At 43.7% G+C, this 288,358-nt stretch overlaps 2 protein-coding genes and 2 pseudogenes across 5 annotated transcripts in view; 3 read left to right on the top strand and 1 right to left on the bottom strand.

Annotated features, from left to right (window-relative positions):
- Positions 1-92,511, bottom strand: part of LOC147904151 (uncharacterized) — a 118,181-nt gene extending 25,670 nt beyond the window's left edge. Inside the window, exons 1-9 of one of the 3 annotated variants that reach the window (XM_087372766.1) lie at positions 92,311-92,511; positions 91,991-92,101; positions 72,154-72,220; positions 36,997-37,042; positions 36,688-36,761; positions 34,525-34,600; positions 34,413-34,440; positions 14,179-14,304; positions 13,954-14,092 (exon numbers count right to left, since the gene is read on the bottom strand). In XM_087372766.1, coding sequence (XP_087228892.1) covers positions 13,954-14,092; positions 14,179-14,304; positions 34,413-34,440; positions 34,525-34,600; positions 36,688-36,761; positions 36,997-37,042; positions 72,154-72,220; positions 91,991-92,101; positions 92,311-92,424 — 781 coding nt within the window. In that variant the 5' untranslated portion in view covers positions 92,425-92,511. The remainder of the gene's footprint in view (positions 1-13,953; positions 14,093-14,178; positions 14,305-34,412; positions 34,441-34,524; positions 34,601-36,687; positions 36,762-36,996; positions 37,043-72,153; positions 72,221-91,990; positions 92,102-92,310) is intronic. The other 2 variants (XM_087372765.1, XM_087372763.1) reach the window with 2 other exon arrangements.
- Positions 92,512-144,403: 51,892 nt separating this feature from the next.
- On the top strand, positions 144,404-269,665 carry LOC147904148 (protein PAM71-homolog, chloroplastic-like). Of its 2 annotated transcripts, none has more exons than XM_087372712.1 (10): positions 144,404-144,821; positions 145,464-145,623; positions 183,138-183,321; positions 183,472-183,519; positions 222,410-222,506; positions 240,067-240,233; positions 241,949-242,011; positions 268,231-268,281; positions 268,628-268,732; positions 269,112-269,665. In XM_087372712.1, the coding sequence occupies exons 1-10, from the start codon at positions 144,695-144,697 to the stop codon at positions 269,175-269,177; spliced, it is 1,068 nt and encodes a 355-aa protein (XP_087228838.1). In that variant the 5' UTR covers positions 144,404-144,694; the 3' UTR covers positions 269,178-269,665. The 2 variants fall into 2 exon arrangements, with proteins under 2 accessions (XP_087228838.1, XP_087228837.1); XM_087372711.1 differs by having other exon boundaries at positions 144,412-144,821; positions 145,461-145,623; positions 269,112-269,655.
- On the top strand, positions 228,006-230,475 carry LOC147904150 (uncharacterized; annotated as a pseudogene).
- Positions 251,927-262,810, top strand: LOC147904149 (uncharacterized; annotated as a pseudogene).
- Positions 269,666-288,358: the final 18,693 nt, after the last annotated feature.

Genomic DNA, 288,358 nt, shown 5'->3' with positions numbered 1-288,358 from the left:
CATAGTCAAGTTTCTAGTCTTTGCCACTAAACACCTTGCACACTAAACACCTTCCTTCATAAGCAGAAGCCTTAGTTGGAAAGTTCTTACAAAAAAAAAAATCAATGGCAATTCCCGCTTTGGAATACTTCATGTTCGCTTCAAATATTGCAGCAATACAGGGCTGAAGTGCAAGCTTGGAGCAAAGGCTAGAATAGTATGGGCTGTAGCAGCAGGCCAGCAACTTGCAGTCGGGGCAGGAAATGGCCAAGAAAAGGCATCAGACCAACTGGAATAGCGTAGACAGCAACTCATGTTGCAATGCCTGCAGAACCACAACAGCAACGGCCATTCCCGAAGTGGGTAAAGCAGTTTTGGACGACAGAGAACCTCCAACCATTGAGGAGGAACCATCCGAACACCGCCAGTCCAAGAGATTAGAGGAGCAAAGAAGGGCACATGAACACTTGGTCAACTACGCTTTGATGGCAGAGGTGATCCGTGCTGAAGAACCCAAGTGTCTTGAAGAGGCACAGGGTGATGATAGGTGGATGGAGGCTATGCAGTCGGAGTATGGCTCCATAATGAAGAATAACACTACGGACCTTGTGGATCGACCACCAAAATGCAAGGTAATCGGCACCAAGTGGGTGACAAGACCAAGTATAAGTCCAACGGCACGTTGGATAAGTACAAGGCTCGGCTCATGGCAAAAGGATTCGCACAGGTACATGGTTTTCATTATCAAGATACTTTTGCTCCCACAGCTCGACTAACCACAATTCGCAGTGTTTTGGCTTTAGCAGCACAGCAAAGTTGGCCCGTGTTTCAGATGGATGTAAAATCCGCCTTTCTGAATGGAGATCTCAAGGAGGAGGTATACGTGGAACAACCACCAAGATTTGTGATCCTTGGTTCAGAAGGTAAAGTCTGTAAACTGAAGAAGACACTTTACGGGCTGAAACAGGCCCCATGAGCCTGGTACCAGCGAATTGATGCCTACTTTCTGCAAAACGGGTTCAGGAGGAGCCCATCTGATGCAAATTTGTATATCTACAGAGAAGGAGGCAGGTGTATGATCGTGGTCTTTTATGTGGACGACCTTGTCATAACAGGGAACCATGAAGAAAAGATCTCGCAGACAAAGCAGTTGCCAGGAAGAGAGTTTGAAATGACCGATGCATTTCTGTTTGGGGATTGAAGTTTGGCAAGAGCCAAAACAGATCTTCATCTCACAGCTGAAGTATGCTGGAGAGATACCGAAGGCATTTGGCATGGCTGAGTGCAAGACAATTGGCACCCCTATAGAGGTTGACGTGAAGCTCTCAAACGAGGATTCATCACCACTGGTGGACGAAGCGAAGTACAGAAGACTTGTGGGCAGTTTGATTTACTTGTGCAACATACGGCCGGACATCAGCTTTGCGATTGGTGTACTAAGTAGGTTTTCCAATAAGCCTCAGGAGAACCATTGGAGGGTAGGGATGCGGGTGCTGAAATACATCAAAGGCACACTTGATTATGGCATCACCTATACCAAGGGCAACATCGTGACCGGATTCTGTGGCTCGGATTGGATAGGAGATGTGGACAGTAGGAGATCAGTGACAGGTTACTGTTTCTCACTTGGATCTGGAGCTGTGTCATGGGTCAGCAAGAAGCAACCTACAGTTGCTCTTTCTTCTACTGAGGCTGAGTACAAATCAGCATGTTTTGCTTCTTGTGAGGCAGTGTGGTTGAGGAGGATTTTAGGAGACATGGGTGCAGTGCAGAACAAGCCTACGCAGTTATCATGTGACAATCAGAGTTGCATGGCAATTGCCAAGAACCCTGTGTACCACGCTCGCACAAAACACATTGAGATTCAATATCACTTTGTACGCGAGCTCATCATGGATGGCGAGGTCGACTTGGTGTACTGTCCGACTACAAAGAATGTTGCGGACATCTTCACGAAGGCTCTTGGAAGAGACTTGCTGGAGAGGCATCTTCGTCAACTTGGCATTGGGCCGAAAACCACGTTGATAAGGGGGTGGGTCCATATCCATGTCCTAACATAGGTGGTTGGTACGGTGCATAGTAAGGTTAAGGACATAAATATGGAGCACCAACTGGATTGGGTACAGGAGCTTGGAGCAAAGGGGGAGTCGGAAGTAATGGAGGCGGAATGATAGGATGAGAAGGTGGCTCAGATGCTTTTCCAAGAGGAGCAGCAGGAGGTACGGGTGCCGCGCTAGAAGTTATTGGTGCGGCTCTGTTGACTGCAGTAACTAGAGGTTCCCCTGAAGAATACTCTGGAAGAAGCTTCCTCGCTCCTTTGAGGTACCTACACTCAGAGGAATCATGTCCATGGATCTCACAGAATGTACAAAATGAGGTAGAAGTAGGTACCTTACGCTTGGAGGGACACTCCCAATGACCATGGTTAGAACCCTTGCATTCTGTGCACCAAAGACCACTTCTAATCTGTGCCTCAAAGGATGATTGGCCATCCACCTTTATTCTATCCTTCAGACTTTCTTTGATTTCTTCTAACTCCTTGAGTTGCTGCCATGTGGATGATCCCTTCTCTCTTGGCAGCCTGGGTGGTCGTAGTTGATGATGAGGCAAAACTCAACTGTGACATGTCCAGGGAGTTTGTCAACCAGCCAATGGTAGGAGGTAATGCTTTCAAAAAGCACCCCTTCATGACAGCATCATTAGGTGGCACATGCATCTTCGCCGCCAAGTCCCTCATCCTTGTGTACATCTCAGAGATGCTTTCCCCAGGCTTCATGGTGTCAGTGGACAACTCATGGAGAATCATATGCTCAAACTTTTCCAATTTGAAAGTCCGTAAAAAATCCTCCCTTAGAGCTGTCCAAGTTTGAAAATGGTCAGCGGGAAATTGGTTGTACCATACATCAGCTACATCGCCCAATGACGAGGGAAAGACGTGTAGAAAGGCATGCTCATTCTCCACACCTTTGGCTTTGCATGCCATGAGAAATTTCCTCACAAGAGCTTCCGCATCCTCATATAGGCAACCTTTGAACTTCTGAGTCTTCACATGGCCTTTGTTGAGTAACTCAAGTAATCTGGCTTTTTCTCCAAGACTGAGAACCACCGTACCCACCCCAGAAGCTAAAGCGGGTGGAAGAGCTGAAGGGCCTCCAGACGGAGCAGTACTCAATGTGGGTACCATGGAGACATATGGTGGAGCGGCTGATGATACAACACTCCGTGCAGGAGACCACATTGGTGAACTTACTACTGATGTAGCCATAGTGGAGATATATTGTATTGGATATGCTGCAAGTACTACCATTGCGAAAGTAGATGGTGAAGACATAGAGAACGTGGGGGTCAATCAGGATGAAGAGGCAGTTAGGAAGGACAAGGAAGGGTCGAAGCCATGTATGATGGATAAGTAGCAGTAGGAAAGGGTAGAGATAATGGAAATGGCAATGTAGAGGGTAGGGACATAACCGGAGTAAAAGGTGAATCCACAGGTGTCACGGATGTAGAAACCAGACTCGAAGGACCGGGGTTATGCAGAGTAAACGAAATAGTAGCTTGACCACTGGATGTCAAGTTTGGTGCTGAAGTAGGCACTACTCCCGTTGAAGTGGTTGAAATGGCTGCTGATAAAAACATCGTTGCAACAAGAGAAGAGGGGCTGTGTTGACCTTGAAGCGCTTCTGAGGAGCCCTCGTCCTTCGTACTTTCCTCTTTCACCCATTCCCCACTTTGTACTTCTTCTTCTCCGGAGTCCGGATCTGACCACCACCGATCTTGTTGGTCCAAATCGATGAGAGTTTTGATGAAGTTACTTGCTCTGGCTACCGCTCCAGTAGGTTCACTTTGTGCTCGCCCCTGAGAACTTTGCAAACTTCTGTCTCACGTAATGCTTTTTGTATTGAGTTTGGTCGGCCGAAAGTCTTCTCTCCACTCTCCTTAAGTAGCTCCTAGTTGTCTCACTAGCTCCTTCAAGGGTATCAAAACTACTCAGCATAAGAACTCTCTCCTCTAGGACCCTAGAACTCCATTTCCCTCTTGCTACTCAACACTAACAGTGTCCCACCGTGATCGCCATAAACTGTCTGGGGGGGGGGGGTTCTTGTCCCTTCAGGAGGTGTTACTGGAGGCCAAAGACCTCTTGTGTGAGAAGCATGAGTGTTGTAATCTCTAATGCAATGGATCACACGGATTGCACTATGCAGTGGTGTGCGGGCGTCGTAGGCTATAATGCAATGTATCGCGCCGTATGAGTGCACTATGCCCGTGGTTGTTAGCCCCTGTTACAGAGAATCCCTAGGCAGTGAGCTGCGATCTCTGGCAACAGGCGGGTTTTCTTTCAGCCCGTTTTGTTTTTGGCCATGATTGGCACCTTTCCGATTTTGCTAATTTGTATGGTTGGATTTTAAGCATTAATAGAAGTTCCTTTTCTTTGTAAAAAATAAAATAAAAATAAGTGCACTATGCCAGGTGACGGTCACATGAGAAATCAACAACATGAGCACAAGAAGAGACAGTCATCATGCACTAGTGAACAATCCCCATATACGAAGGAAACAGAAAGAATGAGAGAAAGACCAGGTTGGCTGAAGTACACTTCACTGGAACAACATCCACAAGTCACAAGTCACATGAACCAAGATACACAGGTCTATTCCATAGTGGACAGAGAGGTACAAGAGGCGAGCTCATAGCTCAAGCTCCTATCTTCTCCACACACTCTCCCCTCGGCGAGCTCATAGCTCCAGCCTCGATCTCTCCTCACTCTCCTCTCTCTCGCTCTCTCCAATACAGAACGCCGAACGTTGAGTGCTGAATCCTCCATGCTCAATACTCCCCCTCCTTCATCCTCATCCCTGTGCCTTGGAGGGTCCCTCCCTCGCTAAGAATCTCCCCCCTTTCTCTGAATTGGTGATCCTCCTATCTCCTTAGCTGTTGAAGATAGCCGTTGCACCGTTGGCTCTCTTGATGGCTTTGGCGACTTCCTGACTCGCCAGCCTCTTCTAGTCCGGGTGGTGTAAATAATCCATGTGCATGTGAGCTGGATCACCGCACCACTGAACCACTGTAAACGCCTTCGCCATGAGCAACTGTTAATGCCCCTGACTGCTCCATGTGCAGAGCTCACCCTCCACTGTGGTTGAAACCTGATCAACATGTGGTCAACGCCTATATTGCAACACTCCCTTCCCAAGAGGACCTTCATTGTAGTTTGCTATTTCCTTCCCGAGACCTCGCACTTTGCTTGAGACTTGCATGAGGAGGCTAAGACTTCAATATAGGCAGTCCTTTAACTGGACATCATGGATTTCTTGAGCTGCAGAAAATTTCTCTTTGTGGGGACTCCAATGTGAGGACATGTACATGCGAGGTATCACTTTTGGATTTTTGTGATGATTCTATCTTATTACCAAATGTTGATCTAGATGAGGCTACAATGTCCGGAGTCTCTGCAAACTTACAAGCCCCAGTCACATCCTATGGGCATGTACTATTAGACATGGACACAATACATGATCTTAAATTGTTTGGATTGTTGGCCCTCCTTAGGTGGTTTCACTTGTTTTCCACATGCTAGGGGGCTCCAACATACTTAAGTATCTCATGGTATCCCCTTCCTCCGCTTCGCATATCATGGATTTTTTTGTCTCACCACCACCTCCAGAGCGGATCACACCTATTAGTTTTTGGTACATCCATACCAGGGCTTACAATGCACACCACAACACCACTCCCACACATTATGAGATGATGCATCCTACCCAAATCCAACAATGTGTCCATAAGATGTGACCAAGGCCCGCCTATCAGCTAAGACTTGCATCATACCTGCATTGTCCAAGTCAATTTTTGGCAACAAGCTTGGGCACCTGACACACGCTTGTCCTTGTGTTGAACTCCCCAACAAGAAGGACTTCTCCACGGCTTGAGAAATCCGCAATGTTTGGATAGAGTGCTGCATAAGGTGACGTCTCAGTCTTATTGATGTATAGTCCGAAGACGGTTGGTGAAAGTGAACAGCCTTGCTCCACTCCAGTAGGACCAAATCTATGGCGTAATGCCACTAGTAGGGCCTGTGTATCATGAAATCTTATGATGAGGGGGTACCCTTGGTTGGGCTCTCTCCCTACTCGCCATGCCCTCTTGATCGCATGCTCTGCAACCCCCAAGGTGGTAGCCACAAAAGTGGTCTCATCATCCATCAGTGTAGTGTAGCTACAGTGCGAGGGATGCCAGGATAATGAGAGACTTATTAGACCTTTGTTGTGCTACTCATTGAACCTCTACTGCTGCTCCGTGAGAGTGGCCGAGACGGTTTCCTTCGCAGGTTCCCGTTTGGGCCACATCCACCCATGTGGATGTCTCCTTGATTACAGATTACATGTTGGCAATCTGTGCCTCCACTATTGGTGTACTCCCCGGGGTTGTATGTAAGGCAGTGAACTTTTTTAGAGCTGTGAAATGTCCTGTCTAAGCCCCTGAATTAGCCAAGTCTGCTCCTATAACTGCTGAGCCGGCGTGATGTCTAGGCCTACCTGGAATCCCAAGTAACGTGTCGTCTATCCTCTAGGGATCCAGCGAAACCCCAAGAAAATACCCCACTGTGAGCTGTCGTACGCCTTCTCAAAGTCAAGAAGGAGTATGGCAAGGTGCTGGCCACTGTGCTGGGTCCACTCCGTCGCCTCTGAGAAAGTGAAAATGTTGTCCAAAATGCTGCGATCTTGGACAAAACCAGTCTGAGTGTCATGGATCAAGTCATGTAGCAGGGGGCAGATGCGGCTACTGATCATCTTGGCGAGGATTTTGTAGGCAGTCGGGAGGAGGGTGATAGGGCGCCACTGTCTGATCTCCTAACGGTCCTCCCCTTTGGGGATGAGGCAAATCAAGCCTGTCGCAAGGCTCCCTGGCATCTGTCCGCTGGAGAAGATATGCTCGAAGGCTGCGAGCAAGGGCTGGTGGATCTGCTCCCAGAAGGTGGTGAAGAAAGCTCTAGAGAGCCCATCCTCACCTGGGCATTTCTGCCCATCACTAGTGCTCACCGCATCCTGCATCTCTGCCACGGTGAAAGGGGGGAGAAGGGAATCACTCATGCTAGGCTGCACGAGCAACGGTGTATACCTCCACACCTCCTCCCTGCATCGGCAGCCACGAGGGTCTGGGGGCTCCTGCTGGAACAGGGATCTGTAGAAATCTGTCGCCAAGTCCCGGACCTCGTCTGGATCTATCCTGACACTACCACCATGCGCTCTAAGAGATCGGAGTTGTTCCCCTGCTGACCTCTGGCCATGAGTCCTGAAGAACTCTCTGCATATCCTGTCGCCTTTCCTAGCCCAGAAGGACTTGGAAGCATGAAACGAGAACTCTGAGCGTCGCTGGGTGATCTCCTCTAGCATGGCTCGGGCTCCAACCTCCTGCCGTCTGAGCTCCTCAGAGCCTGGAGAGGACTGCTGCATCCGCTGTAGCGAGGCGAGATCTCGTCTGAGACCCCTCTCCTTCGCCCACCACTGCTGTTTGACCTGAATTGGCTCCTGCTGACAGATGAGACTAGACTCGGCAAGCGCCTGAGCTACCTGTGCTGCCATATCCCCCATGGGGTCCCAATCTTGCTCCCACAGGTCCACTATCCTGCTGCGAACCGCTGCTCCTGTAACCCCAAGAGAAGTCCAGACTCCCTGTCCATCTGCGAAAGGAAGGCTCCCTCCAGCTGTCCCGACCTCCCACTGCCAACAGGGAGTCCCAATCTGCCTGCTCCGCCTGAGCTATACCGAGGAACTCTGGGCCCCGTCCCTGCTAATCCTCTAAGGTCTCAAGGTTATTGAAGTCCCCTCCTACAATCCAAGAATCCATCTCTGGCAATAACTCTGTCAAAGAGCTCCAAAAAGCGGCTCTCCGTCTGAGGTCGGTCGGGACATAGATATTGAAGATGCCGATACGGGATCCCTCAATATTCAAGCCCACCCAAAGCGCTCGTCCGGGGATCAGGGTGCCAAAACCACACACATGCTGAACTAGAGAAGCGTCGATGGAGGTACAGACACCCCCGCTCCTCCCCTACTCGCCAATCGAAGGTTCCTAGTAGGTGTGGGAGCGTCCTGTGAGGACCTTCCCACAATTACTGGTCTGAGAAGCCAAAAGCTTGTGTTCCTGCAATAGGAGCACATCTACCCTTCCCACCAAGGCTGGCTGGAGCTCCTATCTGAGCACCATCTTCCTGGGGCCGCGGGTTCCTGATGAGTGGAACCTGTTGATGTTCCAAGAGATAATGCGTATACTCATGAAGAGGGGAGATGGGCCACAAACAGATGTCTGCTTGCCGTCGATGTCGAGGTGGTCGGAGGATGTCCAGTGTGCAGACGAAGGCGCTTCTGTGAGGGTTTCAAAGGAGAGGCCGGATCATCGGACCCATCCTCTAAAACCTTCAACAGAGGGGAGAGGCCCTTCGTCCCATGGTGGTAAGCTCTCTCTAACCAGCTCGACGCCTCTGCCAGGGAAATACTGTAGAAGCCCGCTACCTCTGAGGTCCTCCACGGGTGGAGCCCTTCTGCGTAGACCCACTCCAGAGGCGGTCGAATAATGACCAAAAGGCGGAATCGTTTGGCGCTGTGGCACCATCTCAAACGAACGTCACCCTCCTTCCACTGCTGCTGAAGAAGCTCCGTTGCTCTGCTACCGATCCAGTCCTGCACCTGCTCCTGGGACTGATCTCGAATCGTCTCCCAAACATTTTCATTCGTCCATTGCTCATTCCCGTCACTAGTGATAGTGAAGGAATAGCTAGGACCATCGTGGGGGGCAAGGACGGACACCTTACCCTCCGCCCCCTTAGGGGGGAAGAAGATGTTGATGTCTAGGCATGCAGGGAAGGAGCCAATACCCGCTGCATCCAAATAATCCCAAGGTCCTGCTCGGTAAAACTCCAAAGGTAGAGCTCTAGGAGCAGCCCTTGGATGTGGGGACGAGGATGAGGAGTCTGAACCAGAGAGAGGGGTGCTGGCTGTCGAACAAGCTGGAGTGGTGCTGGCCTTCTGCGGGGAAGGGCCTCTCCCCTCCGCCGGGCCAGGAGGGATAGGCGCGGGGGAGGTCTGTGCTAGCTTCGGGGCTGCACGTGGCGCAGGCGGAGAGGGGGGTTCCCTCTGGATCATGCTCGAGGAAGAGAGGGGAGCAGAAACCACCGGTGCTGGGGGGGATCCTGGAGGGGGTGTGGGTAGGGGGACCGAGGAGGAGGGGGGAGGGGAGGGAGGGAGGGCAGGGTGAAGGATGAGGGGGAGGCTGGCTGATCTTCTCCTTCCCTTTCTCCTTCCCCTTACCGGGCTGCTGCTGATTGGTGACCACAGGGGGGGGCTCCTGCTGAAGATGGGAAGGCTTTTTTGGTCCTGCTTTGTTTCCTTTCCGTTTTCTTTTGACCTCAGTCCATTGACCTCAGTCCAGCCTTCCCCTTCGGGAGGGGATGTCGATGCCTAGCAGGGGGGATCCTGAGTTGCATGGATGGGGGCCTTCTGAGGTTCTGTCCTCATGAAGCGAGGGCAGGAGCGCGCCTGGTGCCCGAAGCCGTGGCATCTCAGACACTGATCTGGGCGACCAGTGACCATAATGCGCTGCATCACCACACCTATGTCCGTCTCGATCTCGAACTCCGAGGGGATACTCTGCGGATCTAGGACTGCCACTTTGACACGTGGGACACCTTGGGCTGCCGCCGCATCAACAAAGGTGTCCTGCATGGGCCAGCCAAAGTGCGCCCCCAGGTCCTTGATGATCGGGCGAAGCTCGATTGCGAGGCCTAGGAAAATGAGGGTAACTGGATGGCGAGGAATGTGGAAGCAAGCATCGAAGTCCGCTACACTGAAACCCCTATACCATGGGACCATAAGGATGATCTTCCCACCCACAGAAGTAGGGGATCGCCTGACCATATCGCTCGCAGCCTGTGCTGAGGAGAGCTTGAGCCAGAAGATACCACATCCCATGAGTGCAACCTCCTCAATGTGGTGGTCCTCAAGGTAGAGGGTGGACTGCAGCTAGTCCCTGATGTATGCTCGTGAAGGGGAGTAACCAATGACTCTCCCATAAACGGATGTCTGGGAGAAGTCCGTGGCGGCCTGCTTCACCAAGGAGACCTGATGCTCTGTCAGTGTTACGCGGTAGGCTAATGGAGGGGGGGGGGGTCCGTCTGGGCCACCGGTTCCGGGCTCTTGGCCGCCATACCGCACCGACAAACTGCGAACGCTCCAAAGGCGGGGGAATGAGAAGGAAACGGCAGAGACGAAGGAGGGGGGGAGTGGTACGGAGGCGGGGGAGGAAAGAGGGAGGGATGGAGAGGTACGGGGAAGCGGGGGGGGGAGAGGTGGTGAAGAGGGAGCGGGTGGCGGAGGGGAAGGAAGGAGGAGAGAGGGGGGGGGGCCAACGCAGCGCAGGGCGGGGAAGAGGAGGAGGGAAAGGGAGGGGGTGTGGCAGCGCCGCACGAGAGGGGGCGGGGAGGAGAGGCGAGGAAGGAGGGGGAGGGGGGGGCAGCGTTGCGCCGCAGCGGGGGGGGAGGAGGGGGCGGGGGGGTGGTAGCGCAACACGAGGGGGGGGAGGCGGGGAGAGAACGGGGAGCGGAGAGGGGAGGAGCGGAGCGGGGGGGCGGGGGGACGGCAAGCGGAGAGAGAGGAGAGGGGGACGGAGGGGCACGGCGGGAGGCGACGGTGAAGGAGGAGGGGGAGGGGAGGGGCCGCGCAGCGCAAGGGGGGGGTAGACGGGAGCGAGGGAGGGGGGACGTTCGCAGGAGCGGGACTTGGAACATTTCCTATGTACCTGTTTGGTTTACAACTACAACTCCTAGTAGAACACACTAAAACACACTCAACTTGACTTCATGTTCTAACACAGCATAGCCTGGTATGCACACATATGGAAATGGTTTCGCAGCCAAGGTATTCAGACAGATTGCCTCCCTCCTTTTCAGTATAGCTTGGACGCCCCAACCCTCCAGTTCCTCAGTTCCTCCAAAATGAGATCAACCGTATTATATGGTTGGACTTGCTTCAGCTCTACACATCACGGACTTTGGGGGGGGGGGACTAGAAGTTCCCCACCGAAATCCATTTCTGCCGCGACCACTTTTTGAGAGTATTAGAGGATGGACTGATCACTAGGCCCTAGTATTTGGAGGAAAGACGGGTCACACATGCATTGAGGATTGCTATATGACATATGAGACTCTCATCTCAACAGCTGAGGATTGAGGCAGAGAGGGCAACACGCACACCTCGAGCGCAGCGGCGGATTTGCACACTATGCACATTAGTTGTTCATTTCCCCTACCCATTATGAAATTCGAGGACATACCACTGCTTCTTTCAGGACGGGAAAGATTTTGGACCACTCTCCCTGCTGATCCATTTCCATGATCAAGTCTGCGTTAGCCTCTTTTTGATGGAGACAGCAGGAGGTGGCAGCACCACAAGAGACTGATCGAGCACAGAGACACGTCACTGACTTCTATGCCTTCGAGTCAGATTGGGACAGAATAAGACATAGCTCACATGAGGGAAGTATGGATCAGCAAGAAAGATGGCACAGAGCGATGGAGCCTGCGACATAGAGGATGACTAGAGCATTCACGAAAGAGGTCCAGCCCGTCGTTGTTCCTTAGGAGACTGCCCGTGGTCTGAGGTGTCACCCTCGATATGACACATTAGATGTCCACGGAGACCACGTCCCCCGCCACAACGAGAGATGGCTCGATAGCTACAGATACGCGGCATCTTCACATCTCATCAGAGAGCTACCATGGCCCCTGGATATGTGTTTGGAGGATTAGCACTACTTGCTTGAGTCTGTTTAGATTTTGATATTATTTTTAGGTTATAAGCTTAACTTAGCACCTAGTGAGCCCTTTGCTTCAGCCCACAAACGCTTGTACGAGCTATTTTGCTGATTGTACTTTTGTCTCATAGACCTGCAAGGCTCTTGAAGATGTTGATATGACTTTCTTTCTTTCTTTCTTTCTTTATGTGTGCGTGTGTGTGTGTGGACTGCCACAGCACCACGATCATAGTCGATAGTTGATCACATCTCTTGCTCTCTCGGGATTCTAGTGTTTTGAATTTTGATGTTTGAGTCATAGTTCTTGAGTATCATAGTATAGCTCTCAGCAAGGCCCCTAGCAAGTCTTTTCCTCAGCCCATAGTGGCTTGTATGAGTATCTTTTCTGATTGTACCTTGTCTCATAGGCCTGTGAGGCCTCCTGAAGACGTTAACATTCTTTCTTTTTTTCTCTCTCTCTCCTCCTTCCAGACTTGGCTGAGTCCCCCGTCTAAATTAATACAAAACAGTTCTACAAGGACCATCACTTCAGGATTATAGAGAATAACTTCATTGAAAGATCTGGATATGTTCAGACTCAATTGTCACATGCATGAAGAATTGCCTTAGTCCAGCTCAAAGTCCCGTCGAAACCCTACAATATGATGTGATCGATGAATACAGGGTAAATTCTTGGATCCATCATCAATATCAACACAAAGTAGGTCTTAGGCTTCGGGTGCTGTAAACTCAATTCCCTTCCCCTTCTAGGACGGAATAGCTTCTTTGCAGCAAGGTCACATTGTGGGAGTATCATTCCTCAGCACAAATTATTGCAATAGAAAGAGTGTATATACATGGCTAGGATTGACTCAAACACACTCACATTAGCAGACCTTCAAATCTCAGGCTTCACAACTCTTTGAAAGTGAATTTTAATGCATAATCTTCACTTTCTCAAAGGGATATCGCTGCTACCTAATTGCACTTCCCCTTAACTATTTTAAAATTTCCACAATAAAAATTACACTCCTTTTCGAGGGACATGGCTCAGACTAAGCCTTATTTGTACGACGTCATCTTGTGCAGTCATGTTTCCTCCAAGATGTTCATTTCACTCCTTTCAGAGCGGCCCATGCCTCTGTACACACATCTTGGGAGATTCTAGCTTAGTATTTCAGCTTGGCATGTTTGGAGGGCCAGATGTACAGAGGCGATGGAGAGTTCCCAGACTCACCCTTCCTAGGCTACGGCCAGTATACGGACTGATACTATACACACTTTTATTGCCATATGGACGAGCACGCAGGGATCTTCGAGAGCAGCTACCGCTAGGATGGATATTTTTTTCAGAGTTTGGAGAGGAACTCCTTTCTTCTTTGAGTCTCCTTCAAGGTTGAGGTGGCACTTTCAGCCTCCACCCTGGATTTTTGTTAGCTCTTTCTGAGCTAATTTATTCTTTCATGCATGTCATGATCTACTTCCTCACTTGAGCTTGCTCTCACGGTTTTCGTTCATACTTACTGAAGTAATATTTTTGAAAAAAAAAATTTTACACTCCTCTTCTAGCTTTCAATGGGTTGATATTTTCATCTTCTTGCGTGATGTATTTTACTGTGGTCTCACACTTCCTGAATTTTAGACCTTCATTCATTGCTGAGAAGTAACATATTAGAGAAAGGATTACAATACCCTTTTGATAATTTATCTATAAGGTCACAGCCAGAGCACTGTGTGTCCAAACCGCAAAAAATATAAATATTTTCAGGATTACAGGTTTAAGATTCTGTGTACACAACCCAAATAACAACTCAAAACGAAGAACATTGAAAATCAAAAACAAAATGAATAGAATTTCAAAGAATCTAAAAGTAGGGAGAGAACGATGTTACAAAAAATCAAAATGTATGGCACGTCAGAACACAAAACAGAACACTCATCTCATCACCACTAAAGAAAAGACACCATCTTTACTATTTTTGGTTTTTTTGGGAAAAAAACCACATTCTTCCCAGAGAGTCAGATATCCCTTTGGTAAATCCAATATTTGCCTTACTTCAGAAATTACGGGCATTTGTCAAGATATTGATACACGATATGATGTCAGACGAAGTAGCATTTACTGAGTGAATGTGGATCTCACCGACGAAAGAAGTAAGAGGATACCAAAACAGTGTTATGTAAAATTACCTCTCATATTGCCAGTGTTAATGGCATCGGGCAGACCACCAGGATGTTCATTGCCTCTAGCTACAGTGCAAAAGCCAGTATCACCAGCAAAATAGATCTTCTTTGTTTGGCCTTCAAGAACCCATGAGCACCACAAAGTCTGAAACAAAAGAAAGATTGTGATTTCACATGATGTATCTAGTCATTATTGCATGCTTTGATTGCAAGACTCTAATTGGTCCAAACCTTGTTAGAATCTGTAACTCCACGGCCAGAAAAATGTTGGCAAGGGGTGCAGATTGCTCTGAGTGATCGAAAATCTTCATTATCTCTGATGGATACCTGATGCTCTTGCCACCAGTCTAGCTCCACCTGCATTATTTAAATTGGAACCATCAGAATATGTATGTATTATATGTATAAGACCTAAATGGATTTATTTCCTGTGGGTTCTAATGAGGATCAATAATTTTGCAATAAGCATCAATCCAATGAGACCGCTTCAATAAATGTTTCCAAGCATGAAAGTTTGGGGAAAATAAAAAGCAGTGTTCATTTCATCACATTCTTTATTTACATATGGGACGAAAAGAGTTTCAACTTAGTCTAACCACACAAAGATGTCCAAACAGCCTCTATCCTGAAATTCTTACATTTTGATAATTAGTCACCCCTTGTGTGGGACTGGAAAATGCAAGGACCAATGGAGCAGTGAACTTCTTTGATTGGCGAGTTCTTTCACAACTTTTACTGTATGTTTTATCATGATTAAATCGGCTACCCTTGAATGGTCCAAGATCTTGGATTGCTAGCAGTCCCTCGGGGAAGGAGACAGACGTGGTAGACCTCAACTCCCAAAGATACTACTCGAGAACGAGAGGAAAAAAGGTTTATTAGCGTCTTCAAAATACCCAAAAAACCTATCAGACCAAAATCTGAATACACCCTGTGTAGGGGAACTGAAGGTGTCTGGTACACCCCCATAAAGTGCAAATAACATAAGTGAAGCAACACAAGTAGCTGAGGTAAAATGACATACGTGGAACAATGGAAGTATCTGAGGTAAAATGATGAAATTCTGGAAATACTGAAGATACTAGGAATACACCATTGATTAGTGTCTAGGATCTGGTGAGCTCATCTTTGCAAGATATCTGAAATCTGCAACTATTGCCCCTTGATCTGCCCTATGTCTTGCGTGTGCGAGAGGTGTGCTGGAGTCACTGCCAAGAAATGGGCTGACAATGAGGAGAAAAAACACTATGTACTGGCTCCATCATGACAGACTGAGGATGTGAATAAGCCTGGCCAGGGTCTCAACTAGGGTCCCGCTGCCTGTGGAGCATGTATTAGATCCATATCCGTTGGAACTGGTTGACAAACCTCACCTGGGACGCATACCAAATCTGCATGTTGGCAGGCAATATTTCAGGGCTATCACAGCCGTGATTCTTGCTTGCTCTCAGAAGCTCACATGACACCTTTTGGTCCAGGGATATCGCTGATGATTACTGTGATTTTTTGCTATGATCTTGGTTGCTGCAAATCCGAATCTCGTGCTCTACCATACAAGGTATGCATATGACTTGATGGCTCATTGCGGTGGTGTGTATGGAACTTGAGAAGCTATGTAGGAATCTTCAACTATCATCATGTAAACGTTCAAATCCTCCTACGAGCCCAATAGGGATGCGGAGGATCTCTATGGTCTTCTCTTACAATGCATGCAGTCTTTTCATATTTCATGATTTAGTTTTCGGATTACGAGCTGTCTTTGAGTTTTAGTCTTTTACATGTAGGTCTAGGCATAAGAAGAAATTTCACAGTTGGTATCAGAGCAGGAGAAGTCATGGAGACGAAAGCTGAATCGGCTGCGAAGATTGTGGTCTACACTGGTGCAAATTCACTGCATCGAAACTGACCCTTAGGCCTTACTTCATGGAAAAACTTTGTGGGCAGTGGGTGCAGGTACAGAGAAGAAGCCCACTGGCAAGATGGCTCAAGAGTCCCCAGACAAGGTCACTGCATGGGAAAGCAAGAACGAATGAGCGCTTTGGTATTCTCAGAAAAGATCTAGGATCCAAGTTCAGCTATCACCTAGTTACTCAAAACACGAGTTTTTTAACAAATGAAGGAGGGCGTCACCTTAGGCAAACATCTGAATCGAATGAGATCCATTATCCATCAGCTTACACATCTAGGGATTCGAGTTGAGGACGATGCTAGAATATGAAGCCAAGTTGAGTCAGCTTGGTGTGTTCTAGTGTGTTCCAGTGTGAGTTATAGTCTAGTGTGTCCTATGGATGTCACGTGTCACATTGGGAGTTATCCCATATGCATAGGTGTTCATATGTGTGTGTGTGCTCTTATAAAAGAGCTGTACTTGTCTATTGTCAAATCAATCAAGTATCAAGCTACAAGCTCTTTGGTCTGAATGTGAGTACTTTCATTTGTTCATTGCTTAGTCATTTCATTTCCATTTCATTGTCTTTCTTTGAGTATCATTATCTCTCTCCCTAGCCTATTCTCTCTCTCTCTCTCCTTCTCCACCATGTGCCTTCATGTGGTATCAGAGCCTCGTTTCCACTTTTCCCTTCTTCTCACTCTACCTAGAGGATGAGAGAAGCCCACAAATGGAAGCTCCCCTCTCCTCCAAGGTAGAGCTCTCTTCCAATCCTTAGCCTCACCTCGGGAGCTCATTTGGAGCTGATCTACCTCGCCATCAACTACCCCTTCTTCAGCCCGAAATGCCTTGCCATCAACCGTTCCTTAGCCTCGCCATGGTTCCTCCCCATCAACAACCCTTCAGCTCCAAATGCATCGCCAAAAGCAGCACCATTAGCCCGTATAACAGGTCGTACTGCTTCGTGACTGCTGCCTACTCCTGCTGCGCCGTACCAAACCGCCGTACATGCCTGCCGTACAGTCCGTACGGGCTGTACGGACTGTTCTGTACAGTACGAAAAGTTCTACTCTTCTGTACAGCTTGCTCCGCTGCACGTACAGCCAGCTCAACTAGCCATACACTCCTGCCCAACTGTCCATACCAGACAGCCTCGAAATGCGTGCTCAAACCTGCCTGCTCATGACTCTTCCATAACTTGCATTCTCTGCTACCTTTGCCCTCTCTACCACATCATTTGTAGCTGCCTACACGCCATTGCTCCTGCTCATTGCCTTTCCAATTGTGTGAGCTATTGCAAGCTGGTTATCCTTTTCAGCTTGCTTAATTAGCTACTTCAAGGTTGATACCATGGAGCCTCGTCCTCCTGAAGAAGTCACATTATCTAGGGAGAAAGCACTTGCCCGTATCGGTGTGAGGTTGGACAACAGATTGCTCCATCACTTTTATCTCACTACTTCCGCCACGAAGATCAAAGCCAAGTTCGAGAAGCTTCACGCTACATCTACTGGACCTGACCGATGAGCTTTATCTATTGTTTTACATGATCTATCTGAAGTGATTGATAATGGTTAGGAATATTTGGGTACTCTTCTTGGGGATGTTTCCCAAAAATGAATGCAATAAATAATGTGTGTTGAGTCAATAAAGGTCCTCTACCTTGGATTGTCCTCTTAAAATGATGTATTCTTTTATGGTGTGTGACTCCATGTTTCTAGTTAGTCCCTGGAGTCGAGAGGGGGATGTACTGTGGGAGCCATGTATTGGCATTGATAGGGTCTACTTATCAAGCTTGGCATATGAGTTCCAGGATGTTGGTGTATTGGTCTTCTACACCTCTGAGTTGTTCATGCATCCATGCTGAGACATGAGAGTCTGAGTCATGTTTGGGACGTAAATCTATGTGAGTGCTCAGTCCGACCTCTGAACCATGCTCAAACTTCAGCCTCTGAGTTGGCATGGGAGCCATGTCTAGTTCAGACATTGCACAGTTTAGTAGTCCTGTCACTATCATGTTCTGTCCTTGGTTCCAATCCAGTAGTCTCTCACCTTGCCTTCATGAAGGGGTGTTAGAATATGAAGCCAAGTTGAGTCATTTTGGTGTGTTCTAGTGTGTTGTGGTGTGAGTTCTAGTCTAAAGTGTCCTATGGATGCCACGTTGATAGAACAAAACCTGTATCAAGTTTTTGAGCACTGTATATAGCTGTGGGTAGGCACATAGTTGTACACATCTAGGGTAGGTGTGGGCTTTTGGCATTTGTGGATTTTTCTTTCACACACATGATGGACTAATGTATAGTTTTTTGAGACAATAAACTATGTTTTGCAAGGACTTCATGGGAAATTATGAAATGCAATGTGGTTGTACCAGACTTCCAGAGCAAGGGTGTCCAGTGTGTGGTCAAGTGAAATGTTTTTGGGGTCATGTAAAGTTAAGTCATGAAGAATTTTTTTATATTTTCCTGAGTCAACACAGTCTTGCATGTTACGGGAATTTGATATGTTTTGGTGCCCATGTCAAGGGGCTTTTCATGTGGGTTTATGGGGGTGCATGCAAGTCTTAATGTGCATGCTAATGTGTGTGGGAATTGTGTGACCAAAGGTCCAAAATGTGCATTTAATGTGCCTTGGGAGATATTTGCATTTTTTAAATGGAAGTGGTAAATTCTACGTGATGACGTGGCTGGAAAATCTTGAAGGGAATGTATGCATGCAAGGTGGCTACGTGATCAAGGATTGGGGATGCTCTGGCTGACGAGTGGGCTGATACGTGGGATGGTGGCTACTGGAGAGTGCTGGAAAACGTTGATGAGCGAGAGAGATTGCATGGGGGGAGAGCGGAGAAAGAAAGAGAGAGAAAAGGATCTGCTGGTCAATGAACAGATGGTTCATGGGCTTCAAAGTGTTGTACAAAAGCAGTGCGTCAAGGTGTAGAGGGTTGTGACGATCTGAGGGGGCGATTGGGCTGTGTACGGGCTGTCAACGGGGTGTGATGATCTGAAAAAAAAAAAAAGCACAGGGCTGATGGACGATTAGATGAGCGGAGAGCTAACGGGCTGATGGACATGAAGTACGAGTCGCTTATTTTTTTGGGCTGTGGGTTTGTTACCTTTAATCACACACAAGTGTGCAGGTTGCGTGGGGGAGCTTAGATGGAACAGAAGACAGATTGGGAGTTGTCGCTGCTGGAAGCACTCATGATGTGGCTGCTTACAATTCTGAGTATGACGTACAGCTTGTGTGCAGATGCAATAGTGACTGAACGGAAATCATGATAGGGACTTTTTTTTTCCCCCCCAAAAAGAGACTTCTATTAAGTATTAAAGAAAACCGTTAGAGCAAGCTCCATATGGGATACACCATGCGATGCATGAAAAGCTCAAGAGCCAAAAAGAAAGAATTGGGGCTGAGTGCCATCTCAATCCAGTAGAAACCTCTGAGAAAAAGGGGGAACCCTTCCAAACTCGAAGAAAAACAGTCCTTCTAGAAGAGGCTGCCCGTGAAGGGCCCTGCATGCTAGCCCAAATGGCTATCAAAGTGTGAACCGTATCAGTCCAAATACCTGTGAAGGGTGTATCTGGATGGCATCCAAGGCCTCTATACATCTGGCTCTCCAAATGTGCCAAGAGGAAATGCTAGCCAAGATCTCCCAAGAGGTGTCCACTGAAGCATGAGAAGCCCTGAAGGGAGTAAGTGGTACATCCTGAAGAGAGTAGGGCTCTATCACCTGCCGACGGACCGAGAGTGCCCAACAAGAAGGCTCACCCTCATAGAACACCTGGGGCCCAGTAAGAGATAACCATGTGACCGAGCCCCAAGTCATGAAGAAAGGGGAAGTATGAAAAATGATGAGTATCCTCGCAATCCCTTTCCAAATAGTCCTCGCCTAACTGTAGTCCCAAAGGCAATGTCGCACTGACTCCTCTGCAGAATGACAGCAAAGGCAAGTGGGATCAGCCCCAAAACGTGATCTCCACAGGTTCACTGCAATCCCTCCATGAATAGAAAGCCAAAAGAAAAGAGTGATCTTTCTATTTCTAAGGGATTCCCAGAGCCTCCTCCAAAAATTCCTACGCAAATCTGCAGTGATGAAGAAGCTGTCCCAATGGGGGGCTCTGGAGGGAACCAATGATAGGGACTTTGATCGATGAGGTCTCATGAATCTATAGGTGGAGGGGATAACTCGATGGATTAGCGTTCTTGGGGATTTTTTGTGCATGAGGATTCCGTACGAGAAGCATAAGTACGAGCTGTTTTACTTATACAAGCTGCTGGAAGGAGGTGTTGTAGATACATCATGTGTGGTTGATCTGTCGTACAAAGAACGACTATGTGTCTGAACAACTTTTGGTTGACACAGAGCTACAACAAGTCAAAGCCTTCTTTCCCCTCTTTCAAAGAGTCTGTGTGTTCATGTGTGTGTGTTCTAGTCAGATTGCGTGGGAGATTGACTTGTTATTTGTGTGCTCTGGATATCTGCTCTGGAACCTAGTTCATAAGCTCATCCTCTACAAGCCCACATTGCAGCTGATCCCTATGAAGTCTCAGCTATCTGACGTGGTGAAGTACATAATTCCTGGTTGTCTTTCCTTTTTCTCCTTATCATCTTTTTAGCGATCCTCCTCGGGACAGGAGGAGTTTTGAATTGAGATTGGGTACTCAAGACAAAACGGCCCAGAAGATTGGCTGGGGAATGTTGCTTGAATTTCTATGGTTAGGGATTGAAACTATGAAGACAAAGCCTCGCATGAGAGTAATTCATTGTGAGTTATGTGGGGAGCGTGGAAACAGGAGAGATAGATGCCTTGATGTTGAACTTCGCGTGATACGTCTCCGTGCTAAGGTTCAAAAGGCTTTGAAAGTAATTGCTCTTAGGAAGAAGAATGCCAGTCAGATGCCGGGTAAGTTTTCTTCAGCAGAGTGATTATTTTTGTTTTCTTCCCAGAAGAGGCTGGGTGGTATTTCTGGTTGGGAGTGTGTTTGAGATAAGTTAGTCAAGAGGAGAGATGGCTCATGAATTTCCTCGATTTCACGGGTTGCCCAATGAAGACCTAGAGAGGTTTTTAGACTGCTTGGAGTTCACATCTCTTATTAAAGACAAGAATGCTCCTGAAGTCCTTCTTCAGATTCTATCCTTTTGTCTGTTGGGAGAAGCAAGAACTTGGCTGCAGACTTTCTCTACAAGGATGCGTGATGATCAGGGTGCTCACAGAAACCCGACTTATCCAGAGGTGAGGACAGCTTTCCTGGAAAGGTTTATGTGTGTTAGAGATCCTGATGGCATTGGAGAGAGCTATGTTTATTGCAGCAACAGCCGACTCAGTTAGTGGATGAGTATGTCGGTAAGTTCATTGTGTTGTGGAATAAATGGCAATTGGCCTTATTACCTGAAGTTCCTCCCAGAGTCATAAAAAAGGATAGGTTTGTTGCTGGTCTGAAGCCAGAGATTGGGATAAAGATTGAATGTAAAGAGCTGGTCACTTATGAGGATGCTCTCATGGTAGCAAAAGAGAAGGAGAGGAAGCAGATAAGATTGTCACAAATGATGCAAGAGATGCCAATGGTTCAGCATGTGCCTCAAATTATCTCTCATGTGAAGCCAGAAATACAGAAGCCTGAAGTTTGGAAGGAGGAGAATATAAAAGAAGAAATTCATGAAATGTCAGAGCTTATGAAGAGTTTGAGTTTGAATTTGATGAACCGTAGGGGAAGAGGTAGATCATCGGGTGGTTATGGCAGAGGCAGCATGCCTTCTTCAAATAATTCAGGCCCGTGGCAGGAAGGACGAGGTCAAGGGTCATTTGCACCTTGTGTCCAGTGCTTTAATTGTGGAGAGTGGGGACATTACAGCACACACTGTGATAAGCCTCCTCGTACTGGAGGTGATGTTTATCCATTGCCAACAGGGTTAAATAATAGGGTGAATGACTATAGTGTAGAATTCAGATCTGATTTTATCACCTTTCCTAGATAAATTTTGTAAAGTGTTTATTGATGACATCTGTGTTTACAGTGGAAGAAGGGAGCACTGTGGCAAGCTGCCACAGCTGGATCCGGCATTTTATGAGATTGATAATAATGGTGGTCAATTAAATCCTAAGAAGACTCAGTTAGCTCAGAACAGCATTAAAATATTGGGCCATATTGTATCTGAGAATGGGATTGAGCCAAATCCAGGTAAAGTAAAAGCTGTAGTTATGATGTCCTCTCCTGAGAATACCAAGCAGTTGCATACCTTTCTCCAGAAGGTGAAGCATCTGTCAAGATTTATTCATATGTTATCTCAGATTTTGTATCCTCTTCAACAGGTGGTAAAATCTGAGCCTCTGAAATGGACAACAGAGAGTGAAGAGGTGTTTGAGGCAGTTAAGGAATCCTTGACTCATATTTCAAGTGTAAAGCCACCAGATTATTCTAGGACTTTTTATGTGAATCCATCTGTAGGACCAGATGCTATTGGTGCTATTCTTTTGCAGCAGGGAGAGGGTTCCAGATATATGAGTCCAGTCTACTATGCCAGTAGGGTGAAGAAAGAAAGAAAGAAAGAAAGTTTATTAAAGTCTTCGGGAGACCGTGAAGGTCTTTGAGACTAAAGATAACTGATACAATGAGCATAACGGTGGCGGTCTCAAAACGGGCCAGCCAACCGTTTCTACAAAAAAGAGGTTATGAAGGACTGTGTGTCTAGTCCTGATACAAAAAATATGTGTCTACCTCCAGACGATACAAAAAAGAAGGGGGGGGCACCAAAAATGGGGCAGAGGGGGGAGATACAGTATACATGTGCAGGTGGTGATCGTCAGAGACCAATCATAGAGGGGCCGTCAAATGGGAGGTCGGAAAAAACCCTGCGATAGATGATTGGCCTCTGACGTCACGCGGCCTAGTCGAGCTCGGTCGTCGGGGGCGGCGGGTGGCCCTGTGGATGAGGGCAACGGTAACCCCGATGGGGCGGGCAGAGAGCAGAGACGAGATGTCATGGACCTGGATGTGTGAGTCTATCCGCTGGCGCAGCTGTCGTGGCTCTGGCTCTCGCTCACGTCCGCGTCGTCGGCTAGACTGAGAAGAGGTATCCTGTGACTGGAAGAAGTCAGTGATAGGCCGCTGGGTGTCCTCACGCTGTGTGTGCTGCTCGTGTCGCCGTGCTCGGAGAGAGGTATCTCGGTGGCGAGTCATCTCATGTAAGAAAGCGACTAGGCATCGCTGATCCGAGAACTGCAGCATGTGTGGGAGGGAGCCGAATCCGTCGCGGAAGAGGAAGTGGTACCGGCCTGGAATGGTATAATAGATAGGACATCTGAAAGCAAAGTGCTCCTCCAACTCGATCTCCTGCAAGTCGCAGAGTGGGCAAAGGCGGTCCTCTCGTGGGATACCCTCTGCGCGTCCGCTCTCGATCCGTAATCGGTGTGACGAGACCCTAAACTGACCGAGGGAGATCCGGAGCGCATGTGGTAGATGAAGCTGTGTGTAACCCGGAGGTGTGATGAAGCCCTCCTGTGAGATCTGAAGGCAGTGTCGGCGGTAGAAGTCAAGCTTCACAGGAAGCTCGGAGTGAAGAAACCATGTCCGCCACGTGTGGAGCTGGAGCAGATCCGCTCGAATGAGCCGGTTGACCTCCTGGTTAGTGGGGGAGAGGGGAGATGGTGGAGCGTCGAGGCTGTACTGAAAAGGAGGCAACCGGTCTAAGTCGAGGCCCAGTCAGGTGAACCAACTGGAAAGATGACTATACCAGCATCGCTGGTCCCCATCAACGGATAAGGCCATAGAGGAGGATAGGGCTAGCCAAGATAGGCGGAGGCGACCGTCGGCGGAGGAGCTGAAATCCCTGACTCTGTGGAGATAGGTGATAGCCTGAAAAGCCGCATCAAGCCGTAAGGGTGAGGCGCCGAACTCTGCTAGAATGATCTGGTGTGGTACCGATGGTTTGTTGCGGATCATCCGAGCAAACATCAGTATCTGTAGGCGCTCGACTCGAGCCCACTCTGTGTCTGAAAGATCGACTCCCCACCAAGGGCTACCGTACATGCCTGCTGGGCGGACCAAAGAATCAAAAAGGAGAGACTTGGTCCGCGGGTCCTGGAAAAGGGAGTGGTAGCATTGTCGCTCCAGTCGGGCAAGAGCGGCGTATCCCTGGCTGATCCTAGCCTGCATGACCGGGCGCATCATGAAGATCGGGCCTGAGAAGACAACGCCCAAGTATGTGTAAGAGTCAACTATCTCAACAGGGTCGCCGGCAAAGAGGAACTGCTCTCGGTGCATAGCGGGTCTGGAAGTGTTGAAGATCATCACCTTGGTTTTCCCAAGGTTGACCTTCAAGTCATGTGTATCACAGAAGACCTGAAGTCCATCCAGGTGTCGCTGAAGACCAGTAGCAGAAGAGGATAGTAGTACTACATCGTCTGCGTATAGGAGAATCTGGATGACAGCCTCCGCAAGAGAGCAGCCTGCACCTCCGAGTGTCCTGATGGTGGTCTCGAGCTCGTCGATGTAGAGGCCAAATAGAGTCGATGACAAGGGACATCCTTGTTTGACTCCGATAGTGCTCGTGATCTCTAGGGTCCAGCTGGTGCCAATCCTGACCTGCCCCGTCACCCGCTCATAGAGAGCTACTACTGCCCAGATAATCACCGAGTCATAGCCTAACTCCTGCAGACGTCTGATGAGTCGGGCGCGGGGAACGGTGTCGAATGCCTTGTGGAAATCCACAAAGCAACAATATACTCTCTGTCTCCTGTGTCTGGCCTCCTCAATGATCCCTCTAAGTGTAAAAATGTGATTGTAAGTCGAGTGATCCGCCCTGAAGCCGGCCTGTCCGGATGCCCTGAGCCCCTGTACCTCTGCGCGAGCACTGATCTCGCCATCTAACACTGATGCATAGATCTTGGACGTAACATGTCCAACCATGATGGTCTTGTAATTCCCTGGATCCATGGGATCTCCTGCTTTGTGGATGGGTGTGATAGTGTTCAGTGTCCAGGCTCTGGGGAACCCCCGTGGCAGACAGCTTCATTGAACAGCGTTGCCAGGATGGGGGCTAGAGTTTTGATGCCATAGGCAACAAACTCTGTGCATTGGCCCTCATGATCCTTAGCTCGACTGTTATGAAGCTTATGCGCTGCGTGGGTGACTCCCTGGGTTGTGAAGAGGATACAAGAAGTGGGGCGGGGGGTGGCTGAGAGGTCGGGGGGAGGCTGATCACGGATATCATAGAGTGTGCGTGCGTAGGTGTGCTAGAGGGAAGTGTCCGTGAGGGGGGGGGGGGTCGGCGTTCTAGGAATTTCCTCTAGAAATCCTTGGAGTTGCTACTAAACAGAATGTTCAGTAGCGTATCCTCATTCTGGCGCAGGAAGGCTAGCTTCTTGCGACGGACTAGTCGACGATAATCCCTGGTGAAACGTGGGTTAGCCCTAGCGTTTCGCTAGGTCGTGAGTCGGAGTGTGCGGCGTAATGCTTTGCACTCGTCATCATACCAGTTGTTGCAAGGGGTGGAGCCAGCGGGTGGAGGGCGAGTGGACCGAGTAGTGGAAGGAAAGATGTGGCGGGCTGCATTGTGAAGGGAGTGGGTGATAAGGGTGGCTCGGTGATCTAGAGAGGGTATGGTGTCTATGTGTCTGAGGAGGGAGGCTAGGTGGGCTGAGTAATCAGGTGGAGGTTATGATCGAAGTGTATATCATGATAGGTAGTGTAGTGCGAGGTGTGGCTGGGAGGGGCTCCGGGCGCAAGGATATGAAAGAACAGGTAAGTGTGATCGGCTCCTGGGGAAGGTGCAGTGCGAAAGTCAGTGATCTGTGGGGCTAAAGCAGGAGATCCCAGAATGTAGTCGATGACACTCGCTCCTCCGCCATGTGGGAAACATGTGAAACCAGAGGAGGCAGGCCACCGGTCTAGTCCATTGTAGATGATCAGATCATGCATACGTCCAAGGTCCAAAAGAGCCTGCCCATACCTATAAACGGGAGCGCGACTGTCAGCCGAAGAGCGGGGGAAGCCCGAGTCCTCTATGTCCATCTCAGGTAATAGGACCGGATCTGAGTGGAAGTCCAGGAGTGATGTCTAATGTGCACCTGTCCTTGCGTTGAAATCCCCAACTAGGAGGACCTCTCCGCGTCTGGAGAACTCCACAATGTCTGAGTAGAGATCTAGATAGGGGAATACCCCCATATCCTCACGAAGCATCCGTGCGAAATGTGACGTCTCGGGAGGAAAGTAGCAGACTGCAATAAAAAGGTCGCGTGTGGAGGGGCGTCGGAATCGGAGCCATAGGTAACCGGCATGGACATCCCGTCTAACCACGGATCTTGTGGGCCATTGTAGGACTTGTTTGGGTTTGTGGGCCATTGTAGGACTTGTTCAAGTGCTTGATTTCCTACAAAGGCAAATCTTGTTCAGCATTGCTGTAGGGGTGCGCAGGCCTGCGCAAGGCCAGTGGCAAGCCAAGGCTTGCAGCAGACAAGGGCCCTCAGACCACGAGGCAGCAGGCCAAGCGCGAGTGAAGGGGGTGGCGCAGAGGCTACGGGAGGGGGGGGCACAGTGGACAGAGGGGGAGCGGGGAGAGGCTGCGAGAGGGGAAGGGAGAGCGGGGGGGGGGGGGGGCCCAGAGGCTACGGGAGGGGGTGGGGCAGAGGCTACGGGAGGGGGGGGGTAGCGCAGAGGCTGCGGGAGGTGGTGGGGCAGAGGCTACGGGAGGGGGAGGTGGCGCAGAGGCTACGGGAGGGGGGGGAGTAGAGTGGAGCTACGGGAGGGGGGGGGGGCAGAGTAGAGCATTCAGCGGCTGAATTGGTCCTAGCTAGCCTCTTGTATGCCTGTAGGAGATTTCGGTCTTATCTATTGTCCAGGCCTTCTGTGGTTCTTACCTCATGTTCACTACTGCCTCATATGTTGAATAGTACAAACATCTCCAGGAGCATGATTGAATGGATAGTAGAGTTACTGGAGTACTCTTTTATCTTCTTGGTTGAGAACTCTACCAGAGCTTCCTTGGCTGATCTCCTCTCCTATAAGGAAGGACCTATTTTAGTTGAAGATGTGGAGAAGAACACTGACATGAATGAAGAAAAAGTACTACAGGATGCATTTGTTTTACACTTTGATGGATCTTACAAAAAAAGTTTAGATAAAAGTACACGAGGAATTGTCATTTATGATCCTGGACGAAAGGAGATTCGGAAAATGGGAATTCAGCTCGAAGCCAGCAGTAATAATGAAGCTGAATATGCAGCCCTCTTCGAAATTTTGAAAGTATGCATTAGTCTGGGTATAAAGAGACTCATGATTAAGGGAAATGCTTTGTTGGTTGTGAATCAAATTTTAGGTGTCTGGAAGGTTAAGCATGTTCATTTGAAGAGGTGGATAAGCGCAGTGAAGAAACTGTTAAAACAATTGGATGCATGGACACTCCAGCATATTGAAAGAGGTAAGAATGTAAATGCACATGATGCTGCGCAGGAAATTACAGCAGCTTATGTTGATGCAATAGGAGTGCAGGAGCCCTTATACAAAGGAAGGGAGACATTGGCTTGTGAGGAAAGCTTCCTCTTAACTGGTAAAGTGCCTGAAGAAGTTTCGAAACAAAGAAGATACAGATTTATTAAAAGCTGAACTTCTTATTGTCCGATAGATGATGTTCTTTACATGAAAGGGGCTGATCTGGTGCTTAGAAGAATTCCCTGGCATGAGGAAGTTTTTCATACTCTACGAGCTAATCATGAGGGAGTATGTGGAGGACATTTTGCTTTCAAAATCATGCTGAGGAAAATACTTACACAATGGTATGTGTGGCCATCCCTCCAGAGAGACATAAGACAGAAGGGTATGTGTGGCCATCCCTCCAGACATAAGACATTGGTGCAGGTCATGCCTACAATGTCAGTAGATGAGTAAGAGAATCCTACATCCAGAACTCAAAAATATCATGCTTGCTTATAATATTTTTGAGAAATGGGGAATAGATGCCATCGGTCCTCTACCCATGACAGCCAGAGGAAATTGTTATGTGCTAACAGCTATGGATTATTTGACGAGATGGGCTGAAGCACGAGCAGTACGGGCTGTCAATGCGAAATCTGTATGTAAATTTGTGTATGAGGATATTTGCTGTAGATTTGGTGTGCCACTGGAGTTGCTTTCTGATAGAGGTCCAGGTTTCAAGAGTGAACTGATGGATTTATTATGTGGAAAGCTGAAGATTAAACACAGATATGCAAGTCCCTATTATCCCCAATGCAATGGGATGAATGAAAAATTTAATGGTGTGTGTACTAATATCATGGGAAAGATCATGAGAACACATGAGAAGGAGTGGGACCTTGCTTTGCACTGGGCTTTATGGGCTTACAGAGTTGCAGTGAAAGAAGGCACCCAGTTTTCACCATTTCATCTTGTTTACGGGAAAGAAGCTCTATTACCCTTGGAAGTAGAAATTCCTGCATTACAGATGTTAATGAAGATAAACGAGGATTCATATTCTACTTTCCAGAACCAGTTATTGGATTTGCAGGAAGCACAACTAGACAAACAAAAGGCGGTGGAACATTATGCTTTAATTCAAGAGGAGAATCAGAAGAGAGCAAACAAGAAATTCAGGGATAAGAAAATCGAGGAGGGTAATCTAGTTTTGAGATACAACAGTAGTCAGGATTCTACCTTCAAGAAGAAATTTGTAACCAAATGGGATGGACCTTTTCGTGTGACGAAGAAATTCAAAAATGGATCATATCAACTTGAGGATTTGGATGGTCAGTTGCATAAGAATAGAGTCAATGGCTTCAGACTAAAGAAATACTTTCATAGGATCATGAGTATGGGCAGCTTTGGACCTACTGTGATGAGAGTCGAGGGGTGAGGTCTGAAGGTAGCACCGAGGGTAACCAATCTCTGGCTTGTGATCCGGAAGGGTGAGACCTGTAGATGCGTGTGATCAACGTGGTAGAGCTTTCAAGCTCTACATCTTTCTTGAGCTACTACAACTCGTCTTCTGAAAATGTCACTGCTTTTGCGGCTGGTGGAAGTGGAGTAGGATTGGCTAAATCGAACTCCATCGCCAAAAAAGGTGAAAAGGCAGACTCGAACAAAAAATAATGTTTCGTCCGACCCCAAAGTGCTGCGGGAAGAAGAGGCCAGGAGGAAGAGAAAGGAGGAGAGAGGAGGGGCTGAGAGAGGGAGGTGAAATGGGGGATAGAGAGAGAGAAGGGGGCTAAGAGAGAGGCGGAAGGAGGGGGCTGAGGGGCAAAGAAAGAGGCAAGGAGGGGCCGGGAAGGGAGGCCGGGTAGGGAGGGGCGAAGGGAGGAGGGGCATAGGAGGGGTGCAAGGAGCGGGAGAGGGGGGGCGTAGGCAAGAAAGAAAGAAAGAAAGAAAGAAAGTTTATTAAAGTCTTCGGAAGACCAATGGGTCTATGAGACTATGAAAACCCTGATACAATGAGCTGTGGTAGTGGAGCTACTAAACGAGCATCCATACCAATGCAGAATGCACAAAATGCAAAATGACAGTACTAAATCCTTAGTACAACATAGTCATATCTCGACTATATATATATCAATCTCAGCATCATCGTCGACATCATCGTCGATATCATCATAACCATCATCATCATCATCATCATCAACAGCAGTAGGACATCAAGATGGATGAGGCTGTGGACGTGGAGACATGAGGTCAGCAATAGAGCGTTGTCTCACCCCCAAGGGTGCAGTCCTGGTACGTCTCCTGGTCGTAGCTCTGCGTCTGACCAGAGTCACTGTGACCCCCATCAATCGGGCTGCGCCGACCCTAAACAAGGAGGGGATGTCCCCAAGTATGATATGTGAGTCAACCCTCTATCTGAGCTGTCGGTCACGGTCATGTCAAGGCCTCGCCTCGTGGGGGTCTATGTGATCTAGCTGAAAGAACTATGTGATAGAGCTCTGAGAAGTATCAGATGAGGAGGAAGTCTGCTCTTGTCTTCGTGCTCAGAGCAAAGGGAGGGGAGAGGGGCATAGGGAGGGGGTGGGGGAGAAAGAAAGATATATTAACGTCCAGGGGAGGCCTCACGGGCCTATGGGACAAAGTACATAGAGAGTGTGGGGAGGGGGCGGGCTGAGAGGGCGGAAGAGGGGGGGCGGGCTAAGAGGGACGGGCAACAGAAGAGGGTGGGTGAGGAGGAGGGGGGCAGTGAGTGGGAGAGGAGAGGGGCAACAAGGGTCGGGGAGGAGCAGCCAAAGCCCTCTTCTCTCTTGAGCTCCTCTACTTCTACTCCTTAGCCTTGCTCGTGAGCTGTTTCTTGCTGCAGCGACAGCAAAAAGTGGTTTTCTAGCGCACCATTGTCGCCATCAGTCTCCTCGTCACTATTGAAGCCGCCCATGCCAAAATCGTCAAAAAAAAAAAGAAGGGTCGCAACTTTTACGATGTCTCTACAAGCCAAACGGCATCGAATTTCAAGTCAAGCTAGCAGAGTAAATTTCAGATCGCATTGAGAGCTACATTTTTCCTTTTTACAGCTTGTCAATCCGACATCTCTACGGAAAGATATGGGTATTTGCCGAAACTGTCCTAATTTCGCATTTTCAAATTTCTTTCCAATTTCTCAGAATTTTCTTGGGGATTTTGGGATTTTTGGCCTTGGCTGCACTTGGGGTTTCAACCAGTTTTTTGCCAAACCCTAATTTTTGACAAAAACCCAAATTTCTAAAATTTAGGGCTTTTCTGACTTTTGCAGTCCTTTCACATAATTGAAGCATCTGACACGTAAATTTTTTGGGAATTTTTCAAAATTCATGTAATTTCATTACTATTTTGTACATTCATTTGTGCATTTTGCCACCTTTGGGCATAATTACTCAAATTTGAGGCTCTATCCCGATCTTGGTGACTCACATCACGACATTTTGAGTCATCATGTGATTGCTCCTTAAGCTGCTCCGATGGCCTCTGACATCGACATATCATTCGGGGCATTCTCGCCATGATCTTCATTGACATACTTCATCGACTAGGGATGTGCATATTAGTGCAGCCAGCCACCTGGAGATGTTTTACGGGTTCTTTGCCATTGCTATGCATAAAATGAATGACATATTTCCTAATTTTTATATGTTTGAGTCAAGGGTACTCTGCCCTAGGTAGTCCCCGAAAATAAATGCAATTATGGTTTTCTTGAGTCAATAAAGGTTCTCTCCCTTGGATAGTCCTCCTAACATGATGTATTCATTTATTTATTTTCTTCTACGTGGCTCCATGTCCCTCATTAGTCCCTGGATCCAAGGGGGGATGTATTGAGGGAAACAACTCTGTATTGGTCTTAGATGGGTCTATCTATCAGGCCTGGCATTTGAGTTCCAGGATGTTGGTGCTCTGAGTTGGCCATGCATCCATGCTAAGACATGAGCCTCTGAGTCATGTTTGGGACGTAAAGCCATGAGAGTGCTCAATCCGACCTCTCAATCATGCTGAAACTTTAACCTCTGAGATTGCATGGGAGCCATGTCTAGTTTTGACATTGCACTGTCCGATGACCATCACAGATCTTGTTCTGGGTTCCATCCAGGAAATGGAGTCAAGTTGAGTCAGTTTTGGTGTGTTCTAGTGAATCCTAGTGTGATTTTTATAGTACTAGGTGTCTAGGAGTGCCACGTGTCATATATATTTATTTATTTATTTATTTATTTTTATTTTTTTCCCCAAAAAAAATACTTCATTAAGTATAATTGAAAACCGCAAGAGCAAGCTCAAATGCGGGAGTACATCATGTCATACATGAGAGAAAAAACCAGCTCAAAATGAGCTTTAAAAAATCCAAGGTGGAGGCTGAAAGTGCCACCTCAACCCTGAAGGAGACTGAGAGAAGAAAGGACATCCTCTCCAAACTCTGAAAAAAATACCTCTCCTGGCATTAGTTGCTCTGGAGGATCCCTGCATGCTCTCCCAAATGGCCACCTAGGTGTGTATAGTATCTGTCCATATACTACCTAGCCATAGACTAGGAGGGGTGACCCTGAGAACCATCCATCGCCTCCGTACATCTAGCCCTCATAATATGCCAAGCTGCAATGCTAGCTAGAATCTCCCATGATGGGTCCACCGAGGCATGAGCAGCTCTGAAAGGATTGAAGGGAACATCCTAGAGAGAACAAGACTCCATAGGGTGTCATCGTATAATGAGCAGCCAAAGTCTCTCCTCTCTCTTGAGCTCCTCTACTTCTACGGGGAAAGCACTCCCACACCTGCAGAAGGGGAAGCTCTATCCATGGTGCTCAGAACAAGGTGCTCCCCAAGGTAGAGGGTACAAACTCCTTCTCGAACTCAAACTCTACCACATCTGCCAGTACTACAAAAGAATTCCTGAAGGATGCTCCTGGCGCAGGTGTGCGGAGGATCCCTATGGATGAAGGAGTAGAAGCGATAATCCCCTTGCCTCTGTCAAGAGATGAAGAAGTAAGAACGACAGAGAAAGGGGGCTGTTGGTGGATCTCGGCCAAAAGAGTAGCATTAGACTGGAGTAAGGCACGAGCTTCAGCAACGGTTTGTTCCATAGGAGAAAGCTCCTTTACATGAACATCTAAAGGGATATGAGCAACCTCATCAGCACAAGGAACTAAAACAAGAATATCTCCTGCTTGTAAGGGAGGGTCAATGGCGCCATCAGTAGCCTCCTGATGTGGAACTGGCTCAACAACTCTGACTGGCACCCAACGGGAGACGACTGGAACAGGACGTGCTGAAGGTCCCATTTGCACCGTAAACAAAGGTCCTAGACAAGAGACTGTAACCGATGCGGCCCTGGGCGAGAGGTGGAAGGTCCAGCAGCGCGAGAAGTGGTAGGATGTGCAGCAGAACGTTAAGTAGGTCCAGCCGAGGCAAAGGCAACTGTTTCAGCCGCCATACAAGAGCAACAGCAGAGGGCTTCGAAGGCCCTCAACATCCGGATGCGAGGGATCACGCGAGACAGCACCAACACCACTACGACGCCCATGGAGGAGGCGATCACCTTTGTGACCACCACCATGGGGGTCCCCGACCATGGCATATAGAGGAAGCATGGCGTGTTGGGAGAGTACCCAACCGAGAGCAGCCCCTAGTCATTCGCTTTAGAGATTCACATGCTCGACTAGCGACACTCCAACGCCGAGCCGCTCTATGAGAGCATGCCACCCTGTCCATGGACGAGGATTTGACACCTTTACAGATTGAGGAGTGACGAGTTCTTCTGTAGCAATGGGATGTTGCCCGCAACGAGGGAAAATGGGCCATGGTCCGAGATGGTAGGTTGTTGACCACCACCCGTCGGGCTCCCACCCATACCCCCTAGGGGGACGGGGCCTATGAGACTCAGGTTTCCAAGACCCTAGATTGCACCGTTTGGAACTATAATGGTACCTTATGGTCAGACCCACGGAACTTCTCGAAGTCTTATACAAGACGAGACATAGTCTTTTACACGGAGACACACCAGAGCCCAGAGCGTCCACTACCGGTAGTCACTGGCTACACATGGGAGTCAGCCTTCAGGCATGAGAGGAGGGATACAGCAGGACTCCGAGCATCAGGCGGGGTCAAAGTATTGTACACGTCTTCCCTTGTTGGAGCCATCCCCGGAAGGACGCACACTCCCGATTCATGTGGATCCAGATCCGACGCACAGACACCTGTGACCTTTTCATAGCAATATGCTCCTTTCCGCCAGACACATCCCACTTCGTTAGAGTGGCACGAAAGGAGGTTGAGACATCGCCATATGCACCCTTACATCAGGATATCCCAGAAATTTCAGCCCGTGGGAAAGTTCTCCTTGTTGGGGACTTCAACGCCAAGACGAGCACGTGCCAGGCACCACTCCTAGACTTCCGAGATGACTCTATCTTGCTACCAGACATGGACCTAGACGGAGCAAGTATGACCAGGACCTCATCCGACTGACACGGGCCTGTTACACCATATGGACACACGCTCCTTGATCTGGGCAAATAGCATGATCTCATCATCTACAACGAGCTTGACCTATGGCCCTCCTCAGGTGGCTTTACTTGCTTCTCACACGGGGGGAGGCACTAGTGTAAGAACTATGCAGCTCCCCCATCCACAAGGCAGGGGATCCCATGGACCCGAGTAACTACAGGACTATCATGATTGGACATGTGATGTGGCACTCTTGTCGTCCACACCCGAGGGGGCTCCAGTGACACCTGGATGCACTGCAAGCTTTATGCGCACAATTTTGGTGTTGGATGGCAGTCATCAGCAAGAGAGGTCAACAAAATCAATTTTTGAAACAATACAAAGATGAGTTCTAGAAGGTTTTCCAGATATCAAACCGAGCATGGACCTTTTGTAACATACTACTTTTTCTAAAATAGAGCTCTCCTTTTTCGAACAAAATATAATGCGCACAATTGTAAGTGTTATTTACTTTAATAGAAGAAAATAGTGTGCATATTTTAATTTTGCAATTACATCAAGATTTCCAAACCTTTAGGATGAGCAGCACATGAATAAACCGCACTCAATTTCTGATTGTTCTATAAACATATGGTTTGCTTTCTTAGATTGTAACTTTCCTTATTCCAAGAGAGACTGATTTAAGTTTTGGGTTTAACAGAGAGCTTACCACATTATCGATTCCACGGCTTGTAAACCTGATGAAGAAGAAAAAAAACAGAAGGTAGTTAGGTTTGTCTAATTGATAAGAATAATATCGAGGAATGAGATTTGTGACATACCAGCTTTTTACACCAAGAGGTACAAGATACAAAGGCTTGTTTCCAATACGTTTTATCGTCTTTTCATCTAAGTGATCTACAAAAAGTTAGATATCTTAGCTTAGCCACAGCGTATAAATTTTGCTTGAAATAGACTTCTTTTAAGTATGGAAGTAACAACCGAGAGAAGAAACTCAAGGCATAGATACATCATGCAGAGCATGAACAAACCGGTGGTAAAATACCTCTCAAAGAATCCGAACAAAAGAAAATCTTGATAAGAACCAGGACTATTGCTGGAAATGCCATGTCCTGCATAGCTATGATGGTCTCAGGAAATCAAGAATAACCTCTCCACTCTTTGAGAAAAACTGTCCTCCTAGCTGAAGCAGAACTAGAAGAACTCTGTATCCTAGACCAAATAGCCATGAGAGTGTACAATATCTGTCCATAAGCTGGACAATGTAGGATCTGGGTGAACTTAGGTACCATTAATAGCCTCTGAGCATCTAGATTATGTGAAGTAGTGATGCTTGCTCTACAATCTCTCAACAAGTGTCCACTGATGCATGTGCAAGTCTATACCGAGTTAAGGGGATGACAAAAGTATACATCCCAGTGCCAAACAGTAACAGCCTAGGAATCGTCCTTACTCTCATAAAAGATCTGAGGGCCATTATGTGAGAGCCAGGCTACTGAACCATAAGAAATATAATAAAGCAGCACGGGGCATAACCCTGACGACTAGTTTGGTAATCTGAAACCTCTCTCCTCTAGCACCATTGATAAGAACCTTAGAGAGAGGATATACCTCTAATCTATGAATCCAAGAAACTAAAATGTAGCAGCGTATCCTCCAAGAAACCCAATCTACTATGCCATAATCTTCCTTGAAATCCAAAAGTAAAATAGCAAGGCCTTGGCCCCTCTGTTACTACTCTGAGGCCTCCCAAGATACTATCAAAGATGCTTCACCCATGCACAAAGCCAATCTATGTGTGATGTATCAAGTTAGAAGTAGAGGCTGTAAATAAAGGCTGAATGCCTTTGCTACAATATTATTGCCCGAAAGTGTGACTAGCCTCCACTCATTTATCGACTTCCTGCACCCACCCTTAAAGATAAGATGGATGAGACCCTCATTACCATCTCATGCAATTTTTCAAAAGCGTAGCATCTATAAATTTGATAAATTCAAGCATAGATTTAGAGAAAAATTTTCTATTGATTCTTCCCCCATTCTGAACCCAGATAGACTCACGTGCATGATATGAAAGATTAGCTCTACTTTCCAAAAGAATCTTCTAGTGAGCTTGCTGCAGCAAAGCGCACATGGACCCAAGCACCTAAAGGCCTTTTCCATTCTCCCATTGCAAGGCTGCCAACTGCTAATGAATGGCAATCTCTAGCCTAAGGATATCCTTTCTCCTGGTCCTAGCAATGAAGTGATAAAAACTGCTAATATCATAGAGCTGCTGCCAAAGTAGGAGGAGAGCACAAACCATCCTATTAAAATAGGAGTGTGGAAAAGCAAAACCATCATAACCCCGCAATCTCTGGCAAAGCAGGAGAGGAGCACAAACCATCCTATGAAAATAGGAGTGTGGAAAAGCATGAAAACCATCATAAACCTGCAATCTCTACCTCTAAACTAAAAAAGGAAAGCATCCCAAGAGGCTCTCTCAAGAGAGTGAATGAAATTCTCTTCCCTTACTTTATTTGTAGGCAGCTCCACCTTGAACTGAGGTGCCGCCAACACTAAAAAACTGCACTGCATTATTGGTGATCTTCCATATGAATCACAAAATGTGTCTAATTCTCTTATCATTTACTCCGAGATCACCTTACTCCAGCAACATCATGCCTTTGTGTCTTGATTTAATACATCACCTCCTTGTTGCAGCATGGCCTCTTAATTATGCTTAGATACTATTCAAGCACTGCCATGCAAAACCGGTTCTAGGTGCAAAAAATGAAACTTGATCTAGGTGTTGCTGAAAGATGTTTGAAATGCAACATATACAAATCAGTTACCAAAGAAAGATCAGTGACTAAGAGCATGAGTAGGGATGACTGAAAATGAACATAGAAAGAGATGAATCATGAAGCAACGAGAAGTGATCACAAAGAAGACAGTGCAATTATGTAATTGACAAGTACAAAGGGAATGGGAAGGTCATATACCATAGTGATTATGTGATATAATAACAACATCAATCTGAGGAAGTTCTTCCAAAGGGAAAGGTACAGGAACAAATCTGTTTTTCATCACACAATCGACAACTCATAACCAATAGAATTCCAGAAAAATGACAGCATCAGGGATCATTCAAATCCCTCTTTAATGCTTGGGAAATTAAAAACATCCACCTAGCAGCCAGAAAGATAAAGCATCACAATGTTTATACTCCTGGAATGACACTCAGCAATGAGATTGAGGCTGCGATATTTATCCTTCTTCATAGGCTAGCGTGTACTACAGTCAAAGCCTACCTCTTTGGACCGAGAAATGATATCGGTGAGCAACGCTCTGACCACACTGCATCAACAATATAAAATGATTAACCCTCAAGCAATTAATTTCACAAAAAATGCATAAACACAAAAAATTTACCCTACCATTCAAATCACTTCGTTTATCTTATCATTTGACCATTCGCAAAGGTTTAATGACAACACGTATATAAGAGAAATAAATCTAACCATGTAAAGATAATAGTCATTCAGATCAGTAAGTACAATTTCAATGCAATGCACAAAGGATTAAAAGATAGCCACAGTTAAACATTGTTCCTTTGAAAATAAGCCTGAATATAATGACTGCTTTGGAAAACAGAAACAATTAAAGCAATATCCTGCATTGCACACTGGACACTTTCACATGAGGTGGAGGCTGCAGACTAGAATTTCGCTTAAGAAAACGACTGCTATTTGAAATCCACTGCATTCCTCAATTTAGCATTGCAAAACAGATTCACGTGAAGCATTATGGAGCTCCATGGAATATCAGACCCTTTCATACGAGCAGCCTAGGCATTTTATTGAGAGGATGACTGGTATTTGAAGTCTAATGCTTTCCTTGTTTTTGGTATCCCACAACACCACCGCTTCCACCAGAAAATCATGCATGGACAAGATATCAATATCACATTTCAAAGGTTCTGCTGTGAACTACAAACACAATAGTGTCATGTCACAGATTAATTGATGATCATGCACTCCATTTATAGCTAGTGAGAAACATGCAATGGGGATTCTCGAAGCCAAGGATAGAGCATCCGAATTTCCAGGATTTATTTAATTTACTTTCTCTGAAATTGTGCTATGAGTGGCATTATAAGCTCTCAAACATGTCAATTCAAATTGTTTTCTGAGTCACAAAAGTCATTTCAGGTAAGAAATTCACGTTGTGAAAATAGGCAAACTCTCATTCCATTGAAGCATTGTAGCATCTATAGTGTCTGGCTGTCTCACAACACCCACAGGTTTGTCCATCGAGCAGATTAGTGGAATAGAGTAGCAGACTTCTGGCATTGCGAGAGACAAAGATTCTTAATGGACAATAGCTAGTCCTACACAGAACTCAGATCACAAGGCCAAATTGGCTTTGTAAAAAGTATGGGACGTGAATCATTTTTTGATAAAGGGATCCCAAAGTGGCTTTGTAAATATAATCCCTTACGTTTGGAAAAGAGGATAATTTTGGCTCCTTTTACTTTAATGAAATATTATAAATACTAAGATGAGGAAGTGTGAACCACTCATCTAGGGGGGGAGATTGTACTCAGTTGGTTGTCAGTGTCTCATTGTGCCTTCTGATTCCTCTTGATGCTGAATATTCAAAATGCAGAAGTACCACTGCAGTGCTTCTTCAATATCTCTTCATACTCAGAATTCTCTTCTGAATACCAAGCTGCTGAAATCTCTTTATAGTAACCTGCTCAATAAGCTGAAACATATTCTCAACAAACCGGTCAGTATTAAAACGATTCTCTCACCCAAATGTGTTATTGAACTAGATAGACTTTGGCTATAGATGATTTTGCGATGGAGCACTACTTAGTCTATAGAAACTATAGACCTTCAATCTCTTTTTTCAACTCTTCTATTTCAGCCCTATTCATCCTATCAGACGCTCTACACGGATTTTTCTCCGTCTATACTCCACAATGAATATGTCTACTCTCTATTCCGTTCACACATCCATACACCAGTGTTGGCTGAATGGATAGCATTTACTCTTGGTTCTATGTTCACCATAGAGTCTTGGGATGAGGAGGTAGAAGCCTCACCCTCCTGCTTGGATGCTTTGCCTTTCCCTTTTACAGAATTGGTTTTGGCAATTTTGGCTAATAGAGTAGGACATTTATGCCATGGATGCCCTGGCTTATGTTTCTTACATCCGAAACATTTACCCTCCTTAATTAGCTTTTTCTTCTCATCATCAATCATGGAAGGAAATGGTATCCATCCATGACGTGATTGGTTGTTAACATTTTGTACAATGGCTTTCTCATCTCCTTTGTTGAAGTGTTTACGAGGATTCAATTTTCTCTCAGCAATCTCAGCCAGTTTAGTTAGGTCTTTCAAGGTGGTTGGGTTGAACATTTCAACCTCATACCTCACTTTCGGGGTTAGGGCTGCTAAATACTTCTTCCTTTTATCATCCTCACTCTTCTCATGTAGCTCTAAAGAGAGTTTCCAGAACCTAGCTGTAAATTCAATATTACTCTCGTTTTCAAATTGCCTCAACCTTTCCCAACTGAAGGTCAATTCTTCTTCATGCCTCGGAGGCATGAAAGTGGCCTTAAGCTGCTCTACAAATTTGAACCATTGAAGAATAGGCTCTTTTCCCGTTTGTGATAAGGACCACCACATTAAAGCATCCTTTTGTAGATGCAGGGTGGCAAGAGCAAGCTTCTCATGGTCGGTCTTATCTTGATGAGCAAAGATAGCTCAAAATGGCGAATCCAATTGAGGATTTTATCCGCCTCTCTTGCTCCATCATACTTTGGGAACTCTATTCTCTCTCAGGTTGGAATTTAGCTCTCTTTGAGGGGGTACTTAAATCGTCATCCCCAAAATTCAGGACTCTCTTAGTCCCTAATTTTGTCATAATGGACTGTTCAATCATATGGCTAAGCTAAGAAACCAGCTTATCAATGGCAAACTCCTCTCTCCCTCTTGCACTTTGATTATAATCCATGTGTATGGGATTTTGAGTTCAAGGCGTAAACTCAACGCCTTGCTCTTGGATGAACTCGTTTCTCCCTTCATTTCTGAAGGAAAACTCCCTATCAAGAGATTCTTGAAGAAGAGATGAAGGTAATTTTCTATATGTGGGTTATCATACTCAATATGTGTGTAACTCTTATCTACATTGCCCTCTGGTGTTCTCTCCCTATGTCCCTCTGGACGTGGAGGAAAAAGGATAAGTTCATTATTAAATATCCCTCCTCCTTCCATTCTTTCCTTTTAGTAATACAAGGAAAATGGCTTGCTGTAATTTCAGAAAATGGGTTTATTTTACAGCAAAAGTCAAGTGTTGTAGAGTTGGTGGTACTTATCCGACTCCCGCTTTGCTTGTGTCGAAAAACTACTTCATTTGACCTCTTCTTCCTTCTCTTTTAGCCTTTCTTCCTTGTTTTTATGCTGTAAACTGGTATACTCCGTTTGGGCTACTTGTTTTTAGCAGAATGGTGCTCTAGATACCGTTATAGGGGGTACTTGATGGGTGGATCACCCCCTTAAAATCTTGTTCCAATCCGACTTTCCGTTGGTGAGAACGGGGGAAGGGGGGGGGTCTCTTTTCCTCACGGTTTAAGGGTTTTAAGGGTCTATTTGCAAGGGGGGAGGGAGTCACCCCGTTCCCCATCCAAAGACCACAAAAATCAGAGAAAGTCCCTACCTTAAGGCTTCCAAATTTGAGAAATCGTGGCTTCTAGGACTGCAACGATTTTTCGCGCCGGTCCTTGCTAGAGGCCTGTTTCGTGCACGGATTTGCAAGCTCCCGTACTTCCACGTCCACGCACGCCTCTTGCTTCCCGCGCCCTTTCTTCCGCCCGCAGCTCTCCGCGCATGGCCTTCCTGCCGCTCTCTTGGCCTACGCCTTGCATGCAGTCTTCGCCCACGCACCGACTCCTTATATGACTCTTTTCCACGTAGCCTTTTCGTACGCTCGTGCTTGCTGTCCGTACCTCCGTCCCACACACTCTTCTATCCCGGTCGTGGATTGTCACAGCTCTGATACCAAATGTGAAGAAACAGCCTTCTCAAGAATGCAAATGTGTGCAATGCATGCACAATTTGAATGCCAATTGGCCCTCCAATGGGGAAGAGCGCTCTCGTGAGAGTACTTGGTTCTATTTCGACCTACATGCAAGGTGGGAGAGAGATGGCGGATGAATGCAATGTGAATGAAGAATGCTACGTGAGATTCACAATGAAAGGGTGATACCCTTTCATTAACATCCCTTGAGATCACTCAAGTTTCATCTTCCCATCTACACCTACCCTTAGTCTATGACCCATGCATCTACCAGTCAATGCACCTTAATGCACCCTTCGCTTCCTATTGCCCCTAGGACCTAGACACGTGTGTGCACATTTTTATTAATAGAATTAGTATCACATGTCCAAATTCGATGCCGTATGAAGCAGTGGCTCCAACTCGACTATTCCTATCTACTCAGAAGATCCACCGCCATAACAAATAGGTCGATGTCCATCATAAATACAAATACATGTTACACCATTGGCGTATAATATAATAATGTTTTCAATGTCTACTAATCACGGATTAGTGATTTCTCTTGTCATGACATTTCTACTAATGGTCACCCTAAAAAAGACCTCATTTGGAGCCCATTTTTGAAGAAACGACCTACTTGAGTGTTGTTACTGCTGCTGCTATTCACGCCTCAAGAATACCACCATTTGCCCTGACTACAACATGAGCTGCTACCTACGCTATTCCAGCTGGTCCGATGCCTTTTCTTGGCACTGTTCTGCCCCGACTGCAAGCTAGGCTGCTGCTACAGCCCAGATTATTCTAGTCTTTGCTTCGAGCTCGCACTTCAGCCCGTATTGCTGCAACATTTGAAGCAGACATGGAGTATTCCAAAGCAGGAATTGTCATTAAAACGTTTTTTGGTAAGAACTTTCCAGCTTGGCGAACAAAGCTGAGGCTTCTGCTCATGAAGGAAGGTGTGTGGAAGGTGGTTAGTGACAAAGACAAGAAACATGAATCTGATGAAAAGAAAATTGTAGCATGGGAAACTCTCAATGACAAAGTTCTTTCTATAATTGGTTTGGGTTTGTCTGATGGCATTATTCATCACTTGGATTTTGATGACACTGCACATAAATTGTGGGACAAGCTAGAGTGCTTATTTGGCAACAAAATTATCAACTCCAAAGTGTTTCTTAGATAGGAATTCTTTAAACTCCATATGAAGCATGAAGATTCTCTTAATGCTAATTTGAATCATATGGAATCCCTTATCACCCAACTTGCTGCTTTAAAGGTCCCTGTTGGGGAATATGATCAGGTGGCTGTCCTCCTTTCCAGCATTGAGGATATTCCTCAGTTTTGTGATATCATACCAACGCTTCGAGTAGCATGGGATATGTCCTTTGATGAGATGGTTGCAATACTTCTCGATCATGAACAAAGGCAAAAAGATGTCCATAAGTAGCAGGCATTATATTCCAAGGGTAAAAAGCCATTCAACCTTTCAAATGTACGTACTGTAAGAAGCTTGGCCATACAGAGGACCGTTGTTTTCAGAAGCTTGCCAAACAATAATCCAAAGAGAATGCTAACTTGGCTGCAGCTGTGAAGAAGAAGATGCTCTCCCCTCCGCTCCTGCTTCCCCCTCCCATCCCTCCCCTCTGCCACCTGCTCTCCCCTCTGCCACCTGCTCTCCCCTCTGCCACTTGCTCTCCCCTCCCGCCCCTGCCCCTCCGCCCCTGCTCTCCTCTCCCGCCCCTATCCTCCCCTCCCGTCCTGCTCTCCCCTCTCGCCCCTGCCCCTCCACCCCTGCTCGCACCTCCTCTCCGCCCTGCTCTCCTCTGCCACCTGCTCTCCCCTCCCGTCCCTGCCCCTCCGCCCCTACTCTCCCCTCCGCCACCTGCTCTCCCCTCTCGCCCTTGCTTCCACCTCCTCTCCGCCCTACTCTCCTCCACCACCTGCTCTCCCCTCCCGCCCCTACCCCTCCGCCCTGCTCTTCCCTCCGCCACCTGCTCTCCCAAACCGTCCCTTTCCTCACTCACTACGGATCTCCATCGAACAGTTTCGGGTATCATCACACCGCCTCCGCATAGAGAGCGGCAGAGCAGAGGGGATTCCTAGGGAGCATCGCTTATGCATATTGTGCGATTGTCAGGAGGTCGAGTCGGAGGAGCATTTTATTTTCAGGTGCCCAGTGTACTACGAGATCCGCGGTCGCTACCACTGCCTCTTCAGAGATAGCTCTGGGCTCCTTTCCAGATTCCTTGCGTACCCAGATCAGAGATTCCTCGCGGTCTTCATTCACGAAAGGGTCTGACACAGAGAGCACTTACTCAGGCGACCGGGCTTGGCCACATCATCAGACACCTCTCAGAGCAGGATCACAGAGTTCTTCCAATTGAGTGACATTGATTGTCCAGTCTCTAGCCGCAGGCATGACAAAGACCCGACCTGATGATCGCAACACGACACACGAGACATCGAGGGGACACACAGATCACTTTGGGGGACCTCCCGTCATTGTTTACACCCAAGATACACCCCACGGGAGTCACAATGGCTCTGGTCTTGCGTCGAGCCTTGTCCAGGAGACCGAGACGCACAACACCCCTTGACGGGCGCCAGCGTTCCATCACCGACTATGCACTGGCCAAGGCGACATGACATATGGAGGATTCCGCTCCGCTTCAGTTCTTTTCTTTTCATTGTTACATCCAGATGTATTTGATTATGTCTGATCAGACTTAGGATTCAGCATGGGTGATGATGCTCGTTTTAGTAGCTCCACCCTTATAGTGATTTGTATCAGGTTTTATTTCAGTTTGATAGACCCATCGGTCTTCCGAAGACTCTAATAAAATTTCTTTCTTTCTTTCTTTCTCCCCTCTACCCTTGCTCTCCCCTGCGCCCCCTGCTCTCCCCTCCGCCCCTGCTCTCCCCTCCGCCCCTGCTCTCCGCCCCTGCTCTCCCCTCCGCCCCTACTCGCACCTCCCCTCCGCTCTCCGCCCCTGCTCACCTCCCTTCCACCCCTGCTCATCCGCTCCTCCCCCCCCCTCTGCTCCGCCCTTTGCTCCGCCCCTGCTCATTGCAGCTCCTCCCTCTGCTCTGCCCCGGCTCCGCACTTTGCCCTTTTGCTCCTCCGCCTCTATTGCTGCTCCGACCCTGCTCATCTGCCTTTGCTGCCCGCCGCCTACCTCTCCACCCTGCACCCGCTCCCCTCCTCCCTGCCCTCTTCGGCACTCTCGCTGCCCCTCCCAAGCTGGTCCTGTTTTTTGCCCTCTCCGCCTACAACTCTGCCCTCCTGCAACCCCTCCTTTGCCTGCTACTCCTACATACCACTCCCCCGCCCAGATGACACTATCCGAGAGCAAGCGTGTTGGGAGAGACCGTAACTGAGAGCAGCCCCTAGTCATTCGTTTCAGAGATTCACATGCTCGACTAGCGACACTCTGACGTCGAGCCGCTCTACCATCTTGTCCATGGAAGAGGATTTGACACCACTACAAATTGAGAAGCGACGAGTTCTTATCCAGCAGCGGGATGTTGCCCGCAAGGAGGGAAAATGGGCCGTGGTCCGAGATGGTAGGTTGTTGACCGGCACCCGTCAATCTCCCACTCGTACCCCCTAGGGGGACGGGGCCTATGAGACTCAGGTTTTCGAGACCCTAGCTTGCACCATTTGGAACTGTAATGGTACTTTATGATCGGACCTGGGAAACTTCTCGGAATCTAACACAGAACAAGACATAGTCTTTTACACAAAGACACACCAGAGCCCAAAGCATCCACTACCGATAGACAGTGGCTACACATGGGAGTCAGCCTTCAGGGATGAAACGAGGGATACAGAAGGAGTTCGAGGATCAAGCAGGGTCGCAATATTGTACAGGTCTTCCCTCGCTGGAGCCATCTCCATGAGAGGAAGGACACACACTCCCAATTCATGTGGATCCGGATCCGACGCACATCTACTCGTGACCTTTTCATAGCAATATGCTACTTCCCGCCAGACACATCCCACTTCGCCAGAGTAGCACGAGAGGACGGTGAGACATCACCATATGCACCCCTACATCAGGATAACCCAGACCTTTCAGCCCGCGGGGGAGTTCTCCTTGTTGGAGACTTCAACGCCAAGAGGAGCACACGCCAGGCACCACTCCTAGACTTCCGAGATGACTCTATCATGCTACCAGGCATAGACCTAGACGGAGCAGCTATGACCAGGATCTCATCGGACCGACACGGGCCTGTTACACCATATGGACACGCATTTCTTGATCTGGGCAGGATGCATGATCTCATCATCTACAGCAGGCTTGACCTATGGCCCTCCTCAGGTGGTTTTACTTGCTTCCCACACGCGGGGGTACACTAGTGTAGTAAATTACATCATGGGATCCCCTACCTTCACCTCATGTATCACTGACTTCACCGTAGCACCACTCCCTCCAAGAGCTGATCATACATACCTATTCTTCACTATCGCCACACCACGCTTAGCCACACCACACACACCACATAGGAAGCACGACACCTACCACGACATACAGTTTGATCATAGCCTCTCCCCTGCCTACTGAGGATGCCTAAACAGACTCCTAACCTACATCGATCACATACCACACATAGAGGACCGTGCTGCCCTGATTAGTCGCACGCTTCACGAGGCTGCCCTCCAAATCTTTCCCCACACCACATGGTTCACTAGACCACCACCTCTTAGTTCTGTACCCTGCAACAACTGGTAACATTGCAGGCAAGGCTTATCACCGACAGCTCGAACTTGAAACCAAATGTCACCTCACGAACACACCAGACATGGTACGCAAGTACCGATGTCTCGTATGTTGGAAGAAGCAGGCATTTCTTCGTCGAAATGAGAAGGAGCTGCTGCACATCTTGTACAACAACAACTCTAAGGATTTTTTGCGGAGATTCCTTGACCGTAGGTCTCCATCACCCCTCACCGACACAATAGTGTGGCACACGTATGGACGCCATCTTTATGATGTCCCACATCAGCCTACTCATACACACACCCCGCCCCACCACTTGCACATTGTTCACCAGAGGGGAAGTCAAGTACGTGACATTGAAACTACACAATGGTTGAGCTAAGGATCACAAGGGGATATGCACTGAGTTTATCGCATATGGGATCGACACGTTAGCCCCGATCCTAGCAAAACTATTCAATGACGCTATTTGCCTTGGCTTCCCCCGCACGTGGACACTTAACACCATCATCCCCATCCACAAGGCAGGGGATCCCATGGACCCGAGTAACTACATGACTATCGTGATTGGACATGTGATGTCTAAGATCTACTATGCAGCAGTATTGGATACGTCGGTCAGCCAGTTCGCAGAGATGAGAGGGCTCAGAGCAGAGGGTCGGGCCGGTTTCAGGCGAGCCCATGGGACTATGGATCACATACTCACACTCAGGAGTGTCATTGAGGAGGCCAGATCACGGAAGGAGAGGGTATATTGCTGCTTTGTGGATTTCCGCAAAGCCTTTGACACAAGATCTCGAGCTTGTCTCATCACACGCCTACAGACACTCAAATTTGATCAGGAGATCATCTGGGCAGTCATGGCACTTTATGAGAGAGTCTCAGGCCGAGTTCGGACAGGCGCAGGTTGGACAGATGAGATCTTGAGTACCATAGGGGTCAAACAAGGTTACCCCTTATCACCAACCTTGTTTGGCCTCTACATCGATGAGCTTGAGACTTTCATGGGGGCTTCCAGAGGGACCGGTTGCTCACTTGCCAGGATCATCATTCTTTATGCCGATGACGTGGCACTCTTGTCGTCCACACCCGAGGGGCTCCAGCGACACCTGGATGCACTACAGGCTTTTTGTTTATCCCATGATTTAGAGGTCAACCTTGGCAAGACCAAGGTCATGATCTTTAACACCTCTCGAGCAAACATGCAACGGAAGCAGTTTACTTTTACTTTCAGTGGGTCACCAATTGAGATCGTATCCTCATACACTTACTTGGGGGTCATCTTCTCCGGCCCGATCTTCATGATGAGACTAGCGATGCAGGCCAGACTGAGTAGGGGATACGCCTCACTGGCTCGACTAGAGAGACAGTGCTTTCACTACCACTTTCAGGACCCTCGGACCAAGGCTCTTCTCTTCGACTCCTTGGTCCGACCAGCCAGTATGTATGGCAGTCCTTGTTGGGGGCCTGACATGTCAGAGATAGAGTGGACATGGGTGGAGCGCCTGCAGATCCTCATGCTCTCACGGATGATCTGATGGAAACCATCTGTACCACATCACATCATTCAGGCCGAGTTTGGTGCTTCTCCACTCCAGCTAGATGCAGCCTTTCAGACCATCACGTATCTACACCGGGTTAGATCATATGGGGATTGCACATCAGGGAGACAGAGGTTGCCATGGTTGGCTCTCGATTCCTCCATGAGGTTGGCAACAGAGGGAGACGAGCGATGCTGGTATACACAGACTCATAGATGGTTTGTGAGACTAGGGTTTCACATCGACAGGATACCTCCTTTTCAGTACAGTTTAGATGCCCCTCCGGTACTCCCCCCAACCACTCCAATTGGGCCACACACAAACCAGGTCATTCGAGAGGATCTCCTGCAGCTACACACCTTCAAGACCTGGTTGGAGCCAAGGGAACTCCCAGTGAAGCTGAGATTCTACAGAGATTACTGTCTTCGTATTTCAGAGAAGGGATTCATCACACCACCGGGGTACACTGAGCTTCATATGCCTCACTCACTACGGATCTCCATCGGACAGTTTTGGGTATCATCACACTGCCTCCGCATAGAGAACAGCAGAGCAGAGGGGATCCCCAGGGAGCATCACATATGCATATTGTGCGACTGTCAGGAGGTTGAGTCGGAGGAGCATTTTATTTTCAGGTGCCCAATGTACTACGAGATCAGAGGTCGCTACCACTCTCTCTTCAGAGACGGCTCTGGGCTCCTTTCCAGATTCCTCGCCTACCCAGATCAGAGATGTCTCGCGGCATTCATTCACGAGGGGGTCCGACACAGAGAGTACTTACTCAGGCGACGGGGCTTGGCCACACCATCAGACACCTCTCAGAGTAGGATCACAGAGATCTTCCCATCGAGTGACATTGATCGTCCAGTGTCTAGCCGCAGACGTGACAGAGACCCCAGCCCGACGATCGCAACACAACACACGAGACATCGAGGGGACACACAGATCACTCTGGGGGACCTCCCGTCATTGTTTAGACCCGAGATATGCCCCACGGGAGTCACAGTAGCTCTGGTCTGCAGTGGTCTTACGTCGAGTCTCTTCCAGGAGATCGAGAAACACGGGACCCCTTGACGGACGCTAGCATCCCTCACCGGCTATGCACCAGCTAGGGCGACATGACATACGGAGGATTCCGCTCAGCTCCAATCTTTTTTCTTTTCATTGTCATAACCAGATGTATTTGATTATGTATGATCAGACTTAGGATTCAGCACGGGTGATGATGCTCGTTTTAGTAGCTCCACCCTTACTATGATTTGTATCAGGTTTTCTTTCAGTCTCATAGACCCATCGGTCTTCCGAAGACTCTAATAAAATTTATTTCTTTTCTTTCTTTCTCACTGCTCATCTCCAAAATCTATCCTTCCCTCAGGAGGTAGATGAGGATGATGAATATGTCTTCTAAAATATGTCCATGAGCTTGATGTATATGGGTGCTCTACCTTGGGTAGTTCCCTAAAAATTGAATGTAATAATCTCTTTGAGTCAATAAAGGTTCTCAGCCTTGGATAGTCCTTCTAAAGTTATGTTTTGCTATCTATGGTGTGCGGCTCCATGTCACGTTGTTTTGGAGGCAAGAGGGGGATGTATTACGGGAGCCATGTATTGGCTTTGATAGGGTCTCTTTATTAGGCCTAGCCAAGTTTCAAGATATTGGTGTATTCCTAGACCTATGAGCTGGTCATGTAGCCATGCTAAGACATGAGCCTCTGAGTCATGTTGACTCTTAGGCCATGAGAGTACTCGGATCAACCTCTAAGCATGCTTAAACTTTAGTCTCTAAGTTACTTGGGGTGCACAGATTAGTAATCCGTCATTGTCATGTTCTGTTCTTGGTTCCATTCCACTAGTCCCTCATCTTTCCTTCATGGGGGGGTGTTAGAAAATGAAGTCGAGTGTGTTTTAGTGTGTTCTACTAGGAGTTCTAGTAGAGTTTTATGTATGAGTGCCACGTGTCATATTGGGAGACACCCCATATACACTTTGGTATTCTAGTGTGTGTCTATCTATATATGATTGTACTTGTGTGTCACATCAACACACATCAAGGAGTCTACATCAAGCTTTATCAATGTGAGTCTTTCCATTTTGGTCTATTGCTCATTTCCATTTCCTTTCACTTTCATTATGTTTCCATTTGAGTATTATCTTCTCTCTCCCTAGCCTACCCTCTCTCTCTCCCTCTCCCTCTCCCTCTCCACCATGTTCCTTCAAAAAGCACAACACCAACAAATGAAGTACTACAATAAAATGCATATTGAGTTCTCTATTGGTGATTTGATCATGATGTACACTTCAAATAGGAAGAAGGCATTGGCGAATAAGATTCCACCTAAATTGTTACACCTTTTTTAGTCACTTCAAAATTGGCCACACGACCTATGCTTTATAGAGGTGTGCTCCTACAACACGGAAAATATAAATGGCCACTCACATTTCTTGGAGTAAGCCTTTCATTTTTGAATTATTTTGCTTTCATTGAATGGTAGTCATGATGTGTTCGAGTGACATGGAGGTTGTTATATGTGAACTTTCCTTCCTCGTGTCCTTATTAGTAGTTTATTTAATTGACTATCAAAGTCCATATGCAAAAATCTTGGTGGTTGCCCTCTTCTTGCAATCCTACACCATACATTTTATGTAGTTCCATTTCATTTTTCTTTTCATAATTCCCCTCTAAAATTAAGTGTTGTGATATTGCTCTTCATTTTTCCAATAGATAGCTACTACTAGAAAGTTCCTCCTTCTTAAAGCCACTTGGAAAAATTGTATTTATTGCTTTTCAATTCATGATTTCCATCTTCTTTGACATATGTTTTAAGGCAAGTACAATAGACGGTTCATTATCGATGGAATTTGTCCCAAGAAATACATAGAAATCGTTTGATATTGCACACATTTAAACTTACCGTAATTTGAAGTTTTACATTTTTCTCCTTCAATTTTTTCCCCTCTTCCATATATAAAATAAGAGAACATTTGGCAGTTATAGTTGGCAGTTATAGGGTATATACTAATGGAATGTTGAATTGTTACAATGGTAGTGGTATGGATACCACCAGTACATGCGATAATACCAGTGAGAGTATGCTTTTACTAGCAGTAATATTTCTTGGTTTCTTGCCAATTTTTGGCTTACAAAAGGCTTGCGAGACCCACGAGTACGGTTGAGTCATGAGAGGATGAGGGTGAGCAAAAGAGTGTTCATCGTAGTTGTGGAAGTGACCGACTGCTCTAATATCTAGCTTCTTCTTCTTTTTGCAAAAAAAGTACTTCTATTAAGTATGAAAGAAACCGCACGAGCAAGCTCAGTACGGGAGTACATCATATCAAGCATGAGAAAAACCAAAACTCAAAAAGAGCTAGCAAATAACTAGGGTTGAGGCTGAAAATGGCACGTCAACCCTGAGGCAGAGTCAAAGAAGAAAGGCGATCCCCTCCATACTCTGAAAAAAATATCCCTCCTAGCAGAGTCTGCTCTCCTCGATGACCCCAGAATGCTCGCTCCAATGGCCATCAAGGTATGTATAGTATCAATCCATATACTCGCCAAAGTCTGAGAAGGTACCTGGAATCCATCTAATGCCTCTGTACATCCGGCTCTCCAAATGTGCCATGCTGCAATACTAAAGGAACATGGTAGAGAGGAAGAGGGAGAGAGAGAGGGTAGGCTAGGAAAAGAGAAGATAATACTCAAATGGAAACATAATGAAAGTGAAAGGAAATGGAAATAAGCAATAGACCAAAATGGAAAGACTCACAATGATAAGCTTGATGTAGACTCCTTGATGTGTGTTTATGTGACACACAAGTACAATCATATATAGGATAGACACACACTAGAATACCGAAGTGTATATGGGATACCACCCAATATGACACGTGGCAATTACACATAAGACTCTACTAGAACTCCTAGTAGAACACACTAAAACACACTCGACTTCATGAAAGGTGAGAGACTACAGGAATGGAACCAGAAAGAACAAGTGATATGAGGTGGAAACCCCAGGAGAAATGCATATTGAAAAATCTAGAAAGTGGAGGACTTCGAAAGCATGATGGGGACTAATACAGGAGGAAGGAACCTCCTCCAAATCTAGCTCCAAACTCCACTGGCCATACACTCGACGTGACTTCATCCCTCATGCATGGATTCGATACTGACAATCATGACAACGACTTTTGGAGTCCTAACATTCATATAGATCAAGGCGCTTTTGTCCACTTCCCACCGCTGAGTAATACGAACGTATCGCCCTCTTAAGAACATGAACCATGAGGAGCTAGAACTTCGCTATCCCAGTCTCCAGGTTCTGGCATTTGACCTCCCAAGCCGACAGCAGCAAGGCCCTCTTACGCGGGCGTCGTCCAAGAATTTTGAGGAGGCCTCTTCACCCCCCCGTTCACGCATCGTTCTCCTAGCTCTTCCAACAACGGTGATCAAGATGCCACAAACGAGAGACAAAACTCCCGTAATCAACGAACCTCCAACGGAGAGAACTAGGGAGCAACAGGACAACTAGGAGGCAACACAGCCAAGGGTCGAAGGTCAAGTGCTACTGATTGAAGGAGGGGAGGATTTCGAGCCGGGAGGAAGAAAACCTACAGCCGTCCTCCAAGAGTGCCGATTCACACGCCACAGACAGAAGCAGAGCAAGCAACTACTCAGGAAGAAGAACATCCTCCCCCACTGATAACACCAGTGACTGCTCAAACGGAGAGACCAAGACAGCAGCAGGCGCAAATGGAGGGACCAATCCAGCAAGCCACAGAGAACAAGCTAAAGGAAATGCGCCAGAAGACTCACGACTACATCAGCAAGAGAATTACCAGCATGAAGATGAGGAGAAGCCATTTGTTAAAGGTAAAGCGGCTGCATTTCTTGATGAAGATAGATTAGAGCAATCCATTGATTGGCTGGAATCTCATGTTCTAATAGGATATCTCCCAGGACCTAGACCTCCAATTGCCTTTCTTGAGGGTTGGCTGAGGAATAAATGGATTAGAAAAGGCTTAGTGGTCACAAGTGTGAGATTCTTGAAAAGAGGTTTCTTCTTTTTTTTATTTAAGACTGAGGATATGGCTTGGAAGGCCCTTCACCATGCCCTCTGGACTTTCAGACATCAACCTCTTTTACTTAGAGTTTTGGTCTCAGGATTTCAATCCGGGCAAAAGCCTAGATCTACTTTTGTACCTGTGTGGGTTGAACTCCCTAACCTCCCCTTCTTATTGGTAAACCAAGCTTCTAACCTCTGCAGAAGCTTAGGTCAAGTCATTGATGTAGAGAAGGAACAATTTATTAATCCTAGAGGACACTCTCAAGTTTGTGTCAGGCTAGATGTTGCTGAGGAACTCCCAAACACTCTGGTAATTGTTTAATTAGAAATGGGAGTGTCTTCATGGAACAGCCTCTGGTTTATAAGAACCTTCCCAATTCCTGTTTTTTGTGTGGGTTGTCATCTCACATAGTTAAAAGTTGTCCTTTGAAGAGGAACAGACCTAAGCAACCTCAGGAACCAGCTCAACAACAGGCCAGCCAACCCCCCAAGCCCAAGTGGACTGTCAAAGGCAGACAGAAAAATCAGTCTCTTGAGAAGAGTGCAAATGCAGAGACATAAGGGGTTAGTTAAGGAGACAGAAGAACATAAGATTCCTAAGGTTCAATAAGAGAAGGATAGAGTCACTTTTCCATCGGCCACAAACAATGCATTTGAGTCTTTCATAGACCAGGAAACTGAGCAATGGATACAGGATGCCAAAATGGAAGAGGCTGAAATTAAGCCTGGCTGGTCCAAGGAGTTTGAAGAGGATGTCAACCAACTAGATGCTAGCATGAGTGAATCTGAGGTTGGGGAATCAGAGGAAGAACTTCTCTTGCCCAAAAACAAGAAAAGACTTCTGAAGCCCCTGTCAAACCTCAAGCCATTGCTTAGAACAAGAGAAGGATCTCTCAAGTCAAAGGCCAGAGTGCCCCACCCAAAAGCCCTGCCCCCAAGGAAAAAAAGGAAAAAAGTAAGAATGGTAAATAGACCATACTCATTTCTCACGCTCAATGTGTGTGGGTTAACTCACCCATGGAGAAGTCAGGAGCTAGCCAATTGGCTGACAGAAAACTCTTTTTCTCCAACTTTTCTTGTATTACAAGAAGTTAAAGTCATCAATGGCACCTTAGAAAACAGACTCAAAATGTAGATAACAAGAGGGTATAGTTCTTTACAAATCATGATGAAGGCACAACAGGCACTGCAATTGGAATACTTTCTCACTACAAAGACTTTCATTAACTGCCAGCAGGATCTAAACCACAAATGGCTGCCTCTAGAATGCAGGATGAAAAGATTCTCTTTTATTGTAGTGTCAGTATATGCCCCAATAGGATCAATGGACAGAAGAGCCACATGGGACTCAATGATGAACTTAGACAGTGACTATGTTATTCTGGGGGATTTTAATATGGTGGAAAGCTCAAAAGAACAATGGCTATAAAAGGGCTCTGTAATTAGAGGCCTGAACTTCAACTTTGGGAAGAGCTCAAGGAAAACTTACAAGTGATAGACATTGGGACACCTAGCATTTACAATTGGTGCAATAGACAGATAGGCATTCTAAGGAGAGAAGCCAGACTGGACAGAGTTTATATTACCCAATCTCTGGTTGAACAGGCTTTAGAAGTCAAACAAAGAACCTTCTCTTCTCTCACTCTGTCAGACCACAAGCCAGTTTTAGCTTGAATTGATTTTGGAAATGAAAAAAAAGGAAACTCCTGGTCCAAGGCTGATCCTTCTCTGTTAAAGATTCAGACTGTACAAAAACTAATTATTAAGAAATGGAATTTGGCTTTCTCTGCAACAGAATCATATTCTCAGGGTTGGCAAGATGTTGTAGAAAGTGTACAAACAATCCTTAAAGAGGCAAGAAAATGCAAGGCTGCTATCAGGGCAAGGAGAATGAATAATCTGAAGATGGAGGTTGAAATACTTGAACAAAGAACAAGGATGAATGACACTAATGCTCAGCAACAACTTCTAGATAAAAGGAAGGAAATTAGAGCAGATTAAGATCCATAATGCCAAGATATATTTCAGGGAATGGTGGGCAGGAAAGGTAGATAGACCAACTAAGGAAAATTTCATGAGGATCAGGAAAAAGAGACACCAAGAGGAAATTCCTCTTCTACAGAAGGAAGATGGAAAGATGGCCAGAACAGAAGAAGAAAATGTGGATATCATTGTCAGTCATTTCAAGAACTTGTTAAGTACAATGGACATAGCAGATGATACAGTCTCGGAGGCTAGAGACAGATGTCAAACAATCAAACAATGCAAAGTTTCCAACTTCGATAGAGTGCAACTAAAAAATGACCTATCTCTACAGGAACTTAAAGAGGCAGCCTTCTCTATGGCTGATGGCAAAACACTAGGAGAGGATGGGCTTCCTGTGGAGTTCTACAAGTATTTTTGGGACACAGTGGGACCTTCTCTATTGGAAGTGTGGAGCGAGAGTGCTGAACAAGGCTCTCTACCTAACCACTTAAATGGAGGTGTGATAAAGCTCATCCCAAAAGAGGGAGACAGATCAGTTCTAAAAAACTAGAGACCCCTCACCATGTTAAATTGTTCCTATAAGATATATGCCAAAGCTATTGCATTGAGATTGAGGTGTAAAATGAATGATTGGATTCTGCAGGAATAGAAAGGCTTTATAAAAAACAGGCATCTTTTGGAGGCAATTATCAATCTATGGGAAGATCGCACACATGCTGAAGAGAGTAATCAAGAGGCAAGAAGGCTTTCGTGGCAAGGGACACGCCCAACAAGGGTAAGTTCAAAGACTCCAAGAACAACAACAAGACCGAGGATGCACAGAAAAAGAGGTAGATGAAGTGCTTCTATTGTGAGAAGCTTGGTCATTCTGCTAAAGAGTGCCGCAAGAAGAAGGCGGACCTCAAACGCAAGGAGTCCAAGTCCAAGGAGGAGCCAAAGACTGAATCGACAAACGTCATGACCGGCGCTCTCTTCATCATCACTGAGTATTGCTCCACTTATGCAGTCAGTGAAGGAAAGAAAGGTTGGTACGTGGACAGTGGAGCTTCAAAGCACATGTTCAACAAGGAGTGGTTCAAATCCATGGAAGGTACGCATCCCGATTCCAAGGTCACTGTAGGAGATAACCGGACATGCCCTGTGAAGGGTCACGACTGCACGAAACGAGGAGCTGACTTCCGGTATACTGTATGTACCGAACTTGTGCAAGAACCTTTTGTCACGGGGATGTGAAATTCTAAGTACTTTAATGTAATACAAGACCATGACAACTTTGGTTTTAAAAGTCCAGGCGTGGGCTTAATAATGTGTAATTAAACGCGGCATGGTGCCTAGCACATAAGCATAATTAATCCCTAGCCCCAAAGGCATTCTAAGGAATTAAAAGAGTGGTTGTTGGGAAATGATGACGTGGCATTTTTAATGGGCCCCCTAGAGGGCCATGTACCTTCAGTGGCCCCCCTAGAGTTCCAAGTGGCTCTAGTGCCTTCTACATGCTCCTTTGCCTTTTATGGACCTTCCTGGGCCTTCTAAACTTCACATGTGTGGTTTTCTCTCTCATCTTCTCCCGTTGTTGAGATTTTGAACTGGTTTTTCAGCCTCCTTCAGCTGAATTCCGTTTTTCTTCATAACTCCTCACCCGTTTGGCCCGATGGCTTCCCCTCTGCCTCCCCTTCATAGTGATATGCTTTTCCCTCCGTGCGTTCGGTAGAACGCGCAGAGCTAAGCACTTCTTTTGCTGGTCGAATTTGTAAAAGTGGCTTTTTCTGGACCTTTTTGCTTCTACCGCCTCCTGGGCCTCTCCTCTTGCAAAGCTACAGCTTTCTGTTGAATTTCAAGTGGTCCCACGTGCTGGTTGACTAGCTATGGGTTAAGTGTACTTATGTGATGGTGTTCTATGCTTGAAAGCCTTGCAAAGGCTTAGTGAATTGGGGCTGCGTGCTCAGTTGCAGGGAAGGTCTCCCAGATGCAACTTATAATCATTTCACTGTGAAATATAAAGAAATACCGAAAGGGGCGCCACAGTGTTTGGGGCTGGCTTGGGAGACCCTTATTCTCCCCACAGGAGAAGGAGGTCTCAATATTATTGACAGGAACTTGCAGTGTATGGCCTTGCTCTACAAGTTCATGATACGTGGATTACTGCTTGGACAGGAGCCCTGGAAAGATTTCTTCTCACGCAGCATTCAATCTTGTACCCATCTCATGGGGGAGATTGGATGGACCGCATCAGATGGATCTTTACTTCAGCCCATCTCAAATCTCCACCTTGCCCTCCCATGGCTGCTATTATGAGAGATTGGAGCAGCTTCAGAAACACTCTTTGTAGAGTTCCACCCACGTCTCGTGAAGAAATTCACACGCAGCTAGTCATGTGGAATGTTTCGATATTGGATGACCATGGCAGGCCACTTGGAGTGTCACACTATATGCAGTGGTCTACATGGGAGAGGGGACCTGCTTCTACGGTAGACACCTGGTAGGCCTTTAGGAGACTTCCAAAGGATCAGAGACTCTTAGCACTTGGCCACCTCAGAGGGAGTGCAGTAGTCAGGATACAGTAGATAGAGGCAGCCATTCCGGCAGAGTGGATAAACACAAATGACTTGCCGATCATACAGTCCACTTGGTGGGGAGCGTTCTTAGGGACGTCCATTCCTTTACAGGCCCTGCGGGATGCATATGAGGATATCCTAGTCTTTGATGTTTAGTTGGGAGGCAGATCTTCTGATAATATTCTTTTGGAGGTTGCCTTTCAGCCTGTCAAGATTGCAGAGTGGGGCACAGACTCACAGTGGTATCTTGACCCCGATCCTCTTCTCCTTGCGCTGGGATCTTGGAGACTCTGGTTATACGCTGGTTCCCATATTAGGTTCCTGCAGTGAGACCCAAGGGAGTGGAAATGGATTAATGAGGGGCACCGAGAGAAGAGCATCCCCTTCTTTCGTTATACAATCAGAAATGCTCAGAGATTTCAGCTCAGCAGTAGAGGTTGGAGGCCCTCCAGAGCCCCTCATTAGGATAGTTTTCAGATTTCTGCAGTTGTGTGGAAAAACTTTTGGCGTAGACTCTAGAAATCCCTCATGAATATGAAGATCACTCTTTTCTTTTGGCTTTCTATTCATGGAGAGATTGCAATGAACCTGTGGAGATCCAGGTTCGGGGCTCACCCTACTTGTCCTCGTTGCCACATAGTAGTTGAGTCAGTACAGCATTGCCTTTGAGAGTGCAGACAGGCGAGGACGATCTGGAAAGGTGTTGCTAGGATTTTCAGCATCTTTCATACAGCACCTTTCTATATGACCTGGGATTCAATAGCATGGTTATCTCTTACTGGCCCCCAATTGTTCTTCGAGGGACATGATCCAGATCCAACTTTCATTGTACGGTGACACTCAGTGGAGCCTTGTTCCCTCCAAGATGTTCCCTTCACTCCTTTCAAAGCTACTCATGGCTCGGTAGCTTGAAATATTTGGAGAGCCAAGTGTACAGAGGCGATAGAGGGTACCCAAGTTCACCCCTCTCGGACTATGGCAAGTATTTGGACCGACACAGTACACACTCTAACGGCCATCTGGGCGATCATGCAGGGATCCCCTAGAGCAGCCACTGCTAGGAGAGTTACTTTTTTCAGAGTTTGGAGAGGATCTCATTTCTTCGCTGAGTCTCCCTCAGGGTTGAGGTGGCATTTTCAGCCTCCACCTTGGATTTTTATTAGCTCCTTTTGACCTTTTCTTTTTTCTTTTTTCTTCCTCATGCATAGCTGTTAGAAATGACCCAACAGAGGGTACGCACAGTGGAAGACTGATAGTAATGCCCAAGAGCTCAAACAGTGTGATGTGGGGTGTGTAATCACAAACTTCTTGACTTATGTGCATAGATGTGCAAGCCAATAAATAGACAATGCTCAGAGACAAATATAGAAGCAACACTTTATATTTCTGTCCGTCCAGAAACTAGGACAGGATACAATACCAAAAGGTTCTTCAACTACAAGCCTGGCACTTCTAGACCTCTGAGCCCGCGTGCTCCACCTCAAGCATATGTAGACTCTCTGTATAGATCCCTTCCACCTTGCTGTCCGGAAGCCAGCCTAGGTGGGCAGCCACTCTAGCTCAGTCTGCAGCTTCTCCTAGGTCACCTTGTCCTCCTGAATGTAGGCCTAAGGCTCCCCCTTTGCTGCTCCTGTCTGCTGTCCTGAGGGCTGCTCCAAGTGACTCAAAATAGCCGACCCAAACTGGCCGACTTCAGGGTCTGTTTGGGCCGACCCTGGTCTGCGGGAATACATGCTGTAGGCCTCTTTTCCAAGGCCTTTGGCCCCCACTCCAAGGGCTTTAGCCCTCCTTCCAAGGCAGGGTCCCAGCCCCTTCTGTCTGCCTATGTAAGGCTTGGTTGGCTGGCTCCAACCAGCTCGACCAGGATGGCCGACCCTCCGTACTGCTCCGTACAGTTGCACCACCTGCCCCGGGTCTGCACACCCTTGCTGATGTCAGCACCACCTGCTAGGCTGCTGTGCTGCCCATGTGGCAGCCCCTCATGGCTGTCCTTTCCCTGTGAGGTGCTTCCCATGTGGCAGCCCCCTCCCTTTTCTTTTCTGCCTAGGTTCACCCCCCCATGCTCTCCTCATATGGGGCTTACAGATGGGGGGGTGACCATTCCAACATAGCATGATGTATTCCCACATTTGATCTTGCTCAGGGAAGGGGGGGGGGGGGGGCATGCGTGCACGGGGGGATGGGGGGGGGGCGCATGGGTGCTGTCGCCCTTTCATCTACAGAGACAGAGTACAGGGCTGCTTGTACAGCAGCATGCGAAGCATTGTGGCTGGGGTAGATCTTGGAGGACATGAATGTGGCCCAAGAAGATGCGACGATGGTTATGTGTGACAGCCAGAGTTGCATAGCAATCGCCAACAACCCCGTGTTTCACGCACGGACGAAGCACATCGAGGTTCACTACCACTTTGTTCATGAACTCATCGACGAAGAAGTCATAAAGTTGATGTACTGCCCGACCAATGATAACATCTCAGATGTCTTCACGAAGGCGCTTCCCACGGAGCAAATGGAACACCTCATTCGACACATGGGGATCGGCCCATAGTTGTGTCATTGAGAGGGGGTGTTAGAAAGTCACTGCCCCGCCTGTGAGCCCCCAATTGTGGGGACAAGGGGGCAGAAGACTATAGGGGGGTAGGGGAAGAAAAGGGCAGAGAACCTACCTATCCTGGAAAATCGTGTCACCGTAACCCAAGAGGTGGGGTGTCGAAAGGGCTTTCAAATAAGGTTTGTTTGAAGTCAATCGGGTCACCGTAACCCGAGAAGGTCTCGGAGGATTGAATCTCTACATGCGCAAAATTTGGCAAGTGCATGTCCAGGTCTTTACATAGGCTCACACATACTCACGAATCTCAAGCATCTTCCTGTGACTACTCAGACCTTGTAATGCTTAGCCCTTACATAGGCCTTTGCTCTTTTTCAAACAGATCTTGGATGATGAGTTTGCACTCAAGAACCCATACCATACTTGCAATGGATGGATTTCTAGATTATGTGAGATGCATGAAGGCTGTCGATCCAAAAGACTAGGAACGGTGGTGTGTAGGGTGGCGATAAGCAATATGTGCTAAGAGACTGTCTGATAAGTGGTCATATGCAGAAGACACGTGGTTAGCATGAAAGCGAACGGTTGATGGCGAGGCATTTCAGGTTGAAGAAGGGGCAGTTGATGGCGAGGTAGATCAGCTCCAAATCAGCTCCCGAGGTGAGGCTAAGGATTGAAAGGGAGCTCTACCTTTGAGGAAAGGGGAGCTTCCATTTGCACGCTTCTGTCATCCTCTAGGTAGAGTGAGAAGATGGGGAAAGTGGGAACGAGGCTCTGATACCACATGAAGGCACATGGTGGAGAACGGAGAGAGAAAGGGTAGGCTAGGGAGAGAGATAGTGATACTCAAAGAGATATAATAATGAACTGGAAATGAAATGACTAAGCAATGAGCAAAATGAGAGTACTCACATGTAGACCAAACAGCTTGTACCTTGATACTTGATTGATTTGACACTAGACAAGTACAACTCTTATATAGAGCGCACACACACATATGAACACCAATGTATATGGGATAGCTCCCAATGTGACACATGGCATCCATAGGACACTCTAGACTAGAACTCACACTAGAACACACCAAACTGACTCAACTTGGCTTCATATTCTAACACTTAGCAATACCCTCAAAACTATTTATTTCATAGCTTGTAAACATCCACAGAACTTTCAAGTTCTATTCTCCCATCAATCTCCCACCAACCTTTTTAACTCTACTTAGCCTCGCCATGGTTCCTTGCCATCAACTACCCCTTCAGCTCCAAATGCCTCACCAAAAGCAGCGCCATTAGCCCATACAACAGGCCCTACTGCCTTGGGACTGCTACCTGCTCCTCCTGCGCCGTACCAGACCGCCGTACAGGCTTTATAGCCTGCCGTACAGTCCGTACAGACTGTACGGACTGTCCCGTACAATAGGGCAGTTCCACTGTCCCGTACAGCTTGCTGTGCTGCCCGTACAGCCAGCTCAATTACCCGTACACACCTGTCCAACTGTTCATACGAGACAGCCTCGAAATGCGCGCCCAAACCTGCCTGCTCATGACTCCACCATAACTTGCATTCTCTGCTGCCTTTGCCCTCTCTGCCACATCATTTGAAGCTGCGTACGCGCCATTGCTCCTGCTCATTGCCTTTCCGATTGCGTGAGCTATTGCAAGTTGTTAATCCTTTTCATCTCGCTTTATTAGCTACTTCAAGGTTGATACCATGGAGCCTCGTCCTCCTAGAGAAGTCACATTATCCAGGGAGAAAGCACTTGCCCGTATCGGTGTGAGGTTGGACAACAGATTGCTCCATCACTTTGAACTCACTGCTTCCGCCACGGAGATCAAAGCCAAGTTCGAAAAGCTCCACGCTACATCTACTGGACCTGACCGATGAGCTTTATCTATTGTTTTACATGATCTATCTAAAGTAATAGATAATGGTTAGGAATATTTGGGTACTGTGATGCCAAAAATTAATAATTTTTATTTGGCATTGGTATTGTTTTCTTCTATGTTTGATAAGATATTGTATGGGATTGAGAGGATGAGTGAAATGGATCATTGTAAATACTATAGGTATGAATTATAAATACCTTGGTATGGGGTGAGAGTTATTAGTGTATAGGATATTATGGGGTTTTTAGAAAATAGGAAGAGTGAGTCATATAAAGAGGTAGGATCATGGCCATGTGTTCCAATAATATAAGAGAGGCCACATGCCAAGCGTGTGGAAGGCATGTGGAGGAGTGTGGAGTCAACAGAAATCCTTCTAGAATTCCCATGAGGAATTAGAAGGATGTCGACATATGGAAAAGAGAGGGTCCCTATGGGCTCCATGTGGGGAGACTCTTGACTTTCTCAATATTTTAAGAGTCTTGAGCATCTTTTGATGGGACACATGGCAAGAGTAGCCAAAAAGGACATGGATGGTGACATACGGGCTTATGTGATTGATGGGGAAAAGAATCTACAGGCAGCAATTGTAAATAGGTAAAGGAGGGTGACAAAATCTCTATAAAAGGAGCCCTCCTCTCCCTTGTTCATCATCTCTTCCACCATTAGGCCTCATGTTGTTGTAGCTCTAGTCTCCTCAAGCCTCTTTCATGAGCCTTCTCTCCCTCTTGTAGATATTCTCTTATGTAGACTCTTGAGTCCATCTCTCTCTAGTTCATTCTCTCGCTATGAGTAGTCTTGGAGCTTTCGCTCCCTCTTGTACGTATGAAACCTCTTTTTCTCCCTTGTGTTTGTAGTATTTTGAGTTGCATTAGAGTGGAGTCTCACTCTATTGGTAATGAAGGTCACTTCAGGTTCTCTCTCTTAAGTGTCTCCCCCTGCGCTACCCCCTGCTCTCTCTCTCCTGCTACCCCCTACTCTCCCTGCTCTCTCCCTGCGCTACCCCCTGCTCTCTCTCCCCCGCTACTCCCTGCTCTCTCTGCTACCCCCTCACTACCCCCTCCGCTACCCCTCGCTACCCCCTGCTCTCTCTCCTGCTACCCCTTGCTCTCTCTGCTACTCCCTCGCTACCCCCTCCGCTACCTCTCTGTACCCCCTCGCTACCACCTCGCTACCCCTCTCTCTCCCCCGCTACTCCCTCGCTACCCCTCTGCTACCCCCGCTACCCCCCACGCTACCCCGTCTGCTACCCCGTCTGCTACCCCGGCTACCCCCTCGCTCAGTCAAACCCCCTCTCGATTTTTTTAAATTTTTTTTTTAGAGGTCGGAGCTACAAGCAGGGGTTCTCCAACAACTCCGACCTACTGCAATCCCTTCTTTGTCCACTGTTGCCTCCCCCAAAATGAAGGGAACAGGGGGATGAGGACAGGAGACTAGGCGGGAGACCCTTCGGTCCAAATTTGCATACGCGTGGAGATGGGGAATGGGAACGGTGACAAGGTGAAAACACAAAAGCAACTCAATCTGGAGGACTTCAACAAATGCAGCAACCAGAGCAGTTTAACAGTGGACAGCACCGCGGCCCAGAAGAAAGGGGCCCACCCAAAGCCCATGCTACTCACCACATCCTCCACCTCTATGGTTACCACCACTATTTCACCACCATCATCCGCCTCATCATCTACGCCACATCTCTCCTCCCCCTTTCCTGCATCATCATCACAGGTCTCCTCTCCAATAGCCTCACCACTAGCCCCACCAGCCACGGCAAGACAATACTTTCCCCTCGTATCACCTCTACCTCTCAGTCAGCCACCCTTCATCACCTCGTCCGGCCTCGCTACTCCTACATACCACTCCCCCGCCCAGATCATGCTGTCCCCACGCTCAGTACAACCTCAGCAGCCCACCTTCATTCCAACCCCTCTCGAGATCCAGTTTCCACCTGGACCAGGACGTTCACATCCCACTTCGCCAGAAGAAGAAGAAGAAGAATATATTATCGCCCTCTGAAGACCAAAAATCGGCCTATGGGACCTGAAACAATACAAAACCTTACATACATACAGACATCGCCATATCCACCCTTACATCAGGATATCCCAAACATTTCAACTCGCGAGGAAGTTCTCCTTGTTGAGGACTTCAACGCCAGGATGAGCACGCGCCACGCACCACTCCTGGACTTCCGAGACGACTCTATCATGCTACCAGACATGGACCTAGACCGAGCAGGTATGACCAAGACCTCATCGGACCGACACGGGCCTGTTACACCATATGGACACGCACTCCTTGATCTGGGCAGGATGCATGATCTCATCATCTACAACGGGCTTGACCTATGGCCCTCCTCAGGTGGCTTTACTTGCTTCCCACACGGGGGGGGGGGGCACTAGTGTAGTAGATTACATCATGGGATCCCCTACCTTCACTTCATGTATCACCAACTTCACCATAGCACCACTCCCTCCACGAGCTGATCACACATACCTATTCTTCACTATCGCCACCCCACGCTTAGCCACACCACACACACCACATAGGAAGCACGACACCTACCACGACATACACTTTGATCACAGCCTCTCACCGGCCTACTCTAGACGCCTAAACAGACTCCTAACCTACATCGATCACATGCCACTCATAGAGGACCGTGTTGCCCTGATTAGTCACACGCTCCACGAGGCTGCCCTCCAAATCTTTCCCCACACACACAGTCCACTAGACCACCACCTCTTGGTTTTGTACCCCGCAACAATTGGTACGATGCGGAGTGCAAGGCTTATCGTCGACAGCTCCAACCTGAAACCAAATGTCACCTCCCGAACACACCAGACACGGTACGTAAGTACCGACATCTCGTACGTCGGAAGAAGCAGGCATTTCTTCGTCAACATGAGAAGGAGCTGCTGCACATCTTGTACAGCAACAACTCTAAGGATTTTTTGCGGAGATTCCTTGAGTGTAGGTCTCCATCACCCCTCACCGACACGAGAGTCTAGCACACGTATGCACACCATCTTTATGATGTCCCACACCAGCCCACTCCTGATCTCATACACACACCTTGCCCCACCACTTGCACGTTGTTCACCAGAGGGGGAGTCAAGGACGCGACAGTGAAACTGCACAATGGCCGAGCTAAAGATCACGAGGGGCTATGCACTGATTTATTGCATATGGGATCGACACATTAGCCCCGATCCTAGCAAAGCTATTCAATGACGCTGTTTGCCTTGGCTTCCCCCGCACCTAGACACTCAACACCATCACCCCCATCCACAAGGTAGGGGATCCCATGGACCCGAGTAACTACAGGACTATCATGATTGGACATGTGATGTCCAAGATCTATGCAGTTCTAGTGGATGCGTTGGTCAGCCTGTTCGCAGAGATGAGAGGGCTCAGAGCAGAGCGTCAGGCCGGTTTCAGACGAGACCATGGGACTATGGATCACATACTCACACTCAGGAGTGACATTAAGGAGGCCAGATCACGAAAGGAGAGGGTATATTGCTGCTTTGTGGATTTCCGCAAAGCCTTTGACACACTACCTCGAGCTCGTCTCATCACACGCCTACAGACACTCGGATTTGATCAAGAGATCATCTGGGCAGTCATGGCATTGTATGAGAGTCTCACGCTGAGTTCGGACGAACAAATGAGATCTTGAGTACCATAGGAGTCAAACAGGGTTGTCCCTTATCGCCGATCCTATTTGGCCTCTACATCGATGAGCTTGAGACTTTCATGGGGGCGTTCGCAGGGACCGGTTGCTCACTTGCCGAGATCATCATCAGGATTCTTCTTTATGCAGATGGCGTGGCACTCTTGTCGTCCACACCCGAGGGGCTCCAGCGACACCTGGATGCACTGCAGGCTTTTTGTTTATCCCATGATTTAGAGGTCAACCTTGGCAAGACCAAGGTCATGATCTTTAACACCTCTCGAGCAAACATGCAACGGAAGAAGCTTACTTTTACTTTTGGTAGGTCACCAATTCATATTGTATCCTCATACACTTACTAGGCGGTCATCTTCTCCGGCCCGATCTTCACGATGAGACCAGCAATGCAGGCCAGACTGAGCAGGGGATACGCCTCACTGGCTCGGCTAGAGAGACAATGCTTCCACTCCCACTTCCAGGACCCTCGGCTAAGGCTCTTCTCTTCGACTCCTTGGTCCGACCAGCCGGTATGTATGGCAGCCCTTGTTGGGGGCCTGACATATCAAAGATAGAGTGGACACGGGTGGAGCGCCTACAGATCCTCATGCTCTCACGGATGATCCGAGGGAAACCATCTGTACCACATCACATCATTCAGGCCAAGTTTGGTGCTTCTCCACTCCAGCTAGATGCAGCCTTTCAGACCATTATATATCTACACTGGGTTAGATCATATGGGGACTGCACATCAAGGAGACAGAGGTTGCCATGGTTGGCTCTCGATTCCTCCATGAGGTTGGCAATAGAGGGAGACGAGCGATGTTGGTATGCACGGACTCACAGATGGTTTGTGAGAGATCGATAGGATACCTCCTTTTCAGTACAATTTAAATGCCCCTACGGTACTCCCACCCACCATCCCAATCGGGCCACACACCAACCAGGTCATTCGTGAGGATCTCCTGCAGCTACACATCTTTAGGACCTAGTTGGAGCCAAGGGAGCTTCCAGTGAAGCTGAGTTTCTATAGAGATTACTGTCTTCGTATTTCGGAGGAGGGATTCATCACACTACCGGGGTACACTGAGCTTCATATGCCTCACTCACGACGGATCTCCATCGGACAGTTTCGGGTATCATCACACCGCCTCCGCATAGAGAGCGGCAGAGCAGAGGGGATTCCTAGGGAGCATCGCTTATGCATATTGTGCGACTGTCACGAGGTCGAGTCGGAGGAGCATTTTATTTTCAAGTGCCCAGTGTACTACGAGATCCGAGGTCGCTACCACTGCCTCTTCAGAGACAGCTCCGGGCTCCTTTCCAGATTCCTCGCCTACCCAGATCAGAGATGCCTCTGTTGAAAATGGGGAGAGGGTGAAAGACACATGATTGGAGACAAGAGTTGAGGCACGAACTGATGTTAATAGATTAATATGTTCACAACAAGTACATAGCCTCTTTTATAGGCTGGGCAAGCCTTATCTTCCCACACAGACACCTCATAGATGAGGTCACACACAAGAGAATCTAGATCCTATAATCTAGGGGAGGAATCACACCTACCACATGAGGTGGCACAAGTGGCCTCAAGACTCTTCACACTCACACAACTGTAGGACACTCCTAGGACTCTAGGACCACACACACTAGGACTCCGATTCCAACAAACCCCCCTTCGGAGCTAGGGTAAGAAACTATGACATCTTCCAGACTGTGCATCCCAGGCAATCTCAGAGGCTAACAGCTGAGCATAATTCAGAGGTTGAACCAAGCACTCTCATGGCTCAGGTGTCAACATGATCAGAGACTCAAATCTGAGCATGGATGCATGACCAACTCATAGGTCTAGGGAGTACACCAACATCCTGGAACTCGGCCAGGCCTGATAAAGGAAAGACATAACAACCCCCTTGTCTCCTAACTGGGTACATGGAAATAAGTGGAGCCTTTTATAGGACAAGGCACACAAAATGACAAATTATTACATCATTTGAGGGGGACTACCCAAGGCAGAGTATCTAACACACATGACTCTAGAAAGCCCACTCTTCATCTATCACCTCATGGAGGGATAGTAGGCCATAAATAGAAGCAGTGCAGGCTTGTTCCTCAGGTCCAGAAGGTGTAGCTTCATCGTCTTCGTCCTCGCTCTGCTCCGCAACCAGATTGGCATGTTCTTTGGCTTGTACCTTTGCCATCTTCTTGAAGCAATGATCCTCTTGATGGCCAAGCTTCTGACAGTAATGACATTTAAGAGGTTTTCCTTTCTTCTTGGGCTTCTTTTTGAGAAAGAATGCTTTGCCAGATTCAAAGGAAGATTCTGCTTTCTCTGTAAGCCTACGGTCCTCATCAATGAGATGAGCTACCATATTCTTAAAGCTCATATTGCGGCTGACTCTTAGGACAACAAGGATCTCATCGTACTTGGAAATATCTTCAATACTTGAGAGAAGTACAGCAACTTGATCATCATCTTCAACAATGGCTCGGATGGCAGATAATTGTTGGAGAATTGACCCAAGATTGCTCAAGTGTTCATTGAGGGTTTCAGTTTCCTTCATCTTGAGCTTGAAGAGTTTTTGTTTGAGAAATACTTTGGAATTATTGATCTTATTTCCAAACAAATTCTCTAATTTTTCCCAAACGTGATTTGCAGTCTTATCAAAATCCACATGGTGGATAAAGTTGTGAGCTAAAGCTAGGCCAATGATAGCCATTGCTTTATCATTTTGGTTCTCCCACCAACTGATTCTAGCATCATCACTTTGGGGTTTTGGCTCCTTGCCATTGGTGATATTCCATATCCCTTCTCGCATAAGAAGAAGCCGGAGTTTCGTCTGCCAAGTTGGGAAATTGCTCCCTGAGAATTTCTCGATGAACGAGGAGTTTTCTGCAAAATTAGGGTTTGCAGAAAATTGGGGTTTCTAATATTTTTTCTCAAAATATGAAAACCATAGTGCAGAAGAGGCCAAATATGCCAAAATCCCCAAAAAATACTGAAAATCTAGGCTAAAAGTGCAAAAGTCGACTTTTAGGACAAAATTGACAATTTTTGCCCATTTTTGCAGAGTTTAGCACCAAATGATCCTAAAGTTGCTATGGAGAGGGTCGTCTAGCATAAATGAGGGTAGGCGACCTTGAAAATTTGCTGATGGAGCAGTTCAAAGTTGAAAACGGGCTAGAATTCCCCAAAAAATGCCACGAACTGCTGGAAGCAGCCACGAGCTGTTGCAAACTACTCGAAAATAGTCACGAACTTCTACAAACTGCTGGAAAAATGGGCTGCACAGCTGCAACGTCATAGGTAGTTAAAGTTATGTGCCTAGAAAGTGCTTTGCAACCCACCCGTCAGTTGTTGTTGACGACTGCTCATGAGGTGGTTCGTGCAGCGCTGATGTCCATGCCACGGAAGCAATAGTCATGCGCATCAGTGACACTTAGGAAGGAGATTGACGCAGATCAAAGCATGCGTCACAAGTCACAGGCAGTAGCAAGACATGTGCACATGTGCATTGCCGTCAGTTGCTTCTTGGAGAGCACCGTCAGAGGTAATAGTCCTGCACCGTAGCCTTTGGGTAGATAGATGCGCTGTAGAACTTGATGACGGGCAGTTGATCTTCAGAGGGATGGCTATGAGCAGATTGCGAGGGAGGCGTGAGCAGACTGCGAGAACATGGGTGATGATGCTCGTTTCAGTAGCTCCACCCTTACTGTGATTTGTACAGGTTTTCTTTTAGTCTCATACACCCATCAGTCTTCCGAAGACACTAATAAAATTTCTTTCTTTCTTTCTTCCCTTTTTCGGATATCTAAATCCTAGCGAGTGTCATTTGGCTCAAACAAAAGTAGTCTTGTTGGGACATATTGTGTCTGAAGAAGGCCTGCAAATGAATCCTGACAAGGTTCAAGCAATCATGGCATTGCCAAGTCCTGAGAGTATCACTGGTGTTCGACAATTCTAGGAAAGAGCAAGTATTATCAACGCTGTTGTGATGATTTCACAGAGATAGTGCATCCCATGAACTTGTTGACAAGAAAATGAGTTTCTTTTCAATGGGGTGTGTAGCAACAAGAGTCTTTTCAGCAACTTAAGGATGCCATGAGTCAGGGCCGCGAATATTGAAGCCCCTTGATTGGTCTCAAGACTTTTATGTAAATCCAAGTGTATCTTTGCATTCAGTTGGTGCTGTATTGCTACAAAAAGGAGAGGCATGTAGAATACAACCCATCTATTATGCCAGCCGACGCCTTACAGAGGTGGAAACAAGGTATGAAGAAATGGAGCAGCAAGCCCTCTCTTTGGTGTTTTCAGTCAGAAAGTTTCGCTCCTATTTATTACCTCGGTCATTTTTCTTCCTTACCTCTCAGTCTGTATTAGCATATCTAGTTCGCAAGCCTAATCCTGAGGGGAGATTCACAAAATGGTTATCGGAGCTTCAAGAGTTCTCTCTCTCTTTTATCACTGGAAAAACCACTAGGTCCACTATGGCAGATTTACTCACAGAACGGCAAGATCTAAGAGAAGAAAAGAAATATAAGGAGGACATTAATGATAAAAGGGAGACACGTTGGCACAAGTAAGTGGACCCCAACCTCGGAACTTGAACTGCCTGAGGATTCGACATCTTTTTTCAATATTATGTCCAATAGCTTTTGTCTTGTATTTTGATGGGGCTTTTAGTCCTTCACGCCAACAAGCAGCCGAGGGGATGGTCTTGATGAATTCTGAAGGTTAAGAAGTATGGGCAAGAGGACAAGAGCTTCCAGGTATCACAACTAATAATGTAGCTGAGTATAATGCTTTGATTCTTGGTTTGGAGGGTTGTCTTCAAAGTCAAGTTAAAGAATTGGAAGTAAGAGGAGATTCTCAGCTTATTATAAAGCAAATGCAAGAGCATTACAAGACAAGAAGTCATCATTTAAAGGAGCTTAATCAAAAGACTATGACACTATGTAGTCAATCTGATTTTTACAAGTTTGTTCATATAAACAAAAAAAGAAAATCAAAGGGCAAATGAGTTAGCTACTCAAGCCATTGTAGTACAACGAGGGGTGGTTTCTTTGGTAGACACTGGATGGCCAAAACTACAAGATGTTCAACAATATGTGGAAGACGGTATGTTTCCTTGAGGGTTAACTCCACAACAGAAGCAGAGATTGGTTACTTTTGGCCACGCCTTCATAAGGATGTATATGAATGTCACCAATGGAACCTATCAGCTTGAGGATGTTGATGGCATGGTGATACCCGGACGCACTAAGGAGTATCGCCTTAAATTCTTCTATGCTCGATCACCTTGAGGCCCAGCAAACCCTCTCTGTCACTAGAAAGGATCTACTGGGGGGAGAAAGATATGATGCCGAAAATTGATATTTTTTATTTGGCATTGGTATTGTTTTCTTCTATGTTTGATAAGAGTTTGAGTACCAAGTGATAGCCTAGCGGCTCTCACTTATTTCTATTTTCTAAGATATTGTATGGGATTGAGAGGATGAGTGGAATGAATCATTGTAAATACTATAGGTATGAATTATAAATACCTTGGTATGGGGTGAGAGTTATTTGTGTATGGGATATTATGGGGTTTTTAGAAAATAGAAAGAGTGAGTCATATAAAGAGGTGGGCTCATGGCCATGTGTTCCAATAATATAAGAGAGGCCACATGCCAAGCGTGTGAAAAGCATGTGGAGGAGTGTGGAGTCAACAGGAATCCTTCTAGAATTCCCATGTGGAAGAAGGAGGATGTCGACATATGGAAAAGAGAGGGTCCCTATAGGCTCCATGTGGGGAGACTCTTGACTTTCTCAATATTTTAAGAGTCTTGAGCATCTTTTGATGGGACACATGGCAAGAGTAGCCAAAAAGGACATGGATGGTGACATACGGGCTTATGTGATTGATGGGAAAAAGAATCTACAAGCAGCAATTGTAAATGGGGAGGGTGACAAAATCTCTATAAAAGGAGCCCTCCTCTCCCTTGTTCATCATCTGTTCCACCATTAGGCCTCATGTTGTTGTAGCTCTAGTCTCCTCAAGCCTCTTTCATGAGCCTTCTCTCCCTCTTGTAGATATTCTCTTATGTAGACTCTTGAGTCCATCTCTCTCTAGTTCATTCTCTCTCTATGAGTAGTCTTGGAGCTTCCCCTCCCTCTTGTACGTATGAAACCTCTTTTTCTCCCTTGTGTTTGTAGTATTTTGAGTTGCATTAGAGTGGAGTCTCACTCTATTGGTAATGAAGGTCACTTCAGGTTCTCTCTCTTGAGTGTCTCTGTCCTTTTTCCATTGTTTTCTCTTCCAAAGTGCTCAAAAGTGTTGTCTATTTGGCTGCTCATTGCGCATACATGGTTTATCTATTTACGAAGCCACAAAGAGGGCTCTTCCTTCCCTCTTAGGCGACCCTTATGGGACTTGGATCGTTGATGAAGTCTAAGCATGGAGTTAGTATTCTCCCAAGTCGACACCATTAGAAGGAGTAGGTATTTTCATGACAGTTTGAACCCCTATCAGTATTTTGCTCATAACTTTTCGCTCGATGGTCCGAAACTTATATCAGTGCGAAGCTCTCTTCAAGGAGCATCATCCTATGTCTTCAGATATTGTATTAGATGTCAAACCAAAAATCTATGACTCTCTGTGTATGACTGTTTCTTTTTCAGACAGTTTTTAGCCCGGTCCAGTAAACTGCCCATATCTTTCCCACCACTTCTCTGTTTATTACGAAACTTATATCTGAGCGAAGCCCATTTCAAGGCGCATCTCAATATGTGTTTGAATATTTGAGTGTCTCTGCTGAAAGTTATGGGTCTCTCTGTCTTATGACAGTTTAGAGAGTGTTTTGAGCTAAGTGTAAAATGTGTGTTTTGAGCTAAGTGTAAAGATGTCTATGAAGGAGCTGCAATGCAGGATGCTGCTGTACAAGCAAACATTGAAACCAAGGATGATCACGAGGATGGAGTTGCCCCTCTGACCAGCTTTTGCATCACGGGAGGCCTTTGTGGAAACATATATCTGGTTTTTGGTACGTCATGTTTTCAGTCAAACAACTCTGATAAGGGCATATGGTATACTATTTTTTTATATCTTAATAATAACACTCTATTCCCCAACAAATGAAGAGGAAAGTGTAGAATGAGACTGCACCTTTGCCAGAGTCCTCAAGAGGATTGTGCCCACCATCCAAACATTAATCATGATGGGTTTCTTTGGACATCGTAAGCAGAATTTCAGGTTTTTAAAGTTTGAAACCAACTGTTGTGTGAGAAGAATGCACACTACAACTAGAAAGATACGTTGTATAGGAGCATTTCACAAAAGAGTATTTTAAGCTACCAATCTATTTTCTGAAGCATATTTTCAAGTGATAAAAAGAATGGGGAAAGTGGAAAATTTGCAAACAATGAGCAATTGTAAGAAGTCAAAACTTACCAGGATCAGTAAGCACATTGACTTTGTCAAACTGAACTAAAAATGTTGCGTGTCCTATCCATGTACTCTGCATTATTAACACTACTTTGATCAATATTTTCATACTTGTCCTCAACAAATAGAGTCACACGAAACCTGAAATACAGTCATTTTTGTCTTCATTACATGGCAAACAATTACTTTCCAAGTATTGAAAAAACATAATACAACACAAAACAGAGTGTGAAAATAGATATTTCCTTGTACTAAGAAAAATAAAGAATAAATGATTAGGTGGTTTACACTGTTACCATACACTAGACTCAGACAAATGACTTGCTACACTCCCACACCCTTCGAAACCTAGATGCCTCAAAAGGGCCCTTGTGTCCCTAGTGTATCTATTCATTAGGATTTTTAGGGGTGAGATCCATGATGGGATCCCAGTCTCCTTCTCCTCTCAAACAATACAGCTGCAAAGAGTAGACAAGTCCTGTAGAGCCTTCCTTGTATAGAGGATGGAAGCTTGAGAATAACATTGAAAGCTTGAGACATATCTTTCATGGGTAGAAGATGTCCTGTCAAAGGTATGCAACCTCTACCTCTTTGTGACAAGGTGCTGAGAAGATATGGCATTGGTGTAAAGATCCATCTCTCCTTGTGCAGTCATTGAACATAGCTGCCAACTCAATTGACTATTATAGATGTAATGGCAAAGACTTTTGAAAAAAAATTCCCCCTATTAACTGAGAAATAATTTTGGTTGGATAGAAGTCATTGCATAGGCCATGAGACTGAAGGTTGGAAAGAAAAATATAAAAAAAAGAAAAAAGGGGCTCCTTCCATGTTTGCACAAATATGAACAATGGCGGTTAAAGCAATTCAAATTAAGATGCTACAACACAAAAGAGAGAAAATGAAAATCCTAAATAGCTACGAAAGACAATTTCGAGAGGAGTAAGCTATAGAGTTGGTTTCTCCAGCTAGACAGGACAACCCAAATGAGGCTACAATGCCATTGGATGCAATGTGCAGAACAAGGTATCTCTACATGTCCTTCTTGAAATGGAGCATCGCTGCCCAATAGTACAACAGTTCCCTAGGGGACCTTCGCAACTTGTAGCTCCCTGCCTCACTACACCCTCTCATAGGTTAAACTCCCTCTCTTCACATGGGGAATCATTACTGCAAACAAAGGACCACTAGCTCACAAAGGTGCGCTCTCCTCTCCAACTTCTAGATTATTTGTTGTTTGCATACGCCCCCATCTGTTACTGGTGGGTGGGCGAAGCTCATCAGAAAGTTGCCATCCTTGAATCAAACAAGTTGATGTTCCAAATTGACTGGACTCATGCACAAATAAAATCTGCAAAGAAAAATATGCCCACAGTGACAAATACTATCACAGCCTGTCAAAGGCTCAAAATGCACCACAATGCTCTGCTCAATGCCCAAAAATCTGCAAATAGAATCTGCAAAAGTTGGCAAAAGTCTGCAATTTGACTCGTACTGAGTCCAAAACTGTTTGCAGACTTCCAAAATGCCCTTTTACCTGCAAAATTGCAACCCAAATGCAAAAGCCCCAAATTTCTGCAAGAAATTGCACCTGAAAGGTGCAAATGAACTAAAAGCCCCAAATTTCTGCAATTCTCTGCAACAAATGCAAAAGCCCCAAATTTGTTCCCAAAATGCAGGCCAAACAATGGCTCTCTGCACCAATGCTTGATAAAAAACTCCTTCCAATGTTCACCTGCAATGAAAGCTCTGCAAACAACCACCTTTCTAGAGTACCCTGTAAAGGCACCCTGACCTCAAGAACAGCAACAGTCCGCGGACAACTGACGTCAGCTGTACGGCAGATGTACGGACTGAGCACGAAAAGGCGCTGTGCAGAATGGTGTATTGAAACCGGTACGGGCTGTACGGTGCTGATGCAACGGGAATAGAGTTCGCACGTGTGGCGCAGTTGTACAGATGTACGGTCGCTGGTATGGACCTGCGGTACGGTGCAATACGGCACAAGTACTGACTGTACTGAAGGTACGAAATTTGTACAACGCTCTATGTACGAAATGTACGACTGTACTAACATCAGAGGTACGGGCGAGTGTACGGACTGAATGTCAGCATGTACTTGTACGGGATGTTAGTATAGGCTGGTACGGGAGCAGTACGGACAAAGTGACGCAGGAGCTGTATGGACGTACTGACTTGACGCGCAGGTTCGAAATCCATACTGATGTACCGACGGGCAGGAGCAGGACTTGAAGATGGAGCTTGAGGGCTAGAGGCAGGAGGTCAGCCAGGAAGGCCCTGCTCTGATACCAAATGTTAAAAATGAGAGAGTGAGAGAGCAGGAAGCAAGAGAGCTGAACGTAGTTTTTGCAATAGAAGAAGTGACTAATACAAGAAGTGGGATGGGTTTTGTCTAAGTGACAAAACCTTATCCTTCACTAACCGTAGTTAGTGAACTAACTGTGGTTAGGGGGAAAAACCTCTAACTGAGGGAAAAGTGCCCCTAACCTACTTATTGCATTACATTGGTCACTGCTGAATTATAATAATAATTCTAACATGAATCACGAGACCGGGGTGCAAATGAGAGACAAATAAAGCACGAAAACAACATGAGTACAAAAATACCGAGGGTGGCCTAGAGCATCCTTGACAACGAGGGTGTTGATGATATGGACCAATTGGGCGAGAGGGTGACCTGGCAACTATATGCACTATGCCAACTCTGCCACACTCCCAATTTCCTTGACCAATCCCCCCCCTTCTCAGGGAATTCGTTTTACACAAGGAAAAAAGAGGCTTAATGTCCACAAGGCCAAGTAAATGGAGCAAGCCATAGGTCACCCATAGTGGCTAAATAGAAGGATCAACCATAGGTTGACAATTGGCAATATAGTAGAGTGCTCATCACAATTGTGGCATTGAGACAAAGCGCTTTGGCGAGACGGGTAATCAAGGCACTGAGTAGAGGACTCCTATCAAATGGGGAGGGATTGATCATAGAGGGATTGTCACACCATAAAAGGCATTCCAGGGAGGGACTTTACTTGTTCAGTTTGCTGTATTTCTGAGTTTATCTGGCAAAAATGGCACAGAACAACTCAAATGAGGTGTTCGGGGTTCTCACACATGAGGATAAGTTGGATGGCACCAACTACTCCTTGTGGAGTTTCATGGTTCGAAATATCTTAGTTGGCAGAAATCTTTGGGATTATGTCAATGGAGATGAAGAAAGACCAGATACAACACCGGTACCTGTCACTCCTACAGCTGGAGACAGGGGTAGAGGTACAAATACAGCACAGGTAATTGGAGCAGCCGCTCCAGGAGCTCCCACAGTAGAGCAAAAAAGATGGGACTCTAGAGATGCACAAGCTCCTTCAGTAATTTCTCTTTCTGTCAAGAGGTTCATTATACCTCATATTCGGTCATGCAAGACATCTATAGCAGCTTGGGTAATACTGGAGAGTATGTTTGCAGCAAGAAACGATGCTAGAGTTTCCTTTCTGAAGCGAGAACTTTCCCATACACATATGGAGGAGGGAGATTCCATGAATTCTCACCTCACAAAGCTTCAGGATATCAAGGAACAATTGCTGGTCCTATCTCGGTTTCCACACCTCGCTGAATTTGTCATTGAGGGGGGGCAGCAATCCTCTCTCCTTTCACGAGTTGGTAGGACTTCTGTTGCAGGAGGAACAAACACGCAAAAGTATGGCAACCCGGGCTGGCGAGCATGCTATGCTCTCTAAGTTCAAGCCCAAGGGTAAAGGGCAGCATAAGCCACATGCCCATCAGCCCACACATTAGCATAAAGCTGATTCTGGACAGCCTTCTTATAAGGCACAGGGTGATACAAACAAGCAGAAAAAGAAGGGCATCTGTCATTAATGCAAGAAGCCAGGTCATTATATTAGAGAGTGCAAGAAGTGCATAGCCAAAGAAAAGAAAAGGGATTCTGGTATGGCTGTATCAGATGCAGCAGGTCCACATTGCCATGATGGAGGAGATGTTGCAGCCAACTTGGTTGAAGAGCACTATGCCTTTTTGACTTGCACTTCAGATTTTTTAGTGGGTAGTTCAAATACTACAGCCACTAATGATGATGACCCATATGCTTTTTTGACTTGCAGTTACGATCCTTCAAAGGATGAATGCTCTTTTAGTGTTGATGAGACACTACATACTTGGTATTTTGATAGTGGTGCTTCAAAGCACATCACTTCCAAGAAAAATATGTTTGTAACTTTGCATTCTTCACCCACCAAGAAGAAGGTAACTTGTGCAAATAATTCTTCTCATTCAATGTGTGGAGTGGGAAACATTATTCTCACATCCACTGATGGCACAGATTTCAGAATATCAGATGTACTCTATGTGCCGAGTATAAAGAAGAATTTGCTTTCAGTGTCCTCACTCAATAGAGGAGGATTTCAGGTTGTTTTTTATGATGACAAGTGTGCAGTCAGAGACAAAGAAAATGAATATGCTTTGAGGTTGTCTGGCACTTTGTATCGGGGTCTTTTTCAGCTTGCTTTATATGAAAAAAGATCCCATCTTGCATTATCAGTTAGCACTCCCACTGCTGCAATGCACAATGCGGAGTTATGGCATGCCAAGTATGGGCATGTCATCTTGCTTCAACATGTATCCACTTGCTTGGTACTATTTCTTTTTGTTTTTCAATAGTATGCTTATTAAGAAATAAAATGTTTTCCTACTGTTCAGTTACAGACAATGGAAGCTAGGTCTAGCATTTGAGGGTGGACCCCCTTGCTTGGGGTTATGGGCATTAGTGACCCACGAGAGTGATGGCCTCTCTTTGAGAGGGACATCTGGAAACCACACCCCACCTGAGTACCCAAACATGGGACCAATCAAATGCACAGATTGCATACTGACCTAGGAACCATTCAAGAGAATGTTCCCTGAGCTTTGGGTGTGGGCCTGGCAGCATGCCAAGAGTAATGGAGATACAAGATAAGACGACAAACAAATGAGCTCAGTATGGCTCAATTATGACCTTAGAGTATGTCAATAGATAGTCCAAGCTGTTAGGAACCCGTGGGTGCGATCAGAATTGAATTCTGACAACTTTGAAATTTTAGGGTTTTTGGGAGTGAGACGTGGCAGACAACCACATGGAATCTAAGCTGGCAGGTCAGTCCACCTGTCCCACGCATGTGGCAGCATGCATGGCAAGTGGCAGAGCATGCAGGCCAAGTGTCTGGCCCCAAATCTGGTAGATTTGGGGCAGGTTGTGGGCTGTCCTCTTTGGGACTGCAGCCCACCAAAAATCTGGGACAAGTGCCCACCTTCCACTCTAAGCCGTGGGGGGGGGGGGGGGGGCTGAGCCTATAAAAGAAGGCCTCTCCCCTTCATTCCCTACATGAACAATTCATCACTTTTCTTCTCTCTCCTTTTGGTTGATGCAGCAGAACCTCTCCAGCTCCTTGGGTGCAGCCAGCTTCTCCCCAGGCCATTCTCTCACCTCAGCAGCACTTTCTCTCTCTACAGCAGCACTTTCTCTCTCTACAGTTCCAGCCCTTCCTCTCCAGAAATCTGCCCCCTCTCAGCTCTTCTGGAACAGCAGCAGCATCCTCTGTCCTTCTCCTAGCTTGGAGCAGCCACAGCCCCTTTCTCTCTCCTGCTGCAGTCTTTCTCTCTCTACTGTTCCAGCCCATTCCCCTTGCAGAAATCTGCCTTTTTGTGCACCTCTGGAACAGCAGCAGCTCCTCTCTCCTTGGGATCAGCATTGGCACACCCTCTCTACAGCTATCACTCCATCAAGGCTTTCTCTCTCTAGCCTACAAGCTGTTTTTCTAAAGCTGTTCTCATTCCAGCCCCATTTCCACACTCTCCTCACCCAAGGTAGCTTCAGAGGCATCAAGGACTTCATCTACAAAAGGGTCAAGTCATGAAGGGAGCCTGTATTGTCAAGTTTATCTCATTTACAGCACTATCTCATGTTGTTTCTACTATCTTTCTAGAAACTAGTGCTTGCCTCTAATGTTGGATTTAAGTGGTGATTGTTGCAGTCTTCTTCCTTGTGGATTGGGCAAGCCAAGAGTTGAAACATGAGCTTGGAGTCCTCCTTTTTTGTTGTCTACCTTGTACATATGCTCTTGAGTCTTGTATCTAGGTCCTAGGTTTTCACTGAGTTCATCAGTTCGGAAGGTGCATTGCACCTTGGTCTTGTATCTCCATTTTCAAGAATAAAGTGAGCCTGGATAAGGGGGGGGGCCTGTCTTGGCCCCTCAATCATATTGCAATTTCCAATGATGTCACTTTGTGTTTAAGCGGTATAAGTCTTAATTCCAGCTTAATTGCAAACTCTTAAGTTCAAGTATATGTGTATGGCAACTCGCAGTCATTTCATTCAAACGCCTCTGCAAAATCCGTTGTCTGAATTGATAGAAAGCACCGAGTAGTTTACATTGGTATCAGAGCTTAGGCAGTGGTCCTGTACTCTGTGCTATCCTTTGTTGAGTCTCTCCTTCATTGAGTCATCTTGTCATCATGGCAGCCAATGGACCTAACCCTCCTCCTAACCTGCATGAGTTGACTGCTCTCTTGTCAAACATTGCTCAACAAGTTCAAGTGCTGGAAAGCAACCAAGCAGAAACTCATGACATAGGGCCCCAATCCCAAGGAAGACCGTGCGGACAACAACTCCTCCAACAAGGAGGGAAGATCATCCTCTTCTTCCCCTCCTCGAGGTAGACGGCATCATCGGAGTCCATCTCCTTCGAGACGTCCACGGAGACAAAGGTATGCAGAGCATAAGGTACCTCTTGGAGATAAGCTCTTCAAGTTTACCAAGTACAAGGGAGAGGACAAGCCCGAGGTCTTGCTGGCCTGGATCCAAGACCTCGAGTATTTCTTTGAGGGGGACGAGTACGAAGACAAGGCGAAGATCCAATTTGCCGTCCTGCACATGCAAGACCGTGCTTCACTCTGGTGGGCAGCTATGGTCAACACTGGACAGCAAGCCCACACCTGGAAGCGCTTCAAGAAGAACTTGATGAGGCACTTCCTGCCTAAGGAGTTTAAGAGAGATACAATGGTGCAGTGGGACATCCTCCGCCAACGCCAAGAAGAGAAAGTCAGTGAGTATGTTGATCATTTTTGGGATACTTTGTTAAAAGTTCAAGCATTCAGTAGGAAGGATAAAAAAGAGCAGCAAAGGAAGTTCTTTGCTGGCCTACGGTATATCGTTCAGCATGAGGTGGACATTGCCACTCCTACTTCTCTCGAAGACACCATCAACATCGCCTTGAAGGTGGAGAAGAAACTGTCTTTCTCCAACAAGCGGAACGGCAGCAACAACAAGTGGAAGTTCCAGGGAACCTCTTCCAAGGAACAAAAGGGTAAGGGGACAGCAAAGGACGCACCAAAAGAGCAAAAGTCAGCCAGCCAGCCTCCTTCGAAGAAAGGAGCCCGCACTTTCAGCTCATTGTCTCCACAACAGAAGCAAAAGTATTACTCCGAAGGGCGGTGTTTCAAGTGTGGCGAGCGAGGCCACAACTTCTACGAATGCCCTCAAGCTACCAAAAAGAGCAGCAACAAAGAAGCAGCTCCCAAAAAGCCAGTTTTGGTAGTTAACAAGGTGGAAGCACCTCCAAAAAAGGGAGCTGTAAACGACACCCATAGTTTGTTGAAAACATGGGGTCAGGTAAAGGATCAATCCGCTTTGTTTTTGTTTGATAGTGGAGCTACTCACAACTTTATTTCTCATGAGATGGCACAAAACTTAGGGATAGCCCCAGAGGATAAAGGAGAAGCCTTGGAGGCAACTGCAGCCTTAAAGAACCAAGAAGAGCAGGTGTACCCCATCATCGGCAAGCTTCGGGTACACATCCAGGGGTACTTGGATCATCTACAAGGCCTTCATGGTGGCACCACTTCAAGGATCAGATGTGATTCTCCGCATGCCCTGGCATAAGCAAGTCAACCCCCGAATCGATTATGTGAAGAATATTCTAACCCTCCAACATAAGGGTAGAGATGTGAGCATTACAGCGGGAGTTTCAGGAAACACCATTCCTATGGTAAGTCATGCACGATCTCCCAATTTGCTTAAGAAAGGAGTATGTTCTTTTCTATTGTTTGTACGCGAGAAGCAACCAAGTGAAGAAAAGTCAGATCCTCTCACAAAAGAAAGATTAGATTTCCTTCAGGAATTCTCTAGGTGCTTCTCTCATGAACTTCCTAGTCACCTCCCTCCTGAGAGACCAGACGATCACAAAATTGACATAGTTCCAGGGTCTTCACCTCCAAATAGACCCCCATATAGAGTTAGTCAATCTCAACAAGATGAAATCTTCAAGCAAGTCCAAGAACTCTTGGACAAGGGATTGATCCAACCCAGTAGTTCTTCTTTTTGCTCTCCTGTCTTACTAGTCCAAAAGAAGGATAAAACCTTCAGAATGTGCATAGTCTATAGAGCCTTAAACAAACAGACGGTTAAGAATCGTTTCCCGATTCCTCGTATAGACGATATCTTTGATCGTTTAGGAGGATTTGAAATTTTCAGCCGCATAGATCTTAAGAGTGGCTACCATCAGGTACGAGTTGTACCTGAGGACATTCATAAAACAGCCTTCTGAACCACATTTGGGCTGTATGAATATATGGTAATGCCATTTGGCCTTACCAATGCCCTAGCCACGTTCAATCGGCTGATAGAACGGTTGTTCAGGAACTATAGACAGTTCACTGCCGTCTTCTTTAATGACATCCTCATTTTCAGCAAGAATGAGGAAGAGCATAAGGAGCATCTAAAGATTGTATTTCAAATCTTAGCTGAAAATGCTCTTCACATCAATGAGAAGAAAAGTGAGTTCTTTCTTCCTGAGATTCACTATCTTGGTCACATTATCTCACGAGAAGGTGTCCGTATGGACCCAGCCAAGATACAGACAATTGTAGAGTGGCCTGACTTGAAGAATGCCCATGAGGTAAGGTCTTTTCTGGGCCTATGCTCATATTACCGAAGGTTTATTTGGCATTTTGCTGAACTTGCAGCTCCTCTACATGATCTCACTAAGAAAAATTTGAAGTTCAGATGGACCCAAAAAGAAAAGGACTCTTTTAATGCTCTAAAGCATGCCCTGACTACAGCTCCTGTACTTATCATTCCTGACTTAAGGAAACCATTCCTAGTAGCAGCTAATGCCAGTGGCGATTGCCTTGGGGCTTCTCTTACCCAGGATGGTCATGCTGTGGCCTTTGAAAGCCGACGGCTAAGAGATGTTGAACTTCATTATGATATCTATGAAAAAGAACTCTTAGCTGTAATTCATGCTCTCAAACTTTGGAAACATTATCTTTTAGGGATAGATTTTCTTGTAAAAACTGATCATGAAAGTCTTAAATATTTTCCAACTCAACCTCTGATCAGAGAGAGACATATGAAATGGTCTACCTTTCTGCAATCATTTCATTTTCAAATACAATATATTCCTGGAAAAGAGAATGAGTGGCTGATGCCCTTTCTCGTAGACCACGGCTTCACCATATTTCACTTCCCTATCATGATGAGCTAACAGCGCTCAAAGAATTCTATGAGGGAGATGCTGATTTTGCTCAGCCATGGGCACATTTGAAAGATGGAGGCACCCATCATGCCTACCACATCAGGGATGGCTATTTATTCATGGAGAACAAACTATGTATCACAAAGTAGCTTAGATCTAAAGTGATGGAGGAAAGCCATAACCCACCCTATGCTGGTCATAGGGGTATTGTGGCCACTTTTTCAGCCATGTATAAATTTTTCTACTAGCCTAACATGAAAAAGGACACTGCTGCCTACATTTCAGCTTGTCTCGCATGTCAAAAAGCTAAGTATGAGAGAGGAAAACCCAAGGGTTTACTTCAGCCCCTACCCATTCCTGAGAGACCATGGGAACACATCACCATGGACTTCATTACAGGAATTCCCAAGACCAATCAAAATCATGACATGATTTGGGTGATAGTAGATCGATTCAGCAAGCAAGCCCACTTCATTCCTTGCAGAAAGAATCTCAAGGCACCTAAAGCTGCCCTTTTATTTATTAGACACATCTTTAGACACCACGGCATGCCCAAGTCTATAGTATCAGATAGAGACTCAAAGTTCACTAGTAACTTCTAGCAGGCTTTGTTTGAGAACCTTGGAACTCTTCTAAGTTTCTCCTCAGCTTTTCATCCTCAAACGGATGGCCAAACTGAAGTTACGAATAGTACACTCTTGGATTTGCTGAAATTTTATGTGCATGACCAGCAAACCTTTTGGGAGAAATTCCTTCCTCTTGTGGAGTTTGCTTATAACAACACAATTCATTCCTCCGTTGGAAAAGCTCCTTTTGAAATTGTATATGGTAGATCTTTACCAACTCCACTCATGCAAACAAAAGAGAAAATCTTTGCCGCTGATCAATTCGTGGAGGATTATGACTCTGCTTATGCCACGGTTCGAGCAGCCATTCAAAAGGCACAGGAGAAACAAAGAGCAGCTGCAAATAAAAGACGGAGGGCGTTTGCAGTGAAAGAAGGCCAATGGGTCTTATTGAAATTTGAGAAAGTCTCATTAAAAACCAAAGTAGGCAAAAAGCGCATCTACTTCAAGCTATCCTTTCGATATTATGGTCCTTTTCAGGTGTTGCAAGTAATAAATGATGTCTCAGTCCGATTGAGACTTCCAGAGCATTGGAAGATCCACGATGTCTTCCACGTAAGCTTGGTGAAACCCTTCATTGGGGAACCACCTCAAGAGCCCACACTGGACGATGCACCTGAAGTAGAGAACACTGAGATCTTGTTGATCCCAGAGCAAATTATTCTGCATAACTTCACTACGGGACGTCGAGGCACGACTCGCAAGATGTACCTTTTGAAGTTCAGAGGGCTCCCATCCACCGATGCCCAATGGGTGGACAGAGCTACTTCAGATGATGTGTTTGAGGGGATGCTTCCTATAGCATTTGGTTCCCCCGCTGAAAATCAGAATTTACAGCAACCTCCGCCAGCTCCACAAGTACAGATTCAGCCCCTAGCTGAATTGGTACAACCTCAGGGTGTGGATGAAGTTGTCAGGCAAGAAATTCAAGAGATACACGCAGCCAAAACAGTCCCGCATTGGTTGCTTCAGACTCTCAGGGAGAGTAGGCTTGAAGCTCCATTGCCTGGCAGAACTCGTAGTGCAGTAAGGCACATGGAGGGAGCTCATTCAGTTGAATCAGCTTATGCAGGTACTCTTCTTGATGAGGAGGAGCCTGAGACATTTGAAGAAGCAAAAGATAATGTGCATTGGATGAATGCCATGCACGATGAGTTGCAGTCCATTCATAAAAATCAGACTTGGGATGTTGTGGATTTGCCACCAGGTAAGAATGCCATAGGTACACGGTGGGTTTTCAAAGTCAAAAGAAAGCCAGATGGGTCCATTGATCGGTACAAGGCAAGGCTGGTTGCAAAAGGATATGCTCGGAAAAAGGACATACATTATGAGGAGACTTTTGCTCCTACATCCAGGATGACAACCATCAGGTCAGTTATAGCCATGGCTGCAAATTTTGAATGGAATGTTCATCAATTGGACATTAAAATACCTTTCCTTGATGGAGACTTGTTGGAAGAGGTTTATGTCAAACAACCTCCGGGCTTTGAAATTTCAGGAAATGCACTTCAGGTATGCAAGCTGAATAAAGCTTTATATGGGCTGAAACAAGCCCCACATGCATGGTATGCCAAAATTGATGCCTTTCTGACCAGCAAGGGGCTGCACAATAGTCCAACTGAGAGCAACCTCTACATCAAGAAGGATGGGGGGGATATTCTGGTCATCATTCTTTATGTAGATGACATGCTACTCTACGGATCAAATGAGGAAGTAATTGCAGATTTCAAGGCCCAATTGAAAGCTACATTTGATATGTCAGACTTGGGCTTGTTACATTTCTTTTTGGGGATCCACTTTATTCAAGAGAAACGCGGCATTGTTATGTCTCAGTCCAAGTATGTTCAAAAGCTCTTGGACAAATTCAACATGCATGATTACAAGCCTATGTCCACTCCCATGGAGCCAGGGCTGAAGCTTACAATGAATGATGCGGGTGAATCAATTGATGTCACACTCTACAGTCAGGCTGTTGGATGCCTCATTTATCTCTGCAATACACAACCTAATATTCAGTTTTCAGTTTCTCAGGTAAGCAGCCAAAGATTATGCATTGGCAGGCTGTAAAACGCATCTTCCATTACTTGCAAGGTACAAAGTCTTTTGGCTTGATGTTTCCCAGGGGGGGTGACTTGCAGATGCATGCTTACAGTGACTCAGATTGGACTGGAGACTATGATACTAGGCAGTCCACCAGTGGGAATTGTTTCTTTCTAGGACATGCTTGCATTTCTTGGTTGAGCAAGAAACAGTCTACAGTGGCTAGCTCCTCATGTGAAGCTGAGTACAGGGCATCTTTCACAACGACAATTGAATGTGTTTGGCTGCATCGTTTATTTGCTGATCTTCATCTTTCATTGGAGGGTCCTTCTCCAATTCTCACTGATAGTCAGAGTGCTATAGCAGTGGCAAAGAATCCTGTGTTTCATGCTCGCACAAAGCACATTGAGGTTCACTATCACTATGTTAGAGAGAAGTTGCATGCAAGAGAGATCAGTATGATCTATGTGTCAACACATGACAATGTTGAAGACATCTTCACCAAAGCACTTCCACGTGAAAAGTTTGAGGCATTTCGCAATGCCCTGAACTTATCTCCTTTTGGTGATTGATCATTTCCTTGTACATGACATTGGCACTGTAGGGGGGTGTTAGAATTAGTATTATAATTCAGCAGTGACCAATATAATGTAATAAGTAGGTTAGGGGCACTTTTCCCTCAGTTAGAGGTTTTTCCCCCTAACCACAGTTAGTTCACTAACTACGGTTAGTGAAGGATAAGGTTTTGTCACTTAGACAAAACCCATCCCACTTCTTGTATTAGTCACTTCTTCTATTGCAAACACTACGTTCAGCTCTCTTGCTTCCTGCTCTCTTACTCTCTCGTTTTTAACACTTCATTCATTCTCATCATGCCCCCTTTCCTAGACTTATCTTTGTTAGCCTCTCCATACTCACCATTCCTTTACATTGTGTATCTTATGGCTAGATCTCTCCTTCCCTTGTGGAAGATTCGTTAGGTGTTTCAGTGTCTTTCCACATGGATCCAATCTTGTGACTTAAGAATTGCATACCTAGGTTACCACCAACAGCTTCCCTTTCTTTTAAGCATAGGATTGGCAGTATCTTATTGTATTCCTTGGTATATATTGTGTGCAACTTTTGTAGTCTTCTATTATGGGTCAACTTGTTGTAGGACATTCATGACTACCACTCTTTTTGCAGCAGGCAGTGGCATTCCTCTCAACAATTGCGATGCTCCCACTCACGAGGATGTGAACAAGGGCATCTACAACACTTGCGATCATAGTTACCAGCCGAAACGGAAACGGAAGAAACGGAGTTTCCGGGCCCCGCCGAAACGGAAACGGAAGAAACGGCAATATGATACAATTTATGTATAAAATTTTATTTTTTATACATAATATAATTATCAATAGAGTGCAATTTGCAAATCATACATAATACAATTATCTATACTTGAAGCTTCAGCCTTCAAGCATCAATGCATCATTCATACTTCTTGGAGCCACTGCCTCCTTTATAACTATCTAGGAGGGAGACATGGACCCAATAAGCATCTCTCGGCATTGAGGAGGATGGAGAGGTCACAAGTGAGAAAGTATGGAGAGGTAGAAGGAGAATGGAGAGCTCAGAGGTAAAAGAGGATGGAGAGGTGGAAGGAGCCTGGAGGATCAGAGGTAGAAGTGAAGGAGGATGGAGAGGTTACAGGTAAGATTAAAGAGAGGATGGAGAGAAGAAGGATGGAGGGATGGAGAGCAGGCTGCCAAGCTGCAGCTTTTGCAGGATGGAGAAGATGGAGCAAAGGATGAAGAGGATGGAGAGAGAAGGATGGAGGTCCGAGGAAAACGGGATGGAGAGTCCAAGAGCAAAGGATGGAGGGATGGAGAGAGCTTAGAGAAGGTGGAGAGAGCAGCAAGGATGCACAGGAGGAGTGCAATCGGCAGGAGGCGGCGAAAAATGGAGCCAGGCGGCGAAATCACGACTTTTGGGATTTAGGGCAAAAACAGGTTTTATGAAACGGCGTTTCTTGAAGAAACGCCGTTTCCGTTTCGCCATTTCCGTTTCCAGCGACGAAACGGCCGTTTCGTGCAACTATGCTTGCGATGCTTCCACTCACGGGGATGTGTATGATTAGCAACAAGGGCATCTGCTTAGGGATCTTCACGCTGAAAGAGTATCAAAGAAGTGGAACAATCTACATTACCTTCAGAAAGGTAGACCCGCGTCACTTAGAAGACTCTACGAATTTACATGTCATCCCTAACAAAACCTTGAAGATGAAAATGGTGAGGATGTGTGTGATCAAAAGGAGAAGGATATCGATGAAGTGGCAAAATCTGGCTTGCCCTTAAGAAGGTAGATCCTACATTATATAGCCAGAACGATAGGGAAGCCCTGACAAGATCCAAATGAGAACATTGTAGGTACGCAAGAAGTGGTGTTGATGAAGTGGCAAAAACTGACTGCCTAGACGAAGATAGGAACGGAAAGTAACCTAGGTACCCATAACAAAATCTTCTAATTGTGTGCATGTGAGAGGAGAGAGTGGATGAAACGACAACCACGTCCTTTTTGCTGATGCAAGCCAATGCAAAAATAAACAAGTACTCTGGTTGTCCAAAGTCAACCCTGCTTGTCCATAGTTAAGCCATTTTGACCAAGGCCAAGTCACTTTGACCGAAGTCAATTCTTTGACCTCTCTAATTGATCATAGTCAACCCTCCTTGACCGTGGTCAGGGCTTTGACCGGGGCAGAAGTTAAAATATATTTTCTTTATTAATCACTTGGAATAAAACACATTTTGTGACATCCCCTCAGCTTCTAGTGAGTTGTCCCTAATTGAAAAGCCTCTTTATATACATTAAGGATTGATGGATGGTCAGAAGCTCATCCTCATACATCCAATTGCATTTAAAGCTGAATAAGTTTTAAACTTAACAAGATATCGATAAACAATCTTGCCCCTGGGTGCCCGTTTTACTGTATGGCAAATTGTCTGCTCAGGTTGGAGGATTCATCAGCCTTGTAGGCTCAGGTTCTTGATACTTTTTTAGATGACTCACATGGAATGCATTGTGAATCTTCCAGTGCTCTAGCAATTCCAACATGTAAGCTACCTCGTTGATTTCTCTTGTGACACGGGAAGGACCATAATACTTGGTAAACAACTTGGGATAGACTTTTTCTTTGCCCTCTAACTTCTTGAGCCTAGCCCTCTTAAATTTTAGGAGTACCCAATCACCTCGTTGGAGCTTAAGTGCTCTTCTATGTTTATCTGCAAAGCCTTTCTATGCTTCTCGCAAGATCTTTCGATTGCTGCTCAAACCTGACTGAATGTTGTCTCAAGATCCCTGACATTCTAGTCAGTTGCAAATATTTCATCTTAATTCCTTAGGATATGGGTCAAATCACCTTCCCATAAATTACCTCAAACGGAACTTTTCTTGTGGAGTTGTGGACAGTGTTGTAAGCAAACTCCACCAGTGGAAGATACCTTTCCCACTCTGATTTTAGATCAGCCACATAACATTTTATCAAGCATTGTGGAGTTGGCTACCTCACTTCGTCCATCTGTTTGGGGATGAAAAGAAGAAGAAGTCAAATAAAGCTTTCATAAGAAGAAGTCAAATAAAGCTCTCCAAAATAAGCTGGTCATCTTGGGATCTCGATCACTGAGTATGGATTTGGGCATATACCATAGTGTGTAAAGATTTGTGCTAGAAATATTTTAGCAATATGGTCTACTTTGATAGTTTTCCAGATAAGAATGAAATGTGCCTGCTTGCTGAATCTGTCAATAACAGTCCATAATATGTTATTTCCTATCTTTGATCTTGACACATCAAAACAAAAATCCATAGCAATGCTCTCCCACAGTGCCTGGGGCACTAGAAGAGGCATCAAGAGACCAAGTGTATTCTGTCTATCATGCTAAACCTTTTGACACACCAAACATTCCATGACAAATTTATGAATGTCATGATGTATTCCTGGCCAATACAAATATCTTTTCAGAGCTCGGGTCATAGAAGCAATACCTTGATGACCTGCATATGGAAGTTCATGACATTCCTCCGTGATTTTCGCTCTCATGTCTCCGGTAATGCATAAGTAGTCATCCCTCATCAAATACCCATATTTCATGGAGTACTATTGGCTGGTAGACCATAGTTGGCCCAAAACGCGTTTCGGGCAAGCCCGAAATGTATGAAACGTTTCGGTTTTGAAACTCGAGTTTCAGGGATCCCAAAAAAAACCTAAATGTTGAAAAGCCCCAAGAATGCTGTTTTTTGGGTTTCTTACCTTCGCATATCGATTTCGATGCCCGTACTTGCTCTCAATTCGCCTTCAGCCCATACACCCGGCGTCTGTACACACCGTACATGTTGTGCAGCTTGTCCGTACACGCCGTACATGTTGTAGCAACATGTAGGCTGTATATCCTGTATAGCATATCCCGTACAGGCTCTTCAGCCCGTTCAGACTGAGGACTCTTTTCGTTACTCTAGTACTTTCATGTTTTGAGTCTTGACTACTTTAGTACTTTCATATTTTGCTACGTACTCTTTTTTTATAATTTCCAACATCATCGGATTACCTATTTACATCATTTCAGCTTTGAAAATTGAACCTCTTGTGACTTGTCATGACTCTCGTGATACGATGACATGAATCACGATCCATGATTTTAATCATTTATGTATCTTTCTCAATTCTCAAATATGAGCATGTCACCATTGACTTTTAAATGTACAATGATGTGTTAATTTTTAGAATTAATAATATGTTTCAAGAATCGAATTTCATGTCACCATTGACTTTTGAGTGTACAATGATGTGTTAATTTTTAGAATTAATAATATGTTTCAAGAATCAAATTTCAAGTTCTCACTTCTCAGTGACATATCAAACGTCTGTGCACTATGTTTCATGAGTTTTTTTCAAGTATTGGAGCTCTGGTGGTAATAATCTAGAATGTTTCTTTTTTTTGGAAAAAAATATATATTTAAATATCCTATTATGCACGAAACGTTTTTACAGATGTTTCGGGTTTGTCCCGAAACATTTCCCAAACTCGTTTCGAAACTCCGTGCCTACTATGTGGTGGACTGCCCCTCTTGCATATGTTGTATTATCTCCCCAAAGTCTGGATCACTGGCATATTGCTCTTTCATCTCCTCAAGGTCCCGGTGATAGGCAATGGTAACATGGATAAGGCATGCACTACAGCTAGCAATTCTTACTCATAAATCCCCATATGCCTTTCTGTTGGAAATAGAGGATAGAATCACTCACACCTCACTCCCGATCTAGCTCATACAACACTCATAGAGACGGAGAAAGAAAGAAAGAAAAGAAAGAAAGTCTATTAACGTCCACTGGAGACCAAAAGGTCTATGGGACAGCAAGAAACCCTCTAGTACATCTGCTTTAGGGAGGGCACATGGCAGCTCCCAAGGAGTGCAAAAAGCAACCCCAATTATTTAGAGTACCTACATGATATTCTGGAGAGTAAACAGCCATACATTAGTTTAAGACTGAGAGTCTTTTGGTTTTGATTTAAAATCTCTGATTAGTGCTACCCCTTCACGGTAAACTGCCCATTTTCCATCCTTTCTGGCAGCCTTGACTTTAGCTAATTCAGTTGCCTTAATCTTGAGTTGATTTTGTGTAAGCTCCTCTACTATCCATACTTTGGTGCCCTTCAGCTTGTAAGATTGTCGAAGAAGCTTGATCCGCATACCTTTTGCACTATAGAGGTCATGCAATCCTTACAGTGAAGTAGAGATAGGACAGAAACTCAGATATATTCCTCCACAAAAGTGAGCAAACAAAAGCTCAAGGATGAGCATGTACAAACAGCTCTGTGATGCTGTCAATTGCTGACCCCATTCCTCTCCCTCTACGCGCTTGCCTGTGTGCAAGGTTGTCTGTGCAGGTGATGAGGAATGAGGAGGGAATGGGGGCTTTTTATAGGAGGGGCTAGGCCCCCTCAAAGTGGTCGACCAGAGAGTCGGCTCCCTGATCTAGGCGCGGACCTGCATGGCCCCCAACCGACCAGGCTGGGTCGGCCTTTCCTAGTTGATTTGGCCGGCTTGGGCCAGGCCTATATAAGGGCCATGTGCCCAGCACATGGGCTGCTGCTGCAGTCCCCAATGCTGCCCGTACGCTGCTCCAGGAGGTGCCTAGGATGCCACGCCTTCAACTTCCTGCCGCGCAGGTTCTAGGTGTTCTGCCTTTTCTTCTTCCCCTACCCCCTATGGTCTTCTGCCCCCTTGTCCCCTCAAATCAGGGGGTCACAAGTGGGGCAGTGACCTTTTAACACTTTCTTCATCTCATAATATCCAGCTTTCATAGGCCACAACATGACCATCTTGATGAAGAGCAGCCCCAATACACTCTCCACATGCAGCGCAGTCTACATTAAAGGCCTTATGCAGATCAAGGACAGTTACAAATATTGGTTTCATTGGTCAACTTCCCCTTGAGGGTGTTAAATTCTGTCTTTTGCTGCTCTCCCCATCTGAAGGCTGCATTCTTCTTGGTCAAGTGATATTAGAAAAGTGCCTAATAAATCTCTTGTAATAGGAACAAAGGAGGAACAAAGTCCCGAAAACTATGTACTTCATGCATGGATCTTAACTCACACCATTCTTGAATGGCTTGTATTCTAGTCGGATCCATTTGTATCCCATTCTTAGAAATGATATAACCAAGATAGTGAATTTCTTCCAGGAAGAATTCACTCTTACTACTATTTGCATAGAGCTCGTATTTATGGAATACAATCGCCAAGTGCTGCTTATGCTCTTCACTGAACGAGAAAAGACAATCATATCATCAAAGAAGGTGCCCATAAAGTGTCGATGAGACCTGAACAAACTAATTGGAAACAGTATTCGCCCATATTAGGATTTGAATATAACAGTACCAAACATTTAGCTACAAGTTTTAGTCCCTTCATGATGATGTATAGATTTCAACCTAGAGCCCCAATTGTAGTGGGACTCAAAAAAGAGAAGGTTCAAGCAGCCAAAGAATTTCTTGAGGATATCATGATATGAATCAAATGCTTAAATTAGCATAAGACAGCAGAAAGGCTCAAGGTAGAGCAAGAAGTTATGCAAACCCCCACCGTAGAAGGTTGGAGTTTGAAGAAAATGAGAGAGTTTATCTTAAGGAACCTGAATCTTCAGATTTCCTAAAGACAAATAAATGTCCAAAGTTGTCTCTTAGATATTGTGGACTATTCATAATACTTTAGAGCATTGGAGAACTTGCTTACAAGGGTGTCTCTAAGAGGGAACCTCTCACCTACCAAACTATTGTTTGGAGTTTTCCATCCACCCGGAATGCATCATGGGTGACATATGGGTGTATCATGTGTATACATATAGGTGTATGGGTATATCATGTGTAAACATATTATCTAAACATATGGAGGTGTGGGAGGACACGAAGGGAGGGGAGGGGGAATTATAGATCTTCAGCAGCCTGTGAGAAGCACCATTAAGCTTGATGCTGAAGCTGTCATTTGTTTCAATTGCAAACGTTGTACAGAAAAGGCAGGAGAATTCTTCTGTAACAAACCAGAATAACTCGGTCAAACTTGATCGTTGATGTTTTCTCAACCTAAGAAGCATGTGGTGTACCTGTAAGAGACCCTTCGGAGGTTTTAAGAGTAGATCGATATTAGTTGCCAGAGGTGTTCCGAGTTGTGCCTTCACCTCCTCTGTTACCGTGCATCTTTTCCTGTCAAAGTCCTGCAATATAATTCGCCTGTTGAAATTCCACATTCTGGAAGTGGGTATCTAACGGCTCCTTCACTTTGTTAGAAAGTACATAACATGTTCAACGGAATGTCGATTACGTGTTTGCTGTATGATGCGGGTGATTGTCCATGGCAGAAGCCGATGGCAGAGAAACTACACACCAATGAAGTATAAAGAGATTAAATGTGAGAGAAACTTGCCCGTAGGAACATGTACAAGCCATCAATGAGATTAGGCTGGAAGGCGAAGGAAGGCCAGGGATTACGGAAACCTCCAGGGTTCTTGTGATGTTGCAAGTCGGGAGCAGGATCCATGGGCGTGAGAGGCTCCGTGGCAAATGGCTGTAAAGGTTTGCGTTGCGTGCAAGGAGGGCATGGCTGTTACATTTGATTGATGATGGGTATCGTGCTATGTTTGTCGTTTCTGAGAAAGCGCTGAGATGGGTCCAGTTGAGGGACCCTCTCCCGTTGAACAGAGCTGGAAAAACTAAAAATCTGAACCCCGTTCAAGGGAGGTGAAAGGAATTCGCCTTTTACGTCCTTTACCATGCCCTCCCTGTCAGACGTCAGGGGAATGCCACCAACCTTAAGAGCTGCTCTAGCTCCTTCAGCTCTAGTTTTGGACACCATCTTCTCCTCCATCCGAAAGCTCCAACGTCCAGCAAAAATCCACGTTCCCTTGTTGGAATCGTCGCTCTGTTGCCCTTTGGTGCCACCTTCAATGGATTTGCGAGCTTCCGAGTTATAATAGTAGAATTTTTCTGAGTTATTAATTATGATATGAAGAAGAGCACTATAATAGTAGAATTTTTTGAAATATAATATAATATTATTATAAAAGTGACAATACATGAAAATTTATCTAGTATACCTAAAAGTGGTTATTATTGGAATTGTTATAAATGGAGTTATATATCACTAAAAACATGACGTTTTTATAAGCATTTTTTAATAACAGTTCATGCATGAATTATTTTATGTGTATTGAAAAAAAGTAGTAATGCTTTGAAAACAAAAAAAATTGAGTAATATATGTTATGAATTAAGAGTCCTTCAAGAGTATGATTTAACTGTAGTTTGAAATAGGAAGTCCTTTACATGTATTGAAAATGGGCTTCTACTTAAATATACTAGATTATGTCTCTATTTTTGAGAAAGTAAAATTTTTTGTAGATGTTGGATTTCCACTGAGGTTATTGTAGTCATATTTCGAGTCGGTTGTGTTGAGTTCTCTTATGTATCTCTCTTCGAGTGTATCCGCTTTGCTTTTAAAGTTTGTGGTGGCTAGGCTTTCTATTTTGAAGTTCGAGTGGAACGGTTTGTACCTGTTAACATCATGTTTCAATTTTAATGGAGGATTGGTTTGGTGTTTGCTATCCGTTTTTTAAGATTTCTAGTTTGTCCAATATATCTTTTTTCTGTAGTAATACATAGAATAGAATATATGTAATATGGGCCTTTTGTGCCTTTATTTTTGTCTTCTTCACGATTTCCTATTTGAAATAGCAAAACGAAGTACGATGAGTTTTTCTTGTGTGTTAGAAGATATGGAGCCAAGAATATACCTGTAGGGGGCTAAAATATATTGTTCTTTGGTGGAGTCAGGAAAAACTCAAAATGTTCACCATATGCTTCTTTTGCAAAATTTAAATCAATAATGGAAGTTATACCTTCTATGGTAAATGGCAACTCTTTTGCTTTTTTTTTATCATATGTTTGGAACATGTTGTTGAACTCTGCTAGTATGACATTTCCAGTCTTACGATCTATTTTGAGGAGTTCAGCTAAGCTTACATTGTAGCCAAAGTGTAGAAGTTCAAGGCAATAAGCTGAAATTCCTTCTGAGTGCTTATCTATTATAGCTTGTGCTCTGTTCTCAACATCATTGGAGTAATGATATCGTCCTCTTTTGTGATTTTTTAAATTATGTACTTAGTTAGACCTGCATTATGTTTGAATTGATATTATGTATATGTTTTAAATTTTAATTATTTTTTATAAATAAAATTGCATTACTAACCATTTGCTCTCATTTCTTTGTCCCCATGTTCTGCCTTCCATTGTTGTACTTCATGTTGATTGTTATCCATGAAATTCCTAAGGTCTTGCAGTGTGCTCCATCCATAAATGTATTCATTTGGTTCCTTTCCAGCCATGTTTGCAAGACGCATTTGAGCTGTATACAAGAAATAATTTTATCCCTTTGTTCTTTTTATTGATTTCTCTTGATCTTGTTGAGCCAATCTGGCTTTACTTTTGAATTGATTAAAGATCTGTGAAAATTTATTATAAATTAAAATATAAACTAATGTGAAGAAATACTACAATGCTCAATATTGAAAACGTACCTCGTCTGATGTTGCCATATTTTATTGTTGGTTGTTCTTCAAATAAGTTTTTTGATAGATCCTGCATATTAGTTTGTATATCAAAAGTTTCTTTTCTCTTATATTGATGAATATTTTATAAAAGGATTTTCTATTGATTACTATTTTTTTAAAGTTCATGTAAGCATTGGAATGAAGTCAGATGGATTGATTTTATTTAAGATTCTTAAGTTTTTTCGAGTGGTGACTCGTGAAAGCATGACATATGTTAGTCCTGGTGCAAATGATTTTTGTATTACTACAAGAGCCTTTCCTTTAAGTGTGCATCCTTGTGACTTGTATCTTGTAATTGCATATGCTAGTGTGATTGGAAAAGCTGTTTTGTGATACCATATTGAGTTTAATACCTTCCGTTTATGTTTTGATCGTCTTAGTGTGATTTTTTCATTTGTTGATAAGATCTTGGCATGAATTTTTAAAATATTGTTTGTTTTATTATCTATTTCTAGTGATATGACACTTGCAATAGTGCCATTTGTAGCTCCGATTGTGAGATCTATTTTTGCAAAAAGTAGTGCTAGTTATATTACTTGAAAGCGAGAGTACAAGAAGGCCTAACCGATTGTGAGATCTATACTTTCTATGATCATCACTTTCGCTCCTATTGCTATTTGTTATATGGAGTGGAAATCTGGATCCATTATCCATTCTTTTAATTCTAAGATTTGATCTGCATTGGATGTCACAGTGATGCTTTTAATTTGATGCTCTTTGAATTTCTTATGTAGTACGAGCTCATTATAGTATTGTGTGTCTTTTTGATGGGTGCACAATATAGTTGTGTCCTTGTCAATGAAATCGTTTGCTTCACTATCACTTATGATTAAATTACCTAGGTAATACTGAATCTCTTCTACACTTGGTTGTCTTATTCTAATTATGTTTAAGAATTCTATGTATGTTGGATCTTCTAGGTGATGTATTGATGTGTGAAGGAATGAAAAGGTTGCAGTGTCCAGAAACCCGAGTTTCCAATATAGCATTTTCTACAAAATTCATGTTCTTGCACCTTGCATTTGCATATTGGAGGCAATTGGGACATATCTCCAAATAAGAGCATCTTTTTATTTTCAAAAGGTTGCAAGATTATTTGCTTGCAAGTTTCGCATAGTTGTCTAATTACTGTGTTTAATGTTTGGCATGTCATCATTGAGATCTCATCAATTATTATGATTTCTGCATTTTACAATTCTATGTACTGACACTGGTAAGGAGGCACGAAACATATCGTGTCTCTTTGGTAGAGCAAACTGATAATGGACAATAGTTGCTAATCGACTTAGTGTCATTGCAGCAGCTCCTATTATTGCTGCTAGAACAATCGATTTTCCTTGTTTTACATAATTATAAGTAATGTACTTGATCATAAATGTCTTTCCTAAACCAGGAGTACCACAAATGACATGAAACCCTGTGGGTGATCCATTTATCTTTTCGTAAATTTCTTGTTGTTCAAGAGAAGGAGTTGCATTTTCGAAATCCTTGAACTCATTCATCATTTGAAGTAATTTTGTGCATGTTGTGTTATGTTTATTGGTATCTTCATGAAGGTCGATGAAGCCATGAAGGAGTTCTGAATAACACATAATGGGCTTTTTTGGAGTATCATGTTTGTTAGTTGGTGGCAATTTTGATCTATTAGCAAGTGCACTTTGCAATATTGATCGATAAGAGATTCGATGTCTTCTTCTGTTTTTACGAGGTCTCGGATATGGCATTCTAAGAAGTAAGATTTCGTATGATTGTTTTCATAAATGAGCTCATTCTCATTTCTAAAATTTACGTTCTTTAGTAGAAGGTTGTAAAAAAATCCTTCAAAATGATGAGCAAGGTGGTAATCTGTGAAACGTACGATCCGAGTTGATGGATACACATAATTTTCAAAAGAATCTATGATAGTTATGTTATCTTTGTTTTTTTTCTTTGACTTTTGGACATTATATTTTTTCCAAAATTCATAGAAGGTCAATTTCTCCATGACACTTGGATGACCACAATATGTATCTATAGGATGCATTACAGAAACACAATGTTCACGAAGGTATTTTTGGCACATAGATGGGAGAGAGGAGTCAATGAAATGCACAGATTCGCTTCTTTGAATGGTAGATATTTGTAAGCATGAAAATGCTACCTCTGTTGGAGATGTTGGCTTTGAAAGAATGTATGCAGATATCATTTTTAATTTAATTGGATCTAGATTATCTAGTCCTAGAAGTTTCGCATCACCAGGATTCAAGTTCATGTGTCCCATGGGTTCGGTTTTCATAGCATATTTTAGAAGGTAATATGATAGGCCTGTGTTTGTTATTTTCTGAATATTCATATGTGCTTGCCACAAGAGTAATATTCTTGCATGATATGGAACGACATTACGATGTTCTAGTGATGGATGGAAGTAGATCCATCTTTCTGTGAGAGGATCTCTAGCATCGCTATATAGCGATGTTTTTAATTAAAAACATCGCTATATAGCGATGGAACAGAGCAAAAAGTCGCTATATAGCGACGCTTTAAGTCACTACTGTCTTTGTCTCTATCTCTATTTCTATCTCTCTTCTATCTCAACTATTGAGGTGTCCAAAGAGCAGATCTCTATCTCTGTCTTTGTTTCTCCTCTATCTCAGCTATTGAGGTGTTGTTTAAAGAGCAGTTGGTTGAATGTGGCCATCATCCCAGAGGAGGCCTCAAGTTCAAGTGATTTGCAATTGTCACTATTGGTGAGGGAGAAATTGAAGTTATTCACATAAAAGCTAGAGTGGATAGAGCCACCACCACTGTCTCTTTCTCTATCTCTATCTATATCTCTCCTCTATCTCAACTATTGTATAAAAACCAAAGGGCAGTTAGCTGAATGTGGCCATCATCCCATAGGAGGCCTCAACTTCAAGTGAGTTGCAACTTAAACAATGATTTGAGTTACAGAGCACAAGCGATAGGGCTAATCTTGAGGAATTTCTTTCTTTAAAAAATCCAACTACTACTTCCTCCAAAGAAAGCAATGAAGAGGAAGACACCAGCGAAGAGAATTTGTCGGATATAACAATGAGGATAAACCTAATTGGATGCTTGTTGCATGGTTGCAGTGTCCACATACGGAGCCTAATGGCCATAGACAAGAGGTAAAATCCCTTTCCCTATCATTTATCCCACCTTGAAAGTTTAAGCTCACCTCAATGTACCTGACATTTGGTTGCTTCTTTGTAGAGATGCTCATCACGGAAACAAATTCTTGACAAGGGGGATTGCATTAGAGATCAGATGGAGCATTTTTACCATTTTTGTGACACAAGAAGGGAGTTCAACATGTTCCAAAACTTGAACCAGTTAATCCTTTAGATTTAGCATTGAAAATATGATGGAGGTCACTGTTTGTGAGGGAGAAATTGAAGCTACTCACATAAAAGCTGGATTTGGAGGGGGCAGAGCCAGGAGTATATGGATACGATCTTTAGTGCCAAGTTTTACATAACTTGAGTCCACTATCATCTAATCTAAGTACCTTATCAATGTACTGCTGCCACTTAGCACTTAACTTTTTTCAACTAGTCTGGCAGCCCTTTTTACTCCCATTGACCTATGAAACGATGCTATAGACTGGCCACTGCCCACCATTTGTGTGCTTGTAAATGGCCCATTCTAGCCCATGTGATTGCCTGTGTGTCAACCCTTTAACTGTTTTCTATAGAGCCAAAGTGTTTTATGTGTAAGTAATTAATGGCGTTTCTTTTCGTACACCATATAAACGAGCAACAGCAGAAGTTCCAGAGTAGTTCTTTTATTGGCTTCACTTGTAGATGTAGTAACAGTTTATAGGATCGTTTTCTTGGCTTCAGCCTGTAATGAGATGCACACGATTCTAAAAGCTGCGTGACATTTCAAAGTATTCGAAAGGCAGTGTGAAGATTTAGAGTATTCAAGAGGCAGCATGATGATTACTACGATTGTTCATATTTGTATGTCCGCTACAAATGTTTGGCTCAAGTTCCCTGTCCTTTGAGTTAGAATCACTATCACTTTCTTGGGTGAAGAGATTCGATGATAGAACGTTCAGGAGTTAGTCTTGTCCACACCTTTTGGCCAGCTCACCTTCCTCTGCTAGCACCAGTCCTCCGTCGATTTCAAAGTGCACAATGGGAGAGCTCCAATCTGTGCATAGATGCACACGATTCTAGAAGCTGCATGATGGTTCAGTGTATTCAAAAGGCAGTGTGAAGATTCAGAGTATTCAAGAGGCAGCGTGATGATTAGTACGATTGTTCATATTTGTATGTCTGCTGCAAATGTTTGGCTCAAGTTCCCCGTCCTTTGAGTTAGAATCACTATCACTTTCTTGGGTAAAGAGATCCAGTGATAGAATGTTCAGGAGCTAGTCTTGTCCGCACCTTTTGGCTAGCTCACCTTCCTCCACTAGCACCAGTCCTCCATCGTTTTCAGTCTGCACAGTGGGAGAGCTCCAATCTGTGCATTGAGTGTTCTTGATCTCTTCAAGCTGATGTAGCTTCAAGTAGTCAAGTAGCTCTTGTGCGCAAAGTTGCTCCTAAAGGTACTTGCTCTTGAAAACCTTATAGAGGCAGCTTGATGATTTAGAGTTTTTGATTGGCATTAACTTGACATTCTTGTAGCTTGTCCTTGTTACTTCGATGGCCATGCTATTGATGCTTGCAATTTGAGCTGCTACGCATGGGGGATTGCCAACAACCTCAAAGTTTTTTGTACTACAAAATTGATCCATTAAATTTTCAAAAATGCAAAATACTATGTACAAAATACAAAATCATACATTTCTAAAAACAAAGTACCATGTGCAAAATGCAAAGTGCTATGTTCTATATACCAAACTCAAATTGCTACATACTATATGCAAAATGCTATGTGCAAAATGCAAAATCATATGAATCCAAGGAAGGGCACATTCCTTGGTCTTATAATTTTTGGAGAGGAAATGTGCAGACTCTCCCCCCACACGAATGTGTGGTTAAGTTTATTTGTTTATGTGTTGGATACAAAGTGCTATTTGCTAAATGCAAAAATGCTAGTTGATCAATAGTAAGTGCTAATTCTAAATGCAAAATGATGTGTTACAAAATTTAGAGTTCTATATCTCAAATTCAAATTGCTACCAAATATATACAAAGTGATAAATGAAAACTGCTATATCCCAAATTCAAATAGCTACAAATATATGCAAAAAAATATATGCTAAACACAAACTCCTATGTGCCAAAAAAAAAGATCTATTTGCCATGTTCTATATTCGAAATGCTATATGCTACATTCAAATTCCTATATGCTTTATTCAAATTGGTATCAACATAAACTAGAGACGTTATAAATTTTGAGTGAAAATAATAAAGTGTTAACAACCTTTATATTTTGTTTGTAGATTATTCGAATTGGTGAATTTCAAGTCATTTTTAATGCTGTCATCCACAACGGGAAAATAAAGTAGGTACTTCTACTTCAACATATACTTTACTTTACAAATATGAAAAGGTCTCTTATTGAAAGGAGAGAACGTGCTTCCTACATTAGCATAGAAAACAAGAAAAGATGATTACAACCGAGTTTCTCCTCATGGCTATTCATCAATAAATTTCTAAAGGAATGGAACCAAATCACTTCTCAATATATTTCGAAGATGCAATATTATGTATATTGTGGTAGAACAGAATTTAACATAGGTTCTTTTACAAAGTTAAAATCAGTAATATCACTACTAGAATCAAGTATAACACCATATGACTGATCCAATATGTTCATAAGTTTGCATGTAGAAAATGGCCTAGGACATAGATCAAAAATGGCTTGTAAAGCATGCATAGATAGTCCATTCAGAAAGTTGTACTCAGTCCCCTATGATCCAGACTATTTATAGAATGCATTAGGTGCGGACGTATTTCAAATGCAAATGCTTTCTATAACCGATGTATCCCTAAATGTTTCTAAAGGTATTACATCTTTAGTAATAGGTATACTACAAAGGAGATCGATGTTGAATAATCCACTAATATGTTGGAATCACCAACAAAGATTTTGTAGTAACTCAACAAACTTACTATCAACAACAAAACACGTTCTAGCGTCGTTTAACTCTAGAACAAACCCCATATTTAAAAAATACTTGACAATGTATGAACGACCACATCCAAAACTAGGAGTAAGTGTTATTTCTTCAGAAAGTTATTTCTGATATTCTTGAAAGACACTCTGCTGACTCACCATTCGATCTTATGAAAATTGCACATGAGGACAACTACTTGTCATTACTAGAACAAATCAACATGCTACCTACAACTCATCAATTCAAAAAAAAAACATCACATGAAGTCGGGACAATTGTACTTCGTGATTCAACAAGAATTATTGAGCGTCGGCTCATAACATCTATGGAAGGTCTGTCACAATGTGATGAATTAACATTAGGCTATGCATTATTTTTATTTCTCTATCCTTTCGAATATCGTGCTCATGATGGCAAGATATTCTTCAATGTATATTTAAAAATGAGAATATCGACATTGTTCTCCGTGTTCACTCTTTACAAACCATACTTGTTATTGATGTGCCAAATACATCAATCTATTTTAATAGCAAACTCTACTTAAACTACAGTATTACAAAGAGATATTGACCAACAAAGATGACAAGATCCAAGAATATCTGAACAAGAGATAATTAGACGTATTCTTACTACAGATGAGGTATCAACCACAAGATGGTGTGAAATCGATCAAATAGAAACCATTGCTAAACAATTCAATAAAAACTTCACATGGAGAGATTGGCTAGTTGAATGCGTAGTGCTCTTCCATGTTAGACTGCAACAATTGTTAGCAAGATATATTATGTGCGATAAAGGACTACTAGGTAGAGTCAAGCATCACATCATAAGATATGAGGTACAAAATAGAGGATCTATGCATGCACACATGATGCTATGGATAGATGAACAAGACATAGATATTGTATCAAACCAGATAGATGCACATATCCCTTACATGAATGATTTAAATAACTAGCCAGAGAATTCAATTCAAAGAAAGCTTAACTATATGGTAAAGAGAAAACAAATCCACACATGTAGGCCAACATGCAATCTATTTGACTCAAGCATAAACCACAAATGCAAATACGGATTTCCATATCCAATACATTTAGATACTAAACCTACTATTAAAAACATCGCTATATAGCGATGGAACAGAGCAAAAAGTCGCTATATAGTGACGCTTTTAAAATATATTAACAGTTAAATTATATTAACAGTTATAAAATAGCATCTATGAGCTTCCCTTCATGTTAAAACAAAAAGTGACTTAAAGCATCGCTATATAGCGACTTTTTGCTCTGTTCCATCGCTATATAGCGATGTTTTTAATTAAAAACATCGTTATATACGAGCCATTGGGCATGGCAAGCTAAAACATGAGTAGGTTCTTCAAAGTGGACTTGAACTAGATATGGGGGTTGGAAGCACCATCATTGACATGTATGCTAAATGTTGAAGTTACAGATGGCACATGAATTATTTGACATGTTGCCAGATAGAGATGTGGTATCATGGGGTGCAATGATATCTGGATATGCACAGCAAGGAGATGTTGCTAGTGCTCTGGAAAGGATTTGAAATAGTTCATACACGAAGAGATCAGACTTTTGGTATACTGCTGTGCAAAATCTATCTGTAGGTGGGTCTCTATAGAATTTGAGGTCTCCTCCAACATCCATGTTGCAGGATTATAGTCATCCCTTATCTTGGGTACTCCTAGAATTGCCTGTTCATTAAATGAAAAGGCACTGTTATGCTTGTTTTTGATTGCTCACTATGAAGTCTAATTAAATATTTTTGTTTTACTTGAAAGTACTTAATAACATTGGATGATTGTTCTCCCAAAGGGCCAGCATAGATCACTTGCCCTCCCCTTTTTAACAATAGTAGCTACAACATAAAAACATTGGACTTCAAGTAGTCTTTGATATGTTAGTGTTCCTGCTGTAGTATTACATGCATTTTAAATCTGTCTATGAACTACACTCATCTAAGTCTAAAAGACGGAACTTATAGTTGTAGGACCTACCTTATCAAATGCTTCAAAGATGGCACATGCAGTGATAATTGCATTCCAAGATGTGCCATCTAGTTGTAGCTGCTCTTCAAGTACTACCTTGACATTCACAAAAAAAAAAAGGTGACCTTGTTTGACTTAAAACCTTCAATCTCCATTTGAGCAAAGATATTTTTCTTACAGAATGTAGGCATGCTATGTGGTAAATGGTTGATTGGATGCCACATGGGAAAAATATAGATATCCTTATTGAATTGAATTTAGGGCAGCCTCAAGGGCCACCCTGTTAGTATCATGGTCTAGCAATAGTGTCCCAATTAAGTTTTTGCAGTGAGACCCTAGGGAATGGGAGTGGATAGTGAGAATGCTCTCAATGGAAGCAAGTATGGAAGAGGGAGAGAGAGAAATAGAGAGCCACACAAGTTTTGGTGGGTGCAGAACCACCCTAATCTTCTTTTTCATTCATTTATATATGTGTTTGAGTATTGTACATAATGGGGGTAAAGGCACAGTGACCTTTAACCCCCACAACCTCCCACTTAAAGGACAATGTGCCATTAAGGGAGAACAACCAGTGAGCATACTATCCAATGCCCATCAATACACAATAATACTCAAACCGTTGACTAGGTAGACTCTTCTCAGCATATCTGCAGGGTTATCATATGTATGAACCTTGACAAGCTCTATGCGCTTGTCCTCAAGTACCTCCCTGATGAAATGGAACCTGACCTCAATGTGTTTGGTCTTTGCATGAAAGACCGGATTCCGTGCTAGCTGAATAACACTCATGGAATCACTATGCAATGTCGGTACACCTGTATGAATCCCCAATCCTCCCACTAGCCGATCAAGCCATATAGCCTCCTTGCAACCCTCTGTGGCTACAACATACTCAGCCTCTGTGGTAGACAAAGCAAGGCACTTCTATGCATGAGACATCCACTACACTGCACCACCTGCAAAGGTGAACACATAACCAGAAGTGGATCTCCTACTATCCACATGCCTTGCATAGTCTGAATCTATGTACCCAAGTACACGCATGTTTCCTTTACCAAAGCAGATGCACATCTCCTTGGTACCCTTCATGTACCTCATGATGCACTTAACTGCCTCCCAATGCCTCTTTCCTGGATTAGCCATATACCGGCTAACAACTCCCACTGCAAATGCAATGTCTGGTCTAGTAGCTATCATAGCATACATAAGACTCCCAACTGCTTATGCATAAGGAACCTTGGCCATCATGGCCCTTTCCTCATCCTATTCGGGACTATTTCTATGACTCAGTTTCACATATGGAGGCAATGGAGTACTCACTGCCTTCCCCCCCTCCATATTGAAATGCTGCAATACTTTTGTAACATACTCTTTTTGTGAAAGCCAAAGGAGTTTCCTACTCCGATCACGCATGATGTGCATACCAAGAATATGACCTGCAAGTCCCAAATCCTTCATATCAAAGGCCTCATGCAACTTGGCCTTTAATGCATCTAGCTCATAAGTATTCTTGCTAGCCAATAGCATATCATCCACATATAGTGCCAAGATTATCAGGCTATTATCCTTAGCCCTTTTAGTGTAGAGGTTGATCAATTTCACTCCTTCTAAAACCCTGGGACCGAATGAAAGCATCAAACTTCTGATACCATTCTCTAGGTGCTTACTTAAGACCATAGAGACTCTTCTTCAGCTTGCAAACTAAATGCTCTTTGCCCTTTTCTTCAAAGCCTTCTGGCTGCACCATGTAAATTTCCTCATGCAAATCCCCATGTAAGAAAGCTGTCTTGACATCTATCTGCATAAGCTCCATATCCTCTAATGCCACTAGTCCAAGCATGCATCTAAGTGTGGTCATCTTCACAACCGGAGATAATATCTCATCAAAGTCCACACCCTTCTCTTGCTTGAACCCTTTAGCGACCAAACGGGCCTTGTACCTAGGCACGTCATCACTTGTCACCTTCATTTTGTAGACCCATTTACATGGCAATGCTTTCTTTCCATGTGGCAAAGAAACCAAGTCCCAAGTCTTATTCTTCATAAGTGAACTCATCTTTGATTGCATAGCATACTCCCACTTGCATTGATCCTCGCGCATCATAGCCTCTTTGTAGCAAGAAGGCTCCCTGCAATCAGTAAGCATCACATAGTCTACCCCTGGAACAAACCTATCAGGCGGCTTAGACACTCTAGATGATCTTCTCAAGGGCATTTTAGCTTGCTATCCCACCTGCATATCAGTGACATTTGGCTCATCATTTCCACCAATAGATGATCCATCATCTACCCTTAATTGTATACCTGTGGGAGTACTTGGTGGTACCATTTCTTGCACATTTGGTGCATGGACAGCTTGTTGTCTATCAACATATGTAGGTGGATTCACATCCTAGAAAGTGATTCTCCTCATTTCCACATCCCTCATGGGTGCCTTATGCATCTTCTTCTCATTGAAGGCTACATCATGGCTGCGTATGATCTTCTTTGCTTCTGGATCCCAGAGACGATAGCCCATCTCTCCACTTTTACCATAACCCAGAAAGGTGCATTTCCTAGACTTAGGATCTAGCTTCTTTCGAAGCTCTTTTGGCACATGTGCATATGCCTCACACCCAAATATACGCAAATGAGAGTAAGAGGGCTTCTTGCCACTCCATGCCTCTTCAGGAATATCACCATCCAAACTCTTACTAGGTGATCTATTGATCACATGCACTACAGTCTTCATTGCCTCAACCCAAAAACCACCAGAAAGACTTGCATTGGAAAGCATGCATTGTAACCTTTCTTGAATGGTACGGTTCATCTTTTCTGCAACTGGATTTTGCTTTGGAGTACGAGGGGATGTGAGCTTCCTCTTAATCCCACATGTATCACAGAAATGCTGAAAGTCATGAGAGAGATACTCTCCACCATTGTCAGTCTGTAGGCATTTAAGCATTCTACCTGACTAATTCTCAACCAAGGCCAGCCATTTCTGAAATACCTGGAACGCATCACTCTTTCGAGCTATAGCATAAGCCACACTTTCCTAGTTGCATCATCAATGAATGTCACATAGTATTCAGCCCCGCCTAATGACCGTCTAGGCATGGGACCACATACGTCTGAATGCACCAAATCAAACTTTTCACACTCTTTCTTTCCCCTTCTTTTATGGGCTGATTTAGTCTGCTTTCCATAGAGACAGTGTTCACAAAATTCAAAATCAAAGAAACTCAAATGCGGTACATAACCCAAATGGCATAAGAGTTTCATTCCATTTTGGCTCATGTGCCCCAACCTACAATGCCACAAAGAAGTGCTTGGCTGCTTGGTTATTGCAACAACATGATCAAATACCCTTGATACATGTAAGGGATACAAAGTCCCATACTTGGCACCCTTGGCTAAAAGCATAGAGCCCTTCTGAATTTTCCAACTCTGAAAGCCAAAAGTGGTGTGAAAACCAGCATCATGTAGCTGATCCACTAAAATAAGACTCTTGGTCAACTTAGGCACATGTCTCACATGTTTTAAAATAAATGCAGACCCATTTGCAAAAGAAAACTTTATGTCACCTACTCCCACTATGTCACATGCATAGTCATTTCCAAGATGCACACAACCTGTCTTTCCACTGTCATAAGTGGATGGGGAGTAACATGGAATGAAGCACCACAATCCAAAATTCAATCCTGGGAATATGCATCATTTGAAGTGGTAAGCAACTCTGCAGATAAACTAGACATGAAGAGAACGTCATTGTCACTATCATGTGTGACTGCATTGATCTCCTCGATCTTCACTTTCCCTTTGTCCTCCCTTGGACTCTCTTCCTTTTGATTTGCACCCCAATTTGCATTCTTTTTCTTATCCTTTTGCTCTCTTTTCAGCTTGTAGCAATCCTTTTTCATATGGCCCTTCTTGCCACAGTGGTAACACTCAATGTTTCATGCCTTGGATTTGCTACGAGACTTCCCTCTTTCTTGGGACTTCCCCCTGAACTGTGATCTGCCCCTTTGCACATTTAAGGCTACATCCTGCTTGTTGCTGTCCATAGACTTCCGTCTAATCTCCTCGGCCAACAAGCTACCCACAACATCATCAAATTTCAGTACTCCACTAGGTGTAGAGTTACTGACAGCTATATGGAAGGTATCCCATGAGGATGGCAATGAACATAAGAGAAATATTGCCTTACTCTCCGCATCAAAATTCATCTTCTGAGCCTGAAGCTAGCTGAAAATAATATTGAATTCATTCAACTGAGAAGAAATGGAGACCCCTTCCTTCACCTGCAGCTCAAACAACCTCTTTATGAGGTAAACTTTATTAGAGGTAGTTTCCTTTTCATAAGTGGCACACAGTTTCTTCCACAAATCTTTCATAGTCTGCTCATTTACTACTGTGAAATAAACTGACTTTGCAAGATGAAGTCTAATAGTAGATTTTGCTAATGCATCCAACTCATTCCAATCATCCTCAGACATATTTGCAGGCTGAGCTTCAATCCTTGCCAAGGGTTTAATCTGCTTCTTTTGAATAAGCACATCCCTTATTTGTTCTTTCCACAAAGAAAAGTTTGTCCCATCAAACTTTTTAATGCTAAAAAACTCCTTTTTAGACATGGAAGAGGATGCCATGATGCAAATGAAGCAAAAATCCCAAATGCTAGTGCCTACAAGAGAGAATCACACCAAATACCAGGTGCACCCAAATGTGTATGCCACAATAGAGTGAAATATCACCAAAACTCATGTCTCAAAGCATCTGAATCATGTATAGCAGAGTCATTGTCAATCAGGGTGGAAAAGCCAATTCAAACACTATTGGGCACCATCCAACTAACAAGCGGCTTAGGAAGAGGGTGAAGAGGGTCTAAATTGAGGGTGAAGCTAAGGGAGAGGATGAAGAGGGAGGGTGAGGATGATGGAGGGAGAAGAGTGAGGATGTAGGGGTCAACAACAAATCATAAGCTGTCATAAGTTAAAGTAACCAAGATATAGAACATTTGTTAGTTGGGTTCCCGTTGGGTTTTGGGCTACAAATTGAGGATGGGAAAGTTAGTTTCAAGATGTTCAATTCATAGTTTGCATCTTAGTCCAACTAGAAGAAAGCAATCATGGCATTATTCAATAGAAAAGGCAGAGTATACATCTACTTGCTAGTGTGGATGAGAGGCTATCTAGCTAAATTAGTATTAGAGGATCTTGGGGATCATGAGAGATCCAAGCATATGAACATTTATTGCCATTTCATACGGCAATAATCTTTTCTGTTTTGGTTTTTTTCTAGAGAAAAGAATTTTGAGAGAAATTTCTACTACTGCTTGAGAAACCAACCATACATATAGCAATTTGAGAGGTGCTGATTATTGAAAAAGAGATAAAGCATTTGGTTGTCAAAGAAAACCAACCCAATTTCAAAGGAACCTAGCTCACTGCCTAGGGAATGTCTCGAATAAGGGCCTGGGGTGCCAACTCCCTTTAGTAAGAAAACCTATCAAAATCTTGAGTATGAGATGAATTTAACAATATCCCATGAGTAGAATTATTCAAATAAACATGGTTGTGTTCTACACTATAAGAGCTTCAAATATGTCTTTAGACCTTGAAATTTGGGTAACACGTGGAAAAGTTTCATTAATTTAAAAGGAGATGGGTTTTCATCTTTTGCATATTTTTTATTTTACACCCCATCATCCAAAAGACCCCCCCCTTGGGCCTTACATATTATGAAAAAATATGTACAAATCTGCATATTTTTCAAGGTATACACCTTATATTTTGTGGGAGGGGGGACATGAAATTTCCATATTTTTCCCTTGCATATTTGAAAAATTTTAAGGAAATCCATGCATATTATATATGGACTTCGTCCCCCCATACCTTCGATTTTGGACGAGGCTAGTAACATATAACATATTGAGTTAGTGCCCCAAGAATAAGGGCTAACAACTAGGGTGGAGGTCTATATATCTAGCAAATACCTTGCTTAGTAAAAACATAAAAGTTGCTTGCATGCCAAGCCTTGTAGAAATGCTCCTGCCTTCTGATGGTGTTATATCCTGAAGTCCCACACACCTAGATGGCACATAAGGTATAAATGATATCTTGCCACATGGCTACCAAGGTGGCTCAGTAGGGGAACTAATGGTCTCCCATCACAAGACTACACTAGGCAACCCAAATGTTCCAAGAAATGATGTTGGACATCGCCTTTCAAACACTACCCTCTTGTGGAAGAAAAGGGTGCGAGCGTGAAGGAGGCATTGCATCCTCGCAAGACGGTCTAATAGTGATGATGGATACTATCTCCCAAACACTATCCTCTGGACATCATCTCCCAAATGCTATCCTTTGGACACCATCTCCCAAACACTATCCTTTGGCAAAAGCAAAGGGCAACGGGGAGAAAAGAGGCATCGCATCTCGTGCCTCTATCTTGAATACCCATTGGCCCTGGAACTTGTGGGCTAGAGAGGATGGATCAATGGAGAAGGCATGACCCTCATCCATCAGCTATGCATCTATCCCTCAAGTGAAGTCTCGCTGCATCTCGTGTGTGTTGGCAATAATCAGGAGGGCACCCATTGAGATCCTCTGCATTGTTAGGCAAGCCAAGTGAAATGTGGGATTTGCTGTAGAACTCTTGCCTTTGCAACAGTTGCAACTACCATCCTCTTGCATATGCTCCAGCCAAGGGCCAATGGGAAAACCTCATTACCACCATCCAGAAGATCTTTTGTGGCTTGTGGTTGGATGTGACAAAAAATAGGAGGTAACCTCTTGGGGAACCTACTGCTCCACTTAATGACACTCTCTTATGAGATTCCAGGCTGCCACCTGTAGCTAAAGAGGTCAGCCTACTCACTTGAATCCTAGTGAATCTCTCAAAAAAGATGGCCCTCATAGAACCATAGGCACCACCATACCTCCTCTTGCCCTTTCAAGATCGGCAATGGGCCAAAGGTCTAGTCCTTGCCCAAGTGGGACACTACCCTGATCCTCTACCACTCGAGTGAGTCTAGGGCCTCAATAACCTCTAGGTTTCTTGTTTTTTTGGGCTGAAGTAGGCCTATAGGCCCCAATCTATAAAATTTGTATTGACAGTAGCCAAGGGCTTGTTGCAAAAATTGAATCTATGGGGCACCCCAATCCAAGAAAAATGTCCATGCAAGCAAGGGGCATCCAAGACACTACAGAATCCCTCCCACCATGACTGTGGGATCACTGTGTTGATTGCCCTCATATATGGGAGATTGCCTACCCTTGTGCGTTTGCCTCCACAGGAAGGAGGCTCCAAGCTTTAAAAGACCTAGTCAAGCCAAGCCCATCCGATGTGTGTCTATTTCCCCAGCATGAGTCTCTCATTATCTTAATCCTTGAGATTCTATATGAGTGGCTACCTCTCAAACTCCTCTAGGTATGTTGGGCTGGCCCAAGTAAGCAAAACCTATGAAGACTCCTCATTGCAGAGGGTGGGGGCAACTTCCCTATGAGGGGAGTCGGATTGCTACCACTGGCCTCTTATATTCCTTGGCCTTATAATCTTAGAGAGGAAGTGTGGTAACTCTCCCCCCACATAAATGTGTGGTCATGTGCTCACTACAAAGTGCTATGTGCTAAATTCAAATTGTTATGTGCTAATTCAATTTGCTATGTGCTACAAAGGAAAACCTGTGGTTATATGCTTAAATTACAAAATTACAAAAAGACAAATTCTCTTTCAATATTGCTAATTTCAAATCATTATTTGCTATATGCAAATTGCTATGTGCTAAGTGCAAATCGATATGAACCCAAGGAAGGGCACATTCTTTGGTCTAATAATTTTTGGAGAGAAAGTGTGCAATTTCTCCCCCCACAGAAATGTGTGGTTATGTGCTAAATGCAAAGTACTATGTGGCATATGCAAAATTCTACATGCCAAATTCAAATTTCTATGTGCTTAATTCAAATTGCTTTGTGCTAAAAGAAAATGGAGATGAACCCAAGGAAGCATACATTCCCTGGTCTTATAGTTTTTGGATAGGAAGCATGCCAACTCTCCCCCAGACAACTATGTGGTTATGTGCTAAAGGCCAAGTATTATGTGCAAAATGCAAATTGCTATGTGCCAAATTCAAATATGTACTAAATTCAAGCTGAATGCAAATAAAAATGTACCCACCAAGTAAGGGAACATACCTTATTCTTATAACTTTTGGAGACTCGGAAGCTTGCCAACTCCCTCCTCCACACAAATGTGTGGTCATGTGCTAAATGCAAAGTACATGTGCGAAATGTAAAGTGCCACGTGTGAAATGCAAAGTACTATTAACTAAATTCAAATTGCTATGTGGTAAATTTAATTTTCTTTTAAAAAACATGTGGTAATATGCTAAATGCAAATTGCTATTTACAAAATGCACATTGCCATCTAATTATATAATACAATAGTAGCTTATCTCATTACCAATATTTAAAGATACTTTCTTTGAATTACAATCCTTGTAAAATGCATGCATACATAATGCTATCGATCGATGAGCAAGCCACTGAAATCATATCAAACTAGATCGATGCATACATCCTCTATATGGATGATTTGGATAGTTGGCTTGAGAATTCAATGTAAATGAAGCTTTCCTATATGGTAAATCCATACACCATATAGGTAAATCTATGTAGCTTTCCTATATGGTAAATCCATACACCATCATGCAATCTATTTCACATAAATGCAAAGTGCTATGTGCAAAATGCAAAATGCTTTCTAATTAACCAACACATCTGCTCTCATTTTCAATATTTGATATCAAGCTTGATTTCTTCTATATACTTCTTTCAGAGACTAATCTCATATGTGAGAGGAGGGAGGCTCGCAGGAGGTCTGGTGGAGGAATTCTAAAGGTTCGGAGGGATTGGAGAGTTGTGGAGGCATTTGCACCATTGGAGGAAGAGATCGTGTATGTTCACGGTTGGCATGGGGAGGTTTGGGGAGAGGAGTAGGTGGGATGAAGGCTCAGGGAGAGAGTGGAGAGAGAGGCATCCACATGGCACTACGAGGATAGAGCATACAATAAACGGATATGAGCAGTCGTGGATGAGGTGGGGAGATCAAGGCCATCGTTAATGATGTGGCATGGTCTGACACTAACCGATCTAGGGGAGGTAGACATGCATAGAGGACCAAAGTTCTAGGTAGAGACAGGGGCAGAAGGCTAGAGTGCCACATGGCATAATGATACAAAGAAGCTAAATGCAATCACCACGGGTGACGGCTCTAATTGCATCGTGACAAGTACCGTTGTAACAACTAGGCACAATATTTATGGACGGACACATTGGTAGAGAGTTGGAGTGTGCAAGCCTGCCACATGGTGACGAGTTGGACGTCGGTGCATGTCACCACATGTATGAGCAGATAGGGAGACATGTGTACTACTGAGTAGGGAGGCGCGTGTATGATGGGTAGGTCAACACCCGTGCATACCCACATGGTAGCCAGCAACCAAATCGAAGAGAGCTACACATAGGTGGTAGAGCGATAGAACACCACGAAGTGCAGTCTGTGACAGAAGGCACAAGGGCAGAGAGAGAGAGAGAGAGAGAGAGAGAGGCGTGTGGGTGTTTTTAGAAGTTTGGTTTAATGAAAGACAACTCAAATAGGATACAATTTACATACAAAACTTCGGCATGTTCACAGCTGGAGAGTGGGAGCCGTTGCTCCCCGTTCGTTCCACCTCTCATGCAAGCTTCCTTCCTTCAACTTCAGCTCTATGTTATTCCCCCTTCTGCACAGGCTCTCCGTCCCCCTAAAGGAGGGCCACCTCACCATGGGTGAGGCAGGCCCTTCCACAGAGATGGTGGAAGACTCCCCTACTTCACGTCATCCAACAAGTACTCCCACAGTTTTTTCCCCTCGCCTTGACTTGGAGCACGAAGCCTTCCAATGTTAGGAATTTCTAGGAGATGACTCAACCCAAGTTTCGAACAACCATCTCCTACAAAGCCAAACAGGCTGACTACCACAACTTGAGACTCTAGCCCGATCCAAAACGACAACAGCCATGGAAATTTAGCCCAATAGGATGTTTGGAACCTCGCTTGCTTTTCTTCACATACTTTTAGCATCGTGTGGCTTGCTTTCCTATTAACAGACATAGCTCCGGGCATCCACACTTATCTCCAAGCACCCACACTCACCTCCAAGCTTACACAAACATCCCCAAGCACACAAGAGAAGAGGGTGAACAAGGAAGAGAAGAAAGAGAAGTAGAGGGTGAACAAGGAAGAGAACAAAGAGAAGCAACTTTGAAGAAAGACAAGAAGCTTCCATACCTCTATCCAAGGTAAGTCTTTTGACAGTTGATCTTCTTTGGAAGTTGCTCTCTTTGGATTCGTCCTTTGTCATATGCAAGGAACAGATGTTTTTGGTACCAGTGTTGTTCTTTTTGGGGTCAGGCGCATGTCCTTTTTAATTTCTTAGAAAAAGACGTCTGTCAGAGCGCGATTATAGATGCGTCTAATAGTGCATCTATAGACGCACTTCGACAGTCTCTCTATGGTCCTCTCTTTTCTCCTCTCTTTCCTTCACCTTGTCTCTCATTTTTCTTCTCTCTTTTATCCTCTCTTTCCTTCTTTTTTCATCTCTCTTTTTCTCTCTTATCTCCTCTCTTTCCTTCTCTTTTCATCTCTTTTCTCCTGTCTTTCCTTCTCTCTTTTTCTTTCTTTTTCTCCTCTCTTTTCTCCTCTCTTTCCTTCTCTCTTTTTCTCTCTTTCATCCTCACCTTTTCTCTCTTTTTCCTTCTCTCTTTTATCCTATCTTTCCTTCTCTTTTCGCGGTAATTTTCCTCTCTTATCTCCTCTCGTCTTCTCTCTCTTTTTCTCCTCTCTTTTCCTCTATTTTCCTCTCTTTTCTCCTCTCTTTCCTTCTCTATTTTCCTCTCTTTTCTGCTCTCTTTCCTTCACCTTGTCTCTCTTTTTCCTTCTCTCTTTTATCCTCTCTTTCCTTCTCTTTTCATCTCTCTTTTTCTCTCTTATCTCCTCTCTTTCCTTCTCTTTTCGTCTCTTTTCTCATCTCTTTCCTTCTCTCTTTTTCTCTCTTTCCCTCCTCTCTTTTCTCCTCTCTTTCCTTCTCTCTTTTATCCTCACCTTTTCCCTCTTTTTCCTTCTCTCTTTTATCCTCTCTTTCCTTCTCTTTTCGTGGTAATTTTCCTCTCTTATCTCCTCCCTTTTTTCTCTTTTTTTCTCCTCTTTTCCTCTATTTTTACCTCTCTTTCCTTCTCTTTCTCTCTTTTTCTCCTTTCTTTTCCTCTCCTTTCTCCTCTTTCCTTCTCTTTTCTCCTCTCTTTTTCTCTCTTAATACCTAATAGAGGTGCAGCAAATGCAACCTGATAGGCTACCGCATAAAGCATGGAATGCTAGCACAAAGCTTCAAAAGAACTGCAAAAGTAAGGTCATATGCACAGGATGGGCAACTGACATAAGAAAATGGTTCGGCAGATGGAAAGTGGAAGCATATTTGACCATGCCGCTTGAAAAGGTGAACATGCAAGAGTTTCAATTGTCTTTATTGAGCACTTTGCAGAATCACTGGTTGACAAGTGAAAAGAAGGTAAAGCTGGAATATTACTAAGACAACATAAATCCCACATGTTGGTCTACATACATGTCCATAGAGATTCATGCTCAGTCTTATATTAGCACACCTATCCTCCTTCTATATCACAGAAACATCGCCAAGTTCTGTACCAGATCTCATACATTTGCCATTGAGCAAGGAGCTTGGATACACTAGCCCAGACATGCTAGAGTTTACTGTACCCTTTGTGACATGCAGACAGTTAAGAGGAGGCACATGTAGCTCTATAGTGCCCCCGATATGCACATATCAGGGAGGACTACTAGCAGATATTGGGGGACTCCACTCAGTTGACTTCAGTTCTCTTCACTGCCTCTCCGACAGCATTGGGATCTTTTTTCACTCGTCTTTTTACCCATCGTCAGGAACTCATAGGCTCCTGACCCCTCTCCTTAAAGAGACTCTTTTTACATTGTATCGAGACGGGTTCCATGGGTCATTTTTTGGCCCCCCAAGGACGCTAATAAATTCTACTCCTACTTCTACTTCTACTTATCTCCTTTCTTTTTTCTCCTCTCTTTTCCTCTCTTTTCCTCTCTTTCCTTCTCTCTTTTTCCCTATGTGAAGGTTCAAAAGCCTAACATTGAGCAAGCAGATATAAACTTCTGTCACTCTAATTCAAAGAATGTAGGAGTCTGTAAATGCTTGCTAAATGTCAGGCTGTCACTCTATTTTTTCTTTTACATCTCGTGACAAGGGCATGCTCGATGGTAATCTTCTACTTTTCTTTTCTTCAGTTCATCATGTGGCTAGGAAGCTCTTCAGCCTTACCTGATCTTCGGGATGCCATCTTTTAGGAGTTATAACCTTTTGGGGTACCCTCCCACTCCTGCGGAGTTATACACATACATGACGGGTACTACAAACACCCCCCAAGAGTCGACACTACAGACTCCAAACCACCCCAATCCCACACCAGCTGAGTCAGGTCCTTTTTCCTCGCAGAGCCTCCGACATACTCCCATGCCATCGAGAGTCGCTTCTCCAACTACGAGTGGCTAGTTAAGAAATTTGTTTTATCCATTACCACCTCAACCAAGAAGGAGAAAAACTATTCAACCACTTGTCATCATGGTGAATCTAAATCCACTGGTAAAAGTTGCAAGTTCACTACTACACACGGGCCCTATTTCGATGCTTAAGCACTACCGTTTTATAAGAAAATAATACGACGTCTATGCTCAACAGATAATAGGATCTCGTACGCAAGAGAGAAAACAAGATAGTATCGAGAATCAAAAATTTGATTACTATAGAACTGATACAATAGATGGCGCTGCGACTCCCAACCGTGTGCTCCTGTGAACGAAGCTTCGATGGCATGCTAGAAATAGTAGAAAACAAAGACTAGATGCTAAGGAAACAGGGTTGCTGTAGCCAGTGATGATATGGGCTTCACGGGCTTGCTCTTATATAGCCACCAGTCGTAGTCGATTAGGCTCAATTGGGTGGCCGACCCAGTTTGCCCAAAACGGTCGACTGGGGGTCGGTCCCGAAATAGGCTACCGACCATACTATAGAACCGGTGCGCAAAACAGAGCAACTCACCTACGGTATCCATTCGGCCCAGAGCCATCCGAGATCATCTGAGGCTCCAAACAGGCCCCGTAACCCGAGAGTGGGCTGCCTCGGGAAATGCTCCATCTACTCTCAGTGCGGTCAGTCAAGGGATGCCTTCCCACACTTGCATGTAGCCTAGTTGGTGGTGTGCCAATGCTATTTGAAGCCATCCAGCCATCAGGCCACACATGGCCCCCATGTACTCCTGTGCAATCGAGAGTCACTTCTCTAGCTACGAGTGGCCAGTGTACTAGCTCGACATGATAGGGCAACATGCGTAGTAGCAGGGAGAGCGATGGGGGATCTATGGCAAAGTGCTTTGGAGGGGGTAGTGGTGGGGACGAGGATGATTCAGATGATGCATACGTGCTAGAGGGTGATGGTACGATATTCTATGACATCACTCAGACAGGAGGCATCTTGATAGATGCATGGGGGAAGGACATCATGGCCTTCATGCACTTTGTAATTGCTAATAACTACAGAGATTGCTTTATTCACTACAAAGACCATCCAAAAAAGTTGGCTGATGAGACCCTTGTTGTTGTTCGCTCTAAGTATCCCGATTCCCCCAATGTTCAGTTCATAGATAAATGGACCAAGTCAAAGATTGTTACGATACTTGGCAATAAAAGATCTTCGCTTAAGAGGCAGGCACTAGCCAAGATTGCCAGGCTCGAGTGAGGTTAACCACCAAGGGGCCAGTCCCACACCACTCATAAGCATGAGTGGAAGAAAGCAATAAAGGCAGCGAAGGCGGATCCTAGTCTACAGCACGTGGAGGAACGAAGGATCCAAATGGAGCAATATGGAAGCATGCATTTTGGAGCAAGGGGTGTTGAATCATGGGAGGCCCAATTTGTAACTATCGATCTCAAGTTATATTGTTTATGTAGTTTATTAGGAGGTTGTTTCTTTGTACTAACCCCTCTGCAAATTGTGTCATCTTGCAGCTTGATATTGTGGGCAGGTACACTACTCCTAACGAGATAGCCTACCACCACCACCATCACAAAGGAGATACATGGAGGCACTTCTATGATGATGGGGTTATTACTGAGGAGCAGTATATCTGGGCTACTGGAGCACCCCTCATGTATTTAAAAGTAATTAAATAATGTCAATATTGTAAGTAAAGATTTGACTTTTTAAACATTGATACATATTGTCCCTCGTGTACAGGGCCTTGCGGTTGATCCTCAGGAGGAAGAAGATGAGGAAGAAGGGAGCAAAGAAGGGGGTGAAGAAGGGAGCAAGGATGCAGAGAACTTAGATTAGTCGTAGAAGTAGTGCTAGCTACTCTTTTTTGTACTTGAAGCCACTGGCTTGGCTTCATACCTCTCTTGTATATACACTCCTCTTTATTTTTGTACTTGAAGCCACAAGACGTGCCTTGGCTTCGTGCTATATGTACATACAAGCATCATTGCATGCACTCTGAGTTTGTGTCCATCTTGCTGAGAGGGTCCATTGGCTACATTGCCCCAAGTACCATCCTTAACTAGATTACATGGTTGTTTCCCTTTGTTAATGGTAGTGTTATTCTGTTATAAGAAGGTGGAGGTGGCTACGGATAGAAGCAGCACTATGGATGACTATCTGTCATGCATACTACAAGGATGATAGATCTCACGTTAAAAACCAGAGCCTAATGGTTACCACGAAACATTCTAAAGTGCATGATTCTTTTTATTTAGTTGAGAATTTGCCATTGCTTTTGGATCATTGCCTAGATCCTCATCTTTTAACCTTGTGTTTGTGCATTTTGATGGGAGAATGTAGAGTATGGATACAAGCCAAATCCTAGTACCAAGGGGGACATTTATAGCTTTGGTGTGGTGATGCTTGAGGTCCTCACTGGGAAAAGACCACCATGCAATGAATTACAAGAGCAACAACATACCCTTGTGTCTTGGGTGCGTTTTGCATACCCAAATGAATTCCTCCCTATTTTGAAAACTTCAGGTCAAAATGTTGCATTTCAATTGGCACAATTGGCACTCGTGTGCACTCGGGACCGACCCACTAACCGGCCTACTATGCTTGATGTTTCTCGAATCCTGATGGACATTCATGGCGGAGATGTCCATGCATATCCTAAGTTGGATCTTAACTAAAGGCCCTATTTCCCATACCTATTATGATTCTTCGGATGATGAATGATTTAAGCCCACACCTATGTTCCTACATCTTTCTCTCTCAATGATCTAAGCCTCAATCTTCTTGTTCTCTCTCTCATGTTCCTTGTTGACATAATGTATGATTTTTCCTCATTAGTGCTCAAAGATGGTGAGAAGATGGTCAACATGTCTTATTATGGTATGTATGCTAAGGATGGTCAACATGAAAGGGAATTTTAAAAAGGATGTATAGATGGATCATTAAATTTTCATCTCCTATACAAAAGATTCAAGAGGTGCTTTGATTCTGTATTGTAGTGCCCCAAATTGTTGGTACATATATTATAATTCATTCCATGTAAATTTGATTAATTGTGCATATATACTATTTGTCTAGTTTCTTGTATATTTGATGTTGTTGATCTTCCTTTGGAAAGCTTATTTAAAATTAGTAGCTGAGAGGTATCTTTTGCAAATATATTTACTCAAAAAATACAGTCGCATTAGATTGAGTTAGAAATTGATTCAAGAATCAAGATATTTATTTGTGCACCATGTGCATAGCCGACACTAGATTTGGATAATTTAAATTATGGCTGTTAACCTCCATAATCTTAACAATATTCTCATCCATTTGTTCATTTGGACCCCATTTTATAGAGAACTCTTATTGAATAGTTGCATACTACGAATATGAACTTTGTCATTACTCTATGTTGTATTACAAATTTGATTGACATGCACCATATGAGTCTTGCATTTCAATCTCTTACATTCTGTGTTCTCACTCTATTCTCATACATGATAGCTGTAATTTTCTTTCCCTTTGGTTAGTCTTTAATCATAAATGATTGTAGGCTTCATAGTACAATCTTTTGATACTATCTATACTACATTGTCTTGATATAATTTTTAAATTTTACTTGCTCAATATTGAACAAGTTCCCAATGCATGTGCAAAAAGGTAATTTTATTTAGATTTTCCATGCCAAATTGTCCACAATGCATTTATTTAAAACTTTACATCACACCAATATCTCATGGTCAATGCATATAATTATAGGACTTTTGAAGTTTTTTCATCAACAAATCTATTTTAAACCAATAATCTTATCATTTTCATTTTTCATTTGCATTTGCAACTTGAAAAAAATGAAATTGATAGCATATATCATAGCATTAAAAAATATAAAATAAATTTTGATCAATTTGAATTCTTACAAGGATTTATAACTCATGATAGATTCCTACAAAATAATCTATGTGTTGCATTTTGAGAGCAAAGAAATAAGCATATAGAGCAAGGAGTATGTTTCATTTATCAAGGACTCAAACCCACAACTAGATACTGCACGAGGCAATGCTCAACTTACCAAATAGGAAGCCACGTAAGGGTCTAATTAGAAAATTAGGAAAATTGACTTTTCTAGAAAAGGGACTGTGCTTGTGTTAGGGCTTCTATATTGCATTCAATGTGTGTGCATTTGCACATGTCTACATACATCCATGTGCATGCATGTGCTTGTAATCTATGTGTGTGTGCATGCATGTGTGTGTGTGTGTGTGTGTGTGTGAGAGAGAGAGAGAGAGAGAGAGAGAGAGAGAGGTAAATGATTGACTCTTATATGAACTTGGGTATTGTAAATTATAAAGATGGTGCAAGAGAATCTAGAGTCAAGATTGTTCTATTAAGGGATTGATTGAAGGTAGGAGAAGAACAATTATTTATTTTGATACAAATGATTATTGCCACATTGAACCATTCTAGAATGGGATGATATCAATTTTTGTTGATGTGTGTTGCATACGTTTTGATGTTGAGCTTTTATGCCCTAACATGGGTGCATCCCATGTTAGAGGCTCTTAGTACTATTGTGCATTGACACTCAAATGCAATTAAATACTTATTAGAGACAACCTTAAGGGTCGATGCACAATCAAGTGTAGCCAATCATAAAACTAATTTTGGCACCATGCTATGACACACTGGTGAGTGAGATTTTGAATTTGGCACTAGGTCGCACTCTCATCAAGTTTTTTCCCAACATGTTGATTGCCAAACTGGCATGCCGCATAATGATGGGACACAATCTGTTCAAAATTTCTAGCATAATCATTTTGAACACCATGTAGAGTCCAAAAGGATCCCGACATGTGGCACTCAGCCTTTTCTCCAGGGGCATAAGGCCACGTTGTAGAGCTCAACACATGGTACCCCATGCCTTTACTCGATAGGCATATAGTGCTTGACACAGGGTGGCTCATATAATGTTTGAACCACTGCACTTGTTCCTGTGTATGACTATCACACTAGCTTATAATACAAAGTGTTAGATATCAATGCTCCACTCTCATGTAACTATGCGAGAACCAGCTAACTCTACTTATAAGCCCCCCATATTAGGAGAAGGCATTTGAGTAGCTCGGTTATCTAGTAGGTCCTGGTTTGGACACCAGATGGGGGCCATGCGTGGCTTGATGGGTGGACGGCTTCAGATAGAGTTGGCACACCACTAACTAGGCTACATGCAAGTGTGGGAAGGCATCCCTTGACTAACTGCACTGAGGGTAGATGGAGCATTTCTCGGGGCAGCCCACTCTCGGGTTGCACGGATCGTTTGGAGCCTTAGATGATCCCTGATGGCTCTGGGCCTGGCTCTGGGCCGAATGGTGATCGTAGGTTAGTTGCTTTGTTTTGTGCATTGGTTCTATCGTATGGTTGGTGGCCTATTTCAAGACCGACCCCCAGTCGACCGTTTTGGGTTGACTAGGTCGATCACCCAATTGAGCCTAACCGACTACGACTGTGGCTATATAAGAGCAAGCCTGTGAAGCCCATTTCATCACTGGCTATAGCAACCCTGATTCCTTAGCATCCAGCCTCCATCTTCTACTGTTTCCAGCATAGCATCGTAGCTTCTTTCACAGGAGCGCACGGTTGGGAGGTAACACCATCTATTGTATCAGTTCTACAATAATCAAATTTTTGATTCTCCATACTATCTTGTTTTCTCTCTTGCGTATGAGATCCTATTATCTGTTGAGCACATACGTTGTATTATTTTCTTACATGGTATCAGAGCCTGGACTCTAGCAAGAAGATTTGGTAGTATGTTTTTTGTTTGCGAGCAGATGATGAGAGATGGCCCAGCCCGCAAGACTGCGAATCCCACTATTCAGTGAAAGCAGAAAGTTAGACGGCTCTAACTATCCACTCTGCAAGTTCAAGATGAAGACCATCCTAAGTGCATATGAGCTTTGGGACACTACTACTAGGATGGACGTGAGGCCAGTTGCGAGACCGGATCCAGCCAATGCAGGACAATAGATAGTACCAACTACAGATGAGATTCTCGCGTGGGAAAGAAGAAATGCAGATGCGTTGTGTTCTATTGTCTGCAGTGTTAGTGACTCCATCATGGTGTTAATTCAACATGTCACCACAGTGGAGGAGGCATGGACGGTCTTAAAAAATTAGTACGAGACCATGAATCAGATGCAGATTCAAAATCTGGAGACTCAACTTGCGAACGAGAAGTTGTCTAAGTCTGAAGCGGTAGAGAATTTCACCACAAGGGTAAAGAATATGTGCGATCAGATGACTGCAATTGGCATCACCATCACCAGCGAGAATCTAGCACGAAGGTGCATACGGATTCTCCCACCAAAGTATGATGGTCTTGTTACGGCACTGAATACGCAAAATAGAATTCCGCCCCTCAACTTTGAGGATTTCACCGCGATGCTTTTAGAGGAGGAGATGCGTCAAAAGATGAGGACTGGAGAAGATTCGGCTTTCTGGACCAGATGAAAGAAAGGTAAGGGTAAGGACTCTAGTAACCCATCTTCTTCTGATGATAAAAAGAGAAAGAAGAAGATCAAGTGCTTCTATTGCAACAAGGCAGGGCACAAGCAGAATGAGTGCCGAAAGAAGATTGCAGAAGAGAAGAACGGAGTAAAGAAAGAGTCCAGCAATAGCGCGCAGGTGGCACCAATAGAGCTGTTCGTAGCAATTGAGGAGATTTGCACGGAGGCAGTTCATGTACCTACAGATGAACCGTGGATCATTGACAGTGGTGCATCACGCCACATGACTAGTCAGAAGGATTGGTATACCTCTCTACAGCCGATAGGGAATGACATCCTGGTAGCAGTAGGTAATGATGCAAAATGTCTAGCAAAAGGAAAATGTACGATTTCTCTCAAGTCAAATGGAGTTGTTAAATAGTTGTTCGATGTTCTTTATGTGCCAGATATCAAGAGGAACTTGTTGTCCGTTTCCGCGATCACGGATCGGGACCTCAAAGTTCAATTCGATAAGAATGGTGCACAGATTCTGGATCTTCAAGGGAAGGTCATTGGTAAAGGTACACGGTGCAACAATATCTATGAACTCTCAGCTTTTAGTGCTCGAGCCAATGTGAAGAACACTAAGCTATGGCATGAGTGGTTTGGTCATCTAAACCTTAGTTCTTTGAAGGAGATGCATAAAAGTGGAATGATTGCAAACCTACCAGAAATTACAAATCTGACCGATGTATGTGAAGCTTGCATGATGGGCAAGCAGCATCGGCATCCCTTTCCTAAAGAGGACAATAGGGCAAAGGCTCCTCTAGAGCTCATTCACACAGACTACTTGGACCAGCACATTCATTCTTTTCTTCATTGCCATTAGAGCCTACATTCTCCAACTTGAATCCTGTAGCTATGAGATAGTCAACCTCTTCTTGTGTAAGGGATGTGCCTTCCTACATAGGCCATATCTTCGGGATGGGATCTAGTACAGGACTAATGTTGGAGTCAACATTCCATTCATGCATGCATGTCGTATTGCAGAACCACACCATTTAAGATACTGGCTGACCATAAGGATGTTTCCTTGTAGCAAAGAAACATGGTGCTGGTACTACCAGGCTATGTTTTGAGATAATCTCATTGCACTTTCTTCTCTCAACTATCCACCCTAAACACTTTACCCGACTTCCTACATTGGTCCTTCAAATTGCCCAAAATGTGTTTGCCACCTTTCGCTCCACCACCATTTTCCCATCTTGTTCAGCATGAACTTGTTGACCTTCTCAGGTGGTTTTTATTCTTTCATGTTCATTGCCTGTCAATATCCTCTGAGGCCATCCTCTACTTTGCCTAGGCTGGTTGACATGATCATATTCTGGCATGTGGCTGGTACCCTCCTCAGGTCCGCTTACCTTTGCTGGTTTTCTTCTCTTTTGGATAGTCTCCTGATGACCTTCAAAGTGTGTTCTCTCATTGTATAAAGGGGATCCAGCTATCTCATCCCTAATGATGTGTACCACCTTTAAAGGCTTGTGTGGCTTGCCCTCTCTCGCTCTCTGTTGCATGGTTGATAGAGATGGACCATGTCCTATGTGTCTTCCCTCATCATATGCATTTTGCTTTGCGCTTTGGATGATTGTGTTGCATAGATCGCTAACTGTAGCATCATATAGACATATCTTTGTTTTGAACCCTTCTTCTGCTAGCCAATTGTGGTGTTTTGCTTCTGAGAGATTCACAGTCGGTATTGGGATTGCTCTAGGGCTTTGGATTGCCTACAAATGATGTCAGCCAACTCACCATGTAACATAGCTCGACTACTGCTAGAACAATTCCTTGCCTCCAAAATGCATGTATCTCTTCAAATATTTTGTCTGCCTCCTCCCTTTTTCGACTTAGATGCCATCGCCCACATAACTCGTTGTGCTCCACACGATGTCTAGTCGCTACATATGCCTCGTGTTGATGCAACTTTGCTCCCATTGGAAGAGGCATGACCACTCCCTTCCTTCTATCTCATGACCCCCATTGAATGCATGTCGTACTGCCAACCACCCTGCTTGTGCTTCATCAGCCATAAATCCATAAAAATTTGCTTTCGAATAGCCGGTGGACTGTACCATGACCTAGTTAAGGTTCTCCCAGAACCGTCTTCATGCAACTGTGTCCTCTTCTTTCATTTTACATGTGGCTATAGTGAGCACCTCCTACAAGCTATGATACAAAGAATAGTATACAAGATCAGCATGCAACATGTAGCAAACAAACAGTTTGGGAAAGCCCTAGGAAATTATGGAATACTATACCTTGAATCATAGACATGACAAGCAAAAGTGCTCTAACCAACCACTCTTCGTGTGTGATCAGACATCACCAGCTTGTGTGATTAACTATGTCAACCCCTAAATCTGGGCCCTTGGTGGACATTTTGAACACAAAACATCTTTCCTCCTCAAACCCCTATCCACAAAATTAGCTATAGTGAAAGAAGTCATACATGCATTTTCATTTCAGCACTAAGATATTGTTTAGCCCTCCATTGCCAGGTAAAGTTGACCTTTTTGCCTTCCCAACAATGTCTTTTAGCCTGGTTAAAATAAAGGTGGAAATTCCATTTATCATCAGAAACTTCCAAACACCAAGAAATATAACGAGAAAGGATTTTGAGATACTTGCACATTCTTGCTAGAGGCTCCAATTCTTCCAAAATGTTGTACAACTCAACATCGCCAAAATGAGACTCCATAGGCCTTTTAGAATTCATTACCATTTCCTCTATTAGTCTTCGTGTCACATCCATTTGTATTTTCCTTGTTCCAACAGTGCGATTTGATTGCATGGCTTCTTGCACCAATGATGTTACCTTCATCAAGTTCTTCCTTGATGTTCCAACTTATACTTTGTGTGCATAGATGCCTCCATGTATCATCAACTGAGTGAATGTTGCATCGTGGGGCATGACATAGTGAGTTGTACTCTGGCACATACTAGTACACATAGGTGCTTTCTTGCAAAAATGGCACCTCAAGGACCCTCCATCCTTGACAGAGGGCATCATGTTGACATCACACTTCTTTCCCAATAGACCCTTGAAAAGTATATCATTCGTCATTCCACTATTCAACAATTTTGGACACAATGGATTGTCACATTCAAAGGCACCTGCACATGAAGATTTGCGAACCATGCCTTCAAATGCAATCTTGCAAGCTATAGGCTTTGTCCACAAGTGGCCATCATATTTGAGCTCCATACCATCCATTAGTCAATCTGCTCTTTGGGGGGCTAGCTCAAAGACATAGTCATCATTATACTCTCTTTGGACCTCATCCACCTGCACAATGCACCCACTCCCTTTCACTAATGTCACTAAACTAATCGATGCACAATGAGAAAGTATGTAATCTACAACACTGGTCCCCTTTGATCTTGCACTTTTACTTGAGCATTACCAAAAAGCGAGCAAGGAAAAGTGAGCGAACCAAAAAAAACGAGCAAGACAAAGTGAGTGAGCCAAAAAAAACAATCAAAACAAAACAATAATAGATTGACAAATCCTTATCTTAGCAACTATCTAAGTTCTTCAAAAGTCCATGAGAGAGTTGGACCTATGTCATTGCCAAGGAATCATTAGAGTAAAGATGCACCCTATCTTTGCTCACTTTTACTCATTCAATTTGTTGTAATCCTCCATAATGAAGTTCTCTCTCTCCACCAACATAAGTGAGATCACCAATGAAATCTTCCACACAAGTCAAAGGTTTCATAAGACTTCTTGAATGGAATAGTGCACATTACATGCATGCACAAATGCTTGGTTTTTTAAACTCTATTCACTCTTGGAACAAAACCCATGTTTTTTTGTTTGCAAAAAAACCCTCCCTAATGAATCACTCTTACATCCCACCAATCCAACAAAATCTAAAGAGTAAGTACATACCTTTCTTTAAATTGAATTAAACTCCAAAACAAATTAATCTTTGCTTATAGAAATCAATGGTAGAAGCCAAAATAGATAACATATTGACATGGTCCCTATTAGGTAAACTTTCCTCAAGAAATCGCCTAATTGATTATTAAATTCACATTTTGATGCATGAAGTTTTACTAAATGGTGCAAAAGGTCATGATAATCATCTAAATCATGCCTTGCCACCATTCATTTTGATATGTAACATGACCCCATTTGGATTTGTAAATCAAAAGATGCAGGATTCTCACCTTTTGGGCCAAAACAGGCAGCGAGTTAATGTGCTGCCTCTTTTGGCCCAAAAGGTGAGAATTTCGACGTCCTGCATCTTTTGATTTACAAATCTGATTCTCACCTTTTGAGCCAAAATAGATAGTGCGTTAATGCGCTCCCTCTTTTGGCCCAAACGGTGAGAATTTTGACGTCCTGCATCTTTTGATTTACAAATCCAAATGGGATCATGTTACATATCAAAACGAATGGTGGTAAGGCATGATTTAGATGATTATCATGACCTTTTGCACCATTTAGTAAAACTTCATGCATCAAAATGTGAATTTAATTCAATTTTTGCCAATTTCTTGTACGAGATTTAGAGCAAGGCCACTCGTAATAAGAGCATGTTAGAACTCTATCTATATATTGGGACAAAAAAGTCAAATGTTTTCTATGCAAGTTCTTCTAAAATGAAAATATATAGAACACTTTTACCAAGGTAGACTTTCAATAACATGTTATGATCATGTTTGATGTTGAAGTTTTTATTGAATGATGCACTTCAACTATATACTACTTGTTGGTAGCCAAAGCATTTCTTTGCAAGCTCATCTCATGAGAATAAATAACACTATCACTAATGTAGACTTACAAGCTCATGTTATAATCATGTTCAAAATTATGGTGATACTATAAAGTTTTATTAAGGATCAGTACATACATATAGTGAGATTACGTTTTTCTCAAGTGATGCACTTCAACTATATAGTACCTGTTGTTGATAGCCAAAGTAGTTCTATTTAAGCTCATCTCATAGAATATAGAACACTATAACTAATATGTACTTGTAATATTATGTTATAATCATGTTCAATGTTGAGAAAGCACTATAAATCTTTATTAAGGATGAGTCAATACATACAATGAGTTTATGTGTTGGTAGCCCAACCATTTCTGCTTTGCTCGCTTATTTGGTCCTGCTCGCTCGACATCACTCACTTGATCAACTGCCTTCTTTTACTTGAGGAGGGTTCATCCTCTTTAGTGAACAATATCTCATCACAAACAGTTTCAAAAGGAGCCCGATTGAATGAGGCAACCTTGTCTACACTTGTTTTCCATGCAGGCCAAGAGGAAAATACACTTCCAATAGACATGCGAGCTTTAGTCCCATGTGATTCCATAATATTTATTGGTGTGAGAGAACTGGATCCCGACATTGTGGATTTCCACTCTGATGTAGACACCACTTGGACTGTCTCATCATCGTCCTAAACACTCACAAAACATTTATCATCGCTATAATCATCATCCTTGACATATATGGTGTGTGGATCACTTCTAGCCATTGCCGATGAGGATGTCCTCTCTCTGGTGGACACTATATACTTGTCAGACAAGCTTGAATCCACAATGAAATGTATACCTACTTCCATGTCGATGTGCTCCACCATAGGGTCCAGAGTTTGGCCACAAATAGTATCAACAATCATAGCATTGACTCCATCAAATATGAGGCCTATAGGAAGCTTATTAACCAGGAAACTTTTGTTCACAACACACTTTCCTTCCTTCAATGGGATTTCTACTTCTTGTAGTAGGCATTGAGCATCAAATGCAATGGTTGCTATGGCCATTGTATAATTTTTCTACACAAAAGTTTGTAGAGGGAGGCAAGGAACTGTGTTGGGAAGGGAGCAAAAGAGAAAGGCACGGAAAAAAAGAGAAGGGCCAAGTACCAAGGGAGAGGGAGGGAAGGAGAGCTATTTCAAGTAACCCAAGGAGGAGGAGGATGTGCAATTTGTGAAATGCACCATAGCCTAACAGTGGGGAGGAGGATGTTCAAGATGGTAGGGAGCTAGGACTATAATGTGTGCAAGTGGGTTTTGAGAAAGAGAGAGGGGAGACTAAGAATGGCCATTGAAAAATATCAAGAGACTAAGAGAGACTAAGAGACTAAGAGAGACTAAGAGAGGGGAGACTAAGAGAGAGAGAGAGAGAGCCCATGATGCACGAGCTGTTTTGCAATGGGTCATGAATTGTTTTGGTTGCCATTTATGAGGTAGGAGAATCCTATCCTTTCCTATCCTATCCAATAATAATAAGCCACATCATCTTCATCTTCTTCTTCTTGTTGGTTCTCGCCTTTTTGCTTCTTCTTGTTGGTCCTCCAGCAACCTTTTCGCTTAGTCTTGTTGGTTCGCTTCTCTGTCGCTTCAACGTGTCCTCAATCATCCCACCCCATCATTCATCCCTCGCCCTCTAATTCTTCTCCCACATTTTATCTCTCCAACTCCATACAATATGCCCCAGCTCCCAGATTTGCCGTATCTTTGCCTCTCATGATTTGACAGAGAGAGTAAGTGAAAGAGCGAAAGAGAATCCATCATGTGTGGACAAGGTTAGAGTGACTTCCTATCAGCTTTGTTGATCGTGTAATTATTCTTGCTCATCTTATAGTGATCGACAGCTTCGCTTCACTCCTTCTTGCTCCTCCATTTTGCTCCTTCTTGCGATCCTTGTTGCTAACGAAATTCCCTGCTATGGACTTTGAACTTGGTAGGTGGGTGAAATCCTCCATCTGTGCCAGACTCTTGTAGCTTTGGTCCTCTCTTCAACCCTCCAGCCTCCCTTCAATTCATATTTCAGTAGAGAATTTCTCTCCTACTTCTTATCTCAAGCTTATGCCTCCCAGCCTCAAATGCTTAGCCTCCATCGCTTCATCCTCCTTCCTCTCCAGCAACTCTTGTGCAGCTCTTATGTCACCATGGGAGTGGGCTTTGTAGCTAGCAGCTGGCAGTGGGCTTCGTAGCTTGCACATTCCTAGATTTTGTAGATGCAACCAAGAACCAGATGAAGTCTCAGGAATCCAACGTTTGTGCTAGGTCCAAATTAGTCTTAGCACAGCCAAATGTCCCTGATGGCCTTTTGGTGGCTCAACAAAACATTTGTGCTAGGTGCAAATGAACCTTGCACAACTAAATGGCTATAGATAGCCTCAACCCTCGTTCACTCCCCATTTGCATTGGGTGCAAACCAATAGTACCACAACCAAATGGCAAAAAATGGCCATCTGACCGCTCAAGAAGCCCTTTGCGCTAGGCAAAAATCTTGCTTGCAAATGCCAAATGAACGTTCATATTATTCAGACATTCACTGCAGGGGAAGAAGAATGTTCGACTATTTCATGCACTTTAGTGTTCATCCTAAAGCATCAAGGTAACACGTACAGATTCTTAGGAAGAGATATTTGAGTATTAAATGCAGTTCAGCATTTCAACCTAAAGCATAAGGTAGCATGTACCGATTCTTCAAAAGATGATTGTAAGACATCAAGGCTACACCAAAAGTAGCCCAGACATGTAGAACTATAGGCTTTATGACTTCAGTATAGCTCCTCCAGATTTTCTCTATCTCTAGAGTACTTTTGGGAACTTCCTTGCAAGCTCAGTTGAATCCTTTGTGATAGCAAGAGTATGTTTTGGATTAGATGTCAAAACCATATCCTTCATGCTTTCCTCTACAATACAAAAAATCCGATGGCACTAACAGTTACTTCTAATGGATTATGGAAAAAAGCCAAGTAAGAAATCTCCAATGGCATAAAAATGAAAACGCCACCTATTTTTACACAGTCTTAAAGATCTGAATCCAGTGGTTGTTTGATTGGTTCTAAAGAACATTGTAGCCTATTTATAAGAATTAATCTGGAAAGATGTCCTTGTCCTTCTTTCCAATTTGATGCAATGGAAGCTCGAAGAAGTCTGATTATTTGCTTGCCTGGAGGATACCATTGCCAACCTAGCTGCTCCTCATGTATCGTTTTGTCAGCCTGTTAACTTCCCACCCATAATTTAAACAAGTAGGAATATGCGTGTAATTTTTGTTTGTAATTTATTCCTACCTTACTCAATTCAAACATCTTATATTTCTCATAGGACACACGAGCAACTATTGTGCTTCAAGACACATGAATATGTATGGATGCATACGCATGAATACTAGCAAACTGCCTGTAACTGAACGTTCCTACAGCTGCATTCTATGTATAAATACACACGTCATAATACTTGAATTGATGCATCAATGCTTTTCAAGGTATAAGGATAGGGACCTTTGATAGGTCACATTTATATTCCAGTGTTCAATTTGTAAATTATGCTTGTATCATCAGAAGACATGAATTGTGTTCCATTTCAGCTCAAGCTTGAGACTTGCAATGCTCTTTTGGATACACCTTATAGCTTCAGTGTGATGTCAGACTAAAGATTTCAATTTGTTTTACATTGTGACGTCTTACTCAAAGAGAAATTTTTGAGAAAAAAATAATAGTATCATTCTCTAGTAAGTGACCAAATGCTACCATAGGAGCAATGATACCATTTATGTAGACTTTCTTACCTAAAGAAGCTTGCTAACAAGAAAACTGCAAGAGACTGGTGATGCATGAAGATGAATTCCCAATGCTGTCTTTCTTGAGTTACTTGGAGCTGGTGTTCCTTGCTTTGCACATCTTGCAATAGCCTTATTCAAAACTGTATTGGGCGAGCTGAGGCTTTCCTTGCTCACCATAAGGATTTTTTCCTCGGGGTTTAGATCCTCTTTGAACCAGGCTCTCAACCTACCTTTTGGACCCAGCCTCACAAAAAGAAAGATACTTTATTGCTAGCTTACTATCTTGTAAGAACATCTTTGCATGAGACGTAGAAAGACTATAAAAATACAAGAAAGATACTTTATTACTGGCTTGCTGTCTGGTATTTTTCTAATCTAAGATTTCAACAAAGGCCACATCTCTGAGTATGAGGATTTTTAGAGAGGATATTCCTTGCTTTGATCCCAAGATTGATGTAAGTTAGATTGATGCCAAGTGAACCAACAAATTAGATGAATGTGCCATTTGATAGTCTAGGCATTCATTCACTGGCGATGCAGTGAAGTATTTTAGAGCATGCCGGCAGATTCACTTCTAGAATACGTTTCTGGACTTAGTAGGTGAGAAATTTTGGTTTTGGGAAATCTTTTGTACAATCAAATATTTGAAATCATGCCAGAACATTCTCTCATAAAATGCCTATCAATAACATACCAGGTAATATGAAGAGCTCACTAGTTGTGAAGAAGCAGCCACAAATGGGTGTTTGTGCGATGCCTAGTGTATAGGTAATTAATGTTGGATGCTCTAGTCCATACAGAAAGTCACATAATAGTATATGATGATGAATTAAGAGTTACGTGAATGGCTTGCAGGTGGTTTTTAAGCTAGTGGGAGAGCGTGCTCTAAATGAGATATGCTAGTGGAGTGCCATGATTGGTTGATAATGAAAGAGCCACTATGCATGTTTCCAGACACATGCTTGCAGTGCCCTAGTGGGTTGTCAGAGTGGGAGATGGAGAGATGCCCCTGGTGGTTGGATTATCCTCTGAACAAGGTTCCCGATCTCGGTTTATTACTTGAGTGTGTCATTTATATTTCAAGGAATGCATTGGAATGAACATCGTTTTTATGCATGGTTTAGAATTTGTCATGTGGAGGCAAGCACCAGGCAAGAGGACAAGGGACATTGGTTCTATGTACCCAGAGAAGGAATGATGGGAGAGCATTGCAAGCAAGCAGGGTGTTGCAATTTGGTATTGTTGTTAAAGGAAGGACTAGTCAAGAAGATGAGGGGGACAACAGATTTGATGACACAGAATCAAAGAGGGGAGATGGTAAGGGAACAAAGGTGCCTCCAATATTATGTCTGTAGATGGCATTGCAAGTACTTGATTGACATTGTGTTTTCTACTGGCTGCAGAGGAGGCTATATATCATAGGGTAGTGAGACTTGACTAGCTGGATGTGCACTTATCACTAGTGGATGGAAAGCAGCACCAATATGTATTCAATAGTTTGCAGATGTATTTTAATCAAAATGGTATGAATATGATTATTGGTGTGAATGTCTCTATTCTTCAGGTCTCATGTGAAAGTAAGGAATTTTCTTAAGTTGATGACCCCTCCATCAATCACAATTGAAGAGAAAGAAACAAAGGCAGCTGCAAGCATGATGTGGGCAGGCTTTCCTACATCATCTCTGGTTGAGCGCATCTCCGAAAAGGAGATTCCGGAGTGGAACTAGTTAAATATGGATCTTGTGGAGGCTATTTCAGCATTTGCAAACCATATAGTCAAAGATGGGGGGTGGCTCATCAATACTTGCTTGCCAAAACATGTGTTGTGTTCAGTTGGGGGCAATGGATAATGGATTTGAGCTAGTTTGCACGCTGATGGTATACCTTGACTGTGGCTACATGCAAGAGAATCCCAAGGAGATGATACGTGAAATCTCATTTAAATGGTAGTACAGTTTCAAATATGTTTATGCACAAATTTGCAAAAGTTTGACTTGTTTAAGTTTTCATGGTTACAAATGACTAGCTAGTCTTGGGTATGTGGCAGCGCCGTGGATGTAAGATCCCCATGTACTACAATAAAGCCTTAGCAGAGAAGAGCCTTGGCAATGACATATGCATTAACCAGTCAAATTGGATAAGGGAGACAAAAATCCACACCTTCAAAGGCACACAAGAGGGATGCAAGTTCGTGCGAGGTGGTGTAGAGAGACAACTTGGATTGAGTAGGTGATTTTAATTTGCAGATGCTTTTTTCAATCTTTGTGTATGGTTGGTTTGTTAACAATTGAGGATCTTGTTTCCAGGTTTCTCTTGCACACATTCACGCAGGAGGGGGACGTGGTTGTGGATGCATTGACAAGCACGGGGAACATGGCATGTGCATGTGCAGAGCTAGGCAAACATTGTGTCTCAATGTGTTTCTCTTGAGAAAGATGATGACATGGTGACTGTTTACTTGAAGCCCTTAGAGCACAGGCATTCAGATGCCAAGAAAGGGGAATGAGATTTTTCTATTTTGTGATCCAGGGCTTTAAACAAATGTTTATGTATTAGAACTTATATTTGTTTAAATTTTGTGGACCATCGCTTTGAACAAATGTTTCATTTTATCTCTATGGTTTGTGCTTTTCACTGTTTGTTACATCCATTAGGAAAAAGAGAGTAGATATAAATTTTTGAACATAGATATCAGATGATGTGCGAGGAATAGAGTAATGAAGTGAATTAGGAAGTTGTAGACTATTGAATGAGCTATGACTTTGTGTTTGGAATCATGTCAATCGGAGACCTAGAGAGAGAGAGACGTTTCATTTTATCTCTATGGTTTGTGTTTTCACCGTTTGTTTCATTCCATTAGGAAAAAGAGAGTAGGTATCAATTTTCAAACATAGATATCAGATGATGTGTGAGGAATCATGATATGTGAAGTGAACTAGGAAGTTGTAGACCATTGAATGAGCTATGACTTCATTTTTTTAATCATGTCAATCCGCTCACCTAAACTGTGGCCGTGGCCACATTTTTGAGCTCTTTGGAGCTACTTTATGGTAAGGATCCATGCAACCTATTTCTTGAGGTATTCTCATCGAAATATGTTGATATGGACTGTGTTGAATTGGTCAAGGCACTCATAAGTACAGATCCAAAACCACAACAATGAGGACTATCATGCAACAAATAGGAGAGCTTCCAAATGACATGCTGCAACAAATTCTAGAACGTAATCCATCTGCATCACAATATCCACCAGTTACATGGCCTTGAAGGCAAAAACAGACATGGGTGCTACTAGAATATATGTAAACAACTTGTGATTACAGTGTTGATACAATCCTTTACATGAATACAAATAATTGTCTGGACAATCATGATGCCATGTGTGATGTGTGTGAATGCCATGTATCATGTCTATAAATGATTTAGCAGCCATTTACATATTTGTTGTATCTTTTTTCCTTTGTGTTATCTTTGTAAGTTTTTGGAGTTATATCTAGTGCAGGTACAGTTGGTTGATTTGCATGGAATATAATTGTCTACTATACAGGTGGTTGTAGGGGTTTTTAAATGGAAGCTGCCTTATTTGCTGTGAATACATGAGCTCATATTAGAAAAGAAACAATAATAATGCATATGTCCTTCTATTCATTAATAGGGATCTTCAACATAGTCCTTATCCACAAGGCCTTGCATAATCATGATGCCACAAAAGAATATGCATTTTCCTTGGTCAAGGTGCTATATCATGGTTGTCAAACAAGTAGCCAACTATTTATTTTTCTTCAACAGAAGCATAATATAGGACACTCACAACACGTGCATGTGAGGCTATATGGCTCATAAGACTATTGTTAGAGACAAATTACGTTGATGAGTCAAAGCCAATGAGTCAAAGCCAATGACAATATACTGTGATAATTAATTGGCTCAAGCATTAGCCAAGAATCTAGTATATCACTCTAGGACAAAGCACATAGATGTCAGAGAGCACTTCAATAGAGAAAGAGTGTTACTTGGTAACATCACATTGCAACATTGTGACAACAAAGAGAATGTTGCAGATATCTTACCAAACCACTTAGAAAATAGCTCTTTCAAAAACACCGACAAGTTATGGTTTGACACAATGGAAGGACATTCCCATTAAAGGGGTATGATGGAATGTAATGCTCAACAATTCCCCATATTCATCATCTTGAGGGAAGGCCTACTTCATGATGTTGATCTTGAGGGAAGGTATTGAGGATTCATCTCAACATCATGTAATCATATGCGCATAGCCCTAACACAATAGAGTGCTAAATGGCACAAGGGATGGAAACCCTAATCCTAACCCTAACCCTATGGGATTTGCACATATTCATTTTTTTCAACTAATACTATTGTACAATTAGTCATTTGTGGTGTGCTCTCTAGTTGTGCCCTCTCTCCTCATCTCCACTCTTCCCCTCTCATCTCTCCATATTTGTTCAATTTTCAACAAGTTTGGTTGCACAAGAAGAGATAATATTGAAAAATCATTGTTGCAAAAGGTGCAATAAGTAAGTACAATGTTCAAGCTTTCTTTGTACTAACCATTTAGAGAGCTTTGTAAATTTCTCTACAAAATCAAGACGTTCATTTGAGAGCCCTATGGCACAAGAGGCTTGGTCAAGCATAAATAGAAAGCTTTTTTCTTGCAAAAAAAGTAGAAGCGGTTTGGTCACCCTTAATTTCAAAAGCTCCATCTCCCTCGAGAGAACAATTTTGGTTTAACACCTTCAAGAGGTCTACTTCCATAAAGATGCATGTGAATCACATTGCATGGGAAAGCAACACCATCAACCTTTTCACATTTCATGGTGTATGAACATTTACATACTTCAGAGAATCTACGAGCATTGACATACTCTAGAGCATCTATTCTGACATTTGGAGTTACATATAGAGCTTTATGTTTTGCATCACCTTCATTGATGATCTAGAAAGACATGGATCTACTTTCTCAATAAAAAATTGAGTTCAATCAATGCATTTAAAGAGTTCAAAGCATTGGTAAAAGGGAAACTAGAGATTACATAAAGATACTCTGATGTAACAATGGAGGAAACATCATGGTATCAAGAGATAGTTTAATTGCTCAACAAAATGAAGTTTTAGGGAAAGAATAGAGTAATACTAGAATTTGTTATATGCATGATGGATGAAAATACTGGGCAAAAGCATATGGAATTCAATTTATTTCAATTATTAAAAGTCCAATTGTAATATTGTAGAACATCGCTTCAAAATAGGCTTTCACAAATGTAAGGCCATTAATCAACTATTTGAGAGTGTTTGGCTCTCTTGCAATAAACTAGATATTCAATAAATGAGTTCTCACATACCACAATAAAGCATACAGGCTATGGAATCTAGTTAAAATATAGGTCATTATGTTAAGATATGTGATCATTGATCAGATAGACTCATGCTTTGATCAAACCACAATAAATCAAAAGCATTATGACCCAACTAGAAGGCATAAATGCAAATGTAGGGGAAAAAGATGCCCTTGCGATTATCCTTAAAAGCATGCCTATAGAGTACATCGCACTGACAACCACTTTGAAGAATCTCCCAGATCCCAAGTTTGAGGAATGTGTATCCTCTCTTCTTGAAAAAGAAAGAGAGTTGAAGGCATCAACATCGACATTGACATCAACATCTACATCAAGACGCAACACCTATAATGAAGAACAAGCATTGTTCACAGTAAAACATCAACAAAGTGCTACCATTGTGGAAGGATGGGTCGTCAGTATCAAAGTGATTGCAGACTGAAGAACAAACCAAAGTTTCACCATTGCAAGAAGCTGGGACACAAGGAAGAAGATTGCAAATTGAAGAACCAGCAGGTCAACTACGTGGAGTCATCATCACGCCATGAGCAGAATGACAAGAACATGTATTGAAAAGCAACGTCCTTGCCATCTTCAGCCCATATGTTTGTAAATCAAACCTGACCACTTGAGAATAGCCGTGTGAGCATCCAGGGGAGGATTTGATCTTGTAATACCCACACTTGACCACCTCAAATAGCAATGTATGCACTAAGCGGAGGTGATGGAATGTAACTCACATCTAACCACCTTGCAGTAGCCAATAGATCATGGCACCAAGGGGAGGTGTTGAGATATGGTGCCATGAGCACATAATTAGAGGCTAAGGTATGGTATAGGAATGCATTAAAGTAGCCACCCTAGGATGTGGACTACATGATGTAGAGATGTTAATCAAGGATATCCACAAGGAGAGATGTGGATCAGAGAAATCCATAGGTGTTGACTATTCAAAGGGCACTCTCTATATATAAGAGGCCTATCATGTATTGTTGATCATATAGATTGCAATAGATTGAGTGTTTCTTACCCTATGTCTCTCTCTTGTGGTGCTTTAATCCTCCTTGATCCATCACTTTCACAAATGTTGTACACCAACTCGTTTTTTAATTACATTTTTTGCATTTGGAGAGCTCTTGGAGGTGCTTCTTAACTGGATGATAGCTCCTATAGGAAAAATGCCTCTTTAAGCACATTTCAAGCGATAAAATTTGTTTTTTGACCTATTCTAGCCCACTTTAGGGATTTGTGCAATTAGTTGATTGCCTATTTTGGAAGCCTTCTAGAGCTACCATATAACTGGTTGATTGGTTGGCTACATTGAAGTTGTTGTGGTTCATTTCACCCTAATTTTTAGTTCTTTCTCATGTTTAAGACCCCTTAATTGCCTTCATCTAAAGCTTCTATTGTGTTGGTTGACTTAGGATACTTGCTATTTTTATATCATTTTCAAACATTTTCATAGGTAACCTACTGATTTGATGTATCACCTCACTTTTGTTGTACTTTTTAGATGTGTTAGCTTATTCCATTTCAAGGAGGTTTTATCTTGCCAGCCCATCTAGTTTTAGTATCAAACACTTAGCTACATTCATTTTTTATCAAAATGCAATCAAATTGACTCAAATTTTGCATGTACAAGCCTGCCCTACTAAGCTCTTGTAATAGGAGTGGTTTTTCCTTTCGAATAATAATTTTGTGATTTGACTTAGTGAAATTTGAGTCACTTTTTTGTGCTAACCAACTGTACCATCACTATATAACTCCAAAAGTTTACAAATATAACACATAAAGAAAGAAACATACACCAAATATATAATGGATGCTAAATCATTTACAAAGATGGCATGTGGCATTCACAGACATCACACATTGGTCTCATGATCTCCTGCATAGTCACTGTTACAGTATCCATGCAACCTTGGATGACATCCTCTGTATTCTATTCCAAACTGTCTTGTACCTTTGATGTATCTCAAGACTCTCTTGGATGCATTCCAGTGAGACCATTTTGGATGTGCCATAAACTGTGCAAGTGAGTTTAGTGCATAATAAATATATGGCCTTGTGATAGTCAAATATATAAGAGATCTGATGAGATGATGATAGTACTTATCATTTACTGTTGGTTTTTCTTGATCTTTTGTAAGTTCCATGGGAGTGGTTGCAATCTTGCAATCTGCTATATGAAACTTCTTTAGGAGACTCTTGACATATTTCTGCTAGCTCATGAAGGTGCTATCTGAGTCTCTCCAAAACTCAATTCCAAGAAAATAGTGCATAAGTCCAATATCTTTCATGTCAAACTCAACAGATAATTCTTGTTTTAGCTTGCTGATGAATCTTTCATTACTTCCTATCACAATCAGATCATCTACATACAAAAGTGCAATAGTAATGTCTTCCCCTTGAACTTTGTAGTAGAGAATATGATCTGCATTGGATTTCATGTATCCTAGATTAGAAAAATATAAGGGACAATGTCTTTCCCTTGAATTGGGTTTGGGGTGTTATTTGTAGTGTAGATAACATTCTTTGGACCTTATAATAGTTTCATCTCTATGAACCATTCTTGATTCTTTGTCACGTACGATGATGCACATTTGTCTATGTACCAAGGATCTTGATCTGCTTGATCAACTTGATAGATACATTCCCCTTTGGAATTACAATCAATGTCAATGCACACTGTGTCAATCTTCTGCATATCCTCACTTGCAAAATACATATTTTTAGGTTCATTCGCATAGGTGTTGCTGCTATCTCTTTCATAGCGTCCAAACTTATGATGCTAGTTGCATTGAATATTTGGCACTTTGGTGGATGCATTATCTCTTCCTTGAAATCTTCCTCTATTAGAATGATTTCCTCTTGGATGCTGATGTTCATGCTATTGCGGATGTTGATGTTGCTGATTTTGATGCTAATGATGACTTCTTTGAGATGCTCTACCTCTGCCTCTACCTTTGCCTCTAGCTCTATTTGAGGTTGTGAATGCTTGATCATTGGAATGATATCTCCTTGCTTGAATGGCCTAAGTTTTGAGTTCTTCACCAAGTAACACTGAATGTAATTCTTCCAATGTTGGAATTTGCCATTGAATGGTAATACTCTAGACTAGATTCTCGTATCCCTCTCCTGGTCCATTCAGGTCGACTTGAACCATCTCCAGGGGATTCATAGTCTCTCCTCCTACTGCAAGTTGATTGTTGTAATCCTTGATCATGAATACATAACTATGACCATTTCATTGCTATTACAGAAACTCTGGTTGATCTGGCTTCTTAGTGTAAGAATCTTATATGTGTTCTTAGATTCATTAAGAGTTGCGAACATATCCCATGCTTCTTTTGATGTCTTCACTATATTGAGCTATCCAAGCATGGCATCTTGCACATTTTGTTCGATCAAATGATACGCATATTTGTCTTTCTTGTCCCATTTTCTACTTGTGCTCGAGCAATGGCAAGATCTATTGCAGGTGTGGATATAGTTGGTGCAAGTGTAGACCCTTCTACTTGTGGTGTGGCAATGGCGGAAGTTGCTACTGGTACACTAGATGGTCGAGGTGTAGACCCATCAATATAGTCCCATTTGTCTTGAAGTACAAGATTGGTCTCCATTTGGTATTTCCATGTGCCATAATTTGAGTTGTCCAACTTAGCAGATGCCTCTAAGATGAGGTTGCTAATAGTAAACATGGTGCAAAAAATGTACTCAAAGTGCCTATGAAAAATACTAAGTGAATCAACTACAAAACATTGTTTGTATCAAGTGCAATCTGAACTACTGGTGAAGATAGAAGTACAACATATATCAATATGTTACAAGGCTTATGTGGCAAATAATGCTAGGAACATCCAAGAGGCTTTACTAGGCTCGAAAAAATGTGCACAGATGCTAGAAAATAGCCAATAGTGGCAAGTGAGCTAGCTAATGATGATGTGGCACTCGAGAGGTTTTGCAAGCATGGTAGATAAGGCTACCACATGGCCGATTTGCCACCTGGTAAGTGGATGGCCAAGCTTTGGGAAGATCAAATTCCTTGAAATCTTATTAGATTCTACTAGAATCTTTGAAAGATTTTGTCAATCGTCGTCTTCTCCGTCAATGGAGGCTGGCTATTTTGTGTGGTGCCTAGGAGTTCCTACCTGATGAGACCACAGGTCGCTTGTGGGCATTCTTGGGCTGCTCGTGGTTGTAGCTGAAGGGCCACTCTGGAGAGTCACAGTTGCTTGACATCATGTGTTGGAGGTGTAGTGGCTATTGCACTACTGGAGGCATGGATCTCTTGGATGGGACATTTGTAGTAGTCCATTGACGGAGTCGTTGAGCGTGTCTTCTCATCTGGTAGGTGCCATTGTTGAGTCATGGGCTTGAGGCATGTTGATCAGACCTACTAGTCATTGGAGTTGCAGATGGTAGTTTTGCATTGGCGTTGACATTGCTAGGCACACTAGGCTACCATTGATGATTTGTTTTCAGACACTTTGGCATCGTAGAAGCTTATTGCTGCTGTAGTTGCTTAGTCGATCGTTTGGTCTGCTACCTCGAGTCATTGCTTGTCATTGAAGCCATTGCTATAGCCTTGCTAGGGCCTTGCATATGTTGAGTTGTTCACTCATGCTATGGCATTGATTGAGCGGCTTTGCTTGCCGTCTTGTTTGCCTGCGATCATTCTGTAGTCAACTGTGTAGTCATTGTTATGCTCATTCCTTTGCTTCCTCATGTTGATTTTCCTTTTGTATGCAAGGTTGCATAGAGTCATGGGAAGCTTAAGTCTTGCAGCCTAATTGTAGTTTACTAGTTGCTGAGAAGAGTCGATGTTAAGCTTTGCTCACTTGAAGTTACGTGATGTGGATCGAAGTATGAGACTAAGGTCTCTCTCCCTAAGGAAGAATCTCTCTCAAAGCTAACTTTTCTCTCTCTCAAACAGACATATCCTCTCTCTCAAAGCAATGAAATCTCTAAAACACAAGGATTTCCTCTCAGAAATCTCATGAACTCTTCCTATCTTTCCCTCAAAGCATCTCTCTCTCTCTCTCTCTCTCTTTCTCAAGAATCGAACAACCACTCATTCTCTGGGAAGGATGAACAGAAGATTGAATAGAAATGATAGAAATTTCTCTCAAAGAAATGGAATAAGGTCTCTCATCGGAAGCAAACTGCCACGAAGAACACTCAAGAGAGCCTCACAATCACTCAATCTCTCTTAAGAATCTCAATGGATTGCAATGCCTCAGCGGAAGGCAAGGGAGCTTTGATACAATGAACAAATATGGAGAGAGGAGATGTCCAAAAAACCTTGGAATGTGTGATTTTGTTACCAAAAAGATTCTTGAGGCACTCCCATATCACCTTGACCATTGATTTGAAGTCGATGTGATGAATCAAAGTATCATCGAGGCAAAGTCCGATGATAGCAATAGCTTTTGAGTTGTGTTGCTTCCATGTCTTGTGTTGTTGAGGATCCGTTGTGGGAGCATCATTCTCAATAGCATCCCATACATTTTCTTTCATGACGAGCAACTGACCTTAGTTTGCCAAGTAGGGAATCCTTTCCCCTTGAACTTCTCTACGAGCAATGAGTTTGAAGAGAGAGAACTCATTGTGTACCTCGGGAAATGGAAACTTTAGTCTTTAGCACTTTAGGAGCGGGAAAAGAGATGAAACTGAGAGTTGGAATTGAAGGCAGAAGAGGCAGAGGAAGAGGCAGAGGATAGAGATGTCATCATGCGGGAGATGGAGCAACAATTTGTGGGCAAAATGAGGATAGCTCAACTCATGTGGAGGAGAAGAGGCAATGAGCAGCAATGGCATGCATAATGACTTCTGCTCATCTACAGTGAGGGTTCACATCCCTCCATACAGTACTTATTATTTCAGTTATATTCAACGCTATTGGGAATAAATTTATGTTAACAATGGGCCCCATCTGTAAGTCCCCAAATGGGGAGAGCATGGGGGAGCTGGACCTAGGGCCAGGGCTGCCACATGGGCATCGAATTGGATGCCATTGTGGGCAACATTCCCAGAGAGAAAAAGAACGAGAGGGGGTTGCCACATGGGTAGCACCTCACAACAGCAAGGGGGCTACCGCATGGGTTGCCATGTGGGTAGCACAAGAAATTAGTACTTAGCACCAAGGTGGACAACAACAAGCTACACAAAGAGACTAAGAAAGACCACGATACTGTCACCATTGGTACAGCTAGCTATGTATTGCCAATGGTCGATGTAGTAGCAACTCTCTTCTAGTAGGTCATTTCTTCAAAAAATGGGCTCCAAATGAGGTTGTTTTTAGGGCAACCAGTAGTAGAAACATCTCCACAATAATAAGCAACTATTTCCTTCACAAAAACGCTCCCAAAACAAGAAAAACGACATGTTTTTGAGCAAAAACGGTCTGTTTTTAAGCAAAAAACGAGCTATCTTTTTCCTCAACAAAGATGCCCACTAATGCCCACAAGAATGGTGATCAAGTTGCTCCTTTTCACGTGGGCAGCAAACCAAGCTCCATAGATTCCGAAGGTGAGGCTAAGGTAGGAGAAGAGAGCAATATGGGGAGGAGAGGATGGCTTCCATTTGCAAGCTTTCCTCATCCTCTAGATTGAGCACAGAGAAGGGATAAGTAGGAAAGGAGGCTCTGATACCACATGAAGGTGCATGGTGGAGAGGGAGAGAGAGAGGGTAGGCTAGGGAGAGAGAGAATAATACTCAAAGAGAGACATAATGAAATGGAAATGAAATAGCAAGACCAATGAACAAAATGAAAGTACTCACATGTAGACCAAAGAGCTTGTAGGCTTGATACTTGATTAGACAAGTGCAGTTCTTATATAGAGCACACACACACACATGAACACCAATGCTTATGGGATAGCTCCCAATGTGACACGTGGCATCCATTTGTTATCACACTAGACTAGAATTCACACTAGACTAGAATTCACACTAGAACACACCAAACTGACTTATCTAGACTCCTTTTTCTAACAAAATATTGTCATATTCCTCTAATCTCCCTTCATGTGGGATGATATAATTCATATAACATTTTGTTTTTCATTCTTGTTCGGACTTTTCATAGGACATATGATGCTTGCACTTGAGCCAAACAACTAAATACCTTCATTGTTGTCCAATTCTCTTGAACTTTCAGCATTTCAAAGTTGAGCAATGTGAATGTGATATTGAACTTTATTGTCCTAAGTTAAGACCAATTAAACATTGATCTCCAACAATGCAGTGGCACTCTCTCAATGGAGTTCTAAGTAAAGACGTGTTTCTTGAGCATGTCTCTACCTCTTGCATGTCCCATAAGGTCCAAATTCTCAGCTCGCAATTGTGTGTGGCATTGATCTCGTGTCCAAGTTTGTCAAATTTGTGAGATGATGTTTGAATACATTGTCACAAGTAAGTTGCTAGAATGCTAGGACTTAAAAGAGTGTGAACTCCATTGTAACTTGCTAGAATGCTAGGACTTAAGAGTGTGAAGTCCATGTAGATTTTCAACTTGGAACCTAATGCATTCACCAACCCTCGGTAACTCGACAACCCCCAAAAGATAAATGCAAGGGTTGGGTGGATCAACACCATCACATTCCATTTCCATGCTAATCAATTAATGCAATATTGCATGCATGTAATGGAATATCAAGTACATCGGCTTCCCCCTCATCTAGTATTCGACTCCATAGTGTAGTGACTCAACATATCATTGAGTCAAACAAATGCCTATCACATATCTCACAACCTAGGAAACTAAGTAGCTCTATAACATTGCCTATATAATTTTGTGTTCAAGCATATTATGTCATGGGCAGTGGCATTGAAAGTAGCATGTGATACATAGCCTTGCAGAGCTATATCATGTTGGCATGGCTTTGTTCCCCTGACGATGTTATGGCATTGAAAGTAGCACGTGATACATAGCCACGAAGAAGGGTTATGTCATGTTGTCATGGATGTGATGTGCCTCCATTCCCTTGACAATTGACGTTTAGCAACCGATAGCTCAGGTTGTATGATGGTTGCTCATGTTCGAATTCTTGGGGATGCCTCATGCGTTTACACACAATGGCCGCCGCCCATGCAATAAATGAATCTGCATTTTGGGTAGGCTGTAGGCAGGCAACCTTGCTCGTCCATCAGCCTTGGGCATGCCCACAGCGGGTGGGTTAGTGTGTAAACGCCCTCAGCGTAGGCCATTGGCTGATGCACCATGCGTAAATGGCGATGTGTGCGTGTGTCGCACATAATTGGCCATGTGTAGATCGACTTCCTCCTCATTTAGTATTTTACTCCATAGTGCAGTGACTCAACATATCATTGAGTGAACATGTGCGTATCACACCTCTCTTGTAAATTGTTGGCTGATACAATGTAGGAAACTAAGTAGCTCTATAACATTGCCTGCAAAATTTTGTGTTCAAGCATATTATGTCATGGGCCACTTGGTATTGAAAGTACCATGTGTGGCAGGGCTATATTATGTTGGCATGGATGTGATGTGCCTCTATTCCCGAGACGATGTTATGGCAATGAAAGTAGCATGTGATACCTAGCCACGAAGAAGGGTTATGTCATGTTGTCATGGATGTGATGTGCCTCCATTCCCCTGACGATTGACAGTTAGCAACTGGCAGCTCAGGTGGTACAATGGCTGTTCACGTTCGCATTCTTGGGGATGCCCTCTGCTGCCCGGGGCGTTTACACACTATGGCTGCGGTCCAAGCAATAAATAAATGCGCACTATGGGCGGGCAATCTTGCTTGTCCATGAGCCTTGGGCATGCCAACATGCCCTATGTAAACGTCCTCAGCGTAGGCCACCAGCGGATGTGCCCTGTGAGTGACTAACTAAACAATCGGGCTTTGGCCACTTGGCGCAAATCGTTGGTAGTGCTTCGCGGATAAGCCAAAATCCGAACGACCGGACTTTGAACTTTGCATGAGTGAGTGACCATCCACCACTGAGCTTTTCGTCGGAAGGATTCATTCTACCCATTGGCAATGACTGCTGGTCCAAGATACACAGATTTGCATGCTCCCCTCAGAGGATTGGGCTGAGAAAGAACTGCTTGCTGCAAGAAGAAATGACTAAATTCCTTACCATACGTGGTAATATTCAACTTACTTCTTCCCATCTCAGTGATCCTCTGGGAAGGAACAGGGCGCTTATATTGCCGCCGCTATCACATGAGCTGCCGGTCAGCCATTTCAGTAAGTGCCTCGTATTTTGGTTGCTGGTCTTTCTGGTCCACTTTCCAGCTGAAGGGACGTGTAGCTCAAGAAGTGCTTCGTAGCTCATTTTAGCGCCTCTGAGACCTTTCGAATTTGTTTGTAGCAAGCACTCGAGTTGTAAGTGGTCAACCAAAATTGGTGTCTCTCAAACATTGTTACCTTTCCAATTTCTTTGTCGCATGCGTAACGGGTCATATATCTGACACAGTTCTATTTTAAGCCAACTCAGCCTCGAGAAAACATTTTGTGTGTTTTAACGAAAGGTGCACTACTAAGGGCCATCATTTGATTGTCGTATGGAACTCTACATTGAAATATTTGTTGCAAGGTCAAGTTATTTCTTCTTTCAAGAGGAGAAGAACTTACTTAGCAGTGGTGCAGATTGGGTCTTAGATGAAATACTCTACACAAATGATCCAAACGTATCTTTAAAAAGGCAATTTCAAAAGTCAGTACCAGGCTGTGTTTACTGCAGATAAGGGATGGAAAATTCAAGGGACGTGTTTAGCCAGGGCCATAATCACTAAACTATCAGCCCTAACCTAAATGGGCATTTGTATGTACGCCTACGTGAGCACATGTGTCTGGTATTCATTGATTGCTCATTTCTGTTTGCAGTAGGCTACAGAGGAGGGCCGGCAAGGAAATCCCTGTCTTTTAAATTAAGTGTGCATGCTTCGACTGCTGATTTTGGAGCTGATAATCAGAATAAAGAAGCTGCTGCATTGCAACAAGAGAAGCTCCATGTTGAGCAGTACAGAGATGCTGCACTTGCTGACGAGTAAGTGGTGTAGCTACGTCACTGAAACCTTGTGAAGAGTGCTGGGTTTGGCTCAACTAAAGTTGGATTTTTACAATGTGTGGGTATTGGTTGAACTATCTATATTTTTGTATCGTATTTCTGTGAAGACCAAGACCACCTTTGTATCTTGTCGTTTAGGAAGGGGAGTTTAAGCTTGAATGAACATTTAACTAAGGTTGCTGCTTTAGATATTTTGATGAAGTTTTTCAATTCTGACTCCATGTTTTATTTTGTTGTCAAATGTATGAAAGAAAAGCTTTTCTCTCTCTCTCTCTCTCTCTCTCTCTCTCCAGCCATGTTGTTGCGACACCGGAAAGAAGGGCTCAGATCTCAATGATCCACCCTGCCACAGATTCCCCTCTTGGTCACATGAACTTGCTTTTCTTCAAGTTCCTTCTGGAATCCTCCCTCCTAGCCCAGTGCCTGCTACATGGTGTTCTCTTGAGTGCCATGTGTCCATTTGGACCTTAGAGTCTCTATGCCCATTTAGGCCTTACTTATGCACTCCATATTGATGCAAGCACTGTCGAGCCCTCTGGTTTCCCGCTTCACCATAACCACACCAGACGATTGCGGGATTATGGCTGACGTAACATCCCCTTTCCCTTAAGAATGGTTTACGTCTTGAAAACAAAATTGGGAAACCTCCTCTGGAGACTCTCCTAATTTTCCTTTTAGCCTACTAACATTACATCCCTCAGGTAAGGCTAATTTGTAAGCAAGTTCTCCAATCCTCTTAAGTATTGTGAATGGTCCACAATACCTAGGAGACAACTTCGGACATTTACTTGTCTTTAGAGATTTTGAAGATTCAGGTACCTTAAGGTAGACTTTCTCATTTAGTTCCAACTCCAACTTTCTACGGTGGGGATTTGCATACTTTCGTGCTCTGTCTTGAGCTCTTCTTATGCTATCTTTAGCTAACTTAAGTGTTTGATTCATATCTTCAAGAAAGTCTTTGGCTGCTTGAACCTTCTCTTTTTCGAGTCCCACTGTCATTGGGGCTCTTGGTTGAAATCCATACATCATCATGAATGGACTAAAACTCGTAGCTAAATGTTTAGCACTGTTATATGCAAATTCTAATATGGGCAGATACTGTTCCCAATTAGTTTGCCGTTTACTTACATATGCTCGAAGCATATCCTCAATGATTTGATTGACCCTTTCAGTTTGACCATCACTCTATGGATGATTCGTGGTGCTCATATTCAATGAAGTTTCCAACCTCTTAAACACAACCCTCCAAAAATGTCTGTTAAATTTGCTATCCCGATCGCTAACAATACCGGCGGCTGGTAGCCCATACAGTCTATAGATATGTTCCACAAATAGCCTGGCTAATTCTGGAGTTTTAACATCTTCACTGACAGGAATAAAATGAGCCATCTTGGTCAACCGATCCACAATTACCCACACAGAGTTGTGCCCCCTCTGTGTCCTAGGTAATCCTACAATGAAATCCATGGAGATGCTTTTCCATTTGCCAGATGGAATCTCCAATGGGTGTAGGAGACCTCCTACCTTAAGGCATTCAGCCTTATTAACCTAGCATTTTTGGTACTTCAATACATAATCTTGGACGTCCTTACCTATTCCAGGCCAAAAGAATTGTCTTTTCAGAAGCACATATGTCTTCTGAATTCCCGGGTATCCAGCACTCGGACTATCATGACATTCAAAAAGGATTTGGCGCCTAATGTCATTATCATCCGGGACACATACTCTACCCTTGTAGAGCAGGTAGCCATCTTCAATAGTGTATTTTTTTCACTTAAGTCCTTTATCACCAACCTGTGGTGTGTCGCCATTTCCATGCGACTCCTCAGTGAAAGCCTCTTGATTAGTTGGATCCCTATTTTTAATCGCTTTCCATATTTCAGAGAAGTGAGAATCAAACTCACATTTGCCCTTTAAGGACTCTAGGAAATCATTCTGAAATTGAGTAAAACTCAATTCATTAACAATTGGCATTCGGCTAAGAGAGTCTGCTACCACATTGAACTTCCCTTTCCTATATGTCAATTGTATATCAAACTCTTGCTCTGATACCAATGTTGCGACACCGGAAAGAAGGGCTCAGCTGTCAATGATCCACCTTGCCACGGATTCCCCTCTTGGTCACATGAACTTGCTTTTCTTCAAGTTCCTTCTAGAATCCTCCCTCCTAGCCCAGTGCCTGCCACATGGCGTTCTCTTGAGTGCCATGTGTCCATTTGGACCTTAGAGTCACTATGCCCATTTAGGCCTTACTTATGCACTCCGTATTGATGCAAGCACTGTCGAGCCCTTTGGTTTCCCGCTTCACCATAACCACACCAGATGATCCCGGGATTATGGCTGACGTAACACATGTGGCCTTCCACTCCCCTTGATTACAAAGAGCTGCGGGTGGCTTTGCACTCTCCCCACCCACCTCCCTGCCCCCCCTCCAGCCCACTATTGCCATCGCCAAGCTGTGTTCAGCTCCATCGACCTGTTGTTGCTCTCCAATGCGCCAGTTCCATCGCTCCAGATCTACATTCTAATTGTGACTGTGCAGGTCCAACCAACCCGCCATTTCTGTGCCAAATCTATGCCAAAGTCTCCTCATTGTCCTGCTCCAGATCTGTGCCCCCGTCCAAATCGGCTTGTTGTCCTACTCTAGATTTGTGCCATAGTCTGCTCCAAGGTCTTCATTGAAACCTGCACAATTTCCTGGCCTGCACCATTTCACCTGCTCATCTCCTGCTCCAGCGCACCAGCCTCTGTTTGCATATTTTCTTGCTCAAAGAATCTGCCTGTCATTGCTATTTCCTGTTCAAGAACCAGTCCTCATCTATTCCATTCCTTCTCAGCCCCTTTCTGGCTGCTCTGCCATTGGTTATTGTTGCCCTACATTGCCAAAGCCTGCTTTCAGCTAGTGTTTTTAGAGGATGAGTTTGGGAATGTTCCTGGATTCATCTAGGTATATAGTGATTTTGCCATTTGTTTGCCGGGCCCAAAGCCTTTCTTGCTCATTACCAACAGTTCCAGCCCCCCCTCTTTCTCTTCCACAGCCCCACATTGTGGCCTATCTCAGAAAATGGAAGGTGTGAAAGGCTGTGTGCCCTTCTCCCCTCCACAAATTTTAAGCAAGGGAAAGAATCTTAAAAGGATGAGAGCAAGGGAAAAGAGAAAGCAGCAAGCACCATGACAAAAGGAGACAGACTTGAGAAGAAGGATGAAAAGCCCAAGTAGGAAGAGAAGCAACAAGAGCAGCTCAAAATGGAGAGGCAGCATCACCATCGTTGTCAGGATCAGGGATGGCTTTGGCATGCGCTTCTAGCCCCACAACCACCATACCACCCTATGCCTCCTTGTCACCTCCACCCCTCAGTCAGCCACCTTTCCCCTCTACAGCCGGACTCACCTCATCCACTTTCCAAGTGTCTCCTCACCACCACCCTCAGTCTCATGCCACTATGACTCAGCTACCCCTTATCCTTCAGCCCCCTTTCATGCCCTACCCCGACCCATCACTTCAAGTACACACAATCCCCACCGAGGCTTGGGAGCAGATTGTCATGGAGGTTCATCGCCTCCGTGCATGAGAGACAGAGCATGCTCACTTCATATAGGAGCAGCAGAGTCAGAGAGAAATCATATGCCAAGATGTCCTCACAACCCAGATAGTGGCAGCTGATCCTCGGAAGGAGATGGATGACCTCCATCTCGGCATAGAGGGAGCCCCAGGGAGAACTTCTATAGTGGAGGAGAGGATCGCCATGATGGAGACAGTCATTGAGGAGGCCTCCAAGTGGGTGGATGTTGTGGCCTGTGAAGGCAACCGTTTCAGCCACTCTACTTGAGCAGCAACAACAGAGAGCCAATAAGGCTCTTGACATTAGGGTCCGTAGGGTCACAGACACCAGGTCAGCCATTTCAGATGCTACCACCTTTGTTACCTCCACCTTGGGAGTACCAAAGCATGGTATTGAGGAGGGTGCATCGTAGGTCGTATGAGATCCTACAAGAGATCAACCTCTTGTGATACGCTTCAGAGACACTTAGGTCCAACTAGCGGCACTAAGCAGGCTGGCATCCCTACGGGCCCAATTCGATCTTTACATGGATGAGGACCTTACTCCCTTATAGATAGAGGAGAGGCGAACCCTCTTATTGCAGAGTAGGATGCTGCGCATAAGGAGAGGAAGACTAGATTTAGGTGGGGGTCTGTTGACACGTCCACATACGAATGCGTGGTCTATGAGACTCGTAGGATGAAGGCCTTTGCCTATACCATTTGGGACCGTAATGGAACCTTATGGTCAGAGCTAGGAAATTTCTCAGAGTCATAAGTAAGACAAGATCTTGTTTTGTATACAAAGACTCATTAGAGTTGAGAGTGCCCACTATCACCAGCCTGTGGATACACGTGGGAGTATCGGGACCTAGGCAATAATAAACTCTCTGCTTCCGTGTTCGGGCATCCTTAGTGACAGCTCTCAGTGTAGCATGATCTGCTCGAAAGCTTGCCTACCCCATCGTTCTAAAAGCCTCACCCTTTTCTTTCGGGTAACATGAGTGTCAAGTGCTACTGCATAGATCTTGGACGTAACATGTCCAATCATGATGGTCCAGTAGTTTCCTAGACTCATGGGATCTCGTGCCTTGTAAATTGAAATAATGGTGTTAAGGATCTAGGTGTGGGAAAACTGCTGCAAACCGCTTCATTGAATACCTTTGCCAAGATCGGGGCTAGACTCTAGTGTACTAATACCATGTGCAATTGTAACTTTGCACAAAGCTCCTCATGATCTTTGGATCGGCCATTGTGTAGCGCATGTTTGTTTTCAATGGTAGTGAAAAGTGAGCGGTGTGGTAGATGCGTGACGGTCTGTGGTGAGGGTTGATGAGGAATGTCGTAGAGTGTTCGTGAGTAGGTGTGCAAAATTATCAGGTCAATGAGAGAGGATGTGGACCTCTGCTTGAGAAAGGTCTGCAAATAAATATTGGAATTGTTACTAAATAGTTATTCAGTAGTTCTTCCTTATTCTGACAGATAAAGTATGTGTTCTTCTCAATGGATTGAGCTACGATACTCTTGTGTGGTAGTCAGAAGATGATGCTTGGTCTCGAATCCGAGTTGACACGGCGCAAGGCCTTGCAATTGTCATCATGTCATATGAGCTATTGCAAGGGACCGATCCAACGTGTGATGGACGGGTGGAATCAGTGGTATGAGGGAAAGATTAGATGGCGGCATCATGTAGGAAACGGATGGGAGGTATGGCTGTGTCCTCTAGAAGTGGGATATCATCAAGGTCCTCAAGCATAGTAGAGTGGCAAGCGGCACAGGCAAGAGCTAGTGTATGATCAAAACAAAACTCCTGGAAAGTAGTGTAAGTGGGACGTGATGTGCTCTATGGTGGTAGTGGGATGCGTAAGATTAAAAACAGGTATGTATGATCAGCTCTAGGGAGTGGTTGGGCAATAGAGAAATCTATGATGTGGGAGGTAAGGGATCCCATGATATAGTCAACTATGCTGGTCCCTCCTCCATGTCGGAAACAAGTGAGCCCTCCAAAAGAGGGCCACCTCTCTAGGCCATTGTACATGGTTAGGTCATGCATCCTGCCCATATGAGTAAAGGCGTGTCCATATGAGGTGACCGGGGAACGATGATCTGTGGTTACTTGCGAGAAACCTACCTCATGTATATCAATGTCAGGCAACGCAATCGAGTCATGCTGAAAATCAATGATTGGTACCTGGTGGTCTGCAATCCTGGCGTTGAAGTCTCCAAGAAGGAGGACGTCCCCGTGACTCAAAAAATCCATCATATCCTAGTATAAGACAGTGTATGGATATGTCTCTCCATCCTCTTGAAGCTCCTTGATTAAATGTGAGGTCTGTGGAGGAAATTAGCAGACTGCCATGAAAGTATTTGTGTGGAGGCATAGCGTGGTAGATGGTGTTGTCACCTCCAAAGGTAGTACGGTGGGTGTGGATGATGATGCAGAAGCCGAGGCTGAGGTCAAAACTGCTGAGGCAATTGCTGTGATTGCTGCCTTTTGTACCACTGTGCTAACAGTTTGCAGGCCGCTGTGGTTGCTGCGCTTATTCATATCATCGATTTTGAGCTGCTTTTGTTGGTTCTCTTCCTTCTTCTTAGTGTTGTCTATTTGTATGATTGGACTTATTCTAGTCTTACAAAGGTATATATATATCCTTTTGCCAAGTTGCTTGCTGTCTTCTCTTATCCCTTTCATAGTATTTCCCTCACTCAAATTATGGAGGGGAAAAGGGCACACACCCTTTCACATCTTCCATTTTCTGAGATGGTCCGCAATGTGGGGCTGTGGAAGAGAAAGAGGTTTGGGGGGGAGGGGGCTGGAGCTGGTGAACAAATCTCGAAATTACTGGCTGAGAAGGCTTTGGCAATGTAGGGCCATGTTAATCAATGGCGGAGCAGCAAGAAAGGGGCTGAGAAGAAATGGCGTGGATGAGGACTGGCTCTTGAACCAGAAATGGCGCTGACAAGGGCATATTCTTTGAGCAAGAAAAGGCGCAAACAGAGGCGGGTGCTTAAGCAATACTGTGGTGCAAATCTAGAGCGCGACAATCAGCAGATCTGGAACAGATCGTGGCACAGAACTGGAGTGGGACAATGAATAGAATTTGGCACAGCAATGGCGGGTTGGTTGGACCTGCATAGTCATGATTAGAATGTAGATTTGGAGTGATGGAACTGGTGTGTTGGAGAGTGGCAACAACAGGCTGATGGAGTTGAACATAGCTTGGCGATGGCAATCGTGGGCTGGATGGTGGACAGGGAGGCTCGTGGGCTTGGAGGGAGCAAGAAAGTGGGTGGTTTGGAGGGGGAGCAGGGAGGCCAGTGGGGAGAGAATAGCCACCGACAACTCAATGTAAGCTAGGGGAACAGAAGGCATGTGGTTGGAGTCTGCCAATTGGGATGAGACCAAGGAGGGCGGGGGAGTGCGTCGAACTGGTGGAGTAGCAGTTTTGTACAGATCATCTTTCATTGGGATGATCACCATGAAGAGACGTGACCCACACGCTAGATCCGGATTAGAAGCACATCTTTGTGAGATACTTTCGTTGCAGTCTGCTACTTTCCTCTCGAGACCTCTTGTTTTGCTAGGGAGCCGCTAGAGGATGGAGAGACATCTCCACACAATGTCTTATACCCGGATATCATGGATTTTTTGATTCCTGGGGAGGTCCTCCTCCTTGGAGACTTCAATGCTAGGATTGGTGAGCACTAGGTACCGAGAAATGATCAAAAGATCTCAGCTGGATTATGATTACCCTATTTATTGGACTAGTGCGCTAAAGGCGGCAGCAAACGACTTGGGTGGATCTCATTGATTTTCAACATGACTCGATTACGTTGCTCGACATTGATAAACATGAGGGAGGCTTCTCGCATATCATTGATCCGGTCACCTCATATGGGCACGCCTTTATTGATATGGGTAGGATGCATGACTTGATCATATACAATGGTCTAGAGAGATGGCCATCTTCCAGTGGCCTCACTTGTTTCCCACATGGGGGAGGGAGCACCATAGTTGACAATATCATAGGATCCCCTACACCTTCGCCTTCCACATCATAGATTTCTCTAATCCCCAACTACCCCCTAGAGGCTGATCATACATACCTAATCTTTAGCTTATCCATCCCACTACCACTACAGAGCTCATCCCGTCCCACTTACGCTACTTTCCAGGAGATTCTTTTTGACCATATATTAGCTCCTACCTATGTAGGATGCCTCTCCAATATGCTTGAGGACCTTGGTGATATCCCACTTCTAGAGGATAGAGCCACACTTATCACACTTCCCTACTTGATGCCACCATCTGGTCTTTTCCTCATACGACTAGATCCACTTGTCCACCACCCATCGGATCGGTCCCTTGCAATAGCTGGTATGATGATGAGTGTAGACGAGTGCAAGGCCTTGCTCTGTCAGCTCAAATTCAAAACCAGTAATCACCTTTCGATTGTGATAAAGACCACACGAATATCGTAGCTTGGTCCGTCGTAAGAAGAGACTTAGTCTGTTAGAACAAGGAAGGACTACTGAACATTCTATTTAGTAACAATTGCAAGCATTTTTTATGGAAGTTTCTCGATTGACCTATCATTTGGCATGTTTACGCACATACACTCTATGACATTCCTCATCAACCATCACTAGAATTCCCACATCCAACACACCCTACTTCCTGCTCACTCTTAACTATGGGTGATATCAAACACGCTTCCCTCAAGCTACATAATGGCCAAGCCAAAGATCGTGAGGGGCTTTGTTGGATGTACATTACACAGGGATTAGTACACTAGCCCGTATCTTGGCAAAGCTATTGAATGACACAGTTTGCATGGGTTTCCCCCATTCCAATTCACAAGGAAGGGAATCCCATGAGTCGGGAAAAATCTAGGACTATCATGATTGAACATGTTATGTTCAAGACTTATCCAACAGCACTTAACACTCATGTTATCCAAGAGGCAGGTGTGGGGAATTCAAAGCGTTGGGGTAGGCAAGCTTTCATGCAGATCATGCTACACTGGACCACCTTTTGTTGGATAAAATGCATTCAACAATTTTGTTATTCGAGATATAATTTCACATAAAATGACAACGCAATCCAATGCACATTGCTCACACTTCTTTAAAAGATTTCACACAAAAATACGACACAAGTGAACACCTTCATAAACTATTCTGGTGAAGAAAGATGGACAGTGATGGCGATGGAGGTGATCTTGATGGGAGTTCCTATCTAAAATCGTACCCTCTCACATTTTGAGCCTGAACTACAGGCAAAACTAGTACGGTTCCCTCCCCTGACGCCCAAGAAAGACAACCGAGCTCTTTTCAGCAGTGGGGTGCAGACGTCTCATGCAAGCTTCTTTACTGAGCATGGCAAAGAATCTCTTTTTGACAGCTCAGGACGCTCTCCCGCCATCAACAGAGGTGGAAACATTTTGTTGGGTGTAGGAAGCAATGGAAGCTCAAAAATGGAAGCAAGAAGAAGAAAAACAAGATGATGTAATAGATTGCTGCAAAACTGAAGTGTGGATGCTCAAGGGAGAGCCAACATAACAAAACCCTAGGGCTAAATGCCCTAATTGGACTAAGTGTCCTAATTGACCTAGATGGTACATAAACTAAGTGTACCAATAGTCCTAACTGACTATAACTAGGCCTACAAGACACATACCAAGGTATAAGTGGCATCTATGGATAGCCCATGAGATGGCCTACAAAGCCCCCTCCATGGTATGGGCTGAAGTATCCTGGACATGGCTCAGGATACCTAAATATCTAGCTAGTGTCATGGTTGCACACGTTCGTCTCGTAGGAATATAGGAACCTATGATTGTACAGAGTACAACAAATCAAGTTACAAAAGGTACTAAGTTTAAAGCTTGCCAAAAAGCCTCAAACTTAGGTCAAGGTAGAGCCTTTGTAAAAAGATATGCCAAGTTGTCTTCAGTGGGAACATAAGACAACTCAATATCACCTGCTGATAATCGCTCTCTGACATAGTGATAGTGAACCTCAATGTGCTTTGTGCGAGCATGGAAAACTGGATTCCGTGCAACAGCCAAAGCACTCTGACTATCAATGAAGATGACGGTAGGAGCAATCTGACATGCACAAAGATCTGCAAGTAGCTGTCGAAGCCAAACACACTCCACTGTAGCTGTAAAAGCTGCTCTGTACTCAACTTCACAGCTAGAAGTAGCAACTGTACTCTGCTTCTTGCTGAACCAAGAAACACATGAAGCATAAAACAGTTGCCACTATGTGACACACGAGTGTCAGGACAACCAGCCCAATCACTCTCAGTGAATCCATGCATGACAAGTGAAGTATCAGCCCCATAAAGAAGGCCTAAATGTTGAGTGCCTTTGAGATATCTGAAAACACGCTTCACAGCATGCTAATGGTGCATAGATGGGATGTGCATGTATCTGCTCAACTATCAGACGGCATACTGTAGATCAGGTCTCGTATGGCATAGGTAAATCAAACAACCAACTGCCTACTGATAGAGAGTGACATCACATGTACCTGCCATCCTCAAAAGAGAAGTGAAAACCAGTCTCTAATGGTGTGGATACTAGCTTGCAATCCTCAAACTGAAAATGCTGCAAAAGCTGTCCAATGTACTTGGATTAATGTACTTGGATTGTGACATCAAAATGCTCCCCTCACTGCTAGCAAATTGGATGCCCAAATAGTAGTGCAGAAGACCAAGATCAAACATAGCAAATGTCTACTGCAAATCAAGTTTAAAATCTGCAATTTGCTGAGTATGTGTCCCAGTCACAAGCATGTCATCCACATAAAGGACTAAAATCAGCAAATCTTTCAATTGCTTGCGGAGATAGGTAACCCTCGCCTCATTCCGCACCTGATACAAAGATGCAAGCTGATCCCATGCTTGCTTAGTTGTCTTGCAAGACCGGATATGAGGGATAATAACCCGTTTCACTGAAAGAGCAATCAAGGCATGTGCTTTGGCATCACGACCATCCCACTGAATTTGCTCCTGTGAAGGAGGCAAAGCACCTTGAGCAGGAGGTGCAGGTGTCGTAGTAGTAGTATTAGAACCATCACCTGAAGACCCATCACCTGAAGAAGCAAAGGCTATATAGGTGTAGCACCAGTAACAGTGCGTGTAGCCATGGCCTCAGAACCTGAAACAATATGCCATAGATTGTTGGCAACCAAAACATGTCCCATCATGTATGACCACATGGGATAATTGGTGCCATCAAGCTTGTCATCAACCCCAATCATCCCAAACAAATCATCTTTGCCACCAAACATGGTGCTGAAATACAAGACAAATGCACCAACTGGCAAAGCAAATGAGAGAAAAGCAACCTCTCAGAATCAAGTAACAAAAAATCTACCCAAGCTTCAAAGCGTATGCCTGCAAGAGACTTTGCTGTCCCAAGGTGTACCTGTTGCAATAAAAATCCCCAAAGGCAACACGAGGCCTTTCCAAAATGCAAATGATGCAGAAATTGGAAAGAAACCTTGCAGTAGGTGCTTACCAAATGATGTAGCTCACAAAAATGCAGCAAAGAAAAGGCTCCAAATGTGAGCACAGGCTGTCACCCTTGTAGGAGATACAAAAAGGACAGGAAATGGCAAATAAGAGGGCTGAAAGAAGCTGGAATAACAAGTATAGACCTCAAAATGAGTGCAGCAGCAGCAAGGTGTGAGAAGCTCATGGCCCAAGGTGAATGAGGGCTCTAGGGCTTCAGAAAATGTCTTCAAACAGCAGCAGCAAGTTCTGAAAGCCAAAGTCGGTGGCTTTAAATGCTCCAAAGTGCTGCAGCAGGGCCCAAACTCCAAGGTCGGTGGATATAGATGCCCGGAAATGCTGTAGCAGGCTCCCAGGCTCAAAGTCGGCTGCTATAAGTGCTCAAGCAGATGCCAGATGCCAAGGTTTGCTGCAATAGATGCTCCGAAATGCAGCTGCAGATCTGATAAGCCTCCGAGCAGGTCCGTACTGCGCTGGAAATGCAATAAATGCAGGCGAAAATGGTCTGTACAGTCCGTATAGACTGTATGGAATCACACATGTGGAGCCGCCTTGCAATAAATGCACTGTACAGAGCAGGAAGAGGCTGGAATGAGGCGGCTGCAGCAGAAAAATGCTTCAAAATGCTCCAAAATAGGTCTTCTTTTTTAGTTGGAGTAGTCATCTATAAAAGTGACAAAGTAAAGATGACCACCCAATGATGGAGTCCTCATGGGACCACAGACATCACTATGGATAAGCTGTAATTTTCGAACAGCTTTGACTGATCCATCCTTCTTAAAAGGAGATCTGTGCATTTTACCAAGAATGCACCCTTCACAGGCATGTGGAGGAGGTGTTTCAAGAGGAGGCAATGCATCAACCATGGCATGTTTTTGAAGCGTCATCAAGCTGCCATAATGCATATGTCCATATCTCGCGTGCCATAACTCCACATTTTGCATAGCCGCAGTAGGAGTGGAAACTGCAAGAGCATGTGCTGGTCTTTTCTCATACATGTCAAGCTGAAAAAGACCACGCAAGGACGGGTATGCAGGGGGACTCCCGTGCAGCCTCAGCCAGGAGGGCTTCTTTCTTAAGGGAATGAAAGGACTCTCCTTTCTTCTCTTAAACTACTACAGGGTTGAGGTGGCACTTTCAGCCTTAGCCTTGGTTGTTTTCCACCTCACTCTGAGGGGGTTTTTTATTTATCCTCATGATTTCATGATGTATTCCGCTTTGAGCTTGCTCTCGCCGGTTTTTTCTCTTACTTAATAGAAGTCTTTTTCTTGGAAAAAAGACCACGCAACAAAGTGCCAGACAATCTCAAGGCATAGTCATGCTCTCTATCATGGACTGCACACTTGTCATCTTCAAAAATGACGTGAAATCCAGCTCTGTTAAGAGTGGACACTGAAAGTAGATTTTTTGTGATACCAGGCACATACAAGACATCAGAAATTCTGAATGTTGAGCCATCAATGGCTGTAAGTTCAACTTCTCCTGTACCACGAACTGAATAGGAGGAGTTGTTGACACATCTGACCTTTTTACCAACAGGTGGTGGATGCAGAGATGTGAAGAGATACCTGGAAGTGATATGCTTTGAGGCACCGCTGTCAAAATACCATGTATTATGTGTCTCATTGACACTGAAAGCTGATGCATCCTTGGAAGAATCATAACTGCATGTTAGAAAAGCATAAGTGTCATCATTACAAGTGGTTGTACTATCCCGAGCAGCCAACTGAGAGTCTGAATTGCAAGACAAGAAGCCATAGTCGTGCTCCACAAAGTTGGCTGTAGCTTGCTCATTCTCAGATGCATGAGGAGCTGAATCTGAGACAGCCATACCGGAGCTGTTTTTCTTTTCTTTTGCAAGCCTTTTCTTGCATTCTCCAATGTAGTGACCTGGCTTTTTGCAGTAATGACATATTCCCTTCTTCTTGGGCTTACCTGCATCACCCTTAGCCTTTTGAGAAGGCTGTCCTGAACCACTGGAAGGCTGATTTGCTGAAGTCTTTGCCTGTCCCTTTACTTTAGGCTTGAATTTTGAGAGCATGGCATGTTCACCTGCTCATGAAGCCATGTTTTTCCTGGTCTGCTCTTCTTGCAGCAAGCAGAAGTCCTATCAACTTGTGAAAAGTGAGAGAATTTGCACCCCCCCTCAAAGACAAATTCAACGAGGTATGAAAGCTGAGGTAAGACTCAGGAAGAGAATTCAGAGAGGTGGTAATCATCTCTGAATCAGGAATGATCTCATCAATATTCAGCAACTGCTCTCTTAAGTCCTGTAGCTTTGTGAGGTGCATTGACATGGAGTCGCCCTCTTCCATATGTGTATGAGACAATTCTCTTTTCAAAAAAGACACCCTGGCATCATTCCGAGCTGCATACATGCTCTCCAAAATATCCCATGCTGCCTTTGAGGTCTTACACGACCGGATATGTGGAATGATGAATCTTTTTACTGAAAGAGAAATACACGACAAAGCTAAAGCATCACGTGAATCCCATCTCTTTTGCTCTGGAGTGGTAGGTATAACTGCACCAATAACTTGTGCTGTAGTTGTACCCTATGCACGACCTCTGCCTCCTCCTTGTTGGGGAGGGGTATTAGGTGCCACATTTGCTGGCCGGAACTCGTCCCCACTTACATAGTCCCACAAATTACGAGAAATCAGAATATTGCGTACCATAAAACTCCAGAGGGAGTAGTTGGTACCATCCAGCTTGTCCTCTTGTGAGAGACGACTGAAACCGAAATCATTCTGATTTTGCTGGGCCATGTCTGAGAAAGAAAATACAGCAAATGCAAATCTGAATTCCCTTGCTGGGAATGGAGTGCATAAATCCCAAAAAAACACAGCCAAACACTGGGTAAAAATGCAACTCAAATCTCTGTAATGTCTCTGTCAGAAATCTGCCAGAGCATCCAATCTCTCCCAAAACCTGCCAAAAGCGCTTCAAAGCACTCACAAAAAAGGCAGTGTGAACTGAAACTTGTCAAATTGCTCTCCCAACACAAAAGCCCCAATTTGTGGCTTGAAATTGCAACCAAAAAGAGGCACATTTACTAAAAGCCCCAAATCTGCAATTTTTGAACAAAAGCCCCAAATTTGGAGTTGAAATTGAGCCAAATTTCACCCAAATAGCTAATCTCCTACAAAAGCCCCAATTTCTTGGCCAATCTTTGCAATTTGCTTGCAATGTGTGCCAAAATTTTTACAAAAGCCCCAAATTTTACTGCAAAATTACAGTGTAATTGCAAAAGCCCCAAATTTCTTCAATACTTGCAGATTTACTACAATGTTTGCCCAAAAAATCCAACTGTGCTCCCACAAAACTGAGCCAAACAATGGCTATATGCAAAGAATGCGCCTGCAAATGAACCTTGCAAGTAGATCCCTGCTCAAAAGTTCTGCAAAACTGTAAATTTCCAAGCCCACCTGCAAACTGTACGGACTCACAGTACGGAACTGTCAGTCCGTCTGTACGGCAGTTTGTACGGAAATGTACGGAAGATGTATGAACAACCGTACGTACTGTACGGCAAGCAACATCCAGCGATGTACGGAAGACTGCAGATGTACGGCACCACATGTGCGGTACGGAAGCGCAGATCCAGTATATGCGAGTTGGTACGGAAGATTGACACGTGCAGGTACAGTACGGAAGAGGTACGTGCGGGTACAAACGACTTATACACAAAAGCTGTACGGAATGTACGGCGAACGTACAGACAAGTAGTACGGCACAGGTAGAGGTCGTACGGCGATGATGCAGGGGGTGTTGGTACGGGCGTCCGTGCAGGTACAGTACGGAAGCGGGCTCTACAATTGTACGGCGCTGCAGTGTACGGACGTACGAAGCAGCCAACGACTACTGTAGGGAATGGTACGGAAGCAGAGCTATACAGACGTGATGTAGCAGCAAGAGCACGAACTGTATGGGCCGAAGGAGCTTGGGCTGAAGGCAAGAGCTCAACGAGGCTCTGATACCAAATGTGAGAATGGGAGAGAGAGCAACAGTGAGAGCAAGAAGCAGGAGAGAGTGAGAGCGAGAGCTAAAAGCTTAGTTGCAAATAGATGAGTGTGTTACAATTGAACTGAGTGATGGGTTTTGTCTAAGTGACAAAACCTTATCACTTCACTAACCATAGTTAGTGAACTAACTGTGGTTAGGGGGAAAAACCTGTAAGTGAGGGAAAAGTGCCCCTAGCCTACTTATTACATTACATTGGTCACTGCTAAATTATAGCAATAATTCTAACACACTATGCATTTAGATGCCTTGTCTAGTATGAGATCTGTGGACGGCACCACTTCTTTTTAGGAGCGGGTTTGGCCCACTCAAAGAATTTGGGTGGCTCTTTTCTTTCCTGAAGCCAGAGACAACACAGAGGTCCAAGTGAGATTAGTTAGAGCATGGACAGTATGGAACCATACGTAGCAGAGAGTCAGAGGGCACGGCTCGACAGTCCGACCCTATCTGGACACTCACATGAGGACTGTAGACATATCCTATCTCTTTGACGTGGGGAGATAGACCACTAGAGTGATGATAGACCACATCACAAAGACTATAGAGGAGAAGGATGAACCTAGATAGGCCGAGCGCTAGCAGGATCTATCATGAACTTTCTTCCTTGACATCAGCCCTCAACTAACTGACAGACGAGCCCCTTTTGTCTCTCCTCAATCTTGTTAAGTACATTCCTTACTAACTACAACAGAATCACCGGAGTAGCACCACGAGTATCCTCCCAGCCAATTCCTGTTAGAGCATGAGAGCTGACAGAGAAATCCGAATCAAAAATCACGTAAAAAAGCCATTCTCCTTTCTCTCACTAACTCCAACAAGCCCCATCTCCCTAGATGGATCTAGATGCCACATGTCATCATCATAGGGCCTTCCTAATGCATCTTTTCACCCCTCTCTTGGGATACTTTAAATTTCCTTTGCCCCTAGGCACATTTCTTGCATTAGGCCCTTAGCCTTAGATCCACCTAGTCTGGTGCTATCAGCCCTCACCTAGGACCTTGACATTAATTCCCTCTCGATCATTTACATGAAGTGCAAATAAATATATTACAAACATAGATCCTTAAAGGGAAATGTTGACTGATTCTTCCGAGGTCGTGCTACCTCGGCTAGAGCGTAACATTCCTTCCCTCTTCATACATCAGCGTCCTCGATGATAAAGTATGGAAACACTCTCCGCAACTGGTATACGGATTCCCAGGTAGCTTCGGATAGAGGCTGACCATGCCATGCAACCAACACCGTGGGTATCTTCCGATTTCGTATTTGCATTGTTCCTCAGTCCAGGATTCTTGTTGGTTTGCGCCTTGCATTATCCTCTATCTTCTGAAACAAAACCACACCTTCGATTAGTGAGTCACCTGTATGTAAAAATTTCTTTAAGCGCGAAACATGAAACACTGGGTGCACCTTACACCCCTGTGGCAATTCAAATTTATAGGCTACCTTGCCTATTCTCTTTAGAATTAACCACGGCCCACAGTATCGAGGTGATAACTTAGCACACTCTCCTGAAGTTAACGACTTCAAGTGCGAAGAAACTCTGAGAAAAACTTTTTCTCCTTCCTTAAATACTCTTATAGACCGGTTTTCATCCGCATACACCTTGGCTCTATCCATAGCCTGGCGGATATTAGCTCTCGCAAGTGCTAGCATCTCCCGCATCTGAACCATAAAGTTCGCGGCACTAGGCACTTTCTGAGGTACTCCAACTATAGTTGGATTTGCTGGTCTATAACCATTCAAACGGACTGAACGCTGTAGAGGAATGTGTTCTATCATTGTAGGCAAACTCTAACAATGGCAACCACTTGTCCCATGTATGTTGCCTCAATGACACATATGCCCTCAGCATATCCTCTAAAGTCTGGTTGACTCTCTCCGTCTGACCATCCATTTCAGGATGATTCCCACTACTCATTCCCAACTCAGTCCTTAGTGTCTCAAATACCGATGTTCAAAAATGACCGGTAAATCTGACATCTCGGTCTGACACTATGGATCTAGGCAAACCATGCAGACGAAATATATGTCTTATAAACAAATCCGCCACTTGCGGGGTACTAATAGACTCTCTAGTCGGAATGAAGTGAGCCGTCTTGGTTAGACGATCAACCACCACAAGGATAGAATCATACCCTCCTTGTGTCGTAGGCAGACCCACAATAAAGTCCATGGAAATGCTCTCCCACTCACTTAGTGGTATCTCCAAGGGCTGTAAAAGTCCGGGTGGCTTCACCCGCTCGGCCTTACTTACCTGACACGAAAAACACCGAGTCACATATTCATGAATATGCTTTTTCATCTTTGGCCAAAAGAAACCTCGCTTCACGAGATCACATGTCTTCTCGACTCTTGGATGTCCCGCACATGGGCTATCATGGCACTGTCGAATGACTCTCTGCATGAGATCATTCTGACTAGGTACTACTACCTTGCCATTTCTTTTCAGCATACCATCCCTTATGGTATATCTTGCATATGTTTGGCCTTTTCTGGATGCCAGGTCATCCCCTTCTTCCCCGGGTCTAAACACATGAGCTTTAGGCCATAAGCTCTGGACAAACTCGTCCACCTTTTGAGTTTCTCTAATCTCGGTCATTAGAGCACTCTCTAATACCGTAAAACTCATATTGTGCATAATGCGTGACAATGCATCAGCAACCTTATTATCTTTTCCTCTTCGGTACCGAATCGTCAAATTAAACTCCTGCATGAGCTCTGCCCACCTAGCTTGGCGGCCCCTCAAGTCAGGCTGTTTACAAAAATGTTTCAGAGTATCATGATCCACATCCACATAAAACTCTGAACCTACAAATAATGCCTCCATGTTTTCAAAGCATGGATAACAGCATACAACTCCAATTCATGAGTTGGCCAATTCCTTTGAGAGGGAGAAAGCTTCTTGCTTTCAAAGGCTACTGGCCTTTCCTCTTGAAGGAGAACTGCTCCTACCGCAATGCCACTTGCATCAGTTTCCAGGAAGAACAGTTTCTGGGGATCAACTATTTTTAACACCGGTCCTGGGACCACAGCTTGTTTTATGGTGTTCAAACTTTCTTGTTGATTCTGTCCCCATATAAAAGGTACTTTATCTGAGGTCAGATCAGTCAATGGCGATACTATTTCGGAATATCCTTTGATATGCCTTCTATAAAATTGGACAAATCCCAAGAATGATCGCAACGCGGTTAGACTCTGAGGGATTGGCCAAGTCAGTATCGCAGCCACTTTCTTTGGATCCATTTCTACCCCCCCTGGAGTAATTATGAATCCTAAATATTCAAGCCTAACCATTCACAGTATAGTTTTCTTTTTATTTACATAAAGACTGGCTTTCCTCAAAGTACTGAACACTATTCGTAAGTGTTCACGATGCTCAGTAATACTTTTACTGAACACTAGAATATCGTCAATAAAATGTACTACAAACTTTCCGATATACGGACGTAGTAAATCGTTCATAAGCATGAGGAATGTAGCTGGAGCATTGGTAAGTCCGAAGGGCATTACCAAAAGGCTCATACAATCATTTCACAGTCCTGAAGGGGGGGCTAAGGGAGGGAGGCATCCTGTAGCCTCCTTGGCAAGGTTGGTGGCCTGCTGCACCCCCTAGGGGTGGTCGCGCATGAAGCAGCCCCTATGAGGGGCCTTGTACACCCACACCCCAGGCAGCGGGGCAGAGGACAGCCCCAAATGGGGGGCCTGGAGGTCGACGGAAGGCTGGAGGGGGGTCACCATCAGGGCAAGCTGCTGCGATGGCAACAGCAGGGTGTTGCAACAGAGTGGTAGAGGGTGGGTAAGCGGAGCTGAGGGGCGGGTGAGGGAGGGGTGGGTGAGGGAGGGAGCTGAGAGGCAGGTGAGAGAGAACAACATGTTCTTTAGAATAACACGAATAACAAAAATCAACATCTATGTAGACATTTACTAAGCAGAGAAGAGTCTTAGGAGGACAAAAGGCATTTTTGAGATATAGAATAAATGCAGAATGATGCCTATATGGAATTGAAAACTGAGAAAGTTCTTGTTCACTTGCCAAGCATGGGAACCTGGCCTTGCACGAGAAGCAAGGAGGAGAATTAAGTCAAACAGGAATGCTCCCTCTAGAAATAGAAGGAGAAGCAAGTTGCCAGTTTATTTACTACATTAGCAAAGTTGGACTTAGATAGGCTACGGTGAAAGGCTCTGGAGGTAACAAGGGAGGTAGGATGATACAGAGACATAAGTCATGACACCCTAGAATGAGTGCTGGTAAAAAGGTAGTTAGAACCAATAAACATGATAAATATTACATGCACTGAACCGAACGAGAAAAAGGCTTTTCTATGAAAGAGTTTAATCCCAGGATTGCCTATAAAGTATACAAAAAACTTTGATGTCTAAAAGACAGCTGACATAAAGGATAAGAGTCAGTTCTCATGACCTACATGCTGAAACAGACCAATGGAAGATTGGAATCAAGAAGAGAGGATTTGCAACGTAGCACAAGAGCAATGATCAAGGACCTAGTAAACTGTTTGATTGCCGCAACTACGAGTACATCAACCAAACCTGCTTTTGAAAGCGGTTTTATGCACATCCTCGGCTCTAATCCGGATCTGATGGTAGCCACACTTCAGATCTATCTTGCTGAAAATCACGGCTCCATGTAATGCATCTAGCAAATCATCAATCCGAGCCATCGGATACCTGTGCTTAACAGTGATATTATTGAATGCTCTGTAATCTATACAGAGGCGAAAGGTATCATCCTTTTTCTTCTTTAATATCACTGGCGAAGCAAAAGTTGAGAAACTTGGTTGAATCTGCCCCAACTTGAGGTATTCTTCCAGTTGTCTACGCAGCTCCGCCTCTTCAGTAAAACTCATTCTATAGGGAGGTCTATTTACAGGTTCTGCCCCCGGGATCAGTTCAATCTTATGCTGAACATTCCGCTCTGGAGGTAACCCATAAGGTAACTCATCCCTAAAACATTCAGAGAACTCCTCTGCTATAAGATTAGCCAGCTTGGCCATCTCACCACTTTGTGTAACATCAGTGCTAGCCGAAGAATCATTAACCGGCTCTACTGATGCTGTGCAAAGGAATAAAAACTCCTCTTGAGCTTTTCGGATTTCCATCACGGAAACCAACGGTCCCTGAGGTACATCTTTCTCACCTCGTAAGACATAAAGCACATCATTCATCTTGAATTGATATACGTGCTTTTTCCAATCAATGGCTGGATTCTTCCTAGAATGCCACGCCATACCCAGGGCTATATCTGCGGCTATATCTGCATGAGTAAGCTTAATCATTTCAAAATCAAGCTTCTCAGCATAGTCCTGAATACGAAGCTCCAACTGGGTAACCCTTTGGTCCCATACTTCAATTGAACTTCCATCTGCCATCCTGACTGTATACGCATAGTCAAATGGGTTAGTCTTTAACTTCAGCCTCTTCACGAGCTTGGAGTTAATTACATTGTGAGTTGACGCCGAGTCAAACAACACAATGACATCATGATTGGCCACTTTCCCTTTCATTTTAATTAACTCCGTATCATTAAAGGCTGTATATCCCGTTGCTGCGGGCTTAGATAGGATGTTATTAGGTGCACTCGTTACTAGCTTAGCAACAGACACACATAACAAACAAGGTACTGACCTCTGAGAAGATCCCGCTAGCTAAATCTGTATCTGTTCCGCTCTGGGACTTCTCTCCATTTCCACGTCGCATTTTGAGACTACCATCTCAGCCATTCGACGATCCTTATTCCGTGGACAATCCTTCCACTGATGAGGCTGAAGGCAACCAAAACACAAGCCTTCTCTCCTCGCTTTTTCTCTTTGCTCTGGGTTTAAGGGAGACTTAGACCAAGCCCGGGCTGCCATTGGCGTTACTTTTCTCTTCACTCCAATGGTGGTACTTGATTTAGGAGTTTCAGCTGGTTTTGCCTGCTTGGCTTGACCACTCGGCTGAGAACCACTCCCTTTACTAATCCACCTCTTCTTAAACCCAGATTTCCTCTGGTACCCATACTGGGTTCCGACCTGCGCAAACCCACTTGGCTTGCTGCCCTTGGCATCTTCATAGTTCAGGGCTATGGCTATTGCATCATCCAACGTGTTCGCATACTTAGCCCGAACTTCCATTTTAATCCGATCATTCAATCCAAATATGCAATCTTTCACTTGGATTGATTGAGGTAGGGGTTCATCAACCTTCATTACGCTCTCTCGAAACTTATCAGTGTATTCTGCCACTGACAAATTTCTCTGACGAAGGTTTCTATATTGATCCCAAGCTCGGGATGCTTCGTCAGGAGGTAAGAAGTGTTTTCTGAATTCTCATTTAAACCCCTCCCAGGTAGTGGATGCAATACCATCTTTTTGTTGTTTAATCCACCACCGATCCGCTGCCTCACTAAACATGTGGGTGGCCTCGCGGATCTTCTTGATATCATTTCTGATTTCACAAATGGCGAACGCCTCGTCCCATTTGTGTAACTAGGTCTCAATGACATTAGAACTACGGTCATTCATCCGACCAGAATACTTTTCCGGCCTATAATTGGCAATATTAGGTACTTTAGCCTTCCTAGGCTCGACCGTATGGACACTAGACTCGGGTTCCATCGGAGCCTTTCCCTTCTCATCTTGAGAAGGTGTGGCAGACATACTGTGTATCACTCTTCTAAGTTCAGACTGCCCTGCATTGGCTTGTAACTGTTGTGCTAATAACTGTTGCAAGGCATCCTCAAGTAATGCAATCCCGCTAGATAAGGTGTGAGTTACTGGGCGCGACACGTGCTGGGTTGGCCGGACTCCTAACTCACCAGGGTTCCTCCTGGAAGCCCCTTCTTCTGCTTCCATCAGGTCAATGGGTGTTTTGCTTTTTTTTTAATTTTTATAAACACCGCTAGAATACTGTATTTACAGACTAACAAAATTCAGGGTACTGGCACTTTGACACAATTCCCTATACTAGGGAATACCTGCAATCCCAGCTTCACACTAACTAGGCATTTGACACATGCATATGTCCAAATCCCGCCTTTCCCTATACTAGGGAAATGCCTGCAAACTAACTCTGACTGAAGCACACAGGCACATACACAGGCATAGTAAATTGCAAACTCTGCTGTACAGAAATAATAAGCTGTACACTAAAAACTGAAATTTTATAATAAAGGAAAAATTGATGCTCCCTGGTCTTGCTCGCTCCTGCCTCTCGATTTGATACCCCTGTGATACCAAATGAAACAGGCTGTATACACGCCTCAGCTCCACAAACAAATGATGCGCTCTTCTTTTTTTTTCCTCTGGGCATAGCTCTCTGTTTGGAATCTGTCTCAGCCTACAAGCTGTTTGCGTGGCCTTAGAAGGCTATGACTGTGAGTCCGTTGGGAAGCAGGTCGAAATCTATTACGGGCCAGCGCTAGAGAGCGGGAGATGTGACGAAACAAATAGCGATCGTCAACCTGTCGTCTATTTTCACAGGCTCCCAGATCCCGTGCGTCGCCCAATCAAGGTATCGCTTCGAAGGTCTCCCGTAATACGAGCTCCTGTTAAGCGCGAGCAAATATTACGAACAGTCACCTAACACACCGCAAGCTCCCGCTAGCCAACGCGGGAGGACCACCGAACAGACATGTCGTTCGTCATCATGCACTTCATGTCCCGTCCAATCACCTAGATCCTTGAATCAGAGTTCCGTCAGTTCATGGGCAACAACACCTCCAAGATTCGTCGATCACGTATCGTCTGATTACCAGATCCCCTCTCTTGGTATCGCTTCAGATTACGCTGTCCTCGCCAGTAGCGTGCGCTCACACAGATCCCGTCTCTTACCTGCACCTCCTTCATACGCGACTTCCTAGCCTGGGCTCTGATACCAAATGTTAAGTACATTCCTTACTAACTACGACAGAGTCACGGGAGTAGCACCACGAGTATCCTCCCAGCCAATTCCTGTTAGAGCATGAGAGCTGACAGAGAAATCCGAATCAAAAATCATGTAAAAAAGCCATTCTCCTTTCTCTCACTAACTCCAACATGCCCCATCTCCCTAGATGGATCTAGATGCCACATGTCATCATCATAGGGCCTTCCTAATGCATCTTTTCACCCCTCTCTTGGGATACTTTAAATTTCCTTTGCCCCTAGGCACATTTCTTGCATTAGGCCCTTAGCCTTAGATCCACCTAGTCTGGTGCTATCAGCCCTCACTTAGGACCTTGACATTAATTCCCTCTCGATCATTTACATGAAGCGCAAACAAATATATTACAAACATAGATCCTTAAAGGGAAATGTCGACTAATTCTTCCGAGGTCATGCTACCTCGGCTAGAGCGTAACGAATCTTTTAGTGGTGCTGGCCCCACAGACAACATACATAGGTCTAGCCACTTGGATAAACAGTTAAGTGATTGGTAGGCGGCTAGGGGATTCTCCTTGGTGTTTTTTTTCCTTTTGGGTTTCGCTCGCTACGATAGTGTGATGACCCTTGGGTATGGCCATTTAGTAGTCCCACCCTTAGCTTTTATTGTATCCGTTTTTTTTCAATCTCATATACCCTTTGGTCTTTCGTAGACATTAATAAACTTCCTTTCTTTCTTTCTTTTCGGCCTTGATCGGAAAAACTATCAGTGCTGATGCATTAGTCTTGACCAGCATGCATTAGAAATTCCTAGGACCCCAAAAACCTTGGTCGCAGCACTCTCAATCCAAGTTAAGGACTATCTTTTTCAAATTTGGCTCTGGTGTGTATGATTGCTCCTCCCCCACTGTGAGTTAGGCTAGTCGAGGTAGGCAAAATGAGGCAAAAAACATTGTATTCTTAACAAGAGGAGTCATGCTTGAACACAATTGTTTATAAAATGCTGCTGATCCAATTAATCATAGCATGCACAATGCATATTTCTACCCATTACTACCAATCATTGCTTCTCTGGTAAAACCTATAAAACTAAAGCCAAAAGGCCAAAAGGAGAGGGATATTCTAATGGTCTCACTGTTTCGGGGCTATTTCCCTATCAATTAGTTCAAAAATATGCTGGGAGTATCCTGGGACTATCAAATGGGTGCCAAGCTTTAAACTTTATCCTTGACCAATACATCATATATCTCAATAGCACATAGTGGTAGATCAAAATCGTATCCTTATACTAATACATGTCATGACAAGTAATGAAATTGAAGATGCAGAATCATAAAGCTTTTTTGTCATGTCCATTGTTGCAAGCTCCACTATCATCAAAAACTGGTCTTTTTTCTTATAGCTGAAGGTCCAAATTTGGATTCCCATCTGTAACTCACACACGTTGATAAGGAAAAAAAGGAAAGACAACCAGGAATTATGTACTTCACCACGTCAGATAGCTGAGACTTCATTGGGATCAGCTACAATGTGGGCTCGTAGATGATGAGCTTATGAACCACATTCCAGAGTATGTATCAAAAAACTGACTGAACATGGATCACACAGACTCAAAGAGAGCCAAAAGACTACACAGCCCGAAGCAGATAAACTTAGAACTGAACTTCCCCCCAAAAATCAGAGAACAGTCAGCCTCAAAATACTATGAACCCACAGCCAAAACTCCTAAGCTTCCATCAAGGACAACAGCTCGTAACTCTTCACATAGTCATAACTGCACCACAACATCTCCTTCATGTGGAGAAAACTAGCAACACGGCCTCTCTTATCATCACGGAGCATTCAGGATCTGTCTACTCCAAATTTGTAGTCGAGATTCACAGCCAAGCACCCCAAGACTCCAGCAAAAGCAAACAGCCCGTCTCTTAGGCTCCCAACAAGAGTAGGCAGCTCGTAGCTTGGCATATGATCAAGATAGCACCACAACATCACCTTCCCTGTCGCCCAAGGTCCTCCATGCAAAGGTAACTGCCTCACAGCTCCTGTACTTGCTCACAGAGCACCTACATCTCTCTTCTCCTTCACGCCTGCATAGTAGCGACGCCACAGTATTGCCTTCTCTGTCATCAAGCCTCAGCATCCATAGCTCTCTTCAAATACGGCAGCCTAACCTCTAATCACATGCCCTCCTTAGCGTGATGATCCTGGCCCGTATCAAGAACTCCAGCCAAAGCAACAGTGAGTGACTCGTTCGTCACTTACAAGCTTGCACTCTCCGAACAAGCTTCTAGCTCACATGCAACTAACGATCAACTATCTTGTATCAGGAACTCCATCGTCACAGCAGCTTCTCCCCTGGACCTGGTGCACACGATCTCCACAGACAGTGTATTCCAGCCTCTCAAAAGCAGCCGTTGTCGACACTTTCAGTAGATCTTACGTACTTCATTCTTCCACCTTTACGTGAAGGTATCCAACAGAGGAAACCTCCCGTCATCACACAAGCCATGGGACTCATGGACTCCCGTAGTCGGAGAAGCTCCCATTTCCAAAGCCCGTCACTCACCTTCCTCACGCACAGGTTTTTCCTGTTCTCACACAACCTCCGTTCCACTACGAGCCTCTGCCATCGATCTGGTCGTTCCCCCCAACTCTTCAAGAAGCCTTCATCAAGTGCAACGTAAGATCCTTCCAGTGTCCCCGATCAACTCCCAGCCACCATCTTCACGTAGCTCCAGCTCACAGTCCAGAAGCTCCGCTTCATCCTTTCACGTAGCCACCTTGTATGTGCAAGATGCCTTCCCAATCAGTCCAGCCACCTCAGCCTAATTTGCCACCTCATCAATGACATTTTACCACTCTCCCATTTACAAAATGCAAATATCCCCCCAAGGCACATTAAATGCACATTTTGGACCTTTAGTCACACAATTCCCACACACATTAGCATGCACATTAAAGCTTGCATGCACCCCCGTACACACACATGAAAAGCCCCTTGACATGGGCACCAAAACATGTCAAATTCCCGTAACATGCAAGTGCACATTTAGGAAAATATAAAAAAACCCTTCATGACTTGACTTTACATGACCCCAAAAACATTTCACTTGACCACACACACTGGACACCGTTGCTCTGGAAGTCTGGTACAAACACATTGCATTTCATGATTTACCATGAAGTCCCTGCAAAACATACTTTATTGCTCAAAAAACTATACATTAGTCCATCATGCTTGTGAAAGAAAAATCCACAAATGGCAAAAGCCCACACCTACCCTAGATGTGTACAACTATGTACCTACCCGCAGCTATATACAGTGCCCAAAAACTTGATACAGGTTTTGTCCTATCATTTTGCCCATCCCCAAGTCTGCAGACATTCATGTCTTGCAAATAGAGGTATATAAGATTTGCATGTCTTCAGAGATATCCTCATCCATGAGGTCTTCCGGCTTGTTTGGTTTCATCACAGTAGGTCCACAACTCATGACGCTATGAAAGTATTTCTTTAGTCTAAAGCCATTGACTCTATTCTTATGCTGCTGACTATCCAAGTTCTCAAGTTGATATGAGCCATTTTTGAATTTCTTCGTCACATGAAAAGGTCCATCCCATTTGGTCACAAATTTCTTCTTGAAGGTAGAATCCAGACTACTGTTGTATCGCAAAACTAGATCACCCTCCTTGATTTTCTTATCCCTGAATTTCCTGTTTGCTCTCTTCTGATTCTCCTCTTGAATTAAAGCATAATGTTCCACCGCCTTTTGTCTATCTAGTTGTGCTTCCTGCAAATCCAATAACCGGTTCTGGAAGTAGAATTTGAATCCTCGTTTATCTTCATTAACATATGTAATGCAGGAATTTTTACTTCCAACGGTAATAGAGCTTCTTTCCCGTAAACAAGACGAAATGGTGAAAACTGGGTGCCTTCTTTTACTGCAACTCTGTAAGCCCATAAAGCCCAGTGCAAAGCAATGTCCCACTCCTTCTCATGTGTTCTCATGATCTTTCCCATGATATTAGTACACACACCATTAAATTCATTCATCCAATTACATTGGGGATAATAGGGACTTGCATGTCTGTGTTTAATCTTCAGCTTTCCACATAATAAATCCATCAGTTCCCTTGTGAAACTTGGACCTCTATCAAAAAGCAACTCCAGTGGCACACCAAATCTACAACAAATATCCTCATACACAAATTTACATACAGATTTCGCATCGATAGCCTGTACTGCTCGTGCTTCAACCCATCTCGTTAAATAATCCACAGCTGTCAGCACATAACAATTTCCCCTGGCTGTCATGGGTAGAGGACCGATGGCATCTATTCCCCATTTCTCAAAAATATTATAAGCAAGCATGATATTTTTGAGTTCTGGATGTAAGATCCTCTTACTCATCTGCTGACACTGTAGGCATGACCTGCACCAATGTCTTATGTCTCTCTGGAGGGATGGCCACACATACCCTTCTGTAAGTATTTTCCTTAGCATGATTTTGAAAGCAAAATGTCCTCCACATACTCCCTCATGATTAGCTTGTAGAATATGAAAAACTTCCTCATGCGAGGGAATTCTTCTGAGCACCAGATTAGCCCCTTTCATGTAAAGAACATTATCTATCAGACAATAATAAGTACAGCTTTTAATAAATCTGTATTTTCTTTGTTTCGGAACTTCTTTAGGCACTTTACCAGTTAACAGGAAGCTTTCCTCACAAGTTAGTGTCTCCCTTCCTTTGTATAAGGGCTCCTGCACTCCTACTGCATCAACATAAGCTGCTGTAATTTCCTGCGCAGCATCATGTGCATTTACATTCTTACCTCTTTCGAGGCATCCAATTGATTTAACAGTTTCTTCACCGCGCTTATCCATCTCTTCAAATGAACATGCTTAACCTTCCAGACACCTAAAATTTGCTTCACAACCAACAAAGCATCTCCCTTAATCATAAGTCTCTTTATACCCAGACTAATGCATACTTTCAAACCTTCGAAGAGGGCTGCATATTCAGCTTCATTATTACTGCTGGCTTCGAGCTGAATTCCCATTTTCCGAATCTCCTTTCCTCCAGGATCATAAATGACAATTCCTCCTATACTTTTATTTAAACTTTTTTTGTAAGATCCATCAAAGTGTAAAACAAATGCATCCTCTAGTACTTTTTCTTCATTCATGTTAGTGTTCTTCACATCTTCAAGTAAAATAGGTCCTCCCTTATAGGTGAGGAGATCAGCTAAGGAAGCTCTGGTAGAGTTCTCAACCAAGAAGGTAAAAGAGTACTCGTGTAACTCTACTATCCATTTAATCATGCTCCTGGAGATGTTTGTACTATTCAACATATGAGACAGTAGTGAACATGAGGTGAGAACCACAAAAGGCCTGGACAATAGATAAGACCGAAATCTCCTACAGGCATACAAGAGGCTAGGCAGGACCAATTCAGCCGCTGAATACTTCCTTTCTACTTCACTCTTCACCCTGCTGGCATAATAGACTTGCCTCATATATCTGGAACCCTCTCCCTGCTGCAAAAGAATAGCACCAATAGCATCTGGTCCTACAGACGGATTCACATAAAATGTCCTGGAATAATCTGGTGGCTTTACATTTGAAATATGAGTCAAGGATTCCTTAACTACCTCAAACACCTCTTCACTCTCTGTCGTCCATTTCAGAGGCTCAGATTTTACCACCTGCTGAAGAGGATACAAAATCTGAGATAACATATGAATAAATCTCGATAGATACTTCACCTTCTGGAGAAAGGTATGCAACTGCTTGGTATTCTCAGGAGAGGACAGCATAACTAAAGCTTTTACTTTACCTGGATATGGCTCAATCCCATTCGCAGATACAATATGCCCCAATATTTTAATGCTGGTCTGAGCTAACTGAGTCCTCTTAGGATTTAATTGACCACCATTATTATCAATCTCATAAAATACCTGATCTAGCTTGCCACAGTGCTCCCTTCTTCCACTGCACACACAGATGTCATCAATAAATACTTTATAAAATTTATCCAGGAAAGGTGATAAAATCAGATCTGAATCCTCCTGATAGTGCGAGGGGCCATTGGTAACTCCAAAAGGCATTTTCCTATAACAAAAACAGCCCCAGGGGGTAATGAAGGTAGTATTGATTTGATCTTCCTGGGCTATGGCTATTAGGAAGTACCCTGAATATCCGTCACACAAGCTGTACATTTCATGACCTGCCACTTTATCAAGAATATCATCCAGAAAAGGCAGAGGATAGTGGTTTCTCTTTGTCACTGCATTCAAAGGCTTGTAATCGACACAGACTCTTCATTTGTCCACACCTTTTGGCACTATGACCACAGGACTTATCCAATCAGAGTGAACTACAGGATAAATTATTCCTGCCTTGAGAAGCTTATCTACCTCTTAATAGACCCATCGGTCTTCCAAAGACTTTAATAAACTTTCTTTCTTTCTTTCTTTCTTCCTTTAGCACATCTTTCTGATTTGGGCTTAATCTCCTTATTTTCTGAAAAACAGGTTTGGCACCTTCCTTTAGCTCAATCCTCAGAGGCTTCCCTTTAAATCCCCCGATCTCCTCATAAGAGGTGATAAACAAACTGGGGTATTTCTGCAACATCTTCAAATATTCTTCTTTCTCCTCAACATTGAGATCAGGATTCAATGATTGCTCAATCAACACCTGGGTTGATTCTTGAGAACATTTGGGCTGCATTAAATCCTTGATAACCTCAAACCTATCCACCTCTTTCTCACCGAACCCTGCTGCCCCCACAAAATCCACCTGTGAATCCTCATCTACCAAATCCACCAATGCTATTGTTCCTTCATCACTTTCTGAAGTCACCGAGCTCTCATTCTCACTGCTGGTTTCTTTTCTCTCTTCCTCTTCACTTACTGAATTTGAAACTTCAGCCCTGCTTACCATATCGAAATTCAATTTCTTCCCATATGTATGTACAGAAAAGATTCCTTTCTGCCAATTCTGAATTGCACCTACCTTCCTCAACCACGGCCTTCCAAGAATCAAAGGATAGGCTCCCAACCCTGCAGGCATCACATGACAATCCACTCGACATGAAACACTGAATGCCTCAACCTCCAGGCCAGGTACTATCCCTAAAGTCTTCACCTTGGAGTGGTTTGCCATTCTGATGCGATAACTAGAGGAGCGGGATATCTTCAGTCCTCCACACAAGCTTGAGTAATCACACAAATCTGTGCACTCCCATCTATATAGGCTTCTCCAAAACCCTTTCCTTTATGCCAGGCTTCTATAGCGGGTAAAAGATCTGGCAATTCTGAGACAGACATCAGCTTAATTGTAGCTTTATGAGAGTTCCTCTTTGCTGGATTTACAGCCTGCCTCCATTCTTTTTTAAGCTTTGGGCATAGACCAATCATTTGGGCAAATGTAATGCCCGGTTTCCTCGCTGAAAGATCTTCCACCAAATCATAATCTCCCTGCTTCTTCTCCATGGGATAATCTGCAGTTCTGTCTCCTCAGACTGCTTCCCCTTCTTTGCACTCGGACCAACCTCCTCTTTTCTATCTCTCTTCCCTAATGGCATGACATCTTTAACTTCCTCCAACTCCAACAAGCCAAATGTAACTGCCTTACCTTTCCCTTTCTCTTTTGCAGTGGCTTTATGGATTCCAGAGGTACTAGGCTGACCTGCATCTGTTACTTCTACACTATGATCATTCACCCTATTATTTAACCCTGTTGGCAATGGATAAACATCACCTCCAGCACGAGGAGGCTTATCACAGTGTGTGCTGTAATGTCCCCACTCTCCACAATTAAAGCACTGGACACAAGGTGCAAATGACCCTTGACCTCGTCCGCCTGCCACGGGCCTGAATTATTTGAAGAAGGCATGCTGCCTCTGCCATAACCACCCGATGATCTACCTCTTCCCCTACCGTTCATCAAATTCAAACTCAAACTCTTCATAAGCTCTGACATTTCATGAATTTCTTCTTTTATATTCTCCTCCCTCCTGACTTCTGGCTTTCGTATTTCTGGCTTCACATGAGAGATAATTTCAGGCACATGCTGAACCATTGGCATCTCGTGCATCATTTGTGACAATCTTATCTGCTTCCTGTCTTTCCCTTTCGCTACCCTGAGAGCATCCATATAAGTGACCAGCTCTTTACATTCAATCTTTATCCTAATCTCTGGCTTCAGACCAGCAACAAACCTATCCTTTTTTATGATTCTGGGAGGAACTTCAGGTAATAGGCCACGTGCCATTTATTCCACAACACAGTGAACTTACCGACATACTCATCCACTAACTGAGTCGGCTGTTGCTGCAATAAACATAGCTCTCTCCAAATGCCATCAGGATCTCTAACACACATAAACCTGTCCAGGAAAGCTGTCCTCACCTCTCGATAAGTCGGGTTTCTGTGAGCACCCTAATCATCTTCATCCTTGCAGAGAAAGTCTGCAGCCAAGTTCTCGCTTCTCCCAATAGACAAAAGGGTAGAATTTGAAGGACTTCTGGAGCATTCCTGTCTTTAATAAGAGCTGTGAACTCCAAGCACTCTAAAAACCTCTCTGGGTCTTCATTGGGCAGCCCCTGAAATCGAGGAAATTCATGAGCCATCTCTCCTCTTGACTAACTTATCTCAAACACACTTCCAACCAGAAATACCACCCAACCTCTTCTGGGAAGAAAACAAAAATAATCACTCTACTAAAGAAAACTTACCCTGGATCTGACTGGCATTCTTCTTCCTAAGAGCAACCACTTTCAAAGCCTTTTGAACCTTATTAGCACGGAGACGTATCACCCGAAGTTCAACATTAAGGCATCTCTCTCTCCTGTGTCCACACTCCCCACATAACTCACAATGAATCCCTTTCATGCGAGGCTTTGTCTTCATAGTTTCAATCCCGAACCACACAGAAATTCAAGCAACATTCCCCGGCCAATTCTTCTGGGCTGTTTTGTCTTGAGTACCCAATCTCAATTCAAAACTCCTCCTGTCCCCAGCAGGATCGCCAAAAAGATGATAAGGAAAAAAAGGAAAGACAACCAGGAATTATGTACTTCACCACGTCAAATAGCTGAGACTTCATAGGGATCAGCTACAATGTGGGCTTGTAGATGATGAGCTTATGAACCAGATTCCAGAGTATGTGTCTTTGTACTAGGCACGGAGACAAACCCCCACAAAAAAACTGACTGAACATGGATCACACAGACTCAAAGAGAGCCAAAAGACTACACAGCCCGAAGCAGATAAACTTAGAACTGAACTTCCCCCCAAAAATCAGAGAACAGTCAGCCTTAGAATACTATGAACCCACAGCCAAAACTCCTAAGCTTCCATCAAGGACAACAGCTCGTAACTCTTCACATAGTCATAACCGCACCACCACATCTCCTTCATGGTGAGAAAACTAGCAATACGGCCTCTCTTATCATCACGGAGCATTCAGGATCTGTCTACTCCAAATTTGCAGTCAAGATTCACAACCAAGCACCCCAAGACTCCAGCAAAAGCAAACAGCCCGTCTCTTAGGCTCCCAACAACAGTAGGCAGCTTGTAGCTTGGCATATGATCAAGATAGCACCACAACATCACCTTCCTTGTTGCCCAAGGTCCTCCACGCAAAGGTAACTGCCTCACAGCTCCTGTACTTGCTCACAGAGCACCTGCATCTCTCTTCTCCCTCACGCCTGCATAGTAGCGACGCCACGGTATCGCCTTCTCTGTCATCAAGCCTCAGCATCCATAGCTCTCTTGAAATACGGCAGCCTATAACCTCTCATCACATGCCCTCCTTAGCATGGTGATCCTGGCCCGTATCAAGAACTCCAGCCAAAGCAACAGTCAGTGACTCATTCGTCACTTACAAGCTTGCACTCTCTTAACAAGCTTCTAGCTCACATGCAACTAACGATTGACTATCTTGTATCAGGAACTCCATCGTCACAGCAGCTTCTCCCCTGGACCTGATGCACACGATCTTCACAGATAGTGTATTCCAGCCTCTCAAAAGCAGCCGTTGTCGACACTTTCAGTAGATCTTACGTACTTCATTCTTCCACCTTTACGTGAAGGTAGCCAACAAAGCAAACCTCCTGTCATCACACAAGCCATGGGACTCATGGACTCCCGTAGTCGGAGAAGCTCCCATTTCCAGAGCCCGTCACTCACCTTCCTCACGCATAGGTTTTTCCTGTTCTAACACAACCTCCGTTCCACTACGAGCCTCTGCCATCGATCTGGTCGTTCCCCCCAACTCTTCAAGAAGCCTTCGTCAAGTGCAACGTAAGATCCTTCCAGCGTCCCCAATCAACTCCCAGCCGCCATCTTCACGTAGCTTCAGCTCACAGTCCAGGAGCTCCGCTTCATCCTTTCACGTAGCCACCTTGCATGTGCAGGATGCCTTCCCAATCAGTCCAGCCACCTCAGCCTAATTTGCCACCTCATCAGTGACATTTTACCACTCTCCCATTTAAAAAATGCAAATATCCCCCCAAGGCACATTAAATGCACATTTTGGACCTTTAGTCACGCAATTCCCACACACATTAGCATGCACATTAAAGCTTGCATGCACCCCCGTACACACACATGAAAAGCCCCTTGACGTGGGCACCAAAACATGTCAAATTCCCGTAACATGCAAGTGCACATTCAGGAAAATATAAAAAAACCCTTCATGACTTGACTTTACATGACCCCAAAAACATTTCACTTGACCACACACTAGACACCCTTGCTCTGGAAGTCTGGTACAACCACATTGCATTTTATCATTTCCCATGAAGTCCCTACAAAACATAATTTACTGTCTCAAAAAACTATACATTAGTCCATCATGCTTGTGAAAGAAAAATCCACAGATGCCAAAAGCCCACACCTACCCTAGATGTGTACAACTATGTACCTACCCACAGCTATATACAGTGCTCAAAAACTTGATACAGGTTTTGTCCTATCAACGTCTAGACACCATCACCAACATCAAAAACTTGGAAGAGGACTAAGGGAATCCCAATAGCAAAATTTGGAGCCCATCAATGGGTGGCCTTTTGTCATCTACAAGTGTGTGCCTAGTAAACAAGTAGAATGATCATTGATCGCACTCTCAACCTCCATTGTACCAATGTGAATGCCTCATGAGTTGTTAGCAACCAGAATTTGTGCTAAGTATCCATATAGGAATTGTGATCTCTCAAGTCTCTCCTAAATGGCCCATCTTATGAGAGGTTTGCGACCCATGTCAATGCTTGGATCATCCACCACGATGGTGTCATTGAAGAGAGAGGTAGAATGTTCACCTCATCTAGAGTGTGGGGTGATGCATGGTAGAAGCCCAGTTTGACATGCGTCTAGGAACGTTTCATGTAAAAAACTCCTCATTAAGAATTCGTAGTTGTATCTTTAGAATATGCGGAGCTCAACTTAGAGAAGAAGAAGAATGATTGTGGAAAAGGCACTTTGATTTATTTGGGATCTAGTGCCATCCTAGTTGTGCTTTTATTATAAGGTAGAATCTAATGGGGTCTTGGAAGTTGGTGATCCATTTGGTACATGCAATGACTTCAAATCTGGTTCAGATGTTTGCTTTTAAGACATGGGTTCATAATGTGGATTAAGTCTTTATATGAATGCATGGAGGCTTCAATTGAGCGCCAATGGGGTGTATTGAGAGACGTAAAAGATTGGCACTTGCTCGAGGGGGAAATCCAGCAAAAGGGAGGGTAAGCAGGGCAGTTAGTTCAATATGACATAGTTCCAACCTGCCACCTCCATTTGATGAGTCAAGGCTTTAAAGTCAACGATTGAAGCACGTCCTTATGTGTTATGCTAAGATAAGATGATGCAAGGTTGTAGTCCACTTCAATGCATCTCAAAGAAATCGTTCACAATTATATTGCAACCAAGGAGCGAGCTGGCTACAGACATAAGCGATTGCTATAGACAGAATTGGCCTACTCTTAGATAGAAGCGACGTGCTAAATGTCAGAAAATTGGGTTGGGGACGTGAATAACATATTAACAACTCTTTATCCAAGACATAAGGGTGGTCAACTGAGAGTGAAGTGCAGCCATTGCAGATGAGGGAAAGGATACTTCGATAACAGGTAGTAAAATGGTTAATGCTGCAGCAACAAAGTAGTTGACTGAAAAAGTTGAGCAAGAGAGAGGTAGATGAGAAGGCTGGAGCAGTGCAGGATGGGATAAGGGAGCTCGTGAGAAAGAACATGCAAGGGGCAAGGAGGAAGGAGGGCAGGGCATAGGATTGAGGACCACGGAAGTCGATTCAGGAGATAGTTTCCAGGGGCATATAACTTAAAAAATTTTAAGCCCTTGCATTTGGATGGAAGTGTGACTGGTTGCTATGTAGCGCTTAGAAGCACTGTCAATGGTATTTACCTGATGGAAGGAAGAAATAGATGTAATTTGCTTGGAGTGAGGTCTCGTCTTTTTCTCATCCCCTTCTTCTCTACTTTCAATATTTTGCAAGTTTTATTGACATTCCCTTTAAATTACAAGTATGTTTTTGGTTCACTTGGATTAGAGACGGCTAGCAATCTTCATTCACGAGGCTATATGACACAGAGACCAACTGCTCAAGAGAGAGATAAGGTCGTGAGGCCTAGTCAGATTCCACTAAGAGGGTGATTACTAACTTTTCTCAGCTAGATAGCACGGACCAGCAATCCTAGGGAGACAATGCAACCGAGACCCAGAGCAAGAGACATGATAGACCCGCCAGCGCGTTGATACACATTCCCTTCATGTTACTAGGGATACAGTCACAATGGACCATGTAGGTTGATCGACATCAGTGCTCTATCGCAAGGGTTTTATCCCTTTGTAGTGCTGATCCTTGCTGGAGCCTTCGTCTGCTGAGGCCCTCCTATCCATTCTCATGCGCCTAGTCGAATTGTTTCCTCAGAAAGAAAGAAAGAAAGAAAGTTTATTAAAGTCTTCGGAATACCGAAGGGTCTATGAGACTGAAAAACCTGATACAATGAGCTGTGGTAGTGGAGCTACTAAACGAGCATCCACACCAATGCAGAATGCAAAAAATGCAAAATGGCAGTACTAAGTCCCAAATACAACATAGTACAACATAGTCATGTCGATAGTCGACTATATACAATCTCAGCATCATCGTCATCATCAACATCACCAACATCATCGTCATCCTCATCATCATCAGCAGGACATCAGTGCAGTCCTGGTACGTCTCCTGGTCATAGCTTTGCATCTAACCAGGGCCACTGTGACCCCCGTTGGTCGGGCTCCAACCCTAAACAAGGAGGGGATGTCCCCAAGTATGATCTATGTGTCAACCCTCTATCTGAGCTGTCGGGTCACGAGCTCCGGGTCACGGTCATGTCGAGATCTTGTCTGGTGGGGGTCTATGTGATCTGGCTGAAAGAACTCCGTGATAGAGCTCTGAGAGGTATCAGTCGAGGAAGAAGTCTGCTCCTGTCTTCGTGCTCAGAGTATCCTCTCGTGGTGTCTAAGCACCTCATGAATGAAACCAGCCAAACACCACTGGTCTGGGTGGGAGAGGAGACGGGCCAAAACCCCATAACTATCTTTGAAGAGGAAGTAGAAACGCCCTCGGATCTCATAGTAAACAGGACACCTGAAGATGAAATGCTCCTTTGTGTCAACCTCCTGCATGTCACACAGTGTGCATATGCGCCTCTCCCTGGGTAACTGCTCTACTCTGCCACTCTCGATACGAAGTCTGTGTGAAGAGACCCGGAACTTCCCAACAGAGATCCTCAGCAAGTGGGGTAGTTCAATCTTCGTGTATCCTGGTGGATCAATGAAACCCTCTGCTGTGATATGTAAGAAGGGATCTCTGTAGAAGCCCAGCTTCACTAGAAGATCACTCGTGCCCAACCAAGTCCGGAATGTGTGTAGCTGTAGTAGATCCTCATGGATGACCTGGTTGACCTCGTGTGATAGGAGGGGAGAGAACGGAGCATCCATGCTGTACTGGAATGGACGTAATCTGTCCATGTGGAGCCCTAGCCCTAGTACAAAGGATTGTCACAGTGATACAACGTTTCTTCCCATGGGTTCAGATCTTTAGTAGTTATATTTGTCTTGGGTGCGAGTGGCTCTACCCATTCAGCTCAATGTATCGGTTCTTCTGTCAGTCTCATAGACGCTTCGGTCTCTCGAAGAATTTAATTAACTTTCTTTCTTTCTTTCTCCATTTTGTTTAAGAATATTGATGTTTATTATTGCAATATTCCCTTGAAGGATGTATATAGTCTACATTCATGCTCAACGAATCCTTTGGGACCTGTTTTCTGCTTTTCTGATGAGCTGCACATAATCCACCTCTCTCATGGGGGATGTTTGCAGCCTACCTTTAGGGTCAATGGTGCCCCTGAGACCTGTTGTCTGCTTCCGTGGTTGATGTACTCTAACATCTTGCTGATTTTTTTAAACAGGAATAAGCAGAAGGACATTTGTCTGCTTCCGTGGTTGATGTACTCTAACATCTTGCTGATTTTTTTAAACAGGAATAAGCAGAAGGACATCTTACATTTGGCTGCATCTGTAGCAGCTCTGATTGGTGTAGCAACCTTGGTTGCTGTTGCTGTGACGTGGGCCAGTGGAGGTCCAGCTGCATTTTTGGAAGCAATTGCTAAATCAGGATTTACTGCTGCATTTGCCTTGATTTTTGTTTCAGAAATTGGTGACAAGGTGAGCTAATAAAATTCTTACCTAAAGCTTTTACAGTTTGGACCGAATAGCACTCTTTTTGTTCCTGTATATGGGAGTGGCTACAAGGGTGCTTCCATAGACAGCTCTTGCATGCTGCCCTATTGACTGGACATTTGATCTTTCTTGCAGACATTCTTTATTGCTGCATTGTTAGCAATGCAGCATGCCAAAAGTTTGGTAAGTAATTGTACATTTTCAATGGATTTTAAGAGGTTCTAATGCAACACAGAATCTGATCTATTATATTTCATTCCATTGGAAATATATTCTATATGCGACTTGTTTTGTTTTGACTGAAAGTGGGGAATCAGACAAAGCCCTTGCATATTCATTTTCCTGCTCACTTGCACAATCCTTTTCCCACTGTTACACACTCCTTTTTATACAAATTACCCTTGCATGTGCTTTTTCATCCATTTATATATTGGAAGAGTAACCAAAATCTTTTTTACATCCTAAGTTCATGGTATCCTAAATTTATGTTTCAATTCAATTGCACAATTTTCCTCCGATGGGCACATATCCCGTGAAAAACAACTTCCCTTCTATGTTCTTTTTTGTTCATTTACATCAGAAGAGTGACTGAATTATGCCAATCACAAATAGGTCACACAAATTTATTTTCCAAATTGTCGTTTGGTAATATGCCATCTATGCTTTATGGCATGCTTGGAATCTGATTTATTGGAATTGAAGGTAACATGCTCTTAAGTTATTTGAAGGGTCTTCCCTACATAAGTTGTTGTCAATCTTTAAAAAAAGTCGATATTTTCGGCAAAGAGTAAGTTTAAGAATTTTCTGTTGTATGCTTTTGTTATACTTCTTAGAAGATGCTTATAAGAAGAGAAGAGCAAAGCCACCTTCATCCTTGTTTGCTTTTGTCCATGTTTGGTTTTCTTTGACAATCAATTACATGCAATGTGGTACTATTTAATACAGTGAGAATTCCTCTATGACACTGAAGATAAATGGAGAGCAGAAAGTGAACCTGGTTGAAGAGCAAAGTTGAAATGAAACTCTTGAATATACAAAGAAGGTGAGGACTATTAAGAAACTGTAAACCTGAACTGAGAAATCCTTAAAGGTAGGGGACTGGAAATCTTTGAAGATAGGGGACTGTAAATAATCCTAGCATGACACGTGGCATGCCACATTTATTGTTTCCTGAAATTTTTATTGAACCATAAGCTAGAGGACCCTAGATACCTCAGCTTAGTTGATGCCAGATTCCAAATTAGATGCCTTGACATAAACCTATGGGACCGGCTACACAAGTCTTAGTCCTGGTGACCAAAGTAATCTAGTGCTCCTTAGTTAGTGGTTTGGTGAAGATATCTCCTGAATTGTCCTTTGTAGAACAAAAGATCATTTGAATCTGTCCAATTTCCACTTTCATTTTGATGAAGTGATACGTAATGTCAATGGGCTTGGTTTTAGCGTGATCAACAAGATTCTTGACCAAGGCCAACCTAATGGGACTTGAAGCTTGCCCTGTTATACCAAGATGACCAAGCAACCTTTGAAGCCAAATTGCTTCACAGACAATTGCGGCAGCGGCAAAAAATTCAGCCTCTATGGAGGAAAGAGAGCCCTGATATAGTCCCATTGCTGAGTGAAAATTTGAGTTGTGAACTTCTTGTTCTTGCTCCCTGCCCAATCACTATCATGGGCCCATGGTCTTCAGATAAGTTAGGCTGCCCCCTAGCTGCCCATAAAGATTGGCATCCGCGTCTGGCTGCTCCAAATTTGCGTCCGGTATCAGTTTTGTTTCCATGGTGTGGAAATTGGCTTGCTTTCGTGCATATAAAATTTGTCTCTTAGCATACTTTCATGGATGACAAAGATACCATCCTTTTGCTGTCACACTTTTATGCCCAAGAAATAGTGCAAATGCCCTGAATCTATCATCTCAAACTGTCTACAAAGTGCAGCCTTGAGCTGCTTGTCGTCACTGCTTGTAATGATAAGATGATCCATGCAGAGTATGACAAGGGATGATGCTATCATTTTTCTGCAATACATAAAGATTGGGGTCAGATGTGTCCTTTTTCATGTCAAATGTATGGAAGAAGGTGCCAATGTTTGTATACCTAGAACGACTTTCTGAGTTGGCATGCCTTGTCCTCTTGTCCCTTCTACACAAACCCAATTGGCTGCTCCATATATACCTCCTCAACCAATTCTGAATTCAAAAATGTAGATATGACATCCATTGCCATAAGGGCAATGAGAAGTTTGCTCTACTATAGAAAGTACTGTCCTGATGGTGGTAGCAAAAGTCTCAATGAAATCTACGCCCCCTTCCTAGGAGTATCCCTATGCAATCAACCTTGCCTTGTACTTATTAATGGACCCATTTGCGGTAACTTTCTTTTGGTAAGCCCATTTCCATTTCCAGCCCAACTCCTGAATTTCACTGTCTTCAAATACCACGTTGGCATTTCTTGGTCTCCATGGGACCTGTTTTCCTTGGTGCCGTTCGTGATGAGCTGGCTGTTCCAAGCCTTCTCTTTGCTTTGGTTTCAATGTTTGGTTCGTCCTCATGCTGTAACTTATTTACCCCAAAATCTTGCTGCATATTGGAAGTATGATAATGACTCTTCTTTGCCCTTGTCATTTTCTCTCTTTGTATGTCGTGTGTTTTGCTTCTTCCTCCATATCTTGCATGTAGAGACCTCCATAGCTTTACCTTCATAGTCCAAGAGGCCACCCAGTTCATCAAAGGACTAGAAGAAGTGCTAAGGGGGTTGGTGTCATGAAAGCATTGGAAGACACTTTTAAGACCAGCCTGCCCCCCCAATGACAAGACTAAAGAGGTGCGGGACTTCAGCACCACGTTAAAATAATGCCTTGCCATATGCATACAAAGAATGCACAGAAGAAGATGCATTGGAAGTATAAACAAAAGAAAATAAGGGGCCACCAGTGCTTTGTCTCTTGCATTTTAGAACGGGAATGGGACTTGTGGTCCTCATTAGGCGGCTCTGCCGATAACTTGTGAGGGAAGGATCTCATAGTGTACACTAAGGCACCCCAGAGTCTACAGAGGAAATTACCCATAGTACATGGGTACATATGGCAATCGGCATACTGGTTAAAGACTAGCATAGATAATGGGTTGCAAGTGTTAAGAGGAGTGGTAGTCCTCTTTCCATCCCATCTGCAAGCATAGATCATTGTGTTTGGAATGGATGAGCATGCTCGCTATATGTGGATCCAACGTAGGAGACCCCAAATCACGTATGTATACATTGTGGCTGTCAATGCTATGGATGGCATGCTTGCTATACGTGTATCCAACTTAAAAGACCCCAGATGACATGTGTGTACATTGTAGCTATCAATAAGAACCAATAACAAAAAAACAAATCAACACTATCATCTGGTGACCAACGTTATGAGCATACAAGAGGATCACCACCCAACTACAAAAGCCCCTTAGAGCTTAGCCCTGGTATGGCCTTGTAGGCTAGTCTTAGGACTCAATCAACCCTTATGAAGTCAACCGTTTGGTTGACTTTGGGGCCATATAGGCCACCCCTTTGTACTTTCTCATTATCCATTTGCAAGTACTCACATTTGCTTCAGCTTGTTGTCTACTCCCTTGCATTCCACTTCCACTTCATTGCTCCCTGCACCCAACAGTGGTATTAGAGCAGGTTCTCTTGCTCCTACCTACCTCACCTCGTGCTCAGCCATTGCTCCTACCTGCCATTTTGCTCCAGCTCAGTCCGGTTCCTCATTTTGTCACCAAAAACCAGTTTTTGAGTAGAAAAACAATCCAGTTTTTTAAGGTCCAATTTCGACGTTTAATGAAAGTTTTGAGTTGTTTTTATAGAAACGACCCCTTCCTGCACCATTTCAACTTGGTCCGCACAATTGTACGGACGTCGTACGGACGTATGGGCCTGTACGGACATGAATGTGACACTGCCAGGAGTCCGTACAAAATGACTACAGGTGATTCCAAGGATTTTTCTGCCATTTTTTGGGGTTTTTGGCTCAGTTCTTGACTTTTTCTATCATTTGGGCCTTCCTCCAACTGCTCCAACCAGTTCTAGCACCATTTGGCTGGGATTTGTTCCCTCTTGACTCAGATTTGCCTTGTACAGTTGCATTTGAAGCTTATCACCCTCTTTTCTGTCACGTTTGCACACATTGCAGTGACATTGATGTGATTTTGCTCTAGAAATTGGGGCTTTTGTGTCACATTTGCAGATTTTGCAAGGATGTTTGCTCCTTTTGGTCACATTTTGGGGATTTTGCAGTATTTTCCCTCTTTTGACTCCATTTCACCTCCGAAATTGGAGATTTTGGATCTATTGCTGGCAGATTGCGGGGTATTTTCAGATTTGCAGGTTATTTTGTCACGTTTGCACTCATTGCAATGACATTTGGCTGCTTTGATATGAAGTTTAAGGTTTTGACATTGGCAAGAAATTGCAGTAGATTTGGTCACATTTGGAAAATTATTGGAAAATGTAGGGCTTTTTCACATTTGACCTCTTTTTTTTTTCCCCCTAAAAGAATACTTCATTAAGTATGAATGAAAACGCAAGAGCAAGCAGGAGTACATCAAGCCATGCATGAAAAAAAACTAGCTCAAAAAGAGCTAACAAAAATCCAAGTGGAGGCTGAAAATTCCACCTCAACTGTGAAGGAGACTTGGAGAAGGAGGAGATCCTCTCCAAACCAGCTCAAAAAGAGCTAACAAAATGTGAGGGAGACTCAGAGAAGCAAGGAGATCGTCTCCAAACTCTGAAAAAGTATCTCTCTTGGCTTTTTCACATTTTCCCTTTTTTTGACATATTTGCCCTCTCAAAATTTGGGGCTTTTGTCATATTTGCTGACATTTGCAATGATATTTTGCTTGGCACAGCCAGCTTTGGGTTCTATTTGCATTTGCCTTTTGATTTGGGCTATTTGTCCTTTGTAATGTGGCATTCAGCCAACATTTGGGACATATTCAGCTCAGGCTTGCATTGGGCAGATTTGCAAACATTTGCCCTTTGTTTTGGGCTGATCAGTTGCAGGACAACTCTTTTGCAGGGGGTCCTTTGATTGGACATACATTTTCTTGCATGGAGATAGCTTGTGCATTTTGCTCAGTGTTTGAGTAGCTGTCATTGACACTTACAGACATTTGCTGTCATTTTTGGTCTAACATTCGCAGCCAACAGTCAGATACTTGGGCAGCTAGCTCTTTGCATTGTAGCCTTGAGGCTGTGACATTTGCAGGACACTTTTATTTTATATTTTTTTGGGGACTTTCATTTGCAAAGTGGCAAACCATGAATCTTTTGGGATGCTTGCTACCAAGGACAAGCTTGATGGCACCGATTATCCCATGTGGTCGTACTTGGTGTGCCACCTGTTGGTGTCTAGGAACTTTTACAGAATTGTATCTCGATCAAAGACTAGACCTGTCTTGTCATCACAAGCACTTGCTGCTATGGCAACCACTTTTGCCACTTCTGGCTGATCTACCACTACTCCCTCAGTGCCTACCGCTGACCCTCTGACACTAGAATAGATTCGTTGGGATCAGCGAGATGTACAGGCACATGTAGTGGTTGCCATGAATTGCAAGAGAGTTATTATCCCTCACATTCGGTCTTGCAAAACAGCCAAGGATGCATAGGACACTTTGGCTAGTCTTTATGAGATACGCAATGAGGCCAGAGTTGCTTATTTGCGTAGGTAGCTTGAGAATGTTAAGATGAATGAAGGGGCAGCATGGATGCCTACTTGGCACAGGTCAAGGACTTCAAAGAGCAGCTCATCAATGTTGATGAGATTTACCAAACTTGCAGGTTGTGTCCACCACACTTGATGAACTCACGGACTCATATCATGGATTTGCTACAGCACTTAGACTAGTGACCATGGGTAACCCCAACCACTATTCTTTTGATCAGCTTGTTTCCCTACCCTACAGGAGGACCAGAGTCGTCAAAACAGGGCTTCTTCTACTCATGCAAATCAAGCCTTTGCTACTGATCATAGGGGCGAAGGAAAAGGGGGGGATGATTATAGAAAGCCCAAACTTACATCTAGTACGTCCTCCTCTTCTTCACCTGCTGATGAAAAGAAGAAGAAATGCTGCAATTGTTGCAAGAAACCAGGTCATGACATATGTGAGTGCCGGAAGTGTATTGCTTCCAAGAAGAAGCAGCAGGGACAGCAAGGTCTTGCTGTCACAGATACTCCAGCTGCTCATGTCACAACTATAGAGGCAGCCAATCTTTGCTCATGATGAATGGGCATTTCTTGTGGAGTGTCATTATATCCTACTTTGCATGATTCAGCTTTTGGAGTCTAATCACGGATTAGTGATTTCTCGTCATGACAATCAAGTTCAGCTCTCATGGCCAGCATCCATTCATGACTTTCAAATGCATCTTTGTGACAAAGAGGCTCCTCATTACAAGCAGTAGCAATCAAAGCTACAGCCTAAAAATTGCCTTGCATCTGTTTGTGCGCACCTCTAGTGCGGGCATGCAAAGGCTCAGTCTGCTGTCCCTGAGGGTATCCAAAAGCCAATGAGGGACTGATTTTTGCTGTCTCATGACAGCCCTCTCCTCTTGAACTACTTGCTCGATAGCATGGCCATTTGGCGGTGGAAAATCAGGCTAAAAGAAAGAAAGAAAGAAAGTTTATTAAAGTCTTCGGAAGACCGATGGGTCTATGAGACTGTGAAAATCCTGATACAACAAGCTGTGGTAATAGAGCTACTAAACGAGCATCCATACCAATGCAAAATAACAGTACTAAGTCCTAAGTACAACATAGTCATGTCGATGGTCGACTATATATCAGTCTCAGCATCATCATCATCATCGGTAGCAGCAAGATATCAAGATGGATGGGGCAGTGGAGGCATGAAGTCGGCAATAGAGTGCTGTCGGCCACTCAGAGGTGCGGTCTTGGCACATCTCTTGGTTGTAGCTCTGCGTCTGACCAGGACTACTGTGACCCCCGTCGGTTGGGCTCCGACTCTAAGGGAGGGGATGTCCCTGAGTGTGATCTGTGTGTCTATCCGCTGTCTGAGCTGTTGGGTCACAGGCTCCGAGTCACGGTCATGTCGAGGCCTCGTCTCGTGGGGGTCCATGTGATCTAGCTGAAAGAACTCCGTGATAGAGCTCTGAGAGGGATCAGCTGAGGAAGAAGTCTGCTCCTGTCTCCGTGCTTGAAGTATCCTCTCACGGTGTCTAAGTGCCTCATGAATGAAACCTGCCAAACACCGCTGGTCTGGGTAGGAGAGGAAACATGCCAAAATCCTGTAACTATCCCTGAAGAGGCAGTGGAAACGTCCTCGGATCTCATAGTACACAGGACACCTGAAGATGAAATGCTCCTCTGTCTCAACCTCCTGCATGTCACACAGTGTGCATATGCGCCTCTCCCTGGGTAGTTGCTCTGCTCTGTCGCTCTCGATGCGGAGTGCGGAGTCTGTGTGAAGAGACCCGAAACTGCCCAAGAGACTCCGCGAGTGGGGTAGGTGAATCTGTGTGTATCCTGGTGGGTCAATGAAACCCTCCGCTGTGATATGTAAGAAGTGATCTCTGTAGAAGCTAAGCTTTACTGGGAGTTCACTCGGTCCCAACTAGGTCCGAAATGTGTGTAGATGTAGTAGATCCTTATGGATAACCTGGTTGAGCTCGTGTGATAAGAGGGGAGAAAACGGAGCATCCATGCTGTACTGGAAGGGAGGTAGTCTATCCATGTGGAGCCCCAATTGCTCAAACCATCTCTCTGTATGTGCATACCAGCACCTCTCGTCTCCTCCTACTGCAAGTGCCATAGAAGAGGATAGAGCTATCCATGGTAGCCTGCTACGCCCCGAGGTCCCCGAGGTATAATCCCCATATTCCCTAACTCGGTACATATATGTGATGACCTGAAATGAGCAAAAGCAACGGGAGGAGGATTGGAGCTGCTAGAGGCATGTGGCATGGCTTTGCACTATGTCATCTGTCCTTGTAAGAGGCGGAATAGAATCAAACACATTAGAGGCTTCCACTAAAGGCTGTGTTTTACAGTCCAGCCAATGTAAAGGGGCATGCTCAGCAAGAACCTCGTTCCTACTGACAATCACCTTGCCTGTGCTAGGCTGAAACAACTTGTAACCTTTGCTTTGTGAGTTGTAGCCAATGAAGATGCATTTGACAACCTTATCATGAAGCTTATGCCTCAATTGAGAGGGTACATGCACATACACAAGAGACCCAAACACCGCATGTGAGAAATGGCAAGCTTACGACCTGTCCATGCTTCATCGGGAGTCATGGTCTTTAATGCTCGAATGGGTACTCAGTTGAGCACATAGTTGGCACACATCATTGCATCCAACCAGAATTTATCGAGTAAAGACTTTCCCTTAAGCATGCACCGTCTCATTTCTGTTTCTATTCTCATTTTAATGCTCTGCAAGCCCATTTTGTTGCAGAGTGTATGGCATTGTGCACTGATGAATGATACCCCGGTTGCTAAAAAATCAAAAAATTCCCGGGACATGTACTCACCTCCTCTGTTAGTGTGGAAGCTCTCGAGTTTCTCCCCACTCTTATTAGCTGAGGATTGAGGTAGGGAGAGCAACAGGTATACCTAGAGAGTAGCGGGTCTGCACGCTATGTACGCTGGGGGCAGTTGAGACAGAGGATTATTTTCTTTGTGTTTACCCAGCCTACTACGAGATTCAGGGACGCTACCACTGTCTCTACCTAGAGGTGAATGGCTTCGGTCCTTTATCACGACTGATCCATTTCCACGACTAGGTCTATATTGGGCTTTATCTGATGGAGATGCGGCGACACAAGGAGGTGCTTCTACGACAGATTAGAGAACAGTATGGGATGGTCAGACCACTACAGGACATAGAGGGTGACTGGGCACAGCGGCACATCACAGACTTCTATACATTTGAGCTAGCCCTCGGACGTAGTGGAGTGGAGGAAGAGGAGCTAGCCGATATGAGAGTAGAGTCTGGATGAGCAAGTGGCATAGTGCCGCCGAGAGAGGGGCGCAGAGGCCACATGTGCAACAGAGAGCCCCTAGAGTACACTCTGTTGAGGTCCGACCTATCATAGCTTAGGGGAGACCGACAGAGACGAGGGGTCACTCTAGACATAACCCAGATAGTCCAGAGAGCACGGAGACTGTGTCCCGACAGCTCGACAGACGCAGATACGGGATATTTTCGCCCACCAGAGAGCTATTAGTGTACCAGGCTTCGGTTTCGTCCCAACGCCTGGATAGACTGATTGATATGATTATGATTATGATTATGATTCTGTTAACATAGATTAGTACTCAACAAGGGTCCCAGTGTACCCTTTGCTTCAGCCCACTAAGGCTTTTATGAGTTCGCTTTTCTGTGCACTTTGTCCCATAGGCCCGTGAGGTCTCCCGTGGACGTCAATATATCTTTCTTTCTTTCTTTCTTTCTTTCTTTCTCTACAAAGGCAATCCACTGCTGAAGCAAGAGAAGACATCTGACTTCAGCTTCATGGGATATATATATCCAAGTGAACCTGGTGAAGTCATCTATAAAAGTAACAAAGTAATAGTACCCCCCAATTGATACTGTCTACATTGGTCCGCACACATCACTATGTACGAGATGCAACTTCCTGGATGCACCAAGGGTCCCATCCTTGGGTAATGGAAACCTATGCATTCTGCCAGCCCTCACATATATGTTTTTAAAGTGCATGTATGGGTGGAAGAACTACAACCATGTCATGTGAATGCATCTTCACCAAACTGTTGAAGTTGAGATGTCCCAATCTCTCATGCCATAGATGTGTATCAGAAATTACAGATTCAGCCACGGCATTAGCTTCTATAGCAGCCTGTTGTGCATATATGCCAAGACAGAGAAAAACTGTTTGACCCCTTTGTTTTTTACCACAGAAGAGGCATTTGCATTCTTATTCAAAGGCTGAACCATTTCAGCTTGCACTAGCATCCGTGGAGCTCGGGAAGGGCATTGTGAAGCCATGTGCCCAAATTGCTTGCATTCAAAGCAAGCACCTGCAAATAGCCCCCACTTGAGCTTGTAAAAGGCACTCCCCATGGAAACTTTATTCACAGTGACCGAATATGAAGTTGGAGTGGGATGATCTGTATCCCACAAAATGCAGAAGCGATTCGAATTTTCATTGGGTCGTGGTGGATATACCACCTTACCGAGCGAAGCTGCAATTTTAGGTAGAAGAGAAGACAAGCATTGAGGAAAATCCACAACTTCTACCCAAACAGGGCAACGATGCCGAATCAATGCGTGGTAATCCCGGGTGGGAGACCAAGGCAAAACATGGACCATTTGCTGGCCATAGAAAAGAGGAGAGTGCTCCAGCAAAACCTGACGGTGCTCCTCATCAGCCATGATGATCTCAAAAAAGCCCCTTGCTGCATAATGAATTTTTTTTACATAAGAACCACCCAGGGTTCGAATCAACCAATTCCCAACATCTGCAGCAGCAAGCATCCGTCCTGGGAAGAAAATTATAATGGCATGCTTTGCATACTCCTTAACTGGATCAAATATATCATCCACTTCCACCATAATGCGAGTGGTGGGAAGTGGATCTTTCCAACCTTTACGGGTGTCTTCAAACCCTTCATGCATAACCTCATAAACAAGCTGAGCCTGAGCACAGTCATGAAGGGAATCATCTGAATCCATCACCTGTTTTTGTTTCTTGTTGGAAACCGACTTGTCTTTGTGAAAGGTTTTCTCATAGGAATAATCTGCCATTCGAGTTAAGGAAAAAACTTGGAAGCAGCAACGCTTTACAAGGAGAAAAGCACAGCTAGTTTATCTGTGTCAATATTCCGTACTGTTCTGTTGCCTATCCGTACATCTGTACATACCTCACTCCGGTGTTCCTCCCGTACAGTTTCTGCCAGCTTCTCATTTCGTCAGTACAGTGCTTCAGCCCTCTCTTTCTCTCATCGTTTGATATTTGTTGAATCCCTCAGCCTCCATGGCAGAAGCAAACAAATATTATGTCAAGAGAGCACTCTCTCGTGAACCCAAACGACAAGCACGGGAAACCTCTCCCCCCATAGCTCCTTCTTCTGAAGATGCTTCCTATGTGTTTGATATGTTGAATGAGGATTTTCAACAAAGTAGAAGGGAATGGATTCAACCTGCTCCGGAACTCACTTACAAAATGAAGTTGCCTTCTCTTGTGAATCCTTTGAAGAAGCTCTCTCAAACTGCAGTGATTATCTTTTTTCCAGGCAAAATTCCCTCTGCTAATGATGTGGGACAATGGGTGAATTCTCTCCTAGGTGGATGCTATGTAGAAGGAGTCTATTTTGCCTCCTGAGGATTTTATGAAGTACATCTTTTGGATGCCTTGACAAAACAAAAGATGTTGGAAATGCCTCCTTTATTTTTTGGTCGACAAATGGTGCATATTATGCCCTGGTCCCCTAATAAGGACTATCAGAATCTCATCAAGCATCACTGCCCAGTATGGGTTGAAGTGGTTGATTTTCCAGATTACATGAGAACAGAGCTTCCAGGTTTAGCTATGACATTGGGACAAGTGATCTGTCCTCCTCGTCCCACAGGTAATAAAAATCGTTTTTGCATCTTGTGGGATACTGATAGACTGACCCCCTCCTCTATTGCAGTTGAGATTGAGGGTGTTAATTTGGGATTAAAATATTTCACTTTAAAATGGGGCATTTTTGCTGGAGCTTGTTTTTCTTGTCACAAGTTTGGGCATCTTGCTTCAGAGTGTCCCTCTATCCTTCATCCACCTCCTCCAGCAGCTATCCCTCTGCCATCAAATAAAGGAGGTCAGAAGACATATGTGGAAAAGATTGAAGTTAAAGGAGCAAAGCCTTCAGTTCATACAGGGACCCAGGCCATTTCAGCTCCAAATAAGGATAAAGGAAAAAGCAAGTTAGGGGAAAATAACCCATCTTCTCATGAGGGATGGCAGACTGCAAAGAAGACGGTGCCCCTCAAACAAAGACCTCTCCAATCTCGTAATTGGGATGCCTCTGCTCCTTCTCCAGGACAATCTTCTACCTCTCCAAGCAACCCCATCTCAAAGGCATGGGTTAATGCAGTCAAGAAGGGTCTTCCCCTTTGTGAAGAAGATGATATTATCCGGGAATTGGATGCTGAGGGTCAGCAAGACCCTGTGGCAATGACAGAGGCTTGAGGCCTCCTGTTCTTTTTGAGGACAGATCATCTCTTGTATATATTTTCATGCGTGCTTCTCTTAAATGTTTTTCCTATAATATACAGGGCCTCTGCAACCATAATAAATGGAGGCTTTTACGGCATTATATAAATACAACTGATCCGGATGTTGTGTGTCTACAAGAGCATAATCAGCATTTTTTGGCTGGCCAGCATGGGTTTTTTTCTGGATATGATATATTTTATTCAAGATCTGAACAGTTCTCTGGGCTGTGCATTTTAGCCAGACATGATCTGCAACCCTGGATAGCATATAATGATCTTGGTGGACGATGGATGATTATCCAATGTATGATTAATGGAGAGATTTTTGAAATAGGATCTTTGTATGCTTCTCAAAATTCAGCTTCAAGAGCTCAAATGTGGAACTCCATCAAGCAATATCCTTGGTCTTCAAATGCACTACTTTGTGGTGATTTCAACAATTCTCCTCACTGGAAGGACAACACTACACATAAATCCCATATGCTGCCTTCTGAAATTCAGCAATGGGAACATATGACATCATCTCTTCAATTTGCAGATTTATGGACAGCAACTCACCCTTCAGTTATGGGATTTACATATCATCATAATGCTTTCACAGAATATTGGGCCAGGCTTGATAGATTTTATCTTCTTCATGCTCAGCAATATGATGAATATACATGTCAAATGCGGACTGATTATTCACAGCAATTATCTGATCGTACTCCACTATGGCTCATTCTTTCTTTTGGTATGCCTCTGAATGACTTGCAGCTCTCTTCAGTCAGAAATTTACAGGTCAATCAATTATATCTCTCTCATGAAAATTTCCAGCATATGATCAGATTGGCTTGCAGGCCATTGCTTTCCCACGCTCAGGAGGATCTGGACTTTGGTTGGACCTCTTTCATACATCGTATTCAAAATGTCATTAAGGAATATGGAAGATGGTACATGGCAGAAACCAGACACCATATCCAGTGGGCAAAATCATACAAGCAGTATTTGGTACAGATTAGTCATCAAAGATCTCTATCTGATTCTGAGCAGCATTTATTGTCTTGTGCTTCCTCCATAATTGATGCCAATGATAAACGCAAGTTGTCCAAATGGCAGATCCGGGCCAGAGCTAAACCTATGCTAGATAAGGGCTGTTCCTCGAAATCTTTTTTCCGGAACTTACATGCACATAGACAAAGCCAATCTATCATGAGGGTCAGGAAACCAGACGGCCTTTGGACCCAGACTCTATCTCAGTTAGAAAAACAATGTTTGGATCATTTCCAGCTTCTCTTTTCTCAGCCATCATCTTCTACACCTCAGGTTATTTCAGCCCGTAACAAATTTACTGCGTTTGTTTCTCCTATTGTCTCATTGCAAAAAGCCTCAATGCTGGAAATGTCTTTTTCGGATGTTGAATTGGATGAAGCTCTTAGGCATTTGGGTAAACATAAATCCCCTGGTTGGGATGGTTTGACGGTTGAATTTTTTGAAGCCTTTTGGCCTGATCTGAAGGGTCCAATTCTGCAGTTTATAAATGTAGCCTGGCAGCTTCAACATCTTCCCTCAGCTTGGAAGCATGGTCTGGTTAAGCTTGTGCCCAAAAAACCTCTATGTGAGACTATGGACGACTGGAGACCCATCACTTTGATGCCGGTTATATACAAACTGATTGCCAAGATGTTGCTACATCGGATAAAGGATATCCTTCATGAAGGCCTTCATCCCAGGCAATATGGTTTTGTTCCTAGACGGCACATACATGACAATATCATTAACACTATCATCGCAATGGAATATGCAAAATATTCAGAACAAGATGTGTTGGTCATGCAGGTGGATGTGGCTAAGGCTTTTGATACAATACAATGGGATTATGTTTCTCAAATCATGTTAAAACTTGGTTTTGGGCCAAAGCTAGTTAATGTCATATATTGGCTTTACTCAGATTCCACTGCTCAATGCTTTATTGGGAATCATTTGTCTGAGTCTTGGACTCTCGAACGCTCAGTTCGACAGGGATGCCCTCTCAGTGCTTTGCTCTATGCCATTGCTTCACACCCTTTGCTACTTTATATGGATCACATGGTTGATACTGGACAGCTAGAGGGGCTTCAGATTTCTGGTTCACGACCCTTCCTTGCACAGGCCTATGCAGATGATTCATTCTTCATGCCAAAGAATAGTCCTTTGGAGATTCGCCTCTTGGTGGATACCCTTTCAGAATTTGGGTTAGCAGCTGGTCTTAAAATTAATTTTCAGAAATCAAAACTCTTGCCACTCAAGCATTGTGACTGGCATGCTATCTTGTGGCGAGGCCAGATTGTTTATCCTGAAAATATAGTAAGACATTTGTGCTATCCCATTCGCTGGAAAATCAGCAATAAGCAACAAATGTCTTGGGTGGCAAACAAAATTCAGAACAAATTAGAATATTGTAAGATCTCCACTTGGCCTCTGCATGTACGGCTTCGAATTGTCCAGTCTATTGTTCTAGCTTATGTCCAGTTCTATCTTCCTCTATTACATTGGTCATCTCGAGATCTCACTTCCTTTATGTCTCAAGCCATGGAGATTTTTTGGAAAACAAAGCTTCATAAAAAAGCTTTACGGCTGCTCAAAATGGACTTGCTCTGCTCACCAAGAATGCATGGTGGTTTGAATATAATCAACATCAAATTTTATGTGTTGGCAAGAAAGATCACTATGCTCAAGACATTTTTTGAACAACAGCAGCCTTGGTCTATCATGTTGGTAATTTTGTGTGGACAGATGAGCACTAATGTTTATGGACACTGGCTAGTTGATCCATCGGAAGTGGTGCTTGGGAAATTGCAAGGTAAAATCCCTCGTTGTCCATTCTCTAATTCCTTGATTCAGGACTGGAAGCAAGTACTCTCTCACATCAAATGGTCTCCCCATCCTGCTTCTTTAGCTTCTTCACTCAGAATGGAAAGTATTCATTGGAGTGCTGTCTTTTCCTCTCCCCTTGCTGTTCAATAACCCATCAGAGCTTACAATCTTATGAAAATGGGTATCCGGTTCATTGATGACGTAGTGGATATGCAAGGAAATATTCTCACTTTTCCAGTAGCATGTCAACAATACAATTTGGGGATGCATCATCGACCCATTTGGAAAGCTATTGCTGATCTCTTACTCCCTCTGATTCCAATTCCGACATTGAATGTCGGAGACAGGCTTCAAGATTGGCACCTTTGCTCTTCAAATACAAGCATATCCTCTAAGCCTTTGAATTTATTGACTTCTATACAAGCTTATCGTTTGATATTACCTCCTCCCTGGATTGCCCATCATGCTAATTCTCTATGGCATTTGAACAAGTCATTAGCCTGGTGGAAAGGAAGGTTGCAATTGATATGAAAATTGAAAATGCCTTTGAAGCAACGACTCTTTCTATGGCGATGTATTGTTGGTATTCTTCCAGTAGGGGTGAAATTGGCTCAAAGAAGGATAGCTTCGCGCCTTTGTCCAAGATGTCATCTTACATCTGAGAGTATTCCGCATTTACTGTGGTTTTGTTCATATTCCAGAGACCTTCTTGACAGAATCTCCTATTTCTTATCTCTCAGATTCCCAGCTCACAGGTTCTACAGGTTTTTCTGGATATATGGCAAACTATCAGCTTCTTTATCACAGTATTCTCTTTTCTTCCACTAGATCAGATACTGGGCTTTATGAACCCTCTGGTTACAGTGCAATCAAGCATATCTACATTCTCCACTCTAGCAGCCATATGAGTTCTTCCGAGCCTCATTGCGGCAGTCTTTATATGATGCCTTACATGAGGAAGATTTAGATGTTTCTTGTATTCAGCTTTTCTTTTACTGCTTTTGATGGATAGGGCTTTGGCTCTCTTTTGAGCTCTGCCCAGATGTAAATGAATGTATCATAATATAAGTAGCTTGGTTTTACAAAAAAAAAAAAAAAGTGTGTGATGGTCCTCGCGTGTGTGTGTGTGAGAGGGAGGAGGTGGAGAGCGTGAGAGAGAGGAGGTCGACACAGAGACAGGTCCCTGTATAGCTCCCCTCTTCGTCCGTACATCCGTACAGACACCGTACGCTCACCGTACGGTGGTGCGAATAGATTCGGTCATCCCTGCGCAGCCTCAACTGATCCATCTTCTAATTAGCATCTACAATGGAGTCGCAATGGTACTAGTTTCTAGTTTCTTTGAGCCCTCTCCCTTAGATGATACACTATCATTTCTAGCATCTTCCATTACCACTCTCCTAAAGACTTTGAACATGGTTCACTTTGTTGGCGTCCTGATCTTCATCACCTTTACTTTGGACTTTCTCCCAATTTTCTTTCAATGTGCAACCGTACTTTCCTTACTCTTCCGTACAGCTTAGCGTCAGCATCTATGTTCCGTACAGTCCTGTCAGATTCTCCGTGTGAAAGTTCTGTACAGCTCCGTCTGCTAATCCGTACGTCCGTACAGTGCACGAGTCTAGCGTCTCTTCCGTACGTCCGTACATCCTTGGCTCTTCCGTACAGCTTTGCCCCTTTGTGTCCCATCAGCAACTCTGTTCTGTACCTTTCTGTCAGATTCTCCGTGTGAAAATTCCGTACAGGTCATTCAGCTTCTCCGTACGTCCGTACAGTTCTGTCAGCTTCCCATTTCTTTCGCACAGTGCTTCAGTCCTATCTCATTCTCATCGTTTGATATCTGTTTGAAACCCTTAGCCTCCATGGCAGAAGCAAACAAGTATTATGTCAAGAGAGCACTCTCTCCTGAACCCAAAAGACAATCAAGGGAAACCTCTCCCCCCATATCTCCTTCATCTGAAGATGCTTCCTTTGTGTTTGATATGTTGAATGATGATTTTCAACAAAGTAGAAGGGAATGGACTCAACCTGCTCCGGAACTCACTTACAAAATGAAGTTGCCCTCTTTTGTACATCCTTTGAAGAAGCTTTCTCAAACTGCAGTTATCATCTTTTTTCCAGGAAAAATTCCCTCTGCTAATGATGTGGGTCAATGGGTGAATTCTCTCCTAGGTGGATGCTATGTAGAAGGAGTCTATTTTGCCTCCCGAGGATTTCATGAAGTTCATCTTTTGGATGCCCTGACAAAACAAAAGATGCTGGAAATGGCTCCTTTATTTTTTGGTCGACAAATGGTGCATATCATGCCCTGGTCCCCTAATAAGGACTACCAGGACCTTATCAAGCATCATTGCCCCATTGGGACAAGTCATCTGTCCCCCTCGTCCCACAGGTAATAAAAATCGTTTTTGCATCTTATGGGATACTGATAGACCGACCCCCTCCTCTATTGCAGTTGAGATTGAGGGTGTTAATTTGGGAAGGAAATATTTCACTCTAAAATGGGGCATTTTTGCTGGAGCTTGTTTTTCTTGTCACAAGTTTGGGCATCTTGCTTCAGAGTGTCCCTCTATCCTTCATCCACCTCCTCCAGCAGCTATCCCTCTACTTTCTAATAAAGGAGGTCAGAAGACATATGTGGAAAAGATTGAGGCTAAAGGAGCAAAGCCTTCACTGCATACAGGGAGCCAGGCCAATTCAGCTCAAAATAAGGAAAAAGGAAAAAGCAAGTTAGGGGAAAATAACACATCTCCTCATGAGGGATGGCAGACTGCAAAGAAGGCGGTGCCTCTCAAACAAAGACCTCTCCAATCTCGTAATTGGGATGCCTCTGCTCCTTCTCCAGGACAATCTTCTACCTCTCCAAGCAACCCCATCTCAAAGGCATGGGTTAATGCAGTCAAGAAAGGTCTTCCCCTGTGTGAAGAAGATGATATTATCAGAGAATTGGATGCTGAGGGTTAGCAAGACCGTGTGGCAATGGCAAAGGCTTGAGGCCTCCTGTTCTTTTGGAGGAATGATCATCTCTTGTATATATCTTCATGCGTGCTTCTCTTAAATGTTTTTCCTATAATATACAGGGCCTCTGCAATTAGAATAAATGGAGGCTTCTATGGCATTATATAAATACAACTCATCCAGATGTTGTGTGTTTACAAGAGCATAATCAACATTTTTTTGCTGGCCAGCATGGGTTTTTTTCTGGATATGATATATTTTATTCAGGATCTGAACAATTTTCCGGGCTGTGCATTCTAGCCAGACATGAACTGCAACCCTGGATAGCATATAATGATCTTGTGGACGATGGATGATCATCCAATGTATGGTTAATGGAGAGATTTTTAAAATCCTCATTGGAAGGACAATACCACAGATAAATCCCATATGCTGCCCTCTGAAATCCAGCAATGGGAACATATGACATCATCTCTTCAATTTGCAGATTTATGGAGAGCAACTCACCCATCAGTTATGGGATTCACATATCATCATAATGCTTTTACAGAATATTGGGCCAGGCTTGATGGATATTATCTCATTCATGCTCAGCAATATGATGAATATACATGTCAAATGTGGACTGATTATTCACAACAATTATCTGATCATTCTCCACTTTGGCTCGCCCTTTCTTTTGGTATGCCTCTGGATGATTTGCAGCTCTCCTCAGTCAGGTATTTACAGGTCAATCAATTATATCTCTCACATGAAAAATTCCAGCAAATGATCAGACTGGCTTGCAGGCCATTGCTATCTCATGCTCAGGAGGATGTGGAATTCGCTTGGACCTCTTTCACACATCGTATTCAAAATGTCATAAAGGAATATGGAAGATGGTACATGGCAGAAACCAGACAGCATATCCATTGGGCAAAATCAAACAAGCAGTATTTGGTACAGCTTAGTCATCAAAGATCTCTATCTGCTTCTGAGCAGCATTTATTGTCCTGTGCTTCCTCTATAATAGATGCCAATGATAAACGCAAGCTGTCCAAATGGCAGATCAGGGCTAGAGCTAAACCTATGCTAGATAAGGGCTGTTTCTCAAAATCTTTTTTTCAGAACTTACATGCAAATAGACAAAGCCAATCTATCACGAGGGTCAGGAAACCAGATGGCCTTTGGACCCAGACTCTATCTCAGCTGGAAAAACAATGTTTGGATCATTTTCAGCTTCTTTTTTCTCAGCCATCTTTTTCTACACCTCAGGTTGTTTCAGCTCGAAACAGATTTACTGCACTTGTTTCTCCTATTGTCTCTTTGCAAAAAGCCTCAATGCTGGAAATGTCTTTTACAGATGTGGAATTGGATGAAGCTCTTCGGCATTTGGGTAAACATAAATCCCCTGGCTGGGATGGTCTGACGGTTGAATTCTTTGAAGCCTTTTGGCCTGAATTGAAGGGTCCAATTTTGCATAGCCTGGCAGCAGCAGCATCTTCCCTCAGCTTGGAAGCATGGTCTGGTTAAGCTTGTGTTCAAAAAACCTCTATGTGAGACTATGGATGACTGGAGGCCCATCACTTTGATGCCGGTTATATACAAACTGATTGCCAAAATGTTGGTACATTGGATAAAGGATATCCTTCATGATGGACTTCATCCCCGGCAATATGGTTTTGTATTTTCTTACATGGTATCAGAGCCTAGACTCTAGCAAGAAGATTTGGAAGTGTGTTTCTGTTTGCGAGCAGATTGTGAGAGATGGCCCAACCCGCAAGACTGCGAACCCCACTGTTCGCCGAAAGCGAAAAGTTGGACGTCTCTAACTATCCACTTTGGAAGTTCAAGATGAAGACCATCCTAAGCGCATATGAGCTTTGGGACACTGCTACTGGGGTGGACGTGAGGCCGGTTGCGAGATCGGATCCAGCCAATGCAGGAGAACAGATAGTACCAACTACGGATGAGATTCTCGCGTGGACAAGAAGAAATTTAGATGCACTGTGTTCTATTGTCTGCAGTGTAAGTGATTCCATCATGGCATTAATTCAACTTGTCACCACAGTGGAGGAGGCATGACGGTTTTGAAAAATCAATATGAGATCACGAATCAGACGTGAATTCAGAATCTAGAGACTCAACTCGTGAATGAGAAATTATTTGAGTCTGAACCGGCAGAGAAGTTCATCACCAGGATGAAGAATCTGCGCGATCAGATGACTGCGATTGGCATCACCATCACCAGCGAGAATCTAGCACGAAGGTGTATATGGATTCTCCCACCAAAGTACAGCGGTCTTGTTACGGCGGTGAATACACAGAACAGAAATCCACCCCTCAACTTTGAGGATTTCAACGTGATGCTTCTGGAGAGAATCTAGCACGAAGGTGTATATGGATTCTCCCACCAAAGTACGGCGGTCTTGTTACGGCGGTGAATAAGCAGAACAGAAATCCATCCCTCAACTTTGAGGATTTCAACGCGATGCTTGTGGAGGAGGAGATGCATCAAAAGATGAGGACTGGAGAAGATTCGGCTTTCTACGCTGGATCAAAGAAAGGTAAGGGTAAGGACTCTGGTAACCCATCTTCTTCTGATGATAAAAAAAGAAAGAAGAAGATCAAGTGCTTCTATTGCAACAAGGCAGGGCACAAGCAGAATGAGTGCTGAAAGAAGATTACAGATGAGAAGAACGGAGTAAAGAAAGAGTCTAGCAACAGCGCGCAGGCAGCACCAGTAGAGCTGTTCGTAGCAATTGAGGAGATTTGCACGGATGCAGTTCATGTATCTGCGGATGAACCTTGGATCATTGACAGTGGTGCATCGCGCCACAGGACCAGTCGGAAGGATTGATATACCTCTCTACAGCCGGTAGGGAATGACATCCTCGTAGTAGTCGGCAATGATGCAAAACGGCACATACATGACAATATCTCTAACACTCTCATCGCAATGGAATATGCAAAATATTCAGATCAAGATGTGTTGGTTATGCAGGTGGATGTGGCGAAGGCATTTGATACAGTACAGTGGGATTATGTCTCTCAAATCATGTCAAAACTTGGTTTTGGGCCAAAGCTAGTTAATGTCATATATTGGCTTTACTTAGATTCCACTGCACAATGCTTTATAGGGAATCATTTGTCTGAGTCTTGGACTCTAGAACGTTCAGTTCGATAGGGATGCCCTCTCAGTGCTTTGCTATATGCCATCGCTTCACATCCTTTGCTTCTTTATATGGATCACATGGTTGATACTGGATAGCTAGAGGGGCTTCAGATTTCTGATTCATGACCCTTTATTGCTCAGGCCTATGCAGATGATTCATTCTTCATGCCAAAGAATAGTCCTTTGGAGATTTGCCTTTTGATGGATACCCTTTCAGATTTTGGGTTGGCAGCTGGTCTTAAAATTAACTTTCAGAAATCAAAACTCTTGCCTTTCAAGCATTGTGATTGGCATGCTACCCTATGGCCAGGCCAGATTATTTATCCGAAAAACATAGTAAGACATCTGGGCTATCCCATTGGCTGGAAAATCAGCAATAAGCAACAAATGTCATGGGTGTCAAACAAAATTCAGGACAAATTAGAATATTGGAAGATCTCCACTTGGCCTCTGCATGTACGGCTTCGAATTGTCTAGTCTATTGTTCTAGCTTATGTCCAGTTTTACCTTCCTCTATTACATTGGTCATCTCGAGATCTCACCTCCTTTATGTCTCAAGCCATGGAGATTTTTTGGAAAACTAAGCTTCATAAAAAAGCTTTACGGCTGCTCAAAATGGATATGCTTTGTTCACCAAGAATGCATGGTGGTTTGAATATAATCAACATCCAATTTCATGTGTTGGCAAGAAAGATCACTATGCTCAAGACATTTTTACAACAAGAGCAGCCTTGGTCTATTATGTTGGCAATTTTGTGTGGACAGATGACCACAAATGCTTATGGACATTGGCTAGTTGATCCATCGGAAGTAGTACTGGGCAGATTTCAAGGTAAAATACCTGGCTGTCCATTTTCTAATTCCTTGATAGAGGACTGGAAGCAAGTACTCTCGCACATCAAATTGTCTCCCCTTCCTACTTCTACAGCTTCCTCACTCAGAATGGAAAGTATTCATTGGAGTGCTGTGTTCTCCTCTCCCCTTGCTGTTCAACAACCCATCAGAGCTTACAATCTTATGAAAATGGGTATCTGTTTCATTGATGACGTAGTAGATATGCAAGGAAATATTCTCACTTTTCTAGTAGCATGTCGACAATACAATCTGGGGATGCATCATAGACCTATATGGAAAGCTATTGCTGATCTCTTACTCCCTCTGGTTCCGATTCCAACATTGAATGTCAGAGACAGGCTTCAAGATTGGCACCTTCAGTCTTCAAATACAAGCATCTCCTCTAGGCCTTTGCATTTATTGACTTCTATACAGGCTTATCGATTGATATTACCTCCTCCTTGGATTGCCCATCATGCTAATTTTGTGAGAGGGAAGAGAAGTGGAAGGGAGCAAGAGAGTGAGAGTGAGAGAGAGTGACACTCTAGTGCGGGTGTGAAGTGATAGTGAGCCACACCACAAACTCACTTATGTTTTATTAGGATTAGGTTTACCCTATGACTGTCTTAAGACAGTCATAGGTGTCCTATCTTTAATTCTTTAATTAAGGGTTGGCAATGTGCCTTTACCCCCAACAACCTCCCACCTAAAGGCCAATGTGCCTAAAGGGGAGAAAAGAATAAAAAATTACAGCAATATACAGTTACTGTATACAAGACCATAAAGTAAGAATGGTCTCATCCTAATCCCATGATGTGGCGGCAATGTGCAAACCGCTCTGTAGGCAAGCTCTTAGTGAGCAAATCTGCAGTATTATCATCAGTGTGCACTTTCACAAGCTCAAGTCGCTTGTTTTCCAGTACCTCCCTGATGAAATGATATTTCACTTCTATGTGCTTGGTCTTTTGATGAAAGACCGGATTCTTTGCCAACATGATAGCACTCTGACTATCACAATGCAAAACTGGCATATCTCCTGTAATGCCCAAATCTCCCACCAGCCGAGTAAGCCATATTGCTTCCTTGCAGGCCTCAGTGGCTGCAACATATTCAGCTTCAGTGGTTGACAGTGCAACACATTTCTGCAACCGAGACACCCATGATATAGCACCTCCTGCAAATGTGAAAATATAACCGGTAGTAGACTTCCGGTTATCTGCATTCCCTGCATAGTCTGAATGTGTAAAACCATGCACCAATGCATCTTGCCTACCATAGCATATGCACAAGTCTTTGGTACCTTTGAGATACCTCAAGACACCTTTCACTGCTTCCCAATGCCGCTTGCCTGGATTTGCCATATACCTGCTGATGACTCCCACCGCAAAAGCAATATCCGGACGAGTGGCAACCATGGCATACATCAAAGATCCAACTGTAGATGCATACGGAACCTTGGCCATTTCAGCCTTATCATCATCTCTGTCCTTACTGCTGAGTTTTAAATGTGGAGGCAACGGGGTACTAATGGACTTCCCCCCCTCCATTTTAAACCTCTGCAGTACTTTGTCAATATACTCTTTCTGTGACAGAAACAAAAGTCCCTTGGACCTGTCACGAGTAATACGCATGCCAAGAATATGATTTGCATCACCCAAGTCTTTCATGTCAAAAGACTTATGCAGTTGTTTCTTCAAAGCACTAATCTCATGCTGAGATTTACTGGCAATAAGCATGTCATCCACATATAGAATGAGTAGCATCAAACTGCCATCCTTTGCCCGTTTGGTGTACAAGCAATGATCGGTCTCACACCGATGATACCCTTGGGACTGCATGAAGGCATCAAACTTCTTGTACCATTCCCTCGGCGCCTGCTTGAGTCCATACAAGCTCCTCTTGAGCTTACACACAAGCTGTTCTTTCCCTTTAACAGCATATCCCTCTGGCTGACTCATATAGATCTCATCATGAAGATCTCCGTGAAGAAAAGCTGTCTTCACATCCATCTGACATAAATCCATGTCATCATGAGCAACAAGAGCTAACACTGCTCTCAAAGTAGTCATCTTGACTACAGGGGGAAAAAATCTCATCAAAGTCAATGCCCTTTTCCTGCTTAAATCCCTTGGCAACCAATCTGGCCTTATACCGAGGTAAAGCATTTGAGTCCACTTTGACTTTGTAAACCCACTTGCATGGCAAAACCTTTCTGCCTGCAGGTAGCTGCACCAAGTCCCATGTATCATTCTGAAGTAGGGAGTCCATTTCTGACTGCATGGCTTTCTCCCACTTCTTTTTCTCTGTTCTTCTCATAGCTTCCTTGAAGCTGGAAGGCTCACCACAATCAGTCAGCATGATAAAATTAGCCACATTATTGGCTCCTGGAACAAACCTGGCAGGAGGCCGTTGTGCACGGGTGCTCCTCCTCACAAAATGTTCCGGATTAGGCTTCTGTCCAGCCTGTTCTTCATGCATGACGGGTGGTTGTACCACCATATCTGGCTGTTCTACAGCCCCATCTGTTGGCACATCCAGTGGTGCATCATTGGCAAAATTATCTGGCTGATTTTCAGCCTGTATACCCTCTTGAACAGGGTGATCTGCAGCAGGCTGCTGCTGCATATAAATGGGCATTCTTTGCTGTCCAACATCATCATAAATAACCCTCCTGTATTCCACAGGTTGCACGGGTTCCTTGTGTACACAATCTTCTTTAAAGATGACATCATTGCTGCGTATAATCTTCCGTTTAACGGGATCCCATAACCTGTACCCCATTTCACCTTCGTCACCATAACCCATAAAGATGCATCTGATAGACTTTGGATCCAGTTTGGTGCGTAGATCTTTGCGTACATGAGCAAAGCACTCGCAGCCAAATACACGTAAGTGCTTATATGAGGGTGGTTTGCCAGACCACACCTCCTCTGGCACTTTCAACTCCAAAGCCTTATTTGGTGACCTGTTAATAATGTGAACTGCTGTTTGCACGGCTTCTGCCCAAAAGCCATGGGGTAATGCAGCATAAGACAACATACATCGAACCTTCTCCTGAATAGTTCGATTCATCCGCTCACTTGCACCATTTTGAGATGCATTATGAGGGGCTGTGAGTTCCTGTTTGATGCCCTTAGCTTGGCAAAACTGCACAAAAGCATGTGACACATACTCACCCCCATTATCGGATCTGAGGCATTTCAGCCTACGACCTGTCCGATTCTCAACCTGAGCGACAAACTTCTTGAAAGCATCTAAGGCATCTCCCTTATGCTTCAAGAAATAGACCCACACCTTACGTGTGGCATCATCAATGAAAGTAATAAAATATTTTGCACCCCCTAGTGATAGCTGTGGCATCTCACACAAATCAGTGTGCACTAGATCAAGTGGTGCTCTATTCTGAGGAGTTCTCCTCTTATGAGGAGTGACAGAATGCTTGCCAAAAATACAATGATCACAAGTAGGCAAATCTGAAAAAGAGAGAGGCGGCAGATAACCCAAACGTGACAGTTCTTGCATTCCTTTAACAGACATGCGTCCCAACCGGCTATGCCACAATGAAACCTTTGGCAGCTCGGTTATGGCAACAACATGATTACCCACACTGGAAACATAAAGAGGATACAAAGTATCACTCTTAAAACCCTCAGCCACTACAGTCTAGCCATCAGTAATCACCCATTTGGAATCCCCAAATGTGGTGTGGTAACCACTGTCATCTAATAAGCCAGTGCTAATCAGATTTTTCTTGATTTGCGGCATATGGCGAACGCCATCAAGCATAAATGACTGTCCATCAGGAAGTACTATCTGTATACTGCCAATCCCTGCAATCTGACATGCATAGTTGTTCCCAAGATGAACAACTCCATGATCACCTGTGTAGGAAGTAAACCACTCCCTATGAGGAGTAACATGAAAAGAGGCACCTGAATCCAAGAGCCAGGTGTGCATGTCATGGCCATCAATAACCAAAGCATGTGCTATTACAGCAGAAGAACATAAAACATCATGTATGTCACTGTCACTGTCCTCTGCTGCAACATTCACTGCATCCAAGTCATCTGCCTTGGCCTTGCCTTTGCCTTTGCTTGCATTTCCTGCATCCTTTGTTTCAGCCTTCTTGGCTTTTTGATCCCGTATGAACTTGAAGCACTTCGACTTCACATGTCCCTTCTTGCCACAATAAAAGCATTCAATGTCCTTTTTGCCACGGGACTGACTGCGGGATTTGGACTTACTAGCAGATCTCCCCTTCTGCTGAGTCCTGCCTCTGTCCTGTACCTGCAAAGCATTTGAAGACTTGCTGCCCGCATTATTCTTCCTGCTCATCTCCTCCATAAGGAGAGAGCTCTCTACATCAGCATAAATAAGAGTGGCATTTGAGTTTGACAGGGTGGTCTTGAAAGTGTCCCAACTCTCGGGGAGGGTACACAGCAAGAAAGTAGCCTTGAACTCCTCATCAAGGTTCAACCCCTGTGCAATCAGCTGTGTAAAGATAGCATTGAACTCACTCAAGTGTGAGGTCATAGCTGTACCTTCCTTCATGCGAAGATCGACCAGCTTCTTCAGCCAATAAACCTTACTGGCTGAGCTCTTTTGGGCATACAATTCTTCTAGTCTTTGCCATAGACCATAAGAGGTCTTTTCAGCCTGTACATTGAACACAAGAGTGTCTGAAATAGTGAGCATGATTGCTGCCCTCGCGGACAAATCAAGCTCTTCCCAGTCATTAGCTGCCATATCAGATGGCTTGACACCCTTCACCCTTATGGGCTTAGCAATCTTCTTTAACAGAAGTACATTCAAGCACTGTTCTGCCCATAATGCATAGTTATGTGCTCCTTCCAGTTTCTTTATGTTCAGAATTGAAGAATCACCTCCTCCTGATGCCATATCAGATGAGGAAAGTACCTGACTCCCTGGAAGTAAAAGAGGCTGAATAAAGGTTCTGATTTCTCAGAAAAGGCCTGCTCTATTCTAGAGCCAGAAGCACTCAATGGTGCTGTTTTTAACTGTCAGTAAAATCTGCAGCAAAACAGTAAATGTCCCTGCAACTACTGTACCTTCTGACAAACTGTTCTGAGCTCAGAGAGGCATAAAAAACAGTAATTTCAGACTGCTGCTGCTGCTGCTGCTCAACAAGTGCTTAACAGTGCACAATCATCTGACAAAACCACCAACACTGCTGTAAACACTGCTGTACTGACTGTACTGATCACTTCTCCCACCTCAGATGAGGTATTGCACTGAGTTAAATTGCAGAAACCACTTGACTAACACCCAAAAAACAGTAAATGATCCTTCAGCCTGTCACAAAACCTGCAACAGTAAATGGGATAAATCCCAAGCAATCACCCTTAGACCAAGGGGAGAAAATGCATCTGAAGATCTCTGTCGGTAACCCAAGTGCTATCAAACAAAGTCTGGGCAAAAGCCCCTTGATCTGACACCTGAATCAAGTGGAGAACACCTCAACACTGCATGCAATATGAAATCTCTCTGACACTTGTACCTGACAATGTGCAATGCATAGACTGCCCCTGTGTACTCAGTAACAACACAAATCACAAAGTACAAACACCAAGAAGAAAATCTTTTGAGCACTGTCAACGATGGGCAGTTAGGGACCGAGTAAACTCGATGCGCCCTGACCAAGCGTGGCTCAACTGAGATTTTCAAAGTGCGTACAAAGAATGTGACCTGCAACAAATGTCACCAAATGCACTGCGGAAATAAAGCAAATGTGTGCTCCCTGGCTACACACTGCCTCAAGGCATATACTGTAAACACATCCAGGCAAAAGCCCTTTGAAATGGTCACCCAAAACTGAGAATTGCACTCAGTAAATGCATAGAAGCTTCTGCAAAACAAGCATCTAACCTTCCTGAATGACAAGTAACTGCACAAACACCACCACTGTGGCACAAGTCACCTCAAGCGTGAGTGACACGAGAGTACCTGATGTACCTCAACAAATGCACAGTATACTGCTAGAATGCTTCAGGAATATTCCTCTTCCAATCAGAAAATGTGCTGTACTTTTCAGTACCTGCAAAGTACCTGCTGTACTTTTGTCCCTGCAGAGTACCTGTGTACTATCGGTGCACGCTTCCCCCAAAAAAAAATCGAGATTTTTGCAGCAAAAAAAAAAAATGCTGTACTTCTGTACCCTGCTGTCGACGCCAAACGTACTGTCGTACAAATGCCAAGACTCCCGTACAAAGTTGTACGGCAGTCCGTACGGCTGTACGGACTGTCCGTACAGCTGATGTATGAACGGCTGCAAAAAACACAGCAGCTATGCTGCTGTACTGCAGCAGCTTGACGACGCCCACGCCCGCAACAAAAGCCTGCAGCCCTACGAAAAATGCGCCGCCTTAGATCTGCCGTACGAAATGCGATGCCCTTGGAGGTGACCCGCGAAATGCGCCGCGCAGAAGTCCTGCAGCCCGCGACCGCGCCTTCACTCTGATGCCCTCGAAAACGCGCCGCCTGCGATGCACGCACCCGCGACCACGCTGTCGCTGCGATGTCGAGCCCGTCCGTACGGCCGTACGGATCTGTCCGTACGGTACGGATGAGGTAGGCAGTTGAGAGGGGGAGAGAAGGCTTGATAGGCTCTGATACCAGTTGTGAGAGGGAAGAGAAGTGGAAGGGAGCAAGAGAGTGAGAGTGAGAGAGAGTGACACTCTAGTGCGGGTGTGAAGTGATAGTGAGCCACACCACAAACTCACTTATGTTTTATTAGGATTAGGTTTACTCTATGACTGTCTTAAGACAGTCATAGGTGTCCTATCTTTAATTCTTTAATTAAGGGTTGGCAATGTGCCTTTACCCCCAACAAATTCTCTATGGCATTTGAACAAGTCATTAGCCTGGTGGAAAGGAAAATTGCAATTGATATGGAAGTTGAAAATGCCATTGAAGCAACGACTATTTTTATGGAGATGTATTGTTGGTATTCTTCCAGTAGGGGTGAAATTGGCTCAAAGACGGATAGCTTCACCTCTTTGTCCAAGATGTCGCCTTACATCTGAGAGTATTCCGCGTCTACTGTGGTCTTGTTCATATCAGCATCTCTGTCACAGTATTCTCTTTTCTTCCACTAGATCAGATACTGGGCCTTATGGACCCTCTGGTTGCAGCGTAATCAAGCATATCTGAATTCTCCCCTTCAGCATCCATATGAGTTCTTTTGAGCCTCATTGCGGCAGTCATTATATGATGCCTTACATGAGGAAGATTTGGATGTTTCTTGTATTCAACTTTTCTTTTACTGCTTCTGATGCATAGGGCTTTGGCTCTCTTTTGAGCACTGCCCAGATGTAAATGAAAGTTTCATAATATAAGTATCTTGGTTTCACAAAAAAAAGTGTGTGTGTGTGGGTGTGAGATCTCCAGCCATGGCGACGATTCCTGCCCTCAGCCGACTCTGTTGGTCCGTTCACCCTCCTGAGCTTGCTCGCTTCTACCAGCCACCTCTTTAGAGCTCTATCTGGTCTCTTTTCCACCTCGTTTTCAGCCTCCTGGAGCTCCCCGTTTTGTGTGTGTGTTGTGGTGTGACCTCTGCCTTTCAGCCTCGTCGAGGTTTTCGTACACCTGTACGGCCCCCGTACAGTTTCTGTACGCTGTTCGTACAGCCCCGTCTACCTCTCCGTATAGATCTGCACGCATTTCTGCATGCAGTTCCGTACAGTCCCGTCTGCACCTCCGTACAGTCCCGTGTCTACATCTCCATACAGTCCCGTCTCCAGGGCCGTACACGTCTACTGTTTTTTCTGTACTTCTCCGTACAGTCCCGTGCCACAGCTCAATCATGGCTTCAGATTTGGAAGTTTGTACATATGCTCGAAAGGAAAGACCCGGAGATGCTAAGCGTCGCCTATCGGAGCCTGCATCACAAGATGATGAACTTACTGTGGAAGCTCAGTACGTGTTTGACACCCTTAAGGATGACTTTCAGCAGTCACGACAGGAATGGGGCAAACCGGTTCCAGAGGTCACATACAAATTGAAATTGCTGTCCCTCGTCAATCCTCTCAGGAAGTTGTCTCAAACTACGGTTATAATTTTCTTTCCAGGAAGAATCCCAGCGGCCAGTGATGTCGCGCAGTGGATTAAGTCCATCCTTGGAGGATGTTTTGTAGAAGGAGTGTATTTTGCTTCCAGAGGCTTCTATGAGGGCGTTTATCAGATGCTTCGTGCAAGTAGAGGCTTCTTGAGTTCTCTCCCCTGTTTTACGGGAAGTAGATGGTACATGCTATGCCCTGGTCCCCAAACAAGGATTATCAAAGTCTTATACAACATCATTGTCCTATATGGGTTGAGGTCGTTAACTTCCCGGACTATATGCGTGAAGAGTTGCCTGGCCTAGCTGCTTCTTTGGGACAGGTCATTTGTCCTCCACGGGCCATGGGAAACCGTAACAGGTTCTGCATTCTCTGGGACACTAATACACCTACCCCTCCTTGTATTGCAGTGGAAGTTGAGGGAGTGCAATTGGGAAAAAAGTATTTTAGTGGGGCGTGTTTGCAGGAGCTTGTTTTGCCTACCATAAGTTTGGGCATCTAGCCTCTGAATGCCCAATGGTTCTGCATCAGCCCCCTCCCAATGCCTTGCTGCCCCAAACACGGGAAATGAATGAGAATTTGCAAGCTAAGATAGCAAATAGAAATGGAGCAAAGAATGCCAAACCAATCAATCAGGTGCAGTCACTTGCTGGAAAAGGAAAAGATAAAGGAAAAGAGAAGATGAAGGAATCTACAGGGATTGATCAGGATGGTTTTCAACAACCTAAGAAGGTGGTTGTATTGAAGCAACGCCCCCTTCAATCTCATCAATGGGATGCTTCTTCTCCCTCACCCGGACAGGCTTCTACTTCAGCTCCTATCCTTCAAAATTGGGTGGGGGTACTGAAGAAGGGCATCCCCATATGTGATTCAGAAGAAGGGGAAAATGCTGTGTCTTTCATGGATCATGAAGGAATGCAGCCCATGCAGGCAGGGGCTTTGCCTCTCTGATGTCTTGTTTTATTCTGATACTTTCCTATATATACCTCTCTCATGCTCCAAACACTTAAGTGCTTTACATATAATGTACAGAGCCTCTGCAATGTCTCCAAGTGGAGGCTTTTATGGAATTATGTACATAAAATGCAGCCAGATATTGTTTGTTTGCAAGAACATAATCAACATTCCATGGTTGGTCATCACGATTATTTTGGCGGTTATGATATATATTATGCTGGTACCACTACCTACTCAAGTGTATGCATACTGGTTAGACATGAGCTGGAACCTCAGTTAGCCTTCAATGATAGCAGTGGCAGATGGATGGTCATACAATGTAATGTCAATGGTGATATTTTTGAGTTTGCATCAGTTTATGCTTCCCAGACCTCTGCCATGAGGGCTTCATTATGGGATTCTTTATGCAGATATCCATGGAGATCCAATGCATTCATCTGTGGAGATTTCAATAATTCCCCTCTACCAAGAGATAACACCACTTCAAGATCTCATATGCTATCATTGGAAAGGAAGAAATGGGATAGCATGCTTCTTTCTGTGCATGCTCAAGATTTATGGCTGCTTCTCCAAGGGTCAGTACCTAGATATACTTTTCATCATAATGCACTTACAACATACTGGGCAAGGCTTGATAGATGGTATTTGTTTTACCCACAACAATTTGCAGACTTTAGCCCTCATTTCTTTATAGAATTCTCATTGGGCTTGTCAGATCATGCCCCATTGTGGATGAATTTGCAGCTTGGCATGCCTCTGGATGATTTGCCACCCCTTTCCAGTAGATTATTGCATGTTAATCAGGCTTATTTCCGACATCACTATTTCCAGCAAATGATCAAACTTGCAATTCATCCCTTGCCTTTGCATGCCCAGGAGGACATGAATTATGCTTGGGACAGGTTTGTCTCTCGTATGCAGAATGTCATTAGGGAGTATGGCAAATGGCATATGACTGAATGCAGGAATGAGGTTAAATGGGCAAAAAGGACAGCACAACAATTGACTGAATTTTCTCAGTTAAGGCCTCTCTGATTTAGAAAACGATACCCTATCACATGCTCAGATTAAATTGACTGTTAATGATCAGAGGAAATTGCACAAATGGCAGATTAGGGCAAGAATGAAGCCCCTCATGGATAAGGGCTGCTCATCAAAAGCCTTTTTCCAGGGCTTGCATGCTACTCGAAAGAAAAACTCATGTCTAAGGGTAAGGAAGTTCGATGGCTCTTGGACACACTCTTTCTCTGATCTCCAAGATGAATGCCAAAATTACTTTAAGAAATTGTTCTCCACTCCTGGTTCCCCATCAAATCGAATGATTGATGCTAGGACTGAATTCCTCCAATATGTTTCTGGAATAGTGGAACCGCTCCTGGTTCCCCATCAAATGAAATGACTGATGCTAGGACTGAATTCCTCCAATATGTTTCTGGAATAGTGGAAATGGATGATGCTCTTATTTTGGAGAGACCTTTTACTGACACAGAACTTGATAATGCATTGTTCCACCTCAGCAAATACAAGTCCCCTGGCGGGGATGGCCTTACGGTGGAATTTTATATCTCTTTTTGGGATGATTTGAAAAAAGTCCTCTTGCAAATGATCAATGTTGCCTGGCAAGAAAATCAGTTGCCGCACTTTTGGAAGCATGGCATAGTCAAACTTGTGCCAAAAAACATCTGTGTCACCATATGTCAGATTGGAGGCCTATTACTTTGATGCCTGTAGTTTACAAACTCATTGCCAAAATGATTGTGCACAGGCTTCACAGGATACTGGATGCGGGACTTCATCCTCATCAGTATGGGTTTGTGTCGCGAAGACAAATCCATGATGATATATCCAATGCCTTGACTGCAATTGAATATGCTAAGTATTCGCATCAAGATGTGCTCATATTGCAGGTAGATATTGCTAAGGCATTTGACACTGTTCAATGGGATTTTATCTCTCAAAGCATGACAAAGTTGGGCTTTGGTCCCAAGATAGCAAATGCTTCACTGACCAAACTAGAGAGGCCATGCTTTCACTCGCACTTTCAAGCTCCTCACACCAAGGGGTTGCTTTTTGACTCCTTGGTTCGCCCAGCGGGGATGTACAGCAGCCCTTGTTGGGGGCCAAACTTGTCGGATATAGAGTGGGCCCGTGTGGAGCGGCTACAAGTTCTCATGTTTTTTTTTTTTTCAAAAGAAACAAGCTCTCATGTTATCACGGATGATTTGTGGTAAGCCATCCGTTCCTCACCAGATCATTCAGGCTGAGTTTGGGTCACCCCCTTTACAGCTAGATGCTGCATTTTAGGTCATCACGTATCTGTACCGAGTTAGGGAATATGGAGATTACACCTCGGGGCGTAGCAAGCTACCATGGATAGCTCTATCCTCTTCTATGGCACTTGCAGCAAGAGGAGACTAGAGGTGCTGGTATGCACGTACAAAGAGATGGTTTGAGCGACTGGGGCTCCACATGGATAGATTACCTCCCTTCCAATACAACATGGATGCTCCGTTTTCTCCCCTCCTATCACACGAGGTCAACTAGGTTATCCATGAGGATCTACTACGGCTATACATATTTCGGACCTGGTTGGGACTGAGTGAACTCCAAATGAAGCTTAGCTTCTACACAGATCACTTCTTACATATCACAGTAGAGGGTTTCATTGACCCACCAGGATACACGCAGATTCACCTACCCCACTCGCTGAGGATCTCTCTTGGGCAGTTCCGGGTCTCTTCACACAGATTTCGCATCGAGAGCGGTAGAGCAAAGCGACTACCCAGGGAGAGGCGCATATGCACACTGTGTGACATGTAGGAGGTTGAGACATAGGATCATTTCATCTTCAGGTGTCCTGTGTATTAAGAGATCCGAGGGCGTTTCCACTGCCTCTTCAGGGATAGTTATGGGATTTTGACCCGTTTCCTCTCCTACCCAAACCAGCAGTGTTTGGCAGGTTTCATTCATGAGATACTTAGACACCGCGAGAGAATACTCCGAGCACAAAGACAGGAGCAGACTTCTTCTTCGGTTGATCTCTCTCAGAGCTCTATCACGGAGCTCTTTCAGCTAGATCACATGGATCCCCACGAGCCGAGGTCTCGACATGACTGTGACCCGGAGCCTGTGACTCGATAGCTCAGACAGAGGGTCGACACACAGATCACACTTGGAGACATCCCCTCCTTGTTTAGAGTTGGAGCCTGACGGACGGGGGTCACAATAGCCCTGGTCAGACGTAGAGCTACGACCAAGAGACGTGCCAGGACCGCACCTCTGAGTGGCCGATGGCACTCTATTGCCGACTTCATGCCTCCACTGCCTCATCCATCCTGATATCTTGCTACTGCCGTTGATGATGATGATATTGATGATGATGCTGAGAGTGATATATAGTCGACCATCGACATGACTATGTTGTACTTAGGACTTAGTACTGCCATTCTGCATTTTTGCATTTTGCATTGGTATGGATGCTCGTTTAGTAGCTCCACTACCATAGCTTGTTGTATCAAGATTTTCACAGTCTCATAGACTCATCGGTCTTTCGAAGACTTTAATAAATTTTCTTTCTTTCTTTCTTGCTTTCTCTTCTCCACGCCATGATCTGCCACCTCTCTTCTCCTTTCTTCAGCTACATCTTTCTGTGACCTGCGGATGATGTGACGCTTCTACCCGGATCTAGAAGCAGAATCATGGCTTTGTGTCTTCAGCAAAGTTGTAGAGGACCTTGAGTACTACCAATTTCGTTTTTACATAATTGCAATCCGAGTTTTATGTGAAAAGTTACAGCCCTTGCAAGAAGTGACAAAATTTATTTTTGCGCGTGAATTTTGTTCTGGAGCTCAATGATTTGACAGCCCAAGCATGATGCAGCCAGCTCAACGTGGAGCTGTCCATCCTCTTCATGGTTGACCTCTGCTCCAGCCCGCCATTTGCTCCTTCTGCCCAACATGAGCTGTACTTCTGTTTGCCATGAAGAAGTTCCAGACTTGCTCCAACTCATGAAGAACTTATCAAGGTGCCCATACCCGAGGTGAATCTCCACTTCTTCTATCTGCCCATACTCGAGGTGAATCTCCACTTCCTCTATCACATTGGAAGTGAAGATGCTTCCAGCATGATGTAAGCACTTTGACACTACTTCGACACATTACACCATAGTGACTTCTCCGATCGGTGCATTGCTTCGAGCTTGATGTGAGTCCCGGGTACTCCTTGACTTCTTCAATCACCTCTCTGAGTGCTCATGGTACCCGTGGTACACATTGATTGGCTTCTTGAAGTGCTCGTGACACCTCTGGCCTCTACTTCGACATCGGTGACTCTTCCTTAGCCATTTTGAGAGTCACTATGTGAGTGCTCCATCTAGCTACCCCATTGACTTCACCGACACATCTTTTGGGGCCTTCCTGCCTAGCGCTTCTTCGACATCGTCATCGTTTCGCAGGGATGTGCGCATGTGTGCAGTGGCTACTTGAAAGACATCTCTTACTCCTAAGAGATCTATTTTTATTATTCCTACAGCTTGATGTATTTTGGGGTCCTCTGCCCTGAGTAGCCCCCCTAAAATGATATGTATCAAGTGTTTGGTTTTCATTGAGTCTAAAGGTCCTCTGCCTTGGATAGTCCTCCTAAAAAGATGTATTGGTTTTCCTATTTTGGTGTGTGGCTTCCTTACATGTCCTGTTATGAAGCCAAGGGGGAATGTACTGTGGGAGCCATATGTATTGGCTTTGATAGGTCTCGTTATCAAGCCTGGCCGAGTTTCAGGATGGTGGTGTATTCCTAGACCTATGAGCTGGTCATGTAGCCATGCTATAACATGAGCCTCTGAGCATGTTGAGTCTCAAGCCATGAGAGTGCTTGGATCAACCTCTGAACACACTCAAACTTTAGCCTCTTAGTTACATTGGGTGCATAGTTTGATGACTGTCATTGTCATACTCTGTTCTTGGTTCCATTCCAATAGTCTCTCACCTTGCCTTCATGGGAGGGTGTTGGAATATGAAGCCAAAGTGAGTCTAAAATGAGTGTTCTAGGTGGTCTAGATGTGGTTTTATAGTCTAGTGAGTCCTAGACATGCCATGTGTCATATTGGGAGATATTCCATAGACATTGTGACTTTCTAGAGTCTAGTGGCACACTATATAGTGTTATACTTGTCTATTGTCTATTACATCAGTCAACATCAAGCTATCTACATGTGATTATTTTGGTTATCATTGCCTAGCACTTGTTCTTTCATTTTCTTTCCATTTTGCCTTTCCATCATGCTTTCCATATTTCCATTATGTTCCTAGTTAGCTTGGCATTCTCCTACCACCATGTCTCTGCAATGTGGAATTGCATATTGGTGCTCTATGGTTGGATCCAAGGGTGTTCTTAGAGGCCTACGTTGAGACACGCGAGCCCTGAGAGAGCACTACCCATAGTGATCGGATACACCTAGGAGTCAATCCAGAGATGAGGAGAGAGAGCAGGGTACAAGGTTCTAGGGGTGTAGCAACTCTATTCAGATCACTCTTGAGGCTTCTCAAATTTGCGACGCAGTAGGAGGAGCATGCACGGATGTATGTGGATACAAGTTCAGTCATTTGACGTGACCACATGCTTGATCTTACTACTTCCCCTGATTATAGGTCTCCATAGAGATCCACAACCCATATGAGACACTACACGATGACATTCTAGAGTTCTTCAAGCAATGGGAGACCCTCTTGTTAGGGGACTTCAATGCATGCACATGGAGTAGATAGGTGGGCCTGCTAGATTTTGGAGTTCTTCAAGCAATGGGAGACCCTCCTCTTAGGGCACTTCAACGCAAGCACATGGAGCAGACAAGTGGGCCTACTAGATTTTGGATTTGATTTCCTTAGAGTATCAGAGGTGGACTCAATAGAGCTTCGGATAGTGTGGCACCTAGATGATGCTCCATAGGTGATGGGGTACGGGTATCACCTATCGGAGATGGAGGCGGTACATGACTTGATCATCACGTGTACACGACTTTACAGTCTTGCCTTCCTTGCTTGGAACTACCATTCCTATCTGGCATTCACCATCTTGGTTGCTACACCTAACATGCCTCTATTCCCTTGCTACCACCCATGTTGAGATACACTTTGATCATTCCTCGATGCGGTCTATGAGAGTCACTTGTCTCATAAACTATGGATCTTCTTAGGTGCCTCTGACATCCTAGTATCAATGGTTCAAGCCAGCTCTTTTCCATGCACGACTATCCATAGCATGCCATCTAGCCGGGAAGATGCCCTAGAACTCTTTGTTTGATCCTGAGTGTTAAGAGATGAGATCTCACCTCATACGCGAGTAAGCTTGGGACATTTGACAGCATTCAAACCACATCGGGTCTCACGCTGCCTTAATTTCTGTAAGTGGCATGCTTTCCTCTCACATAGGCGTGATGATGTGATTCTCTCTTTTTTGGGAGGAGACCCCAACCATTGCATGGGGGCTTGTATTAGAGGAGGAGAAGCCACCCATCCCCATCACAGACTTGGCGATTTGGCACACATACCCCACGTCGTTCTATGACGCTCCAAGTTCGGCACCACTTGATATGTCCTCCCTGGCCAAGCCCACCACATCCACCTTGTTTAACATCCACCTTGTTTACCATATGGAACGTGCAGGCTGCACTATGCCAACTCCACAATAGAAGAGCCCAAGACCATGAGGGACTACAGATGGTGGAGCACTTTGCACATGGGCAGCAGGAGGTCTTGGCCCTAATCCTAGCACAAACACACAATCACACCTTTTGCTGGAGTACTGATACACAAAGCAAAGGATCCCATGGATATTAGCACTCTACTGCACTCTCTTGATTGGATCCGTATGTTATTGGACTGAATTTTGACGTCAAACAAAATACAAACCAGCAGATGAAGGTTGAATGTGATGATAGAGAATGCCCCATTTTGAAAAAGAAAAATCACGCAAGTAAGAAGTGGTCTATGGATTCCTAGAAAATGTGTTAACAAATGGTATATGGTCTTACTATGTGTATGAGAAACTCTAGAAAATGTGCGAAGCTTGCTATTATGGAAAATAGCATACACAGAGGTTTTAAGAGGCCACACAATGAGAGAAAAATATGTTTTGGAACTCGTACACAGATATATTTTGGGGCCTGTGAGATTAGATCTATGGGTGAAGGTTTATATTTTATTGCTGCAATGATGAGTACTTTAAAAAATGTAATACTTAGGACAGTACCAAAGGGTTCTAGCTTGTGCGGTAAATACAGTTTTGTGGATCTGCTGAATGGAGTGCCTCCAGGACTCTGAGAATATGACACCAGATGAAGCTTTAATAAGCAAATCAAGCCAGCAACAAGTGTCAAAGCATCAAAGCGTCTTCGAGTGGTCAGCTACACTACATATGTGCATGTGCCAGGTGTGAGAAGAAAGACTGACTCACCTTGGTAGGTTAGGCAGAAGAATAGAAAGCCTACAAGATTTACAATGTTCAGAGGTGAAAGTTGATATCAGCAAAGATCCAGTATTTGATGAGACAAGTCGTACAAAGACTGGCAAACATGAAAAATGAGCAGCGGCTCATGCTTGAGATAGATGAAGAAGAATAAGCAAAAGAAAAGTGTGAACAGGCTATGCCTTGGGCAAAAGATTGAACCTTGTTTGAGGTGGTTCCTCTTTCATTTCAGCGGACAAGTTAGCTGAGAAGATATTGACTGCACAATCTCTTCAAATCTTTCTAGCAAGAGTTGCTAATTGCTAGATATTGACTGCATCATCTCTTCAAATCTTTCTAGCACCTATTGCAGAGTCAAGAAAAGTTGCTAATTGTAACTCTTCCATCAGGAGTGAAATATTGTAAATTGCAATTGTTCCATTCTAGTGCGGCCGTGAAAAATTAGCAATTGAAAGTATTCACATGCTAGCTGTTTTACATGAAAGTAATACTCTCACTGTTTTTGTATGATGTCTCTCACAATGATTGTAAGATAAGTAAAGAGTGTTTTTGTTTACTCAAGCTCTTCACCATATGCAGGTGCTCCTGGGATCAACTGCTGCATTGGTACTCATGACAATCATTTCGGTTGCAATTGGAAGAGTATTTCAGGCTGTGCCAGCTCAATTGAAGACCAGTTATCTCCTTACTTTTACATTAGTTTCTTATAATCGTAAATCATGATGTGTTTCTTTTGATGATTGATGTTTAGATCGATATAGGAAAAGCTATCTTTACATATTCCGTTTTACTCAAAGTAAGCTATGAAATGCAAAGGACATCTTCCATTTTAAGCTATTTGCAAAATGAGGACCAGCTCACATGATCTAGAGGTGGAGAGGGGCACGTGGGCAAGGCCCAAGGTCCCAAGAGAGGCAAGGATCTACATCATACAGTTGGACTTACTCCAGCTCTACACATCCCAAGCTTGGGGAGGGGACCAGGAGTTCACCAAAATCCAGTTCTACCATGACCATTCTTGAGAGCATCAAAGGATGGAGTGATTATCGGGCCCCAGTATGTGGAGGACAGACGAGGCTCACATGTACTGAGAATTGCCATCGGGCAGATGCGGGTTGGTTCTGTTCCGTCTGTTGAGGATTGAGACAGGTAGAGCCATAGGCACACCCAGGGAGTAGAGGGTATGAAGGTCATGCACACTAGCAGAGGTAGAGCAGGGGAGCACTTCTTATGCACTTGCCTGGGTTGCTGTGAGATTTGAGGACGGTACCACTATCTCTTCCAGTTGGGGCATGGTTTTGGGCCACTCTCCCAATAGATCCACTTTCACGACCAAGTTTGTGTCGGCCTTTATCTGAGGAAGATGTGGTGACTCAGAGAAACTTTATTGCAGCAAATTACACAATTAGAAGTGACAGGGCCATAGGAGGCTGACCGTGCGCAGCGCCATGTCACAGACTTTAATGCTTTCGAGTCAGCCCGAGGACATAGTGGAGTAGAGGAGGAGGAGATAGCCGACATGAGGGCAGCATGGATCAGCGAGAAGAGACGACATGGAGTGATAGAGCTAGGGACATAGAGACCACGCACGATGTAGAGGTTGACTAGAGCAACACGATGGAGGTCCAGCCCCTACTCAAAGGGGACCACCCGAGCCGAGGCGTTACTCTTGATATGGCCCACCAAAAACAGAGATCACGGACACTATGCCTCCTGCCACAGTAAGAGATGACTCGATAGACACTGATACGAGACATTTTCGCAGCCTGCAAGAGAGCCACCATGGTATCATCACAAGCTTTATGCCACCACATTCTCATAGGGGACCCCCTCTTAGGCTTGATCCTCTGCTAGCTTCTAGATGATCATCACGATGCTACCAGTCCCCATCTTCTTCATGAGCTCAGAGATTTCTCCGTGTATTGGTTTATGATTATGGTTTTTGTGTATTCATTATGGGTGTTGATGCCTGCTTAGAGGCTCCACCCTTTTACCTCATTGTATCAGATCCTTTCAATCTCATAGACCCTTTGGTCTCTCAAAGACTTTTAATAAACTTTCTTTCTTTCCTCCTACATTTCTACACACTCTCTTTGCAAAGCTTTTGGCACCGTGTCGAGAGCTTGACCCATCAGGTGCCTATAGGAGTTGGGGTATGATCAAGAGATCACTTGGGCAGTGATGGCACTCTACGAGGGTAGGGTCCTGATGAGGGTAGGGTGAATAGAGGACATTATGAGTACTAATGGCATCAAACGAGGTTGTCCACTATCACCAACCTTGTTTGGCCTTTAGATAGATGAGATTGAGACTTGCATTGGGACTCTAGGAGGCGCTGCCTTCGCTCTAGATGAATCCTTGCTCGAGATTCTGCTATATGCAATGACATGGTCCTAATCCCCTCCTTAGAAGAGGGGCTCCAGCTTTGATGCACTCCATGCCTTCTGCAAGAGTCAAGACATAGATCATGATCTTCAATACATTCCGGGCAGCTATACATAGAGAGCACTTCATACTAGATGGGTTACTAGTGGAAGTGGTTGCGTTCAATACGTACTTGGGGATCCTTTTCTCTAGCCGATCTTCTCGACCCGACCAGCATTGCAGGCACAATTGAGCAGGAAATAATCAGCACTTGCTAGACTTAAGCAGCAGTGCTTTCACTCTCATTTCCCAGATCATGCAATGCATCCAAGTGTCTCTGGAGCCCCTCGGGAGAAGAGGACATCAATACCACGTCATTTGCGTACAAGAGGATCTAAACCAAGGTTCTGGCGAGAGAGCAACCAGTCCCCCCTAATGCCCTCATGAAGGTCTCGAGCTCATCTATGTAGAGGCCAAACAAGGTTGGTGACAGCTGGCAACCTTGTTTGACCCCAATGGTGCTCATAATCTCCTCCGTCCATTCGGCACCTGTCCGAACTCGGCCAGAGACTCTCTCATAGAGTGCCATAACAGCCCAGTCATACTCCAATGTCTGTAGGCGTCTGATGAGGCAGGCTTGTGGGATTGTGTCAAAGGCTTTGCGAAAATCCACAAAGCAACAGTATACTCTCTACTTCCATGACATGGCCTTCTCTATGAAGCCCCTGAGTGCAAGTACAAAATCCATGGTCCTGTGGCCGCATCGAAATCCTGCCTAGCCCTCGAGCCCTAAGTCCCTGCATCTCTGCAAACCTCTGATCTCCATGTCGAGTACTGATGCATTGATCTTGGACATGACATGCCCAATCATAATGATCCTGTAGTTTTTCGGGCTCATGGGATCTGTCTTGTGAATGGAGTGATAGTGTTAAGGGTTCACGTGTGTGGGAAGCCAAAGCAAATTGCGTCATTGAAAAGAGCGAGAGAGAAAGAAAGAAAGAAAGAAAGAAAGAAAGAAAGAAAGTTTATTAGAGTCTTCGGAAGACCAATGGGTCTATGAGACTGTGATAAATGTGATACAATGAGCTGTGGTAGTGGAGCTACTAAACGAGCATCCACACCAATGCAGAATGCAAAAAATGCAAAATGGCAGTACTAAATCCTAAGTACAACATAGTCATATCTCGACTGTATATATGAATCAATCTCAGCATCATCGTTGATATCATCATAACCGTCATCATCATCATCATCATCATCATCAACAGGACATCAGGATGGATGAGGCTGTGGAGGTGGAGGAATGAGGCTAGCAATAGAGTGATGTCGCCCCTCTAAGGGTGCCGTCCTGGTACATCTCCTGGTCGTAGCTCTGTGTCTAACCACAGCCACTATGACCCCCGTCAGTTGGGCTCCGACCCTAAATAAGGAGGGGATGTCCCCAAGTATGATTTGTGAGTCAACCCTCTGTCTGAGCTATCGGGTCACAGGCTCCAGGTCACGGTCATGTCGAGGTCTCGCCTCGTGGGGGTCTATGTGATCTGGCTGAAAGAACTCGGTGATAGAGCTCTGAGTGGTATCAGTTGAGGAAGAAGTCTGCTCCTGTCTCCCTGCTCGGAGTATCCTATCGCGGTGTCTAAGCACCTCATGAATGAAACCAGCCAGACATCGCTGGTTTGGGTAGGAGAGGAAACAGGCAAAAACCCCATAACTATCTCTGAAGGGGCAGTAGAAATGCCCTCGGATCTCATAGTAAACAGGACATATGAATATGAAATGCTCCTTTGGCTTAACATCTTGCATGTCACACAGTGTGCATATGCGCCTCTCCTTGGGTAATCACTCTGCTTTGCTGCTCTCGATACGAAGTCTGTGAGAAGAGACCCGGAACTGCCCAAAAGAGATCCTCAGCAAGTGGGGTAGGTGAATCTACGTGTATCCTGGTGGATCAATGAAACCCTCCACTGTGATATGTAAGAAGTGGTCTCTATAGAAGCCTAGCTTCACTGGAAGATCACTCGGGTCTAACCAAGTCTAGAATGTGTGTAGCTGTAGTAGATCCTCACGGATAACCCAGTTGACCTCGTGTGATAGGAAGGGAGAGAAAGGAGCATCCATGCTGTACTGGAAAGGAGGTAGTCTGTCCATGTGGAGCCCTAGTCTTGCAAACCATCTCTCTGTGCGTGCATACCAACACCTCTGGTCTCCCCCTGCTGCAAGTGCCATAGAAGAGGACAGTGCTAGCCATGGTATCTTGCTACGCCCGGATGTGTAATCCCCATACTCTTTGACTCGGTACAGATACGTAATGACCTGAAATGCAGCATCTAGCTGTAATGGGGGTGACCCGTCTGTCAGCCAAACCTGCAAAGTTCTACACCCATCGAAGGCCCAGAGGGGATCCAAAGATCTCTAAATTGCTGATGGTGAGTATATCAGAATACATTAAAATGAGGCGTGTGGAGGATCTGTTCCAATTATGAGTGGATGGCCTTGGTTTAGGCACGGCTTGAAGTAGGAAACTAAGAGGATGGGTTCAGCCCTACAAAGCTCAAACCCCATAGGGGAGTTAAATGGTCCATTTCTTGACCAGAGTAGCTAGTCAATTGGGATATAGAAAGCCTTAATTGTTTGCCTGCTGAAGATGCCATGGATTATGGGAACTATTTATAAGACTGAGGCCACATTTCCTTACCTGATTAAATTTCTTGCACATGAAGCACTAAGTTTAATCAATTTAATTACTGCTTGTATCTCATATAACCAATATATGCAGAATGCTATCTTTCCTTAATTGCTTGGAAAAATTCATTTGCATTCACTCATGTTAAAAATTTTCATTTTTTCGGATGAAAATTTTGTTTCATTGACGGGAATTTTTATCCGTTCAACTTTATCACAACAAAGTGGATTCGAGAATCTAGATTTACATCATTTTTAAAAAGGACAACAATTTTCATCTTCATGATTCATATTTAGATCAAAATAAAGTAAACCACTAAATTGTGCTACTCACAATCGTCTAAAATTCAACCGTTCAGATATTTGATTTTCTTTCTACATCTATCAAAATATTTTCTTCAACAAGCCTCTTCTTTATCTATGGACAACATATACCTACTTATCTTAACACCACATATATTCTCTAATTCAATGATAAGGATGAACTTCAATGATTGGAATGAAGTTTTTGTAGAAGAAAAAGCACATTTTGTAATTCTAAGTAAGTAATGTATTATACTTTACGTAGACATGCATGAATTATTAGTAGTTTCAAAGAATATTAGATCGTATCATTGATCTTGGTTTTTTCAATTTGTCATTTGATGTGAAAAGTATAAACTTTTTCATCTTTCAGTTAGCAATATATACATTTTTCAAAAGAAGTTTGAAACTATGCTTATTTTGTAAAAGTTATGAAAATAACTCTCATTAATGTCTCCAAAAGATTGTAAAATTGATCAATATTTAATGCTAGTGAAAAATCATAATAGCATGTTGCAAACGACAACTCATGACTTGTTGTCGTTTTTCATGACTCGCTGTTTAAAGGCAAAAAAAGGGAGAAACAACTCTTAAGTGATGCTGAGATTGTGTCCTCAGGTCCGGGTGCACCCTTGTCAGCTCCACAAGGTAAGAATTAGATAATGCTACCCGAGAGATGTGTAAGAAGACAAAGATGATCGATCCTTTACCTTGTGAGATACCTATCATTTGTATTGAATTACCTCCCATTGATCCCAATACCAAAAAAAGGACACTTCAACTACGACGTATCAATGAAGTGCATGTTTCCAACCTCAAGAGAAAAATGAAATCAAAATCTACAACCATGGTGCTACCACTACTTGTTTTGGTGGACAGGGATCAATGTCCTACAAAGAACTCATGGATAAAGTCTCAAGCAGATTCTTACAAGTATTATGTTCTAGGTGGAACCCATGGATTGCTTTCAAAAAAAGAACTTTGTCTAGAATATGACCACATTGACAGTTATAAGATAGCAATTTGTAGGTTTGACTGATGAGGAGTGTACTATATTATCCATGGATCACAATGTTGACTCAGATTATCGCTTACATATGACTTTCATTCTATTTCATAATGAATGGGTCAAGCAACAAAGTGAAGGCTAGATTTTTTATCATAAATTTCGAGTCACGCTTTGTGAGAGATGTGGTCTACAAGTACACAAGAATAATGCACGTGATGCTGACCAAAAGCCTAACATCAAGCATTATGATAATAATTTTCAGTTGGCATTTTGTGATGGGGACCTGGGGCACCAACTCCCTTTATTAAGAAAAACTATCAAAATCTTGAGTATGAGATGAATTTAACAATATGCCATGAGTAGAAATTATTTAAATTAACATGGTTGTGTTCTACACTAAAAGAGCTTCAAATATGTCTTTACACCTTGAAATTTGGGTGACACATGAAAAAGTTTCATTAATTTGAAAGGAGATGGGCTTTCATATTTTAGTGTATTTTTTGTTTTACACCCCTCATCCAAAAAACACCCTCCCCCTTGGGCCTCACATGTTATGAAAAATATGTACAAATCTTAAAATCTTGTATATTTTTCAAGGTATATACCTTATATTTTGTGGGAGGGGTGACATGAAATTTTCATATTTTTTCCGTGCATATTTGAAAATTTAATATATGCATATTATATATGAACCTTGTCCCCCATACCCTAGATTTTGGATGAGGGTAATATTACATATTGAGTTGGCGCCCCAAGGATGGGGACGTCTATCGAACTAAAATGTTGGTACATTAAGGAGCAATTTGAGATCCCTAAAGATACAATTATAGAGCGTAAGATGGTCATAATTCTCCTATCCCCAAAAAGCAAATGAGAAGAAAGGGCTATTTCTACAAGAGAGAACAGTTGCTTGTGACCATTGCCTTGTGGTATACTTAGAGCATGAAACAATATTAGAGAGAGAGAGAGAGATAGAATTTCAATATGAATTACTAGAAATAGGACAAAGATCAATAATGCTTAATGACTTCTAGGTCTATGACAAAGTAATGATGAAGTGCTTCTAAGGCATGCCTTAACTTGAACAAACGGCAAAACATAATTATCCGTCTTATGGTTTGAGCATAAAGTTTGTCGATTAGCTTGCTATCTTACACAAAGTACTTGAGCAATAAATTGAAGCACTAGTGTCCTTAATTTATTAAGATCTATGTTGATATGTACATGTCAACAAGTCATACGAGCCAATCTCTTGCAAGTTGAGGTCAACATGTCTCTTATGTTGACCATGTAAATAATTCCATGCATCAACTATGTGAAATCATCGAGGACACCATTGATTTGACTACAAGCCCTGGATACTCCTACTACCCATTCGCATTATTGTAATAGATTCTGTTCATGATAGCAAAACTATTAATACTATGTAAACCTGCAAGAAGAGATTCTTGATTTATGGGAGTAAGGAAAGTTGAAAGGTCAAAAGATGTTGAAGGCTCCATCTGACTCTCGTGGGAAAGCAAGGCAAATGAAGCCATAAAGCCTCTTCTTGAAGAGATGAAGATAACTCCTTGGAGATATTTGCAAGGAATTCATGATAGATCCTTGATACATCTCTAATAGTAAGAGTTCTAGCACGTGTGAAGGTTGGAAACATCTCCTTAGAGGAGATGGGAGCAGAATTTGAAAGGCATATTTTCTTACTTTGCTGATTCACTCAAATGTTATAACAATCGTTTTCACTTAAGAAATTGCTTTTAGCTTCTTAATAAATGTAGTTTTGTCTTTGCAGGAAAAAAAATTATTTGTACATGCAAAGAATTATAATAGAAAAGTTGAATTGTAGTGATTGGGATGAAGTTAGGAAATACTGTCCTGATTCAAATAACCCAAAGGAGCTTGAGAGATTCTTATTTCTATTTGAAAAATGTGTAAGTGGATTCCAAAATTCTACCTCCACGTTTGTAAGGTTCTTCTTCTAGTTTTCATCTTAAGGTCACATGAATACTCTTTCAATTCTAGAATCCACTTCTAGTCTCATCAAGGTAGACTTTTCATTCTAGGCTCTAGCTTAAGGTCATATGTGAGTTTCTAAGATCAATATTTTCATTTTTAAGGCTTAACAATCTCAATTCTTGTCAAATGTCATGATTTAGATTTTAAAATGTGAACTCTTTGATACCATTTTAAGTTTCAAGTATCTTGGGTCTTACTTAATATCTATGAAATGCAGGATCGAGACCCTCTTGTTAAGTTGAGGAAAATTCCTCAACACTTTGACAGGTAGTGGGCTTGGGCATAGAGAACATGTCTGGCGGTGTCTGCCTTGGGACATCATATAAGGAGCATGCATAAGTGTGCCACACACCCGGATCAGTGATGGGGATGGGTGGCTTATCCTCGGAGAGGAATACCCACCCAGTGGTTGGGTCTCCTCCACGAAATGATTTGATGATCTCATCCATCCTATGTGTGAGGAATGCTCGTCTCTTGCGGTGTGTCAACGGCTCAAAGATCCCATGTGTCCCATGTGACCTCAACTGACCCAAGGCTCGCTCCCGTGTGAGGTGGGCTCGCATCTCTCTGCACTCATCATCAAACCAAGGGTTTTGAGGCATCTTCCCATCTCGTACCCATGAAGATTGGGTCGTAGGAAAGGATCTGGTGGCAGCATCCCATATCACTATGATAAGACAGGCCTATGGGACAAAACACACTTTGTCTTTCCTTTGCACTGACTCAAATGCATAGAAGTGTGTGATGTGTTGCTGTGCTCTATCAACCTCTTTGTCTTGTGGTCTGATCGCCTCTTGCTGCTGTCTAATCTGTCGTAGTAAGGTCTCCCTCGGCCAACATAACAAAACCCTAGGGCTAACTGTCCTAACTGGACTAAGTGTCCTAACTGACCTAGATGGTACAAAAACTAATTGTACCACTAGTTCTAACTGACTATGACTAGGCCTACAAGGCTCATATTAAGGTATAAGTGGCATTTATGGATAGCCCATGAGATAGCCTACAAACCCCCCTCCATGGTATGGGCTGAAGTATCATGGACATGGCTCAGGATACCTAAATATCTAGTGTCATGGTTGCACATGTTCGTCCCGTAGGATATAGCAACCTATGACTGTACAGAGTACAACAGATCGAATTACAAAAGGTACTAAGTTTAAAGCTTGCCGAAAAACCTCAAACTTAGGTCGAGGTAGAGCCTTCGCAAAAAGATCTGCCAAGTTGTCTTCAGTGGGAACATAAGACAACTCAATATCACCTGCTGATAATCGCTCTCTAACATAGTGATAGTAAACCTCAATGTGCTTTGTGCGAGCATGGAAAAGTGGATTCCGTGCGGCAGCCAAAGCACTCTGACTATCAGTGAAGATGATGGTAGTAGTAGTCTGACATGCACAAAGATCTGCAAGTAGCTTCTGAAGCCAAACACACTCCACTGTAGCTGAAAAATCCGCTCTGTACTCAGCTTCACAACTAGAAGTAGCAATTGTACTCTGCTTCTTGCTGAACCAAGAAACACATGAAGTATCAAGCATAAAACAATTGCCACTATGTGACACACGAGTGTCAGAACAACCAGCCCAGTCGCTCTCAATGAATCCATGCATGATAAGTGAAGTATCAGCCCCATAAAGAAGGTCTAAATGCTGAGTGCCTTTAAGATATCTGAAAACACGCTTCATGGCATGCCAATGGTGCATAGTGAAGTATCAGCCCCATAAAGAAGGTCTAAATGCTGAGTGCCTTTAAGATATCTGAAAACACGCTTCATGGCATGCCAATGGTGCATAGATGGACTGTGCATATTCCCGCTCAACTGCGAGACATCATATTGTAGATCAGGTCTCATATGGCATAGGTAAATCAAACAACCAACTACCTGCTGATAGAGAGTAACATCACATGTACCGCTGCCATCCTCAGAAGAGAAGTGAAAACCAGTCTCTAATGGTGTGGATATTGGCTTGCAATCCTCAAACTGAAAACGCTGCAAAAGCTGTCCAATGTACTTGGACTGTGACATCAAAATGCCCCCCTCATTGCTAGCAAATTAGAAATGCCTAGATAGTAGTGCAGAAGACCAAGATCAGACATAACAAATGTCTGCTGCAAATCAATTTTAAAATCTGCAATTTGCTGAGCATGTGTCCCAGTTACAAGCATGCCATCCACATAAAGGACTAAAATTAGCAAATCTGTCCCACGCTTGCGGATGTAAAGGGTAGCCTTTGTAGGGCTATTCTGAAAGCCAAGTGTGAGCAAATGAGAATGAATTCTCGAATACCAAGCCTGAGGTGCCTGCTTCAATCCATAGAGGGCCTTTTTCAAGCGGCATATCTTTCTTTCAGAACCTTCAACCTCAAAGGCAGGAGGTTGGGAAACAAAGACCTCTTCCTGCAAATGCCCATGAAGGAAAGTTGTCTTAATATCAAGCTGATGTATCTGCCAATGAAAGTGGGCAGCAAAGGCAATAATAGTGCGAATGGTAGTGATTCTGGAAGTGGGAGCAAAAGTCTCCTCAAAGTCAATGCCATGCTGCTGAGCATAGCCCTTAGCAACAAGACGGGCTTTGTAACGGTCCACTGAACCATCAGCTTTCCGTTGATCTTGTAAACCGACTTGGTTCCAATGGCATTCTTACCATAAGGCAAATGATACAACTCCCAAGTGTCATTGTGATGGATAGAATCCAATTCAGCTTGCATGGCCTTCATCCAACAATCATTCTGAAAGGTATCTTGATGACATAATGGCTCTTCATTGCATGCTGTAGCAACCAAAGCATAAGCAACAAAACTAGCATGCTCTTTGAGGACAGTTGCTCTCGTACTGGCTGGCAGAGGAGTGTCTCGTTTGCTGTCTTTTAATGTGTCAAGAAGCCAACGGGGTACCTTTTTAGGCTCTTGAGTTTCTGCTCTTTCGTGGTCAAGAGCCTGGTGTAAATGATCCTGATCAATGATAGGCATATCAGGCTGAATTTCTGCATGCACATGTGGCTGCAAATGACCAACAGATGGAGGAGGGACAACCTCAGATGGAACACCATCCCGAGCATCGGATGGAAACAAAGGCATCAAGTTGTCAAATATGTCTGGGGCATCAACAACGGGCTGTTTTTGACAGTCCAACAAAGGCATAGTGGAAGATTCATCAAACACAACATCCCAACTGACAAAACACTTGCCCGTGCAGGGCTGATATAGCTTATAGCCCCTGCTCTTTGAACTATATCCAATAAAAATGCATTTAACAGCTTTATCATCCAACTTAGTGCGTCTCTGTGAAGGCACATGAGCATAAGCTAAGCATCCAAAAGTCCTCATGTGGGAAATGCGAGGCTTACGACCCGTCCAAACCTCATAAGGTGTGATAGTCTGCAATGCCTTTGTAGGACATTTATTCAAGATGCAATTTGCACACATGACCACATCCAACCACAACTTATTAGGCAAATGTTTGCCTTTCAACATGCATCTGGCCATTTCCATCACTGATCTATTCTTCCGCTTAGCCACGGGATTCTGCTGAGGAGTATAAGGCACCGTGCATGGATGATTAATGCCATGAGAAGCCAAAAAAACAGCAAATTCCTTCGACATGTATTCATCCCCCCTGTCTGTATTAATGTGAGCAATGTGCAGCCCACTCTTATTCTCAGCCAAGGCAATAAAGTGCTTGAAGCATGAAGAAACATCAGACTTGGATTTCAATGCGAAAATCCAAGTGTACTTGGTGAAATCATCAATAAAAGTAACAAAATAGTAGAACCTCCCAAGAGCTGCAACCCTCATGGGTCCACAAACATCGCTATGAACCGGATAAAGCTTACGTAAAGCACCAACTCTTCCATCCTTGGGAAACGTAGCACGGTGCATCTTACCAAGTAAGCATGGTTCACAAACATCTTTGGAAGGCATATGCATTTTGGGAAGATCCACAATCATATCTTCCTTATGGCTGAGGGAATGGATTCCCGACTTGCTCTGATACCACTATTGGGTGTTGGAAGCAATGGAAGCTCAAAAATGGAAGCACAAAGGAGAAAAACGAGATGTTGTTATAGATTGCTGCAAAACTGAAATGTGGAGGCTCAAGGGAGAGCCAACATAACAAAACCCTAGGGCTAACTGCCCTAACTGGACTAAGTGTCCTAACTGACCTAGATGGTACAAAAACTCTGTGTACCAATAGTCCTAACTGACTATAACTAGGCCTACAAGGCTCATACCAAGGTATAAGTGGCATCTATGGATAGCCATGAGATAGCCTACAACCATGTGGATATCCGTGCATACCATGTGTCTGCTGCACTGTCTACTAGTCGTCTGGATGACTCCAAGGCCAGTCTCGATAATCTCCATTGAGGTACGTCCCAAACTCTGTGGATGAAAGTCACTATTTGAAAGATGGCATCAATCTGTAGGAAACTCATGGCAAACTCTACCTGTACTATCTCATGTGGAACTGAGGGCTTACTCTGAATCATGCTGGACCCCATGGTCACCTGTAGCCGCTCAAATTTCCTCCACTCGGTCTTCGATAGATCATCTCATGTGGAACTCAAGGCTTACTCTGAATCATCCTGGACCCCATAGTCCCGCTCAAATTTACTCCACTCGGTCTTCGGTAGATCACACCCCCAAAAGGGTGCTGAATACATGGTCCCGTCAGTCGTACTAGTTTGTCGAAGAGCCAGCTCTTTGTTGGTGAATCCTAAAAGTGTGCCTAGAAGCATTGTCTCTCTAGTCGGGCCAAAGCACCCCGTCCTTGTGTGAGTCTATGAAAGATAAGATCTGATTGATGTATAGTCCGAAGACGGTTGGTGAAAGTGAACAGCCTTGCTCCACTCCAGTCGTGCTCTCGACCTAGCTCGATAGGCCGCCCGGAGGGCGTACTTGCCTCTGTCTGACTCATATAAGATCACCACACCCCAAATCAGTGCCTTTGGGATCTACATCTCTTGTACTCTCCTGATCATGTGAGATCGTGGGACAGTGTCAAAGGCCTTCCGAAAGTCTACAAAACTTGTGTAGACTTTATAGTTTCTGGATCCTACCTCCTCAATGATAGCTCTCAAAGTGAATACGTGATCTAAGGTACAAGGCTGCCTTCAGAATCGTGCCCATCCTAGCCCACGGCCCCTGAGCCTCTGTGTGACTACTGAGCTCCCTCTCTAGAACCGATCCATAGATCTTGGCGAGAGTATGACCAATCATGAGGGTGCGGTAGTTCCCAGTCTCCATAGAGTCACCGGCTTTGTGTATCGGTACAATAGTGGTGGTGCTCCAAGTGGGTGGGAAACCATGACTTACATCATGGTTGAACATGTGTGCTAGGACCGGAACTAAGACCTCCTACCCATGCGCAAAGTACTCAATCCATAGACCCTCATGATCCTGTGCTTTCCGGTTGTGTAGTCGACAAAGTGCAGCCTGCACATTTTTTTTGGTAAACAAGTAACAAGTGGTGGGCTTGGGCATAGAGGACATGTTCGGTGGTGTCTACATCTGGACATCATAGAGGGAACATGCATACGTGTGCGAGACATCTAGGTTAGTGATGGGGGTAGGTGGATTCCCCTTCGATAGGAACCCCCATCTAGTGGTCGGGTCTGCTCCTCGAAAAGATGTGACAATCTCATCCATTGTGTGTGTGAGAACAGCCCTTGTGGCGTGCCAGTCGTGGAAAAATCCTCGATGCCTCATATGACGTCAAATGTCCCAAGGTTTGCTCCAGTATGAGGTGGGCTCTTGCCTCTCTGCATTCGGTATCAAACCAAGGGTTTTGAGGCATCTTCCCATCTCGGACTAGCGTGGATTGAGTCGTGGGGAAGGATCTGGTGGCAGCATCCTGTATCACTGAGACAAGGGTGTATGAGGCACGTGTGAGGTCTATGTCATCATCGAGTAAAGCTGGGAGTGCTTTGGCTAAGTGACTCACGTACACTGGGTCAAGGGCACGGTCAAAGTTGATCTGGACACGTGCAGGTGCGATGGGGGCTGTCCCTATGTGATTGGCATGGTAGCAGAGATGGAAGGCTAGGTATGGGTGGTCGGCTCCGAGTGAGGGCGGGGGTACAATGAAATCGTGAATCTGTGAGACAAAGGCTAGTGGTCCTAGTAGGTAGTCCACTGTACTTGACCCACTGCCGTGTGGGAAACAGGTGAGTACTCGAGACAATGGCCATCTTTGAAGACCACTATAGATGATCAAGTCATGGACTGCCCCCAAATCAAGTAGATGTCGCCCATATCCAGTCACCTGTGGGGCGTCTGCAGAGTGTCTCTGTATCCCTAGCTCAGCTGCATCTAGCTCTGGGACTATGTGGGGATCTGTGTCATATGTGAAGTCAAGCAGACCCACCTGTCTATTTCCTATCCGTGCATTGAAGTCTCCTTGTTTGGAGAACTCCGTGATGTCATCATGGATTGTCTCATATGGACTGTGTCCCTCTGCGGTGACCTCTTGTGCATAGGATGATGTGTCTGGAGCAAAGTAGCATATCGCCATAAAGATAGGTCGGGCATCCGGTAGCTGAACCCATATCCACATGTGCCGTGCATGCTCCCCTCATCGTAGCACAGAAATAAGTGGTCTGAGGTGTGATTTGAAGAGGACAGCTACCCCCCCCCCCCGGAGCCTCCCACTCCGCTATCTCTTGTCAACTCCCTCTTATGAGCTGACTCCCGTGTATAGCTTGTCACTGTGGGCAGCCCTCTCTTTGGGCTCTCGTGCATCTCAGTGTAAAAGATCATATCCCTATCACTGTATGTTTCCTGGAAATCTCCCGGCGGATCGGACCATAATGTGCCATTACAATTCCATACTGCTATTTTCAGTCCAGTGTATGTACTCATTCCGTGGGCTCAACACCGTCATAATTCTCCCTCTTCCTTCTCTTCCTTGTCTCCTTTATCTTGAATGATCGCTCTACCATCCTTATCTGCTGCCCATTCCCTTGCTTCTCTTGTTGCCATTACTCGTACCATGCCTTCCCTTCGGTGCACTTGTTGTAGGAGGGTGAGGTCATCATCTAGATAGATTCTGGTCCCTTTCAAAGTCGCCCTTGTGCTCATGAGAGTCTTCCTATCCATGGCTGTCCTGAACTTCAGCACTAGTGGCTTTGTAGGTGCTTCATGTTTGCCTACCCTCTAGGCTGTCTCGCATGTGAGAGAGAGAGAGATTAATGCCCTCGGAAGGCCTCAAAGGGCCTATGGGATAAAGTACATCAAGAGAATTAACTCATACAAGCCTCTGTAGGCCGAAGCAAAGGGCATGCTAGGGCCCTTGCTGATTGCTATGATAACATAAAGGGCTTAGAACTGCGCTTCTTACCTTCATGGAGAAGGGTAAACATGCTGGGTCAGCTTTAGGCCTTTGGAAGAGCAAAAATCCAGCTACAAAGAGTCCCAGTTTTCAATAGAGACTTTGGCTTATGAAGGGCATGGCTTCAAAGACAAACTTCGAAATTTGTTCCTGAAATTAGAGTATAATGTGCTACAAAATTTTCTGGAGAAGTTCTTATGAGGGCACATGGTCAAAGTAAAAAATTGTGTTAGGCTTGCCATTTTCCGTGTTAATACTGTCCCAAGGATCATAGTTTTTCTCTTGCAATGTAAGTTGCATGTTGGGGAATTGCACAAAATTTTATGTATTTGTAGGCCACTTTCCCAGCACTTTGGTCTAGGTTCCATGGAGAAGAGTAAACATGCTGGGTTTTCTGCTGCTCCTCCCTGTCCCCTGCTTCGACCTGCTCCTACCTGCCCCCTTGCCTTACCCTCAAGGCCCCCTCCATTCGTACAGCGTTCCCCCTCATGCCTTGGCTCACCCTTATCCCCCCCTCTAGCCATCCATACAGACTGTAAGATGTCCATACAGTCTATATGGATGCCTATACAGCTGTTCTGCCTGCTCTGCCCCCTCCCCTCCTACTTCCACTCAGCTCACCTTACGCTTACCCTCTTCTAGCTGTCTGTATAGAATATACTGCACCCGTACAGCCTGTATGGATCGAAGGCTGACTTGAAGCATCTGAAGAAACAATCCGCTGCCTATAAGACCTTGAGGAAAACTAAGGGCAAACTATAGGTAGAGGAGGGAGAGGGAAAATGAAGCGGAGAGGAGGGGAGCAGAGAGGAGAGGGTGGAGCAGAGCTGAGGCAAAGGAAGGGGGGGCTCAGTGCAGAGAATGGATGGGGCGGAAAGGGGCAGCCGTGTCAGGGTTGGCGAATGGCTTCTCATTCAGCCAGTCCCTCTTCCACAGCCGTGAGAATATGTATTTTTTCAAAAGACGAGCTGCAGCTGCTTAAGAAGTATGTTGAAGTTGAAGTGCAATTGCTCTCTTTGCAGTCATCCATGGCTCTCATCCTCCTAGAAGCCAAGCTTGAGATTGAATGTTGCCAGCCCTGCACCCTGATCTTTCTCCACATATTCATGTTTGACTTCTGGGGAAAGGGTTCTTCCACGCAGTCTTTTATCCCTCTGAGATGTGCCTCCTCTGTTTTTCTTCTTTCTCTCATCTCTTAGCATTTTAATTTGGGTTGCTTCAACCGCAATGATCGATACTCGTGCAACCATGGAAGGAGCCCCTTTTTCTTTTTTTGCTATATATTTTTTCCAACCTTCAGTTTCATGGCCTATGGAATGACTTCTATCCGATCAAGATTATTTCTCACTTAATAGTGGGATTTTTTTCTTTCAAAACTCTTTGGTATTACAGCTATGGTACTCGATTGATTAGAGGCAAATGGCAGTGGCTGCAAGGAGAAGGGGATCTTTACACTCATGCCATATCTTCTCAACACCTAGTCACAGTCAATCAAGGAGGTGGCTTGCAGCAGTCTACCCTTGTTCCAGAGTAGAGGTTCCATACTCGATCTTTCCTTTGACAGGACGTCTTCTACCCATGAAGGATATGTCTCAAGACTTCAATGATATTCTCAAACTTCCACCCTCTATATAAGGAAGGCTCTGCAGGGTTGGTCTAGCAACTATATTGTTTGAGAGATGCTTTCAGAAAGGATAGGGAGACCCCATCATGTATCTCACCCTTTCAAATCCTGATGATGAATAGATGCACTAGGGGTCACAGAGGCCCTAATGCTGCTTATTTGCAGAGTCTGGGTAATAAAGTATCGTCCTTTTAGAAAGATGAGGGACCTGCGTCCTTAAATTCTACGGTTTTGTAGACTCTTTGGATGATGGCTGAAATTGTCTGGTGGATGGTGCCATGTGGGCATTTTCGGTGGATCTCAACTATTTTGAGTTGTCTTATTGCTGTTGTTTGACCTCCACCAGGATGCCCTATGGCCAGCTTTGCAGTGAGTTCTGGTTTTAGGGTCAGAGACGCTGAGCTCAGCTGATGCCTCGCTGCGGAGGTGGAACACATAGAAGCATAGAGGCATTTTAGTACTCTTAGGACAACCCTAGCCTCTGTGCCTTCTTTTTATCTAATAAGGCTATACTTTTAGCTGCATTTTCATCATACTTTTTCCTTGCATTTAAAGAGACCCCCTAATTCTTGCCTGCATGACATTGGGTGCCACTATTGGCGCTTTTATAACTATGGTTAATTTCTTCAAGTGTTACTTCTGTACATGCCTGTATAAACTTTTGGATTGGACGGTGTTTTTATTTATATATCATCTTGGATTATTTTTGCTTCAAATGTGCATTTGCCAGTATGTTGCAGTTAACTATTTTGTGTGCTTCCTATTTGTGTTTCTGACAAATGCACCCAATGTAGCTGATTCACCTTGGCAGGTTTGTATAGTTGTGGGTAGGTTGAAAACTAAAGGTAGGCTTCTTATCTCTGAGTGATCGAGTTGAGGCCTTAACATATTCTTTGATGATCGTTGGTGCAGCTTTACCAATTGGCGAATATGCTGCAGTGGCCCTTCTTTTGTTTTTCGGATTCAAGTCAATAAAGAATGCCTGGGATATGCCCTCAGTGTCTACCAAAAGTCAAGGAAATGAATATGTTGAGATTAGTGAGCTGACTGAAGCAGAGGAAGTTATTAAGAAATCTGAGGTAAGCCACAGTGACTGACTTAAATCTTGAGAGTACAAGAAGCTTCAACCGCAGATCATCAATTTTCCTGTGGATAAAATGCTAGTGGCATGCTACTGCATTCTTGGGACCATAGTTACCAGGGAACGGCGTTCAAATCTGGAACGCCGTTCCAGTAAGCAAGGGGGAACCGGAAAGCTCCGGAACGTTCTCCTTGTTTTTCTTTTGTTGGGGGGGCTCTCTGAATATTCCAAATGGGTATTTAATTGCTGAAATGGAAAGTTCAAATCTGTATAATGTTATGTTCTTTCATTTTTTAGCGTAGTTTTTTGTCATATGATAGTGTTGTATGACGTGGTGTTCCCATTCCCATTCCTACACTACCCCTTCCTGAAATGTTCCCGTTCTGGCATCTTAATTCCTGGAACGTTCCTGCTCCCTGGTAACTATGCTTGGGATGTATGTGATACTGGGCTGGGATCTTCATATGAATATTAGCCTGTTTTGGTTTTCAGCCAAGAGGATCATTTGTCGGAAAATATGCTCCATATCTATTTTTCTTCCTCTGATCATTAGTGTACCGTGCTTTAGGGAGCGCACTTGGCTTTTGAACTTTTTACGATCCCTTCTTAAGCTACCATATCCCTTCTAAGTTAACTTACACCTGTTATTCTACCTGCATAATGTATGTATAATGGTACCAGAGTTCTATATTCTGGTTATGAAGCTGCTTGGCCTGTGAGAAATTTCATAAATTATGTTCTGCATTTAGCCTAGCCAACTTTGGGCAAACTAATGATAGGCATATGCTTGCTTATTGCTAAGGTCCCTCTACAAAGATACTCAATATACAACGCAGTGAAGTGTTTACTGCTAGAATATCTTTTGAAGGAAGTTGATGGCAGACACACTTGTGCTAATTACTAGTCATATACTTACACTGTCTACAGGTGTAAGCAGTCTTGCATGCGTGCTAATATTATGGTTTGCACATGAGTGTTACACATGCATGCATGCAAATAAGCAGGTCCACACACAAACAAGAAGAGAAGATGATCCAAAGCAGCATTGAATTATGTTTTCCTGAGCAGGCATGCCTGTAGAAAATTGTAGATATGGTGTAAGGGTTGCAGGTGGATGAAATTGTGCATAGTTATATGCATACAGGTAATATTATTTGCAGATGTAAAAATACATGCCATGCTCTCAATATCCACTCCTGGTCTGACAAAATATCCACTCAATACATGCCATGCTCTCAATATCTACTCGTGGTCTCAATATCCACTCCTGGTCTGATAAAAAATCAGCTTGTTATGTCCTGAAACCACACTTCTGTGTGTTTCCCATGGCTTTTTCTACTATTACAGGTGCTGGCTTTAGGAAAAGGTTGGGAAATGCAGACCACATAATGAACTTTGCAAAACATCTTCATGCTCTGTTCACCTTGTAAATGATGCTAACGGGATGGGTTTTTGAACCCTCCTGGTTCTCGGAATGAAATGCAATATTGGGGACTGTTTGCTGTGATAGGGTTTTGCGTTTGGGGTTGAGCTATTTAAAACCTTGACATTATATACTCTCCTTTCTTGGATGGGAGAGTCATAATATTGTTTTTAGTCATAAAGGCACCTGCAGGATCTTCTGCAATTGGTATGGGGATACAACATCTTATAAGATAAGCAATATTCTTGTTTTCATTAGGAAAAAATGATGTTTGCTTTGTTCATTTGCAGGTCAAGGGGTCAAGCTCCCCATTTGAGATTGTTGCGGAGACTTTCAGCCTAGTTTTCTTAGCTGTAAGTTGATTGGCACATCCTTGCATCCTTCTTCCATCAATTTGAGTATAACCATCTTCCTTTTAAGGTCTTATCTATGCATGAAAAGCATTGGGGCAGTTTTCAGAAAACAAAGGTATGCTTTATGTGAGTGACACATGAAACGAAAGAATGAGACACAACAGGGCTTGTGAGATGAGAGGAAACCCAACTGAAATTACAGCCTGCCTTATGGTAGTTGTGAATTCTGAGAGCTAATTTTAACTATCTAAGTCAACTTTACAAGAGATCAAAGTCTCTTCCCCTTTAAAAAGTTTGTTGTTGTACGACATCATTGCTTTCAGGAGCTTCCTATCTTCTCTGCCAGCATCTTAAAAAGTTTTTGGAGACTCATGGAACATAGCTCATGCAAGATGTAATGTGCCCTCTATGGTTGTATTTGCTGCCATAAAAAAGAGTATGAGTTCATCTTCCACGTTTTGTTAATGCAGATCTTGCAGTCTTTCCTCCCTATTGTTTATTTTCCATCTATCTCTTAAGGCCGTGAGAGATCACTCTTTAAATACTGATATATCCATATGCAAATACTCTGATTGCTTGTAGAATTCCTCCATATTCTGCATGTATGAGTCCATTTTCTTTATTGGGTAATGCCAGTCTCTAACAAATTTCCTTTTCACTAAATGCTATATCTTTTCCTTACCTTTTCTGGTGAATCAAAAGTAGGCAATTGATAAGGCAATCTATCTCATTTTAATAGCAGATTTCAAGGATGTTACCCACAATCTTTGGGCATCTATTCTAACCTCGTACCTCAAATAACTCATACAATGCTAAATACTAAAACGCACACATATTATTACATTTATCTACTAAAACACACATATTATTACAATGCTACATACTAAAACGCACACATATTATTACATTTATCTACAACTTTGGCTCTATGTCAAATGCTATGGCCCCTCATTGTCAAGTGATCCATCCAAGGCCATATTTGACACAAACTTAATCTCTTTACTACTGCAGATCACGGGAGTAGCACCATCTAAATTCCACCCAGCCAATTCCTGTTGAAGCGTAAGAACACACAGAGAAGTCGAAATCCTCAATCAGAATCCATACGTGAAGCTCATCTTCTCTCTCTTACTTACCTCAACAGCCCCATCTCCCTAGATGGATCTAGATGCCACATGTCATCATCATAGGGCTTTTCCTAATGCATCTTTTCACCCCTCTCTTGGGATACATTCGATTTCCTTTGCCCCTAGGCACATTGCTTGCATTAGGCCCTTAGCCTTAGATCCACCTAGTCTAGTGCTATTAGCCCTCACCTAGGACCTTGACATTAATTCCCTCCCGATCATTTACATGAAGCACAAATAAATATATTACAAATGTAGATCCTTAAGGGAAACGTCGACTGATTCTTCCGAGGTCATGCTACCTCAGCTAGAGCGTAACATTCCTTCCCTCTTCAGACATCAGCGTCCTCGATGATAAAGTCTGGGAACACTCTCCGCAACTGGTATACGGATTCCTAGGTAGCTTCTGATAGAGGCTGACCATGCCATGCAATCAACACCGTGGGTATCTTCCGATTGCGCACTTGCATTGTTCCTCGGTCCAGGATTCTTGTTGGTTTGCGTCGTGCATTATCCTCTATCTCCTAAAACAAAACCACACCTTTGATTAGTGAGTCACCAGTATGCAAAATTTTTTTTAAACGAGAAACATGAAACACTGGGTGCACCTTGCAACCCTGCGGCAATTCTAATTTATAGGCTACCTTGCCTATTCTTTTTAGAATTAACCACGGCCCACAGTATCGAGGTGATAATTTAGCACACTCTCCTGAAGTTAACGACTTCGAGTGTGAAGGAACTCTGAGAAAAACTTTTTCTCATTCCTTAAATTCTCTTATAGACCAGTTTCCATCCGCATACGCCTTGGCTCTATCCATAGCCTGGCAGATATTAGATCTCGCAAGTGCTAGCATCTCCCGCATCTGAACCACAAAGTTCGCGGCACTAGGCACTCTCTGAGGTATTCCAACTGTAGTTGGATTTGCTGGTTTATAGTCATAATTCAATTCAAATGGACTAGACTCCGTAGAGGAATGTTTTCTATCATTGTAGGCAAACTCTAACAATGGCAACCACTTGTCCCACGTATGTTGCCTCAATGACACATATGCCCTCAGCATATCCTCTAAAATCTGGTTGACTCTCTCCGTCTGACTATCTGTTTCAGGATGATCCCCACTACTCATTCCCAACTCAGTCCTTAGTGTCTCAAATACCGTTGTCCAAAAATGACCGGTAAATCTGACATCTCTGTCTGACACTATGGATCTAGGCAATCCATGCAGACGAAATATATGTCTAATAAACAAATCCGCGACTTGCGGGGCACTAACAGACTCTCTAGTCGGAATGAAGTGAGCCATCTTGGTTAGACGATCAACCACCACAAAGATAGAATCATACCCTCCTTGTGTTGTAGGCAGACCCACAATAAAGTCCATGGAAATGCTCTCCCACTTACCTAGTGGTACTTCCAAGGGTTGCAAAACTCTGGGTGGCTTCACTCATTCTGCCTTACTCACCCGACACGAGAAACACCGTGTCACATATTCATGAATATGTTTTTTCATCTTTGGCCAAAAGAAATCTCGCTTCACGAGATCATATGTCTTCTCGACTCGTGGATGTCCCGCACATGGGCTATCATGGCATTGTCGAACGACTCTCTACTTGAGATCATTCTGACTAGGTACTACAACCTTGCCATTTCTTTTCAGCATACCATCCCTTATGGTATATCTTGCATATGTTTGGCCTTTTCTGGATGCCAGGTCATCCTTTTCTTTCCTTGGTCTAAACACATGAGCTTTAGGCCATAAGCTCTGGACAAACTCGTCCACCTTTTGAGTTTCTCTAATCTCGGTCATTAGAGCACTCTCTAATATCGTAACACTCATATTGTGCATAATGCGAGACAACACATCAGCAATCTTATTATCCTTGCCTCTTCGGTACCGAATCGTCAAATTAAACTCCTGCATGAGGTCTACCCACCTAGCTTGGCGGCCCCTCAAGTCATTCTGTTTACAAAAATGTTTCAGAGTATCATGATCCACATCCACATTAAACTCTGAACCATACAAATAATGCCTCCATGTTTTCAAAGCATGGATAACAGCATACAACTCCAATTCATGAGTTGGCTAATTTCGTTGAGAGGGAGAAAGCTTCTTGCTTTCAAAGGCTACTGGCCTTCCCTCTTGAAGGAGAACTGCTTCTACCGCAATGCCACTTGCATCGGTTTCCAGAAACAACGGTTTTTGGGGATCAACTATTTTTAACACCGGTCCTGTGACCACAGCTTGTTTTATGGTGTTAAAACTTTCTTGTTGATTCTATCCCCATATAAAAGGTACTTTATCTGAGGTCAGATCAGTCAATGGCGATACTATTTCGGAATATCCTTTGATATGTCTTCTATAAAATTGGACAAATCCCAAGAATGATCGCAAAGCGGTCAGACTCTGAGGGATTGGCGAAGTTAGTATCGCAGCCACTTCTTTGGATCCATTTCGATCCCCTCTGGAGTAATTATGAATCCTAAATATTGAAGTCTAACCATACACAGTATAGTTTTCTTTTAATTTACATTAAGACTGGCTTTCCTCAAAGTACTGAACACTATTCTTAAGTGTTCACGATGCTTAGTAATACTTTTACTGAATACCAGAATATCGTCAATAAAATGTACTACAAACTTTCCGATATACGGACGTAGTAAATCATTCATAAGCATGACGAATGTAGTTGGGGCATGAGTAAATCCGAAGGGCATTACCAAAAACTCATAATGACCAAACTTGCTTCTGAAAGCGGTTTTATGCACATCCTCGGCTCTAACTCGGATTTGATGTTAGCCACACTTAATATCTATCTTGCTGAAAATCACGGCTCCATGTAATGCATCTAGCAAATCATCAATCTGAGCCATCGGATACCTGTGCTTACAGTGATATTATTCAATGCTCTGTAATCTATACAAAGGCGAAACGTATCATCCTTTTTCTTCTTTAATATCACTGGCGAAGCAAAAGGTGAGAAACTTGGTTGAATCTGTCCCAACTTGAGGTATTCTTCCAGTTGCCTTCTCACCTCCGCTTCTTCGGTAAAACTCATTCGATAGGGAGGTCTATTTACAGGTTCTGTCCCCGGGATTAGTTCGATCTTATGCTGAACATTCCGCTCTGGAGGTAACCCATAAGGTAGCTCATCCTTAAAACAGTCAGAGAACTCTGCTATAAGATTAGCCAGCTTGGCCATCTCACCACTTTGTGCAACATCAGTGCTAGCCAAAGAATCATCAACTGGCTCTACCGATGCTGTACAAAGGAATAAAAACTCTTCTTGAGCTTTTCGGATTTCCATCACGGAAACCAACGGTCCTTGAGGTACATCTTTCTCATCTCGTAAGACATACAGTACATCATTCATCTTGAATTGATATACGTGTTTTTTCCAATCAATGGCTGGATTCTTCCTAGAATGCCATGCCATACCCAGGGCTATATCTGCATGAGCAAGCTTAGTCATTTCAAAATCAAGCTTCTCAGCATAGTCCTGAATACGAAGCTCCAACTGGGTAACCGTTTGGTCCCATACTTCAGTTGAACTTCCATCTGCCATCCTGACTGTATACGCGGTATGGATTGATTCGAATTAATATGGATTTATTACCTATGGATTGATTGGAATTAATATGGATTTATTACCTCATGCTCATTCCATACCTGCTTCGTGGTTGGTGCTATTCGCATAGTCAGATGGGCTAGTCTTTAACTTCAGCCTCTTCACGAGCTTGGAGTTAATTACATTGTGAGTTGACGCCGAGTCAAACAACACAATGACATCATGATTGGCCACTTGCCCTTTCATCTTAATTAACTCCGTATCATTAAAGGCTGTATACCCCGTTGCTGCGGGCTTAAATAGGATGTTATCAGGTGCACTCGTTACTAGCTTAGTAACAGACACACATAACAAACAAGGTACTGACCTCTGAGACCCGCTAGCTGAATCTGCATCTGTTCCGCTCTGGGACTTCCCTCCATTTCCACGTCGCATTCTGAGACTACCATCTCAGCCATCTGACGATCCTTATTTCGTGGACAATCCTTCCACTGATGAGGCTGAAGGCAACCAAAACACAAGCCTTCTCTCCTCGCTTTTTTCTCTTTGCTTTGGGTTTAAGGGAGACTTTGACCAAGCCTGGGCTGCCATTGGTGTTACTTTCCTCTTCACTCCAATGGTGGTACTTGATTTAGGAGTTTCAGCTGGTTTCGCCTGCTTGGCTTGACCACTCGGCTGAGAATCACTCCCTTTACTAATCCACCTCTTCTTAAACCCAGATTTCTTCTGGTACCCATACTGGGTTCCGACCTGCGCAAACCCACTTGGCTTGCTGCCCTTGGCATCTTCATAGTTCAGGGCTATGGCTATTGCATCATCCAACGTGTTCGCATACTTAGCCCGAACTTCCATTTTAATCCGATCATTCAATCCAAATATGAAATCTTTCACTTGGATTGATTGAGGTAGGGGTTCATTAACCTTTATTACGCTCTCTCGAAACTTATCAGTGTATTCTGCCACTGACAAATTTCTTTGACGAAGGTTTCTATACTGATCCCAAGCTCGGGATGCTTCGTCTGGAGAAGTGTTTTCTGAATTCTCATTTAAACCCCTCCCAGGTAGTGGATGCAATACCATCTTTCTGTTGTTTAATCCACCACCGATCCACTGCCTCACTAAACATGTGGGTGGCCTCGTGGATTTTCTTGATATCATTTCTCATTTCTGAAATGGCGAACGCCTCGTCCCATTTGTGTAACCAGGTCTCAATGACATCAGAACTGCGGTCATTCATCCGACCAGAATACTTTTCCGGCCTATAATTGGCAACATTAGGTACTTTAGCCTTCCTAGGCTCGACTGTATGGACACTAGACTCCGGTTCCATTGGAGCCTTTCCTTTCTCATCTCGAGAAGGTCTGGCAGACATACTGTGTATCACTCTTCTAAGTTCAGAGTCCTGCATTCGCCTGTAACTGTTGCGCTAATAACTGCTGCAAGGCATCCTCAAGTAATGCAATCTTGCCAGATAAGGTGTGAACTACTGGGCGCGACACCTGCTGTCGGTTGGACTCCTGACTCTACAGGGTCCATCCTGGAAGCTGCTTCTTCTGCTTCCATTTAGGTCAATGGGTGTTTTGTTTTTTTTTAAGAATAAAAATAAAAAATAAAATAAATAAACACCGCTAGAAACTGTAATTACAAGCTGGCAAAATTCTGACACAATTCCCTATACTAGGGAATACCTGCAATCCCGACAACTACACTGACCAGGCATAATCCAAAATTCGACTTTTCCCTGTGCTAGGGAAGTTCCTGCAATCCATTCTGACTCAAGCACAGAGGCATATACACAAGCATAATCTGACCCTGCTTTGAACCACAAGCCTATACACGGGCTGGCTATCCGTTCATGCAAGCTGAATACTCCACACAAGCTAAGTTCAAGAGAAAAAAAACAAAATGATGAAAACAGGAGCAAATAATGTCGAAAGCCCCCTGGTCTGTGAATTCGATGTTAAGGAACCCCACTCATCGCTTATTGCGTCGAAGGCCTCCCCGTTCACGAGCCACTGCCTGTGCATCATCCATCGCTACGCAGATGTTCTGCGCTCTCTTCCTACGCATCCCCTTTCAACACATCCCTGCAATTCTTACCCAAACGAGACAGCAGGTTTGCAAGCAACGAATCATCCAGGAGGCAAGGGATGAAGGAGAATTGCCCAAAAGCGGATTGTTTAGCTATCGGCAGGGAAGTAACACAGGTGATAGCAGCTGCTCTTTGCTCTCGTTGGAGACCCTTCTTCCTGTCTCATAGCCTGGCGAATTCAGCCGTCCGTGCGTCAGTCTACCCCGCTGATTTCACAGGTGTATTGTAGATGAACACGCCGTCGTTCACTATTTCAATCTCAAAATAAGCATTTCTGCGTGACTCGCGATACACGCTTCGGGGTTCCTATATTCTCCGTTTGCGCTCCTTTCGTCCAGCCTGAACGCTAACCTGCACTAATCCTTCGTCTGCGCTCCCTTCGTCCAGCCTGAACGCTAACCTGCTCTGATACCAAATGACACAAACTTATCCTCTTTACTACTGCAGATCACGGGAGTATTACCATCTAAATTCCACCCAGCCAATTCCTGTTGAAGCGTAAGAACACACAGAGAAGTCGAAATCCTCAATCAGAATCCATACGTGAAGCTCATCTTCTCTCTCTTACTTACCTCAACAGCCCCATCTCCCTAGATGGATCTAGATGCCACATGTCATCATCATAGGGCCTTTCCTAATGCATCTTTTCACCCCTCTCTTGGGATACATTTGATTTCCTTTGCCCCTAGCCACACGACCTAGTTTGACCTTGTAATATGTGAGTGGGACAGACAGGGCCTCAATGCTATACTGATAATCTAGCCATGTGGAGCGGCAAACTCTCAAACCATTTGCAAGTACATGCATACCAACGTATTTGATCGCCATCAACTACCAAAGTCAATAGATGAAGATAGGGCCATCGATGGTAACCTGCGCTGGCTTGAGGCATCATAGAGGAGGCTAGCCACCGGAAACAAGAGTATTTTGGCTTTGTGGATTTTCACAAGGCTTTTGATTCATTACCATGGGTGTGTCTCATTGCATGACTCCGAGTGTTAGATGTCCCATAGGCTGTTATATGGCCAATTATGCCTTTATATCACAGAGTTACATGCAAAGTACACATGACACATGGGTTGTTAGAGGAAGTAAGCAAGTCCTTTGGCATGAAACAGGGATGCCCGCATATACCCCCCCCCCCCCCCCCCTTCCCCCCCTTCTTTCCTATTGGGGCATGTACATTGACGAGCTGGCCTTCTTTGTAGACATACTAGGAACCCGAGGCTTGATTTGGCATAGACTGTGATACCTATACTTCTATATGTCGATCTATCTTGGAAGAGTTTCTTATGCAAGACTCCTCCACACAAGTGCGTCACATGAGATCATCACGTATTTGTATGGAGTCAAGCAGCTCTGCTAGCTTCATGTAAACCGACAGAGCTTCTGGATTTTGGTATATTTGCCACATGGAATATCAAATAGCGATATTAATTTCAAATAATCCAATTTATATGGATGGATTCATAAGAAAGCTTTGAAATGCAACTACCTCAAGGCATTATCTTGAGTGTTTCTTGACCCTCAAGGCAAACGCAAAAGGATTACAGCTAACTCGAGAGCCACAGGACCATGCACATGGCGGAGATAGATCAATCACACACAATGGAGGTATGGCCTATCTTGCTCTACTTAGAGAGGACTGTCAGACCCGTGGTATAACTCTTGAGATGGCCCACTCAATATAGAGATCATGGAGGCCGCCCCCCACCACAGTGAGGGAGGACGGGACAGAGGCAAATACAAGGTATCCTCATATCCCATTGGACGACTACCACCAAGATCATAGTTGATCACATATCTGACTCTTTCTCAGGATTTTCAGTTTTGAGTTCTAGATGTTTTTTTTAAGTTTCTTGGTATAGAAGGGTCTTAGAGAGCCCTTCTTCAGCCCATGGTGGCTTGTATGAGATTCTATTTTGGCTGTACTTTGTCTCATAGGCTTGTGAGGCCTTCTAAAGATGTTAATCTCTGTGTGTGTGCGTGTGTATATGCATGCATGCATGCATGTATGTATGTAGATAGGTAGGTAGGGGTGTGTGTGTGTGTATGCCCCTACCTACCTATCTACATCCCAGGTAGGTAGGTAGATAGGTAGGTAGGTGTGTGTGTGTGTGTGTATGGACTTCATCCCAGGCAATATGGTTTTATTCCAAGACGGCACATACATGACAATATCACTAACACTCTTATCGCAATGGAATATGCTAAATATTCAGATCAAGATGTGTTGGTCATGCAGGTGGATGTGGCGAAGGCGTTTGATACAGTACAGTGGGATTATGTCTCTCAAATCATGCAAAAACTTGGTTTTGGGCCAAAGCTATCTAATGTCGTATATTGGCTTTATTCAAATTCTACTACACAATGCTTTATAGGGAAACATTTGTCTGAGTCTTGGACTCTCGAACGTTCGGTTCGACAAGGATGTCCTCTCAGTGCCTTGCTTTATGCCATCGCTTCACATCCTTTGCTTCTTTATATGGATCACATGGTTGATACTGGACAGCTAGAGGGGCTTCAGATTTCTGGTTCACGACCCTTCATAGCGCAGGCCTATGCAGATGATTCATTCTTCATGCTAAAGAACAGTCCATTGGAGATTCGCCTCTTGATGGATACCCTTTCAGATTTTGGGTTGGCAGCTGGTCTTAAAATTAATTTTCAGAAATCAAAACTCTTGCCTCTCAAGCTTTGTGATTGGCATGCTATTCTGTGGCCAGGCCAGATTATTCAACCGGAAAATATAGTAAGACATTTGGGTTATCCTATTGGCTGGAAAATCAGTAATAAGCAACAAATGTTGTGGGTGTTCAACAAAATTCAGGACAAATTACAATATTGGAAGATTTCCACATGGCCTCTGCATGTACGGCTCCGAATTGTCCAGTCTATTGTTCTAGCTTATGTCCAGTTCTACCTTCCTTTATTACATTGGTCATCTCGAGATCTCTCATCTTTTATGTCTCAAGCCATGGAGATTTTTTGAAAAACCAAGCTTCATAAAAAAGCTTTACGGTTGCTCAAAATGGACTTGCTTTGCTCACCCAGAATGCATGGTGGTTTGAATATAATAAACATCAAATATCATGTGTTGGCAAGAAAGATCACTATGCTCAAAACATTCTTTCAACAAGAGCAGCCTTGGTCTATTATGCTAGCAATTTTGTGTGGTCAGATGCGCACACATGCTTATGGACATTGGATAGTAGATCCATCGGAAGTAGTACTTGGAAAATTTCAAGGTAAAATCCCTGGTTGTCCATTTTCTAATTCCTTGATTCAGGATTGGAAGCAAGTACTCTCTCACATCAAATGGTCTCCTCATCCTGCTTCTCTAGCATCATCACTCAGATTGGAGAGTATTCATTGGAGTGCTGTGTTTTCCTCTCCCCTTGCTGTTCAACAACCCATCAGAGCTTACAATCTTATGAAAATGGGTATCCGGTTCATTGATGACGTTGTAGATATGCAAGGAAATATTCTCCCTTTTCCAGCAGCATGTAGACAATACAACCTGGCAATGCATCATAGACCTATTTGGAAAGCTATTGCTGATCTCCTACTTCCTCTGGTTCCGATTCCGACATTGAATGGCAGTGACAGGCTTCAAGATTGGCACCTTCAGTCTTCAAGTCCAAGCATTTCTTCTAAGCCTTTGCAGTCATTGACATCTATACAGGCTTATAGATTAATATTACCTCCTCCTTGGATTGCCCATCATGCTAATTCTTTATGGCATCTGAACAAATCATTAGCCTGGTGGAAAGGAAGATTGCAAATGATATGGAAGTTGAAAATGCCATTGACGCAAAGACTATTCCTATGGAGATGTATTGTTGGTATTCTCCCAGTGGGAGTGAAATTGGCTAAATGACGAATAGCTTCACCTCTCTGTCCAAGATGTCACCTTGCATCGGAGAGTATTCCGTATTTATTGTGGTTTTGTTCATATTCCAGAGACCTTCTAGATAGAATCTCCTATTTTTTATCTCTCAGATTTCCAGCACACAGGTTCTACAGGTTTTTCTGGATGTATGGCAAACTATCAGCTTCTTTGTCACAGTATTCTCTCTTCTTCCACTGGATCAGATACTGGGCCTTATGGACCCTCTGGCTGCAGCGCATCCAAGCATATCTGAATTCTCCTCTTCAGCATCCTTATGAGTTTTTCAGAGCCTCATTAAGGCAGTCTTTATATGATGCCTTACATGAGGAAGATTTGGATGTTTCTTGTATTCAACTTTTCTTTTACTGTTTCTGATGGATAGGGCTGTAGCTCTATTTTGAGCACGGCCTGGATGTAAATGAATGTTTTATATTATAAGTATCTTGGTTTTACAAAAAAAAAAAAAAAGTGTGTGTGTGTATGTATGTGTGATGCAAAATGCAGTCATTTTATTTTTCCCAGGACGGATGCCACCTGCTGCAGAGGTAGGCAATTGGTTGACCCGAACACTGGCTGGCTCGTTTGTTCGTAAGGTACACTATGCAGCCAGAGGCTTTTTTGAGGTGGTTATGGTAGATGAGGTTCATAGGAAAATGCTTTTGAAACATTCGCCACTCTTTTTTGGGCAGCAAATGGTGCACATTTTGCCATGGTCCCCAACAAGGGTTTATCAGGCTCTGATTCGACATCGATGTCCGGTCTGGGTTGAAGTTATAGACTTCCCGCAATGCATGGCTTCACACTCTTGCCTAAAATTGCAGCAACTTTAGGCAAAGTGGTTTGCCCACCGCAGCCTAACGGCAACTCTAATCGATTTTGCATTCTTTGGGATACTGATAATCCCACACCAGAGTCTTATTCAATCACGGTGAACAATATTGACATGGGAAGTGCATTTTATAAATTGAAATGGGGATTATTTGCAGGGGCTTGTTTTGAATGTAAAAAAATTGGGCACATGGCTTCGCAGTGTCCAATGAGTCAGCATAAAATGCCTCTTGCTACTTTGCTTGCTCAGATGCCTAATAAGGATGCTCCTGCCTCTAGTGGGAATAAAAATAAAGATAATAGAGAGCTTTTGTGAATTAGGATAAAGGCAAAGCCCCAGTTGCTTCAAATGGGAATGCTTCTTTCCCTTTACTTCCTGCTATTCAACCTTCAGCAAAAGGACCAAAAACTCCAATTGATGGATGGCAAAGTCCAAGAAAAGTTATTTTTGTCCGACGACCTCCACCCCCTCGCACTTGGAATGGTGCATCTTCTAGCGGAAATTCTCCAAAGGTCAACTCAAGAATTGGAATCACATGGGCTGGAGTGACAGCTAGCAAAACCCTCTTCCCTGAAGAAGAGGTTGCTGCATTGCTGTCCAATCCTCAGGCGGATGCTTCTTCTCAGGGAAGAGGCCCTGACCCTGAGGTAGAAATGCAGGGTTGACATCCTGAAGGTTGTTGCTGTATATAACTGTTTTTTCCTATAAATATATGTAAATATGCTTGCTCATATCAAATGCCTTACCTTAAATGTTTAGGGGACGTGCGACAGTAGGAAATGGAAATCTGTGTGACTGTATATCAATCGATTTCAGCCTGATATAGTGGCATTACAAGAACACAATCAGCATGTTTATGCAGGAAAGACAGGTCATTACTGCGGCTATGATATCTTTTATGCTGAAGAGCACTCTTTCTCAGGTGTAGTCATTCTGATTCAGCCTGAGCTTCAGCTAGTTATTGCTTAAATGACAATCAAGGCAGATGGATTATTCTTCAATGCATCCTTCAAGGCGAGGTGTTTGAATTTGCTTTTGTATCTGCACCTCAATCTTCTCGGGATAGAAGTGCAATTTGGGATGCCATGCACCGATATCCATGGAGATATCATGCCTTTATATGTGGGGATTTCAATAATGCTCCGCAACAAGGTGACTATACATCAGGAAATACTCATATGTTAACCTCTGAAAGGCATGCATGGTCTCAATTACTGATTCATCTTGATTTGGTTGATCTTTGGAAGGAATTGCAGCCTTTGTCACCTGGATACACTTTTCAACATAATGCCCTTTCTTCTTACGAGGCACGTCTAGATCGCTGGTATAGTGTAGCCCATTTTACATGCAAAATGTGGGTTGACTATGCCTTTGTGCATTCAGATCATGCACCGTTATGGTTGAGGCTATCTTTTCATCATATCCCAGATGATAGACTACCTCAAAGGCGACATCTGATTGTAAACAATAGCTATTTGCAGCATGTTACTTTCAAGGCAATGGCTACTAATGCCTATCAATCTTTGTCTTCTCAAAGCCACTTTGATATTGATAATGCATGGGATTCCTTTGTTTCCAAAATGCAAGTTGTAATTAGAGGTTATGCAAGTCTTACATGAAGACTATGAGGGGAACTGTTGCTTTAGGCTAAATTGACTTGCCAAGACCTCATTGAACTCAGTCACTTTCGTCCTTTGTTCTTGCATGAGCAAACAACACTATGCCAAGCTAAACATTGTCTCCAAATCAATGATCACAGGAAACTTGCCAAATGCGAGACCAGAGCAAGACAAAAAACTTTCATAGATAAAGGCTGTTCTTCCAAACAATTTTTTAAAGGCTTGCATTAGAAGAGATTAAAAACAAACATTTACAGAGTGCTTATGTCTGATGGTTCATGGACTACATCATGGTCACAGCTTGCTTCTGTTTGTTTATATCATTTCTCTCAGCAGTTTGGTTACGCCGATCCTTCTTCACAGCAGGTTTTGTCTGCAAGAAATTTGCTTCTGCAGCATGTTTCTCCTATCATCTCAAATAATCAGGCTTTGGAATTGGAGGAACCTTTTACTGAAAGGGAATTGTCAGATGCAATCAAATCCTGTGGTAGATGGAAATCTCCAGGATGGGATGGTCTTACAGTTGAGTTTTTTTAAGAATATTGGCCTCTTTTGAAGCATACTTTGCTGCATATGGTGAATTCTGCTTGGCAAAATCAGAAAATGCCAGACACATGGAAGAGAGGTCTTGTTAAACTCCTTCCAAAAAAGCAACTCTGTGAATCTTTGGCTGATTGGAGACCTATCACGCTTATGCCAGTTATTTACAAATTTACTACCAAAATGATTGTTGATCGGATAAAAGACTATTTGCATGATGGGTTGCATCCTGCGTAATATGGTTTTGTTCCTCGTAGGCATATCACAGACAACATTGCTAATGCCTATGTTGGAATAAAATATGCCAAATATATGCAGCAGGATGTTTTGCTATTGCAAGTTGGTATTGCCAAAGCTTTTGATTTTGTTCAGTGGGACTTTATTTCACAAACAATGCAGGCCTTGGGATTTGGCACAAAAATGCAGCAAGTTATCAATTGGCTATATCAAAATAGTAAAGCTGCCTGCATACTTTCAGCTATACAAGAACCCAGGCGTTCTTATTTTATATCTTTCAAAGGTATTGCTTCTGTGGCGGATATACTTCAAGATGATGGCACTCTTTTATCTTTTTCTGTGGCTGCTAGCAAGTATGGTTTGGGAACTCATTATCGTCCTTTATGGCACAAAATTTCAGAAATGCTTTAACCTTTCTTGCTGGTACCTCATTTGGAACTTCAGGAGAGGCTTGAGGATTGGACTCTCCATTCTTCCTCTTCTTCAGCCCATCCTTTGAAGTTGTCACACATCACAGTGCCTTCTCTATATAAAGTGTTGTTACCTCCATCTTGGGTTTCTGACAGAGCCAATTCTGTTTGGCATATGGATCGCCCATCAAAGTGGTGGAGAAAGCGGTTGCGTCTCCTTTGGCATTATAAAGTCCCTCTTCGGCAACAGCTTTTCCTCTAGCGAGTCCTACTTGGCATTTTTCCATCTGGGCAGTTACTCGTGCATAGACATATTGCCCCGGCTGTTTGCCACCGATGTCTACATTCTGCTGAATCTGTGCCTCACATTTTCTGGCACTGTCCACATGTGATTTCCTTGCTCTCATTCATCAGGGGATTCGAGCGAGATTTCCTACTGCTACTTTTAGCAGGTTCTTTTGGTTATTTGGTTTTCATCCCGCTAGACAGGGTTTTGATTTATTTTTTGTTTGGGTGCGCTACTGGGCACTTTGGACACTATGGATGGACAGAAATCATAGAGTCTTTGGTGATCCTACTTTTCCATTTTTCTTTTTTTTCAAACGATCTCTGCGGCAATCGTTTTATGATTGCTTTCAGACTTATTTGATTGATCATGATGTATATATGGTTATACTGAGATTTTCGGTTGAGTAGTAGTTACTCCGCTTTTGGAGTACCTATAAATGTCATTATTTCACAGCAATAAAATATTTCTTCTCACTAAAAAAAAAAGTATGTATGTGTGATGCTCGAAAATGGAAACTGGTCTGGCTGTATATATGACAATTGTAGCCTGATATAGTGGCTTTGCAAGAGCATAATCAGCATATGTATGCTGGAAAATCTGGACATTTTGCTGGTTATGACATTTTTTATGCTGGAGAGCACTCTTGATCATACAATGCCTCATTCAAGGCGAAATCTTTGAATTTGCCTCAGTATATGCTCCTCAATCTTCCGGGAATCAAGCTTTGGTTTGGGATGCCATGCATAAATATCCCTGGCGGCATTATGCTTTTATCTGTGGTGATTTCAATAATGCCCCACAACCGGGAGATAATACCTCAAGCCACACTCACATGTTGGCTTCTGAAAAGCAAGCATGGTTTGATTTTTTGCTTCAATTGTCTCTCGTTGATCTCTGGAAGGAATTGCAGCCCATGCTTCGAGGCTATACCTTTCAGCATAATTCTCAGCCTTCATATCAGGCACGCTTGGACAGATGGTATCGGGTTGATCCACAACATTCTGATGCCTTCACTTGTCAGCTTTGGATAGACCATGCTTTCATATACTGTGATCATGCTCCTCTTTGGCTGAGGCTCTCTTTGCATGACTTTCCAGATGACAGATTGGCTTGCAGATGCCTTTTGCTGATAAATAATGGTTACCTTGACCATGCTGATTTTAAAGCCATGGTTTTTGATGCCATTCAGTCTCTTTCTCATTAGATGCACATTGATCTGGATTATGCATGGCAAGCTTTTGTTGCAAGAATGCAAGTTGTTATTCGGGATTATGGTAAATCTTACATGCAAGCCACACGGGAGACCGTGAAGCATGCCAAATACACTTGCCAGAGTTTGACAGACCTCAGTCATCTTCGGCCTTTGTCTTCAGAAGAAAGCATGCTATTATCTTAGGCTAAATTTTGTCTCCTATCGTATGATCAAAGAAAGCTTGCTAAATGGGAGACCCGATCTAGGTAAAGGGCTTTTTTGGATAAAGGTTTCTCTTCCAAGTAATTCTTTAAAAGTTTGCATTACAAAAGATAAGCTGCCAATATTTGTCAGATCCGGATGCCTTATGGTTCTTGGTCCTCATCTTGCTCAGAGCTTGCTGCTTTTTGTATGCAACACTTTTCATCTCATTTTGGGCAGGTGGACATTCTTTCTTCTCAGGTTGTGTCTGGCCGCCAACTTCTTTTGCAGCATGTCCATCCCATCCTCTCTGATGCTCAGGCTTTGGAATTGGAAATTCCTTTCACTAAAAGAGAATTGTGAGATGCTGTTAAATCCTGTGGTAGATGGAAATCTCCCGGATGGGATGGTCTTGCTGTGGAATTTTTTCTTGCTTTCTAGGATATCCTCAAGCAGACTTTGCTGCAAATGGTTAATTCAGCTTGGAAAAATCAGCAAATGCCTATGTCATGGAAAAAAGGACTTGTCAAGTTCCTTCCCAAAAAGCAGTTATGCGATTTGCTCTGATTGGAGACCAATCACGCTCATGCCAGTTATTTACAAGATGAGAGCCAGAATGGTTGTTGATCGTATTAAAGGTTATTTGCATGATGGGCTGCATCCTTCGCAATATGGCTTCGTTCCCTGTAAGCATATCACAGATAATATTGCCAATGCTTATATTGAGATTGAATATGCCAAATACACACATCAGGACGTTCTTGTCTTATAGGTGGATATTGCAAAAGCCTTTGATACAGTTCAATGGGAATTCATCTCGCAAACAATGCGAGCTTTGGGATTTGGAACAAAAATGCAACAGATTATTTACTGGCTTTACAGGGACAGCAATGCAGCTTGCATTCTTTCTGGAGATCTCTCTGCTGATGAGTGGGCTCTTTGTTGTTCGGTCTGTCAGGGATGTCCCCTTAGTGCTTTATTGTATGCCATTGCTACCCATCCTATGCTGCAATATATTGATCATCTCGTGGCTACAGGCTCCCTTCATGGTTTGGAATTGGATGCAAATCGTAGCATGGTTGCTCAAGCCTATGCTGATGATTCTTTCTTTACCTCGAAGAATACGCAGAATGATCTTTCTGCTTTGATGCAGGCTCTCTCTGTTTATGATTTGGCAGTTGGTCTTCATGTAAATTTTCATAAGTCCAAGCTGCTCCCATTGCATTCTAAAGACTGGCAAAGTCTTTTGTGGCCCGGGGAAATCATTCCACCCACTCAGATTGTTTGTAATCTTGGTTACCCTTTGGGGTGGGGTCTCACTCGTCGTCAACAAACTAATTGGGTGATGGTCAAGCTTCGAAAAAAGCTAGAATATTGAAAATTGGCAACCTGGCCTTTGCATGTTCGGCTTCAGATAGTACAGTCCATCCTTGTGGCATATATTCAATTTTACTTGCCTTTGATCATGCTCACCAAGGCAGATCTTGCTTCTTTCATGTCTGCCATTATGGAAATCTTTTGGCGTTCCAAACATGGCAGAAAAAGTATCAAACTGCTTTCAGTGCATCAACTTTGTTCTCCTAAGATGCATGGTGGTTTGAACATCACGAATATCTAGGTGCACATCCTTGCTCATAGGGGAAAAATGTTGCTGCAATTTCTGCAAGGTGATCAGCCTTGGGCTCTTATGATTAGATCTCTAGTTACACATATCAGTATTTTTGCCTTTGGTTACTGGCAAATCAATTACTGGGATTTCTTATTTGGTCGCATCGATGGCACTTTGCCTGGTTGCCCTTTGGTCTCGAGTTTGCTTCTTGATTGGAAGCACGTCCTCTCTCATATGGAATGGAATGGTCAACAATCTTTGCTGGATAATTCTTTGCGAGCTGAAAGCATTCATTGGTCGACAGTTTTTTAGTCTCCACTGGCTTTACAAGAACCTTGTTGTTCCTATTTTGTTTCTTTTAAGGGCATCACTTTTGTTACTGATGTCATTCAGGATGATGGCTGTATGCTACCTTTTTCTCTGGCAGCTACACGGTATGGCTTGGGCTCTTATTATCGTGCTTTGTGGCAACAAATTGCTTATATACTTTTGCGTTTTGTTCCGATTCCTCCTATGGAACTTCAAGATAGGTTGGAGGATTGGACTGACTTCACCAAGGTCCTCTTCTCGTCCTTTGAGGCTATCTCAGATTACGGTACCCGCATTGTATAAAATCCTTTTGCCTCAACCTTGGGTTTCAAAGAAAGGCAATTCTATTTGGCAAATGCATCGCACAGCCAAGTGGTGGAGAAAGAGATTAAAGCAGCTTTGGGCTTACAAAACTCCTCTTCGACAACATATTTTCTTCTCGTCAGTGCTTCTGGGCATTTTTCATTCTGGACAGATATTGGCCCGTAGACACATTGCTCTTGCTCATTGCCACAAATGTTTGAATCCTCAGGAGACTGTGCCTCATTTATTCTGGTTTTGTCCATGTTCTCGTGAGTTCATCGATCTTCTTCGCCAACGTCTGCGAGCGAGATTCCCGACTAGTCTTTTTGGGAAGTCTTTCTGGCTCTTTGGTTTTCATCCGCCCAGACGAGAGTTTCATCTTTTCTTTGTTTAGGTTCGCTATTGGGCTCTCTCGACTTTATGGACAGATAGGAACTTTAAAGTCTTTGGTGATCCCATATTTTCCTTGTTTGGTTTGCGTTCTCTGCAGCAATCCTTCTTTGATTGCTTGCAGACGCATTGCATAGATCATGATGTATATTTAGCATACATTGAGATTTTCAGAGTTGATGTACTTTTGGCTGCCTCGCTTTGAGGTTGCTACTCTTGTAATATAATCAATCAAAAGTTTTCAATAAAAAAAAGTGTGGATGTATGTGTGTGTGTGTGTGTGTGTGTGTGTGTGTGTGTGTGTATGTGTATGTATGTCACAAGCATGCCAACACTCTTTGGAATTTGGATAGGCCTTTATCTTGGTGGCAATCCCGACTCATGAAAATCTGGAAAGCCAAATTGCCATTGAAACAGAGGCTATTCTTTTGGAGATGTATAGTGGGAGCCTTTTCCATTGGGGTGAAATTGGCTGCACGCCGCATTGCTTCTCCTTTCTGCCCCCGTTGCTCTCATCCCCGCGAGACAGTTCCTCACTTATTATGGTTTTGCCCGCACTCTCGCACATTGATCACTCATGTTTCTCATTTACTGCGGCTTCGGTTCCCTTCTATCAGATTTGGGAAACTTTTCTGGATGTTTGGATGCCTCTCATCTCATATGTCTCCATTACTTCTTTTCTTTCATTGGACTCGCTTTTGGGTATTATGGACCATCTGGACACAGAGACTGCATTCTAGGATGGGTCAACAGTTTCCTCAGGCATATATTTTCTTCAGAATGTCCCTCAAGCAATCCTTACATGACAGTCTTGCTGCAAGGGATTTGGATGCTACTAGCCTTGAAGTGTTCTCTACTTGTTTTTGAGTTCTTCTATCGGGCTCTCTTTCGGAGTTCTTTGCTAGTGTGTGGGAGTCTTCCCATATTGTAAATTTATGAGAATATAAATACAATGGATTTTACCAAAAGTATGTGTATGTATGTCTGGGCAGTTACTCGCGCATAGACATATTGCCTCGGCTGTTTGCCACCGATGTCTACATTCTGCTGAATCTGTGCCTCACATTTTCTGGCACTGTCCACATACTTGTGTTTTCCTCGCTCTTATTCGTCAGGGGCTTCGAGCGAGATTTCCTACTGTTACTTTTGGCAGGTTCTTCTGGTCATTTGGTTTTCATCCAGCTAGACAGGGTTTTGATTTATTTTTTGTTTGGGTGCGCTACTGGGCACTTTGGACTCTATGGATGTACATAAATCATAGAGTCTTTGGTGATCCTACTTTTCCATCTTTTGTTTTTTTCAAATGATCTCTGCGGCAATCGTTTTATGATTGCTTTCAGACTCATTTGATTGACCATGATGTATATATGGCTTATACTGAGATTTTCGGTTGAGTAGTAGTTACTCCGCTTTTGGAGTACCTATGAATGTAATTATTTCACAGCAATAAAATATTCTTCTCACAAAAAAAAAAAAAAAGTGTGTGTGTAGATGAGAATGTATATTTGTCCTACCTTGACATTTTCGCTTGATGTATTATTTCAGCTTGCCAGTTTTTTCCTGGATAGATATCTTGTAATATAAAGCATTCAGGGTTTTCACCCCAAAAAAAAAAAAAAAAGAGTGTGTGTAGATAAAAGGATGATGATCTTGTCACCCAAAAAAAAAAAGTTGACGTTTCCCATAAAGAAATATATGATTTCACCAAAACAAGGTGTGTGTGTGTGTGTGTGTGTGTGTATGTATGTACATATATATATGCAAATCAAATGATAATGCTAGGAGCTGTCTAATCTGTGCCAACATCAAGAATCAGTCACGGGGGATTGTCAGAATTGCATGAGACTAACAGAATGCTGCAACAATTGATTACTTTTAAGGATTGAATGCAGCAGAAGGAGCACATAATAATCTGACCAGTAAGGTAATCACACAGAGATAATCCGACCAGTGAGTTACTCTGACAGGGGTCGCTTAACCAAGGTACCTGCTTGCCACAATTTAATGTTGAATTGAATGCAACAGAGACCCCAAAACTTGACAGAAATTGCTGTTCAAAAGAGGATGAATCAACAGTTTGAAGGGGACAGCATTTATCACTTGTCAGACAAGATGTTTACTCCAAAGATCACTTCCAAGAGACCCAAAGAAACTCTTACAGAACTACAAAAGAACAGATGTATGAAACCATGATTCAGTTGCAGAATGAAAACACTAGGCTAAATACTGTGGTAAGTCAGCTAATGAACAACATGAAAGTCCAAGAGGATGCAATAACTAGAAAGAAAAGTGGATTTGGGATATGCCAAAATCAAGAAATAGACAAGAAAATAGAGCAGAAAATGCAAGAACCAGAGCTGTAGGAAGAGTCAAACCAGTGAGTACCAAAATAAGAAAATAACATTGACACAATTGATAACATAGTGAACAGTAAGAAAGACAAGCTAACCACCTTGTTGAGAGAGCAAAAAGAGCAGCAGTAAAAAGATCTAAACGTTATAATTGTGGGGATAGAGGAAAGCAAGGATGAGGACATGGAACAAGTTTTCACCCATAGCTTTCAAAAACTACGCATATCCGGCAACAAGGTGGCAGGAGACCTTCAGAGTTGGGAAAAAAGGAGAAAAGCCCAGGCAGATAGTTGTGAAATCCCAAACATGCAGTCTCGTACTCAAGTGTTGGATCACAGGCACCACCTCAAAGGACATTCCTTATGGGTAAATGAGGATCTCACACAAAGTCAATACATTCTGAAAATCAAAGAGCTCAGAAAAATCAGAACTGCAAAGAAAGAGGGGAAGAATGCTTATATGAAAGATGGAAAAGCCATGATCATACAGAACAGTAAAGGCAGGGAGAAACACGAATAGGAACTCGAGACCCTCAGGATCAAAGTATGGAATATGGGAGGACGGACTTTAGGCAAGGCCATCACACTCATATATTTAGTCCTAGCGACATGGGACTATGAAGGAAACGAAGCTCCAGAACTGCAGGGATTTCTAAAGGCATCAATATGGAACACCAAAGATATTAGGAGGAAGAGGATTCAGGGGTTTGCATGTTAGATCAGCAAGAGATGGGAGAAGTCAGCATAAGTCATCAAGGAGGACCCACACAAGCAGTATATGTGCCTAGAAATAACGGCAAAGAATAGATACATCAGATTGAAAGCATGCTATTTTGCACCTCCAACAAGTGGACTACTTATGGGCCGTGTCATGTGTACTCGACATTACAGCACCCCCCTGCCCCGCCCCGCCCCCCCCCCCCCCCCCCCTCCCCTTCTTTTTCGTCTACTCGGTTCCTATTTTGGCATTTGCTATCTCGACTGCTACACCAAACGCAAGCTCTGATCCTCTTGCCATCACCCATGTCCAAATACACTTTGATGATGGTCTTGATGCAGCCTATGAGAGCCACCTGTCTTGTGAGCTTTTGACCTCGCTTGGGGATGATGCAGACCTCGTCCATGTCTCAGGCACTCTTGTATGAGTGATCTAAGATGCTGCCTACTAGATCATTACCATGCGACTAGATCACAGCATTGCCCTAGTAGGAAGATGCTCATGAATCCATGGTTTGATGCGGAGTGTCAAGAGATGAGATTCCACCTCATAGCAGGCAAGATCAAGGACTTTTGACGATGTCCAAGGCACATCGGATCTCGCGTTGCCTTATGCATCGTAAGAGGCGGGCTTGTCTCTCACATAGGCTTGATGAGGCGATCCTCTTTTTTTTTTCTTTTTTTCATAAAAAAGACTTCTATTAAGTATGAATAAAACCCGCGAGAGTAAGCTCAAAGCAGAAACACAACATGCAAAGCATGTAATAAAATGCCAAAAAAACTTCCCCTTAAATGAGGTAGGAAAAGTCCAAGGTTGAGGCTGAAAATGCCACCACAACCCTATAGAGGACTCTGGGAAGAAAGGGGAGCCTCTCTATTCCCTAACGAACGTAGCTCTCCTAGCAGAGGTCGCTCAAGAGGATACTTGCATCCTCATCCAAGTGGCCATCAATGTATTTATATTATATGTCCAATACTGGCCAAAGTATGGGATGGACCTGGGAATAGTCTAGAGCCTCTATGTATCTAGCTCTCTAGATATGCCATGCTAAAATGCTTGCCAGAATCTTCCAGGAAGACTCCATCGAAGCATGTATCACTCTAAAAGGTAGGAATGGTACATCATCTAGAGGTCATGACTCTACTAAGTGTTGTCGAACTTAGAAAGCCGAAGAAGAGTCATGCCTCTTGTAAAATACCTGCGGGCCTCAGAGGCAAAGCCAAGCAATTGAACCCTAGGTCATGAAGAAGGGGTGACGGGAAAACGTGCTGAAAATCCTAGCAATCCCCTTCCAATTGAAATGATTCTCGTCTGTCTGCAGTCCCATAAGCAATGCTAAACTAATTCCACTGCAGAGTGGCAACGAGGACACGTAGAGTGTGCCCCAACTTGTACCTCCATAAGTTAACTACAATCCCACCATGGCCAAAAGAATAGAGTGATCTGTCTATTCCTGTGGGATTTCCAGAGTCTCCTCCAAAAAACTCTCTGCAAATCAACAGAAATCTAAAAGTTCTTCCAATGAGGAGCCCTTGAAGGTCTCTAGCTTTTGCAATTGATTTGAAACCGCCTGGCACTACTTATAGTGTAACGAAAGAAGGAGAGGCTCTTCTGTCAATGACCTTCATCAATCCATTCCCACTCTCTTGGGTCCCACTGCAAATACTTTATTGGGGCCCCACCATAGAGCTACAATCTCCTTGAACCCAAGGCCAAGAGAAGTGGATCAAGATCTAGGTACCACTGAGAATTCAAGCCATGCTCTGCAAAATGACCCTAATAGGCTGGAAAGCAATCCTCGGAAGAACATCATCTGAAGATCTAGACAGCCTGTCTCCCATTTGGACATAAAAAACCAAGGCATCCTCATTTAGTCATGGCAAAGCAATAACTTGAAGAGGAATGCCCAATCCTAGAAGGCTCCCATCCAAGTGGAACAAGAAATAGGCATATTATTCGTCTCAATCCAATCCATTGGAATGGCTGCATCAATTTGCAGAATCCTTCTTGCACTTCCTTGGAGATGACTTCTACTTGCAATTTACGGTGCTCTGGAAGATTCCTGAAAGCTTTCTAGGATCCTACAGAGGAGGCAGGGCCTCTCTTCCATCTCAACCACTGCATAGAATGTGACTGGCCTAGTGGCCTGCCATGCTCATCGAGTTTGCTATCATTCCACATGACCGGCTGCTTGTCAATCTCTTCCAAAGAAATTGGGAGAATTTTGCAAAGAGTATTTCTGAAGCTGCTCCAAGCTATCAAAATGACTGCCATAAGAGGAGAGGAAGGAAATCTGAGGGGGGCTGACGTAAAATTCCATTTGGTGCTACCCATCCAGTCTCTGCTTGAAGAATGAGTGCATGCCTGCATGCTTTGAATAAAGAAATCCTTCCAAGGCTCTTGCCTAGGCAAAAGTCCCCTTACCAAAAACCTGCAAAGTAATGCCCTGCACTGCAAGTCTGGGTCTATAATATTGAGACCTCTTTCTTTTGTGGCAAGGATCAATGTCTCCCAAGCCACCCTAGCCACAATATGTGTAGTGCCATCTAGCTCATTCCACAAGAAATTTCTTATAGGTCTCCTGAGCTGAGATTTTTGTTAGCTATAGCAGTGAAAGTAAGGGTTATTGTATCTACAATCCATACACTCAGGATTTTTGTCAGTAGAGATGTTTTTGTAGGAATCAGTCCTTGACTGAGTTTGAAAGACTACTGCCCACAAGCTTACTAGAGGTATATGAAGAGTTGCTCCCACTACTAATTGACAGTAGATATGGAACAGCTATTAGAAAATCAATATTTACAGCCTGCACATCAGACTTTGGATGCTCTAGATCGGGGTCATAAATAACCTGTAACACATGATGATGTGGCATATGCAAACTTTGTAGGGCAGTGAGCTGTTAGCTCCTCTCCCCGTTATAGAGCAGCCTTCACAACTACAGTTGAGAGTGAATCATTCAAGAGATTGGCGGCAGATCTTCATGGAGTTTGGCACCCACCCACTGCTATTGTAGTAGCATGAAATCCCGTGTTTCTTGCTCGCAGAAACACATGCGGTACACTATCATTATGTCAGAGACCGATTGCATGTAGGAGAGATCAGCTTGAACTATTGTCCTACACACCAAGATGTGGCAGATCTTTTCACCAAGGACTATCGAGAGAAAGTTTGAACTTTTTCGTAAAAGCTTTAGGCTTACTTCCTTTTGGTGATTGATCCATTTCTCTATACATGTTCACACTAACACCACAGGGGGGATTAGCTAGATTATGAGTAGTGTAGTGTGAACACACCCTTGGGGCCCATTTTCCTCCAGTTAAGAAGTTTTTGTCCCTAGGGTTCATTGTTTCCAGGAGTTTCGGTGTTACGGAGCATGGTGGTAAATGGTGTTTTGAAGTTTCAGCCATCGAAAGAACCCTGGAAACGGAGTTTCAGTTTTTAAGGTGAATAATGTATATACATTATACATGCATATATCATTAAATGAAAACTTCACCAAAGCTCGAGAGATACATCTTTGATGAAGCTCAAAATGAAAGTCATATGCAATGGAACAATTCATATTAAGTTAGGGATTCAGGAAGTAAGGAAATTGTAAGGAAGGTGTAGATTCGAGAGAAGGAAAAGGACCAGCTTCGAAGTTTGATGCAGGTGAAGGACAGGGAGAGCAGCCTGAATTGGTGAAGGAAAAGGACAAGTACAGGAGGAAGAAGCAAAGGAGAGTGGGCGGGAAGCAAAGGAGAGAGGGTGGGTGCAAAAATCGCGATTCATTGACGTAGGAGAATGGTCTGTTGGATGCCGCACATGAAAAATTGGGGAAAGAAAAAGCATTTCGGAAACGACTCAAAAATACCGGTTCACACATTCCAAAACGGCGTTTCTGGGAACTGTTCTAGGGTTAGTATTAGGGTTAGCTTCCTTTGTAGAGGATATATTCCTCATTGTGGTCATTCTTTGTAACAAAACTCCTGCATTCTCTATACATCTCCACATTTTGGTGTTCGTCTCTCACCCCCATTCCCAACAGTCGATTGGGCTCCTTAAGATAATAAAAAGATTCTTTACAAGTATATTCTGTGAAGGTTATCAACCTGACCCACTTAGTCCTCGTAATGCATTCCCTACATATACTTCCTGCATTGTCTATCTAAATGAAAGTCAAACCCTCTTGCTCCCTTTTGTAAGTCAAATGTTTGAGTTTCATTCTCAATCCCTTGACCATTGTCATAGCATAGAGACTTCCAGTTAGTCTTGTTGAGATAGTGCATTTAGTTGAATTGAAAAACTCATTCTCTCTTTTCTCCATTTGCTAGTTTGCTTTCCTAGGATCCATAACTTCTTTTCCTTTTTTCACCGAGTGTCTCTTAAACAAGTGATGGTTGTAAATATTTTTTATAGTTTAGTGTATCAAGAAGCTGATTATGTGATGATAGATGTAGTTTGAAATATTCTACTTGATGATGCTTGTACATTCTAGTGTTTCAAGTCACAAATCTATTTATGAGTTCATGAATCTGAGAAAACAGTTATTTGAAAATGCAGGAGTGGGGAGATAGGTCAATGCTTGCAACAGTAGCACTAGGGGCTGCCCAGGTCAGTTTGGATTGTATGAAAATTCTCCCAATTGTGTATGTAAACATGCTCAGCTACGTTGGGCATGGTGTGCATCCATGTCAAGAAAATTGCATGGATGGTATTATCATTGTCAAGGAGTACTATGATTATTCAACCTTGAAAATACCATGTCTGTGTTTATTCAATCTTGGGCATACATCTTGTCAGCCTCCCCTAACACTTCGAGTCATCCCCTTATAGATTTCAGAAGTAGCACGTGTATAGCATGTTGTTCCTGTTGTCATGAACATGCTTCTTAGCAGTAGTCAGAAACTTTAGAGATAGTTTTCTAGAATCTCAATGATCTTTGAATGTGCCCTTGAAGGCTCCATGGGGTGTTGCCACTGGTGCAATAGCTGGGCACGTAATTGCTACAGGGATGGCGGTTGTTGGTGGAGCTTTCCTTGCACAATATATCTCAGAAAAAGTGGTAAGATGACTGACTAGCCTTATACTGCTCACTGTTATGAAATTGTTCATTTGAAGCAAATTCTGAATTACTTAAACCTAGACAGCAGCTCTGCCTGGTTTATGACACATTTGTCAGTTTTTTTTTTGGTTTTCTAAGGTTCCTTTGCCTTGTCTTGCTCAAATTTATTCTTTGCTTGTTTTATGATTTGTTTGAAGTTTGTAGATTGCAGTTTCTTTAGATACCAGAAGATAACTGTCTAGCCTATTTTGTTGAGTGTAACTTGACCCTTAGGAGTTGAGTTGAATGTTTGTCGGCAAAGCTAATTGCTTGAGATGTCAATCTGTTTGGTAATAGTGTGTTTGTCTCTGAACTTGTTTTCTTGACTCTTTTGGTTCAGGTTGGATACATAGGTGGATTCTTGTTTCTCGCTTTTGCTGTTGCAACTCTACTGGGAGTGTTCTGAACATCTTTCCCTATGTCTCTGGTAATAATACTTGATGATTCTGAAGATGATTGTTTGGGATGTACCAAGATTGCAAATATCTTGAACCATGATGAGTGCCTTAAGCAGGTGCAATGCATATTTTTCATGATGCGCTATGCTTGGATGGGATGGTCACATGGAAATATTCCTTTAGTAGAGATGGACAAGCTGTTTTATAGCTTGCACAAGCTTTTGGGATACACGAAGTCCTTTGTTTCTTGGTGCCTTTGTATAATTCCTTCATTTTGGCTTACATGCATAAATAGTAAGAGAAGCCATCACAAAGTGGATGTCAATTCATCTTACATGGATTTCCAGAATGGGTTTAAGAAAGACTTAGGTCTAGCTTGTTCCTAATAGATGTTCTCCTAAAGCAGTATGTGTTGGCCTAGAGAATCTTGAGATTGCAAAGCTATCTTATTGAGGTTATAAAGAGTTATATTGTATGAAAATTGTGGTGGTCCGATTTGCAGCTAAGCAATAGAAGCTGCATGAGCTCGACCATTATGTTTATCCATTAAAAATTTTGTGGACTTTCATAGAACGGGAACAGACTAGTAAATCACATGCTTTCTTCTGGTGTTTCCTTCAAAGCTCAAGTATTTTGCTGTTTATGCCATTCCAAGCTAGCATGAAATTGAAATTTGAACCTTCTCTATGCATGTACAGGTGGTCTCTCTCTAATGATTTCTTGCGAGTTTCTCCATCTAGCTCAAGGATTTCCACAGCTGTCTCCAAATCTGTACTTGTTGAGTGGAGACCTTAGAACGAGTGTGAATGGCTAACACACATGAAGCATCAGTGCCTCTCCCTTTTTCAGAAAGAAACATTAGTCTTCGAAAGACCAGAGGGTCTATGAGACTGAAAAAACGGATACGATGAGCTGAATGGGTGGAGCCTCTAATAAGCGGGCATCTCAGTGTCACAAGAAACGTTTCTAGAAACGCGTTTTGGAAAACGTTTCGAGATTTTGACAGACGTTTCGTCTAGAAACGTGTAAAATTAATGTATTTTATATAAATAATAAAAATAGTGTATTATTTATTAAAAAAATTTCAAAAAAACTTTCACGTTTCGCATGTTTCTTAGAAACGTTTCGGGCAAAAACGTTTCTTCACGTTTCTATTGCCCGAAACACGTTTTCTCGTGACAGAGGGGCATCTGCACCCAATACAAGTGCAACAAAGAGATAAACCATGGAGAGAATGGAAGCTATGTGTGGCGTCACTATAGTGATCCTCTGGCTACTGTTGGAGGAGTCAAGTGGATGGGAGGATCAGGTGATGCACGGTGCTGTGGCAGCATAAAACCCATGCTAAGAGCATTGCCAAGGATCAATATGCGTGGCCCGTGTCTCCTAGATGTGGTGCTGTGGTGGACAAGTGCCACTATGATATCCGTTGGCTGTGCCTTTAGTGTGTGGTGAACATGGATGGAAGATCCCCAAGCCTGATCTGTGCATCGGCACGTTGATGGCACTGGGCCTTGGCTACACCATTTTCTAGGGCTTGCTGGTCTGTGCTATGTAACCAGAAAACCTTAGTGATCACACTTTGAATGGAATTTGGCTAAGCACCTTGATCTCCTCTATGTATCATGAGTAGCTGTGTCGTATGGCCTCATGCATGAAAGTTGGCAAACATCTATGATCCGGGTGAGACAAGAGGTTGGAGAGGGATCCGAATCCATCCTTGAAAAGACAATGGTAACGATCGCGGATCTCGTAATACTCAGGGCATCTTAATGCAAAGGGCTCCTCTTACAGAATTTATTGTAGTTCATAGAGTGCAGATGGGACCCTCTCTACGTATGCCCTCAGCCAGTCTACTCTCAATGTGACGAAACATGGAATTGCACGATGGTGGATCCATGTGTAGCCTGGTGGGTCAATGAACCCCTCCTTTCATATCTATAAGGAGTGATATCTGTAGAAGCTAAGCTTCACAAGAAGCTCACTAGGAGCTAGGTAAGTTGTGAATCTATGTAGCTGTACGAGATTCTCTCAGGTAATCTTGTTAGCCTTGTGGTAAGTGAGTGGAACAAAAGGGAGGCCTCAGGGCTATACTGAAAGGGGGGTAATCTATCCATAGACTCTCTAATTATTTGTGTACTGGCGTACCAACACCTTTGATGACCCGCAGCTTCGAAAGTCATGGATGAGAGATAAGGCCAACCATGATAATTGTGTTGGCCGGAGGTCGAGGAGCTGTAATAGAGACATAACTTGGAATGTTATGTCCAGCTGTAATAGAGGCGTCTCAAACTGTCAGAATGATGTGGAACTGATGGCTTATTGCAGATCATCTGTGACAATAAGGAATTTGGACCTCTCTAGTCGGGTTCAATCTGCCTCTGATAGATCAGGTCTGTAAAGGACTTGCATGTTGGGCAAAGAGTGTTGGTCCGAAGATCTTGGAAATGAGAGTGAAAGCACTGCCGCTCAAGTCTAGCAAGTATGGCGAATCCCTTGTTAAGTTGGGTCTTTGTATCGTGAAAAGTAGGCCAAAGAAAAATACCACTGAATATGTGTAGGATGGGATGACCTCCATAGGTAATCCGTCTAGTGTGAGATGCTCTGTACTTTGCTTTGGGGCAACAGCCTAAATTTCACGTACATTTCACCGGCGGGATGAATGCTGGGGCCTCGTAAGAAATGGCTTGAGCCGTATGCGGGGAGACTTGCACGTACGGTTCTGTCGGGGATCTAGCCAACCAAAAGACCGGTGCCTACCCATCTAGAGGCACGGAAAAATTAATCGAGTATAAAACGTATCTTTAAGCTTTATCTCATTTTGATCGTTTAGGGCGACTGCGAAGTCACCGAATGAATGAAGTCCTCCTAGAGACCCACGGCGAGGCGGATATTACTAATCGACATATGGGATATGGTGACGACAACAGCATGTTGTAAAGGAGATAACTGGGAATAGCCAAGTGTGGGATGTGTTGAAGATCATAACGTGGGTTTTGCCAAGGTAATCCTTCAGATCGTGTCTCGTAGAAGGTATGGACTATGGAGTGCATCCAATTGTCAATGGACGCCTAGAGAGCAGCCTAGCCCCCCTGGAAGATTCCCCATGAAGGTTTTAACCTAGTGGATGTATAGGCAAAATAGGGTTGATGATCGTGGACATCCCTATTGGAGCTCTTGATCTCCTGCATCCACCCTATAGCCATCTAAACCCTACAGTTCTCTTGATACTCTCTATCCACCCTATAGCCATCTAAGCCTTGTTTGAGACCATCTCATAGAGTGCCACGGTTGCCCAAATAATCTCCTAATGGTATCTCATGAGACGACGAGATCTTGATATTTATCAAAAGCCTTTTGCAAACTTGCATGATAAGCTTGGAAGGTTGCATGTCTGTCTACTCTTAGTTCTTCGAGCTCTACAAATTGGCTAACCTGTGTGTTGAGCAATGATGCATAGAGCTTGGACATGACATGCCCAATTCTAATGGTCTTATAATTTTCCAAGCTAATGGCATCCGTTGCCTTGTGATGGGATGTTAAGGGTCTAGTTGTGCGGGAAACAAGTGCAAACAGCTTCGGTGAAAAGATTTCGTTAGCACCATAGTACTTAGTCCATATGCAATGTATTTAGTACCTGGTCCCTTGTGATCTTTCGCTTGACCACTATGGAGCTTTAGAGTTGCATGTTTGATGCCACTGGCAGTGAACAATGTGCAAGAGATGGGGCGGGGTAACTCTGTCAGGTAATGGCAAGTGAGGAATGTTGTACAGTGTGCGTGCATAAGTATGATGGAGTGTGGTGTCTGTGAAGGAGACAGGAATCGTATCTTGATAAAATTCTACCAAAAATCTTTAGAGGAGTTACTAAACATAATGTTGAGTAGCGCCCTGTTTGGGCAAATGAAAGCCTACTCCCTCCTGCGGAGCAGCTTGCACATCATAGGGCCTTACATGAAAGGTGTGAGTAGTCTCAAAATTTGAGTTGATGATGTAAGGCCTTACACTCATCATCGTATCAGTTGTTGTAGGGTACGGAGCTAAGCAGCGGTCGGTAGGCAGGTGGAGCGGGTGGTATTTGAGGCGAAGGTGTGCAAGGCAATCTTATGAAAGAAGTGTGTGATTAGAGCGGCTCAATCTTCTAGGAGCAGGATGTCCTTGAGATCTATGAGTGAAGTGGAACAACATGCGGAGTACTCAGGGTAGTGACTATGCTCAAAGTGGATGTCATGATATGTGGTGTGTGAGCGGTGCCATAGTGTGGCATGGCATAGATATACTAAAGAGAAGATAGGTGTAGTCAACTCTTGGTGATGGTAGCGAGACAGAGAAGTCAATGATATTTGGGGTGAAGGTAAGGGATTCCATGGGGTAGTCAACTACGTTGGAAACCAATCCCCCCCCCCCCCCCTCCCCTCCTTATGAAAGCAAGTGAATCCACCCAAGGAGGTCCATTGGTCCAAACCATTGTAAATGACAAGGTAATGTATCCTATCCATGTCCAAGAAAGCGTTTTCCTAAGGTGTGGTTGGGGGCTCACCTATCTATGTATACTCAAGATATGCATACCTCATCTAGATCAATATCTGTAATAAAAAATAGTCATCCCAAAAATCCACAAGTGATTCCTGAAGCGTGATCATCCTCACGTTGAAGTCCACAACTAGGAGGACTTTGCTTGGTTCCGGAAATCCATGATACCAGATGCTGGGCTACATCTGGTGAAGTGTCAGCCTCCTCACATAGATCTCTAGTAGGCATGTGTATGGTGAATTCTCAGCCTAATTCTCAGCCTACTTAACATAGATCTCTGGCAAAGTGTGAGGTATCGAGGGGGCACTATCAAACTACGAGGAAGAGGTCCCGTTGATAGGGGCATCGGGATCTGAATCCAAAGAAATCTAGAATGTGTGTCGTATCTCTTAATAGATATCATCCTGGTGAGAGAGGATTTGCATAGTAGTGACACTAGCACACACTCCACCTGCCTTTGAATCTCATCCTAGTATGCTACCTCCCATGTGTATCATTGAGTACTGGCAAAGGATGCTTTGTGCTCTGATAAGGTGCCTATGTAAAAAACTATATCTCGTCCTATGTAGAAATTCCTTGGATTTGGACCATAAGATACCATTACAGCTCCAAATTGTGTAGGTCAAGGTCTCAGTGCTCGGAACTTGATAGACCCTGTTCCCCTATATTTTGAGGGACCACCAGACACCCATCGGGGGTCTTTCAAAAGCTGACCATCTCAAACCACTGCCCAATTCCCCTCCTTCCAGGTTATGTCGTGTGGTTGTAGAAGAGTGAACCTCTCCTCAACTCCAAAGGTGTGAGGTCCTCATCCAAATGGATTTGGGGGTGGTCTTGTACAATTGTACGCTTGCATAGTGATGCCACCTTAGTAGGAGTGTCCTTGAATCTGATGATAACAGGTTGCTCCCGATGATAAAAGGCCGCTTTAGATGATAAGAGGCAGGTCCGGAGTGGGGTCTTGTCCTAGAGCCATGCGCCCTCAATCCCATACTTTGGGTGTGGGGGTGAGAGAGAGAGAGAGAGAGAGAGAGAGAGAGAGAGAGAGAGAGATTTATTAACGTTGTGGAAAACCCAAAAAATCCTATGAGACCAAAAAATTGAAAACATTGTAATAGTATACCCCTTGTGCGGGAAACTAGGTGTGTATGACATGTCTAATAGAGAACCGATGAATATATGGGGAACTAATAGGATAACCTCCATGTGTTGGGAGTTGTTCTTGCGCTATCATGTGTCATGAGTTTGTGATGCCTGAGCTCAGCATGGATGTAATGGGGGTCCCAGCGGTAGTCTTGGTATCTCTAGAACATATTTGAGGTCCGTTGTTGGTACCCATGACTTCTTGTTGAGGGGTGCACCCATGGGCAACATGACATAGCTTGACTTTGAGATGCAACAATGATGGTGCCATGGATGTGCTGGGTCTTGCAGATAGTGTATCTAGTTTCTTGTTGACCTAGCATATGTAGAGCTTAGGGTAGCAATCCATGTGCCAAGTCATTTCTTCGCATATGCAAAGAAGTTATAGATCTCTTGTTGTCAGGGGACTTGTCCCGCTGTTGGCCTCATGAGACTTGATCTGAGTCAAGACACATTTTTTATGAGGGTAGTCTAATGACTGCTCACTTTTTGTATAACCATGAGTGGGCACAATGATAGTGCCCCTTCATCTCATAGTGTCTAGGGCATTTTATGAGGACAATCTCCTCTGTCTCTACTCCCTATGTGTTACAAAGAATGCATAGTCTTAGGTCTTTGTGTGGTTGTGACATTATGCCTTGCCTTGTTTTGAAATCTGTATGATCAGGTTGTGAGATTGTTAACCATCTTGGTTGATATTGTCACATATTGTGTCTTCTTGTATAATCTTGTAAATATATGCAACGTGCTTATGGATTTTGTTAGGAATTGCATTGGAGCCGTAGTGGCCCAAGAGGATTGTGAATACTAGGAACAAGAGAGTAGAAAAGATAGGAAGAGAATGAGAGCATGGGGTTGGCCCTTCCTTCAAAAGGTGACATGTATAAAAGGCCAAAAGTTTAACTTTGGTCTTCAGTTGTTGTATGCAAGTTTTGAGGAATAGAGGCTCTTTATTTTTCCAAGAGTGGTGTGTCTTGTGTTGTTCTTACTTCTTGACTTTAGTGAATGCCACTCATCCCCCTTCCCCTTCTCTTGTCTCTTGATTCCCATCCCCTCTTCCTCTTCCTCCCCCTTCTTCCATCCCTTCTCCCCCTTATTCTCTGGTGGATTCACTCTTGCAACAACTGTGGAAGCCATTTGGGTGACACATATGGACCGTTCATGCTTGCATAGCTCCCACAAGGAGTAGCTTGAAGTAGGAGGCTCCATCGGTATACTTCCAAGATCCCCACGACACGTGACTCACTAGTGAGGCTACACATTTTTTTCACCCTTTGCCAGGGATTTATTGGTAAGCTTTTGCTTGCATGTGCTTCTCCCATTACTTCCCATTGCCCAACACCTAGTAGCTTGGTAAAAAGAGTTGGTTTTAGTTTGTTGGAACGGCATGAGCTGAGGAAAGAGGAAAGTGAGTGAGGAATGAGAGAGATAGTCAATAAGGGTTGTTTTGTAGATGCTTTTCGAGGTTTCTAGTTGTATAAATATAGAAAAAGGTAGTGGTGATCATTGCTAACCCTTGTATGCTACCCAATCCTTAAAGGCTAAAAAGTGATGATTGGGTGAGAGTTTTAAGGTTTTGGAAATGACAAACTATTTCATTTTTGAAAAAGCACTCCATTTTGCTTCAAATTACTTGTTTCTTGTTTTTAATAGGTATATTAGGTAAAGAAGTACCCCTAGGACCACAAATCCTGCACGAAAACCATGGAAGCTTTGCAATCCACGACAAATTCATCAGTGATATAGTTTGGGAAAGACATGCTTAGTTAGCTTTATCCCAGTGCACGTAACACATGGTGAAATAGCTTCAGGCAAGCGGAATTAGCTTAGGCCATGTTGAGCTAGCTCTGATATCCTAACAAGTCAAACACTGTGGCATTTGACATGATCTTTCAGTTGGCACACTAATTGCACAAAATTCAATCCAAAATAGAGGTCAACTCTTAATTCGACGCATGTTGAATTAATAACTTAGCGCATGCCGAATTAGGCTAGTTCAGCGCACACTAAATTAGTTGGTGATCATTGAAGGGTCTAATTTGAACTATCCACTCATTGTTCACCAACTACCTTGGAACCACTGAAGTGAAACTCAAATATTGGTAAAAGGGGTAAAATTTGTAATTGATTGAGCTAAAGGGAAAGATCATGAAATTGAGTACTTTTGAACTAAGGGGTAAAATTTGCCCAGGTCTCCATCTTCAATAGTCCACCTGGTGCTTACATCTGAGCTTGAGTTGGAAGATAGTGCTTCCTATCTTACATCTGATCCTGAACCGGAAGATAGTGCTTCCAATAACATCTTGTCCGGCCAAGTGCCTAGCCTGGCATCAATTCAATCTGGTAATTTAGCACTCAGCTTACACTTTGTACATGGACCATCCCATATTGATATCTCTAGCTTAGAATATTCCATGAGTTTTGTTGAAGAGAGGAGTCAAAACCTAAATCTTGGAGACTCCATGGCTCCTATTTCTAGCTTGGTTCGATCTCATTCCCCCAATGCTACCAGAGCCTCTTGGCTCCAAGAAAATTTCACCAATATGATTGGAAGATTTGGACTGCCAGAACCAACTGAGATGGTTAATCCATCTGGGAGGGAAAATTGAGTGCAAGAGGTGCCATAGGGCCAACACTAATCAACCACCAAGGCTATGTGGAGTGCAGCAATCCAATCATATCAGTGAGTACTATAGCACCACATGTACACTTCTATGAGGGAGGATCCTCATTTAGTGACACCTTTGATCCTAGGATGCCAAGTGACTATCGGTCACAAAATTTGATGGCACAAATGAATGAGCAGAATGATACTAGGGAGGATACTTTGCCTAGAATGCTGGCTTCTCAATCCCTGTTATATCCAACTTGGGGAAGTGGCCTAGAGAATACTCCCTATCCGGCGGCTGCTCCTTATAGACTTGTTCCCAACTTAATTATGCCTATGCCTAGGCCACCACCAATGTAACCCGTAAGACCGAGCCTGCCATGTATGCCAGCCCTAGGACCTAATGGGTTAGAAACTACCAATCCTACCTTTGTCCAACCTACAACATCCTATAATCCTCCTCTAGAACAACCTACTTATGGGGCAGTGGCGCCGCCACTAGTAAATCTTCTTGCACCACAAATGATGATTACCGAAGAAGCTATGAGGATCCTAGTGTAAGCCCTAGGAAGGGAGGCCATGCCAAGAACCTTTACTTGAAGGGATACTAACCCATCGAGGAGTAAGTTGATCACCATCGCCAAACTTATCACAAAATGCTTGGGTTAAGGAGACTTAGTGTCCCATGTTGAGAGATTTAAGAAGATTTGCGAAACTTTTGGGGACATTTGAGACAAAGATAAAGTCAATGGTTTTGGGCAGAGCCTGAATGGTGAGGTAGGCCAAGGGCACAGGCTCTAAACCCCGACGAGAAAATCAATTGGGATACATTGTGAGACGGTCATTCATAGTGGGGTTTTCCCCCAGTGGTCCCAAATGGAGTCCCATTAACCAACTATACAAGGCTAAGTAGAAGGAGATCAAGTCCCTTCTTGATTACATTGCCCGAATTGAGTAGTTGAACTCACAGTGCAAACTACAGGAGAGGATAAGCGATGCACAACTATTGCCATGGTTTCTCATAGGGCTATGGGACTCCAAGCTCCATGACCGTCTCTTTGCAAAAGACTCCCATGCCATTTGAGTTGTGCAGCAAGACTGCTATATGCCTAGGTGATAACATGAAGGAGAAAACCCAAGGAGAGAAGTCTCAAGTGGTGTCATCAGAAGTATCTCAAACCATTAAGACCACTAGTTTAGGTGAAGCCAAGGAAACAACCCCTCCTACCAAGGGCATGGACATGGAAGAGTTCGCTACCAACCTTTTGAATCACCTAAGCCAACAATTAAAGGGAGTAATGGTTAAAGAAGCCCTTAGTAATCGTCACCCATTCCCAAGGCGCGACAACATGTGGTGTGGCATCTGCACGGGGAATCATCCCACCAACTAGTGCCCTCGCCTTAGGGCAAGGCCTTGTGCTCATTGCACACAATGAGGAAATCATGAGACCTGACAATGCCATTGTCCTAACGTCATTCCTTAGGCTTCCTTGCTCATAAGCCCTTTGCAGTAGCTAGCCTTTTTAGTTATTTTTTTTTTCCCCTCCTTTTGGCAACGTATCATTTGAGCTTATTCTTCTGAAGACTAGGTCTTGGTCGTGACCATTGGTCTGGCCAGAGGGGCTCACATGGTAGTGCCCTTGACTCTCTCTACTGTTAAGGTTCTTCTGTCTCCATAAGACAAACACCAGGTAATGAAAGCAATGTAGCCACTTTAGGAGAGAGCAGTGGTGGTAGAATAGTTGGCCTCATGCCCATGAGGAGACAGGTGAGAGATTGGATTTAGGCAAGCTTGGCACTAGAAGGGGACCACATTTAGGAGGTTACCATCTATGGGAGGGACATCTTCCCCCTCTAGCTTAGCTCCCTTGACACCACCCTCGCACTTGTGGAGTGGAGACCCATTCTACTACCAAAGTAGAAGGTGACAGTGCTAAAGGAATTACTGATGCCAATGTAGACTGGGAGAGCAATGAGGATGAAAAGGAGGGTGGTACACAAGGTATTGAAGGCACCATGGATAAAAATGCAGGGGATGAGAACATAAAAGGTGAGGGAGTTACTGATGATGGGAGAGGAGTTGAGAGAGGGTGTGATTAGAGAGGAAGCTATGAATGATGGGTGAGCAAGGAAGGAGAGGGATAGTGGAAAGGATAGCGCAACCAAAGGAGGAGGTGAAACACTTATGGAAGGTAGGGACATGACCGGAGCGAAAAGAGATAGAGGTTAGATTCGGAAGGAAACCGAGTTGTTCATAAGAGACGACATAGCACCCTTACCAGTCTATTGTGTCAAGTTGGATGGTGACCACTGGCCATCCCCATAGATGATGTTGTTGATACATAGTTGTGGGATGGGAGAAGTTGAACTATATGAGATTTGGATGAAGCCTCATACTTAGTGCCTTCCTCTTTGACGCGTTCCATGCTTTGCAAATCTTCTTCCCCTTCAGAGTCTCGATCTTGACCACCACGGATCTTACTAGTCCAAGTCAATGAGAGATTTGACAAAGTTCCTAGCTCTTACAACTATGCCAATGGGTTCACTTCATGCTCGGCTAGAGGACTTCTACCACTTCCGTCGCACGTAATGCTTCTTATATTGTGTTTGATCTATAGAGAGCCTTCTCTCCACTCTTCTCAAGTACCTTCTTATTCTCTCACTCTCTCCCTCAAGGGTATTAAAACCACTCGGCATAAAATCTCTCTTTTAAGGCCCTAAAAGACCACTTCACTCTTTTCTACTCAACACGAGCAGTGCCCACCAAGATTGCCATAAACTATCTGAAGGGGAGGTCTGCTCACTTTCACAGGTGTTGCCAGAGGCCTAAGGCTACTAATGTGAGAAGCATAGAGTGGGTGATGCGTGGACCTATGACATTACACTACTCTCATGCAAGGATTGCACGTGGTGACAAAGGAGGATGCTAAGGAGTGTTGTGAATCAGAATAGAAAGAACTAACTTTGAAAGGAGACAAGAAAGAGCAATGTTGGTGACACGATGGCACAATGCAAACCAGATACAGCATAGAATGGAAATAGAGCCTTGTACACCAATCTGCCTCAAGATGAAACAGAGATCACTCATCCAAGATAGCAATACAACATAACAATGCAACAGGTGAGCTTGTAGCTCTAGCCTCTCTCTCTTAGGTGAGATTGTAGCTCTAACCTCTCTCTCTCTGTAGCCTCTCTCCCATTCTCAATCCCCGTACAATTCTGGAATGAATCCCCATACCTATCATCTCTCCTCTTCACCCTTACCTTTTGTAGTAGGAAATCTTATCCCTCCCTCCTATTGGCTGTCCCCTCATCCTTTAGCCATCCTGCTGCTAATTCTCTTCATGTCTTATGCAACGGCCAGCTTGTGCCAAGTCAGTGCATCATAACTACTCCATTTGTATCACATGCAGCCACACTATATTTGACAAGGCCGAATGGAGCATATGTGCCACCTATTAGTCTAGCTAAGTTAGACTTTGTGACATGAAGACCCTTGATGCATGGCCCTTTGCTTGTTGGTAGGTTTCCATGTCCTCCTCGTGACTATGTACTATGCCGTCCTAGTGACCATGTCCTTTCCAAGTCACTGTGTCATCCTTGTGACCATATGACCTCCATGTGACTGTATCATTCTCATCTCTGCATGGTGCCCTCCAAGAAGTACCACTCCACACTATCGTATGCCTTCTCAAAGTCCAAGAGAAGGATGGCAAGAGACTGTGCCTCCTCCATGGCGCAACTACTTTCTCCCAAAAGGTAAAGATGATTTCCATGTTACTGCATTCTTGAACATAACTGGTCTACATGTCATGGGATGATATCAAGTAGCCTGAGTTGGATCAAAGACTATGGAAGGGAGCCTGAGTCAACAATCTCCTAGTAGCAAGACAACCTAAGCGGGGTGAGAATATGCTCCCAAAAACAACAAAAGAAACTTGGGTTCAAGCCATCCTCCCCAAGTCACTTATGAGGAAGAAGGGCCTGAAGGGCCTCCAAGAGCTCCTCGTTTATGAATAGATCCTCTAGCCATACTGATGGCACCTTCTCCCAAGATGTCTCTTAGGCTACAAGAGTCATAGGTGACCCCTCTAGAGATTAAAATAGTTGTTGATAGAAGTCTATGGTCAACTCAAGGATGTCCTGATGGTCCATGTGCATCTACCCATGTACATCCTGCAAATTTTAAAGTTAAGTCTTGCTAGCCATGGCCCAGTGGTCTGGAATAACTACCTAGTCATCTTGTCCCCCTCTTGCATCCATCTAGCCTAGGCTAGGAGGTGTGGTACAACAACTCAGCTCGACCAACCTCAATGGCTTGCACGTTGAGCAGCACACTTTCTAAATGATCATTGAGCCACTCGAAGCTTGAATCCTACTCTTGAGTCTCTCTACAGATGAAAGGTCACAATGAAATGCTCTCTCCCACTCTTGAAGATCATGGCTTTGTCTAAGGGCCAAGGATTGTAGCTCTTGTCTGCTCCTCTAGATCACATTTGCTACCCAACGATGCCCAACCCTCTCTGGGCCCCCCCTCTGGCTCCCCCTCCTCTTGAACGAGATCATTTAGGATGCAAACCCCATTTTGCGGTAGTCCAAGGCAAGGCTACTCTAGTTGAAGTACACTCAGAGGGTGGTTTGACATTGTGGTACTCGCTAGAATACCTATGGAGCCTCCTCTTTGCAGCACCTAGTCCCTAATGTAAAATATGTCAAGACGCTATAGCAGTCCATCATGCCTCCTCTATCCATAAGAAAAGTGGAGGCTAACAGGGAGCCTAGTAAACTCTGCCTCCCTTCAAGGGCCTCTACCATTGATCACAGAGATGAGCTGCAAGCCGCTCCTCTTTACTATTGCTGGCATCTCAGTAAAAGAGGCACCTCCCAACCTGCAAACTCTAGACTGTTGAAGTCACCTCCAACAATCTAGGAGTAAACATTTGGGAGGCACTCTATCAACCACCTGCAAAAATCAAGTTAGTGTTTGCAAGTGGGTGCATACACATTCAGGATCCCAGTCTTGGACTCACCTACCCATAGACCTATTTAAATTTTTTGACTTGTGATGATCTCACTCTAATCAAAGACCTCCAAGGACATTGTCTAGGAGACTGACATGTAGACCCCTCCACTCGGACCTATTGGTGGGGACAAACCTCTAGGCCTATCCCAAGGAGGAGGTAACAATGTCCAATGTCCGCTCCCAAAAACCTATGCTCTTGAATCAAAAGAAAGTCTATTGTCCATCCTACCAATTCTCTCTGCAACTCTTGTTAAAGTATCAAATACTATGAATGACTACATGTGTGGTCATGGAGCCCATGCATGTTCCAACTCACCATGGTCTAGCTCATGGGGGGATGTGGTGGTAGAAAACAAGGCTCACCTATATGCAAGAGCCTGCCCAAAAAAACAAGACCTCTATGACTTCGATGGGGGTTGGGAGAGAAAGTAAATATGTATCTCTGTCCCGCCGGCATAACAAGGTCACAACTCACTCAATCCCTACCTTTGGAGCCTAGTACATCATGAAGGAGACATCTAACCCAAACAACTCGGTGCACTATTGAAGTGTCTCTAGTAATGCGGGTGAGTGAGCAATACCTCGGGAAAATCGCTCCTACTACAGCCTCTCGAGGTGAAACCTATGTGAAAATGAGTTGAGGCACCAAAGGTGAGCTACAAACCCATTTCCCCCTACAGGCCCATCCACTTGTGCATCATGCGATACACTTGGTCCTTCATCATGGCATCAAACATTGATGGTTTCCACTTCTCCACACGTGTGAAGGTGGACAAAAGAACCCAAAAAGGATTAACAATGAAGGAAGAATGGCCTTGTAATCCCATAGGAACCTCAAGAGAAGTAGCCTCATCGAGACACAAGGAATGTCGTGAGTCTCCATGTCCTCTGCTATGAACCCATGGTGCCAGGGAAAGAGGTAAACTAATTGAGGGCCAAGGGTAGTACCTTCAACACTAGGACAATCCACCACTATGGTCTTCATCATCAAGGCTCTTGGTTTTTCACCCATGCCCTTGCAGCCATATGGGCCTGTGGTGCCGAGCCTTACTACTGCTCAAATGGGAGGACCTTTGGCTATAACTTATTTAGGTCCTCGTTTGGGTAAAGGTGTTGTTGCCTCAGCCATGCCAGTTCTAAGTTCAACAAAGAAAGGGAGACTTCTTGAACTGCTCAATAAAGTCCACGTGAAAACCTAGAAGTTCAAGGGCCATTTGCATGAATATGTTGAAGCTCATGTCATGAAATTTCTCACAGCATGTAAATCCAACCTTCTAACCCTGGACTCCTAAACCCTAGAACTCCTTCTAAACTCTGGAACCTCCTTCTTACCCTGGAACCTCCTTCTAAACCCTAGAATCTCCTTCTAAACCTTGGAACTCCTTCTAAACCTTGGAACCTCCTTCTAACCCTGGACTCCTTCTAAACCCTGGAACCTCCTTCTGAACCCTGGAACCTCCTTCTAACCCTTAAGCTCCTCCTAAACCCTACAACCCCCCATAAAGGCGAAAGCCTTCATTACCTCAATCATGATGATACACGTTCCTTTTACACATGCATGCACTTTGTTTGCTTACCACACTTAAGCCTACGTTTCTCATCGGAACACGACTCGAGGTCCTAAGCTACACATATACTACAACCGACAACCCCAATATATCTATAGGTGTCAAAAAGCCTCGGAACCTTGCATACTGAGGGAACCCAGCTCTTCCTACGAAAGCAGTAGGAAAGAGCTAACAGGATCACCGCATTCATGTCATCACTTGTGTAATACTGTCCAAGTTTGTTAATGGTGGGAAGCCCGTTGTAGCCTCACATGCCTTGTAGTGAGTGCCCTATATTCTGCTTCAGTCAAAGACAAAGAAACAGTTGGTTGTTTGTTTGACAACAATGATATAGCACCTTGACCAAGGAAAAATGCATATCCCTCTGTCAATCTCCTAGTCTCATGATCTCTAGCATAGTCACTGTCACAGTATCCATGCAACCGTGGATGACTTCCTCTATATTCTATCCCAAACTGTCTTGTACCTCTGATGTATCTCAAGACTCTTTTGGCTGCATTCTAGTGAGATTGTTTTGGATTTGCCATAAACTGTGCTAGTGAGCTTACTGCATAACAAATATCTGGCCGTGTGATTGTCAGATATATAAGAGATCCAATGAGCTGCATGTAGTATCTGTCATTGACTGTAGGCTTTTTTGAATCTTTAGTAAGTTTCAAACTCTGTTCCATGGGAGTGGCTGAAATCTTGTAATTTGCCATATGAAACTTCTTTAGGAGACTGTCAACATACTTGAGCTGACTCATGAATGTGGTATCTGAATCTCTCCAAAACTCAATTCCAAGACAATAGTGCATAAGTCCAAGATCCTTCATGTCGAACTCTGCAGATAAGTCTTGTTTCAATTTTCTGATGAAGCTATCCTTGCTTCCTGTCACAATCAGGTCATCTACGTACAAAAGTGCAATAGTAATGTCTTCCCCTTGAACTTTGTAGTAGAGAGTATGATTTGCATTGGATTTCATGTATCCCAGATCAGCAAAATACTTGTCAATTCTACTGTACCAACTTCTAGGTGCTTGTTTTAAGCTGTAGAGACTTTTCTTGAGATGGCAAACCTTATTCTCCTTTCTGGTTCAACATAACTTGTTGGTTGTTGCATGTAGACTTCCTCATCTAGGTAACCATTGAGAAATGCATTCTTGACATCGAGCTGATACACATTCCATTTGCTGAGTGTCGCTAGTGATATCAAGAACTGTATGGAATCCATCTTTGCTACTGGAGTATAAGTCTCATCATAGTCTTGACCATATTGTTGTGCAAATCCTTTCGCAACTAATCTAGCTTTATATCTATGAATACTTCCATTTGGATTGTACTTCACTTTGTATACCCATTTGTTTGCTATGGCCTTCTTTCCTAGTGGAAGGTCGCATAATTCCCAAGTATTATTCTTATACAAAGAATCCATTTCTTCATTCATAGCACTTTGCTAGTCTGACTTGTCTACTACATCTTCGAAGTACACTGGCTCTTCCGTAGCCATGATGGTAGTCATTAGAGCATAGTTGGTGGTTTCCACCTGAATTGCTTTGCCTTTTTGAGCATATGTCAATCTGGCTAGTGGTCTGCTTTTTCTAGTAGACCGTCTGAGCTGTTGTGGCTCTACTTGGGGTGTTGCTGGCAATTCTTGCTCTTCTTCATCAACCTATTCTGTAGATGACTGTGAAGTCGATGCTTCTATCTCTTGTGTAGGTGAGGTTTTCCATTCTGATTCCTCATCAAAGATTACATCTCTGGAGATAATGACTTTGCGGTTGATGGGATCATACAATTTGTATGCTTTGCTTTCTTCAATGTAGCCAACATGATGCATTTGTGTGACTTTACATCCAATTTTCTATGATGATCATCATGTATTTGGGCATATGCTATGCAACCAAATATGCAGAGATGCCCAATGTGTGGCTTGTGTCCAGTGAATGCTTCATAAGAAGTCATACCCTGTATCAGTTTGGTAGGAAGCCGATTAAGCAAATAGTTTGTTGTAGCTATTGCTTCTACCCAATACTGATTTGGAAGGTGCTTTTCACAAACATTGCTCTAGCACTGTCTGCTAAAGTCCCATTCTTCCTTTCAGCTCGTGCATTCTGTTGAGGAGTATCTGCACATGTGAATTGTCTTCGTATGCCGTTTTATTTTCTATTGGGTCATGGTGGTGAAATGAAGTTTTGAAAGTAAGATGTAGACTGAAAGTTAAGGGATTGCAAAATACTGTATAGCAAGTTTGGACAGTGAAATGATGATATACCGCAGATTTTGTGAAGGATGTGTAAGTGATATTCAAACTAGTGCTGGTTGAGTGATATTCAAACTGTACAGCAGGGTTAGACAGCAAAATGATAATATACTTATAGATTTTATGAAGGATGTGTAAGTGATATTCAAACTAGTACTGGTTGAGTAAGGAATGCTGAAACCAAACTATGAGCTTATCATACTGGCTTGCTAATGAGTGTTTTTCCATTGTTGAAGAATCCATGATTAGTGCATCAGAACAGTAATTGCAAATATATAAATGATAGTAATCAGATTGCCCACAGCTTGACACTGTATGAACTCAAAGATAAGGAATGCAAAGAGAAAAGTTAGGAATGATGAATGGAAAGTATGTGGTGCTTGTAGTAGTTAGGTTGAGAACACACACACACACACACACACACACACACACACACACATTTTTTTGTGAGAAGAAATCTTTATTGCTATAGAATAATTACATTCATAGCTGCTTCAAAAAGCGAAGTAGCTACTATATACACATCCTGATCAATCAAACGAGTTTGAAAACAATCGTAGAATGATTGTTGCAGAGATCGTTTGAAAAAAAGGAAGGATGAAAATAGTGGATCACCAAAGACTCTATGATTTCTATCCATCCATAAAGTCCATAGGCTCCAATATCGCACCCATACAAAAAATAAATCAAAACCCTGTCTTTGGGGATGAAATCCAAACAACCAGAAAAATCTGCCAAAAGTAACAGTAGGAAATCACTGTCGAAGCCTCTGTCTGATGAGAGCAATGAGATCAGAAGTATTTGGACAGGACCAAAAGATGTGGAGCACTGATTCAGTAGAGTGCGAGCATCTGTGACAAACAGCTGAAGCAATATGTCTGTGTGTGAGTAACTGTCCAGATGGAAAAATGCCAAGGAGAACTCGCCATAGGAAAAGCTGTTGTTGAAGAGGGACTTTGTAATGCCAAAGGAGACGCAGCCTTTTTCTCCACCACTTCATTGGACGATCCATATGCCAAACAGTATTTGCTCTGTTGGAAATCCAAGGTGGAGGTAATAACACTCTATACAATGATGACACTGTGATATGTGAAAGCTTCAATGGACGGACATGTGAGGAAGGAGAGCGTAAAATCCAATCCTCAAGCCGATGCTGAATTTCTAAATGAGGTACCGGCAAGTACGGTTGGAGCATTGCTGAAATTTTATGCCATAAAGGACGATAATGAGCTCCCAGGCCATGTTTGTGAGCAGCCAAAGAAAAAGATAGAATTGTGCCATCATCTTGAAGTACATCCGCCACAGATGAAATGCCTTTGAAGGAGAGAAAATATGAACGTCGGGGTTCTTGTATGGCCAAAGGTGGGTGGAATACTTTAGACCAAAAGAGATTCTCTTCCCTCAAAGAGTTGCCCGAGAGAGAGTCCCTGCCTTTCCATTCCAAGTGGGAAATAATGTGTTTCCAATCAAGAAGCAGAGAAGAGACAAAAGGGCATCCTCTGATCTTGCCTTGGATAGAACCAAATAAAAATTCCCACTAAGTAGGCTGCCAATTCCCAAAAGCAGATGTATGAAGATGTAATAAGAGAGAGTGAATCATAAAAGCCCAAGGCTGATCTCCTTGTAGAAACTGCATCATCATTTTCCCCCTGTGAGCAAGTAAATGCATTTGAATATTAAGAATGTTCAGACCCCCGTGCATCTTTGGAGAACAGAGACGATGCATGGAGAGTAATCTGAGACTTTTCTTGCCATGTTTTGAACGCCAGAAAATTTCCATGATAGCTGACATAAATGAAACTAAATCTGCCTTAGTGAACATAGTAAGAGGTAGATAAAATTGTATGTATGCTATCAAAATGGATTGTGTAATTCGCAGACGAACATGTAATGGCCAAGTTGCAAGCTTCCAATATTCAAGTTTTGCCCTCAACTTTACTAGCACCCAATCAGTTTGTTGTGAATGGGTGAGTCCCCAGCCTAAAGGATAACCAAGATGTCGAATGAATTGAGAAGCAGGGACAATTTCCCCAGGCCACAAAAGGTTGTGCCAGTCCTGTGCATGTAAAGGC

This window comes from Dipteris shenzhenensis, chromosome 3 (genome assembly GCF_047967505.1).
Source record: "Dipteris shenzhenensis isolate YYH24624 ecotype China chromosome 3, Dip_SZ_1.0, whole genome shotgun sequence".
In the NCBI taxonomy this organism is placed as follows: domain Eukaryota; kingdom Viridiplantae; phylum Streptophyta; class Polypodiopsida; order Gleicheniales; family Dipteridaceae; genus Dipteris; species Dipteris shenzhenensis.
The sequence above is the reverse complement of the archived record's forward strand: the minus strand, read 5'-3'. Positions and strand labels throughout refer to the sequence as shown.

What these genes read in the sequence shown, in the direction of transcription:
- LOC147904148 (XM_087372711.1), top strand. Translation starts at nt 144,695, where the DNA reads ATGACTAAATTCCTTACCATACGTGGTAATATTCAACTTACTTCTTCC. An exon ending in GCTGCCGGTCAGCCATTTCA is followed by an intron (nt 144,822 to 145,460) that starts GTAAGTGCCTCG and finishes TTCTGTTTGCAG; the next exon opens with TAGGCTACAGAGGAGGGCCG. An exon ending in AATATATCTCAGAAAAAGTG is followed by an intron (nt 268,733 to 269,111) that starts GTAAGATGACTG and finishes CTTTTGGTTCAG; the next exon opens with GTTGGATACATAGGTGGATT.